General features: G+C 40.8%; 2 protein-coding genes across 15 annotated transcripts in view; one reads left to right on the top strand and one right to left on the bottom strand.

Moving 5' to 3' along the window:
• The window catches only part of FLT1 (fms related receptor tyrosine kinase 1), a 170,920-nt gene extending 41,291 nt beyond the window's left edge, over positions 1-129,629 (top strand). The window contains exons 4-30 of one of the 2 annotated variants that reach the window (XM_068526895.1): positions 9,108-9,232; positions 13,200-13,362; positions 13,468-13,604; positions 16,246-16,420; positions 17,411-17,528; positions 19,666-19,835; positions 20,298-20,457; positions 40,735-40,849; positions 48,773-48,881; positions 54,825-55,133; positions 59,815-59,961; positions 78,691-78,822; positions 89,187-89,293; positions 94,812-94,944; positions 99,619-99,723; positions 103,175-103,288; positions 104,739-104,827; positions 108,708-108,864; positions 109,295-109,392; positions 110,126-110,248; positions 112,269-112,380; positions 113,910-114,009; positions 119,515-119,620; positions 119,895-120,037; positions 121,907-121,991; positions 123,579-123,673; positions 126,535-129,629. In XM_068526895.1, the coding sequence (XP_068382996.1) occupies positions 9,108-9,232; positions 13,200-13,362; positions 13,468-13,604; positions 16,246-16,420; positions 17,411-17,528; positions 19,666-19,835; positions 20,298-20,457; positions 40,735-40,849; positions 48,773-48,881; positions 54,825-55,133; positions 59,815-59,961; positions 78,691-78,822; positions 89,187-89,293; positions 94,812-94,944; positions 99,619-99,723; positions 103,175-103,288; positions 104,739-104,827; positions 108,708-108,864; positions 109,295-109,392; positions 110,126-110,248; positions 112,269-112,380; positions 113,910-114,009; positions 119,515-119,620; positions 119,895-120,037; positions 121,907-121,991; positions 123,579-123,673; positions 126,535-126,736 (3,629 nt within the window). In that variant the 3' untranslated portion in view covers positions 126,737-129,629. Of the gene's footprint in view, positions 1-9,107; positions 9,233-13,199; positions 13,363-13,467; positions 13,605-16,245; positions 16,421-17,410; positions 17,529-19,665; positions 19,836-20,297; positions 20,458-40,734; positions 40,850-48,772; positions 48,882-54,824; positions 55,134-59,814; positions 59,962-78,690; positions 78,823-78,967; positions 79,999-89,186; positions 89,294-94,811; positions 94,945-99,618; positions 99,724-103,174; positions 103,289-104,738; positions 104,828-108,707; positions 108,865-109,294; positions 109,393-110,125; positions 110,249-112,268; positions 112,381-113,909; positions 114,010-119,514; positions 119,621-119,894; positions 120,038-121,906; positions 121,992-123,578; positions 123,674-126,534 lie in introns of those variants that run through there. The other variant, XM_068526896.1, reaches the window with a different exon arrangement.
• A 4,886-nt stretch (positions 129,630-134,515) lies between these two features.
• On the bottom strand, positions 134,516-253,175 carry PAN3 (poly(A) specific ribonuclease subunit PAN3). Of its 13 annotated transcripts, none has more exons than XM_068526307.1 (20): positions 252,283-253,175; positions 240,760-240,881; positions 239,901-239,967; positions 237,952-238,022; positions 223,331-223,492; positions 201,113-201,263; positions 169,531-169,778; positions 168,347-168,403; positions 167,033-167,137; positions 166,155-166,212; positions 159,175-159,336; positions 158,825-158,941; positions 158,636-158,737; positions 155,545-155,710; positions 154,366-154,456; positions 149,687-149,826; positions 147,029-147,158; positions 146,212-146,276; positions 140,571-140,709; positions 134,516-137,468 (listed from the first exon to the last, which is right to left on the bottom strand). In XM_068526307.1, exons 1-20 carry the CDS (start codon positions 252,710-252,712, stop codon positions 137,328-137,330), a joined length of 2,724 nt encoding a protein of 907 aa, XP_068382408.1. In that variant the 5' UTR covers positions 252,713-253,175; the 3' UTR covers positions 134,516-137,327. The 13 variants fall into 13 exon arrangements, 12 of the variants coding, with proteins under 12 accessions (XP_068382408.1, XP_068382409.1, XP_068382415.1 ...); XM_068526308.1 differs by having other exon boundaries at positions 159,175-159,333; XM_068526314.1 differs by having other exon boundaries at positions 252,932-253,175.
• Positions 253,176-288,358: the final 35,183 nt, after the last annotated feature.

Genomic DNA, 288,358 nt, shown 5'->3' with positions numbered 1-288,358 from the left:
CGGCTTTTTAAATTGTACAGTTTAATTTTCTTTAGCACACGGACAGACATATGTAGCCATTACCACATCACCAATGTTCACATATATGTGCTGGCTTCTTTCACTCAGCATAATGGTTTGAGGTTCATTTGTGCTGTACCATGTATCAGCACTTCATTTATTTTTTTAAGTGGGGTATAATTGTTTTACAATGTTGTTAGTTTCTACTGTACAGCGAAGTGAAGTGGAGTTCCCTGTGCTATACAGCAGGTTCTCATTAGCACTTCATTTTTTAAAATTGCCAAATAATATTCCACTGTATTGTATGAGTCTCCCACGTTTTAGCTATCCATTTATCAGTAGATGGACATTTGAATTGTTTCCATCTTTTGGCTATTATGAATAATGTTGCGATAAACATTCGTTATACAAGTTTCTGTGTGTATATAAGTTTTTATTCTCTAGGGTAGATACCTAGGGGAGGAAATGCCAGGTCATATGGTAACTGTATGCTTAACCATTTGAAGAACTGCCAGACTGTTTTCCAAAGTGGCTGCACTATTTTACGTTCCCACCAGCAGCTTATGAGGGTTCCAGTTTCTCTAAATTCTCACCAATAATTGTCATCATTTCTTTCTGTTGTAGCCATCCCAGTGCATATGAGGCAGTGCAGTATCTCACTGTGGATTCGATGTGCATTTCCCTGATGGCTTGGGATGCTGAGCATCTTTTCATGTGCTCATTGATTATTTGTACATCTTCTCTGAAGAAATGTCTATTCAGATCCCTTTTCCATTTTTTTAATTGGGTTATTTTTCTTTGTTACTGAGTTGTAAGAGTTCTTCAACTTTTTGTTGTTAATATATATTAATATATTTTATATAGTTATATATTCTAAATATATTTTATACTCTAGACATACAATTTAGAGATATGTATTAAGATACATATATCTATGTCTAGATGTTAATATATTCTAGATATATAAGTATATATTCTAGATACAAATCTCTTATCAGATATATACTTTTCAAATATTTTCTCGCATTCTGGGCATTCTCTTTTCACTTTCTTGATAGTATTCTCTGAAGCACAAAAGTTTTAAATTTTGATGAAGTCCAATTGATCTATTTTTTTCTTTTGTTGCTTGTATCATATATAAGAATCCAGTGCCAAATCTGAGATCATGAAGATTTACCTCTGTGCTTTCTTTTTAAGAGTTTTACAGTTTTACCTCTTAAACTTAATCCTTTGATACATTTTGAGTTCATATTTATATATGGTGTGATGTAAAAATCCGGTTCTATTTTTTTGCACGTGGAGTTGCCTCAGCGCCATTTGTTGAAAAGACAGATCTTTCCCCATTGAATGGTCTTGGCAGCCTTGTCGAAAACCAACTGACCATGGACTCGTGGGCTTATTTCTGGACTCTTAGTCTACCCCGTTGATCTGTATGTCTGTCCTTATGCCAGTACCATCCTGTCTTAATCATTGTTGTTTATAGTTTTAGTAGTAACTCTTGAAATTGAGAAGAGCAAGTCCTCCGACTTTGTTCTTTTTCCAGATTGTTTTGGCACTTTGTTCTTTTTCCAGATTGTTTTGGCACTTCTGGATCCCTTTCAATTCTGAATTTTAGAATCAGCTTGTCAATTTCTACAAAGAAGTCAGCTGGTATTCTGATAGTGATTGTGTGGAATCTACAGATAATTTGAGGAGCACTGCCATCTTAACAATATTTAAGTCTTCCAATTCATGAACATTGGAGATTTTTCCAATTTTTTAGATCCTTAATTTCTTCCCACAACATTTTGAAGTTTTCAAAGTATAAGTTTCACACTTCTTTTGTTAAGTATATTCCTAAGTGTTTTATTCTTTTTGACGCTATTTTAAATGAATTTTTTAAATTTTATTTTCAGATTGTTCATTGCAAGTACATAGAGGTACATAATTCTTTTTTGTATATTGATCTTGAATCCTGAAATCATGCTGAACTCATTTACTAGTTCCAATTGATAGTTTTTTAGTAGATTCCTTTGGATTTTCTATATACAAGATCATGTCATTTGAAAATAGAGAAAATTTATTCCTTTCAAATCTGGGTGCCCTTTATTTCTTTTTCTTGCCTAATTGCACTGGCTGGAATGTTTATTGCAGCATTTTTCATAATAACCATTATAGCCATGGAACCCCTAGCACAATGTTGAATAGAAGTGGTGAGAGTGGACAACCTTGTCTTGTACCTAATCCTAGGGGGAAAGCATCCAGTATTTAACCATTAAGTATGATGTTAGCTGTTAGGTTTTTTTGGTGTATGCCCTTTATCAGATTGAGGAAGCTCCCTTCTATTCCTAGTTTGTTGACTGTGTTTATCATGAAAGGGGTTTGGATTTTGTCAAATGCTTTTTCTGCACCTTGTGAAATGATCATGTGGGTTTTGTTTTATATTGTATTGATATGGTATATTAATGACACTGACTGATTTTTGGAGGTTAAACCAACGTTGCATTCCTGGAACAAATCCCACTTGGTCATGGTACATAATTCTTTTATATATAATGAGTTTGTTAGGAATTTGTTGAGTTTTTTGCATCCACATTCATAAAAGATACTGACCTGTAGTTTCCTTGTGATGTCTTTGGTTTTGGTATCAGGATAATACCGGCCTCATAAAATGAATTGGGAAGTTTTCCCTTCTGTTCTGTTTTTTAAGAAAAGTTTGTGAAGAATTGGTATTAGTTCTTTAAATGTCTGATAGAATTCACTTGCCATCTGAGCCTGGGTTTTTCTTTGTAGACAGTGTTTTGATTACTAATTTAATCTTTTTATTTATAGGTATATTCAGGTTGTTTCTTGCTGAGCTAGTTTCAGTAGTTTTTGTCTTTTAGGAACTTGTCCATTTCATCTGGTATCTAATTTATTGGCATACAATTATACTATTCCTTTATAATGCTTTTTTTATTTTAGTAATGTTGGTAGTAATATCTACAGTTTCTTTTCTGATTTTATTAGTTTGTCTTTTCTCCTTTTCTCTTGGCTTGTCTGGCAAAAGGTTTGTCAATTGTGTTCATCTTTTCAAAAAACTAGCTTTTAGTTTCATGGAATTTTTTCTATTGTTTTTCTGTTCTCTGGTTTGCTAATTTCCACTCTAATCTTTATTATTATTTCCTCCCTTCTCTTTTCTTTAGATTTAGGTTGCTGTTCCTTACCTAGAGTTCTAACGTAGAAGATAGGTTATTGACTTGAAATCTCTCTCCTTTTTCAACATAGGCATACCACTGTAAATTTCCCTGTAAACATTGTTTTAGCTCCATCCCATAAGTTTTGGTATGTTGTGTCTTTATTTTCATTCTCAAAGTATTTTCTAATTTTCCTTTTGATTTCTTTTTTGATTCATTAGATACTTAGGAGTGTGTTATGTAATTTCCAAATATTTGTGAATTTCTCAAGTTTCTTTCACTTATTGGTTTCTAATTTCATTCCACTGTAGTTAGAGAACATACTTTGTGTTATTTATATCCTTTTAAATTTATTGAAGTTTGTTTTATGACCTAGTATGTAGTTTATCCTGGGGAATGTTCCGTGTGCACTTGAGAAGAATGTATATCCTGCTGTGATGGGTGGAGTGTTCTGTTTATATCTGTTAGGTCTAGTTGGTTATGTGTTGTTCAAGTCCTCTATTTCCTTTTCAATCATCTGTCTAGTTGTTCTGTCCATTATTGAAAGTAAGATATTGAAATCTTCATCTGTTATTGTTGAATTTTCTATTTTTCTTCAATTCTGTCAGTTTTTCCTTCATGTATTTTGGTGCTCTGTTGTTAGTTGCATATATATTTATGATTATTATATCTTCCTGCTGGATTGACCCTATCATTATTACAAAATGCCCTCTTTATCTCTACTAACATATTTTGTTTTAAAGTTTATTTTATCTAATATTAGTATAGCTATTTCAGCTTTCTTGTGGTTGCTCCAAAGCTCTTTTTTGAATTCTCAAAAGCTTTGATGGGCAATGAAAGTCAAGAAGAAATTGCCTCCTTTCTTTCTTTTTTTTTTTTGCTCATATTTCAAATGAACTATTTCACCAATCAACAAACTCTCCTTGAGCACTATGGTCCACAACACAAAGACTTGCGCGATGTGAAAACTCTCATGTCTAGGTAGAATCCTTTTCATGGGATTGGTTAATTAGTTTCTTATCTTCTTCACTTCGTCCTCAATAAATTAAAATCACATCCTCCTTGAAAATAACTAGGAGTCCTCCTGACCAGGACTTATAGGTAAGGAAAATGAAATTAAAGGGAAAGGAAATCAAGAAAAAGTTTATGAAAATCATGGGAATGAACAAGTGCTAGGAAACAAGATGTTTACTCTCGAACTCCTCTTCAAGTCTGAAAAGCTCCCTAACATCCTTGGGTCATTCACTTGCTCCAAACCCAGTAGAAGAACTCCCAGGCGATGCCATTGGGAAATGGAGTGGCATGAGGATTGCCATGCTGGGGCCTCTATGTCTGCGTGCCCTGATGTGCCAGATTGATTACGGATTTTAAAAGGAAAAAACACGTAATACCATTCTGAACAACGATCCCTGTTTAATCTTTCCCTGTGTCCTAGCCCGCTTGTTGTCCTGAAGGATGACAGCCCAGCTACTCCCACTGGATGAGAAAACCTCATATTCTGTGCCAGTTTCCTGTCACTGCTTTGAGTTCTAAGAGTTCAGGGAGGGGAGGGTGGCATGACCTCCCCCGTCGCTGGTGTTGGCATGAGTCCCTGGTGACAGTGTGTCTGCACCGCGGGTACACCGGCAATCTCTGGAGCAGCTCTTCCTCGCTCTTTCAACAGCCAGCCAATTTGGTCTCAGGAAACCACTCTGCAGCGCTGGCTGGGTTTGGAAGTCATTTTTAATTTTGTGACAAAGACAAATGCGTCCTTTGGGAGTAGTAAGTGGTTTTACTGGTGATATTAATGGAACCTTGACCTCTTCTGTATCTGTGGTCCTACAAAACAAAAAATGTTTGTATTATTATATGTCAGGCAAGTTCATTCTTAGCCCTTCCTTGAAACAAATTGCAGAGGAAATATACTATTAATAAGCCTGGAGAATATTCTGTGTGTGGGTGTGTGGGTGTGTATCTACAGGCATAAGCTCATTTGCAAACATAGCGGATTTAAAATGCCACGATTAACTGTGCTACAAATGATGTGTTTTGAATTGTGCTGGGATGGACACAAATCATTGAAGTTCTGATATTTCTGAACAGTGGGCCCAGTGCTAAAATTGGCATTGGCTTTTAAAGGCCAATAGCTATCATAAAATTCAAGTGTTTGAGGGATCCAGAGTGAGCAAGGGAAAGACAGAATTCAAAGGCACGTTGCATTAGCCGCTTCTATTTTCATTTGGGATTGGCATTCATAGGCCTAAAAATGATTGCACTGAGGTCTACTGTTTCCTGCAGGAACTTTTTATGCCAGTGTCCTTTGTTGAAAATGGTTGCTTAAGGAGACAGTAAATTAAATGTGAAGGATTTACCGTTTGGTTACGTGAATTAAACCATTTCCTGGTGTTTGTGTTTACCTTGGGACTCACAAAGGAGACAAAAATATAGACTCACAAGAGGAAGGAAAGGAATGATCAAATCCCAATAGTCCCTGCCTGGATGTCTAGCTCAGCAAGTTTATTCAGGGGAGGAATTTCGTGCTGATAAGTGAATCTTTGTCTCTGTATAATTAACTTTTCCTCTCTCCAGATACTACACCCACTGAGCCTTCCTAATAGACATGTAACTGCAAATGTGGTAGTTAATGTCTCCGTCTAGTATACCGGACAAAACCGAAGTAAATCGAATACAAAATGTATAGTTTTCCTCAAGTAAAACTGGATGGTGCTTTAGAATTTGAGACTTAAATGCAATAATTTAAAATCTTATTATAAAATAATACATGATCATTCTAGAAAATCTGACAAATACAGAAGGTAAATAAGAAAATAATAACGACCCATAACACTCAAAGATAATCATCGCTAACGTTTTAGTGTATTCATTTTGCCTTGTTTCTATGCCATTATATGAATATAGATTTGTACTTTTTATAGTTTAGATCATGAGTATGATTTAGGATTTTCATATATCCTAACCGCCCTCTCTCCTTAAGTTCAAATCTCTCATAAGAAGAAGACAATTAACGGCTAACACATACATAGTATTGTACTATCTGCCAGGTACCATTCTAAGCACTTTACACGTATGAATTCATGTCACCCTCATAGTAACCCTTTGAGGCAGATGTTACAAATGGGGCACAGAGGGTAAAACGGTTTGCCCACAGTCTCACAGCTAGGAAGGGACAGAGCCAGGATTTGAACCCTGGCTATAAAGTGTGTGCTTTTTTTTTTTTTTTTTTTTTTTTTTTTGGCCACACCTTGCGGCTTTCCCGGACCAGGGATTGAACCCGCGCCCTCAGCGGCAGTGAAAGCGCAGAGTCCTAACCACTGGACCGCCAGGAAATTCTCCTAAAGTGTGTGCTCTTAACCAAGATCCGTTGCCTCCCCGCCACCCATCCACCCCGACTCTGCGACCTCTCAGAATTCCTCCAACACTGGGTAGTGTGACATAGCACATGGGAACTGAGACAATCATCCTATCTCTGAAAAACAATTGCCACGAAGGCCCTTCCTATGATGGGGGGAGGCGGGCCCAGTGATGAGGGGATGGGGGCAGGGAAGGAGCCCTGGGCTGGAGCTCAGGAGAAACTGGCCTCTGGGCCTGGCTCTGTTCACAGCGAGACAAGGCACTATACCTGTTTATGTCTCTGTTTTCTCATCTGTAAAATGACAGGGTTGGAGAGCAATTCATTCATGTGTTCGTTCATTCACTTAATACACACGAGGCAGAGAAGAATACGGTCTGTTTCCTCTCCTAGGAATTCATCACCCCATGTGTAGCCAGAGAAGAAGTGTTATAAGTGCTGTAACAGGAGAGTCCTGGGGATGTTGGCAAAGCCGCTGAGATGGGCTGGGGCAGAGAGGGTAGAAGCAGGAAGGGCTGGCCCAGCGAGGCTTCCCAGAGGACCAGTAGGGATCTGTGTCTCAGGGCATCCAAGATAGGCTGTGGCAATCCGTCTCTCTAGGGCCCCCTCTAGTGTATGTCACGCTCTCTCACCTTCAGCAGGCTACAGCGTTGTCACTTTTTTGGGGGAGTGGAGGGGGGTTTAAAACTACAGATCTTTATTGTCTCACATTCTAGAAACTCAACATGGCAGCAGGGCCATGCTCCCTCTGAAGCCTGTAGGGGATCCTTCTTTGGCTCTCCTTACCTTCTGGGGGTGGCGATCCTTGGCAGCCGGCGATCCTTGACCTGCAGCTGCATCGCTCCACTTCTGCTTTGTCCCCACGTGGCGTTCTCCCCGTGTGTCTGTCCTCACGTGGCCATCTTCTTATATGGACACCAGGCCTATTGGATTAGGGGCCCACCCTACTTAACTGAAGTTAATTCTATTGGCAGTGACCCTGTTTGACCCAAATGAGGTCACATTCTGAAGTACTGGGGGGGGGGGTAGAACATATCATTTTGGGGGCGGGGACAAAGTTCAATCCGTAACAATGTCTGCAGCCCCCATTTAGTCCAGGCAGCCATGGCCTCCTTCGTGCTCTTGTTTTTCTCCACTTCGTTCTCCATTCAGCATCCAGAATGAGCTTCTTAAACCATAGCAAGCAGGTGAGGGTCCAGACAGAGAGTCCTCACAGGACTTCTTTCCATCTGGGCATAGAAGGCTGGAGCCAAGGGGAGAAGCTGAGAGCACAGTATCTCCTGAAGAGATGGTTGTCAGTGGCGTCCCCAGGGCAAGGGCACAGTGGACTTCGAGAATGTTTCTAAAAGGATGCTCATTCCGGTCCCTAGAGGTATTGCAGGGAAGCCGCTCGGGTGGTCTCAGTCCTTCTGACCCCTGAGACTGGCAAAATTCTGTCGACTGAAAAAAAAATGCACAACGTGAGAGCTGTGAATTAAGTTTCATCTGGGGCAAAAATGAGGACTATAGCCCGGAGTCAGCATTTCAGATAGCTCTGAGAAGCAGCTCCAAAGAGATAGGGGGGAAGGTCAGTATATGTGTGATTTTGGTGTGAAGAGGGAGTGCATGCAATCAAGCACGTATTTTTTGCAGAAGGCTGCCTCTAGTCACGAGGAGCAGACGTCACCATGAAGAATTTTAGTGCTCCTCTAGATACAAGGAGATGCAAAAATTGGGCTCATAAAATATCTATCTGAAGACCTGTTCTGCCAGTTTTTCCCAGAGCACAGAGCGCCTCATTCCTGATCTCCACCCTGAACTCCTTTCAGGTGGTGTTGAAGTTCAGCAGCTGCAGCGGCTCATGATTTAATCCTTGTAAAGTTAGATGGCAAGTGCCAATTTGTAGTTGGCAATGCCATACTTTTAAGGGTGGTCTCTCGGTGATTAGGTAAAGCCCTTTCCAGACCTCTTTGTGTCGCTTCTGCATGCTTTGCTGTTAGTAGATGTGCAGTGCAGGCTAAACAAACGGATGTCACATGCACGTGAAATAAATGCAGTATTCACACTGCTTCTCCTGCCTTTAGCCCGCCCCCTCCCCCGAAGTAGGTCGGCCCTTCTCATCTTATTAGTCTGCCATTAAGCTCTAGAAAACGGTGAAGGCATGCTTCTGTCATTCAAATGCTAATCCTCTCTCCAACTTGACACCTCAGCTTGCTGCTATCCGCTGTCATCTGTGCTCCAAAGACAGTGGACCCTTGTACCCACACCCTCTGACTTCTTACAAAGGCTCTGGAGGGCGCTTCCTGAGGCACTTAGCATAGCTGTGGAAAGAAGTTTATGCAGAATATTCACCTTTACTGTTCTCCCCACGCCCCAGGTCACAATTGCAAAGTAGGGCATCAGGGCTCTCTGATGGAAGGCTAAGACCTGAATAAGGAATTCGGTTTTCTTAGAGAAACAGAAACACAGAGTGCCAGATTCCGAGAGAAGAATGTGGATTTATGGGTTACATGAAAGGAGAATGATGTAACTGGTGGTGCCCATGTTGCCTTGCCAGCTGCAGTGTCTGCATGTTCATAATACAATCATTTATGTTTATGTGTTTTCATTTTCTTCTTGTTCAGATACAGGTAGACCTTTCTTAGAGATGCACAGTGAAATCCCGGAAATTGTAAATATGACCGAAGGAAAGGAGGTCGTTATCCCCTGCCGGGTTACATCACCCAACATCAATGTTACTTTAAAAAAGGTAAAACTGAGCAGTGCTACTCTCACAAGATTTTTACTGCAAGTGAGCATACTGAATTTTGAGTTGTTTTCTCTCTCTGGAATAGTTTTCTTAGAGACATTTGGGCTTTCTTGGCTGACTTTTCTGTAACAGCTTTTTACTATGTAAGTGTTAGACATTACACCCCTGCGTGTACTTAAATGGACTAAAAGGATAATGTCTTGAGCATAAATCTATGTGAATAATGAAAGAACTGCAATCATGAAAATTTTATGTATTGCCACAAATTCGAATGTCTGTAAATGTCAGAAAAACCAATTCTATTGTGTATACTAATTAATAATGCAGATTTTTTTTTTAAATGGGATTGACTTAGGGCTACCAAGTTTTTATTTTGCCAAGGAAGGATTTTTTGTTTGTTTGTTTGTTTTGTTTTTATTTATTTATTTATTTATGGCTGTGTTGGGTCTTCGTTTCTGTGTGCGGGCTTTCTCCAGTTGCGGCGAGTGGAGGCCACTCTTCATCACGGTGCGCAGGCCTGTCACTGTCGCGGCCTCTCTTGTTGCGGAGCACAGGCTCCAGACGCGCAGGCTCAGTAGTTGTGGCTCATGGGCTCAGCCGCTCCGCGGCCTGTGGGATCTTCCCGGACCAGGGCTCGAACCTGCATTGGCAGGCAGACTCTCAACCACTGCGCCACCACGGAAGCCCCAATAATGCAGAGTTTTGCAGAAGGAAGAACTGTCAGGCAGGGTACCTGACTCGCCAGGCATTTAAGAGCTCTTGCTTTGGTTTGAGTTGGGATGTTCCTTGTAACAAAAGGCTTATCTTCCGATGGGCATCCAAATTTAACCTCTTAGGGGAAAAAAAAGCTATAAATGAGATTTTTCTTCATGTTATGTTGTAAATTGTGCATGTAGAGAAGGAAAAAGATTCAGAGTAAAATCTAATGAAGACAAAACCCCTAAAATGTGACATGCCAGCTGCAGTAACTTTAGGCCTGTGCTGAGTCTGAGAGTTGGATAAAAACTACCCACGTGGAAAACTATAGTGGCTCCTGAGAGCTTAGAGCTTTCAGAGGAAAAGTGCAGGCTGTCCCAAGGCAGCACCGAGCACTGCCCATCACGTAGGGATGGTAGGTAGGGATGCAGGATGCAGGTAGGGACTCGGCAAGTGTTTGGTGGTGATGGTCATCAAGTTGAATGAGTTCAGAGTGATTTTCAGTATCACCTGTTGACCCTGAATCCTGAAATGTGATGAGGTATCTCCCTGTCTTCTTCCCTTGCATTCACTCCCCCCAGTTGTTGATTTAAATCTTCAATATAGTCCATCACTGACAGGTCTCGGCTTCCATTACAGCTGGGTATCATCGCCAGGAAATACACAATTGTAGTATGTTGGAGCTGGAAACGCCAGCGGAGTCAAACTCACTTGGTGGAAGAAAAAACTGAGGTTCCCAGGGAGTTAGGGACGTCCAGGCCACAGGCCACACTGGGCATTGGAGCCCGTGTCCTGTCTTCTTCCTCCGTGTTCCTGCCATCCTTTGCTAATGGTTTAGTTTGCATAGGAGGAGGGCAGAGTGGTTCAGAGCAGAGGCTGGGGCCACACCACCTGGATTCTTCCCCGCCGCTACTACCACTTAACCCGCTGGAAAATGGGCAAGTTATCAGACCTCCCTCCACATCAGTGTCGTCACTGGAGAGATGGGAGAGGTTACAGGACCACCCACCTCACCTGACTGTTAGGAAGGCTACATGAGGTGCTTGGAAGGCCCTTAGGATCATGCCTGGCCCAGGCAAGGCCTGTTCAAGGATTAGCTATTCACGTTACGTATCCAACAGTTTAATGCCCAATAATCAATTTATTATCGTGATGCCTTCCATAGCCTGGCATTACTCCTCTGAGTCCGAGATGATAATTGGTCAGTGACTAATATGGAACAAACCATGAGGATATGAAACTTCTCTTTTCATGCACTCCCCTTGCCTTTTCGCCCTAATGCAGATCGCTTGTCTGTTTGAGGAACTTTCCCGAATTCCCACCTGCAAACATTTTGGGAGGGAAAGCTTATTTTCTGTGTTTTCCCACCCAGATCTATAATACAAAAAAAAAAAAAAAAAGAGAGAGAGAGGGAGAGAAGCATAACATTCTACCCAGGATTTTGGTTTATCACATATATTTTGAAAATATTCTAACCTATGACATATATATGCTGACATGAAATTAACAGAAGATCGTTCCCTTCCTTTTCTCTTACTGTCCTTTCTCTTCTAACTTGCTGCTCCCGCCTCTTCCCATGCCTGCTTCAGCAGAGCCCCGGTCAGCTGGAGACAGGCCTCCCTGTTCAGCAGTGTCTCCAGACCGCGCATCTGCCTGCCCCTTTATGACACACACACTGCCACAGCTGATGAGCTTTGCGGTCTTTTGCTATTTCAGCTCTTGTCAGCTAGAAATAAAGTGACTTTGTCAACGAACTACAATTAGTGGCAGTAACGGATAGAGTAAGAGAAACACTGCAGAGGAAAATTTAATGTATTTTTAAGTTGTGCAGACCAAGCCCATCAGCCACCCTTTCTTGTAGGTTCAGCACGTGCTTGTTTTCAAAGCATCACAGATTTCAATCCCTGACTTATATTTTTCTGAGTTTTTCCTTTAATAGTTTGCACCAAGTTAGAAGGTTCTTCCCCGCCCCGCCCCCCCATGGAATGCAGGGCATTCCTAAGTTCACAGGTAGCATTCTAATTTACTAAAACATGAAATGCATCCTTTAATTGCTTTCAGTTCTTCATAACCAGGACGCAGTTCACGTCAAGCCCACATAGCGCTCTGGTTAACATACACCAATGCAGACATATTCACTGGGAGAGGCAACTAGTGCTTTTGGAATAGAAATCTCTGCCATCAGATCACAAATCCCAGTCAGATTTGCTCCTTCCACAAGCAATATATATAAAGGATATTGTGGATAGAGTGATGTAAGGTGTGTGCTTTTTTAAAGAAGATAGAAAAGATCTGAAACTTCTTTATGGCAGTTAATGCTATGGATCTTTATAATCTGTTGTGAGAAGGTGATCTGATTTTTTTCCCCCCTTTTCCAACTGGGGATAAAAGCAGTTGTCAGACCACTGCCTCTGGAGTTGGCTGCCAATCTGGCATCAGGGGAATTTGGCTGGGCTGCTCTATGAGACAGTAGCCCTTTACAAAGTCTAATCCCAAGGTAGAAGGTGTAAATTAAGTCCTTGATATATAGGAGAGGGCATAAGCAGAGAATCAAATCGTGGGCTCTTTACTTCTGTTCGGCCTCACTGTGTTTGGGAACACTTCTAGGAATTTGCGAGCACTTCATTCATAACTGTCTCTGGCCTCACATCCGTTTTCAGCTCTCTTCACCGTCAGGAGCCTGTGCTTCTGGGAGCTTCCCTTCCAGGTGCAGAGTCAGTACCCTCAGTCTTCCCCAGAGGGATAACCCCAGTGAGTGCCAAGTTAATGCTATGAATCTTGGGGGACCAGGAATTATGTACAGTCCTTTTAAGACAGCCACCTCTAACAAATCATGCGAAATGAGAGGACAAGGTATGGCTTGTTAAAAGCTCCCGATGATGAGACCAAGAGGACAACCTAGCAGCCCTAATGGAAAAAAATCCTAATTAATTTTTCTATTGAGTATCAGGCCAGTTTATTACAGAGATTCCCAGAGGCCAAAGAGATACGGGCTCCCGCTAGAATTCTGACATGACCACTAGGTCTACCCTAGGTGGGTGCAGCTCGTTGCTAAGACTAATAACAAATTACTCTGCTTACTATAATTTGTCATAGTTCATGTATCGTTTGCTACATGCAAAGAAAACTAAAGAACCAATTATGACAACCTGGAGTTTTTGCCTGCGCTGTTCTCATTTGCGGTAAAAATTACATTTTCACAAGCTATGAGGGAAACTCTTAACCACAGCGCTAATACGATTTTGTGAAAGCATGTTTCTTCTTTTTCCAGTTTCCATTTGATACCCTGATCCCTGATGGAAAAAGAATAACGTGGGACAGTAGGAAGGGCTTTATAATATCAAATGCAACATACAGAGAAATAGGGCTTCTGACCTGTGAAACAACAGTCAACGGACACGAGTACAAGACAAACTATCTCACACTTCGACAAAGTAAGTGATGTTCCGAAAGCATGAGCATAAGCCAGAATGCTCAAGGGTTTATCTGCTTAATGAAACGTTGATTTTTTTTAAAAATGTGACTTCTTATGCTTGCAGCCAACACAATCACAGACGTCCTAATAAGCACGCCAAGTCCAGTCAGGTTACTTAGAGGTCATGCTCTCACCCTCAACTGCACGGCCACCACTCCCTTGAACACAAGAGTTCAGATGACCTGGAGTTACCCTGGGGAAGTGAGTGACCTACTTTTCTATTTCTTCTATAGGACAGTATTTAGTTTTAGCAAGTGAAATGCTAAACTGAGTTTTTGAAGTGGGAAAAAGCAGAACATTCTGACTCCTCTGGCAGTTCAAGTCAATAAAGAAGCTTTGGGTTTGGTTTGGGTGCTTCCCTTGCCTGACATTTCATGAGTGTGATATGCAGAGATACGGTCTTTTGATGTCTGGAGGTTTTGTTTTGAAGTGTACAGGCTGGTATTTCTATTGCATGATTCTGGGTGGAAAAGGGGATTGTTTCATCCTTGGAAATGATTCTCTAGGATTTAGAGATGAGAGAGAAATTTATCACTACATGCCAGGCAGGGACTATCTTTTGTAAAAACAACAACAAAAAGTTGTCGTCAGCGCATTAATTTAAGAGACTGGCAGACAGGCAGGCACCTGATTGGAGCATGTTTGGAAAAGATAATACAACCCAGCCATCCAATATTCCACTTGTTAAGTGACAAAGGAGCAATTCTGTCCTTGAGAAAAATGAGAAGAATGAAGGCTGAGTTGGGTTCCCATTCAAATTAAACATCCTTGCAAATAGTCATTGTTTTAAAAACGTATAGGCAGGGAATCTCTGATAAACTGTTAAGAAACATCTGACAGTGGTTCCAGCCCCATTTCTTGTATGTCTGTATGATTCATGTGGCATATCCCAGGTAAATAACTTGTTACGTCATTCAGATGGCCCAATCACGAAGTTAGCTTATGATTAAATTATGTATGTATAATTAAGATTAATGCATCAGTCCTGAGCTTTTTTTTTTTTTTTTTTAATTGAGGTATAGTTGATTTACAATGTTATCCTAGTTTCAGGTGTACAACATAGTGATTCAAAATTTTTCTAGATTATACTCTATTTACAGGTATTAGAAAATATTGGGCTATATTCCCTGTACTGTACACTATATACATTTCTTGCTATGAAAACAGAATAACTTAGCAACAAAACGGTACCACAAGTGCCCTGTAGGGACACATTGACTCATCAGTCATAAGGTATTTTCTAGAAAATGGTATTGTTTCATTGAAATTACAATGCTGCGACTTGTAGTAATATATTCTGGGTTTTGATGGAAATCATCTACTCTTAATACATGGCAAGAGGGAAGAAACGTGTACCCTGTCACTGTTGCTGCTCTAAGTGAGAATATGGTAATACATCTGCGGAATGCCCGTAACCTTCGAAAGTGGTGCTGTCCAGTGGAACTTGCTGGGATGGAAGTGGTCGGAAGCGCTAACCACTAGCCACCTATGCCTAATAGCACGTGGAACGTGGCTTGCGGGACTAAGGAGCCGAATTTTAAATTTTGTTTCAGTTAATTTAAGTAGCCGCCTGTGGCTGCTGGACCGTGCTGTGATGACTTTGCTCTGAAACCCAGGGGCAGTCTTAGGGTACCAAGGCAGAAACCATACCAATGTTACTCGAACTCGAGAAAGGAAAGCCTTCTCAAAGGGAGAAGGGAGAAGTAATACCGACATGAACAGAGCTGCCGAAGGTCCCTCAGTCTTTCGTGTAGGGCACAGAGTCTCTGATTTTTGATTGCAACGATCGACGTCTGCTCTGTGGTCACTGCCGAGAATGGAGAAAATGGCGTAACATGTGTTTGTTCCAACAGGGCAGTAAAAGGACAGGTGGGTAGAATTTATCCAGCATGGCACACAGGAGAGCTAAGTTCAAGACCCAGAGATTAGTTTGGCCCGCTTCCAAAGTCTTTTTCCATGCCTCCTCAAAGGGACGGACTGAGAGGAGGAAATAACATATTATGTGTTATAAAATGCAATGCTTAAAAAAAAAAAAAAAAAAGAAAAGAAAGGAAGGAACAATGAAAGGAAAAGGCACTGTGACCTCATCTTCGCAAAGCCAGGAGTGGGTCATTGTGGCCAGTTTATACCGCTGAGCCTGAGGCCTGCAAACATGGGACAGCACCCCACCCCACCCCCTAGATTGCTGGCTAAACTTGTTGATGGCTTTGCAGGCCCCCAGACCCATTTAGTGGTATTTAGCAGATATTGGCAAGCCTTGCTCAAATAGGGAAATAATGAAACTAGGATCATTACGCCTTAATAGGTGTAGCCAGGATTCGTAATCTTTCCCTTCATTTCTAAAAGGAAGCAAAAGAAAACTCACGTGGTGATTTATTAAGAGAAAGCCTGTGATTAGTCCAGATACTAATCATGGCCCGAGTCTGTGTGTGATACCACTGCCTAGAGAACAGGTTACTGGTTAGAGACGTAGGTGCTAGAGGGAAGCATTAGACTTGTACTCAGAAGACCCAAGTTCCCAGGCTACACTGGCCAGTGTTTCTGATGCTTCAATTTCTTCATCTACAATAAGGGCAGTAACCCTGCCAGTCTCCCTGGCTTGTGAGCAACTGTTGAGATATTGTGTGTGAAAGTCCATTTGAGGAAAATGAAGTGCTAAGTCAGTGCTGCCACGGCACGTGTTGGAAACACATCGAGACAGAGATGTCGGTTCTGAGCATCTCGCTCTGGATGGGTTTGCCTCTTAGTGTAAAATATTAATCTTAGGAATCATCTGAGAAATGCTGTAACTCTAAGCGCAGTCAATGACTCCTTCTACATTTGTTACACGTTTTCTTTCTAGATAAATAAGAGAGCCTCTATAAGGCAACGAATTGACCGTCGCAATTCCCGTAACAATGTATTCTACAGCATTCTTTTTATTGACAAAGTGCAGAACAAAGACAAAGGACTTTACATTTGTCATGTGAAAAGCGGCCCGTCATTGAAATCTGTTAACACCTCAGTGCATATATATGGTAAGCAACCCATGCTCTGCTTTCTAATCATTGCAGAATTGGAGGGTTCTATAAAAATAAAAAAAAAAGTAAATTTTCTTTTGGCCAAGAGGTACACTGTCATGAACAAATGCAACTTTGTCCCGCTCTGCCCCCTGCCAAAGAGCAAATCACATTAAGTGTCCTTTAAATGTAATACTTTTGCACTGGCTAGAGAATCTTTTCCTTACAAACGTATTGTGGCTAATAAGTCAGATATTAGAATCTATATGAAATTCTTTAGTGTTGCGTATAAACAAAACAGAAAACTACAGTCCGTTTTACCTTCATTTTCTGGGAGAAATTTCTCGGGCACTACTGATTTAGAGAAAAATATGCTGTGATAAATTATTTAGAATTGATGCTCTTTTATCTCTGGTTTTCTGCTCATGAAATCCTAAGAGTTTTGCTTAGTTCCAGTAGGCAAATTCTGTAAAGAAAATACTTCAACCTCTTTAGAATCTTTAATAAACCTTATTTATTTCTACCACTGAAAAGAAAAACTTGTAAGGAGCAGAAACTAGGGGACCGTTCTATCAACGGCCTTTGATATTCTTTTGACTTTCTCCAGTTGATGTCTTATATCAAATTGGTTATTTTAGAAGGGCGTGGAACAGCCTTCTCCCATGGTATTCACATTGGCCGGGTAGATTTTTAGAAGTATCTTTATACTTTTTTTTGTTTGTTTCAATATAGGTGTTTAAGGTGTTTTACTTCTGTTGCCCTGCCACTGGGTTTTTATATCCCTGGGACCATTTGATTTCGCAAGTATTAAACCAGTTAGAGTACTTTTAAGTGACTTTATTCACTGATCAGTATTTGGGCTCACCGATGGCCTTGATCATAATGCAGCTCTACTTATTCACTGGTTGCACCCTCCTCGAATAAGGCAGCGAGTTGGCAATTTTTGGTTTTCTTTCGTTTACATAAGTGTAGTCTTTTCTAATGGATTTATCACTTCTCCTTTCGAAGATAAAGCGTTCATCACAGTGAAACCTCGACAGCAGCAGGTGTTTGAGACTGTAGCTGGCACGCGGTCTTATCGGCTCTCTGTGAAAGTGAAGGCGTTTCCCTCGCCAGAAGTTGTATGGTAGGATCACAGTTATGTTCTTAGCAGCTTAAGATATGCTTTGTCAGTAGGAAGATGCAGGAGCCCAGTGACTTGAATTCCTGAAAAGAAAAAAAAAATCAAGATAAGCTTCCCAGACAGCAGTGAAGAACTAAGAATTGGGCTGATTTCTGGGCTGGGAGGGGAGTAGGTGGGAAGGGCTGGAGGGGAAGGAAAATAATGTAAATAACAGCATGGAGCAAGGGATTCGTTTTCTGAGTGCTCATTTCAGTTTAGTCGTTCACTCCCTGCGACTAAATTTGTGCCTCTCTAAACCTTCCTATGATGTCAACGTCCTCTGAATGGAATAATGTTGAGCAACGATTAGGAAGCATCTCTAGTGTGTAACATGCTCTATTAACCCTGAAGAAGGGGGCCCTTGTGATGAGGATAATAATTCGCTTCTTATCGGAAAATAATTCTTTGAGATACGGCTGGGCTGAAAGTTCCAGTCTTGTTTTAAAATTAAACAAACATTAATAGAGACAAGACTTGTTCAGTGGCAGGGATGCACTCATGGCCCTACTTGAACTAATTAAGGGTTTTTTGGCTCGAAGTCTGCAAATTCAGAAACTCTTTAAGCGGTCTTTTTTAATGCGAGCCCAGTACCTGCTGTAAAACAATGTAATCTGTTGATAATCTGCAATCATTTTGTTAAATCATTTTGAAACGCCAGGATCTTTGGCTCAAGCCACCACATTCTAAACAAAGAGTATAGTACAAAACTGATTAGGAAAACAAGCCATACGATACAGAATCTCAGCCGTAGCTTGTTTTGCTTGCAGTATCATATGGCTGTAGCATTTGTTTTCAGTTTCCTCAAATCGTTAATAGGGAATTAAAGAGAAAATGAGACTTTGTGCTATGCCCCTTCATGCTGTCGCAGTAGAAAGGAGATTTTTTTGTTTGTTTCATAGGAAGTTCACTATTAAACTTTTTAGATATTATGAATGTACATTATTCCTGAATAGGAATTGAATCGCTCTGGGAAGTACATTCTCTCTTTCAGTATCTGAGAGTATCCCCAGCTGTTCAACACTGCTAATTTCTTCAGTAGCTAAGTAGCAAGGACCTAAAACAAACCAAAAATATCAACCCATTTTTGAAAATACTGACTTGTTTAGAGGAAATAATTTCAAGGATACTAAAATCGGATTTGTAATCACAAAATAGAGCATAGGCATTTTAGCTGCTTTGGAACTGAGACCCACTAGTAATGGGAATTTGTTTGCATGACTATGTAATACGTGCATGACTATGAACCAATGCTGTTCCTAATATTCCAGCTTTACGCAGAACACAGTAAATTCCTACTAACAAACAGATGAAAAATGCCCGTTGAAAGAACTGTCATTTAATGAAATCATAGAATTTTACAGTAAAAGAGATCTTTGAGAAACTCGGAGAAACTGAGGCTCAAACGGATAAGTTCAAGGCACACAGTGGCAGAGCCAGGGCAAGGCTTCCAGCCTGACTCTCGGTTCTGTATGCAACTGCGTGGTATCTAGGCATTAAGTCTGTCTCTGCAGTTTAAAAAAATTCTTTTTAAGTTTATACCTTTTGTTTGTGAGTTCTTTGCCTTCACTTTTCTTCCCCAGGGGAAAGAACCTTGATAATCTTGGTTTCACTCTAGCTTACGAAAAGGGCAACTGGTGTGACCATTTATATAACTAATAAGAACTCCACATGAGGCCACAATAGGAAAATCTATTTTTATTTTTATCTGGAGAAGTGATCTAGTGGATCTGACTCACAATGACCCTTGTATTGCTGATGGAGCCTCATGGAGAGCTCTGAAACACATGTCAGATGGAATCAGCCTGTGCTTCTGGGTTATACTTAAGTCACAGTGGTGACCAGCGTCCGTGTGGGTACATTAAACCGTCCCTTGTCTTTCTTTCAGCTCACTTCTTTCCTCTTTGCCAATCAACATGAAGTGTTTCCCAGTCTAAAAATCCCACTGGGCTTTACTAAAATGTGTGTCTTAATGTTTTAAATGAATATTGAGGATCCAAGGCTCAAGATGTCTAAACGGGATCTCACATCCTTAAATGGCAACGTTAAGGTGATATTGGAGAGGCAATGTGAAATGACTTACTGATTGTGCCCTTAACCACAGGTTAAAAGATGGGTTACCAGCCACCGAGAAATCTGCCCGCTATTTGGTTCGTGGCTATTCGTTAATCATCAAAGATGTTACTGCCGAAGATGCAGGGGATTACACAATCTTGCTGGGCCTAAAGCAGTCAAATGTGTTCAGAAACCTCACTGCCACTCTAATTGTCAATGGTAAGTTCACTGTTCAGACTTTGTTTGGGTTCTGGTGGGGGTGAAATTCGTGAAAGTGTGTGTCAAAAGTCAGTATAACAAAGAAAGCAAAATTTTTTAAAAATTGTTTTAAAAACCACTTATTCCCCATCCCAACTATTTCATGGTTGCTTGTTTTCTTCCATAAGCAATATGATTTTTTTTTTTTTTTTGGAGCAAAGAAAGGTTTATTGCAGTGCCAAGCAAGGAGAACAAGTGGTCCGTGCTCAAAACCCCTGAACTCCCCAACGGTTGATTTTTTTTTTAATCATTGTGGTCGGAATATACATACTCTTTTCAGTTGGCATTATAATGACAAATCCGAGGGTTCTGTCCATGTGTGCTTCCCTGACAGCAAAACCAGCGAGAATGTGGTCCTTCGCTGTGGTCCAGGAGGGAGTCATGAGAACAGCTCTTGACCTCTGTCCTGTTTTCTCCTTTCAGTGAAACCCCAGATTTATGAAAAGGCTGTATCATCGTTTCCAGACCCAACTCTCTACCCACTGGGCAGCAGACAAATCCTGACTTGCACCATTTACGGTATCCCTCAACCTACCATCACGTGGTTCTGGCATCCCTGTAACCATAATCATTCCAAAGCAAGGTAGGGACAGTTCGTTTCTTGAGTAACTTTCGAATACTTTTTGACACCTGGACTCAAGGGTCTTATGGGAGCTGGCAGATGGCACGTGCGGTCCACTGGGGGCAAAGGCTTTCCCTGCCTCGGGAAAAGGTAGGCAATATATCTACTGTTCTTCCTTACCCATGTCTAACCGTTTCATAATTTTTCTCTCTAGCTTACAGTTTAAGGCTAGGAGCACAGGGACAGAATGAAGGTCACCCTGTGAGCCATTCTTTGGAACTCAGGTTGGAACTCGCATCACTTGCTTTCCAACCGAGAGCACCCAGACTTCGGCTCCAGCACTGCATCAGTTACACTGGTCTCCCCATTTCCCACTCTGTAAGCACCGAGTATGACATCAGATCTTCCCACCGCTGAAGATCATTACCTTTCCTAGGCCCTGAGCATGCTCCTTCATCTGTCGGAAATGTGCTTCCATGCGTTTTCTGCTTCCTAAGAGGTCCTCCTGTATCTTTCCAGGCTCAACGATGCTGTCACCTTCCCCACCCTCCAGACTTTCTCATTCAGACCCCCTTCTCCCTCCTCAGCATGAACAGCACTTTGCTGACACCACTGTCACATCACAAGGTGTGCACACACTTGTCTTTTCTCTAAGCTATGAGCTGATTCAGCACCTCTCTGTCTTTAGGGGCTGGCACCGTGTCTGGCACACACAGATGCTCAGGGTGTATCTGCTGAATGAATTCAGCCCTGCCCTTGGTTAACTGTGCAGTGTTTCCTTGCTTCCTGTTGATGACTGAGCCCTGTTTGTTGTTTTCCATTACTGTTTAGTCTAGAGGATTGATACTGATGATAGTTCACGGGAGCAAATTTGAAGGACAGGAATAGAATTGATAGTAAGATAGATTGATAGTTGCACCTATCAAGTAAGATAGTATTGAGACTGCTCAAGAATTATCATTAGGCCAAATATTTTCTTTATTGCTTTTAATTCCACTAGCAGAGTGGTTTGGAGAATTGCAGTTTTTTTAAAAAAAATTAGCTTGATAAAAAAGAAATACGACGTAATTCTGGCATAAACGGAAGAGGCTGTTTGGTTTTCTAGATTCTTCCTGCAATTTCAACTTGTCTTCATCTTGTGTTTTAGTATTTTAAGGCATATCATTCTGATCGTGAAAGTTACTGGTAAGTTATGGAATTCCTGAGAAGTAGCTGTTTCCACACATCTGATTTCTCATCTGAGTGAATCATTTGCTAAGAACATGCATATGTTCTCTTTACCATTGTGATCATTCAACCCCAAAGAAAGTGAGATCTACTGAGATTTTATATTATCTACTTTGCTGATTTGGAGATGGACATCCATATTTATGGACTTGTCCCTTTAAGTATTTGTGCTAACCTAACTTGCAAATAAATTTAAAATAACTAACTTAAGCTGTTAGGTTTGGATAAAGGTATAGAGTTGAATTTTTATGGAATAACAGCCTTTTTAAGATATTCTTAATTTTTGTTTTGACAATAGCAAATCTAAAATTTCAGTTCTGTTTAGGATTAGAGCTAGTAACTATGAGAAAATAACAATTATGAGTGATAGAACATAATATTATAAAGTTAGATTTGAATAATGCTAATAAAATATGGTTTGGGGAATGAGGTCAGCTGGAGCGAAACTTTGTGAACGTTACCTCTCTCCTTCTGATTTCTTTGTGGTGTATGGGATCGTTCTCCCATGTTACAGAGTAAGCTTGCCGAGGCGTGGAAAGATATCGTATTCCTCTTGGAATTCTCTCAAAATTCAGAGCAGTACTGCATCATTGTCAAAAGAGATTAGGTGATTAATATATACACATTACTCTTGAATAGGTAGAATAATTCTTGGTATTTAAATTTGAGGCTCTAGTTAAGGGATATATCTATATAAGGACCACAACCAAAGCATCAGTTTTGAGGTTAGAAGGTATATGTTTTCAGTAGCTCAAAATTATTAATTGGTTTAATACGGCCCACTGGTTAATGGGTCTAAAGTAAAGAAGTTCGGACTTAAATTGTATAGTTCCCCAGAGTCCAATAAATACATTTCTTTAAAACGATCAGAACAACCGCTCAACTAGTTCATCTTTGTGGGTATTAAGAGCCATAAATAAATTTAACAGAAATTTCCTCCTGTTTTAAAAAGAATTCAGCAGCTTACCACATTTTCAAACATTGTGGTTTCTGATTCACCTAGAATTTGTTCTCATAAAACATTAAGACTAAGGGTGGGGGAGGGGTGGTTACTTTTAAACTCATGTACGTAATGAGCTGAGGGGAAATAGAGCAGAATCTTTCCCCCCTTTTACTTTTCTGCAGATATGGGTGGTAAAGTAGTAGAAGTAGACTATTTCTTTTGAATTTTTAAAAACACTAAAATAAGTTATTAACACCGAATGAGGGAATTTTCTCATGCTTAGCAGCTGGCAGGGACTCCTTAAATAGATTGTCCTAAACTTGCCCCATGTCAGCCTGAACATAAACCCAGGGAGCACACAGAAGGGTGGTGAACTTACAGTACCTTTCACATGTGTGTAGCTTACAGCTTCTGTTCATATGAAATAGAGGTAATTCCATATACTTCATAGAGAGAATCTGAGGATCCAGTGAGGCAATGTATTTGGGAAAGGTACAGAGTGCCATGGACCTAATGCAAGGTTGTAATTATTACTAGCATTAGGGTAAATGTCTCTCAATAAGGCTCTGAAACTTTTAAGGAACTTGAAAAGAATTTTGTGCCTACTGTAGACCTAGTTTCACAACAGTGAGAATGTTTACCTAATATTTCTGAGAAGTGAACACAAACTGCGGAAAGTAAAATGTAATTTTGCCGTGCTTTAGAAATAGAAATCTCTAGTAGGTCTGGGTTATAGAATTGAGGAAAATAGAATTTATGATTTTTCAGAAGAAGAAAAAAGAAAACGGCCATGTAGATGAGCTAGGCAAAAGTGAGAATAAGCTCAAGTGTATAAAGGGGGAATAAAGTGACTCCCCAGTTGGGTGGCCAGCCCCATTCATTTGTTTCCTGTCATAGGAGGAAGTGGTTCTGACCTGTGGGTTGGCCGAGGCTGGGATGGGGCAGAGCAGGACGTGAGAGAGCTGACCCCTGCTCGGAGAGCCCACGCTAGACTTCTAGAACTTCACCTCCCCCCGCTGGATTTTGAAGAACTAAGTAGGACTACTAACCGCCCACGCAGTGAGCTGGTCTTGATCTCATGGTCCTTGTTAAGCTTTGCCACAGTGCTGGTCCAGTCTCACAGGAAATATTATTCGGATAAGGTTGCCCACTCAACGGAGGATGGTCTGTAAAGGAACAAGGAACAATATTAGACTCTTTGGAAGGGGCCCCTCTTTAGGGAACGGAAGGGATGGATTTGCGGAGCCCAGGAGGAATGGGGAAAGAGCAGTCTGGTTCTTTTCTATAAGGAGGTTTAAGGCCGGCAGCCTTTAATGATGGCAGTTTGGGTTTTAGAACAGACATTCTTGAGATCACAGGCTATTTTATTTCCCTCTCCCCATCTAACCATCACAAATTATCATTTCCAGGTCATAAATAACACTGATAGGGTTGCATATATCATCGTTCTTTTTTTTTTTTAATATAAATTTATTTATTTATTTATTTTTGGCTGTGTTGGGTCTTCGTTGCTGCGTGCGGGCTTTTCTCTAGTTGCGGCGAGCGGGGGCTACTCTTCGTTGCGGTGTGCGGGCCTCTCATTGCGGTGGCTTCTCTTGTTGCGGAGCACGGGCTCTAGGGACGTGGGCTTCAGTAGTTGTGGCTCGCGGGCTCTAGAGCGCAGGCTCAGTAGTTGTGGTGCACGGGCTTAGCTGCTCCACAGCATGTGGGATCTTCCTGGACCAGGGCTCGAACCCGTGTCCCCTGCATTGGCAGGCAGATTCTCAACCACTGCGCCACCAGGGAAGTCCCTATATCATCGTTCTTTAATGGAAAAAATGTTAGGTATATTAGATTCTTTGTGAAAGTCTCATTTCCTTCATCCACTATCTGTGATGACCAATAAAAATATGTAGAGAGAAATCTCTGCTACTTCTCCCGTGTTGACATTGCCCACATCTTACAATGCATTTCGCACATGGTCAGTATTCAGTCTAAATATACTGTCAACCATCTATTATCACACAGATACTGACTGGGCACCAACCATGTGCAAAACAAAGATACATAGCATTTGTGTTTAGAATTTATGTTTAATTATGTAAAGTCAGATCTATTTGGTGATTACTTGTCCTCTCTATATACAGACCTGCAGGATCTCTCTTCCACAGTCTCGGGGATAGAGACCTGGGAATCAAGGAAATGGGTTCTATTCTTGGCCCAGTCCCTGACTTCTGTGTGACCTTGGCCAGTTATTTAATCTGGGCTTCAATTTCCCCTCCTGTGAATGGTAACTGCCGTGCTTCCCCTTTCCTATAATACCCACCGAGTAACGAGTAAAGTGAGAAATTCACTTAAAATTACGTCTTCTTTCAAAAAAGCTTGAAATAATTTCCTAGTTGTTGCACACTATTTTCCTTCTGCTTCTTACAAATTATAAAGCCATTGGACCTGAGGATTAACTCTGAAGATCAGGGCCAGATTAACAGAAAAAAAAACCAACTTATGAAAATAGAATGGTCATAAGAAAAGTCTTACTTGTAATTATGTATTCCGTGGTCCAGAATTGACTCAGTAATGTCAATGATCACCCAGTAAGAAAAAAAATGCAGCAGCTCCTCCACCACTGGTGTCAACCCCTATTTTCCTCAGTGTCAACCTGATGACCTCTGTCAGTTTTGGTCCAGCCCATACAGACCAAGGCATTATCATTCTTTGCCCAGTTAGCCCTAAAACCTTGCTTGTTTCACTTGGTGTTTTGCCAGTGAACCCCTTCAGAATGCAAAAAACTGTAGGTGGATTCTCAACTCATGGAAGGTGGAGGGGCTAGCATATTCTTTCTTAGCTACTTTCTTAGCTAGAATTGTGGGTTTGCTAAGAAAAGCCTAATAGACATCCATGGAATCTCAAGGACCTGCTTCCAAAACTCTATAAAGTAAATCAGATTTTGGAGTCTCAAATAATTATGTGTTTAGACGTTTGATAGAAAATAATATTCCCTGTAACAACACTGTAAATCAACTATACTTCAGTCAAAAAAGAAAAAGAAAGGAAAGAGAGAAAATAACATTCCCTGCCTCACAATTTGATTCCCCATTTCTGGAACACTCTTCGTTTGCTCAGCATGAGTGTTCCGTGAGGAGTCTAGAAAAAGCAGACCACTCCAGGACTAAGTGTGCTTAGGGGTTTTTGTGGGGGAGGGGTGGCAGGGGGTGGCCTACAAAATAAGGGAGGACAGAGGCATCTAGGAACTCTCAGAAGTTGCCTAATTGCATTTCTCTATTGTTTACGTCACCAAATTGGCAAAGAAAGGAAGGCCTGAATCATTAGGGATGTGTTAGGTCTAGATCATTTGGGGGAAACACAGTTTTGTGCATCAGTGGGGTATGTAAAATTAACAGGGCAAAAACAAAACAATTGCTAACGGTAGTTAATGAGAAATGTATTCAAGGACCCAAATTTAATTGACTACCAGCGTGAATGTCTATTCTTTCTATGCTGAAACAGTTTTGTATTGGATTTTCTGTCTACAAAATGAAAGTCTTACCAATTTAAGCATTGAAAAAGTCAACATCTCCTGGGGGCTAGATGTAGGCCAATGTCTGAGGGAAGCTGTAATTTAAGCAGACCTCTTCTTTTGGAAATATGACCACAGTCTGCACGTTTTAATATTTAGCTCGCCCCTCTTAAGTATACATACAATTTGTACCCACGTCTCGTGTGTGTGTGGGTATGCAGAATCAAAGCAGGCAGGCTCCAGAGAATTTTAACTTGCCACACGCAAAACCCTGAATCAAAACGGGGACTTTGGAGACGACCACTTCCCCCCAAGCCCACTTGAGCAGGACTTTTGAGCTTAAACAAACAACGGAGTAACTCTGGCCATCTCCGGGAAGCTTTCATCACAAGCCAAAAGTGACCGCTCACTTGCTAATGGGAAACGTCTTGCGTTCTGTTATATAATTACGAGATGAGGAAGTGCTTGCCACCCCATGTGAGTGCTCTGACAACAGCCCTTATTAAGAGTTCATGCAAAGACCTGAGAACAGAGAGCGAGCTCGTTTGCCAGATGCCTCTTTGCCACTTTTCTACACTTTGCGAGATTTTTTCCTCTTTTCCCACTCTTCATAGGAATACAGGGAGTCCGATGAATAATTGTTTCTAATTAACTGTCTCCTGTAATTCCTATCAAACGTTTCATTATGTGCTTAAATTAAACCAAAAGGCTGAATCATAGGAAGTCCATGCTGGGTGGTTTTTAGAGGGATCTTTTGAGCAAAGTTCAGTGTAGTTTCCCAGGATTAGGAGGACCAGAAGGTAGTGACACACAATTTGGGAAGATTGGCAGAACCTCTCCTACTGTCTTGGGCCCATATTCACAGATTTTAAAAATTGAAGGGGCATTTTCATGACTGAATCTAGAAACTCCTGTCCTGACATAAGATCCTTAGTCATACATAAATAGGAGAAATCACTTGTAAAACATGCACCTATCCTTGGAAAGCTGCATTTTAGTTATATCTCTATTGTCTTGGGAGACTGTTTCTTGAAATATGGACCTTAGTCTGTGGTTTATCATGTAACTTCACTGCCCTTTTAGGGGAAAAAGCAGAACCTGGTGGATTTGAGTAGAAGGAAGGGTGTGATGGATTTAGACTCTGGCCCAGGTAGTGCTTTATAATGAGCTTCAATACTTGCTTCTTCATACCTTCTCTAGAAGCCTCATGGGATGTTTTGTCACCTTGAGTGCAGTTGACTACTTCATGATAATAGCTGTAAGAGACTTCATCAACCAGCCCTTTCTAGTGCCAAAGTTGCGCCCATCCCTTTCCACGTTATCCCTAATCTGGGCAGCAATTCTACATCATGGCCATAATTTCCCCATAAGGAAACTGAAGCTCAGAAAGTTATTTCTCAGGTGTTTTCAGATCGTGGAGTAAAAGAGGCTAAGTAGGTTGGCATTTCAGAAGGTTACTATTCATTGGTGACCCATGGGACTCCTCAAGTGGATCGCCGTGGGCTCCCAGAGAAAGGAACCGAAATCCCCGAGGGGACAGGGTTAGGAGATTACTGGCCTCACTTCTTGGGTTTACTCTTGTCCCCAGTGATCACAGAGTCCACCGGTTGAGTTAGAGTTGAACTGGGGCTGGAGAAGCAGGTTAGCGGCAGTTGGGGGAATTTGACCCCCATAGTACAGTCTCTTCGGGAACCAGGGAGGATAAGCTGGTTCAGGCCCCAAACCTGCAGGGGGGAGTAGACCCTCTGAGGGGGTAGAAACCCCAAGGGGAGGAGCGAGCCTAAATAGGACCATCCTGAGGAGGACAGCAAGTCAAACCGTTAATTTGGCGCTTTGCCTGTGGCCACTTTCCTCTCTGTGACTTTCCCACCACGCAGGCGTTTTTGATCTCTTGCAGGGAAGTCCCATTGCCTCTCATTCATCGTTCAGGATTAATTTTCTGGGTCAGGATGCAGCAAGCACTCAGCCCTCCGGGGGCCTCACAGAGCTCATGGAAGACTGATGAAAGGAGATGAAGGAGAAAGAGGGAGAGCTTACAGCTGATGAGCACGTGAAACGGGCACACGGAGGCTGCAAACGTCAGCCTCAGCGTGGCTGGATCTAGTCACTCTGAACGATTCATTCGCTTAGAATTTAAGACATTTTAAATATCGTATGATATCGTGGAATCTAAAAAATATCATACAAATGAACTTGTTTGCAAAACAGAAGTAGAGTCACAGATGTAGAAAACAAACTTATGGCTACCAGGGGGGAAAGGGGGAGGAAGGATAAATTGGGAGATTAGGATTGACATGTACACACTACTATATATAAAATAGATAACTAATAAGGACCTACTGTATAGCACAGGGAACTCTTCTCAATACTCTGTATTGACCTATATAGGAAAAGAATCCAGAAAAGAATGGATATATGTATATGTATAACTGATTCACTTTGCTGTACAGCAGAAACTAACACAACACTGTAAATCAACTATACTCCAATAAACATTTTTAAAAATTAAGAAAAAAGAGTTTAAGACATTTTAGAGGTTAAAAAAAAGCTTGTTTTAGAGATAAGAAACTGAGGCTCAAAAGATAATTATCCCTCACCTCACAGCTAGATAATGGCAAGCCCAGGACTAGACCCAAGTCTTGGAGCTCTGTCTGTTTATTATTCCTGTTTATTCTTATTTCCACCATGACATTGTATAGAGTCCCCATGGGAAATGCTTATAATCTGGTTGAATAAGCAAACCAACATGGTTTCAGTGGATGGCAGATGGTGAGCATTGCAGTAAAGAGGGAGCACCGTGGGGAGGGAAGATCTGGGTCCTAAAGGTGATGGGAAGGTACTGGGAGGTCAGATGAAAAGGGGGAGGGGCAGATGTGATGGAGGGACACGGGGATAGGATAGTTGAGGAGTGGAAGAGGAGATGCTTGGAGAGTCATTGGCTGGCTCACTGGGATGAGGGAAAATCAAAACCAAATCTGGAAAGGGCAGTTCGGACCTGATGTGGACTTTCTTGAATGGGGGCTAAATAATTTGCCAGCCAGCCCTTCTGCTTGAGCTCGCCTTCCCTGGCCAGTGCCCTGGTACCCTGCTCTCTGGTTACCAGGGCGCCCCACCCCCCCCCCCCACATTGCGCTTACAGCGTGATGGACTTGTACAGACTCGGGGGTGGGGCTCCTCCTCCTGTCCTCGGCCCGTGTCATGTGCACGGTAGCTCTGAAGCTCACCTTCCAGGTCTGAAGGTCAAAGGCTCAGGTTTTCACTCAGGCCTTTTAAAAAGTCGTACAGCCGCTTATTATCCCATTTTTCTTAGGCCTTTCATGTTCCATATGCCTTGTCCTCATCACTGAAAACCATGTGAGATGATCACGGATTGCTACCTCATTGAGAAATCCTCTTTTGTGAGTGTGAAAAAGTCTTCGGATAAGTAAGGTGAGGAAAATGAAAATGGGTGTTTAGAAGCTACTTAGCACCAAACAGAAGGTTATGGCCAATTTAGAAGACTGCAGGGCCTGGGGTTTCTGTTTTTATTTTCCTTAGAGCTGAAACTTATTAAGCACCTGTCTATAGGATAAGTGCTTAATCTGTGCTTTAGATGTATCATTCTCATTTAATTCTTACAGAACTTCTACGACGCGGGGGACTATGGTTACTACCATTTCCTAGATGAGGCACAGAGAGTTCCAAAGACCTTGTTAGGAACAAGTCCGTCACACTGTAAGCGCAGTGTTGGGGAGGGGGGGTGCCCTGGTAACCAGAGAGCAGGGTACCGGGGCACTGGCCAGGGAAGGCGAGCTCAAGCAGGACTGACTGGCAAATTATTTAGCCCCCATTTGAGAAATTCCACGTCAGGTCTGAACCGCCCTTTCCAGATTTGGTTTTGATTTTCCCTCATCCCAGTGAGCCAGCCAATGACTCTCCAAGCATGTCACCACCCAGCACTTCATCTGTCACTATGAGGCTTGGCGTTGTAACAACTACGTAGACATTAAGTTGAATAATTTTTGGTCAAAAGCGCATGATCCAGAAAGCAAATATGCTTTGAGAAGCCTGTGTGATGACATCAAGAGCCGCTTTTAAAAGGCATGAGGATGCAGAAAGGCCGTATAGTCTAGAGTTTAAGGACATGGGCTCTGGAGCCTGAATCCCGGCTGTGCCACCTACTACCACCTACCAGCTGGGTGATTCTGGGCAAAGTAAACCACCTCTCTGGGTCTGAGTTTCCTGATCGGTACAATCAAGGTAACAGCACTGACATCCTAAGGTTGTTTAGGGGAGTTAAATGAGATGATATATATGAAGTACTTCGCCCAGTGGTACTTAGCCCAAGTCTGTTTGCTTAAAGTTTTCCAGTATTTTTGGTTGCTCTGGGGCCGCCCACTGCAAAGCTACTTCCCTCTGAAGTAGCATCAGATACACACAAGTATCCTGTGAATGCTGACAATCTGACAAAACGATCCATGCTGTCGGGTTCATGTTCTCCCAGGAAGCATGCTTGCATCTTTGGACAGGTCTTCTGACTATGGTGATTTACTGCAAAGAAATTAAGATGGGACCAGAAATGATAGAATCTTCAGATTATGTAGGAAGTTAGAGGAGCTGTAATATCCTGGACCTACTTGCGTTTGTGCATTCTGCCTCAGCTATTCAAACCCTCATTGACCCACGTACCGCCCAGCCTACAGTAGCACATGGGCTCTGGACATTTTACTTGCTTGTGCTCAATTGTCTTCGGATATTTTTTCCATGCATTTGACTTATCTCTTCAATAACCATATCCTTAGTAACGGAAGGAAATAAATCTTGTACTTCTTTCAGAGGACATGATTCTACTTCTTAAATGGAATGTGTGTGAACAAATTAATTTTTATTTGAATCAAACAGTGCTAGTAATTGCCTAGCAAATGGTGCCTAGTAATTGAAGACAGGAGAAGACCACTGCTGGTTAGTTATTTTTCTATTAGCCCAGAAGGTGCTTCTCCACATGTCAGCATCATTGCTTGAGTTGAAACTGTCCACCACTATCAACTCGTCAGATGCTGTGATGGGTTCATCCCAGGTCATTAATACTCCTCCTTGGGAGTGGACAGCCCTGATGATGGTGACACAGCGCCTGGTTGAGGGGGGATGTGTGAGGTCACCGGAGGGTCAGCAGTGTCCCTTTTTCAGCACGTTTGAGGTGAGTGATGGATGGCAGGGTTGACACCCACATGAGGCTGAGTCCACATCTAATGCGTCATCGGGATTCGCTCTTCTCGTCAGGCCATAGCTGAGCGAGGACACGTGTGCTCTTCTGCTTCCCCGGGTAGCTGGACTAAGCCCTGAGGTTATGATGATGAATAAGACCTAGTCCCCACTCTTAAGTAGCTCTCAATCTGGTCAGATAATCACGGCTAACGTGAGTGACCTGTCTGCCGTGGACCAGGCACCGTGCCGGGCATGTTACACCAATTAACTCACTTAGCATCACCCGCATGTTTGATGATGCAAAAGGATCTTCTCTGAATTATTTCCCTTCTATTTTTTTAATCCCTATAAGAAAACCGGTAAGACGTGGTAACGTGGGTTTGCTTCCTTTGAGTTGGCAATATTAAAAACACATCCGCGCCCAAAGAATTCGAGGTGGTTCATAGAAAAGTACAATTAATAATTTAACACATCTGGATGAACATGGGGTAAGACAGAGATATGGCCCACATGCTTTACTTGCTAGTTGTCAAGAGAGAGAAAGAGACACGTAATAGACATTTGCGAGAAGAAGGGGCCCATAAGATAAAAGCATAGCAGGAGAAGTACAACTTTTCAGGGAACTAAGATCCAAGAAGAATGATTTCTCCTCTCAGCCTCTGTGTGCTGTAGTCTTAGCAGACGAACCCTTCAACCACGTTTCTAGTACAGAGAGTGTCACAGGACTGGTAATCACCACCTCCCTCCCTGGTGACCGGTGGCATGACACCAGTGTAGAATTTATTAGAAGTGATTCTGTGGGCTGACATGACCCAGTGATTTCAGAACTATTCAAGGGACTAAAAAGACTGTAAGTCCTCTGATCAATTCCCTACGACGGTCCTCCCAACCTCGCCATCCAGCGTTCCATAACCAGAAGGTTGCAAAGCCATGATCTGAGCTCGGGTCTGACTAGCTCTAGAATTTCTGCTAAACGTGATTCCCTACCCCCACCCCGAAGGCCTTCTGGACGTTTCCGTACTGACCACCGTGTAATAAGTAATATGCTCTCTTTATGCAAACAAGACGTAACCATAGCTTGAAATATGCTTCACTGAGCGGCTGGAGTTAATACCTTAAGACTCCTTGCGTGTGTTAAAGGATGTTATTTGTAGCCACTCCTAACATTTCCCTGAAGGTTTTTTTATTTATCGAATCACCCTTCCTCTGCTGACCAGCCTTTCACTAGGGCAGAAAAATGAATGAAGAAAATGGATGGCCTCTCCGAGGCTCCTATCTGGGTGTAACCGAGTAGGTACCCACCCTTTGGCCTCCTGGTCACCCGGTGTGGGGTTGTCGGGATGCCTTGGCCCAGATTCCCTAAAAGAGAGCGAGTCAGGGGCGGGGGAGTCTCTGGGGCTCTTGGGGGAGGCGAGCGGGAGAGAGAGGAGGAAGGAAAGCAGAGGCTGGGAAGACAGGCCTTGTTCTGAGTGTGAATGGACCGCGGGGCCCTCGAGAGCAGGAAGCGGCGCAGGCCAAGACGCTCACGGAAAAGCTCTTATCTAAACAGAGGTGGCCAGGACGCTGGATCACCTCTACCATTGTCCCAGGAGCTGACCCCAGCCTTCAGTCCCCGAAAAGCCTTCTCCACTCTCCCCCGTCGCCATTCAGACAAGAAGTAGTTTTCAGTATGGGCTCCAAGGCGTCACGAGGTCTCTCCCTGGGCAAGAAGTCACCGCCCCTACCAACAAAATTCCCCCAGCCTGACCCTGTGACCAGCCTGGAGGCCCAGGCCCTTTTCCTGGAGCAAAAGGAGCAGGAACCATTCTGTCTAAACACGCCTTTTTCTGCCAGCATTCTCTCCTCTATATTGTTTTATTTGTTTTAAGAGAATGCGAGAGAAGGGGAAAAGATAGTGTGGCAGATTCTATTAATCTGATGGCTCAGACACACGATCACTAATGTTTTGACACGACACACGCAGGAGCGCAGGAAAGTTTACACGAGGCCCTCCTGCAGGATGGCGCGCAGTGATGGGGAGCTGCCCAGCCGTGCCCTCTGGCACAGTTCCAGGTGGTCTTTTTTTTTTTTTTTCCACTTTTTTTTAAAGATGTTTTACAGCCTCGATTTGCTCTTTATTACTGCTCTCCCCCTTTGTTTCCTCCCTTGAAATGATTCAATATTCTTTACAAACAGATTCTGATCACAGCGAGCACGTGCAGTCAGATCCCATCACGTGGAGAAGCAGAGTCCACACGAGTCCTCAGCTTTCATCATCCAAAAGAGGAGAGAGAGAGAGAGAGGGAGATTATTCTGTGTCTTGGGACTTTGTAGAACTTTCTAGAGCCTCTTTTTCTCCTCCAGACTAAATGTGCTTTAACTATACTTTAACGTATGTACACCTTCCTTCCCAGGCGATGGCGCGGGCTCAGGTAGGCAACCGTTGGGTGTAGGGCCCGGCTCACTACTGTGTGCCCCCCGCAGAGGCCCCTCAAAACCAGCTGCTGCTATAAATGCATCGGCGTTCCTAACAAAGTAGGCCTGCTTCATCCCAGAACGTGCTTAGGAATCATGCAGACAACAGTGTTAAGTTACGAGGGGGGAAAAGAGATTGTAGTAAGAGTTGGATCTATTATTTTCTTGCGAGATGTTTTCTAGTGCTGAAATTCATCAGCCAGCAGAAGGCCAAGATTCCATATAATTTTAGCATTAAAACTCTGTAATGATGAGAACTAACCAGAATTTATGTAAAAAATGTAATTATAAAATATTCCTCTGCCCCCTCCCCCCTCCCCCAAAGGACCAGGGGCTACTTCTACTTCCTGAAAGCCAGTATTTTGCTTCTCTGGGTGTCTGTACCAGTTGGCTTCAGAGGAACCCCAGAGTTTCCTAACACGTGACTCTGAAGCATGGTGGTAAAGGTTTGGGCGGGGTGGTGTTCTTTGGGAGCAGAATTCATGCCGTGTGATGGACGAGTTCTGGTGTGGCAGGAAGAGTTAGGAATATCTGGGTTCTAATCCCCGATCTGTCTGCTACTTTCTCTATGAATATGAGCAAGACATTTGATTTTCATGAATCTCAGTTTCCTTATTGGTAAAGGGATTTCTGAAATGGGGATCATAATACCTGCTTCACTGGGTGACCGTGAGAATTAGTTGAGCTTTCATGTGTGTAGCTGCTACCCCAAGTCTGGTACATTAAAAGCAGCCCAGTAACAACTAGTTTTCCTTCAGCCAACCAAGAGCCCAATTTAGCAGAACAGAGATTTTGAAAGAAAGGTCAGCCTAACGTCATTTATCATAGGGTGAAAGGGGATCCTTCACCTCTTTATCTTAAGAAAGATCCAGGTGGTAGAGTAGACCTTCTGGTATTGGGGTGGTTATTAAACTTGCTAGAAATCATTTATGAAATGAGAATCTTACACTGGATAACTACAGGAGTCTTAGGTACCATAACAGGTACATCATAGTACTAAAATGGGCAATTTCTAGAAAGGCTGAGTGAAGGGTTGAACCATCTCAACCTGGTTCTTCAGAGAGTCTGTTGTTTTTCTCCCACGAGGGCCACTCCAGAGAAAACACAGACACTAGCCATCCGTGGCTAAAGTTCACCTCTCCCCTCTGATTCCACCACATGCAACAATCCATCCTTTAAAGAAAGTGCCAGCTCTGCTTTTTGGGTTGGGGGAGGGGAAAGAAAGGCAGGAGGACTGCAGAAAGTGTGAAGATCAGAACTGTTCAAATCCAGCACCTAAGGAAAAGCATAGGTGAACACAAGAGGGTACCTATGGGTGCACGCTCTGCACTGTATTCCCTGTGATGGATTTGTAAAGGTGAATGGGACCTGAGGTCAGAAATCATGGGATGACAAATGTAATGTAAACGGTCGTTGCAGACCATGCACACAGTGGGCACTCAGTACACTTGGGTTGGGTATCGTGAGAGCTGTTTGCCAAATCTTGGGAGGAGGTTGACCAGGTTATGCAAAAAGGGCTAAAAAAAGACATTCAATCCCCAATGCAGTAATGGTATCTGTGTAGTGAATATTTGAGAAGCCTTTCCTCCCTATATACAAAGAAGCACTGAAGTATAACAATTCCTTTTTATATGATGATGATAGAACATGGATATTATGTTACATACAGCATACAGGTTAAGTGCACAGACTCTGGAATAAGCCAGGACTGATTACAAATTCCGCCTCTGCCACCTACTAGCACTTTAGCCTTGGGTAATTTACTTAACCTCCTTAATCTTCAATTTCCTTGTTCATTAGATGGGGGATGATAGTACCTACTTTTTAGGATGTTGTAGAGATCAATGTGATAGTGTACATGAATCACCTAACACAGTACCTAGCGCATAGAAAGTATAATCCTTATTATAGTAGAATGTAATATTGCATAGTGTCTATCGTAATTATTACAGCCTATGGCTTGCCTGTTGGGACCGGCAGTCAAAATTGCCAAGATTGTAGGTTGGATCCCAGTGTTGGCTTTGCCTTTCTCTGTGGCTCTGAACTGTGTTTGGTCACAAAGGAGCCAAATACTTATGAGTGTGCAGGGAACAGGGCAAATCCATCAGCACTACAGGGAAAAACCCAGAGCATGTAGGTCAGTAACGTCACCTGCATCTATGGAGGGTGGTGTTTCCCCACTATGTGTCGAGCAAAGCAGCCTGGTAACTTGGACCAGAGGGGAGAGCCCCACAGATGTCTCCTACTTGGGAGTCAAACAGACAGACATGTCACATGGAGGGTCCCGGCTCCATGTGTTGGATCCATAATTGCCCGCTTTCTTTTATTTTATTTATATCAATCTCTAGTCCAAAACTAATTTGTTTCAGCTCCAGGGCAATCGACAATGGAGTACACTCTTACCCCGGAAATTTTTTTTTCCTCTCGATGGTTATAAATACCTCCACGCTATTGTACTTGGCATGCTGTATGCAAATAGAGGTCAGAGTCCTAAAGCTCATTAGGAAAGGGATGGGGGGCTTGGAGCACGGAGAGGACAGCATGGAGCTGAAGCTGATAACAGTGGCCTTGTCCAGAATAGTGCCTGGGAGCTTTCTTATCTCCCTTTGGCAGGAGGTGCTGAGGACTTCCTGTGCGAAATCAGGAGCGAACGCTGCTTTCCTCTTGTTGTTCGGCTTCCTCCCCCCTCAAGACGGTTCCCAGCACAGCGATTATCTTTGCATCTTCAAACATGGCACAATCTACTTCCTGAAGAGCTTGATGTATTCTTAAGGGCTCAGGCAAATTCCCCTCCCCCTACCTCTCGTTTCAAGTGCTGTTATAGAGTCAGCCCCCTAAATGACATTCTATTTTTAAGGTTCCAGTGACAAAGAGGGAAAAATCACAGTCTCCAATATGGAAAATAGCCACAGAACCTGTCCTTTTCCATTGGGAGGACCTTGCAGCAACTCTAGTTTCCAGGCCAGGGCTTGTGCCGACAGTAGCTGCCCTTAGAGGGACGGGCGGGGGGTCGGGGGTGTATGTTGGCAGCCCGAGTGAACTCAGGCAGCCGACTGCGTTTCCCTCGGGAAATGCCTCAACTTGCTTCACTCTAACATATTTCTTTGCATTTCCTGACAACCAGGAGTTTGAAATTAAGACCTTTGCCTAAGGCCTCCCTTATCTTTTTCACTTCTTTGGGGAAAAAGGAATGAAATTACAGGATTCTCTTTCAGATACAAGAGAACTTCAGCTCTTGGATGTCACAATACCAAGTACCTATGTAATGTGTGTACATGTCACGTAGGTGTACACATATGTAACAACCCCCATATACATGTTTTATATATATATATATATATTCACAGACACACACACACACACGTTATAATAAACCTATATATGTACCCCATGTGTGTGAAAGATCTGAGATTAGACAGTAGTTCAAGGTATAGAGAAAAGTAGGACAAAATAACTTATTTTAATGATAAAGTTTTAAGGCCATGATATATTTCAAGTAAAGGAGAAAGTGTATAATTTCTCTTGGGTTCAGTTCCTTCTACTAATCGATAAGTTAAAACGTTCACTTTTTTTAACCTGATGATTATAAGGAATAGCTAGTCAAAAATCGCAGAAATTCCTTAAGGAATGGTTTGTCCTTATGAATTCTTTTTTATTTTAAATCTTATAATCTCACTGTAAAAACAGACATCTTAAAAACATTTGGAGAAATCTGATATATGGGCCAGGTACAAACAACACCGTGGAATTATTGCTAATTCTATCAGGTGTGATCATGGCGTTGCTGTTATTAGAAAACGTGCATAATTTTTAGACGTGCACTAAATATGTGAGGCTAAAATGACATGCTGTCTGCGATTTACTTTACAATATTTCTCAAAAGAAAAAATAAAAAGAAATAAGGGATAGATGAAACAAATGTGGCAAACTCTTGGTAATAAGTCTGGGTGATGGGTATATGGGGGTTTATTATACTATGACTCTACTCATCAATATGCTTGAAAATAATAAACAGTTAAAATCAATGAAAACTTACTAGAAACCACACATCAGTGCCTCACGCCTGTATGTTTACAAATGTTTGTGGGGTGCCAGTTACATGCTTGGCCCTGGCGTAACTATGAAGACAGAGTGATCCCGTAGAGGTGGCCCACGTTCCTTGTAGCTGCTGGCCCAGTGGGGCTTCAGAAGCACTGAATGCAAACTTAGAAACTGGTGAATGCTCTGGGGGAGAGGACATTATATGGCAGTATGCCGCTCCCCCCCCGGAGGGGAGACCACCCCCGAAGACTCCCTGGTTTCACGTGCTGGAGTCCTTTCTCAGCTTGAGGACCAGACAGGAATAATTACCGAACTTTTTTTTTTTCCTGATCATCACAATCCCTTCTCCCTTACCTTTTCTCTCACTTATTTCATCCTCTCACTTTCTTCTCACATAAGCAGCCAAGGGCAACAATGACTTAAGAGCAACCACGCCTTCTTTCTGGCTTGAAAATCTCCAGAATCTGCCCAAGACATGTACAGATTAGAGCCCAGCCAGCTGTCTGCTCACCACAAATTCTAAGCCAGAAGGAAGGAATATGAAGTGATACCATGAAAAGTTCACAGTGCAAGTAATCAAACAAATAACCACTTCCCTGCCTTACAAGGTCCTCACTCTTTAGGCTGGGAGGTAGGAGGGAGACTGCATCCAGAAGAGAGATACAGAAATGAACAGCATCAATCCATAAGGTGATCGGAAAGCAGTAAAGGCGGTGAGGTGCCTGCAGGCACTCACGCCAGTTCCTACGCGCACTTATCTCTTAAGCTACCCAGTCTGGCAGAGAAACACCTTGGAAACCCACAGATGGTTTTTTTTTGAGGCACATAAAATAGCTCTTTGTATATTTGCATCGTGTCCCCCCCCCAAAATCCATATTTAAATCTCAAAAGGCTGCTTTAAAGGAATCAGCGTTCGGGACTTCCCTGGAGGTCCAGTGGTTAAGACTCTGCACTCCCAATGCAGGGCGCCTGGGTTCCATCCCTGGTCAGGGAACTAGATCCCACATGCCACAACTAAAGATCCCGCCTGCCACAACGAAGACCTGGCACAGCCAAATAAATAATTTTTTTTTAAAAAAGGAATCAGTGTTCATAAGTGGTAGAAAGCAAATCACCTGCAGTGTCCACTTACTGAGCACCTGCGTTTGTCATACGTGATGGTACAGAGCTAGGCTCTGGGCAGTTCACTACCTGTTGGGGCAGGACATGCAAACAGAAATCACAGCACAAGTTAAGGTGGTCTAGCTACAGGCTCATCAAGTGGTCCTGATCCTGTGCACCGTAAGGGTTCACAGCGATCAGAAATAAGCTGCTTGGAGGAGATCGGGCCGGTGGTGAGGGGCATGGAGGCAGCAGTAACTGGTGCGTGAAGATGAAGGAATCAGGTGTGTACACCCCGAGCCACAGGGTGTCTTTAATTTACAAAACCTCCGCAATTAAATTAGGTCATTTAACACACGTATAATCCCATGAGATTAACAGGGCAGGTATAATTTTATTTGTATGTTTCAGAGGAGAAAACTGTCATACAGCTAGAAGTCAGGGCAGCTCTAGGACTCAAGTCTTCTTTGAAGTAGCTGAACCAAACTGTGGTTTGCCTGTGAGGAAACGTGTCTGTAGCGGTAAGGTTGAAAAGGCAGGTAGGGAATGGACTCTGGATGGCCTTGACTCCAGTCACGGAAGCCTGGGCTTTCTTCAATACAGTTGTTGAAGCTTTTGGAGCAAAGAGGATTCCACTAAAACCCCAAATGCTCAGGGGGTTGGTCTGGCAGCAGTTTTGTGGGTGTTGGCTTGGGAAAAGGCATGTTGAAATACTACTGCACTGCCCGGGTCAGAGTGGATGTAAGTGTTCTTTTTGTTGTTTGGATTTTTTATTCATGTAGAACCTAGGATACACGAAACATAATAAATGATCCAAATGACAACAAAAACACGACGGTCCAAAACCTATGGGGCGTGGCAAAAGCAGTTCTAAGAGGGAAGTTTATTGCGATTACAGTCTTACCTCAGGAAACAAGAAAAATCTCAAATAAACAACCTAACCTTACACCTAAAGCAACTAGAGAAAGAGGAACAAACAAAACCCAAAGTTAGTATAAGGAAAGAAATCATAGAGATCACAGCAGAAGTAAATGAAACAGAGATGAAGAAACATAATAAATGATCAGTAGATATTTACACCAATGATTTAGGTAGTAAACTGACAGGCACCTACTGATAATCAGCTGTTCGAAAGAACATACTTTCAGATATAGGTTGGAATCTCTCTTTAAAATGGTACTCCTCCAGCTAGTTTAAACAGTGAGAGAGTGAGATTTCGTGGACTTCGAGAAGCAAAAAAGATCTTAAACAACTTCAACACACCTATTCTATAATTAAACACTTGAGGCCTGAGATGTAAAGGAGCTTGCCATGATACTCCAAAACTTGAAAAGAAATAGACTGAATTTAATAGCTGTTCCATGATGTGTGTTTCCATATACACTTAATTAGCCCTGGAAAAAATGAGCTGTATAATGGAATATTCTCATTAAATGCCAGCCTTTTATAGCTGTGAAATGCTGTTATCTCCTTGAGGTTTACATTCATTAACATAACTTCCGTTTTTTCCGTGTTTGCATGTTTCTTCCACTAGGAACTAATTAAAATCTAGATACTAGATTTTTTAATTTATGCATTTTTGTTTAGTATTTAACATTTAGAACAGGAAGGATATATGGAGAAACACTGGTGTGGGGGGTTTTTTTTGTTTGTTTTTTTTGCAGATCAGGCAAAATCTGTCTGCTGTTTTTTTTAAGTTTTGAGGATGGATATTGGGGAGGAAAAATCTAAGGAGAAGAAGAAAATTGTGACTTTGTTATCTGAGGACTTAATGGTTTTCATTTCACCGGTCACCGTGGGCTAGACCATGCTGCAAAGCAACATAGTGATGGCTTACTTTTTTTAAAAATAGGTATGACTTTTGCTCCAATAACGAAGAGTCCTTTATCCTGGATCCTGACAGCGCCGTAGGAAACAGAATTGAGAGCATCACTCAGCGCACGGCAGTCTTAGAAGGAAAGAATAAGGTACTGTTTGTCAAAATAAGCATGGGGATATTTATTCTAAAAGCACACACTCAGCTCCCAGTTCTGGGTTTATTAGAGCCAGAAGGAATTCAAATGCTCAAGCAAAAAATTCAGAGAGAAGAAAAGCAGTAGTGTGTCTTTACGGAGCAATGCACTGAGGCTACTCAAAATGCTGTATACACCCAACTGAGCACCAGTCCCAAAGGAGTGAGTCCTTGGTCCTAATGGAAGAGGTAGAAATGCCTCTTGAACATCAAACTGGTCCACCTCAGTGGTTCTCAACTTTGGCTGCGCAGTAGTATACTTTACCAATTATTATTACGTGTGAATCTTTAGCGTGGAGCCCAGGGTTCACAAAAGCTCCCTGGGAGATTCTAGCATAACCAGAACTGAGAACCTCTGACGTAAATAAAGTGGGAGGTCAGTAAGCAAAAGCTAGTACAAAACTCTAGGCTAAAATGGAGTGTTTCCATTTCACAAAATATCTTGTTTTCCCCTCTGTTTTTGCATGGGCGCGAAGCCTAAGTTGGGGTATACAAACACACACAGTGTATCAGATTCCCTGACTGAAGAAAGGCAAAGCAAAACCACCATGAGATACCACCTCACACCTGTCAGAATGGCTATTGTCAGAAAGACAAGAAATAACAAATGTTGGCGAGGATGTGCAGAACCCCTTGTGCACCATTGGTGGGAATATAATTGGCGCAGCCACTATGGAAAGCAGTATGGGGGTTCCTTTAAAAATTAAAAATGTAACTACCGTATGATTCAGCCATTCCACTTCTGGGTATTTGTCTGAAGAAGACAAAAACACTAACTCAAAAGATATAGGTACCCACGTGTTCACTGCAGCATTATTCACAACAGCCAAGATATGGAAACAATCTAAGTGTCCATCGACAGATGAATGGATGCAGAAAATGTGGTCTATATACACAGTGGAGTATTATTCAGCCATAAAAAAGAATGAAAGCTTGCCATTTGTGACAACATGGACAGACCTTAAGGGCATTATGCTAAATGAAATAAGTCTGACAGAGAAAGACAGATACTGTATGATTTAACTTATATGTGGATGAAAACAAATAAACAAGAAAACAAGCTCATAGATTGGTGGTTGCCAGAGTCAGGAGGTAGGCAAGATGGATGAAGGGGGTTAAGGGGTACAAACTTCCAATTCGTATAATATATAAATAAGCCATTGGGATGCCATGTACAGCATTACGACAATAGTTAATACTGCTGAATTGCACACTTAAAAGTTGCTAAGAGACTAGATCTTAAAAATTCCCATCACAAGAAAGAAAAACCTTTGTACTACGTGTGGTGATGTATGTTAACTAGACTTATTGTAGTGATCATTTTGCAATATATACAAATGTTGAAACTAATATAATGTTATTTGTGAGTTATGCCTCCGTTTAAAAGAAAAAAGGTTCCCTGACCTCGTCAGGGTCTAGGAGCATCTTTTCTGCTCTTGCACATATTTTCTCCACTCCCTTAACCTCAACACTAGCTGATACCTTGTGAACCAGGCAAATCTCCGCAGATCTCAGACCTGGTGGTTTTCTTCTCTGTCGAATTAGTGAAAAATGCAACTCCAAAATCTGCTATTATCAGGCACAGGGGTAGTGATGCTTTAAGAAGGAAAATAAAAACCATATCAAATCACCCCTTGCTAGAATATCTACTTTTACATGCATATCTTGATTTGGAGTAGTCTGTTAATATGGGTATTATCTGCTTAAGTGTGATCATGCTTATTTATCTGTTCAGCTATATTTGCATTTGAAGGCAACAAAATAGATGGCATCGTTCTCCGTGTAGGACTTCATAATAACAAATAACATCTGAATTCTTCCTGATGGAAAACTTTTGGACATACGCTTATGTCAACATCATTCTTTGGTGGGCCAGAGTGGCTATCTCCATTTTGAAGATAAGAAAAACTGAGGTGATAAGATGATTAACTCCAAGTCACACAGCTTAAAAGTGGCACATGAGAAGCTCAAACCAAAGTCTTCATTGCCAAAACCCAGGGCTCTGCCAACTAAGCCAATACAGAAATTAGTTAAGATGGTGATGGCTTGCATGATAATATCAGCAATCACTTGTCAAGGATTCAGGAAAAGTTTTTCTAACCACTGCAGTAAGCTGTAGGTGGCTTACAATTCTTTTCTTTTTCTCAAATGCAAACAAACTGTAGTTTAAAACATTCCATGATGTGTAGCTATTGATGAGACAGCAGTTTAATGAAATACCTAGGAAAGAGGAAATTCTGTAAACTCGAAAGTTTGAGTGACACCACATTTTTGAAAAGAAAGGAAATTGCCTCAGAGTAGAAAGCAAGTTAGTTGTCACAAAGTACTAGAAAATTTCAAGATGCCCTTGACTGTGTCGATTCATTTTGCCTTTCCCTGACCCTATCAGGTGCTTGTACTGTTAACTGCTGGATATTAAAACACGAATTTATGAGGTTAATTCCAAAGAACTTCTAGTCCGGTTTGTGGTATTCTAGCCGCAAAAACACATACGATAGAAAATAGAAAATGAAAAAGCTAAGTGATGTTTCTGATTAGCCTGAACCATAAAGTAGCCACCTGCCTCCATGACAAAACCCGGGTGAGATAAAGAATCTTCCCTGATTTTTTCCATGTGTGCTTGAAACAAATTTATTGTCTTGTAATTCTGTAGTTACACCAAGTTTTTAAACAGAGACCTCCAGACCCAGTTGGCCCTTGGGCCATCCAACCTGCGGGGAGCATGGGTTAAGGTCTGCCCTTTCTATTGTGTGTAACCACGTGCAAATCAGTTCACCTCTCTGAACCTGACTTCTCTCCTCCAAAAAATGGAGCTCCTAACATATGACCTATCTCGTTTGCCTGTTATCAAGATGATTGTCTTATATTCCCTAATGCAATCCCCCAATTGATTGTTAACATATGCAATGAAGACTACTTATTAAACAATTGTGTTGAAAAAACTTCTAATACTCCTTCTAAACGAAGTGTGTATATATATATATATATATATATATATACACACACATACACACACACACATACATATTCTAGTAGTGACTGTAACAAATTAGACTTTGAGTTATTAATTTCATGTCCTAAATTTAGAAGACTTTACTAATTTTGCTTTTAGCATCTATTAATATATCTTTGTGTGTGTGTGAAAAACGTCTTTCACGTGACAGATGGAAGTTTTGCTATCTCAGAATTCTTTGCATTGTTATTTCCTTTACAATTAAAAACTGCTTTTCTTTTCTGTTCATGTTAAGAAAGCAAGTGAAAGTCCCAGCTTAGAGCACACAGATGCTTTTCCCTACAGTCATCAGTGGAGCGAGGTGCTGCTCGAGCACCTGCTGGCTTTCAGGGACTTGCTTCCCCCCCACCGCGCCCGACCCCCCATTGTGTTTTGTTTTGTTTAACCCAAGGAAGGCTGCACGAGACAATAAAATTCAGTCTCCTTATGGCCAGGTTTTGGCCCAGATCTGTGAGAAGTGAAGTCATCTATTGGAGTTGCTAATGGCAAACATGGAGCTTTGGTATGGTTTCAGTGGGTTTGCCAGACTTTGTAGACTTGGGGCAGGAAGTAGAAGGAGCCCTGTGTTAGGAAAAAATACACCGGAAATGCATTTTACAGCATTAATTCTGCGAGGCTGGAGAATCATGACAATTTAACATCTTAGCAACATTTGCATTGAAATCGTTTTGAGGTTTCATTGAGAAATGTGTGTACCGTAAAAGACACGTCCACGACCGAAGCATGAATGCCTCATCCTGGATTACAGCCTGGGTTCCGCTCTCCCACACACTCCCCGACCTTGTCTAACTTCTCACATTCTATTTCCCATCAGTTGGCTCAAATGCACCACCCTAGGATCATTTTAGATTCTTCCCTGACCTTTACATATCTGCTTTTATTTCTCCCTGAAACACTTCAAAGGAAACTGTAATAGAAACATCCGAGAATAAAATCACTGTTCCGTATATAGATTTTTTTAAAGGCGGGTGCTGGAAATTAGGCTGAATTACACATCATCGCATCCATTCTGTTCCATGAGGTTCAAACCACATTGCAGTAGTGAATCACTAATGCTTAGCGAAAGGGAAGGAAGGAAGGAGTATGAATAACTTCCAAATTTACAGTACCTGACGACAAGTGTTCACCAGCGTTCCTGGGTTAAGGAACATACAGAAGAACCCAGAGAATGGATTTTAAGGGTCTGTTTCTAATATCTTAATCCTTGGGGTACTCGCAGGGAAAACAGAGGCACCCAAAGTGTGGGTTCAGAACTAAAAAAACTGTGGCAAATGGAAACTAATTCTAGAATGGATACAAGCAGACAGGCTTGGGAACTTCTTTTGGTGTACCTTATAAAATATATGATGATAATTGCAAACATGTGCTACAACTCAAATTCTTGAGTTTGAAATACTTTCTCTTTTCAAGTATTAAGTTGGTATTCGCTGTTCCATCTGTTATGTTATTTCCATTTTTTCCTTCTTGAAACAATAGTATTTGGTCATGACCGCCGGGGATCAGATTTGCCCCCTTAACCCAAGAGACTCCTGTCCTGTGAGAAGTTCTCTTGTGTCCAAATTACACCCACCTCCAACTCACACTTGACCTCCCTTTTCTGACTCTATAGAGTTTACACTTCAAGTGTCATAGTTCTTTCATGAAAATGTTCTAGTTTGTAGCTTAAAAATATACTCTAGAGAAATAAAAGTCCTCTAGAAATCAGATCATTTTGAATAACGTTGCTCACAGGATGTAAGTTCCATCTTATTTTAAAATGTTCTTCTCTAATTATAACTTGTCCATTATCAATCATATTTTCAAACCATATAACACTGTATCAGCTTGCAACGTGTATAAAATACTAAAAGAAACTAGTATTTCTGTACACAGTAGCATTGAGCTTGTTGTAGTGACCATGTCTGCTCATTAAAGGAGGTATTCTCGAGAGAAAAGCCAACTCAAAGCGGAGACAGAACTCTACCAATAGATCTGTACTATTAGATTTAAAGGGTTTGAAGGCAAGCAGCAGTTTCGTGTAGATTAATAGCACAGGCACTGGCGTCAGACAAACCTGGGCATAACCGCTGCTCAGGGCCGTCTGTGGTACTACGGATCTTTGAGTGAATCACTTAACCTCTATAACCTCAGTTGCCTCTTCTGTAGAACAAGTAATACACCCATGTCACTGGGCTCCAGGGAGGATTAGTTAAATGAGGTAATGCCTCACACACTGTCTGGCACACAGCAAGGGTAACATAAGGGTACTCAGAAACAGAGAAATAATGTAAGCTCCCATCAATGTCATTTTCTAGTTCAATTTTAATAGAAACTTTGGAGAGGTGAGTCCTGGGGCAGGCTCTACTGGGGGTAAGGTGTCAGTCTTGGAAGAGGTCATTCAGGCAAAATAAGAGACTCAGATGCATCTGTTATCTCCATGGTTCATCGTGTGGCCTGGATTCACTTCACTTCTGTGGACCTCACTTTTATTCTCCGATTATACAGAAATCCTGAGCCATCTGTTTTCGGAGTGTTGTAGAATGGCTACAGCCCTCCCCCGGTTGCCTGCACAGGCCTTAAATATGGCCAATGTGCACATCTGAATTGACTTGCCCTTGCCACGAAACCCAGTTCTGGTTCTCGGTTGCCCTGCTCTCAGTGAAATCAAGATAATTTTAATAGAAATCCAAATGCAACTTTCAGATTCAGGTAATCGTTGTTCATAATTTCAAATGTTCAAGCCAAACAGAAATGAGTTGTTCGCTTATTTATTGAGCAGCAATACATCTGAGAATCTAAATAAGGCTCTGCCGAGGCCCTTTAGGATAAACATTGAGCGCTGACTTCGTAAGGAAAGCTGTGCTTGAGCTGAGAGGCAAACAGCAGAGGGGCTGTGAGGTCTCCATGACTGTCCCTCTCCTGACCCTGTTCATGCTGCTTTCAAGCGTCTGAGCTCGTCTCCTGAGAAAATTACAGGAGTCAGAGTCTCACTTGGTGATCTCTCTTGTCCTCCCACCTCTCACCTACAAGCTTCTCTTCTAGCTACTTTTTCCTCCACAACTCTGAAGTGGTGGGTGCAATAATTAAACAGAAACAGCCATCCAGAATTGTTTTATTCCCTGCCTCTTATAATGATTAGTAATCAAAATAGAGAAAGAGACACCTGAGCTCTCTCTCTTACTCTCTCCACTGGTTATTTGCCTTTGTGAGAGTGTTTCTTTGTAAAAGAGAGAATAATATATACTTGGGCTTCAAGTCGGGAAATTCTTCCCTGTGACCTAGAAGTAGTCCTTCAAGTTAAGAATAAGGGTTGTGTCATACTCCCCTCCGTCTCCTTTACAACGTCTGGGCGATGCCTTAACGAATAATCAGTATCTGCTACACTGAATGAAAATGCCACAAATTGCAGACACTCTCATTTCCCAGAATTTCAGTAATACACAGAGGATATGTGGGTAGATGTAATTAAACAGACCTAACAAACAGAAAAGGAATCATCATGAAATACCAACTGTACCGTAGTGGAGATTACAGAGAATTTGGAGCAATGAGGTTGCTGGCTAAAAAAACTAGGAGTATATTTTTTAGTCTTCCTGATCCGTAAAGACAGACATACTTTAATTTCTTGTAAGGGATATGAGAATACGAGTCAAGTGCCTACCGCACAACTTAGCAACTTAGAAAAATGTTAGGACCCTTTGTAGAATTTGTGTTACTATCTTAGAAACCCCGCTGTCACAGTTCAGCCTCTCTGTATGTATCACATTAACCTGTAAGTGACCGGACCGTTCTCTTCCAGCCAGGACACCCCATTAGTCTGGAAGCATCAGCACAACCTCTCCAATTTCAGAGCTTATGACCAGTTTTTTTGTGTCCTAGGAGGTAGGCTGCAACGATTTATAAGTAACTGGATCAACCTTTTTTTGTAATTTTAAATATGAAAAACTTACTAGCTGTTTCATTCTTTTTTTTCACGTATAGTATGCATTACTTTTTTGAAAGGTTGGGTTAAATTTTAAAATTCTCAACAATTCATTTCATGCTACTAATTTTTATCTTTAAAAGAAGACAGCCATGCAAATCTTTAAGCTGTATAAATCTGTGGTTCTTTTTTTTTTTTTTTTTGAGACATTACTTCTTGCAACATCACAGTTTGGAAAGTGCTTCCAAGTTCACATAGTTTTGACTCCTCCTGCCTCTTTGGGGGCTCATCTGCCAAAGAGCAGCGCTAAAACCTAGTGAAACGACGTTGCTGTGTGAATCCATCATTTATATCTTCATTTTCTAGAGCAGGGATTGACAGACTGAGAAATTAAGTAATTTACAAACACCCACGAGAGTCGTAGGGAGTTTCCGCCCCTCCTTCTGCATTATTAGGGCTGCAGTGCCATGTCCCAGAAAAGAAATGGTTCAGCCAGCCTTTCTCCTCTGCCCTTGCTCACTTAACACACCGGTTACAGAACCAGACGGCAAAGAAGGCTCCTGCTACCCAGTGGTGTTCGTGATCGCAGGTCATCCAGACAAAAGGGAAGGCCTGGACCTCCCCCTCTCGTTGGCGTGGCCCTGACCACCTCATAGGGTAGGACGTGCTGTCCCGCATCTGGGCTTCAGGTCTGTAATTGTTACGCCAGCAGCACGAGATAAATAAGCCTGAAGCCCTCATACGAGTCGGATGTCATAGCCCCCGGTCTCCTGAGGACCTGCTTTCCTGTTGTTTTTCCATTCTTGCTGAGGCTCGGCAAGGGGAGAGTTTCTGGTAACCACCACGTGTGCAGTTCTACCTCTGTTGAGGCAATGGAACAGCCCCATCATGTCCCCCTCAGAAATATCTCAGGGGGTGTCCAATGGTTCTTCATCCTGTCGCTAAAGTTGCCTTTTCTTTTGCAGACGGCTAGCACCTTGGCTGTGGCTGACTCTAGAATTTCTGGAATCTACAGTTGCATGGCTGCCAATAAAGTAGGGACTGTGGAAAGAAACATAAACTTTTACATCACAGGTAAGCCACATGTCCTGTATTCACGAAGACAGCCCAGTGACCTCAAGTCTCTCTTCCAATCTTGTTTGCTTTTAGTGCACTGGAGTGACTTTTATTTTAAAAAAAAAAAACATTCCATAGACGTGTCCAACTTTGAGTACCTTCATCCTTGCTCTCAGGAATAGTTTTCTACAGCATCATTGGGTCATTGGGTCTCCTAAAGAGTTATTTCCCTGAATTCCCTTTTAGAGCTATTTGTGTACGTCTCTTTCCTAGGCTTGATTGTGAATCTGGGATCTTGTCATGTTCGTTTTTGAACACCCTACGGTCCCCAGCACAGGGCCTGGCACACAGTGGTTGTTCAATAATAGTCAAGGAAACCAATCATAATACATGGGATGACATCTTTGTAACCCAAGAGGCGAATTGTTTCACAACTTTTTTTTTTTTTAATGGATGTTATCGTTGATTTACAGTGTTGTGTTAATTTCTGCTGTACAGCAAATGTTTCACAACTGAATTTCAGCTTTTTGGCACATGAGGCTCTCCTAAAGAAATCTGAACCTGAGCTTGGTTGAGCATTTTTAGTGTGCTATTTTTTGGTAGCATTTCAGAATTTTTAACCTTAAATATGATGGTGTCTGCAAATCTTATAACTTCCAAGGTACACAAATGGCACTCCCTATGTCCCTCCGTGGGTACAGGAAGGAAATAAGTAGCTCAAAGTATAAAAACAATTGCCTGGCTCCACACTCCCCCAATTTTCTGAGGAAACCTGGGCAGTTGGCCAACTCTCTGGAAACTTCACACTGCCTGGGGCAGGCTGTAGCAGTTGCCTTGAGCTCTCCAGAAAGAAATAGGTATGTCCAATTTCATGAGAAGTATGGGTTGCCAGATCACAGAGAGCCTCTGGCAAGTTGGCTGACCCTCAGAGAAGCTGTGCCAGGGGAGAGATCCTTGCGTAGGTTCTCACAGAATGTCAGAGCCAGAAGAGACTTTTAGGGGCTATTTGACATTATAGCCCTGCATTTTCCAGATGAGGAAATGGGGTTTAGAGAGGTGGAGAGCCTCTGAAAACCAAGTCAGTCCCTATACCCTCAATATTCGAGAAGCGGAGATAAAATCATCTTTGCATTCATTCCAAATAGGAAAAGGCCTTTATTTAGAGAAGGATTCAGAGGGCAGTTTCACACATACCGATTCTTTAATCAACTTCAGATGATTTAGACTAATTAAGTCCAAAGGTTTGTGCTGTCCTTTAATATTTGGGGGGAAACAAGCTAACCCTAACCATCCAAGTCCACAGCCACTGTCTCTGTGATTTAGAGTACAAAAGATCGAGCCATTCCTGTCCTATTCTTAACATTCAATATGTTTGTACAAGTTTAATGAGCACGAACTATTAAACAGGACAGTTCAACTCTGTGTTGAGCGTTCAGAGAGATAGCAAGGAGGCCCTGTCCTTCTAGGAAGACAGTTTGAACACTGACAGTTTGAACACAAAGAAGAAATGTTACCTGTATCCTAGCATCAAAAGGAATGAGCAGAAGTAATGTGACAGATGAATTTACCAATGCTAAGCCAATGCCACCAATAAAAATGTCAGCCACATACAGAATTTAACATTTTCTGGTGACCATTTTTTTTAAAAGTAAAAAGAAAAAAGTGAAATTCATTTTATTTCACCCAACAGATCCCATGTTATCATTTTAACATGTCATCAGTATTTTTTTAAATGTTACATCGCTTCGGTTTTTAAAATCGGGATTGAAATAAGATAAAACTAATTGAATGAAATTCAGTTCAGTCACACTGACCATACTTGCAAGGCTCAGTAGCCGCAGGTAGCCCTGTATTGTACAGTGTGGCTCTAAGCCTCTGAGAAGGAAGCAGGACTTGAGGTGGTCCTGTGGGTAGAAAGAATCGGTAGAAAGAAGAGGACAGGCAAGAAGGCCAACAGAGGCCCACAGACTATACGTCTAACCACTTACAAGCTCTAAATCACATGAACAAGCTGTGAAATATGTTTTCGCCTCTGGTGGACAAAGATACTTTCATGATGGCCTGGAAAGTCAGGCACAGATCTAGAGTTGTGGGACTACACAGAGTGTGACAGTGCCTGGCGGTGCAGGAGAAGCCCACCCCTGGCTCACCGGGCTTCTCCTTCCACTCCTGGCTCGGCCCTCATGGTAAGGGGCCGTATACTCCTGGGGATGGTCTCCCCAGGCCACACCTCCAAACTCTGCCCACCCCTCCCCCAGACAGTCTCCCTGGGCCCTATAAGTGTGCAGACTGACCAGCAGTCTGACCTCAGGAGGACAGACCGAGCGAAGGGGGAGGAGGTCTGAGACAGTCTGGAAGCAGACTTGGGATCATCTTTACAGGGAATTCTGGGGCCCCACGAAAGATAAAGAGCGGGGGTCGCACAGGCTCTGGGTGGGCAGCACCCCCCCCCCCCCACCGCTAGACTCTCCCCACTGTGGGGAGGGGTACAGCCTGAACAGAGAGCCCTCCTGCCTGGGTCTGAAGGCAGTACTGGGAGAGGATGTCCTGACTGAGGGCACGTCCTGCTCGTTTCCCTAATGATGTGAGTCCCGGGAAGGTTCACTGACACCCGTTATTCACTGCAGCACCAACATCCAGCCCACCCGTCCCCCGAGCGCTTCACGGCTCCGGCCTGTATCTGCCCAGCATTGCTGCTGCAAGGGCCCCAGCTGATACAGCTGACCACCTGCGGACCTCAGGCAGAAATCCCCCTTCACCTCCCACCACATCATCCAGTTTATAACCACGGAGTGCTTGGACCCTTTCCTCATCCATTGAAAGGAGCGATGGGAATTCTATTTCCAACATACCTAACTCGAAGCTCACGACATTTTTCCTCCAGAAATTTAAGAGCTTTAATCATAGAACTGAGCACAAATTCATCCAATCAAGTCCCCATTGCCCGGAATATAATTCTCCTAAATTCTTTGCTCCCTGTTTTGAAAAGTTCTAGTCTTGATGGGTAATCATAGATTACTTACATTCATTGTTTCTAAAACTCTTCTCTTTTTCTTACTCAAATCTCTGTCACGAGATTTAGCCTCACTAGAGGTGAGACTAAATATTCTTTAGGAATGTTGCACCTTACATGACGATTTTCTGAAAAATGAATGTATATTTGTTCCGTGCTTATACTCGACCTAGTGCAGGTCATGCTTTAAAAGAGCTGTCTAAAATTTAACTGCTTAAAATCAAAAGATCTAGATTTGGGTCTGTACTGATCCTCATTTCAATCATGCTGCCCCTTCTTTAAAATACAATAACAGCAGAGCTGCCTTCTGAACTGATGTGAACCAGTTTGCTATGGCCACTGGCATCCTCCATGGCTTCTACTCCAACTCTGCCATTCACTTGTCCACAGTATCTATTTAAAACGAGCAAAACTTTCTAGTCACCACTCACTTTCTTTTTAGAGAATGCTATTTCTGTTCCCTAGGTGAAGTAAAGCCTTTATTTCCACCTGACAAAGGAGATACCTTTCATCCTTTTAACTTCTATGCTTGTCTCTTTCACGAACTTAATTCACACGTTTGATCCAATCAAGTCAAGATGCCCACCCCCAGATGTGCACCTCTGTAAATACATTACCCTTTCACCTAACCCTGGGTGGGATGTCTCCTGAGCAAGGGTGGCGTCTTCTCCACAACATCTCCTAAGACGCTGTGGATGTGATCATGTGTTAGATGGATGAGTGTTAGTTGGTGCTACTGATGAATGGGCTGAATCTGCAACAGATCCTTAAGTGTGGGAAGATTTCTTGTTTTCATTTTGAGAGTTAGAAGGCAATGCTTTCTTTGGTCTGTTTTTGTACTCAGGCTAAAAAAAAAAAAAAAAATCGACATGAATTAAGGGAAAAATCCCTCTGGATTCATTACCTAGTTTAGGACATCTTATCACCTTCCATGGATCAGAAAAGAATAGCGGAGGGGCTATACTGAGAAATAGATCATTTCTAAGTGCCGTCTGACAACACAAACCAAATTAGCCTCCTAACCGTGTCCCCCTATGAGAAACGGACCTGAAAACGGATTCGATTCTTCTCTTTTCCTCTGTGTGTGTTTTTGCTGTTTTGTTGGCACTCAGCGTGACTATGGGTGTGTTAGCAATTACTGAGGATCTAACAGGAACAGCACTGCCTTATCTCCCTGGTTTCCCAATGTCACTAAATGCATTTTATTTTGAGATTCCTGGTGGTGCTTGGCAAAGATAAACAAAATCTTCCACCAGGAAACCTGTGAGCTATTTCCACAGGAAGTTTCAAATCACTAAAGTAAATAGAAACTCTCTACATGATCTCAGTGGTGTTACTTGGGACCCACTTGGGTTCTAACTACCAGTATGGGACTTCGTAAATGGAAGCCTACACAGTCTTTTAAGAAATAATTTGATTGCAACCAGTGCACAAGACTTCTGCCCTCGTATCTGGGTAAAAGTTGATGGCTGATGTTTTACTCCTCATGCTCGGAAAGTGTCCCAAATATAAAAAGATGCTGAATTAGAGGGGCTATTTCTGACACCTTATTGTTATGTTAAAAAAAAAAAACTATGGTCAGCTGCTTCTGCCTCTTCTGGCACATTCTTAGGTTTTCATTTTAAAAGCAGGAAAACTTCCACAGGCCTCCTCTTTCTCCAGTCATTGACAGCTTCATAAACCACTGCTACCGCCCGCTCCCAGGTTTCAGATGAATACTTTGGCATTTCTTCAGACGTGACACTTTATAATAAAGCCAAAGCCCAGAAAAATCAGAAAAACAAGCAAAGTGAGATTTAGGAAAAGAGTTGATATGATATCTAATTTTGGACTATTGTCCCCTTAAGGTTTAAAGGTTTCTTTATAGCTTTGTGTGCAAAGGATAATAATAATAATAGCATAACATAGCGCTTTTCATCTTCAAAGTTCTTTGTGAAATGTTGGCCCCAGTTCTTTGCTCAAGTACAGATACGCCGCGCCGTAACAAGCGATGGGAGGGTTTTGAGAGCAGGCCAGTTCAGGGCCAGTAACAACCAATGGTATTCTAAAATCGTCTGGTGAGATGGTCCAAAAGGAGACTAAGGAACTCTCAGTGCAGAAGCTAAATGATGGTCCGGGTTAAGAAAGCTGAGGAGGAGAGTTCGTGAGGTGTGGCTAGAGGCACCAAGAAGATGGAGAAGAAGGTTACCTGGGAATGACATTGGAGAAAATGACTTTCAATGATGCAGTCCTTTTAGGAAAATGTTTAATATGTTTTTTAAGAGCAGATTTGATTTAGAAACCTTCTGCCCCCACTTTGGAATCCAGCAACTCTTCGAGATGAGTTGTCCGCATTTTCAGAAGGAACCTTGCTCTTTTATGTCTGAGTAGAGCAATCACCATAAAAGGGGACCTGAGCCAAGGACCCCTTGGTGCCAGCAAAGAGCAAGGGGAAGTGATGGGCCAGCAGCAGGAGGATGCCATCAGTCCAAAGTTCAGGATTAAAGTGTTAACTGGAGTCTCCTAGCGCAGACCTGGGACTTCTGTTCTCACTCGTTCACCACTTAGTTAAATAAGTTTGGCTATCAAAGCACCTGTGCTTTCTAGGACAAACTCCTCTTAGAGTCCTTCACTATTTTGCCCACTTACCAGGAGGAGTTCTGCACATGAGAAAGCAATGGGTTATCATGCCAAGTTGTAAAAAAAAAAAAAAAACCATTCCACTTTGAAGAGCAATTTTGAGCAAATAAGCGTACCCTCCTAATAACGTCCTATTTTGCATTTCCTGCCTCGCTTCTGATGGAACGAACTGAGCTGGTTCCTACCTGCCGTGTCTGATCCGTTCCCCACAATGCTGAATTTGTGTAGGAACAATCCTTAAGATCCTCGACTATCTTAGGATGAGATATGTCCTCAGGATGAGACACTGATTTTCCTGTGCACTCAAGTCCTTCGTTCTTATTTTCCAGATGTGCCCAATGGATTTCATGTTAACTTGGAAAAAATGCCTACGGAAGGAGAGGACCTGAAACTGTCTTGCACGGTGAACAAGTTCTTATACAGAGACATTACCTGGCTTTTGCTGCGGGCAGTGAACAACCGGACCATGCAGCACAGCATCAGGAAGCAAAAAATGGCCATCACGAAAGAGCACTCCGTGACGCTTAACCTCGTCATCAAGAATGTTTCCCTGGAAGATTCGGGCACCTATGCCTGCCGAGCCAGGAACATGTACACAGGGGAAGAAACCCTCCAGAAGAAAGAAGTGACCATTAGAGGTGAGCACTGCAACAAAAAGGCTGTTTTCTCTCGGATCTCCAAATTTAAAAGCACAAGGAATGATTGTACCTCACAAAGTAATGTAAAACATTAAAGGACTCATTACAAAGTAACAGTTGTGTCATATCATCTTGATTTATTGTCACTGTTGCTCATTTTCCGGCTCAGAGGAGAAGCTCCTCCCAAAATGAGTTTGGCCATGATAGGAGTAACAATGAGCCCCCCGGGACCCCCAGCTCTGGGCGCCCCGTTCAGGCCGAGGGGGTCCGCTCTCTGGGGCCGACCTGGTGCACGTTTGGATTTGGAGGATCCCTGCAGCGCATTCTCTGTGTGTTTTCCTCTTTGCTGTCTTCTCCTGCCTGATAGACAACAACTCGGGACTGATCCTTTCCTTCCACTTTAATGCCCACCTCTTTTTATGTTTATGTTTCCAAGCTGCCAAACCTGAATAATTTAAACAGATGCTGGTGTCTGCCAAAGATGGACATGAATCGGTTCATTGGCCAGCTCAGAATGAGGACAGTTGAATTGGAGACTCTGTCGGACCTCTGCCGGGTTTTATTTCGTACTGTTTCATCTGCTCTTGATTTGTAAATAGCACCTGGATGATAGCAAGTTATGATGCTTATTTATTTGAAGATGCTTTTTGTTTTTTATATATTAAGCACATTAATTTTAAACTGGAGCGTCTAAGATGGGCCCCAGAGGTGCAAGGTGTTGGTGTCATTCGGAGGTATTAAAGCTTTATCACAGTATGAATTAAGAAAGTCCACCCAGATCAAGCCCAGTTCTCTCCTGCAATCCCAGTAGCTAGTCATCAAATCCAGTGGGTTTTCTCCTCACTGCCTGAGTGGACTACACAGCCATTGACAGCACCTGAACAAAAGTGGATCATGCCTTTATTTTTAATATTTTTGTCCCTGGTTAAAGAACTTTATCCTGTCCAATGGATGGCATTCAACTGTGTACCGTGATCATTTTATCAAGGAAATAAAGGCTCTTGTGACCAGAGGTTTAATGCATTCTTCTAAATGTCAATCTCAAATTTGTCCATTAAAAAAAAAGTCCACTTTCCCCATAAGCAAATTTAATAGGATTTTTTTTCCTGGGGATTAATGGCAAAACTACAGAAGTAGAATTCAGAGTCATTTTAAAATGCACCCCATTTTTCAATCCGGAGAGATTTGTCATCTCTTGTTTTCAGCTTGCATTTGAGGGGAAAGTGACTTTTCCACCAATTTCGTATGCATTGTTCTGTTGTTTTCATTTATGATTGATCATTATATGTGACTTGCCTGAACTATTGGAAAACAAACTATAATGACCAAAATAGCCATGGCTGAGAACACAGTGGCCGGGCTGTTCAGTAGGAGGTGACAATATGACAGCTTTTCAGGCTTGGGAACTCACCAGACTGTTTCCTCCTTTAGGTAACAGACTCTGTCCCACGGCTAAACTTGTCTTTCACGTGGGAATTGCTTTTGTCAAATGTGAAGGAGTAAACAATAGCATTTCCCCAGAATGCCACTTTTATGGAGCCCCAAATGCTCTGAAAACAATTAGTAACCTGGAAGTTGTCAGCCCAAAGGAAAGAATAATCAATTGTATCTGGAAATTTTACCTATGGCTCTTTTGCCTGGCGTCTTTGTTCGTTATAAGTCAGTGTGTTCCTTCAGGAAACTGCCTTAGTACCAGAGGACTTGGGGGGTTGGGGTGGGCGGGAGGCTCAATTTTTACTAAAGCTGAAAAAGCAAATGAAATGGTTTAGGGAGTACTTTTGAAAAACATGGTGAAATGGACATGCAAAACCTATCATTTCCTAGGGAGGGGAAGGGTTTAGTAGTTACAGAAGATGATTTTAAGTACTTCCGGGAGATAATTTGAAGAATTCCATAGAGTAATGAATCCTTCCAGAGAGTTTCAAAAAGGAAAAAAAAGGACTGGGGGGGGGGGGTTTGATTTTTGTTAGTTAGTCTTCTGGGTGTGGTGTTAAGGGGAGGATAATGGGAAAAAGAGAAAGAACCAAGAGCCTGCTATGGAGAATGACAGATGGGGTAGAGGGTGTGAGGCTGGTTCCTCGGTCCCCTTTCCAAATGGAGAATCGGAACTACGTATTTGTGGGACCTGGCAGATCTCTTGGGCTCGAAGGCCGAGAAGTAAAAGGACCTGGTGGGGAGCAATCCTTGGCTGTTGATAACGAGCAGAAATATTCTGTTCATTCTGATTTTCTCAGTTTGAAAGGATCAGCTCCACTTTGTTAAACTTTGGAAAGCAGCTATTTCCATCAAATAACTTAGGTTTAAAAATATGGGTTCAACGTACCTTTCCTATTGAAAATGCCAAAATAGATTACTATAAAGTGGGAATTGATTAAAAAACAATTCCTTGGTTGATTGGTCATTTTGAAACTTGCCAAAAATGAGAACTATTTTTTTTTTTCCAGAAATGGGTACAAAGAAAAAATCATCATACTGTATGTTTCAGACACGTTTATATGAACTTTGTATTTCATTGAGAATCCTCTGTTCATTCTGCAGCCTTCTGGCTGCTTCTCTCGTCTGGAGTTTGTGTAGTACAGATAGGGCCTTTGGGAGTTCTGCGTGACGTTTATGTTAAAATAAGATGCTCTCTTTTATATAAGCATTGTTTTCAAATACAACACCTGTCAGGGAAGCCAAATCCTGTCTGTGTTTTTGATGTTACAGTTTGTAGCTATGAAAATAATTCGGGTGTGGTAGGCCATGTATTCAGACTTCCTTCTTCTAATAAGACCTATGGACAATGATAGATTATTTTATCATATTTAATGCCTGGGAAACAGTAAATGTGCTAGAGGAAGCTATTACAAGTGTATCTCAGTGAACTGGGTCTGTTCTGAGTTCTAAATGAGGTGTGTCAAAGTTGGCTGTAAAAGATACTAAATAGTAACATGATACTGTTCTTTATTCTCTTGTCATGTTTCACTGATATGTCTGGGGTCTTGACTGTGTAAAAATGTCAAAATTGTAATGATCAAGCATGTAAGAATTACCAAAATGGAAGATTTTGATACATGGCTGCGTTTTCAATTAGGAAAAACTATTTGACAGACTGGACAGAATGTAAACCCAGAACTATTAAAATGGGTCTGCCGGGGGGCGCGAGATAGACTAGGAAAGCTACACTGAAACAGGCCAAAGGGTTGTTGCTATCATGCATGTCACACTATATTTGACGAGTTTATAAATTAGCACTCCTTCAAGTCTGTTTTGCCTTCAGATTGCATTTTGTATAAAATGTGAAAAGACTAATGATAAGCTATGGAAATCAAAATTGAATGAGAAATCTGTTTCTCCTAACAGATAGTCACCCTGCCATGTCATGATACGTCAACATGTTCTCAAAGTCATATGGTAATATACTTCTTAACCTGAGATTTCTCAATTGCTTTAATGAATGCTAATCCTGAGAGTTTCCCTGCAGGAATAAAAACAGAAAGGTTTGGGGCCTCGGCAGAATCCTGCAGGGACATGGAATCAAAGCCATTGCAAGGTGTCATCTCTTAGAGCGTTGTAATCACTCCTAAGCTGCTTTCACAGTGTTAGTACAATAAGATGAGGAATGGTCAGAGAAAGCTCAGACTGTGTAATTGAAACCAGTGACGCAGAATGTGTAAGTGATGCCAAAACTATTTTGATTTCTCTTCCAGGATTTGCAACAAGTGGGGGGGAAGGATGACTTGAGAGGGGGGGAAAGATTTCAGGAGTTGTCTTTACTCTTTGACCGTGGAAGCTTGAGTTACCAATCCAGCACCTGCCCAACTAGAATGTATACGCATCAGCAGGACTGATTCCATAAAAATAGAGACACGTACTCATGGGGGCCTTGGGGTACTGCTGTCCCTCTGTGAGATTTTAATGTTGTAATGTATTGCATCCTGATGTATTAAATCCATTTTGTTGTACTATATTGGTTGGCATTTTATTAAAATAAATTGTATCATATTTGTATGTTTTAAGAGAAAGTAATATAAAATACAATATTTGTACTATTATATAGTGCAAAAACTACAAATCTGTGCCTCTGCCTCTTGAATTAATCCTTTGTTCGTTTGCATTTGGGAAGGGATTGGAGGAAGGAGATAATCAATAAAGCTTTCAAAGTTCAAGAAATTCTCCCACTTGGTCTGCTGCCTTACAGTTTAGGTTATGACAGCTGAGTGACACAAACATGCCCTCACATGTTAATAAAACACAAAAATACAAAATGCGATTTAGCTCATTACTGTAACTCTCTGTATTTATGTAAAAACTCACTACAAGCCTATATCCAAAATCATGTCTGTTTCCTTTTTAGTTCCTAAAATATCATGCAAAATCCTTAGGTTTTAGAAAAAGCTTCTCTCAAAGAAAGGAAGGAAACTAGTTGGCCAGGCAAAAACCTTGATATTGAAATCTAAAAATACAGAGTTGAGTTCTTGATTTTCCTCTGTGTTCTAACAGATTTCAATTTATTGTAGTAACTCAATAAAGAGGAAGCAGTAGGCTTAACCACAGAGGAGAAATTGAGGGAACAAAATATGAATGAAAACTTATAGTTGAGTTTTGCTGTTTTCCTCTCTATTTTTAAAATGTTGATATGCATATATAATAAAAGAATAAAATTGACGAGTAATAACAATTCCCTTTCTTTATTCACTAGATCAGGAAGCACCCTACCTCCTACGAAACCTCAGTGATCACACAGTGGCCATCAGCAGTTCTACGACTTTAGATTGTCGTGCTAACGGTGTCCCAGAGCCTCAGATAACCTGGTTTAAAAACAACCACAAAATACAACAAGAACCTGGTAAGAGATTTTTTCTCCTTGTGTTTACTCTCTCTCCTCACCCTATTCTTCCCTTAACATTCCTATCACCTCCTTCCAGGATGTCTACAACTACTTGCTGATAGACCTGCAAAAATGAATTGGGCTCTGGTTCATGCTTATATCACTTCCAGTGAGGGATACTGGAGTCAGTTCTTATACAGACCATATTCCTACCCCTATAGAAAGATCCTTCCAGAGTCTGCTTTAAATCATGCGTTCAGGGAATTCCCTGGCGGTCCAGTGGTTAGGACTGCCAGGGCCTGGGTTCGATCCCTCATTGGGGAACTAAGATCCCGCAAGTCACATGGCAAAAAAAAAAAAAAAAAATCGTGCATTCAGAAAGAAATGGTAAGAGCCCCTCAGAAAATGTTTCAGTTCATCTTGACAGCAGTGAAGAGTGAGGCATTAGTTCCTTGATTTGAGGTATAGCAGAGCTTTGAGCGCCTGGCATACAAGAAGTTCAGAGTAGATTTATAGTCTCCTTAGTTCACTTTGTAACAATTTCAATGATTTGGTAAAAAAGAATATTTTAAATTACATTTTATAATACTGGTTAAAAAAAAATCTAAATTAATGGTCGTGTTGATTGTCTTTCAACAAAAAAATATATTTTATACCAACTACACTTAAATCCGCAAGTATAAACACTATCTATTGTGTGCCTCATGATTCCATGGTTAAATAAGAGTAAAATGAACTTATTTATAATTTTGATTAGTAATTACATTTATATTAGAGATAAACTTGCCATTTATTTGCAACATCCCGACAACCTAAATCAAATAACCAGCAATATGGAGTCATCCTTCAATGCGAATCCTCAAAATGAAATCTCCATTTGAGTTTGATGCACAGAAAAAGGTTGTGGTAGAACATCTCCAATTTTAACATATCTACAAATATCTTAGAAAGGCCTTACACTAAGCAGGTCCAAAACTGATCACATCACACGATTTTCCTCCTCTTGTACAGACATCATGTATCCATCATCCACAGTAGAGGTGGTTCCTCTCCTTCCCCCCTCCCCTTCCTCTAATCCATCAGGCTGAGCAGGTTGTACCTACGAAATGTGAACTGTTGCTCAAATCCATCCTTTCCTCTGCTTTCTTCTTGTCAGTCTCCTAGTTCAGGTGCCACTACCTATGTCCTGGACATCTGCAGGAGTCTCCTCGCTGGTCTCCCTACCTCTCTTCTCTCTCTTTGCATCTGTTTTCCACACAACTAAAATGTCCCATCCCCGTCCCAAGTCTTCCACTGGCTCTCCATCACAGGACCCAGTTCAAGCATCTGACAAAGAAGGCCTTCAACAACGGGCCCTGCCTACTCCTTACAGCTGAATGCTCTCCCGCCTTGAACTTTATTTACGTTCTAACAATTGCCAAACTCTCGTAGATCGCGGCACATGTTATGCTGCTTCAGCCCCTATGCTTTTTTTGTTCCTGTGTCCCCTCTGCCTGGAGTATCTTCCCTTCATGGAATGCCGACCCATCCCTTAAGACACGGGGTGTTTCCCCCCCTGAAAGCCTTACTCAACCCCTGCAAAGAGGAGGCAGGTCCTCCGTGAGTCTTTATTATCTAGGCGTATTTCTCTTCTCTCTTACTGAGTTGTTTTATAGTCACCGGTTCATGCGAGTCTGTATTATCTATGCATATTGCTATTGCCCTCTTCCTGTACTGTATCATGAGTTCATGTGTGTGCTCTCTTCCTCTGTGTTTATCATCATATCGTGGCCTCATCCTGAGTACAGTGTATCTTCATGTTATTTGTATCTTGTCTTTTTGTCCTCAAAACCTGGCATAGTGCTTGGCAATCAATAAATGTTTCATGAATGAATGAATGAATGACTGGTTTTCAGAAAATCTTATTCTATCCTTAGCAAGTTCACTTGGTAGCACAAATGCCTAGACTTTGGGGGAGGAGAGAGGCTGTATCATAGAATTTTTAAAGCTAAAGGGACCTTTGGAATATCTTTAGTTCCATTTGAAGAATAGAAAAATGGAGGTGCAAAGAGGTAAAGTGATTTGCCCAAGATGACACACTATTAAGAAAGGTAGTTTCATAGAAAATTCATCCCTTGAAGTATTCTAGCAAAATAAAAGGATGAATGAATATGTGAATAAATAATAGCTTGTGAAACAATGTCTGTAATATGCTCCCCTTAGAGATTCAGAGTTCACATTAGTATATTAAAGACCCAAAGAAGTCCTGTACTGAAAAAATCAGGTAAACTGTGCTTTTAAGTTCTGTATTCCCCAAACTGACTTGATCACAAAATATATTTTGTGAAATGTCGTAAGATGTTGGATGGTTCTTTGAGAGTAGTAAATTTGACTTAAATTCAGTTTTTGTGCTTTGGATATGGATTCAAGAATTAAGAGTTGAACCAATCTGAAAGCTCATGACTGTTCTGGGATTAGAGGGAGAGACCAGGGAGTTACTATAAATGGAAAAGTATTACGAGGTGTTGGGCGGGTTTGCATCCTAGCATTGTCCTCATGGGTCAGAGAATTTGGGCGACTCACTTATCCTTACCCTCTGAGCCTGTATTTCCTTATTTATAAAACTGAGATAATACTGACCACAGAGGATTGTGGTATGGTTGAAATGAGTTAATATAACTAAGCTGACCCATAGACATGGTTTAGTAAATACTACCTTCCGACCTACCTCATTTGTATAGAAATTGGCCCATGAATTGTCAGAATCTGTTGGAAGGTATCAGAGGGTTAATTAATAAGTCAGCTCAAATGTCAAACGACTCTAAATCTAACAAAGATATCCTCCTCACAGCTTTCTTTGATCTTCTGAGGGCCAAAAGAAGAACATCTAAAAAGAGTTTTATATAAATTCTTATATAAAACCTTTCCTAAATATCATTCTAATATGCTATTATTAGCATTTATTGAGTTCTGCTATACTAAATTGTCCATTTTCTCTCTCTCTCTGTTCCCTTTATTCACTCTTTAAAACTACTATAGTTTTTTTTGGAGAGGAATTTCTTAATTTTCTGGAGATAATCTCTTTCTTACATGTATTTATGTGGTATTTGTAAAGTTTCATATGTAAGACTCCCATTTGAGGCAGCAAATTCAGCAGCCAAGGCAACACGCTGTATGACTGTCACCCTTTTGTCCATGTGTGTAGATATCTTCAAAAATACTACTTCTTTTATGGTTGTTTCTTTTTACAAATCTATGAGTGAAGATTACAGATAACCAAAGTGATCATCCTTAATTAACTCACTGGTTGTTCCAAAGCTGATATGGAAAAACATCAAGATCACAGGCTGAAAAAGACTGGAAACTAGTTCATTGTATCCTAAGCCTTTGGAAAGCTCAACTGAGTTTTTAAAACCTGAGAATAAACTGTACATCCTTTGGAGACTTGAGATGCATCTTTTTATATGAAACCTGGCAACTCAAAAAGAACTTATATACTGAGAGTATTTTGGTGACCTTGGATCATTGATAGGATCTGGCCCATTATCACTGTTTTTGGTAAATGACAACTTACTTGATTCCAAAGAAAACAGAGAAGAGAGTTAATGCTCTGGACAAGTGGCAATCAAACACCTGCTGAGAGAATTTAGGGGAGGCGAACTTCTTCTCTCCCTTCTCATTCCCTTTCAGGAAGACCTTTCCGTGGGGGCAGAGCCATTCTAGAGAAGAAATGCAATTTCTAGAAAGTTCTATGAAAGCCAAGTAGTAAGTTCTTGGGACAAGGGACATCAAGCAGGGACAGAAGAGGTCCTAAGCATGCAGCCCAGGGAAGCATGTGCTCAGGGGGGGCAGGAAGCCCCCTCCCCAGGGCACCCATGGGCGGACTCCCTACTGCCAGCCGCACAACCCAGCACACCTGCAGGCTTCCCAGGGCCTCGACTGCATGGCCCAACCCTGCTAACTCCCATCTACCCCCCTGACTCCCGCCACAGCCTGCACTGGCTCGTTTTCTCCCCCAGCCTCTGGCCAAAGGAGCCTCCTTTCACATCCCAGAGCACATAATCCTTCCTTCTCTCTGATGTCCGCATTTTTTTTTTTCTTTACAATCTGTGTCACGTCGTAGAGCACATCACTTAGCTGTTTTCTGGTTTGACGTGTGCCCGTTAAAACCTCTGAAGATAGATATACTATCTTCATAGGTTTTCTTTATCGAAAATAATAATAAAAATGTACTGAGCACTCACCAGGTACCCAGGAACTGTCAGGAGTTTTACAAATGTCTCGTTTATTGATACTTTCCACGACTGTCATCTGAGGTAGGTACTGTTATCAGCTGCATCTCCGGGTCTGTTTTGACTTCGCACACTCTTGTTAGGTGCCCGGTACTATTCTAAGCTCTTTACTAATATTAATTTGTTTACGCCTCCTAACAATTCTATGAGGTTTGCTAAATTATCGTGCCTGTTTGACAGGCTATGGGATGAGGAAGCAGAAACATAAGGGAAATAAGTGGCTCCAGGTCATAGGGTTAGTGGGTAGCAGACCAAGGTTTAAACCAGAAGAGCAGCTCTGAAGCCTGGGCTCTGAACGCACAGCACGTGGAGCTAAACGCTAGCTCCCATCACTCAGACGAGAACAGACACTAGTTTTAAATGACCTCATGGGCATTAACAAGCATTTAAAGCAATGAATATTTTCTCACTTCCAACCCTTAAAGATTAAGCTTCCTAAAAACTATAGTTTATTTTTTAAATTTTATTTTTTAAAATGTAAAGGATGTTAAAATATTCAAAGCATTTTAAAGAAGTGGCCATGCCATATATAAAATTAAAAATTATTTTGAACCAAAATCCAGTTAGTTTTAAAAGGTCCAGAATTCATTCCATATCAGCCCCACAGTCTTTTATTCATTCAGGAGACATCATTAAGGCACTATTTTGTGTCTGGTGCTGTGCAAGGCTCTGCAAATACAGCAGTACACAAGAAAATGAAAATCTGAATAAGCAAATATCTAAGGTAATCAGTTAGTGTACGTCTTTACGTGAACACACTTCTTCAGGCAGCAGCCATGTGTGTCCTAACTTACTATCATCAGGCCAATGGGCACCAGAGTTAATGAGCCTAAAAATGGAATCAGGTGAATTAATAAATGGGACAGGTAGAAAATGTGGCTCCATCACAGGATTAAAAGATCTTTAATACATTAGATAATTGAAAAAATACATCCTTTGTACTTTAGTTTTCCTGCTTCAACACTGAGCATACAGTAGGTTCTCAATCATTCATTTTTAGTGGAATACATAGAATGGAAGACAGAGAAAGAGGAAATAAGAGAAAATACGCAAAGAGTGATAAAAGGTAGGAGAACCTCCAGATTAGACCCAAGTAAAGAAGAACTGGGAACAATTAGGAGGGACTAATAGGGTGCAGAGTGTTGAAAGAGGGAGGTGATTTGAGACATATTTACTTTGAAGAGACAGGTTAAAAGAGAACGGAGCCACTAAAGTGAGTATAATATAAAGGACCAGACATGAAAGGACCAGTACCAGAAAAGCACCACGAGAGCTCTAAGTTGCAGACAAATTCCATGACAGTGGCTGCTTTGAGTATGGTTTGATTCTTAGGGGTAGACAGACAGGAAAGCTCCTTTAAGAAACATTCTTTCTGTTAGGCTAACCATTTTAAGGATTTGCACCCAGACTTGGAACAATGGAATAAAGTCACCCCGGAGAACCTCTGACTCCCCGGAGTGTCTTCATAACTCCTCCAGCCAGCCACCTGCCCAAGCAACTGGCAGGGCCCCCAAAATGATCAAAAAAGTCACCTTTCTAGCTCACACTCTTCCCAGATTCTCCAATGAGGTCCTAAAATGTTGAAAGCTGTGACAGAGCTGAGTAAGCACAGCAAGTGGGGCTGTTGGCCACTGCGTTCGTAGTGACACCGTAAGGAATCAAGATCAGTTTGCAAAGCAGAGGTGGCAGGAGGCGGGTCCAGCTTAGGTCTACACTGACGCATGCACAAACTATCTCCCAGATGGGGGTGCAGAGAAAACGGGGTTCCTGACAAAAGCCATTAAACTGCTGAAAAAAGTAAACCCTTCTTCTCTGGAAATATTTCAGAGAACAGAAGGCGATACTGACCTGAGATGTTTTTAGTAAAGCCCAAGAAACCATCATCGAAATTTCTAGAAGAGCAAGACATTTTCAGAATATTTTAAGATTAAAGCAGTAGGGTTGGAACCACAAAGAATTGAGGAAGAATTAATTCCGTCTCGAATGGACTGAGGCTGGAAGAGGAGAGAATCACTCTCAATATTCCTTCCTAAGTGAGATCTTGGTCACTAGGACTGTTTATCTAAGAATCTGAAAGGGGCATCTTTCCTGTCGTCACTGTGTCACGGACACCAAATATCTGTACCTGTAAGCGCATATTCAGATCAAGGTGACCTACTGTCCTAGTACCTGGGGGACAGAATTACACCGGAAGTGTAAAGTGGTTTTCATAGATCTGAGAATAATAAAATTCAGAAATGTCAATTAACCCTTTGCAAAACTTGAATAGTAATTGCCTTTTCTTTCTCGTGATATGTACCCTTATGGTGCAAAATGGATTAAGAGACGTTGCAGGAAAGAAATGAGTATAAGCATCCCAGGTACACACAGGGCAGCACAGGGGGAGCTCAGTGGGCTGCTCTGTTTATCACTCCCACTGAGGCAATGTGCTCATGTGATCGGCTCATCAGCCAATCATGTCATCCCTTCCTCTTCCATCTGTGTCTTTAAGGTAAGGGGTTCTAGGTACCCAGACCAAGAAGGGCCAAGCTTCACTAGTAGATACCCCAGTAGCTTTTCATCCAGAAGAACTCTTCCGCCAGAATCTCTCAAGGTTTAGTTGTATCTCCGAGAACAACATAAGCATGAAGGACACCCTGAACGTAGCATAGAACCGAGGCTCAGCTCTTTTCTCAGGATAAACTTCCATTTAGAAGGTGAGGGGAAAAGGAGTGGAATTAAGGGGGTGATTGGAGTTGGGGTAATAGCAGGGAAAACAGTTCATTGGTTGGCACTGCCAGAGTTCAGAGCTACTAGCCCAACCCAGACAAGAGGACCCCCCCACCCTAACCACAGCTCTAACCTGCTGAAAAACTGGAGAATTACTTCCTGCAATTACTTGCTAATGTTTGGCTGGTTTGGTGGGACTGACGCATGTAGGGCAGTGGAGCTATAGGGTTTACATCCAGAGAAGTAACCCATGAGTAGAGGCCCGTTTTGTACTGGAAATCAATAGAAGTTATTTATGGAGACTCAATCCTGACACCCCCAAATCTCTCTCTTTATCGTCAAGTTCCACCGTATTTAGGTCTTACATGTACATACATAGCATCGTATCATATCCTAATGCTTTGCCCAAAGAAAACTACTTGGATGCCTTTTCCAGCCTAATATCCTCATCCCCATTCAGCCCAGAAAAGCCTCCCGAAAGCTGTCAGCCACAGCAAGACCCAGCTGAGGGATCACACACAAACCGGCACAGACTCCTTCATATAAACAACAAGGTCCCCTGCCAGTTGTTTACGTTTGGCTGGGTGCCTTTTTAGAAGCCCTCTTGAATGTTCAAATGAAAAATTTAGAACGTAAGAAATGGGAGAGAACTTGTAAATGTGAGCATCGCTTTAGAAAGAGCCTCTCCCTTTTTAAAAGAAATTGTGGCAAAATACACATAAATTTTACCATTTTACCCATTAAAAGTGCACAATTCAGTGACAGTAAGTATTTTCACCATGTTCTGCAACCATCACCACTATCTAGTTTCAGAACTTTTGCGTCACCTCAAACGGAAACCTCCTACCCCTTAAGGCTCTTCCCTTCTGACTGTGAATTAACCTCTTTTGACCTTTCCTGTGACCTCTTGTGACACATGGAACTGTACTTGGAGCATGGCCATGATCAGCAGCTTGTTCTGTCTGAAGAGCAGTCGATATTTGAGAGACCCGTAGCAGAGAAAAAGGAAGGGAGAGCAAGAAAAACAAAGAAGAGAGAAATAAAGATGGATGGGGATGGGGGAGGGGGAGGGCAGACTCTCCCGGGAGTCTTCCCAGAGACCGGCAGGGGCTGTGCCCTGTGCAAAGTCACTAACTCCAAAACCAAGAGCCATGGTCTGGGCTCTTGGAGTGGAAGGGGGTCTCCATCCCCAATCCACAATTTCCTGCTTACACTGAAGCCTGGGTGACCAAAGAAAGAAAACTCAGACACGACCTGGATAAGTGTTCTCCTCCATCTCTTGGCAAAATAATCAGATGAGGTTTTTCTATCTCACAAGTTCAGCATTTGCATGGACACCCCTCCTCCCCCCAAGGACAGACTTGAAACAGCTTAACCAGGATCTAAAGTGACACATAGCAGTGCAGCTGGGGTCACCACTCTGCCCAGTTCAATTAAGGAAAACATGCCAACAAATACATTCTCAGATAAGCTAATCTGTGAACTCAGCCCATCATTTGCATGACTAAATCGATGCTGAAAAAGTTAAATCAAGTAAGTTCATTCCTCCTCCACCCACATTCAATCAAAACTTGATTTTTGCATAATCTGCTACTAAGATGTCTTAAACAATAAGATTGTATATTAGCTTAAGTAGCCATCTCATTCAACTCAGTCATAATTAAACTATCATCGAAAAATCAAACATAGAAAACATACTGTAAATCATGCCCCACCAACAAGTGTGCGCGCGCGCGCACACACACATGTACACACACACACACACACACACACACACACACTCTCTCTCTCTCTCTCTCTCTCTCTCTCCCCATAGGGGGCCAGTCTCCTGAAGGAATAGGTTTTGGTTCGTCCTTTTATTGCTTTAACCCACAACTGTAAATTGTTGTGAAGCATAGATCTGCTTTTCTTCAAAAATATTTTATCATTCTATACATAGTCAATATTATAAAGTTTTGCAAATATATAAGTATTTGGATCCACATAGCTTTTAAACTTTCATTCAGTGGCTCTTTGTTGATGGTAAAGAGGCCTACGATTTCATTATTAAAACTACTGTTATTTATTTTAATTAAATAAGTAATACATGAGTACATTTTAAAAGCTCACATAGTACCAAAATAGAATAAGCTATAAAAATTTCCCTTATGGGGAATTAACACATAACTGTTTCATGTGTATTTCATCAAAGATTTTTCCATTTTGTACCTACATATGTGTATATATGCAAATGTGGGGCACAGATATATGTGAGGCAGATGATAGATGGGGTTCATTCATTCATTCAACAGCTGTTCACTGAGAGCCAGCTCTGTGCCAGGAATATACTAGGTGCGGGAAACAAAACAGGGACCTTGAATTTCCATTCTAATGGAAAAGTACAGGTAATAAATTTAACAAACAAAACTATAAGCCTATATAGCATACAATCAGATAGTAATAACTACTGTGATGAACAAAATAAGATAATGGATTACAGTAGGGCTATATGGGAAAGCCAGCATCTCTAAGATAAGTTTGAGTTGAGCTCATACTCCGTGTTTTGTTTTATGACTTGCTTTAATCACAATATATCCCAGAGATCTTTCTATGTCTGTACATACTGTCTGCCTCATTTTTTTAAGCAGCCATACACTATAACATAGTATGTGTTCCCATAATGTATTTAGCTATTCTCCTAACGATGGAAAAATACCTTCTTGACTCTAACCTCTTGTGCATTGCCGTATTATTTCCTGCCTTAAAATGGTCATAGAAACGCTACTTTACTATCCACAGAAAGGCCACTTTAGGTGAATGGCTGTATCCTGCAGTACAAATTCATCCAACCTCATGGAAGGCGCTATGGCCAATCTGAACATACCACAAGAATTTATTGGGGCGGGGATGAGTGCATGTGTGTATATTACGTGTGTGCAGACACGCACGTGTGTGTTTATAATTTATAGACATAAATAGTGAATAGCTAAGGTTTTATAGCTAATAACCGTAGAGCTAGCACCACTTGACATGTTTTTTAAGTGCCCAAATCATCTTGAACTACTTCATTGGAACAATAGTAAAGTTCACAGTAAAAGGGCAAAAAAATGCTTTTCACTTTTAAGTGTTTAGAAATACATGTGTTTTTGGCATAGTTTCAAGGTGCTCACTTCAACCACAACCCCTTCAATTCACCTGGTTTACAATTTCTTAAGAGCTTTTAAAAACTATTCTGTTATCATAACCCACTTTTGGAAGTTAAACTAGTGAAGCAATAGACATTATCTCAAATGAAAGAACCTTTGTTTATGGCTTTTCCCTTATTCAGTGGTTGCATGGAGAGGAATATTTTACAGCTTTTTTCATCACTGTCCTTAATCTCATTCTTTTCTAAGAGCTTCTCTTCTTTCTCTATCTTTTCAAGGCTGTAGAGCAAACAGTGTCACCACAGATCACGTCGCCCATCAGATCCCCTTTAGACCATATGTTTTAAACATCTCACAACTCTCTTCCAACTTAGCACATTATTATAAGGCTGCTTTTCACTATGTCTCAGATTATTCCATACTTTACCAACTTTTCTTTTCTTACATCTGTAAAGGCTTTGCCACAAGGCTTGATCTTAGAGTGAAATTCTCAATAAAGAAGGAAGAAGCTGCATGGTGACCATTTGAAAACATAGGACTCATTCATCTTTTTGGTGCTATTTGATGAGCCCATCATTCTTCATTTCTGAATTTTGTCAGCCTTTTAAATTTACTAAGCTTGGATTTCTCTTTCCCAGACATTGTTTTCCAACCTCCAAAGTTTGACTGGATATATATTATCTCCTTTGTGTTGTTTGCGGGAAATCAATCAGACATCCTATCGCTAGTTTTCTTGGGTCACCTTTAACCATCCTGAATCTATATTTTCGCTCTTCTGATCCTCAATTCAGATACAGCTCTCAGCTAATGAATTCCTTTAAGAACTGCCAATCTAAAGGTATGATTATTTACTGTGTACCTAGAACTGTCTACATCATCATCATAGCTACCATTTATTGAAAACTTATCATACGCCAACTTCAAAGCATTTATCATTTAGTTGGTGAGCCAAGACTATCATAACAAAAATTACTGTTTTTTTTTTTTTTTTTTATAAGCGTAACACTCATTCCCTACCATGGGCCAGACATTTTGTTATAGTCTAAAGAAAAGGGAAATGAGTAAAATTTAGTCCTTACCTTTGAAAAACTTACACATAATAGGTACAAAGTCAATTCAAAAATATGCAACATGAATGGCATAAAATTCCATCAGGTACGAATTAGCACCTCTGACTGAGGTGATCAAGGGAGGCTTCAGGGAGGAAATGTCATTTGAATTGGACTTTGATGGGTGAAGAAGAGTTTTTATCAATGATAAATTGTAAGTTTCCATGGGAATTGTCATGATTTTTGTGGTTGGAAATTACTTAGGTGATCCTTCTGGAAGGAAGCAGGCCTACAATTAAATTACCTCAGCAACGCAAAGCAGAGCATCACGTTTATGAGTTCTACTTGTTAGTTCTAATAACTAACACCCAAAGGGGAAAGAAAGACAAAATTCAGATAAAGTGACTCTTCAAAGAACCCAATGCGATATGGGGATATATGTATATGTATAGCTGATTCACTTTGTTATACAGCAGAAACTAACACACCATTGTAAAGCAATTATACTCCAATAAAGATGTTTAAAAAAAAAAAAAAGAACCCAATGCCATTTTGCATAATAACAAAAATTACAACGTTATCAAGGAACAAGTATAACTGAAGAACAATATATTTAAAGAGAAAACCCTAAAGCTATCAAATGACATAAAAGATGACCTAAGTAACGCAAAGATATTTGGCATTCTTAGATGGGAATATTTATTATCAAGTTGAACCATTTTTGAGCCATTTTATAGGTCAAAATATTGACAATTTCATGTTTCGACCTAAAAATAAATATGACAATTTCCCCCAAATTATTACATAAATTCAGTGGAATTCCCATCAACATTCCAACAGTGCTTTTTACAGAATTGGACAAGCTAAACCTGAAATCCATATTGAAGTGTAAAGGTCCAAGACAATTTTGAAAAAGGAATCATCTCATACCAAATATCAAGATGTGTTATCAAGCAATCATAACTTAAGTTAATCATGGATTAACTCATGTGGGACAGATGAATAGGTCATTGTGAACAAATAGAGAGCCTAAAAACAGAACCACAAATATATGGAAACTTAGTATCTGACAGAGCTGGCACCACAACTCAGTGGGAAAAGAACAGATTATTCTGTAAGTGAAGCTGGCATAATTGGCTATTTATACAATAAAAGTTAAGATTCTTACCTCACTCAATAAACATACCCTTCTCCAAAAGAAAATCTAGATGTATTAAACACCTAAGTGAGAAAAGGCAAAATTCTTTAATCAGATTTTTGGGGGAAGAAAGTATATAAGGGGAATGAATGGTTTATGATATCAGAATAGGAAATATTTCTTTAACAAGTAACAAAAAGCACAAAGGATAATAGAAAGATTGATAAATTTGACTGCATTAAGATTCTAAAAGCTTTTGTATTAAAAATTCACCATAAACAAAGTTTCAAAGACGGTTCATAGAATGGGGAAGACTTGTAACATATTTAACCAACAAGGGCTCAGGATCCAAAACATATAAAGAACCCTAAAATCATTGAGAACAAGACAAATAGGCTAATAGGAAAACGTGCAAAGGACACGAACAGGCAATTCACAGGAAAAGAAGCCTGAATGGCCAACCAAAATGGAAAAAGATGTTCCACCTAGCTAGTAATCAGGGATGTCATTTCACACGCAAAATTTTGCCATCATTTAAAACACCTGATAACACCAACTATTGGTGAGTAATGGGAAAGGGGGGCGCTTACTCATTGCTGGTTAAAGTGTAAATTGGTATATTTTGGAAGACAATTTTGTAATACTTGGTAGAGTTGAAAATGGGTATATCCTATAATCCAGTACAAGGAGATATTGTATAACAAGGTACACATAGCTGTGTCAGATGTGCATTGTGGCCTTCTTTGTAACATCAAAAAAAAGTGGAAACTACCTAACTACCCTATAGGAGAGAAGTGGATTTAAAAAAAAAAAAAATCTGTGGCTTTTTAATACAGTGGAATATTATATATCAGTGAAGTGAACTCCATTTACATGTATCAACAAGGATAAATATTAACACACTGTTGAATAGAAAAAAATCCAAGTTAAAAAAGGATATGTACCATATGACACAATTTATTTGGAATTTTTAAACCCACAAAACAATATTATATATTCTATAGAGATACACATCTATCAATATGTAGGCAAAGTACAAAAACATGAGAATGAGGTGCACCAACTTTAGGATAGTGGCAGCTTTGGAGAGAGGGAGGAGGAGGGGGAAAGTATCTATAAATTTTTGCAGCAACGTGGATGGACCTAGAGATTGTCATACTGAGTGAAGTAAGTCAGACAAAGACAAACATCATATGATATCGCTTATGAGGACTCTAAAAAAAATGGTACAAATGAACTTATTTACAAAACAAAAATAGAGTCACAGATGTAGAAAACAAACTTATGGTTACCAACGGGGAAAGTGGGGAGGGACAAACTGGGAGATTGGGATTGACATATACACACTAGTATGTGTAAAATAGATAACTAATAAGAACCTACCGTGTAGCACAGGGAACTCTACGCAATACTCTGTAATGACCTATATGGGACAAGAATCTTAAAAAGAGTGGATATATGTATAACTGAATCATTTTGCTGTACAGCAGAAACTAACACAACACTGTAAATCAACTATACTCCAATAAAAATTTAAAAATTAAATTAACACTTCAAAAAAAGAGAGAGAGGGGTCTAAAGCAAATATGGCAAAACGCTGACATCTGGCTATCTTAATGGTGAGCCACATGGGCTATATTTTTTCTGCACTTCTAAAATCTTTGAAATTACAATGAAAAAGTTCAAAACTAAAAAGAGAGCCCTCCTTAAAAGGTGAGCTCCACGGTAGACCAGAGCCTGTATCATAGTGAACAGGCTGTATCAAGGTAGCAACAGGTTAAGGCATTAAAGAAACTTAGGGGATGGACTTCCCTGATGGTCCAGTAGTTAAGACTTCACCTTCCAATGCAGGGGATGTGGGTTCGATCTCTGGTCGGGGAGTTAAGATCCCACGTGCCTCCCGGCCAAAAAACCAAAACATAAAACAGAAGCAATGTTGTAACAAATTCAATAAAGACTTAAAAAAAAAAAGAACTATAGTTGTCTCCCCTAGTTTAAGTATGGGCAGAAGGTTTGATGAATGGGGAAAAATAATAAGGGGAGTAACTGGCCTATTTTTGTGAGAAGGGAAATAAGTAGCGAGAGTAGAGAATGAGAGAAGTGTGAGGAGGTTTCTCAGGGGCCTGATGATGACGTATCCAGCTCTGTGCCTTTGTTGTTGTGCAGAGTGAGGCCAAGTCAGAAGGAAGAGTTGTGCTTGTTGATTTTGGACACTCTCTCCCCCCCCTCTCCTCCACGTGATGGGAACTGAGCCAGATGATGTCAGGTCATCAGCGTCCCTGGCACCATCCTCTCACCTCTACAATTACACATCTGTCTCCTTGGGTGAAATCCAAGTCCTTGGGCTTTATTTGGTCATGCCGTTAGCCTTAATTTGGGATCTGAGTGATAGAAACTTGGTTGAGGCTCAGGTCAGCTGCAGTGGAGACCACTGTGGGTAGCCAGATCGCTGCTCTTCTAAACGTTCATTGCCCCGATCACCCACTCTCCAGCCACACTTTCGCTTTCTGGGATCGCCACTTACGCCATATCTTGTACTTTTCAAAGCTTCAAAGCTTTCACTGAAATTATTTCTGTTGATCCTCATAGCAATACCATGAAATAGATAAAGCAGGGTTTTTTGGTTTGTTTGTTTGACAGATGGGGAAACCGCCCCAAAGGGATTAAATGATCTAGCCAAGGTTACAGGGCAGAGCTCTCATGTTTCTTCCAGAACCATCCTGGACTCATCTCTGTCTATTCCTGGATCCAGTAAAGCACCAATTTCTGTGGCTTGTTTCTACAAAGCGTCTGTTTCCATCTCTCCCCCCTCCACTTCCTTTCCCACCATCCACACTTGGAGCCTCTCATCAACTCCTTGCCTGAATTACCACTGCTGAGCTGGACTTCCAGATACCACTTTTTCCTCAGTCCAGTCCATCCTGCATTCTCCTTCTAGACTAAACTTCCTTAAACATTGCTCTCATTAGGTCATTTCCCTCAAAAATCTTTGTGACCCTCTCTTTCCTTCTCCATTGAATGGAAACTCCTCAGCCAGGATTTCAAAGCTCTCCTTAATCTGAACTCACCTTTTCCAGTCAACTGCTCAAAACAGGTGCTTTGAAAATAAAAATGGCTAAGAAACACATGAAAGAGTGTTCCAAAAAGATACAAATTAAGACAACCATCATTTTACTCTATCAAATCAACAAAGTTTTGTGTTTTCTATTCTGTAGTTGCTACTGTTCAGTCCTGGCAGGAAAGTGATAAAACAGTCTCTTATCCTCTGCTGGTAGAAGCTTTAACTGGTATTATCTTTTCGGAGGGCAGTTTGATTATACGAATCAAGAGCTTTTGACCTCATAGATCTGTTTCTGGAAATCTCTCCTAAGGAAATAATCTGAAATTCAGAAAAATCTTTATGCTTAAAGATGTCATTGCACTATTATTTATAGTTATGAGCAATTAGATATAACCTAATACCAATCATTAGGGTACATGCATATGATGAATGATTCTATTCAAAGCATGTAAGAACATGGGAATAACTTATGCTATGATATTGGGGGGGGGGTGTCAGCGTTTAAGTTTGTATAAGCATTAGGAGAAATCTTACCAACATTTTACTACTGGACTTGTTTCCTCCCTCCCAGCACACTATTTCACACCTTCTTCTCTCGCTTCAGACCTCCAAAATTACTTCCTCCTCAATTTCAACAGCTGAGTAGCTCTTGTTTATTGAGAAAATGTATCACCAAATTGTCCAATCTATGTCCCTTTACGCTCTGCCATTCTTCCTGTTAAAATGAATGAACTATCCCGACCCCTATCCGAGGCCAGTTCAGCCACTGAGTTCCATCCCCTCTCACTTCTTTAGGAATCCACTCCTGGTACTGTTCCCTCTGTTCGTTCTCTCTCTCTCTCTCTCTCTCTCTCTCTCTCTGTCTCTCCCCCTCCCTCTCAGATTATTCCTATCAGCACATAAACATGCTGTAAAGTTTCACATTTCAAAAACGAATTCATTCCTTGACCTCGTGCTGGTCTCCAGCTACCCTCCTGAAAGTAACCTCCTAACCGTCTCTCCTCCATCACCTCCTGTCTCTAAGTGACAGTCATCATGCTTCTGTTCCCAGATGTCACTGAAACGGCTCATTGCCAAACCCAGTGGTTTGTGATCTCCCTTCTTCGTAGTCTCTCAGCTGCACCGAACGTAGCTCATCACTCTTCTCCATCGTGAGCTCTTTCCTTGGTTCTAGGAATCACGCTCTCCTGGTTTTCTTGCAACTTCCCAGGCTATTCCTTCTCAATCCCTGTTGCTTCCTCTTTCTCTGATTTCCCGGGGCTCAGCCTTCAGGCCAGCTGTCGTCTCTCTCTGGACTCACTTCCCATGAGCTTTGTTTCCATTCCCCTGGCTTTCCATGCCTCCCGAATGCTGAGTCCGTGCAGCTGGCTCTAACCCCGACCTCCTCCCTGAGCCCCCAATGAAACCTCACGAAACAGAGCAGAACTCTTGATTTTTCTCCCTCAAACCTGCTCCCCCCACCCAGGAAAGGTACCACTACCCTCCCAGCTGTTCAAACTATCAACCCTGAAGTCAGACTTTTATTACTCTTTTTCATGTACCACATGCTAACCCATAAGCAAGCCTTCAGAAGATCCCCAGCGCCACCAATCCCTACCACTTCCAACACACACAGTCACCCCAGGACAAAGCCACCGTATCTTTCCCTAAACAAGCTCCTTCCGGCCCCACGGGCTTTATATTTGTTACTCCCTGTGCCTAGAATGCCCTTTTCCAGGTCTTCACCTGCTCACCCCTGCTTCCGGGTCCCTGCTCAAAACATCACCTGCCCAGAGTCTTCTCAAAACACCCCATCTAGTAGCTTCTTCACCCTCCTTAACTCGTGACCTCCTTCACCTGGTCTGTTTCCTTCACAAACGTTATGGCTATTGAAATGACATTCTTTATTGGTACTTCTCCCAAACTATAATTTAAGCCCTTTGCAGGCAAGGACTCCTTTGCCGGCAAGGACTCCTTTGCCTTGCTTATTACTGTATCACCAGCATCTAGACTAGTGTCTAGTACACAGTGGACCTCAAAAATAGTCATTATGTCAATGAACAAACTGTGTAAAAAAGGCCACTTTAAAAAGACTAAAGGAAAACTGACCAGGGGTGAGAGTGTAGGTTTGTTTGTATTTTCACATTTTCTTTATGCTTTCCAGTATTTCTCAAGTTTTCTATATCAGATATAGTTTTTATAATCAGGAGAATACAAACTATTTCAACTAACAAAATACAGCCTCTGGTCTGGTCGGGTTCAATTTATTCCGGAACAAGCACTTGGTGCGTGTTCATTTCAGGGTCATGCCTTTTCTCAATGGCCCCCCTTCTCCCATCACCTCTGATAATCTGACCTCAACTCAAGGCCCATATACTCCATGACGCCTTCCCTGAGTCTCCTATTCTTATTGAGCTCCTCCCTATCCACACTTTACATTTGATTGGGTCCGCTGTGCTACGTGTATTTATTCTCACTCATCAAACATTTTCTGTTTGCTGGGGGGGTGGGGTGTGTGTGTGTGTGTGTGTGTGTGTGTGTGTGTGTGTGTCGGGGGGGGGGGGAGAGAGAGAGAGAGAATGTATGCATGTTGTGTTTGGTATGAGTTGATTTTCCCTCCTCGACAGACACGGTGTCTTAGCCTGCCCCTCCCTACCCTGCCAAGCCTCTGCCACAGACTAAAGCAGAGTCAGTACTCAAATACATGGGGACAGTACTTGCTATTGAAGCGTCTGGGTCTGGAAGCTGGGTGCTCCTTCCCTCATACCGGCTCCACAGTAATACTTAAACCTGCATTTACTGAGCACCTACTATGTGCTGGGCACTTGCTATTCATTTTCCCGTTGATTGAGTAGGAACTGCTTTCACTGTCATCTTAAGACTGAGGAAACTGGAACAGAAAGGTGAAGTAACTGGCCTAAAGTGACACAGCTGTGCCGGTGAGGCCTCGATTAAAGCCCAGCCCAAGCTCTTTACCACTGTGACCAATGAAATGGCTTTGACCCCTGAGCCACGAATGTGCTTTCCATCAAACTGCACGCTCTCGGTTGAGTCCCTTAACCTCCCCAAACCTCAGTGTCCGCGTTTGAAAGATGGAGACGATAACCCCTTACAGGGTGGTTGTCGAGATAGGAATGGGGTGTCGGTCGTGCCTGGCACACGGCGGGCGTTGAGGAAATGGTAGTTATTATTATTATTATTATTATTATTAGATACGCTACCTCCTTGATATGTGCTCTTTCAAGTTGGGGGCGGTAGCCCCATCTCATTTCTTTCTGGCCTGGGTGGCCCAGGCGAACCAGAGCTTGGATTTCCTCGTCTGAGGGCATAATGATAGGAAGAGGGTTGTGTTACAGAAGTGGCTGTTTTGGTTTGTCATCCAGGCTCACTAATCTAAACATCTCTCACTCCCCAGGAATTATTTTAGGACCAGGAAGCAGCACGCTGTTTATTGAAAGAGTCACGGAAGAGGATGAAGGTGTCTATCACTGCAAAGCCACCAACCAGAAGGGGTCCGTGGAGAGTTCGGCATACCTCACCGTGCAAGGTAAACAACTGCTCCAGAAAGCACGAGAAGCTGCTCAGACACCTATTTCCCTGTTTGTTGAACTTTCCACCTCCCAGTGTCCCGCTGCCCCTCCAGTCTGTTCCTTTCCCTGACCTCCTTTTCCCCTCCCCATCCCGCTGGGAAGGCCTGGCTGGTCCCCCTCCTGGCGAGGCTGAAGGTGAGGACCCAGGCCACCGTCGGAACACAGTCTCCGTGGGGGACAGTAGTTCTCGGAAGACAGGAGAGCCAGCTGCTGCCAGAGCCATGACACTGACCCACAGAGAATGACCAGAGTGGCCACACCTGTGAGAAAGAAATCCAAGAAGGCAGAAGACGGGTGTAGAGAGAAAAAAACCCACACACTGGAAACTATCCATTCTTTTTCCAATTCCCACCAGTTACACATATGCTGGCTCTTCCCACCGTTTTCGTAAACTGGTTTTTAACACGAAGTAGGCTGCAAAATACTATCAGAGAGAAGCAACACATAATAAACAGACCACATGGAAGAAAAATATTCCAAGGGCTTCCTCAGACAGTTTTGTTGAGCAGCAAAACCTAAAGAGGCCTAATCTGACCGTGGACTCTGGCCATGTGGCTTCCATTTAGAACAGAGATTAGACCTCAATTTCAATTCTCCAAAGCCAAAAATCACCCCAGAAAACATAACATTTATAGCACCATAAAGTCTTCCAATTGGCGCCTCTTAGACGTATACACATCTATGGCTTGCTGAGGTTTTACATGAAGAGATGGAATTTCTTCAGTAGCCTATTTGTAAATGCTCCCCAGTAGACTTCAGAATATGTAAGAATTTCTGAAGGAAATCTCGCAGCGGTTCCTGGTTACCATTACCCTCACCCCAGCGCACTGGGTCCCCCACCTGCTCCGCCTCCAGCCTCAGCCCTCATCCCCCATCCCCCTCACACGCCCCAGGCCCCCCACCTGGACTAAATCGGAGCACACCGCACTCCCCCTGGTCCTCTGCCCTTTACACGTCATTTTCCTTTTGTCTGAACAGCCTTCCTTCCCAACTTGTTCTCCCCCAGACAATCCTACTCCCACCTTTTATTTTTTTATCTTTTTTTTTTTTTTTTTTTTTTACTGAAGTACAGTTAATTTACATTGTGTTAGTTTTAAGTGTACAGCAAAGTGATTCAGTTATACATTATACATATTCTTTTCCATTATAGGTTATTACAAGATATTGAGTATAGTTCCCTGTACTATACAGTGGGTCCTTGTTGTTTACCTGTTTTATATATCGTAATCCTACTCATCTTTTAAAATTCACTTTCGCTCTTGGGTCACTTTCTCTACACCTCATCCCTCGTGTCTCACCACCATCCCCCCTGAACCCCGCGCTCCCACAGCACTTGGCATGGACCTTTAATACAATGCTCATCATTGCGCATTGTTCACTTTTCTGGTCCAGAGCACTCGAGAAATGTTCGTTGGATTAATCTCTTTAGAAAACCACCAGTGAATGTCTGAAAAAAAGAAACACATCACTATACTGTTGAAGGCATTAGAGAGAAGCCCAATTAAATTAGGTCGACCACTTATATATTTGCCCAGGACTATGCAGGACGTGGACGTGCAAGTCACGACCCCTAACCTCTCTGTGCTTTGAAAACCTAGTTGGAAGGCGATTAAGGGGAGCATGAAACCGTTAGAACCAGACCAATAAACATTTTGAGCTCCTCCTGTGGGTAACATAGAAACCCTAGTTTGTATAAAACAGACTACACAGTGCTGCTGATAAGGGCTAAAGGACTTCCTAGAGGCCAAAAATGATATGGCGAGTGACTTGACCTCTGAAGGAGGCCTTGCAGGATGTCGGATTGGCCAAGTGGATGGGGCAGGAAAGAAGACAGCGAGTTACGTGGCAGCTCTGGACCTCCCACACTGATATCTCCCTTGGCAATGACAGAGGCTAAACAATTCTAACCATTTCCTACTGGCTAGTCCATTGAATTTTCTGAGGAATTGGTACTTTTGTTTTTAAATTTATCTTACTGAAGTATAGTTGATTTACGATGTTGTGTTGATCCTACCGTATAGCAAAGTGATTCAGTTATACATATACATTCTTTTTCATATTCTTGTCCATTTTGCTTTATCACAGGCTACTGAATATAGTTCCCTGTGCTAAACAGTAGGACCTTGTTGATTATCCATTCTCTACATAATAGTTTGCATCTGCTAATCCCAAACGCCCAATCCATCCCTCCCCGTCCCCGAGGAACTGGTACTTTTGATTCATGACCTCTTTTTCCTCACGGGGCATTAATCTTCAATATCACGTAGAGAAATGGTCTAATCTGCAAGGTAGCTGCAGACACTATATATATGACTCCTTCTTTTCACCCATTATTGCCCCCAACAGCCCTGTTTTGAGTTCTTGTGTCTGCTTTTTATAGTTTTTCTGCCTTCTCCTTTGCTCTCTTTTGTAACTTTTTCTCTGCTCTCACAGTGATGGCTGTATCCAGCCTCTCTGCTGAAAAACTGTGGTTAGCTGAGAAATTACCTGATCAGCCATCATCAAACCACACATGAAATATCTGTACCTATTTCTAAGAGAAGCATAAACAAACGAAGCCATATCCTAATACGGTAATGATAAAACAGTGCAAGGAAATGAGGATGTTTAGTCTAAAAATGAGTCCACTTGGGGAGGACAGGATTGTTTTCTTCAAATATTTAAAGGGCTTTCAGACAGAGGAGATGTTGGCCTCATTCTCTGACTCACCAGAAAAGATAACCAGAACCAAGGAAGGGAGATGGTGGTAAAGTTTCAAAGAGGCAGGTTTCAGCTCCACATAAAGATATAATTTTGAATAGGAAGAATTTCTGAAAGTTGATAGTATGTGCATCTTGTGAATGAGACGCAGTATCTTGAACAGAAGTACTCTGGGCTCACTGAATAAAAATTTCATCCTTGGATGCTGTTGAGAATGGTTAAAGGCAGTACCTGCCTAGTGATCTCATCACTGAAATTAGATTCTTGCTTCTGGAGTCTAAATCATTTATTCTTCTCACTCTGGCAGCTGTGAATTAGGTGAATCAAACTTTAGACTTGGGCTTCCCTGGTGGTGCAGTGGTTAAGGATCCGCCTGCCAATGCAGGGGACACGGGTTCGAGCCCTGGTCCGGGAAGATCCCACATGCCGCGGAGCAACTAAGCCCGTGCGCCACAAATACTGAGCCTGCGCTCTAGAGCCCGCAAGCCACAACTACTGAGCCTACGCTCTAGAGCCCGTGCTCCACAACTACTGAAGCCTGCGCGCCTAGAGCCCGTGCTCCACAATGAAGAGTAGCCCCCTCTCACCACACCTAGAGGGAGCCCGCGCGCACCAACGAAGACCCTTCACAGCCAAAAATAAATAAATAACTTTATAGAAAAAAATTAAAAAGCCTTAGACTTGATTTCCTAATATATGCAGTACAGACCCTTCACACTGACCTATCTTGTCAGGTTGAGTTTAGGAAGTGAAACCAGGGAAATAAGTTGTGTCTGTGGCTATGTTTAACATATTTAAAGAGGTTCACAAATTAGCCAGGAAGGAAACTGTCTGCTCTTTTTATTTCCTTTGAAAAAGGATTCTTATACTCATAGATAAAACAATGTGTTATTTTTGTATCTGAAAAGGATGAGCGGACTGCGGAATCAAAGTGGCTTCTTTAAATAATCACAGGTCTTGTTTGGTTTGGACTGCTCAGGAGCACACGTGGAGTGCTCAGAGGGGAAGTTCTAATATTAAAAACAACAGCAACAAAACTGTAACTAACCAAAATAATTTCTGAAATTAACATAGCACACCATAGCCCGTGGAACTCAACGGGACTGTTACAGTGCAACAGTGGCACATTTTCATCCAAGGATTTAAAATAAACTACACTTTATCATTATCAGTAATAATCACTGTGTGTGTGTGTGTGTATATATATATATATTCTTCTAACAGATTTAGGCTTTGCTGTTGAAATAATAGCAAAGCATTTATAATCACACAGGAGAAAACAACTTGAAGAATAGTTACCATTTTTAACATTTTTTTGAGGAAGACTGATGGATGCAAAGATCATGGAAAGCACAGGACTGCCTCAGGGCAGTCTGAATACTTCAAATGGCACCACAGGTGTGATTTGTAAATTTTGTGCCACAATAATCGCACATTAACACGTTTCAGGAAAGGACTCACATGGCAGGAAGGATACACTATGTTCTTTAACATCTTTAACGAAGTCCCAAGAGTAAAGAGTAAGAAGAGCTCAAAAGGGACTTGTCTTGGGTATCCAGCCTTTTTTCATCACCCTTGGCCAGCGCTGAGTTTGCATCTCTCCTTTCTGAGCCTCCTCTGATCTCTGACTGCCCCTACCTTAGCTCCTCTCTTCCTAAAGCCTGCCTGCCCCCAGTTCTCTCCCCCTGGCTCTCCTGGCACTAGGGAGGATGTGATAAACTAATTGACACGAAGATGTTGGTGACTGATGTCACTCCTCTCATGGGTGTTGGCAGTTCAGAAGGGTTTCCCCAGGAGAGACCAGAGAGAGACCGACAGCTGAGCAGGCAGCTCACTAATTTCACATGGGAGGGCTGGGGGCGGGATGTGCGTGCCTTTGTAATTAAACCCAAACAATGACATAAAGTTGGCCTTGATCAAGAATGCAAAAAATGGTGATGGAATTCGATTACAACATCTTATGCCTGTTGACCGTGTGGTCCACCGTTTTAAGCACATAACATGCATTAGCCTCCTTCAGTCCAATGAGGGGTTTTTTTCCTGCTTACAAGTGAGAATCCGAGGCCCCGAGAGGGTTAGGACCCTGTCCAGGGTTACAAAGCTCAGGAGAGGCAGTGCTGAGAGAACTGGATCCCTGTTTAACCACTCTGCTCTCCTGCCTCTCAGCCTGGTGGGGAAGAGGCCCCACTCTGAAGCCAGGTGCGTCCCTGCTCGTGAGCCGTGCAACCTTGGACAAATGACTTCCCTCCTGGAGCCTCAGTTTGCTCATCTGCAAAATGGGTGCGAATAATGGCCTACCAACCTTATAGGGTTGTTGCAAGGATTAACACATTTAACACCATATCTGGCATATGATAAAAACTTCTTCAATATTAGCTAACACTATTGTTTGTTAATATGATAAACCAAATTCCATTTCAACAAAACTTCCTGTATTATAGTTTTTCTAGATTTAGCCAGTAAGTCACACAAATGGTGTTCCGGATCACAAAATTCCTATTTGACCTCAGGATTTAACTTCCTGTGATAAAAATGTATTACAGAACTGATAGGATAGCAATTTGAAGTATCTTTACTTAAAATTACTCTTGAAATGTACTTCAGTTTTTTTTTTTTAATTAATTAATTTATTTATGGCTGTGTTGGGTCTTCGCCTCTGCGCGAGGGCTTTCTCTAGTGGCGGCAAATGGGGGCCACTCTTCATCGCCGTGCACGGGCCTCTCATTATCGCGGCCTCTCTTGTTGCGGAGCACAGGCTCCAGACGCGCAGGCTCAGTAATTGTGGCTCACGGGCCTAGCCGCTCCGCAGCATGTGGGATCCCCCCAGACCAGGGCTTGAACCCGTGTCCCCTGCTTTGGCAGGCAGACTCTCAACCACTGCGCCACCAGGGAAGCCCTGTACTTCAGATTTAATTCGAATAGAGTATGCCTACAATCACTGTCCTTGAGAAGGATTCCAAGTTGATGGCTGTACACAAATCTATGTAGATTCCTATAAAGCTTCATAAATAGTATGAAGGCCAATTTTAATGTCCAATAAACCTTAGAGACTTACATAATAAGGTTAACTGGATTACCGGTTACTGGATTTTAAATCAAAGGAGGTAGCATTGCGTGACTGGCTCACATGGGAGGCCAGGTCTAGGTGTACTGATTAGTTTTCTTTTCATCCGTCTATATTTATTGAGACTTTCACTAGGCCAGTGCTCAAGACGCAAAGTGAACAAGAAACACACCCTCCTCTCTGTGTCCTAATAGCTTCATGGGTAGTAAACCCACATAAACAGTTACCTCAAATTAAAACAATGCCAGAACCAGAGAATAACTCCTAAGCCAGGCTGCAGCGTCAGGCCAATTTCTCAGGGAAAGTAACGCAGCTGTTTGTAGAAAATGATCAGTCCTTGGGTCAAAGTCTGATTCGTTGTAGAAGGAAAAGACAAATTGTGTTATATGAAATATGTTTGGATGAAGAAAATGATCTTGCACTTGAAGTCCAGAAAGTAATAAGAAGGGAAAAAAAGGAAAAGGCGGGCGTTGGGGGGGGGAGGCCTTCAAAGTAACAGCTCAGTAACAGCTGGCTTTATCCATCTCCCCTGTAAGGTGCGGTGCTCTTGTCACTTCCGCATTTTAGGGATGAGGAAGGTGGGGCACAGAGTCCCTGGCCTCAGACATAGCTGCTTGTAGGGTCACATAAAGACTTCCTTTTCTGCAGTTAAGGAAGGCCCTGGGGCCAGGGACCCTGGTCTTCTGCTTGGGGAGTTTCCCCAACTTCTTGGGAGGCACCACCCAGTTAAACTGCACGAGCTGAGCTGCCTGATTCTGCTGCCTGTTGACTCAAGTAGTCGGTACCACTCAGAGCCACATGTCAGGGCTGGTGTGATGCTGCCATATCCCACAGCCCGGGCCCCGTGCAGACAGAGCTGCCATCACTAGCAGAAAGGCCCAGGGCAGGACGGCAAGACACCGCCCAGCTGTCCAGACTGTAGACAAGGCGTACCATCTTCAGAAACCAGCCCTTCCTCTGTCTGGCACCTGCCCTTCCTATCTCAGCAGGGATGGGAGGAAGCCTGGGAGGGTAACTGACATGGAATGTTCTGGACAGCCAGGTCAGCAACCTGAAATAAGAGGTACAAATACCTGACCTTTTCGAAACAGCCACTTCTTGCCATTACCCCGTATAAAGATACCCTTGGACCATGTCCTGGTGCTGGTCTCTCACACACATCAGACGGGAGGGACGTCCCTGAGATCCAGTGCTAACTCCTGTTATTGTCCAATCCCACCCACGTTCCACTGGCCTCCTTCGCCTGCCGTCTGCAGCCGGGCTCTTTCATGCACCGAGTTCATCAGCTGACACCAGCGAGGTGAAGCTGGGTGCAGTCCAGCCAGCGTGTGGATGTCTGACCTCTGAAAACACGTCCAAGAGCTGGATAGGAAGAATTGCTGCTGCCTTAAATCAATCTATAGCAGACTATCCTAATAGTTACTTTCCAAATAAAGATGGAGATCAAGTTATCAGACAAGATAGAGGTAGAGCCTAGATACTGCATCTTACAAAATGAGTTTAGTTCTCAGTCAACGGTAATAGAACACGAAATAGACCTTTCCCTTCTAATTAACGTTCATCTTGAAGATGTTTTTGATGAGATGATTCCTTAAATGCCTAAGTGCACACAAACACATTTGCTCCCACTGCAAGGAATTCTGCCTGAGTAAGGACCGTGGAATTACTTCGGGGGGTCAACTTCCTGCCCCGGGGAATGCAGTGGGAAAGTTCCCACAACGAGAGGGGGCCTCTCCCAGGGCATTCCGTGCAGGAGGCCTCTGCAGAGGCTTTATGCAGACAGGGCCGTGTCTTAAGATGCTCTCAGCATCTCCAGGAGCCAAAGGCCCCTGTGCCCTGAGCAGGTCCCAATCAGTTTCTCGGTTCCACAAAACGTATTTGCAGCATAAGCAAAGAAGTGTGTGTATGTGTGAATACAGCAAGGCAACATTAAACCTCTTACTGCAGGGGAGGAAATCCAAACTCACAAACTTTGCGTTTACAGTTTTCCCATCAAGACGACACACTGAAAGAAAAGGTGGTCATACTTTGAAACTTCTCGGTCTCAGGAGATTCAGGCGAAAAGTGACCACAAGATGCCAAAGCAGCAAATGAATCCAAATTCATTCACTCACTCAGCCAACACTTTCAGGATGCCTTCCTGCTACATGCCAGGCACTCTTCTCCACACCAGAGATGCAGCAGTGAACGAGAGGACCTACGTTCTACTACTGCTTCACGCAGCGCTTTGAATACACCCGTCAGTTCATACCTGAACACCAGACTGTGAGCTCCATTCCATGCCCTTTCACTTACCACCGTACACCAGCACCCAGAACAGAGCCTGGGACACGGGTGATGTTCCGTATGTTTATCAGATGAATATACGTGAAAGGGAATTTGGCCCAGAACCCTTTGAACGCTTCGTGAAACTCTCTGGAGACAAAGCAAAGTATGACTTATCCACTTATTCACCCAGTTCGGTGAGTGGGGATAGAAAGATGAGTAAGGTGTGACCTCAGCCCTGGGAAGCCTACATCCCAGTAGAGAAATGGCGAAGGCCAAAGCACAGAGGTGCAGAAGGGCTGGTCTATTTACGAAACTACAAGTATTTTGATGTAGAGCACGTGGGAGGGCAGCAGGAGACGAGGCTGAAGAAACAGGCAAGGTTGGGCAGAAAGGACCTAAGGGCTTGGGCTTCTATCCTGACGGGGCTGAGGGTGGGCAGCAGTGATGGAATTTAAGGAGTCCCAGGATGGAATCCATGATTTGGCAAGATCACACGGGCTGGAGCGGAGGAGAGACTGGGGACTCAAGGCTGGTTAGCAAGCTGATGCGGTCACTCAGGGGGACTTAGGGGGCCTTGACTTAGGTGGTGATCCCGCGGTAGGACAGGGGGTGACAATTTCATGGGCCGTGGAAGCAGAATAAGCAGGACTTGGGGATGGGCTGAAAAGAGAGAAAAAGCCAGATTCCCCTCTAGCCGTGGTGAGGACAATGGCCTCAGGAAGTGTAGGTACGCGGAGAAGAGAGAAGAGGGAAGTGGCTCGGGTTTTAGCTTGTGTATTTGCTACTGTTGAGGGCAGAGAACCTTCACTGGCTCCAGCTGCCCGCAGCACTGAGTTGAAACCACAGGGATACGCACAATTCTCTGTGGTCTGGTCCCGTCCCGCGTCTCGCATTATACTCCGCCAGTGCCCTACTGTTGCCCAATTCTGGGCCTTCACACATACCCTTCCCTCTGCCTGTAATGCCCTCCCCTGCCTTCATCCCTGTAGGTCAAAATCCATTTCAAATGTCACCTCTCCCAAAAGGCGTTAGTGTCCCTCATCTGCAAACTCTTTGTGCCTAGTTTCCTTGTATTTGCCTTAAGCGTCCTGGTTAGGTTGTGAGTGAGCTCCTGGAGGGTGACAGCAGCTTTCCCTCATTCACCTTCCCATCTCCTTGCCTGGGGCAGGACTCAACACGTCTTCCGTTGAGTTAAAACAAAGAGCCCACCAGATGAAACTGTCATCCATGAAATGGGGATATTCTTGCCCCTGCCTCATCGGGTGCGTGTGAGGACTTCGCACGTAAGAAGTGCTCAATAAAAAGTATCATCACCCATGTCACCATTCTTCTTTTTTTCTTTTCTTTTGGCCGGGCGGCGCGGCACGCAGGATCTTAGTTCCCCGACCAGGGATCGAATCCCCGCCCCGTGCAGTGGAAGCATGGAGTCCTAACCACTGGACTGCCAGGGAAGTCCCTCACCGTTTCTAAAAGGAAGACGTTTCACTTGATCTTGGCCTAACTTAATACTAAGAACTCTGTCTCCTTTTAATGAAGTTCAAGGAAAGAAGCATCACTTTAGAGTTCCTGGGAAAGTGTCCACTGGAATCAAGAAGCAGGGAACCACTGTTCTGGCCCACTGGAGCATTCCTTTACAAAGCCCAAAGACTGTCCTCTCTGGAAGCTTCTCTTGGATACTTTGGGTCTTTTCTTCTTGGTCATGGAAAAACAGTGCTCGGCTTTTGATCTGTGTGATTCTGGGAAATAAGGTGATTGGGAAGAACTGGCTCTAGCTGGTACCTCTGCTCAGCTCGGCGCTGCAGGCTGCCTGGAGAACTGTGACAGTCCTGGGGTTTTAGTTTTATTTTTAAAACCCACTTTGAAGAATTTTGTGAGTCCCCAGGGAGACTTCTTATGTCTTTTTTTTTCTTTTTCTTTAGAATTTCCTCTAAAACCCATTAGGGAGCTCTCACATAGTCCAGATTTAGCGCTGTAATGAGGTTTTGTTCCTGCCTTAATTTTTTTTCCCCATTGTTAATTTCTCCTCTATTTCTGGGATGCTTTGCAAACTCAACAGCAAAATTTCTGGAAAGTCTTTTCATTTCCATGTAAGTTTATGATGATAATAGCATGGACCCTGCCTGATCGAGAAGGTAAGAGGCTCTGTCCTGGAAGCCAGATTCCTGCTCCAGTCAGCCAACTGCATTCTGTGATGCAGCATTCCAGGTCACCGACCTTCTTCTGTCAAATCACAGACCCGGAGTTTGCGAGTTGCTGTTTAGCGCCCTCTTGGTGTTTTTATCTCCCCAGGAACCTCAGACAAGTCTAATCTGGAGCTGATCACTCTGACGTGTACCTGTGTGGCTGCAACCCTCTTCTGGCTCCTGTTAACTCTCTTTATCCGAAAACTGAAAAGGGTAAGAACATTTCAGACGAACTTCTATGCTCCCTTTTGCATAATCTTCGCAAATGCCTAGCAGCGCCGCTGGTGTAGTGACATCATGCAAGGTTCCCCTCAAAATGCCTGCCTGATGTCCAGAGCAGGCACTGAACAGATGGCAGACCCTCTTCCTCCCCTCCTGTTCCTCCCTCTGACCTGGTGAACATGGCAAATGAATCATTAAAACGTCCCGTGGGACTTCCCTGTGGTCCAGCGGTTAAGACTCTGCACTTCCACTGTAGGGGGCGCGGGTTCGATCCCTGGTCGGGGAACTAAGATCCTGCATGCCGTACGGCCAAAAAAAAAAAGTATCTCAACCCTAACGTGGGGTGTTCAGAACAAAAGCTAGAGCAATGAACAGATGACTATTTCCCAGACACAGAAGGGACATTTTTGATATAAAATAAAGTCTTTCAATTAAATTCAACATGAGACCTGGGAAGCGTTCATGTTCTTAACCTCACTCTCTGCTAAGAACCAAAAGGGAAAAAGCAAAATAAAGGCCCACCTCTGTCTTATCTCTGCTGTTCCATACTCTTTGAGCCCCACGATAAAATTAAGTTCTTTAGAGTGTGAGGCTTAGGTAGGAATTCAGGACATCAGATTCCTATCATTAGGCCTGTAGCACAGTTTGCGTCTCTGAAGTTTAGTGGGGGAAAGAGCCAACCCTTACTCACTCATTCATTCATGGCGCAAATATTTCCCGTGTGCCTGCTTGGGGCAGACTGCCAGACCCTGTGTAGGGACCTCTGATAACAGTTCAGAGCAAATGCTACAAAGCCGACTAAACAACACATAAGGGAGCGGAAGTCTGCAGTCAGAGAGACAGCACACGTCTGGGGCTGGAGCAGGCAGAGGGGACCCAATGAAGAGGAGAGACTGACCCGGGGAAGAGGTGGGGATGAGAGACAAGGGGGCGCAGGAAGGGAGAGGAGAGGCTGCAGTGGCTGCCCAGGCAGGGCCCTGTAAGCTGCGGGAAGGAACTCCGTCTGTGTTTTAGAAGTGAGAGGAAGCCTTGAAGGGGTGAGGTTAAGCAAAGGTGGGTGATTGTAAGGGTGAGAGATCTGTGTCTGGAAAGATGATTTCAGCTGTATGAGGAGAAAGGACCAGAGTGGGCAAGAGTGAATAGAGAAGAACCTAGCAGAAGACCTTGGTAGTCCAAGTCAGAAATGATGGTCACGGGACTTCCCTGGTGGTGCAGTGGTTAAGACTTCCACACTCCTGATGCAGGGGGCCCAGGTTCGAAACCTGGTCAGGGAACTAGATCCCACGTGCCGCAACTAAGTAGCCCGCGAGCTGCAACTAAGGACTCAGTGCAACCAAATAAATAAATATTAAAAAAAAAAAAAAGAGAGAGGGACTTCCCTGGTGGTGCAGTGGTTAAGAATCCACCTGCCAAGACAGGGGACATGGGTTCTAGCCCTGGTCCGGGAAGATCCCACGTGCCACGGAGCAACTAAGCCCATGCGCCACAACTACTGAGCTTGCACTCTAGAGCCCATGAGCCACAACTACTGAAGCCCACATGCCACAACTACTGAGCCCACGTGCCACAACTATGGAAGCCCATGTGCCTAGAGCCCGTGCTCCACAACAAGAGGAGCCACCACGATGAGAAGCACGCGCACCTCAACGAAGAGTAGCCCCCGCTCGCCACAACTAGAGAAAGCCCGCGCGCAGCAACGAAGGCCCAACGCAGCCAAAAATAAATTAATAATTTAACTTAAAAAAAAAAAGAAAGAAATGATGGTCACTTAGTCTAAATGATTAGAGTCAAGAGATATTTGGGAGATAAAATCAACAGGACTTGGAAGGTATCAAGGAGGCCTCCTCAATTTCTAGAGATGTATTAGCCCTTATTAGAAAGCTTTTTTTTTTTTTTTTTTTTTTTTTTGGGTGCACCACAGGGCATGTGGGATCCTAGTTCCCCGACCAGCGATTGAACCCGCGCCCCCCACAGTGGAAGGGTGGAGTCCCAACCACTGGACCACCAGGGAAGTCCCTACTAGCCCTTATTAATGTGCCAGGTCTTTGTGGCACCTTGTGGGACGTTCGTTATATTGTATCTCAGTTAATCCTTTAAAAAACACAAAGATGTAAATATATTATTATTCCCATTTTATAGAGAGGGAAATTGAGGCTTAGAAAGGTTAAGTAACTTGCCCAAAGTCACTAAGCTAGTTAGAGTCAGAGCTGAGTTTTGACCCAGGTTGCTTGACCTTAGACTTGCTATTCAGAACCAGGAAGGTGTACTTTACAGTGTTGGTATGTGGGATGGCAGCCCTCCTCCACGGTGAGTAACATCAGGCTTTTGTTGTATGGAGTGATTGGCTTTGAGACGTGACAATGAAGGCCACTGCTTTCGAAGGAAAGGAAAGTTAAACAATGGGGTTTTGAAAGGGGAGATACATCATATAGGGAAACAGAGCTAACAAAAGCAAAACTTGCCAAATCTGTAAGGGAGGTACAAAGACTACAGAGTTCAAAGGAGGAGAGGGGGAGAAAAACTTCTGAGAAAGCCCAGCTTAGAGGCAGACTTTGAAGGCTGTGGCTGGAAGAAAAGCAGCAGAAAGACACAGCCCACCTGAACTCCTGCCCACTCCCCAGGTTAGGGAAGGAGTCTGGTTACCTTGCATAGAGGAGCCTAATGGAAATAAAACTGGAAAGGCAAACTGGGACTAAATTGAAGAGGTCCTTTGTATTTCTAAAAATTTAGGAAATTTTAATGTCAATAAAAGGATGAGAGCAAGAAAGTATCATATCAGTAACTGGATGCCTATAGAATTTGAGAAGTAATTGGTTGTAGGAGGTGAGGAGGAGCAAGGTGTCAGGAATTATTTCCAGATGATTTCTCCAACCTCAGAGTAAATCCTCGCTGATAAGGGCTGGATTTTCTCTTTTTTTTTTTATAAATTTATTTTTTTTGGCTGCGTTGGGTCTTTGTTGCGATGTGCGTGCTTCTCATTGCAGTGGCTTCTCTTGCTGCGGAGCACAGGCTCTAGGCATGCGGGCTTCAGTAGTTGTGGTGCGCGGGCGTAGTTGCTCCGCAGCATGTGGGATCCTCCCGGACCAGGGCTCGAACCCGTGTCCCCTGCCTTGACAGGCGGATTCTTAACCACTGCGCCACCAGGGAAGCCCTGTATTTTCTCTTTTTATCCTCACCCTGCATAGGCCAGTGTTACAACTAAAGCTAACATTTATTCATACTTCCCATACTCCAGGCCGTACTTGCTTTACGTGGACTATTTCATTTGATATTCACAGCAACCCTATGAGATAAGTACCATTATCATCACTATTTTACAGACAAGGAAACTAGCCTTAAAAAGGTTAAGCACCTTCCCCAAGGTTATATGCTGGTCCGATTCCAATCCAGGCTGTCAAATTCAGAACCTGGGCTCTGAAGCGCCTGGCAGTGCAATTTCCACGCCAAGCACCTAGTGGCTGCTCGGTGTTAATGTCAATTGAAGGAATAAATATTTGTCAACCAAGATTCTACTTTCATATTCGTCTCAAAGCCCTTCCTGAAGGCCTGTTGGGTGTTTCCTCTCATCCGCCTTATTGAGATAAAGCACAGATTCCACAGGTGCCCTGTGGGAAGACCGCCTTCACAGGCAGCTCCCTCGCCTCCGTCACCCCTGCCCACCTTCCCTCACTGCCTGCAGGACCCAGGCTGTCCCTGGCTGGACTCCAGCTCTTCCCGTGCTCTTGGAAGACTGGAGACCGTTTCTCATGGCCGTGGCTACAGCAGACACTGAAAGCTCGAGTCATAAAACCTCTTCCAGCAGTGAGCACTAATGAACACCCAGCACTCTAGCGTAGGAACTGATATTCCTCTCTGGCCGCACAGCCTCGCACGAGCGTCTGACAGGCTGGGGCCCTCCAGTCTAACACCACTGGCAATCGCAGTTCGTGACAAACGTGCTCCCTATCTTTCTCCATTTTCCACTCTTCGTGGAGGCCAGGCAAATCTTCCTGCCTTGAGCTATCTGTCACACATTTTAGTGATAATTTTTGTGAGAAAGAGACAGATTGCAAGTGATGGATGAGGTGAGCTGTGACAGCCCAGAACGGGGTGAGTCAGGGCCAAAGAATGTGGGCGGGTGTGAAATCGGGTGGATGGAGAGGTTCATCTTCTCTACTGAACTCTGATCCTGCTTAGGGAAGTGCTCTGAAAGGAAGGGCCTGAAACCCATTTAAGTGAAGTGTACATAACTTCTAGGCAAGAGTTATCAAAACCTAGCACATATAGGCAAACATACCTCCCGTCTGTCCTGCCCACAGAAATGCAGTCAATTCTACAATTAATTAATATTAACAGGGCATCACCCCTTAATGTGAACCTAAGACACTAAATGTAAAACCAGTTACGTATGATCTGAAATACAGGGTGTTTTCTGGGCTTAACTTGCATTACCAAGATAAAACAAGCACTAGAAGGTAGATGCCACCTTATTTATTTGACCAGTGGCCAAAAGAACTTGGGATGTGACTGTGTGTAAGTCTTACCCCTTGGCCTTTGAAGTAATCAACTTCTATTTCTTACTGAAGATAAATCTTTTTTTTTTTCCTTTTTGTACATTTTTCCTTTTTTAAATTTTTATCTTTTTCCTGCTTCTGAGTCACAGTAATGTATGGTAAACATGAACTTGCAATATATTGAATAAGTCTGCATTTTGCATGAATTTTAATATAAATACTCAAATTCAAACTGAACAGTTTGGATGAATCCAATGCATCTGAACAGGGACTCACAAAATTTTGGTCACCAGGAAACTTGTGTTGCCTACTTGTCGGTGGATTCCTTGATTTTATTCTTTCAGAAGTGCTGACTTTTCAGTGTTTGTTAAGTGCTGAGCTCAGAACCCTTTTTCTTAAACTCCGCCAGGAAAATCTTATACTAATCTCACTATAGTCTTTTCAGGTTGCTGCAGCAACTAAGGGGACAGGCCTTCTGAGTATATTTAAAACACTTCACGTGAAATGTGCCTCTCAACCATCCCAGGGATCCTGGGTTTACTTTGCCACCTCTGGCCTTTCTTGCAAATGTAGAAAAGCCACAGTCATGGACCCCGCCGTTGACTCATCTGTCATGTGTATTCCTGCACGTGGAGAATGGTCATGGAAAGTTATTTTTAGTCACAGTTTGGAATGATTTTATTAAAATGCCTTGCATTTTTTCAGAGGACTATTGCTTGTTTAAGAACAAGCAATAAGATCACAGCAGAATCTGAGTGCATTTGGTCTGAGACAGGACAGTGGAGCGGGTGCTGCAGAAATGCATTGTGGGAATAGTAAGGGGTTGCTTGATGAAAATTGCACGCTCACGTGTGATGTGTCTATGTGTATGCAGAGGGTCCTTCCTGTTCCCCACCACGTGGTTTCAACCCAACGAACCAAAATAGCAGCCGATGTTGCCAAGTGTTGTTTCTTGGATATCTGGGTTTTTAAAGTTGTTTCCTTCTTGGTGACGTTGAGATCTCTTTATTTCTCAGTCTTCTTCCGAGATTAAAACTGACTACCTATCGATTATCGTGGACCCAGATGAAGTTCCCCTGGATGAGCAGTGCGAACGGCTCCCTTACGATGCCAGCAAGTGGGAGTTTGCCCGGGAGAGACTTAAACTGGGTAAAGTATTTGTTCCGCAGATTCCTAAACCCATAACCGAGCACCTACTACTTGCAAAGCACTGCGCTTTGAGGGACGCAGAAGTCAACTGGACTCGGGATTCTACCCTCCAGCTGCTCACAAACCAGCAAGGGAGATGGACACAGAGGTAAAGAATTCTCTAGAATCCTAGGACAGAAGGTCAAGGGGACAAGGCAGCACCTGTTAATTCTTTCAACAATTATTAAGCACCTTCGCCGAGCAGCAGATGCTCGTCTAGGTGCTGGGGATGCAAAGGTGCATTGAGTCTGTCCCCTCGAAGGGAGAAGGACACAGCTGTAAAAGCCGATAAGTGGAGGAGAAGGGGAGAGCGTAGTTCCAGCAGAGTCTTACAAGTACAGACACTCTTAAATAACGAAATTTTTGTGGATGAGAAATCGGTGACGTAGCACACAATTCAGGATGAGGAGGTGCAGTAAAACCAAATAGGTGGTGAGAGAGTTTGTGCTCTGCAAGCCTGAGGACCAAAACCCCCTCTGCACGAATCTATAAATTACAGGCTTTGAATTTCCCTGGGTGTTTGAAATGTCCACACAGAGAAAAAAGCCCCTGGGGGTCATTTACGTGTCATTTATGAAGAGGGAGGATTGCTGTTTTCTAGGTAACAGGGACGCTGTAAACACCGGGCCAACGTGCTTTCTCTCCAGCTTACCCCCAAGCTCCTCCAGCTCAGACAGCACGACGCAAATTAGCCTCCAGCCCACGGTGCTACAAAACAACAGGAGCCTCGGACACTCTTGCCCAGATATTTGGACGGTGGCTTCTGAAGGTTTTCCACTCTCTCCTGTGTGCGCCAGAATCATTAATATTTGGAACGAAGAAAAGAGATCACGGAGCCAGCGGAGCTTGTTGCCCGAAGAACCTGTTGTTCCAATTCACTCGCATGGCCCCCCTCCTCCACATGCAGACCATATTGGGGTAGGGGTGTGAGGGGACAGAGAGGGAGAAATGGCTTTTCTTGTTGTTCTCCTGGGCCTTGAAATGATTCCACTTGCATTTCTCCCTCCATGAGAAAGAAGACTTGGCCCCAAGAGTGCCTGCTGTTTGGCTTGGGGAAGAAAATCAGAAATCAGTAAAAGGCTGGAGAGACAGGCGAAAGCCAGCAATGGCTGCCGACGGGGGGGGGGGGGGGGGGGCGGGGGGTGTGTGTGTGTGGAAATCAACTAAATTTAGAGTAGTTCAGGGCAGGTGGCACACAAGATGAGTTCCTTCTGCAAGTCTAAATTATAATGGCAGCTGGCCCAGCCCACCCCGCCAGTGACCTTGGCAGGGAACATGGGATAGTTTTCCCACAACCGTAAGCCATTCTCGGGCCACACTGCTTTCCAGAGTTATTAGTCACAAGCAGACATGCGTCTTTCCGTATAGGAAACGCGAGCTTTCTGTCCCATTTCTTCATTCCTTGGCCTAGTACCACTGTGATCCTTGATGGCACATCAAGGGAGAATGCAAACCCTTCTACCAGAATTCCCCTGGGGCTCTGTGAGTTTAGAGAATCCCATTTCAGAAGAGCCTCCTTGCTGAAGATCTTTTGGTTCTTTTCCTTGCCGGAGCTGCCAGATGCTATGATTCGGCTAATGTACATGTGAGTGTCTTTGACGGATGAGGGTAAGTGGGTCAAATCATCTAACTCTGCCCTTCAATGCAGTGTGGCTGCAAGGGCCAGAGGCGTCCTTGTCCTACTCTATGGCCCAAGATTTATTTGGCTTAAAAAACAAATACATGACAGAAAGTAATCTGAAGTAACGTCTGGCAACTGAAAGTAATCAAAATTATGTCTGGATGGATGAAGAGGAAAAGCTGGTTTGATGGGCAGAGTTACAGTGAGTTACAAACGTAGAGAAATACACAGACTGAACGGCTTCTGATGTCAGCTGAGTGTACTCCGGGTTACGACTCGCAGCCCTGGTGACAGAAGTCAGAATTGATAGCACCTGATAGACAGAGTGAGCGTTTGGGTCAAAGGAGTTGCTACCATTGAAATTCCTGAAATCCAGAACGAAAAAAAAACCTGTTTTGTTAGAGACGCCTCACTCCACCTGGGCAAGAATTCCGCTTCTATGCATTTATCACAGAAGTTGGGATAATGCCTGACAATGCATCTTCCCATTGGAAAATAAAGTCAGGATTACCTAACATGGGAAACCACACATGGAGTGTGGAATATGGCAAGTGGATGGTGCTGCCTAGTGTCAGATGAGCCCTGGATGCCCAAGAGGGACTCAGCCCCGGGCTGCCCTGCACTCTCCCCACCATGTCCCAGGGACCCTGGCCAGTCACTCTCGGAGGAGATTCCAATATCCTCTCATGGTATGACAATGACCTAGCACTTTTCCAAGCTAGTGGCATTTAGGTGACACCAAGGAGGATTTTAAGGGAAAAGAAGGATCAGGCAAGATCGAGTCCGGTGTGACGGGGCTCCCCTGACCCTGGAACTGCAGATCTGCCAAGGGATCGCAACTGCGCCAGGTGATTAAAGAGCCCGTAACAGCTTCTGGCCGTGCTCGAGGCGGCAGTCAGCTTCCAAGAGAATGAATGAAAAGACAGGGAAGTCTAGTGAGTACGAGCGCCTTCTCACTGGTCAAAGCAAAGTCCCCAAACACTTGTCAAAATGAAGTGTTTTGTGTGATGGCTAAGAAGGGAATGCACGGGGGCTGAAGCTGTGGAAAGGAAAAGGACGTCGCCTGCCCCAAGCGAGGAGTCTGCAGACTCTGTGGACAGCTGTCCCAAGACAGAGATGCCCTTCATCTGTCTCAGACTCAGGACACTTTTCACATTAGAGGGTAGAAGGCAACGCAGAAGAAAAGGTGTTCTTTTACCCTACAAAAGCAAGGGATAAGCCTCTAACCAAAGTGCACCTATTTTTACAATCTGGAGAAGGTATCTGCCAGTGTTCTTTCCATACGTGATTTCAGGGTCCACCGGAGGCTCTTTCATTTAAACGAGAACTCCTGACTTTGCTGTTTCTTGGATGCTTTTATCTGAAGAAGGGAGCAGGGACTCTCCCCCTGTCCATGGAGCATGCCCTGGGAGGATGACCTGATCAGCCACGACAGGTGCACATCTGACCTGGGGAAGCGTGTCGTTTCACTAGTGTCTCCTCCTAACGCAGAGCGCGTCCCCGTGAGACCCAGGCGGGGAGACGCCGCTGATTCCACCTCCTCACTGGACGTGACCTCGGGTGGGTGGTGGGTGGGAGTTGCGCATAGAAGTATAAAGCTTCTAGTAGGATGAGGAGGCAGGAAAGCTTCATTACCAATTTTCTAGGAATCTTAAAACACAAACAACAAACTGTGTCCTTTGGGGGAAGGGATTGGCGTATGAGGAAGATAGGAAAGACGGAAGGAAGGAAAGTTGGCTCACTGAAGGCGCATTATCAGAACAGTCTGAGGAAGAGGACTTGGCTGGAACTGGAGGCTCTGTGTGGAAGTCGCCCTCTCCCTACCAGGACTGACTTTTGACCAGACGCATCTTGTTGGCTTTCCAACACCCCCCCCCCGCCACCTGCCGCCAGAAGAACCAAAAAAAGGCGACTTCTTAGGCTCACTCTTTCTTCTGCCGTATCATGCTTGAGTGCACAGTTTCTCTAGGTTGTGCTCAGCAACCTGTTTCCTGGCGGAGGAGAGGGAAGCCCTGATGGAAAAGGCGGCTGAGGCATTCTGGGGGCGGGGGCGGTCCCTCCTCATCTCTGTGCGCCGTTCAGGTGCGCATCTCACGGGCCCCTCTGCTTACCCAGGACTGTATGAGACTTGCTGCTGGCATCTCACCAATTCCCAAATGAGACTCTTCGTTCTGCACTAACACACAGGGGACCCAGATGCACCAGGCACCAGGCCAAGTTCTGGGAAGACTCAGACATGGTCATTGCCCCTTTGAGTGAAGTTGTCTCATTCAAGGGTGAAGGAAAAAAAAAAAAAAGTGTTTAACAGTCATTACGACATAACATACAGGGTACCGTGAGTGAAACCTCACTCTGTTATTGCATTTGGCAACCATCCCTCTGTGGTTGAAACAAATTACTACCAGTGGTTGATAGGCCCATGTTTTGAACCATGAAGATTTATAATCATCATGTAAAGACACGTTGGAAATACTGGGAATATCTTGCCTGGCAAGGAAGTCTGAGAAACGACTTAATTATTTTTTTGGTAGCTCTGAAGCATCATTGTAACCAACAGCAGTAACCCCCCTTCTTCTCAGTTTCCTCCCTTTGCTGAAAACAGATCAGAAGAAATAAGCTCAAGTGGCAAGAAAAGGGGCTTAGGTTAAACATAGGGAAATTTTTGTGGTAATAATGTTATTAAACAATGGAAAACACCACTCAGGATGTCGTAGCCTCTCCCCACAAGAAGGACTTTGTAAAAGAGGAAACTGGCCATCCACCTGCACCAAATGCCTTCTAGGGGCCTAGCCTAGCTGTGAAGGATGAGGGCAACGCAGAAGCACAATAAAGAGTTGAAAGGAAGATACCCCAGAAATGTGTCCTGACCCTTTTGGGGTCAGTTCATTGGAGATTCCATTCAGAGCTACATGCCACACATACACACACAGGGAAAAGGCCCTTTCTTCCTGAAAAAAGACTTAAACTCACCCTGCTGGCTTGGCAAACAAACCAACGTCTTCTTTTCATTGTAGGCAAATCACTTGGAAGAGGGGCTTTTGGAAAAGTGGTCCAAGCATCTGCATTTGGCATTAAGAAATCACCTACATGCCGGACGGTGGCTGTAAAAATGCTGAAAGGTATGGATGGTGTAAGTTTGGCTTTCAGCTCACCCATTACGTTCCCTAAATGCTGGCACAAGTTGGGTGTGGCCTAGGAACAGACAGAAGCCATTTCTGCTGTGGCCACAAAACTTGCTTCTGCTGGAAGCCCCTTGACCTCCGGAGCTTTAGATGAGACCAGCAAGAGCTCAGAATAAACCTTGTAAGGGAAACAGTCCAGCATTATCCACGGGAAAGTGATTTCCGTCTCCTCAGAGATCTTTCTCCTACCACATCTCAGATTCTTCTAGACTACCAGGGACTTAAGCCCACAGGAAGCACAGGTACGAAGTTTTGGAATGATCCACTATGGCGTTATGATGGCAACTTAGCTGTACGTCATAAATCTCAAAGGCTTAGCTGGGGCTGGACCTCACTGTAAAGTAAGAATATGAAGCTAGTACAGTTCAGTTGGTCAGAACTTCAGGCTATTTTGTAGTGTCAAGTCCCACCCATTAAACATTTCCTCTCTAGAAATCAAAACAAAACAAAACCGAAAACAACAAACTATCTTCCTATGTTGAAGATACTATCACCCTGTGAAGCACACGGTGATTTATGACCAGCACCCTAAGACAGAGTGAAAACGAAAAATCACTGAAAGTCACGTCAACCAAACATCTCCAAGACTCATAGGTCCTTTAAAGCGTAGGAAATACCTCACTGTGATGAAATTGTCATGTTACTTCAATGCATTTTAAGCTTCCCAAACCAAAAAGAAACAGGACTGAAAACCCAATGGGCAATTTTCAGCTTTCCAAAGTCTCTAAGATATTGCCAGGGGATTTGGAGGCATAGAAAGCTATGCGCCCAACCAAGCAGGTAGCTGGCAAAGGCTCCAGCAGAAAGGCCCATGTGCTGAGGGAGACTTCAAAGCCTTCATTTTCATCCAGCAGCGACACCGTCATTGAAAAAGTCCCATGTAATAATATTTTTCCACTTCAAAAGGCTGTTGAGCGAAGGCTCTGATAAAACTCTGCAACGAACCTCACAGTTCCACTCTGAAAGTAGCCAGGAAAAGAGCTTTGCATCCACAAAGCAGGCCTTGTTCAAGGTGAGCTACCCAGATGATGGCGGGCATCTCTGTGAGAATACCTGTAGTCCAGCACCCCCCATACCCCACTCCCACCCAGATTCTAAAGAGAAGAGGCATCAACGTGTCTTCTATGTGAGAAAGCACCAGACTAGGTACTTTACTTTAGTAGCTTGAACCGCATGAAGTTGCCACTTTTCTTATTTTTCTCTCTACAGCCTTTGTGGGGTAGATATTATTATCCCAACTTGCAGATGAAGAAACATGGCCCAGAAAGGTTAAACAGCCTCTGCAAGGCCACAGAGCTCAGCAGTGCAAAAGTAAGGGTTTAGGTGCAAGGCTCTTCCCCCCCGCCCCCCCCCCCCACACACACCTCAGTGCTACAGAAGGGCTGCAGAGGCCCAGCCTCCTAGAAATGATCCATTGCTCCAAAATCCTGAAAATGATCCTGGCCTGTGTTCTGGAGGCAAGCTAATATATCCAGCCTTGAGATAAGTTGAAACTAAATCTGGAAGCATCTGTTTCCTCAGCTAGTTTTGTCTCCCTGCTTACTACCACACACCATCTCTAGGAGAGGCAAGTCGGCTGCCCATGCTTGTCTACTGTGGGTCCAAGATAACCCAATGCCCCTGCCTATAAATGGAACAATCTGAGCAAAAGAACCTGGTTTTCCCTCTGTGCTAAAGGGGCATCAGTGCGTGGAGGGATGAATTTGAGGGGGAAATTCTGACTGGCAATTTTTTTTTTTAAAGGGCCAGAGAATGTGTTCTATGCAATACAGAAAAAGGGTGTGTAGTATCTGTATAAATGCTTATCTTTTTTTTTTTTTTTTTTAAGCCATCAGCCTTGATTGAAAAAGACTGCCAAATCACCCACTATATAACATTCCTAAAAAACTATTTTCATTCAAGCTTTCTTGTTTAAACTGGTTGGCCATCTGTTTCTAGGAGAAACTGGAAAGGCAGAATGTCAAACAAAGGCCATGAGTTAGAAGCTCTTTCAAAGTGCCCTTGAGCAAAACCTTTAACCTTTTTGGGCCTTAAGCCCATGTCTGAAATGAGAAGAATAATCATGCTGTTTATTTGTCTAACAAATATTTGTTGAGCATCTACTGTGAGCCAATCCGAATCCCACTGGGAGGCTTCTAGAGTTTATCTGGTTATTATTAAAAAATGACTTGTGCTTATGAAATACCATGTTGGTATCTACCACAATGTGAAATGCACATCCTTCGCATGCACAAATGCAACGTGAGATGCACGACCCACTTTCAGGACTGTCCTGCAGAAATACTTGCACATGGGTACAAAGATCACAGGCTGTTTATTCCAGCATATGTGTAATGGCAAAAACAAAAACAAAAACAAAACAAAACTGTAGACAGTCTAAATGTCAGGAATGCCATTAATCAATTTAAAAGAATGGGGAAAGTCTATGACATTTAAAAGGGGGGAAAAGCAAATTATATATATCAAATTTGCTTTTATCTTTTTATACATGATCCCATTTATGGAAACAAAAAAGACCTTTGATTGGGTACATATATTTCTAAATGCACAGAAAAAGCTCTGAAACTCCAAATGATTAACAATGGTTACTGCTAAAAAGGTGAGTGAGTTGGGGTGGCTTTCACTTTTCACTCTATAAACATCATATTGTTGAAATAGTTTACAGCAAGCTCATATGACTTTTTTTTTTTTTTTTTTACTTGTAAACATAATTAAAAAATTGTAAATGCCTTAGAAGTTAACCAATAAGAACAAACAGACAAGACAAACTTAATTTAGGCTTTAGACTCTGCTAATTCTTAGATTGACATTGTTTATCTCTGAGAATGAAGTTGAAGTCAGATGCTTATAGATCCTCATGACTTGAGATAACCCTGCAGACTCTGGAGAGGAAAAGGTTATAGAGAGAAACTAACACATGGCAAAGATGTTTACAGAAGTGGCCATTCTGCCCTTGCAGGCCCCTTTGTGCTCCTCCTTTGTAACTTCTCAAAGCGGGGCAAGTGAGAAAAAGAGGTGAGGTGTGGGATCATCCCCCGCCTGGAAAGTTCTTGCTGGGCCTGGTTCTGACGCAAGGAAGCCTTTGGAAGGCGCTCTCCCCGGGTGCCCAGCTCCGAGTCAGCATGTTACTGAACAGGACGAGGTCCACCAAGAGGAAACGTCCAGTGACTAACCCCACCACCACTCTGCACCTCGCTGTAACCAAGAGCATGTTGGCTCAAGAGGGTGGGAGGACTGAATCCAGGCTGGAGGCTGGCCCTTCCGCAGACTGTGGGGAAGCCAATGCAGTAAGGGCTGAGCGCTGCCAAACACAGGGGGCAGGAGGGCCGCCCCAGAGGAAAGAGCCCCATTGTCCTGTCGCCTTGACTCTCCCTTGCTGCTCACACAGAGGGGGCCACAGCCAGTGAGTACAAGGCTCTGATGACCGAGCTCAAGATCTTGACCCACATCGGCCACCACCTGAATGTCGTCAACCTGCTGGGAGCCTGCACCAAGCAAGGAGGTAAAGGGGAAGGGAGGGCCTGCCCCTCTCCCCGTTCACACGCCCTGGGCGAGTTCTCTGTCCCACGGCCCTTCTTCCCATACTGCGCCTCCCCGCCTCCTGGCACATGGCCTGGCAACGGTCCAGAGGAAGCAGCCTGTCTGTGGATGGAAGGTGCTCCCATCCTGGAAGTGGCTTGCCTGCACACTTAGCTTAAAGGTTCTGAACAGAAGGACTCCCTTAGAGACCTCCTTCCGCAGGCTCGAGGTCAAGGGCAGGGCGTTTTTCTCAGGATGACTTGGGAGGAGTGCGACCAGAGCCAAGGTAAATGCACAGAAGGTTAGCATTCCCTTGAAGCTTCATCCAGAGGAAGGAATCACTCCTGGCAGGATCTCAGGAGGAGGTGGGGTGCGGACGCGGCCTTCGGACAGGCCGTACCGAGAGGGCCAAGTGCAGGGACAGGGTGTGTTATGACTGAGGAGTCGCAGACCTTTCCATCCTCCCCTAGGGCACCTTTAGTGCTCCCAGCATGCCCCAGGACAGGGCCCACGTGCAGAAGCCTCTCTGGGGCCACTTCTGCTCTGACCCAGAACCGGAAGTTATTCTTCCCCCTGTGGGCCTAGAGCCCAGTGGGTGAGCGGTGGGGATGGCGCCTTCGGGGAGCCCAGGGGACCCGCAGTGCAGCTCGGGGGTTTCCTTTCCAACCCTCTTGCCTCTTTTGACTAGGGGTCGGCAAACGATGGCCAGTCAGCCTGGGAGCTTACTTTGACCGTTTTTACTAGTTGGCGGCGGGGGGGGGGGGGGGGGGAAAGAGGAATATTTTGTGACATGGGAAAACGATAGGCAACTCAAATTTGTGCGTTCCTAAAGTTGGATTGGAGCGCGGTCACTCATTTGGTTGTACTGTCGTCTACAGGTGCTTTCCGGTCACAAAGGCAGAGCTGAGTAGTTGTGTGGCCTACAAGCCTAAAATAGTTACCGCCTCTTCCCTTTATGAGTTTGCCGATCCCTGCTTTAGACCTTACAAGCCCTGGGGCAACCTCCGTGCAGATACCCCCAGGTGGCCATGCAGCTGGGGGGTCAGGTCAGACAGGACCTGGGAGGGAGGGGCTGGTGTGACAGTGTCCTGAGGCCAAGGGGCCAAGAGGGTGGCCGGCAGTTACAGGCAGAGCCCTGACCTTGGCCCTTCCCCTCCCCTCCCCCCAGTTCTTTCTCTCCTACTCTTTTTTTTCTGCTTCTTCTCCAGTCCGACCCCCGACCAATTGTCTCCTTTTCCTTTTGTATTTTTTTGTAAACCCCTTCTCAGGTCCAGTTGAAAAAAAAAAAAAACAAAACTCTCTCACCCCCAAGTTGCATCCCCCAGACCCCGCTCATATAAAAACAAGTTGGTTTGCGGTTTCTCAGGCCCGCTGATGGCTGGCAGATGGCTGGCTGGCTTGGTGTGGTTGAGCATGTGTTGTTTTGGCTGCAGGGCCTCTGATGGTGATCGTTGAATATTGCAAACACGGAAATCTATCCAACTATCTCAAGAGCAAACGGGCCTTATTCTTTCTCAACAAGGTAAGGAACTTAGGGGTTGGAGGTTTTTCAAGACAGCAATGAGGTTCCATTTAGGCTGTAGCAGCATAAAGCAAGAGAATATATTTTTCCATTGCCAACTAAAGAACGTCACTAGCCGTCCGTCCAGCTCTGCAAGGATTGAGTCATGAGCCACTGCAGTCGCTGACCTTTAACACACCCTGAAAGGAGTTCAGGGCGGAGATCAGGAATGAGGCGCTCTGTGCTCTGGGAAAAACTAGCAGAACAGGCCTTCAGATAGTTACATATTTTCAGGAGAAAAAAAAATTTTTTTTTCTTTCTTTTGGAACCTGGATTCTTGCATCTTCTCATACTTAGAAAAGCCCCGAAACCATTAACTAAGATGTCTGTTCTGCATAATTAGCAGCAACCTCCTGCCAAGATGTGTGCTTGGATGCACGTCCCCTCTTCACCAAAATCACGTATATGCTGACCTCCCCCCTACCTCTTCAGAGCAATTTCTCAGAGCTCTCTGAGAGGCTGCTCCCGGGCTACAGTCCTCAGAAAGACACTGAATAAACCCAACTCACAGCTTTTACGTTGTGCAGTTTTTTCAGTCGATACCATTAATGACTGAGCTTAAAACACAATCTCTGCTTTTTTCCTTTAAGAAAATTTTTTTTCTTTCCACGCTAATATATCACACTCTTTTTGGGGTGAGCACAGAGAATCTTCGAGCCCACTGTAGGCAGTGATAATTAGAGATTAAAATTTACCAGCCATCTACCTAAATATCAAATCATCTTGATAAATTTCTGTCTCTTTCTCTCTCCATAGATACTCAGACATGCACGAATCACTTAGTCACTCATTTCTTAAAAGATGATGGCAAGTATAATTGTTTCCATTTATTAGATTAGAGAAAATAAGGACTCAGTCAACTGAGAGACTTTATAGTCAACAACAGTGATGGGGCCAGAGAAATCGTCTTCTTCCCTCCCTACTGCCTTTTCTCCCACTTCCCCACACCTTCACCACCCATGTCACCCCTATACACATACTGAACCAGCCTTACCCACTAAAATAAAGCTATATAATAAAAGGAACACAAGGGTCCAAGTCCTGAAGGCAAACAAAGTTCAAAAGGGATTACTGAGTGAAGGAGAGTTTAATAAACCTTTGCCAATGTGACCTATTTCACCAGTGCTGTGTCCTTCTCTGGACTAGAGAAGCCCACGAGACAATGATTTGACATTATTAACCTGTAATCAGCAGTGTAGGTGATGAATCCATGTAGCATGGTGGTTTAAGCACTCAGACTCCAGGATCAGACTTCCTGGGTTTAAATCCTGTCTCTACCACTCAAGAAATCTGGGACCTTGGGCAAGTTACTCAGTCTCTCTAAGTTTCAGTTTCCTCATTTATTAAATGGAGATAATAATAGAACCCAACTGACAGAATTGTTGAATCAAATTCCGTTCATCACTCCATAAATGTTAATTATCATCATCATCATTGATCCACTGAGATAGAAAGACTGGGTGAGTCTAACTTAATGCCACTGATCTATATGATCTGTATGACGGATAAGGTATGCGACCCCCAAGAATGATGCCTATCTCTGTCAAGCGAGTGAGATTCTCATGTGGCACACAGAGAAGACCCACCGGACAGCTGGCCCATTCTCTCAGCCTCTGATCCAACCAGAGACACAGGTTTTCTACCAGACTGGCAACGTGTACGCAAGAACATACTTTCCCAATTTTAAACCATGCCCTCTAATAATGAGAATCTTGAAGCTGAAAGGGATCTTTGTGATCAGCTAGCCTACACGCTCACATTACAGATGTGCCCAGAAAAGTCAAGTGACTGGCCTTAAGGACACACAAGGCAAGAGGTGAAGTCGAGGAGAAAACCCAGCTCTCCTAACTCCCCTTCAATGCTTTTTCTATGCACTGCACTGGGTAAAGAGGGGGGAAAACATAAGAAAAAGTGGAGAGTGGTGCCCTGGGCGGAGAGCAGGACAAATTCTCCTCAGTCCTGAAATCCTGGGCTGGCTTCAGGAAGAACTAATCCAGCAAGAATACCCCAGGGACCCGGGCAGGATGGAACGTTTGGGTTCGTGCGTCCTTTGTTTGAAGAGCTTGCTTCCTTCTCTGGCTATATTTAATGATTCACCTCCCTGTTGGTGGAGCTTAGTGTTTTCGTGGAAAACACATGGCTGTATTTCATATTTGGAACCTAAAGGAAAAACCAAATGGCTAAACAGAAATGGGATATTTCATTTTCCAAGTAAATTCACTAGGATCTTTAAATATTATTTGTAATAAATTCACTGTATTCTGTCAGAGTCCCAAAAAGTTCAGTAAATCAACATTTACCAGAAATGGTTACCAATAAGCAAAACTAAATATACCGTTGATTGGGAGTCAGGAAGGGGGTGAAGGAGTCTGAGTTACGGTCCTTGGAGTCACGCCAAGGACTCGAGCCCTTTTCACCCCAGCATCTTTGCCAGCCCCCTTCCGCTGCCGCCTTCTGTCCTGGGAAGGGTCTTGTGGAAAATAAAATTTCTGTCCCCCACCGAGCAGAGTCGAGTCTAACTGCCTCGGAGACACGTAATAAGCAAGAGTTACGATCTCCATCTCCACTCAGGTAGGTCACCTGGACGGCAGTCGGGGTTCACTCTGAGGCCTAACTCCCCTTCTGCGGCACAGGAGGGTCTCTTTTCGGGGCCGGGGGGGCAGGAGCCGGGGACCCTCCACGCTTCCAGGGATTGTCAGGCTGAAGCAGCCGCCTCTGTCCTCTGCTTGCTCCCATGGCGCCCTCTAGTGGAGGGACCATTCCCACTTTGTGACACTTCCAGGAAAAGCCAAGGAAGGATGGGGAGCCTGGTGAATCTCAGCCCTGCCCCAGCGGGCAGGTGGATCGGGGGACACCACTGAACCCCAGTCCCTCTCCGACCCTGTCTGGCATTGCCATCTAGCCAGGACTGAGCTAGGTACACGGTCGAGTCATGAAGCCACTGGGAGTGCTGTTTCTAGTGTCACAGTGATTAGGTGAATTACGAAAAGGTGATAAAAATCTCTTCTGGTTCCACCCAGAATCAACAACTCCTTTCCCGTGAGTCAAAATGTAATAAGATGATAGAGCTTTTCCGATGACAAAAAGGAAACCCAGAAAAGCAAGGTGGTTTGTTCAAGGTCACATGGTCGATGAAAGAGCCAGATACACACCAGGGCTTAGAGGCCCAGTCCGGGGTGAAAGGCCTTTTCTACCTCTGTTAGCATCAAACTATATCTTTGTTCTGAATGGAGGAGAGAAAAGGAAATGTTCATGCTCCCTCCTTCTCCAAGGAAACCAGAGAAATTGGTAACTGCAGCCTTCTCTCATTACTCCTCCCAGGGATTACAAAGGCCCCGAGTTGACTGGGGATCCTTTTCTGTCATTCCATATCATCTTTCACAAGATGGCGTACGGTATGGAAAAGCGCTCAAGGGCATAGATCGGAGTTGGCCGAACCTGGGTTCAAGCTTTGCCATTTACTAGCTGCATGTGACTTTGATTACCTGACTTCTCTGAACCTATTCCTTCGTGTATTACAAGCAAGAACTACCTTCATAAAATTGTTGGAAAGATTAAAAGAGAAAATGTACCAAAGATTCTTAGTGTCCTGGCTCACACCGAGTAAGCTCTCAGTAAATAGCAGCTGCTGCGGGTGTTCCTTTATCCTACCCAAGATGCTGTCAAGGAGCCCAGTCAAGAGAAGAATTGACTCCACAACCCCAGGGAAAGCCAGGCTACTAATTTACTATCCATTTTGTCGGATGACATTCTCCTAATGCAGGCGAGCGCCAGCTTGAGGGACTGGTCTCCCCGTTACTGTTCTGTCCCTTTCATCTGTGTCTTTCTTGGTCTGTTAAAGGATGCAGCCTTACACGTGGAGCCTAAGAAAGAGAAAATGGAGCCAGACCTGGAGCAGGGCGAGAAACAAAGACTAGATAGTGTCACCAGCAGCGAGAGCTTCGCAAGCTCCGGGTTTCAGGAAGATAAAAGTCTGAGTGATGCTGAGGAAGAGGAGGGTAGGTATTAATTCCTTCCTGTCCTACAGTCTGAGATATTTTTACAGCATACTGTGCATCTCTGAAATTTTTTTCTTATTTATCACCCTAATAAACATCCGTGGGAGACTCGAAGCGTAATGTCCTGGGGAGATAAGATTTGAATTTAGATTATTTACAGAGTTACTAATTTCGACAGGGAACTGTACAATTGTCTCCCCTCCGGCCTTTCTGTCTTACTGGATCATCCCCTGCCCCCCATGCTTGGGCAAAATGGGCGAGAGGCCTGGAAAAATCTCGGATATTCATGTTGAAACCCAAAGGCTCTCGAAAATGAACTCTGATCTACTTGTTGGTTTGTTTCATGTTTTGCTAACATTGTTCCAATAAACTGGGATTTGGTGGCATAACAAGAGCCATTACAAACAGTCACGGTTTTAATGCTTTCCAGATTCTGACGATTTCTACAAGCAGCCCATCACTATGGAAGATCTGATTTCTTACAGTTTTCAAGTGGCCAGAGGCATGGAGTTTCTGTCTTCCAGAAAGGTCAGCCTCACTCTTTACTGTTTTGCTTCTTCACCAGGCCTGGTCGTGTGGATGTTCACATGGGCAAACACACACCTTTGCTATAAAATCCACTTTTCCTCGTATTTGCTTGTGTGTGTGTCCTTAAATGTAGCGTGAACTTCACAACACACGACTTAATTTGTCCTGATATGAGTGAGGAGGCTTGAGAACAGTGACTCCTGGGTACCAGCAGGTAGAACTTAATTCCAGGGGAAAAGCTCGCTGGGTTTCAGACTAGATGAACCTGGCACCCGTGCTCCACAACGTCCTCTGGCATGTCTTCAGAGCTGGCCAGAATCTCAGAGTACACGACCCCATGGGAGAGCATCTGTTAATACGTCCCAGCGGGGTCCTCCCAGGAAACTCCAGCTAGATCGTGATCTGATCTCAGCAGCTCAGGATAAAAGGCTTTGGGGACGTTGTGCTCCCCGGGAGAACCCGATGGCCAGCTCTGTTTCTCCGATGCTGTCCTGCAACACAGTAGCAAAGGGGATTCGGGGCCTCTCTCGACTTGGGGGCCTCCAGGGGTCTGTATCGGTAGAGAAGCGCTTCACGTTTGGGGCGACGCCACCTGCATCAGGAGCCGCTCCCTTCATGTAAAGGAACCATGCGAAATGGATCCCCGAGTTCAGAAGGAGAACGCCGAGAAGGGGCAGGAAATCAGCCGATGAGATCAAGGACACGCACTGATCATGCCACTGCTTTATTCTAGTGCATTCATCGGGACCTGGCAGCACGAAATATACTGCTATCTGAGAACAACGTGGTGAAGATTTGCGATTTTGGCCTTGCCCGGGATATTTATAAGAACCCCGATTACGTGAGAAAAGGAGATGTAAGTCAGTTGGATGTTTCTTGGGCTCATTTAGGCCCTATCATTTCCAAACCACAGACCAAAGCCCTCGGCAGAGGTTGCTGAAAACCAGCACGCGCTTTCTGTGGAGACGAACGGTCCGCGTGGACCGTGGACCCGAGAGCCCTCGCACGGGGCTCCGGGAGGCCACGGTCCCCTCCTCCTGTCCTTCCCCTGTTCCTGCTCGGCTCCTGTCCTTTGGGGCCCGGAGCGCTGTTCAGTGGGCCCTGCGGAGACCACAGCGTCCCCTCCCCTCTGACCCCCGGGGGAGTTCCCTGGGCCGCTGGGAAGAACAGCCTGGACTCTTCCCCTCAAATAAACCCGGGTGATGGATTCAGCAGGTGTACACATCTCAGGAAGGGCGGGGGCAGGCGTCAGGATGACCTTGCCGGGGAGGAAATCGCGTCCCTCCCGGGTTTGCCTTCAGACCCAGCATCGCTGCCAGCTCACACGGGCCTCTCCTCCCCGCCTGTCTCTGAGCATAGTGTTATTTTTGCTGTTGCGGGTGACCTCCTGTGCCCCCTCTTCTCTGGCCTTTACCCTGAAGGCTTAATTAAAGCCTGTGTCCGGGCCCTGACGACTACTCCGCAGTCGTGGTTCTCAAACTTGAGCGAGCACGCACATCAGCTGGAGAGCCTGTTCAACTGAGAGCCTTGGGTGGAGCCTGAGAATGTGCCTCAGCTGGTCCCAGGACTATACTTTGAGAACCACTTCTCCACAGTTTTTTCTTTTCTTTTTTTTTTCTTTTTCTGGCCGCACTGCGAGGCATATGCGATCTTAGTTCCCTGGCCAGGGATCAAACCTTCACCCCCTGCAGTGGAAGCACGGTGTGTTAACCGCTGGACCACCAGGGAAGTCCCCCACTGTTTCTTTTATTTATTTATTTATTTATTTATTTATTTATTTATTTATTTATCTATCTATCTATTAATTTTTTGGCTACGTTGGGTCTTTATTGCTGCGCCCGGGCTTCCTCTAGCGGCGGAGTGCAGGGGCTACTCTTCGTTGTGGTATGTGGGCTCCTCCTCATTGCAGTGGCTTCTCTTGTTGCAGAGCATGGGCTCTAGGTGAGCGGGCTTCAGTAGTTGTGGCACACGGGGTCAGCAGTTGTGGCTCGCGGGCTCTAGAGCGCAGGCTCAGTAGTTGTGGCTCACGGGCCCAGTTGCTTCGCGGCATGTGGGATCTTCCCAGATCAGGGCTCGAACACACGTCCCCTGCATTGGCAGGCGGATTCTTAACCACTGCGCCACCACGGAAGCCCAGCCCCACTGTTTCTTTTTATAAAAGGAAAACAACAAGCTTTCCTTGAGAGCCCCGATTTGCAAAGATGGCATCTACCCCTGTGTCTGTCTGTGCTTCTTTTCTGTCCATCGTGTCTCTTTCAGCCTCTCCCTGGCCCTCCCCCCTCTTTTTCTCTTTGTCTCTCCATTATCCCAGGCTCCCTGTCAATCCCCATCCCTCTGAGGTGGCAGGGCCTAACTCACTGGAGTTCCTGCTTGAAAACCAGCCACATGGTGTCCTGAATACCTCCCTTCTTTCTGGTGCCTTTGCCGACTCCCCCCATTCAATGACTTTTTAAATCCCGTCTTTTTTTTTTTTTTAAATAGGAATGCCTTTCAAAATCCTTTTTAAGAAAAATTCCAGGAAATTATCGATTTTCAGGATGCCTCCTACTTCAGATCACTCTTTCCTAGGTCCCTGCAGAGTGTGAGCTGCTGTGGGGAGAAGGATTTCTTACAGAGTCAGAGTTCGGACACGCTGGGCTCGTAGGAAGGGCTTACTGAGCAACTATTGCCATCATAGGAATTGGTATAGCACACAACTCTCCCTCTTTCAGTGTAACACTGCTTGTTATGAGTTTCCTCCAAGCTGGGAAGCCATAGCTGCTCTAGGAAATGACTTATAGGCCAAATGTTATCTGGGAGGTGACCCCATGGGCACATGGGTTGAATGTGCTTTGTTGTCACGTCCTCCTGGTCACGGCCCCCTTGCCCTTTTCTAGACTCGACTTCCTCTGAAATGGATGGCTCCCGAATCCATCTTTGACAAAATCTACAGCACCAAGAGCGACGTGTGGTCTTACGGAGTACTGCTGTGGGAAATCTTCTCCTTAGGTAAATCTGGGGGCAGGACGAGAGCAGACAGGCCAGACCCGAACGTCCGTCCCCTCTGCTGAGTGTCCACGGGCAGATCAGCATCTAAAACCCACGTAGGCTCAGGCGAGTGGCGTGCGCACGCGCGCCTGGACCGCAGAGATGTCCGTAGGGCCGTGCACGAGGTCTGACCAGAGTAAGATCTGCAGTCAGGCTGATCTTCAGCCAACCTGGCTACTCCTTCCCTGTCCTTGGCCCCCTTCTTCTAATTCCTCAAACACCCAGATTCCTAACGCCCATTCCTCTTCCCTCCCCGCGTCCCCCCTCCCCGCAGAATTTCCCAGGAAAGACCTAACACACACAGCTCAACCCGCGCCTCTGAGGTCGGCACAGCCAGCCCCGGACACTGGTTTATGCAGAATGAGCAGCCGGAACGCTGGTTGTATTCACCCTGCTTCCACCAACACCCACCGCGGTGGCTGGAAGCCCTGTCCGAGGCGCCCAAGCACACAGATGCGCCCGGAGCCCCCATCGGCTTGCAGACACGCACCGATGCTCCGAGGCCTCCCAAACGCTGGGTCTAGCCAAGAGTCTTTCGGACTTTGCCAGAAACTTGCCTTGCAGAGCAAATAAAAAGTCACCCAGTAACATCCCTGGTTTCCTGTAATGTGTGAAAACCATTCCCCTGCTTTCGATGACAGGCACCTGTTGCTTCCAGTCTTTGAAAGCAGCTTGGCGGCCACAGTGGCCCCGCGGTGACACACGGCCAGCACTGCACGCCGCCCAGCTGCTTCCTCCTGCCAGCAATCACTCGAAAGTGCAGACAAACAAATGCTGAGACAGACTAGGTTCGAGGTCTGGAACGGGGCAGAGCGGGAGGGCCTGCTGCCCCCGAGCCCTACCTCAGCCAGCAATCCCCCTAAGAGGGCCGGTTACGTGCGACCCTGCCCAGGAAAACTGGCAAAAGGCAAAGTCCCGGCTCCTCTGGGCCCCGTGCGGGCCCCGCCCCACAGCAGCCAGCCCACTCCCGGAGCTCCTGGCCCCCTCGCCTCGGGCCCGTCGCGGCACCGGACCCCCAGTGCCGTGCGAACCTTACACGAAAGTAGTGGGTTCAAGTCATTCTCAGGGAGGTATGAGTGAGCCAGCAGTGGCCGCCGCCGAGTCCACTGGCTTTTTAAACAGCAGCTCATTAACTCAAGGAATGAGTCTCTAAAGGATGCGCTTTCTCCAGAGTTCCTTGTAGGGAGAGGGGAGGGACCCCTCAGGTGCCACCCTTTCTCCTGACCAAACAGACCAGAGCAGCCACGGGAGCGGCCTGCGGGCATCTGACACCCGGCACCAGGGCGCCGACCGGCCAAGCGGGTCGCCAGCAAGGATCCGCTGGGCTGCCCTGGGGCTTGCGCTGTACGCTGAGGTCCCTTCGCATCACCGGGAGTTCACTACCCAGCCCTCCCCTCGCAGGGAGGAAACAGACACGGAATTGCCCCCCGGGGCGTTTCACGCCCTGAGGCCCTAACGTGCCCTGTGTTCTCTCCCGTCGTCTGGTACAGGCGGGTCCCCGTACCCGGGCGTGCAGATGGACGAGGACTTCTGCAGCCGCCTGAAGGACGGCATGAGGATGCGGGCCCCGGAGTACGCCACGGCCGAAATGTGAGCCCCCGTCACCCCCAGCCCGTGGCTCCCCCCGCCAGGCCGCCTCAGGAGGGGGACCTGACGTTCAGAGCCCCCGTCCCGGGAGATGCAGAGGGCTCTCCTTACTCCAGGTCGCCCCTGCCTGGCCCCCTGGGGCCCAGCCGTGCCGGGAGCACGCTCCAGAAGCGAGGCGTCACGTCCTGGACCCGCCCCTGCCTAGGACCTCTCTCCACCCCCGACGTAGCTGGGAGCCGAGGTTAGGAACGCAGCAGCGTCTAGCTAGGAGCCCGGCCACAACTGAGCAGCCCGCCCGGGAAGTGGAGGCCGGTCCCCGTGCCTGCTCACGAAGTGGGCCCGCGGGCTCCGCAGCTGAGCGGCCCTCCAGCCACAGCCGGGACCGTGCGGGGCTGGCCGGAGTGTAGGGGGAGACGTGGAGGAGAGGAAGGGGGGTCCGGACTGGGCAGGAACCCTGCTCCCCAGAGGCCTGCGTGGGCAACAAGGCACCTTCAGCCTGTGCGGAGCGGGGGGCTGGGGCCGCTGCTGGCGGTGGCCCCTCCACTCGGACCCGTGGCTCTAGGAGGACGGGAGGCCCGGGGTGAGGGCTGTCCGCCTTGGACAAGGGCTTGCTCGCCTCTCTCGGACTCTTGTCTTCCTGACGCTCTGTGGGCGTTTTGCCCTGAGGCCTGGGCAGGAAGGTGATGACCCCAGCGGTTCTGTCGGGCTGCTAGACAAGGACTCGCCCCCCGTCCACGCTCGCGGTGGTACCACCTTTCCCGAACCGACAGGCGGCCCTCCCCGTCCCACCCCCACAACTTGGGGCCGTCAGGAGCCCCTCGACGGCCTTTGGGAGGAGTCGGAGGGAACGAAGGAAGTGTGTGGGCTTGGCCAAAGTGCCCTCTCTTTCCTCCATGGCCCAGAGACAAGCTAGGTCAGACCCGGGACCAGGAGGTCGGGGGACTCGGGCCACGGAGGCAGGGCTGGGGAGCGGCCTGAGTGCAGAGGGGAGAAGGGACCCGGCCTTCTCAGTCGTACGTGGTGTCCTTGCCAGGAAAGCACGAGGCCCTTCTGAGAGCTGGGGACACGGCTAGATTAGCCCCAGGCCTGCGCTGGACTGCAGAGAGATTTTAAAAGGCAGGCGAGTTCTTAATTGCTCACTTCTTTTACGTGGTGGAGAGGGGCAAACACCAGGAGGTCTGGTTTAAAATGAGATGACTTTGCCCTTTACAGTTTTCGAAGTGTTTTCCCCCTGCCACGGTCTCGTATGAAGACCCCAGCCCGCTTGAGGGGCAGGCAGACGGGAATTTTCACCTGAATTGGATGAGTGATGAAACTAAGCCTCTGAGAAGTCTCGTGATTTGTCAGCTAAGTAGAGAGGAGACAGATTTAAAGGCGGTCCTCTGGACTGAGCTCCCTAGATCACAGAACTGTTAAATTAGGAATATACCCCATGTTCCTTAGAAGAAATGTCTAATATGTCCACTCATGCTTTGAATTAAATATTTCCTTTGACTTTTCATATAATCTGAAAATCACAAGAGCAAGTTCCCCGGGACTAACAGTAACAATGATTGCAGTCATTAACAGCAGCATTTAATATTTATTAGTTATTTAGTGCTTATTAAGCATCAGGTACTGCCTTAGGCACTTTAACATATTAATTTACCTCATTCTCATAACAACCCTATAAAGTGGGTGCTGTTATTATCTCCATCTTACAGATGAGAAAACCAAGGCACAGAACACCTAAGTGATTCGCCGCTTTGCCAATTAGTCAAGCAAACCGAGTCTGAGTCCAGAGCCCCCAACACCACGCTACACACCTGCAGGGTGTGTCTCCAATTCTTATCCAGGTTCTGGTCTAAAACAACTCACATCAACTTTGGGCCCAAAACTCACTTGGACTTTATCAAACCTTCAAATCTTTATAGAAGGTAGCACTTGTACCCCAGTCCATGGAAAGACAGATGGTTCCTCAATTCTAGGGAGTTTATTTTAGAAACTATAAGAAGAAAGCAGCAGCTTTGTGAATTATTTCTTGAGAAGTCCAGAATTCAAACCTTCAGCGTCTGAAAGCTGATGGGTCATTTCATTCTTGTTTGTTCCAACAGCGGGAAGGCCCTGGTGAGGATGAAGGGCAGCTCTCAGAACTAGGGTTCTGTGACCTGAACTTGGTCTAAATTGGCGTGCCCTTGGGAGCTTGGGTGATAGCTTGGAAAGGAAGCTTTTCTCGCAAGTCCCCTCGCCCCTGGCTTGTTTTCTAGAAGGGCTGTGGGGTTGGGTGTAACTGGTGTCTCTTTTATTAAACCTGTTTACTTAGTGATGTAAAACATTTTAACGTGAGTCACTAATTCCTCACCCAGAGCCTGTTTAATTAGATGTCTTTCAATAAGGGAAGAAATAATGAATGTTTTGATTTTTTTTTTTTTTTCTTTTCCTTTGGTGTTTGAGATGATTTGCACTGAATTTTAGGCAAGAGGAGTGGAAACTAGAAGTCAGAAACCAAGAATCAAAATAGAAAACAGCAATAGTCGCAGGTGGTCCCTTCGGCTGGTTTCAGCAGAGAGGAGGCTGGGAGAATCCTGCTTCCCGTCCTTGCATGTCCCCCCCCAGCTGCCTCTCAGCGGTGAAGTCATGCTGGTTGGGATAAGCCTGGGGCCTCTGCTTGACCAATGCTCCCTACTCTCAGGGGCCCCCCGCCCCACCTTTTTTTTTTTTTTTTGCCTGGTTCAAGCCTTTCTCGCTTTGGCTGCCTTGTATAGAATATCTGTGTATATATTTACTGTTCTTCCAATGGCCTCTGAGAATCTGATTCTTGCTAGAGACAAGGGAGCCTTAGACAAGGTAAGGCAGACACAGGCCAGCCTCTGCCACAGCCCACGCCCCTGGGGTGAGGATCCCAGACTCGAGTCTCGTGACCATCTGCCTCTGTAGTGTGCATTTTTGTATCTATTTCAATAAATTAGTAAGATGTGTAAACGGACCTCAATATGAGATCCACATGGGACTGTCTTATGCTACTCTAGCCCTTTGGTCGCTAGCAGGCTGGCCCGGGTTGCCTGGCTGGAGCACGTGCCTTGAGCCCTCACTCTAAGGCACTGCTCATCAGGGAGTTAAGGGGCCTGTCCTGTGTCCCCCAGAGAGCAGCGACAACAGCCCAGAGTCCCAGCCTCCCTGGTGTCTATAAGTTGAGCCCCATTGCAGTGGTACCCGACACCGGCCCACATAGCACACTCACCCAAGGACCCTCACCGCTCTTAGAACAAGTCAACCCACAGCCCGCCCCTAGGATTTAGGTCAGACAGGTCCAGTAGATGAGACACATCTGGGAGGGAACCAGAATCATCTTCTGAAAAGAGTCTTGAGCCAGAAGTTTGGACAAATGGAGGAAAATTAGCGATTCAGACATGTGATCTTTATGAACTCCTGTCCCTAAACAAAGACTTAAGTACCCAGCAAGCAGGTATCCTATCAGAAAGTAGGACCTCAGCTCCACCAGCCAACTATCAGGAGAGTTTGCTTGTGAAGACCAGTGCCCGCGGAAAGTTCTGAAGACCACGTGGTGCTCCCACCCCCTTGGGTACCTAGAATTTTATCCCGGGGTTAAATCAGAGCCTTTGGACACGCACACCTGGACCACACTGTTCTGCCTCTTAGAATTGTTTTTACCGAATGGTATTTTTTGCCATTGAGACTTTGGCCAGTATTGAAAGACAATGTATAAGACCGTCCCACGAAGTCATTATTACCCGGATGATAATGATGCGGCTGAGAGGTGTCTACAAGACCCTCCTTTCAGATTTCAGTTCTGGGAACAGCCATACTTCTTCCCAGTAGCTGGTTTATTTTTAGCTTCCGGCTCATGTGCATCATATAACTGGTTATTCCTTCCTTTCACCAGCTGCCTGGAAGCTTAGAGCATTGCCTCTGTCAAACTACTCAGAATCATGATATAAATTGTGCATGTTAACTCTGCCTGTAGTTTCACCTTTTTTCACTGTTATTTTTACATCCCTCCTGATACTCTGCTTTTCTTTTCTTTTTTTTTTTTTTTTTTTTAACCTTCCTATATTCTTCCTGTCTGTCAGCCACCTCATAGACTTTGACACAAAACAGGGATAGCCTTAAGAGACGCTTGGAGCTGTGGGTGCCGCCTGCAGGCTCACATCTGAGAGGTGGCAGCAGGGACACGCCACCTCAGGCGCATCCTGGCAGCGCCCAGGTCCCAGCAATGTCTGCCGTCTGCCTTAGGAGTCAGGGGTTCATGGAAGGAACAGCACGTTCTCTTCTAGGAGATCAGTCTGACTTCCTTCAGCAGACATTTGTTGGGTGTGCACAGGCAGGCCCTGGGTTAGGTGAGGGGTCTGGAGAGGACGTCCCTGCCCGCGCAGGGCTCCCAGCCGGGTTCTGACCCAGAGCCAGAGTCCAGGTCCATTCAGATTCTGATCCGACCTGCTCAGAGTCCTCTCTAGTCTAGGGGGTCTTCCGAGAGAAGAGATGACTTACAATCAACATCTCGAGGAGAACGAAGAGCCCAAAGAGAACAGATCCTTAGGCCAGTGTGTGTACAGACGCCTGGCAGGTGGTTTGCCCAGGAGGGGCAGGTAGAGACCTCTACTCCCTGCAGACGCGACTGAGAGAGAAGCCCGATACCCTTCGGTCTAAAATGTCAGGAGCATCACAGAGGAACCCTGTTGACATTTAAATCCCGGGACGAGAGTCGGCTTCTGGGACTCTTTGTCCCAGAAGAGGGACAAAGGATTCGTCTAAGACAAATGGTTTCATATCCAGAAGCCAGCCTGTACTTTTGCCTTGTGTGGGGAGAGGCCAGTTTGTAACGGCGGCTTTGAAATGCTGTGGGCGGGGCAATCAGCCACATGGAAGGAACTAGCACACGGCCCGAGGAGCTACCCACACTCTGTGTGGACGTCCACCTTTTGGAAGTGATGTGGGTCATGTACACAGTGCCGCCCCCTGCCCACCTCCACTGCTGAGCTCGACAAGGCAGCTGTGAGGGGTCAGACATCCCATGTGCTCATGCAGGAGCCCAAGGCAGCCTTCATTCCAGCCTGAGAAGGTCCTAAGACTGCAGACTATTCACCCGTGGATATTTGTGTCTATATCCACTTTTCACCTTTAAGGACACTGTCCTGCTTTGGACAGTGAAGGGAGGACATGACGCTTCATGGCCGAGTGACCACTGGCGTTTCCCCCCAGACAGCTCGGCTTCACTCAGAGCTCAGCCCCCCCTCCCCGCAACAGCCTGGGTCGTCAATGGGCTCCGGGGGGTTGGTTTGTGAGTCTGCCTGTGTAGACGTGTTTTCCACCACCAGCAGGACCCGGCCCAAGCAGCCTTTTTATGTGTCGCGGCTGCGTACCCACATCTAAACGTGGAGCAAATACTACCTACTACGAGAAGCATCATCTTGACACCCATGACAACACCCATCCCTTGGCCAGTGTGTAGGGCTATCTATGTACCCCCCACTGCTCTCCAGCAATCTCTGCTGTGCTCTCACCCAACAGCTACCAGATCATGTTGGACTGTTGGCACAAAGACCCAAAAGAAAGGCCAAGATTTGCAGAACTTGTGGAAAAACTAGGCGACTTGCTTCAAGCCAACGTACAACAGGTAAATTTATCTAGACTATCAGAAGGCCAAATGCCTTCAATGTAAGTCAAGGGAGTGTCTTATTTGTCTGTTATTTTAAAGGCTATTAATAGCTGAGCTCACCAGTAAAAGAAAACACGTGTGGGGGTGTGTGGGCGTGTGGGGGTGTGTGCAGACTTATCTTCCCAAGACACAATCAAGATTGTGGAAATGACATAGTTGAACTGAAACAGTGTTCCACAGAAACAGGCTGAAGTAGAAATGCACGCGACTAGAGCTGTCTTTGGTGTTTTAGGATGGCAAAGACTATATCCCGCTCAATGCCATACTGACAGGAAATAGTGGGTTTACGTACTCAACTCCTGCCTTCTCAGAGGACTTCTTCAAGGAAGATATTCCTGCTCCAAAGTTTAATTCAGGAAGTTCTGATAATGTCAGGTAAGATCTTTCTTTCCCCAACTTCATTTTATAAAATTTTCAAACATAAAAAAAAAGCCCACCTCCTAAACCCAACCATACATTTTACCTTATTTTGTCTATGTACTCTATACGTGTGTCTGTGTGTATTTTTCTTTTTTGCTGAACCTTCTGAAAAAGGGCATAAGGCGCTGTAACACCTTCCCTCTAAATACTTTGGTATACACCTTGTACAGGATATTTTTCTGTGCCACCACACCAAAAATTATCACACCAAAGAAAACTGATAATCCCTTCATACTATTAAATTTTCAAATTTCCATTATTTTCCCCAAATGTCTTATGTACCTTTTTTAAAAGCATCATCCAATCAAGAACACTTTGCATTTCCTTTCATTTCTTTAGTCTGTTTTATTCTGGAAGAACTCCTCTTTTGTTCCCCCCAATGACCTTGACTTTTTTCATGATACCTTCGATAAAATGCAACAAACCGGATTTGTTTTCTTACCTGACAAACTAAGGTACCTCTCGTTAGCCTGGAGGAAATTGGAGAAGGCGTAAGGGAAGAAAGATGTACTGAGTAGCCATGCTGGGCGGGGTCGGCACCTCAGTCCTAGCAGTGACACGTGTGTCACACACATTCAGTGCTAATGGTTAGACACGTGCTGTGTGGTCTGGCACCATGCTGGGCTCTTTGCATACCTCACCTCCTTTAATGCTCAAACCAGTCCTATGAAGTATTCCTGTTATACAAGTGGGGACATTAGAGCTCCACAGAGGACAGCTCGCCAAAACTGTGCGGCTCAAAAGCCGCAGGACAGAACTTCTAACCCAGGTGTTCTGGCACTCCCTCCCTGTCCCCGCGTAGTCAGGACTCGTTTCAGGACTTTTAGACTATCCTGTGGGCCTTCTAGCATTTTTGTCTGCAGTCGGTACACTCCTAGGGCTCCAACCTCAGTTCAGCCAAGCTTGGCAGGTGACTAGGGAAGAGCTGGAAAGACTGATGGTCTGGGACAGGCCTGGAAGAAGTCCAGTGGCCGGCCCAGATTTGCGGTGCTGGGTCACAGGTCAGCGGCACGATTCATACTTCACAACCAGCCCAGATGAGTCATCCATTGTTTTAAAGATGAGAAAAGAAGCGTGGATTAAATAAATTAGCAGGGGCGGATTGGGTCAAAGGAAGGTGTCAAAGTTACACGGGCCTTTCCAGTCTGTTGCTTAGCCTTGGGCCCAATAGGGAGCATGCCTAAGAGATGGGGCCCTGTCGGTGGTGACAGGGCCTCAGGTGAGGGGGCGTACAGTGGGTCCCTCTACCGGCCCCTCCTAACAGATCAACCAAAGCTCAGCAGGCAGTCACAGGGAGCTCATCCAAATACTACCCCTTTCTCCCGATCTGTGATCGCAAAACTGGATACACAAGACTAGCCCTGGTGCTTGATTATGCCATTGAATCAGCTGTGTGACCCTGACGGGTCATGTCCTTTCGGAAGTAGCAGCTGTACATGATGAAGCCACAGCCCCTCTCTGGGCATCATTTCCCATTTCTTTGTAACATGGGTGTTTAGACCAGATGACGACTCGGGTCTCTTCTCAGCCCGACACCATCTGGTTCCACGGGGGACCAGAGGCCTGACCACTACCGCGTCTCTCAAGGGTCCCTCTGGGGTTTTGCTCAAAACTATGCAACGTGGATTAGCAACCACGGGAGGAAGTAGCACCCCTGTCGGGATTCCCAGGGAAACAGAGCCAGAGAATTGCAGCCTCAAGAGGGGTGAGGTGACTCCTAGTATTTGGGTTCACCTTAGCTGGGATGTGGTGCCCATGGTCTCCTGACTAATCAAAACTGGATGCATTTTCCTGTCTTGATTATTCTTTCTGCTTCTTCTTTAGATATGTAAATGCTTTCAATTTCATCAACCTGGAAAAAATCAAAACCTTTGAAGAACTTTCACCAAATGCCACCTCCACGCTTGATGTAAGTAACGGAAGTAACCTACTCAGTGCACCCCATCCAAACACAAACTCCAGTCGCCCGGTGGCTCTAGGTCAACGGGGGCCAGTCATCAGTGGTGGCTGAAATGACCATTTCAGGGGGGCTGACAACAAGACACAGGATACACAGAGCTAATTTGAAAGTAATTGTGTAGTTTGAAGCTGACCCAGGATTCACTCCAGGGCCCGTGTCCTTGCCTGGGCGTAACTCAGTCCCCTAGGAAACCTCACTGTGTGTTTCTAAGCTTCTTGGCCATCAGTGATGGAACCTCGCTTTCAGAGCATTAGAGGAACTCAAAGCTGTGGGAGTGGCCGCACCCTCGTGGTACGACAGAGAGCCCTCTCTCACGAGCGGCTCTGAGATCCTGGAAGAATCTCCTAGGCCTCTGCCCCCTCCCGCGAAGGTTCCAGAGCTGAACAGCCCTGTTCCCACCCAACCACACAGGGCAAAGCGATCCGGACAGCCCAGCAAACAAGAGGCCTCAACCAGTTTGTCCCTTTAAAAGATCTGGGATGTGGGGCTGAGAGAATAAGGGGAGGAGAGGGAGGGCTGGACAAGAGACACGGCCGCTGCAGCTCAGGGCCGCTCACGGAGTCGTGACCCAAAAAAAAGGCCTGTAAAACCTCCTGTGGTGTGAAGGTGATGACCACAAACAGCGTGGCCTTGAGACATAGCACAGTCACCGCTGAAAAACACCAAACCCTTCCAAACACACCAGACAAACAGGAAAAGATTATTTAAACACTAAAAAAAAAAAAAAAAAAAAAAAAAAAAATTACAAATAAGCTGGTGAACACAAAGGCAAAGTGGCTGGAAATTTTGGTTTGCTGCTTAGAAACACTGGTTTTAAGTCCAAGGAAACGATACGAAACAAAACATGGAAGGCTTCTTTGACCCTCAGCCCTGCCCACCTGAGTCCCTCGGGAACTGGGGCAGGCCCCTTGCTGAGGCTCCTTTACTGGCAGATAGTTAAGGACACAGACAGAGCCACGGGGGGACTCAGGGTGGCAGGAACCACGTGTGGGGTCCACTCACTGGAAACGCCGTGTTAACAGAGTCAGGAGGACCCTGCATAAAACTCAGTGCTAAATACGAACCAACGAGGAAACAGAATGGCTGGAAACCGTCACACAGGAGGGCCTAAAAATTCCGTAGAATCTTCAAGAAAAATTAAACCGTGTCTTTATAATTTCTCAGAGTCTTTGCATATCATTGCCAAGTCATCCGCCCAACTATCTTTAATATATTTAAGCAATAATTTGCATAAAAGTTGACTAGGAAAAACGCTCACCTGGTACCCGCAGTTTTCCCTTTCGTTTACATTTGCTTGCTTCACCGTCAGGAGGAAGGGCCTCAGCCACTGGGCACAGGGATTTCCTGTGACTGACAAAGTTTAGACTTGCCAATATGGAGGCAACGCTGTGTCTTCACAGGCAGGGAGCGTGGAAGGTGAGGCCAGAGCCTGGAGTGACCTTAGATGCGCATCCCAACGTCACACCCCGATTGGCATGGGCCCCTCTGGGTCAAGCAAGAGGTGTAACCTTTTCCTTCTTCCCTCCTTCCCTTCAGGACTACCAGGTGGACAGTGGCACCCTGCTGGCCTCTCCCTTGCTGAAGCGCTTCACCTGGGCCGAGAGTAAACCCAAGGCCTCACTGAAGATTGAGTAAGGACGCTGGGGGGCTTTGACCCGTTCCCGGAGGGGCGAGAAGGAAGATGCCGGGTGGGAGGGTTTCATGGCGATACCTGAGGGCTACCTGCCCTCCTAGACCATAGTGTCCAGGCCGTGCAGAAAGCACTTTTTTCTCCCCAGAAGGACAGGAAAGAGGGCATAAAATCAGACATCTGCGCGCCATGTTCTGGGAAGGAAGACTGGGATTTAAGAGAAAACAGAACTTGCTTCATGGGCAAGGACAGGCAGTCCAAGCCCATGAAGCACAGCCCCTCGCTGGAAAGGAGCCCGATGTCTCCAACTGTCAACGGTGCACAGTTCAGATGGAGACCTGCTCACAGGGCGGGGAGGGGACGGGCACCCATCACCATCCCGGGCCGGCAGCAGCGGCACAAGAAGGGCCCCACTACTGCCATCCAGCCCTAAGACTCGCCCTCCTGACACCCCAACCCTTCCAAGTGAGGGCTCATGTCCTGTGGACCCTGGCTCTCCTTCCTCCACACAGCGGCCAGTGGCAACGCTGTCGGAAAACGTGGGCTCTCGCTGGACCCTCCAGGGCCCTGCTTCTCTCGGTGCTCGTCTCTGCCCAGGGACAGTGCTGGACAGGGCAAGGCCGGGCCTACCAGGCTTGCCTTCCCTTCCCGGTTCAAACGCCTGCCCCTGACTCACCCACAGGCAGAACCGTTCTGCTCCTCTTTTACCTAAATCAGGGGTCTGCTGACTTAAAGAGCCAGAGGGTAAACAAGGGCTCACCTCTGCCACTTACAGAAGCAGCCGTCAACAGTACATGAGCAAGGAGCTGCAGCTGTGTCCGGTCACCTCTCCCTGCAGAAGCAGGCAACCGCAGCCAGGGAGCACGGGAAAATGTGCTTAACCTCATTAGTCATCAGGGAGATGCAAGTCACATGAGACACCCCTTCACACCCGCTGGCATGGCTGGAATCAGAGTCAGTGTCGGCGAGGAGGTGGAGAAATTAGAACCCTGTATGCTCGCTGGTAGGAACGTAAAATAGTGCAGCCACTTTGGAAAACAATCTAGCAGTTTCTCAGAAGGCTAAATAGAGTTAGTCTAGGAGCCAGCAATTCGACTCCGCAGGTATATACCCCACGGAAATGAAAACTTACGTCCGCGCAGAAACTTGCACACAAACGTTCATAGCAGCATTATTCATAACAACCAAAAGTAGAAACAACTCGAACGTCTATCAATTGGCGAATGGATAAATAAAATGCATATATCTGTACAATAGAAGATTTGTCAATAGAAAGTATGAGGTACTGATACACGCTACAACATGGATGAACCTTGAATTAAGTGAAAAGAGCCGGTCATGAAACACCATGCATCGTATGATTCCATGTATATGAAATGCCCAGAATAGCCATCTGTGAGTATACTAACAACCATTGGCCTGTACGCTTTAAATAGGTGAATCGCATAGTATGTAAGTTATATGTCAATAAATCTGTTGCTTAAAAAAACAACAACACACAAACAGGTGGCCCGCGCACGGCTAGTTTGCTGGCCCTGATCCAAGTCAAAGGGCGGCCACAGACGCCTCTGAGCGATGGGGCCCACAGCGCATCAACCCCAGGGAGCTGGAGGGCCTGGAACGTTCGGGGGCGAACACCTGCGCACGCGTGTCCTCTGCGGGCGCACCCCCGGGGGCCCAGAGCCGCGCGCCGGGCAGGTCAGGGGACACCGCGGGGAGTGAGGGGAGAAGCGGGGCCCACGCGCTTTTGTTTCCTGCTTTAAAACACTTCCAGAAACACTCTCCTGTGTGAAAAAAGGAAAACCACCCATTGCATCCTCTGCTCGGAGACTAAAATATAGAACATGGATCAAAGGCTGGGCGCGCGAATGCAGAGCCAGTCAAACAACGTCGTGGCGCCCGGGGTCCTCATTCTCATCCCAGCTGTTAAGCCCACCAAACACGGGAGGACAAGGGACGCGCCTCTCCCCGGCGCGGCGTCCTGGGCTCCACGCGACGCCCGGAACCCGGCAGCCAGTGCCCTCCCGCTTCACCCTTGCGGCGCTCCACCGCCCTAACTGGACGCGCCTCTCCTCCGGGCGCACAAGCGTGAGAGCGAGGCGGACGGCTGTGCTCACCTTTCCGTAGGACGTTCTAGTAGTTTCTCCAGGCGGCTGTAACAAACTTCCACAAACTCGGTGGCTCGACACAGGAGAAAAGTATTCCCTCGCGGTTCCGGAGGCCGGACGTCCAAGATCAAGGTGTCGCAGGGCTGCACTCCCTCGGGAGGCCCCGGGGAGGACCGTCCCCCGCCTCCTCCGGCGCTGCCGCCCCCGGCGTCTCCTCGGCCGTGACCGTGCTCCCCGGCCCCACCTTCCCGCCCCTCCTGCGTGCGCCGTGACGCCCGCTCCGCCTCTCTTATAAGGACGCGTGTGATTGTGCTTGAGGCCCACCTGGGGGACGCAGGCCAGGCGGCCGCCTCCGGAGAGCCTTTAGCTCCATCGCAGCTCTTGCCGTATCAAATGCCATTCACAGGTTCCAGCGATTCGACTTCAGTATTTGCGGGGTTGGGGAGCGTCTTTGAGCCAATCACAGGAGTAGGGGAGGGCTGGACCCAAGCCTGGGGGCTATTTTCCACCAGCAGTTCTGGGTTTGCCTTAACTAATGCCACCCTCGGCCCCGGCCGGCCGGCGGAATGACCCCCAGCTGGTGGCAGAGAGGCCGTGCGCAGCTCCAGAGACCCGGGCAGAGGGCGAGGTGGGACTCCCCAGCCATGAACCCCAGGACGGCTATGAGCAAACGACCCACTAAGGGGTGGACTTGAGTGTGTGCAAGAAATCAACTTTGTACGGTTGATTTTTTTCTTTTCTTTTCTTTCTTTAGCTTGAGAGTAACCAGTACAAGTAAGGAGTCGGGCCTTTCTGACCTCAGCAGACCCGCGTTCTGCCATGCCAGCTGTGGGCACCTCAGCAGAGGCCGGCGCAGATTCACCTGTGACCACTCGGAGCTGGAGAGGAAGATTTCGTGCTGCTCTCCCCCGCCCGACTACAACTCCGTGGTCCCGTACTCCACCCCACCCGTCTAGAGCCCGACCCAGCACAGCCTTCCTTCTAGAACCACGTGTGTATTTATACCCCCAGAAAAGTAGCTTTTGCCAGTATTATGCATATATAAATCGACACCTTTTACTTTCCACAGAAGCCAGCTGCTTTTGTGTGACTGTTAATAGTGCTTCTGTCTCTTTTGACTAACAAGAATGTAACCCCAGATAGAGGAATAGTGACAAGCCAAGAGCACCACCGCCAACCCTCGCGGGACTCAGAGGGCAGGAGAAATCCTTCCTCAGCCCCAGGACTTGCCTCTCCTCCCCGGGACCCCAGGGCCGCCGGGCTCCGGGTGGTTCAGGACACGCACTGTCACCTGTCACCGCAGCTCAGACTCGGCGGCGGGCCAGCAAGGCCTGTGCTGCGCAGGCGTGGCTCTGGGGCCCTGCAGCAGCTGACACGCATGTGAGGAGGAGGAGGGGAGAGAGGAAGAGGACAGGACAGGGGGCGGGCGGTGAGCGGAGGCCAAAAAAGGCCAAACGTAATTTTTGCAACGACCCAGCACATGGCACCACCTCAGCTATGGGATGGGTTCTGTGCCTCTTCCCAGACGGGGCACGGCTTTTGTGTCCAGCGCTGAGTGGAGCTCGAAGCCAAGCCCGTCCCCCAGCAGGACACGGTGACCCCGCCCCCTGAGCTGGGCGGGGCGGGGGGTGCCGGGGGTGGGGGTGTGGGGGGTCGCCTCTCCCCATGCGCCGCTCCCAGGAAGCTCACCCCAGTGAGTCTGGTCGGCTAGGTCACCGGTTCGGCTTAAAGCCACGTTTTCAAAGATACTGTCAGATTCCATCTGGAGTGTTAACATCTAGTCAAGACACTTAACTCAGTTTTTGGAATTAACCTGTTTCGTACAGTTAGTTATAAAAGGAAGCTGAGGAGAAGGAAAACAGTCTTGCGGAGGTTTACTCTAGACCCAGACTAGGATAGATTGAGAAAAAAAGAGAAGGCGGAGTGAAAACTCCATCTCCACGCCAACCAGACCAACTCCTGAAAACCGTGGCGACCCGAGGACAGAAGTCAACCAGGTGTCCTTCTTATTCGGTGGAGACCCTACCCACGCTCGCCCCTTAGACAGAAGAGCATTGACCAATGTCTACTAAGCACTTTACACTCCTTGAGGAAAAAGGTGGTATGTAATTTATGCAAGATACTTCTAGAATTGGGACTCAGGATATTAGTTAATGAGCTGACAACAGGAGAAAAGCCTCTTTTCATCTACTTTGGGCCTTGCCTCGGGTCTGAGGATGATGGAAATAGGGAGACAGGGTACAAAAGGGTGCCTACTTCTCAGGGTCCAGAGGCCCTGGACCCCTCACTGGCTCTGCGTGATGCTGCGTATTTAGGATGTGCACACCTTCTGGGGCCAGCTGGAGCCAGACGGGCCACAAGGAATCGCTGCTCCCGGTAGAGAAGAGGATGCTTCCCTTCTTAACTCTAGAACCTGAGACGGAAGTGATAGACGGGCCTGTGCTTCCCGCCCCGTGTGCCACAGTCTTGCTTCAAGGCTTTTCGTATGAAGAGATGGGAGAGCTGGAAGGTCCCCAGCAAGACGTCGGCTGCTTCCGGGGGCGGGGACTCTGCTGGAGGAGCCTCTGGCCAGTCTCCAGCAAGAGCCAAGTGCAGAGAGAATCGGGCCAGGGCCAGGAGAGGGGGGCCTTCTTCTTCCTCTTCTTCACAAGCCCAGGAGCACCTGTGACCCCCGGCAACAGTAGAAATCAGGTAACCGGGAGGAGGTCAAACGGGGAAATTACAAGAAGACCACAATCGATTCTCCTGTTTTCTCAAATCAGTTAAGGATCCAGCAGTTAGTGGAAACAAAGAAAAACCTTAGCTATACGTATAATGTCTTGATTTCAATAATCTAACTCTTAATCATTAAGAGGCCTTAGTAATACCATCTATCCAAAAGACAAAGAACACGTTAGACTATGTTAATCCGGCTTCCTCAGAGACTCGGGTCTGTCCGTCAGTCCGGTTTTCTCTGGAGTCTTAACATAGAACGAAAACTGGAAGCTGGGAGGAATGAGTGTATCCAGTGGCGAAGGGCTTGTCCCAGACGGGTTCGTTGAAACAGCACTGAAAATTCAATCACTAGTGGACTGATGGTATTATTAGACCCATTTGTCATTTCCGACAGAAATGGTTGGCATGAACAATGAGGGGACAAGCACTCCCTTTCAGGACTTGTGAGATCACGGACACGGAGCAGCGTGGGTAGGAGGGGACGGGAACCACGCGCGAGCCTGTATCTAGTTGGTCTAAGAATGACGCTCAGGCCCGTGGAGCAAGTGGGTCCAAACCCTGAGAAGGTGACCTCGGCCTTCTGGCTGTGCCTCGCTTCCCAGCCCCTAAGAATGCCACACAGGAAACAACCACATGTCGGCCCCCTTTTAACTGATCAAAGAAGGAGCGCGTCTTTGACCGACAGTGGTAGTAACTATATGTATATTTGTGTGTGTGTGTGTGTGTTTTGTGCAGAACTATTTAAGGAAACTGGAATTTTAAAGTTACTTTTATACAAACCAAGAATATATGCTGCAGATATAAGTAAGACAGAATCTCGTCCTACATCTCTAGTCACTATGAATGTACTTTGTATGCTATCTTCATATAATAAAATTAACTTACAAAAACATCCATATATTTTCTATTTTTCGTATAAATGAAAAAAGGGGTCTTGGTTTCCCTGGGCGGGGGAGTGGACAGGTGTTCTGGGAGAGCTCATGAAATGCCAATTACTAATCCAGCACAAGAAACAGAAAGCAAGCGCCACTAAAGATGGGGCACAGAGTGTCTACCAGCCCACAGACTGGCTGCTCTAAACAATCGAGACACTGCGAACAGTAAATCAACATCAAAATCTAAAATGAATACGACCACAAGTAAAATGTACAGACTGAGTGCGAGTGCTGGCTGCAGACCAAAGTCCCCTCAATTAAAAAAAGAGGCAGGGGCTTCCCTGGTGGCGCAGTGGTTGAGAGTCTGCCTGCCAACGCAGGGGACATGGGTTCGAGCCCTGGTCTGGGAAGATCCCACATGCCGCGGAGCAAGTGGGCCCATGAGCCACAATTACTGAGCCTGCGTGTCTGAAGCCTGTGCTCCGCAACAAGAGAGGCCGCGACAGCGAGAGGCCCGTGCACTGCGATGAAGAGTGGCCCCTGCTTGCTGCAACTAGAGAAAGCCCTCGCACAGAAACGAAGACCCAACACAGCCAAAAATAAATTAATTTTTTAAAAAAATAGCAAAAAAAAAAAAAAAAATACCATCCTCCTCCCCCAGCCATATCCCTTTAAAAAAAAAAAAAAAAAAAGAGGCAGGCTTTCCCAAACACTAATATTACCATAATCACAGAATGTGTGTGTGTGCGCGCACACGTGCGTGGGTGTATATTTGTGTATTAGAGGTTGTGTGCTGGGAACCATACAAAATAACTAGGCAAAGACACAAGAGCTTCCCTAAGAAAAGGACACTAAGTATTCTTCAATTTTGTTTTGTGGATTACATCCTAGAAAGAGGAACCATTTAGGTAATCGCTAATAGACATAGAATAAGTGACCAACACTTTGTCTTAGAAAGCGGTCGTACCATCACCTTCCTAATACTGTCATGAGCAAACCAGATTGGAGAAACATTTCCAGGGAAAACAGGCCTACTTTCTTTGGGACAAGGCGAGACAAAGGGATAAATGACTAATCTCAATAAATTTGTGGTTATTAGCTGAAGAGGGCAAAAAGCATTTTATCTTCGAGAATCTGAAATCCTTTAAAAATATTACTGGTTTTCTTAACACAAAAGTCACTAATTTAGGCAAAGGATTTGAAGAATGCTCAAGGAATTGGTGTCACGTCATCGTTTAGAAGTTTCCTCATGACTCTAGAAACTTACTGTACATTTGGGAATTGATTTTTTTCTTTTGTCCTGCAGAAGAATAGCCCAGTAAGGTATACTGGACTCCTCAGTGTTAAACGTATTACCAGACTTTTGGATTTCACAGGCCAGGAAATATTTCAGAAATATCCTGGGTCCCAACACAGGAATGACGAGCCTTCTGTTTTTTGAACTAAAGACATTTAAGAGAAAAAACAAAACAAAGTAACCCCCCAAACCCACTAGATGCCACTAATGTTCTATTTCTTGATCTGGGTGTGGTAAATAGGTACGTTCACTTCATGATCATTCAACTGAGCTGTACCCTTACATGCAAACGCGTGCGTGTATGCTCTTCTTCAATAAAGGATTATTAAAATGAAAAAAACCTGATTGATTGCCACAACTTTTCACAGAGGAAAAACCCATTTTAAAAAGAGTAAGGACTTAGACTCAAACATAGCAACTGAATTTTTATGTGCCAGGAACTATTCCAAGTGGTTTAGAGAAATAAACTCATTTAAATTTCAAAGCAACCCAATGTGATAGGCACTATTAGTATACCCATCACATCGATGGGACAACTGAAGGAGTCAAGAGAACTTCAAAACCCCACCATCACATCTGCCCACCTACCAGCATCTGCACCCAGACACTCTGCCCTCCCGACTCAGCATACCGGGGGTACACTCAGCCCCTCCCTCTCCTCGACTCAAGGCCAGTGCGCCAGCAACTCACCACCCCTCACCCCTGCCCATCTTCCCTTTTCCGCTGGATCATACGAACAAGCTATTACCTCTCCCACCTGGCAAAACCAAAAACCCTCCATCCCTGCCTTCCCCTCCAGCTACCGCCCCATTTCTCTTTTCCTCTTCACGGCAAACTTCCTTGAAAGAGCTGGTTATACTACCCTTCGTTTCTGGTTCCTCTCCTCCCACTCAAGCCGAGCTTTCTCTCCCACTCACTGAAAAGGAGCTGATGCCATGTCGCTAAACTCAGTGGCCGTTTTCAGTCTCAGTCTTAACACCTTGACCCTTATTCCTGGAAACACCTTGATTCTAGGACATCACAGATTTTTCTTCCCACCTCACTGGTCATTTCTGCCTCATACTGGTCTTCTTTTCTCCGATCCTTGAACAGTGTTCCAGGAACCCCAGGGCTCTGCCCCTGGACCTTTCCACTTCTCAGTCTATACTAACTCTCTTGATGATCTCAACCAACCTCAAGCCTTGAAATGACACCTATATGATCATGACTTGCAGATTACACGTATAGGCCAGGTCTCTCCTCCTAACCTCCGAACTCTTATGCGAGTGCTAAACCAACATCTCTTGATGCTGGAACAGACTGTATTTTCCAAAAAATAGCTGCGCCAGTATCTCCCATCCCACATGAGCTTTGGCAGTGTCCTTGTCACTTCCCCATCCAATTCCTCTCCCCTGGGATCAGAGCAGGCTTTGTGACTCGTCAGCAACAGAATGTGCCATAAGTGACCCTGCACGATTCCGAGGCCAGATCAGAAAAGATCATGCAGCCTCCACCCGAGGTCACTCATTCTCCAACCGGTCCCACCAGAGACCCAGTCGCCAGAGCTGGAGAAGCCTAAGCCTCACGGAGAGGCCACGAGTTGCTGCCTCCATTGACCGGCCCCAGCTGAGCCCCGTTCATGACCTTCAGTTCAGGTGCCAGGTCGGATGATTTCAGCCCCCATCCCCACGGCACTGGAGTTTTCCCTGCTGAGGTCCAACATAATGGGTAGAGCTAAGCCATCCCTGCTGTGCCCTGTCCTAATTCCTGACCCACAGAATCCATGAGAGTAAAACGGGGGTTGTTTTATGCCACTGAAGTTTACAGTCCGCCGTCACAAAACACTAAAAAACCAGAACAAATGTGCACTAAACATCTCAAACTTCACAGGCCCCAGACCAAATTCCCAACTGTCTTTCCTCACTTCCCCGTCTTCCCCGTGCCAACCCCCTCCCTTCCTCCCTCCCTCCAAAAACCCCTTTGTTCCTACAACCACCTCTTTCAATTCAGTAGAATCCTCCATCCTGTCAGTAGTGGGCCAAAATCTTCACAGTCATTTTGATTCCTCGCTTCTTTCTTAATCCACGTCCTATAAATCACAAATCAGGACATGCTCTTGGCTCTACCTTTAAGATGTATTCAGAATCCAGTTGCTTCCCACTGCCTCTACGGCTATCGCCCCATCACCCCGCCCCAAATCCCCTCACTAGCAGCCCGAGTGACCCTTTTAAAGGCTGTGCCCGGTTATTCCTGCTCACAATCCTCCTGGAAGCTTCCCCTACAGGAGTAAAAGCCAAACAATGCAATGGCTTTCAATTGGAATGGTCTACAAGACACTCCACCTCCCTTCCCCATCACCCTTTCTGACCTCACTTCCTGCCGATTCTACTCTGGCCACGGTAGCCTGCTTGCCATGCCTCCAACACTCCCGGCACATTCCCCGGCCTGGAATTCTTTTCCCTCAGACATCTGCATGCCTGGCTCCTTCACTTCAAGTCTTTGTTCAGATACAACCTTCTCAGGGAGACCTACCACCCAGATCATCCCATCTGAAATTCTGCCATCACCACCAAACTCCCCACACCTAGAGTTGCAAGATGAAACACAGGATGGCTAATTAAATCTGAATTTCAGATAAACAAATGATCCTATGTCCCATGCAATACTCGAGACACACTCATGCTAAAAAAAAAATTATCCACTGTTTATCTGAAATTCAAATTCAGTTTTGTGTTGTCTATTTTAATTTGCTAAATCTGGCAACCCTATCCACGTCCTTTACCCTACTTTATTTTCTTTCCATAACCATTATTACCTCTTAACTACTATATACTCCTTTTTCCTGCTAGGACGAAAGCTCTCTAAGAGCAGAAATATTTGTCTGTTGTGGTCAGAGTTCTGTTGGTTCCTAGAACAATGCCTGACATATAACAGGCATTCAATAAATACAGGCAGACCTCACAGATGCCGCTTTTTCTACAGACTGAAGGTCTGCGGCATCCCTGCATCAAGGAAGGTCTAAAGGCACCGTTTTTCCAACAGCAACTGCTCACTCACTTCAGGGCTCTGTGTCACGTTTCGGTAATTCTCTTAGTATTTCAAACTTTTTCATTATTACTATATTTGTTACAGTGATCAGGAACCTCTGACGTTACTATTGCAAGAAGATTACAACTTGCTGAAGGCTCAGATGATGGCAATATTTTAAAATTAAGGTATATACCTTTTTTTTAGACATAATGCTATTGCACACCTAACAGACTGCAGTATAGTGTAAACATAACTTTCGTATGCACCGGGAAACCAAAAACTTCACGTGACTCACTTTATTGCAGTGGTCTGGAACGGAACCTACAATATCTGAGGTATGCCTATATTTAATGAATGAGTACCTAGTTTCAACAAATATTACCATTTTGCCATATTTTCCTTCTCTACCCTTCTATTCGGAATGATGTTTCTGGGGAGGTGGGGGGAGAGGAACCTTCACCTATATAGTAAATTAACCGAGTCTGAATCAAAGACTAGGTAGATGTCATTCCTTTCACATAAGTAGGTCCTCTCTCCTCAACTACACTGTATACCATGTACTATTTAGAAACGTTTGGGTGTAACTACACATTTTGTAAAGAACAAGTACTTAAAATACTTATCTGCATTTTTAGTGCCTAGAACAGATCCAAGTTAGGCATTTAACAGATATTTGGTAAGTTAACAAATAAATCTGCCACCATTTTATCCAAAGACCAAAAATTCCTCCAAAACACATATGAAACGTTTGGCCTTTTAAGTCCCAATCATAAAACAAACATCATCTTGTTAAATGAACTGGTAGCAAAAAAAAAGAAAAAAAAAAAAAAAGGACCATCTTCTCTCTGTAATTCTTTATTAAAAATACTGCTGTACACATAGAGACTGAAAACAGGATTAAAGATGAATAACCCATATTGGGATCATGACATTAGAACTTAACATACTGGTGCTTTTCAGGGAAGTTGTTGACATCCAAATCACAGAACCAAGGTCAAAAGCAAAATACAAAGGTACCCTCAAAATTATTTACAATGAAGTAAATACATTAACAGATTTTAAAATAGGTAACAAAAAATTGAAATGACCAACGTTACATGATTTCAAGGGTTGTCCTTTCTGTGCTTGTATCTGTCATGTAACAGGAAGGTGTGGAAGTTTATATCCTTAATTTGAGTACTTTCAGATATTAAAATCTTCCTATGAATTAAAAAGACTAACTTTTAGACAACCTGTTAAATGGAATTACACTATGGAAAAGAGGGCTCCCCCAAAAAACACCTAAGCAGAACTAAGAGTTCTATTGAAAACCATTCCCAATAAAAACTAAATGAAAAATAAATATAAAACAAAGCTTAAAAAAAAATACGTATTACCTGACACCAACTGTTTTCTGGCTGACAATATTTACTCATGAAAACATTATCAGCTGTCTACCTTTTTATTCAAACCAAGTCCTGAGGTTACTAGGGGCTGAAGCAAGCTAGCATTTATGATGCAAACACTCTTGGGTTTGTGATTTGAACCGGCCTCGCAGAGGGAAGTTTGCTGGTCTACACAGAATGAGAAAATCAAGCCCTATTTTTACCCCTGCCCTTCCTTAGCTTTTGCAAAACATTGGTCCACAAATTAAATTTTCAAAAAGTTCCCAGACCCCGAAACTAAAATAGATGATCCCCTTTCATTTTCAAAGAAAACAATATTGGAAAAAATCTCCAGCCCGCTTATAAATTAAGCATTTCATATTTCTTCTAGAATACAAGTAGTTCTTTTTTGTACAAAAGAATTACAATATGATTTGTCAAAAAACATATAAAAAGACAGCTGCTCTTTGTCAAATACATGAGCTAATAATGATAAAAGACTTTTGCATGTTAATGTCTCCAAGTTCCTGTTCCTTTTACATAAAAAAAGAACATTATGGTGGCAAATGTTAATTATCCTTTGAATATTGAGCACTATGTTCTTTTAAAATCCATCCTGATCAAATGCAATAACTGATTTTCTTTTTAACTCAACAACTGATGCTACCAAACGTGGCCTCAAACACACTTGTTAAAACATGTAAAAGCGCGTCTCTAGTCTTCAAAGATTTTGGGTGAAGAGGTGCTTTTTCTTGATGTAAATCTCAAGGCAGAGAAAATCATTTTAAAGCTTATAAAAAGTGGACAGAGAAATATTAAAAACTTCTCTGAAAACTACAAATATGTATAGTTATTAAAATTGAAGACTGTAACATCAGTTGCAAGTGCTTGGAAGTCTTTCCTGACCTTTTGAGTTTCCACATTTTCTTCATAGTTGCATGATGAGCACCCAGTGCTAGTAAAACATTCAGTGCTGGGAAAGGAGATAGAGTCTTCATTACGGTTTTTTATGAAAGAAAATTCCTATGTATTTGGCAGTCTTCAGTATCAAAGTATAGGTATTTCATTAACTAGAAATTCCATGAATACCCAAGTTTGGCGACAACTGCACGTCCAAATGTTAAGAAAGTTAAGAGGAGGAAAATTCCAGACTTTTGAGACTGACTTATTCAGGAATATCCCACATAGTTATTATCAAAAGCACTATTACTTTGGGCTAAGCAGTGACTGCAAAGGCACAGCAGATTGTTTTCCCTCCAGATTCAGGCTGTAAAACTTCAGAAAGCTCTTGATGCCAGACCACCGCTGTGTTTAGTTCGTCTTCTGAACAGTGTCTCTGTATCTGTATCCAGTGTAAAGTACCATAATAAAGCTGTGGTTCAAAGAACAGAACTTTATACAAAAAAGCAAACTGGAAAAAACCTAAAGCAATATACTCCTGAACTTCAGGCCTTTAACACAATTTCTTAATTTTTTTCTATTAAAAAAATGGCATAAATGTAAATGTATCTGATTAGCAGGGAAACGCCTTTTTAAAAAAAAGGCTCTGGTTGAATTTGGAGCAAAGAGCTCTGTGTGCTCCTTCAGTTACTGTTTATCTAACTCTCATTCAGAAAGGATTTAAATCAACTAAAAGGGGAATTCATACCCAACAAGTCACTGAAATTTTTGTGTGTTCTTAGAAACAAAACAAAACAAAAAACACACCAAAAAAATCTCAATCTGAACTAACAGTGGGTGGCATACAGAGCTTGCATACCATACTCTTACAAGAATTATGCACTACACTGTACTTCCATGAAGTCATTTACCTGGTCCCTTATGTTATTCAGGGCAACCCATCCCCAAAAGAGCAAATTCTGCACCCCTCAGTGACAAAAATGCTGCCCAGCATTGTTTCCCAAAAACCTCCTTGCAAATAGTTTCCCTTAGTAAGTGTACAATGTGGCAAAAGTTCAAAGATCAGAAAAAAAGTCTTTAAAAAATTAAAATTAGTGCATATACAAGTGGAGAAAACAAAAGCTGGAACATCATTCCCCCAACGGTGCTCCTTAATCTAAAATAAACTCTTCACAGGTGTGGCCCACCGGCAGCCACAGCTCAAGGGTAAGTGAAACATTCTTCCTTTCAAGTAACAGCGCACCTGACCCAAGTGCAAGCAGCTCTGCTCATCTTCTGCTTGTTTCCCAAACGTGAAATGAGATGATGAGAACAGTTCAGCTGTAGTGCAATTTGCTATTGGTTAAGCTCCTCGGCCATATCCCGCCTGTTTTTTCTTAAGCAAATACTACAACTGACCATTTGCAGCTGCAATCAGTTCTTGAAAAGTATTTTCAAAGCATCGCTTTAAGTCACTGTAAGTTACCACAAGTACACTCTTCTCATCTCTGGAAATGAGGCTTATTTTTTCTGGCACACCAGCATCTAACTGAAACAGACAGAAACACAACATATGAAGTTCAAGCCTATTTTAGGACAACATTTGCAACAGTGATATACGAAATATTTTTTTAAATGTTGTCACATTCCCCTCTAGATATTCATAAATATTTTACAACACTAATCACTATGCACACACTTTTCAACTCACATGCGTTTTTTTAAAAACATTGTCCTAGGGACTTCCCTGGTGGCACAGTGGATGAGAATCCGCCTGCCAGTGCAGGGGACACGGGTTCGAGCCCTGGTCCGGGAAGATCCCACGTGCCGCGGAGCAACTAAGCCCATGCACCACAACTACTGAGCCTGCAAGCCTAGAGCCCATGAGCCACAACTACTGAAGCCCGCGCGCCTAGAGCCCGTGCTCCGCAACAAGAGAAGCCACCGCAGTGAGAAGCCCCAGCTCGACACAGAACATTGCCCTAGGGACTTCCCTGGTGGTCCAGTGGTTAAGACTCTGCACTCCCACTGCAGGGGGCGTGGGTTCGACCCCTGGGTGGGGTACTAAGATCCCACATGCAGCACGGCGTGGCCAAAAAATAAATAAAAAACATGCGAAAGTCATTTAAAAAAAATTAAAGAAACATTGCCCTATGTTGCTGCCTATCTTATTTTAAAACTTTATTATTATTATTATTTTTATTGGAGTATAGTTGCTTTACAATGTTGTGTTAGTTTCTGCTGTACAACGAAATGAATCAGCTTTATGTATACATATATCCCCATATCCCCTCCCTCTTGGACCTCCCTCCCAACCTCCCACCCTCCCACCCCCAATCCCACCCCTCTAGGTCGTCTCTGAGCGCCGAGCTGAGCTCCCTGTGCTATACAGCAGGCTCTCATTCGCTATCTGTTTTATGCCTGGTACTGTGTATATGTCAATCCTAATCTCCCAATTCATCTATCTGTCATGTTTAACATTTGTGTATATTATATTCCATCCAGTTGATACTCCATAATTCAATTATTCCCCCAATATCTTCCAATTCCTTGGTATCGTGAACTACAGTGCAATGAACATATTTGGCTACTTAATTTTTTTCTTCTATAGAATTACTTCCCTAGGAGAAACACTTAGAAGTATAAATACTGAATCAACAAGTATGGGTAATTTTATAGCTTAATACATACAGCCAAATTGCTTCCCAAAGGACATCGAACACCACGGATTTATGAGTTGTACCAATTTACCAGTAACTCCATATCAAATGAGTGTCTTGCTATTTTAATTTACATTTTTTATTAATGTTACCAAATGTTTTCATACATTTACTTTTGTTATTTCCACCTGTGTGAATGCCGGTATATAATCTTTATCAAATCCTTATCTATCAGGATTTGGCAATAATATTTTAATGAGGTCTTTATAAAACATAAGTATGAATCCTAAGTCCATCTAATAACTTCTCGTTAGGATTTTCACTTTACTTTTGTTAGTTTTCAGTGTACATATTTCCTTCTTTTTTCAATAACTCATTAAAATACGTTTAAAACTAATTCTGAAGGCACAACCTTTCAAATCATTTTACCATCTAATTTTTGTCATCATTGCCACCAAAATAATCTACGTAAAAATTTAATTTTTATATCATCAACGTGGCCATCCATCCCTTTTAATTTATTACACGCTTTCCAAACTTAAAAAATTGTCATATATTCAGATTTGGGATAAATTCTATTTACTCCTATTTTATGAAATGAAACAGAATTTTCTTAAAATTTTCAGTTATCCTAATATTCATTAAATAATCTTCATTTAAGATGTCTGTCCATGGCTTATTTCCACAGGATCCACCTGTCAGTGTTTATTCTAGTTCTACATATTTTTAATTACCGGTGCTTTGCTACTATGGATACTGTTTTCTAAAATCTGGTAGAATTATTCTCCACTCGTTGCTCTTATGAAAAATGTTTTCCCCTTAAGGGGAAAAGGGCAAATGAATATACAAATTGTACCAGGTTAGCTCAATGATAACATACAGTCTTGTTCTGTCTTAATGTAGGTTACTGACAATACTCTCTAAAGAGTTTTAAGGAAATTCAAACACGGCAAAGTAGTGCTTAAAAATAAAACACCGCCGTGTTTTACCTGAAGGGTTAGCACACTGTACGCCAACAGCTCTAAATCATGTGCCACCGTAGGTATTTTCTCCTCTAGTCCTTGTAATTTAGGGACAGTTTAGACCAGGGGTCTGCAAATGTTTTCTATAAAGGGCCGGATAGTAAGTGTTTTAAATTTCAGGGCCATATATCAACACAAGCCTCTGTCTCATATTCTTCTTAGTTGTTTTTGTTTTTACAGTCCTTTAAAAATGTAAAAACTATTCTCAGCTTGTAGGCTGTACAAAAACAGGCAAAAGGATTTGGCCCATAGGCCAGTTTGCCAACCCCTGATTTAGAGATAAACCTATACACAAAGGCTAGGATATACTTCTGGAGACCCATTCTCTCTGTAATTCCAAGTAATTCATAAGGAAAATGCACTCCTCCCTTCCTCCATAAATCACATGTCTCCTGGCCCTTTCAAAAACACAAAGCTCACCTCTCAAAATTATGATACATCTCTACCTACTTACTTCTAATCACTTCTAATTCCCCATTTATCACAGCTGGGTCTAGTGATATATGCCCAGTACTGCGTTTTCACTATTATTAACACTTGATTAACACCCACAGCTAAGAGCACATGAACTAAGGACGTGCAGGACTCACAATGACTGAGAAGAAAGGAATTCAACTTTTAAAAAATATTTAAACACAAAATACTGCTTTGTTTGTTATAACAAACTACACTTGGTAAATAAAAGAGAGTGGGGCGGGGGTGTGGGAGGCAGTCCTTTTGTGACATTTTATCACAACAGAAAGATCCACAATGAAGAATTCTGGAATTATTCATGTAGGCGTTAAAAAAAATCCTCCAATTCTATAGATTGTTATTAAGTAGGTACACCTAATAATTATTAATAAAATGTCTTGTATACTATAGCAGACTACATCTTAATTTCTTAAGTCTCTTAGCATTTGTAGAGGATGCAGCTCTATAAATTGTACATAACAGCACTGTGATCTTAAAAGTCCAGATACAAATTACCTTGTTAAGACAAGAAATGATATGACTGAGGTCAATCCAAGGAGCGCCCGCTTCTGTCACCTGATGAAAAAGATGATCCCTAAAGAGTTTCAACAAATAACGGTCTCCAGTCTCCGACCAGGTAGGATCCTTCTGAAACCTGGGGGAAGGTAATATTTTACCTCAATAACTCATGCTGTATACCACAGGGCTATATGTTTATACTTCAGACTCAAAACTAGTTTAATTTTATTGTTTTCTACAATAAATCAGAAAGTAGGGTTTGTGTGTAGATTTTTTTTTTTTAATCAACTTTTATGTCCAGATTGCCCATAGATTTTTTAAAACTAATCTCACTGAACATGAAAGTATATGAATAACACTTCCCACTTCTCAAGGCAATCACCCCCCTTACACACTCCTATTTTATAATCACTTCCTTGTTTAGGTCCCTACCATTAGATAAAATGGGGAAGAAAGCAAATGTCTTCAGACATCTTTAGAAACAGGTTGAAAGAGACTATCCTTTTCCTCCTCCACCCTTAGGTCATAGGGTAGAGACAGATGGTCAGATAGGTGTTCCGCTTTACTGGGAGCATAAAACAGGGAAATGTTTACGAAGCAAAAAGGGGGTAGATTCTGGTTTCCTACCATCATGTGATGATGTGAAAGTGAGCTGCTAAGAACTGGAAAACTGACCAGATGATCACTGTTAAGTTTTCAGTGACCCGTGGAACTTACAGGCTAGTGGGGAAAACAGACATTCAAATAGTAATTGCTTATTTAGAGAATGCTATTAAGAAGAAGGGATATGGTACAGAACAGAAACATGAATTCACCAGGGAAAGCAAGGAAGGCTTTCTAGGGAAGGAAGAGTGCCCCTTAGTCAGAGGTATCGGGATTTGCAAAGGACAGAGCAAGGAGCACTTACACTTAAGAAAGGTCAGTGTAGCTGGATGGGGTTGGGGGAGAAAAGAGAAGAGAAGAGAGAGAGCAGAACTGGAGGGGTGCAGAGTAAGGACAAGGAGGGGTAAGAGAAAAGACAGGCAAGGACAGCACTAGAGGCGAGGAGGACACTGAAAGGAAAAAAAGCACATCTGAAGCAAGGGAGAGGTCAGACCATGCAGCCTTAGATCACATTTAAAAATTAGAGCTGCATTCTGAGAACAAGGAGGGGGAAGCCCACCACAGTCACGTATCTGGGTTCATACTACAAACGGAAGGTGGAAGATTCTTTTCTGGAGAAGCTGACCTACCCAAGGGAAATACTGACATTTGGAAGTCTACCAACAACAAACAAAAACCATACGTAACAACATCACGCTGCTTTATCACACATTCTATTATATAATCTCTGCCTCCACAAGGAGCTTCCCACTAGCTTTTAAGGACGTCATTTTTAATATGAATGAACAGCCAATGATCAGAAATCCTTTGCAGAATGAAACAAAACAAAGCAAACTGTTGCTTCCTATGAGATATTGCAGGGAACAGAATAAAAGTTAAATAAATTAAAAAAAAAAAAAACCCCACTCACGAAAAATCTATAATTGACAGTCTCAGAGAAAAGGAATTAAATGCTATAAGACAGAAACATTTAGAAAGCAGAAAGTTGTTGAAAATTTAAAATATGATAGCAGAAATTCAAGAATTCAAAGGATTAGGAAAAAACCCTTTAATTTTAGACAAAATTAAGTTGAGATTATTGCCTAGAAAGTAAAACAAAAAGATACAATATAGAAAATAGAAGAGAATATTAGAAAATCAACTGCAAAGGCCTAACAGCTAAGCAATGGGAGTTCCAGAAAGAGAGAAGAAAAGTTTTCAAAGAAACAATAAGATAACTTCCGAGAACTAAAAGACATAAATTCCCAAGATTAAAATGCCCACCTGTTGATTCACCAGAATGAATCAAAAACCCACACACACCCCAGCACATCGTTGTGAATTTCTGCACATCAGTGATTTAAAAAAAATTCCTAAAAGCATGGGGAGTGGAGAAGGATTTGGAAAGAAAATGGCTTTGAGTCTGTCTGGGAGTTAAAAGACAATGGAGCGACGCTTCAAATTCTGAAAGAAAACTATCATTACTATTACTTAACTATGTACTAGAGGTACTAGCTAACACAATCACTCAAGAGAAATCAGAAGTATAGAAATTAGAAAGGAGGAAAGATACTATCATTATGTGAAGACACAACTATATGCCTGGGAAACCCAGAAGAATTTACTGAAAAACTATCCAAACACTAATGTACCAAGGTTCAAAATTTATAGAAATCAATCATTTTCACATACAATGATAACAAGGAGTCTAAGAAGAGAGAATGGGGGGAAATTCCCATTTATAATAGCAACAAGAAAAAATACCTAAGAACAAACTTAGTGTGCTATAACTGTATGAAGAACAATGTAAACACTGAAGAACACTAAAGCAGACATCAGCAATACAACGACATGTCATTATCTTGGTTAAGATAACTCCACATCTAAAAACACAAATGCTCCTTAAGTTTACTAATAAACTTAACAAAAATACCATCAGGTTTTTAAATTTTTTTTTTTTAACTAAACAAGCTGATTCTAGAATTTATACAGAAAATTTAAGTTTTAGGAAAACAACAAAAAACAATAAAATGGAGATAAGAAAGAGCTAACACTACTAGATTTTAAAATGTCAATCATCATGATAGTGTGAAAGAGGTGCTGCCTTAATAAACCGGTGGAAAAAGCTAGACTAGTCCGTAAACAGCTTCTGGACCACTGGGTAGTTGTCTGGGGGTGGGGAGGTGGGGTGGGGGGAGTTGGATTTGTACCTTACATCCTATAGAAATTCCGAATACATAAAAAACTTGAACAGGAAAAAATTGAAACCTTAAGTATTCAAGAAGGAACTACAAGATTATCCCTTCACAATCTTAGAGCAGAAATGCCTTCTAACTTTCTTACTATGACTCAAAATCCAAAAGTACAAAAGAAGTTTGATCAATTAGACTACCATAAAAATGTCTACATGTGAAAAAATTAAGCAGAGTCAAAAGAAAAATGACAAACTTCAAAGAAAATGATCACAAAGGGTAAATCTCTCTGGCTCCTGTGCATCAAGAAGACAGATAGACAATCCAACTGAAAATAAAAATGGGCAAAGGATCTGGAGAGACAGAAAAGGAAATATAAATGAATCAAAAAGATAGGCAACATGCTCATTATGAGTAAATACCAAAAACACCTGCCCTGAGATTCAATTTCTCATCTATCAGGTTGTCAAAAATCGAAATTTTGAAAGAAGTGTTGCTGGTGAAAGACTCTCATGCACTGTGCCTGGTAAACCCGTCTAAGAGCCATCATTACAGTCACAAATTACAACGGGTGCTGACCTAACGATCACAGTCGAACCCGTATTCGTGCACACGCTAAATTAAGTATGCGTAAGTCAGTCCCTGCAGAATTGCTTATACTAGCAAAAGGCTGAAAACAACTCAAATGCCCATCAATAAGGAACTGGAGAAATAAATTACAGTGTATCTACAGGACGGACTATTACATGGCCATAAATTATGAGGAAGCATAGCACAGTGGTTAAGAGCATGGACTCTGGAACCACCATTCTGTCTGCATTCGAATCCCGACTCATATGTGACCTTAAACAAGGTTTTTAACCTCTCTATGCCTCAACTTCTCTGTTAAAAGGGAATACTAACAGTACCCAGCACCACAGACAGGGCTGTTATGAGGATTCAGTTAGGTCTTATTTGTTAACTATTGAGAATAGTGTTGAGCATACACTAAACACATCTAAAGAGAAAGATTTCCAAAATATATTGTTATGAGAAAAAAGCAACAAACAGAACACTGAACATGGTTTACAATTTGTAGATAGTTAGAAGTGGGGGGAGAGGGGTGATAAGAATATACAGTTGTAACTCGCGAAATATGTGCAGGAGACTAATAAAAGACTGGTGGGAGGAACTGGGGAGACTGGGGGTGTCAGGTATGAAAGAGATTTTTTATTTTTCACTGCAAACCCTTTTCTACTTTTTAAGAAATTGGTTCATATAAAATCTATTCAAAAGATTTAATTAATAAAAAGAATTTTCTGAGGACAATCTGGAATTATATGCCCAATCATACTATCAATAAAGTATGAAAGTAGAATAAAGATATTTTCAGACTTTCAAAGACTCAAAAAACTCACCTTTCTCAGGAAGCTACTGAAGGCTGTGCTTCATTAAATCAAAAGAATAAACCAAGGAAAAAAGCAAGAAACAGGGCAAGCAACACAAAGGGAGAGACAATGAGAACAGTGCAGGGAAGCTCAGGTTCTAAGGTGAGAGTGTGAGCGGGCTTAAAGCGCAAGGAGCCCAGAGAGGAACAAAGGGCAGAGGCCCCAGGTGCAATTTCTCTAAGGGGGGAGGAAAAAAAGGGAACTGATAGGTTACCTATTTTTGACCATATGGAAAGGTATTTTAGAACTCTGGCAGAGAGTCTGGAATGAACTGGTGGTAAATATTTTTTCACTTGTTTAGTTTTCTATATAAGACAATAATTAACATCAGGAAAACAAAAATCTAAAAACAAAATACAAAAGAAAGGAAATACAGTCATGATTTACTATGCGAGGCAGCTATGAACGATATTTATTTTACCTTGTTTTAACAATGCCAACACTGAATAAAGATTTATCTCAAAATTCATGGGTTAAGCGGTACAATGTGTGTGTACTTAGTTAAGGGAAGGGGGTATGAGAGCGAGGGCCTCATCTTCCACAGAACAAAGTCATTAGCTGAGTTACAAACTGAAGAAAAATTTAAACACTGAAGGAAAAATCAAGGAACAGCACTCTAAGCATATACTTTTTTAAATAAAAGAGATAAATGCCAGAAGGAAGCAGCTGAAAGTCTTCTCTAAACGGTTCAACATATAGTCATGTTCTCTTCATTTAGAAAAATCATCAGGGAAAATGCTAATTGAATCTTTTAACTTTGAAGAAAGCTAAGTGAACTTAAATTTTGTGGTCAAAACATTCTCCCAAGCAATGATATTTATCTGTCACCTATCTCTATTAACAGAGGTAACAATCCTGAAATGCAACTTATACTACAGTCACAACAGCTGCACTACTGTTCTACCTGTCTTTGACAGGTATAATGCACAAACATCAAACTGGCTTCTTTCTTGAACATACGGTTAACTTACAAACAAGGCAGAACTAAACAACAAATAATGTTAAGATGGTGATGCCTTTCCAATGTCACTGATACGACAGCTATAAATAATGCACTTTAGCAGAAGAACAGCTAGAAACATCTGAAGTATCTAATCTGACCAAGGTAACCTGAACTGAACAGGCTTCAGAAAGGAGACAGGGAAGAGGCAGTACTGACAGGCAGAAAATGCACCCTCGTACGCAAACCACAACAGAGATTTCTAACACAGTGTATTTTCTGTTCGCATGTGTGTGTGTGAAATCCCTAAGGACAACCACAACGTATGCTGTGGTTAAAAAACCACACCCTAATGGCTAACAATAGGCTTAAGGTCACTTTACATGAGAATTTTTCTTTTTCCAAACAAAACCAGTAAGAATAAGGTATACTCATTCTTGTTACGCAAAATAGTGCCCTTGATGGAAAACACATTGTAAAATACTGTAAATCCTTACTCCGGCCTCTCATTGATTGTTCCCAATTTTGCTAGAAGCCTAAACAGTCTTCCATTTTGAACCTCCTATAAGACATTTTAAAAAGAGAGAGAATATTAATGTTCCAGCTAACTGAATATAAAAGCAAAAGTTTACAAAACTGGTATCCTGTACCAATATTACCTTTAAACAATAAATCTTAATATCCCCACCTTCTGGTTATACTTTTGAATACAACATGTCCATTTCACTCAATAGTAATACTCAAGAAGATTATGCAGCTGTCCATTTTTTTCTTTCTTTTTTAAAAATTTTATTGGATTATAATTGATTTACAATGTTGTGATAGTTTCAGGTGCACAGCAAAGTGATTCAGTTATACATACACATATATTCATTCTTTTTCAGATTCTTTTCTCATATAGGTTATCACAGAATATGGAATAGAGTTCCCTGTGCTCTACAGTAGGTCCCTGTTGCTTATCTATCTTATATATATATATAGTAGTGTGTGTATGGTAATCACAAGCTTGTGATTTATTCCTTGCCCCCTACAGCCGTCCATTTTTAAGAATTATTAAAGTAATTCACATTAAAAAAAAAAAAAAAATCAAGATTGTGTCTCATGACTGTAGCAAAGCCACAAACAAAAAAGAACAAAACAAATGCCCAGAGGACCCAAGAAATCAAAATACGGAACACTAAGTTTGGACAAAAATATCTGCAAACAATCTTAGCCAGCTGTGTACTATATTCAGCACAGTAATTACTCTGTTTTACATCTATTGATACACACAGATGCAGGTTGTGTACACACTCCTTTAACTACACACTTTACCTTTGCAAGGTCTTCCTCTATGACATCATTTCTCATTTGAGCAGCATCCAATTGAGTATAAAATCGAGCACCAATCATGGGCATGATGTCATTTACACTTCGCATCCTGTTTTGGTCAGTCAACAAATATCTAACCAAAATAGAGAAGGATCACTTGAATGCCCACCACGCAATTCACAAAACAACACAACCCCCAAGCACACGGGCACTGCTGCCGCCAGCATGTTAGTGTGCGCAACTTCGGAAAAAATTTTTTCATGCAAGTCGAGTTCATTTTTAAAGCTTAGTAATTATATTTCTTTTCTCTGGAAAACTTTAAGAGCCAATGGAAAAAACTGTAAAAATGTCTCTTTCTCTAAATGTTTTACTATTACGAAAATGAGAAAGGAAAGCTGGGTAGAGTTAGACTTACCATATTTCCATTCTCAAACCCTTCTTTACAACAGTGGGAGATGAAAAGATTGTTACAAACTTTTTTGGAGGGGTGAAATGGGGGTGATTGTAGGTGGGGAAATTTTTCCATTGCTCTTCAAAAATAGTTTTTGAAACTAAAACTAGGTCTTCCATTTTGATAAGTCAAACAAGCCTCAGCTTTTTAGGAAGCTGTCTCCTGCTCTGTGACCTCATTTACCACCTGTCATGGTATATTTATTTCTGAGAAATCTTCATGCACTAACACACATCAGAAAAGACCAAATCAATTTCTTCTATCATTATAACTAAGGCAGAAAAAGATGACACGTTTCAAAAGGCCACCTGTCAGAATACAATGATTATCAATCATCTATTATTATTTATTCTGATAGGTAAGCCATGTCCTAACCACTCTCATCAAAGCAGCCTCCTCATCTTTCACTCTCTGCTTATAATTCGACCTTATTTTCTCCATAGGACTTATCACTATCTGCAAACCTCTTACTTGTTTATATGTTTATTAAGTTTTCCCCGTTATAATGGGTGGAAGCTCCAGAAGACGGCGAATTTTGTTCATCTTATTCAGAAGTGTCTTCAGCATCTGACATATAGTAGGCATTCTTTTGTTGAATAAAGGAACAGTTATAAACTCATGTGGATAATCTATGCCTTAGCTATTCATCTGTAATTACTGACATATTTGTATCTAACTACTCACACTTAAAGTTACTTATAAGCTATGTGACTTTTGGCAAGTTACTTTACATCTTCAAGCCTCAGTTTTGACATCTCTAAAATGGAGCTAATAATGGTACCTAATTTATAGGGTTATTGGGAGAATTAGGTGAATTAATTCATATCAATCAGTTCAAAAGCGCATGATACATAGTTCACTACTCTGTATATTTTAGTTATTGGTTAGTATGAAAGTATGACCTTTTTGTTTATTCATTTTTTATTAAGGAACATTTCATAACATTTGTAGAAGGAAAGAGAATTATATGATGAATCCTCATGTACCCATTACCCAGTTTCAATAATTATTAACTTACGGCCAATTTATTGTATTTATATCCTTCGCGCTCACTTTTTTAAAAAAGGAAAATTATAACTTGAGATTATTTAAGACATCCTAGGTGTTGTAAGCTACAGCTAGAAATCACTGCTGTGCTAATATATGAAACAAATATTTTTATTTAAAAGAGAAATCAACTTATTTGATTATTAAAAGGAACCAGGTAACCACTGGCTTCCAGTGCTCTGTCACCAGCAGGACACTTATGCCAGTGTAACACAGCACAGGCGGGCAGCCCCATCCTCCATCCCTCAATTCCATACCACAGGGCTAGTCCAGAAAGAAACTGGATCGTCCAGGGTTTACACAGAAAGATGAGAAGGAACAGCTGGAAGCTAAAAGAGACTGAAAAGGATCAATAAGCTCGAATTGCTTCTAGAACATCATAGAAAAAAATTTCAAAAGAGACTTCCTAGCATCTGTTCTCTTGAATAACTTATAACAAGGGTTATGGTTGTCCATCCCCTGGAACCCCCAATCTTAGACACATCTTAGACTGTTGTGACTGCAGTCCACAGTGGGCTTCTCTTAAGCCAAAATCATTTCGGACCTATGCTCAAGGATTCCCTGAGCATATGAAGTACGAAGACACAGGAGGAGAAAGAAGCACAGGGACCCTTACACATGTGCTTTCTGGAACAGGTGTTTGGGCCACACAGCACATGACCGGGCTGCAGGTGAGGTTATTTATGACAGCTTTTACAAAGATACTGATCTCTCTGGAGAGCAGCACTGTCTAACAGGACTTTCTGAGATGATGCAAATGTTCTACGTCCACGCTGTCCAGTATATTAGCCAGAAGCTACACGCGGCTTCTGAGCTCTTGAAATGTGGCTGGTGCAACTGAGGAACTGAATTTTAAATTTCATTTAATTTTAATTCATTTAAACTTAAAAGGTCGTATGTAGCTCACAGATACCAATGCAGCTTTAGAGGGTCTAGCCTTTCGCCAAATGTTTAAAACATCAATAACTAATTTAAACACACTGGTTTATGAATTTACTCCAAGAAATACATACTTATTAGCAATAAAAACAAAGAAATTAAAAGTTGTTTAATTATGTTTTGCCTGGTTTTAAATAGTGGAAACTAAAATAAACAGAATCACTGTTAAAAGGCCCTCATGAAAAATCTGTCTTATCTCATACGATCATTATATTAAAACTTACAAAATCAGATTCTTCAGGTCAGAGGAGTAGTTGATTGTCACCAGTTCCATGGCTTTCTGTAAATTCTCTCGCTGAATTCCTGCCAAAGAGTTGCAAGCCAAAGCCAACACAACTTTTCCTAATGATATCAGATCTGCTTGCTGACATGAAAGAATAAATATAACTTTTAATTTTTCTTTTATAGGTACAAACTTAATATACTGACACTACTGCCTGCATGGAAAAAGCATCTTTACAAAGAAGCTGAAGAACTCAGCACAAGGTTCCCAGGTATTGGTGCTTATCAGTCACCTGGGAGCTTATTAACAAGACCATTTCTGAGCCGCTCCACCCCAGATTCTCATTCAGGAGGTATGGGAACAGGCCCAACATTTTTAAAGCACCCAGGTAATTCTAATGAAGGTAGTTCTAGGGGGATACTTTAAGAAACATTACCTGAAGCAATTCACATGCCAACTACAGAACTGCTGCTTTAAATTTTTTTTCTAAATTTTTATATTTAAATAGAGCGGATATTCTTACTATTACAAGAAATCTGAGGTTGGTTACCATATAGTTAGTTGCTTTACAGTGATCATTACAATTCACAATAGGCACTTTTCTCATTTTCCATGATGCACAAGATATAGTGAGAGTTCATTTGAAGAAAAGTAATTCCCTTATTCCAAACACAGCAGCAGCATTACCTGATTTCAGAGTACGTTCCCTAGACACTGACAATGTTGCAAACCCCCGTGACATTCCATCTGCCATTGTTAATAGACCGTTTTTATACTATAAAAGATCTTTGAGCTCCGTAACCACCTGATTTCCTACCCTTTTTTTGTTTGTTTTTTTAAAGATTTCCCACTCTGAGGCTTTCCTTCAAAAAGAATTTTTAAAAGACAGCTGGCTGAATTGAGGTAAGCTCTCTACCACCTATTAAAACGCCGGGAAACAGAACGGTCACCCCAGGTGGCCCTGCTTGGCAGGTGAACTATTAATGATCACATGCCTAGGAGACAATGGAGTAGTTCAGAGTTCAATGCAATCATCTGAAGTCATTTTTACAGAAAACTTACATAAATCTTCACAATCTGAGATCTCATCTTAATTATTGGATACATGTTTATTTATGGAATATTGGTTTAGCATAGGAGTTTTCAAACCTAGTTTTACATTAAAATTCACCTGAGAAGCTCAAAAAACAAACAAAAAATCACCCAGTGGCTATCCATTCATCCTCTTCTGGTGTTATTAGTCTGGGGCAAGATCTACGTATTGGTATTTTTCAAACCTTCATAAGAGATTCAGATATGCAGCCAGGGTTGAGAACCACTTGTTTCGTGGAAGTTTATAAACGGTGTATTTGCAAAATCAGGTGAGTATTTCAAGGCAATCACTAATGAAACTTTAGGACTATATAGCTATCCTTAACAACATTCTACCCAAATAGTAAAGAATAAAAGGAAAACAAACTCCATTATTAAGATAACATTAAAAAGTTCAAATTTAAAAATTTATCCAAATCTAGCACGTATGAATCTGACACTCTGAGCCTAAGATCCTATAATCAGCGGAAAAACTGATTAGAGAAACAACTTTGAATCTATCAGGAAAAGAGATGCCAAGGATTCATGCCAGAGAAACTTTGAAACTTCATTAGTGGCAGAGTTAGGGGCCCAGGCTGGTGGGGGGCGGGGCGGGGGGAAGGTGACAAGGGGAGGGGCGCGAATACTGTGGCGTCGTTTCTGTTCTCCGGATGGCTCTGCCATGACTGAATTCAGGAAGGGTTCCTCACAGTCATTTTCAAGATCAAGGAAAACATTCACAGTTATATTAATGAAATCCTAAAAATGCTGATTGAGAGAAATCAGTACTCGTAAAAGCTAACTGTAAATTTCTACAAGTGTTTCAATCCAATGTCATCAGCAAAGTTAAGCTTGTTACTGTTTATGAAGTATTTCAGCAGCATGTAGCAACACACAGCTTCCCAACCCTTAAACAGTAAAATCTTCAGTTTAGCTCCACCCTGAATTGATGCTGTAACTAAACCTCCCACCTAGAACATTCCGTTATTCCCTATTACGAGATAGGAAAACCAAAGTGCAAGACAGCTGAAGGACTGTTATGGGTTTAAAAAATAAGGCCATCTGATTCTGAGTGTAAACGCCACCTTTCTGAAGCTGACTCAAGGTGGGAATACCCACTTTTAGAAATAGAGTATACATGTCACATAATCCAGACTAAATTAGAACTGATCTTTTTAAATAAAAGAGGTTAACGAAGTCCTGCTTAATTAAGAGAGTTTAACATCGTAAAAACTCAGTAACTCTCCTTTCCTTATTTCCCAGCTAAGTAATTTTCCATTGGTTATTTTGCTTCTTACCTCCATCTGGCTTTGCCCCCCATTTGTTGAATTCTGGAGGTTTTCCCCCCAACTCATTTTCAGTTTCTTCCTGATTCTTGACTTCTTGATTTTTCTCTGATTCTATCTATGGCTCTATTTATGTCCATTTTACTGAAAGTCAGTCTCTATTCACGTGTCTGAAACAGACTATGAAAAATAGACTACAAGAAACAATGCACTCCTTTCTCATGTAACCTCTTCTCTGTAAAATCACAATCCCCCGTTTGGGATACCTTTAATTCTCTCCTTTACCTTACTATAAGCTATATGGAAAATCTAGACATATATACCCACTCCAAAAAAAAAAAAAAAAAGGAAAGAAAAGAAAACCTGATACAACTTTTACCACTGAAAAATAAAGGGAGGGTGACAACTGGTTGAAAGTAGCCTAAGTTTATGAATGAAGGCAGTTCCTAACTTACCAATCAGTTGCCCCAAATCCTTACTCTAAAGTTATTTGTTTTGAAACTCTGGGATTATTTTTTCTTATGAAGAGTTGTTTTTCAAGGTAACTAACTACACAACCCATAATATAACTCCAATAACGGACATTTGCAAATAAAAAATGGAAAACAACACTGATGTGATGCTCACAGAAAAACAAAATCAAACTAGTCTTATCTTATACGAGTAATTAAAAAGAAAAAGGAACTATTCAGAATAGAAAAGAATGAAGAGATACCGTGAGACTGCACGTAAAAAACAAAACTGGAAACACGGGGTCTCCAAATACCTGCAATAGAGGTTGATGGCACTGGTTCTAAATAATGTCTGATTTCTCTTTAAAAGTTTAATATTATTTTCCTGGATATATAAAGATCACTAGTATTTTAACAGTCAATAACCAGTCACTTTCAGGAGCACAAAGATTATGAAGAAAAATTTTCAGAGCCAATTAGTTAGGCACTAAGTATAAGACAGAAGATAAGCAGGAAAACAGCTAAGAAACAACCAACCTAGATAAGAAAGAGGGAGCAAATTCCCTTCTGCAGAAGAAAGCTGCTAGGGCTGGGGGCTGGGGGCTGGGGTTGGGGGGTAGCCAGGTTCTTCCATGGAGAGCCCACTAGATGGCGCTACCAACCAGAACAGCTTGGCTGCTGCTGGGGGTAGGTGGGCACCAGCAGAGGGGAAGAAGCTGTGAAAAGGCTGCATACAATTGAATGTGATGAGTGGCTCTAAGTCTGGGGACTGCACTGTCCACGGTCCAGTAGCAAAGGAAGAGGTTTATGCAAGAATCAACTGTAATACTAAAAACTACCTGGACTCTACTTCTCCTTCTGGCCTTTCCTTTTGTTCTGAAATTTTGTCTCATAAAGTGAACTAAAATCTTTCAAAGATTTAAAGAAAAGAGAATGAAATGAGAAGGACAGTGGGAAGGTAAGGTATTCTCCTCCTTGTTTCTCCATGTAAACAAGAGATTCTGCCTTACATCAAACCTCTGTAAGTTAATAAATGTTCAGAAACAACAAAGATCTCTTACATGAAAGAAACTAACATTGTCTTAAAATGACAACAACTGCATACCCTCCAAAAAACATGAATACAAACTGAATGATACGAAATATTTACTTTAAATAGCTACACTACTTGCACAGGGTAATCAAAGCAAAAGCAACTACACTTAACGCTCCTTGCAGAGGTAGGTTCTTACTCTCCTACACATTGTGTAAATCAAGAAATAAAAACTAAATAGCTAAGAACAAAATGGGACCTAAGTCCACAATATTATGATGAAGTCAGACTATAACCAAATTCTAATAATGTACAAGAAGCGTACAAGAATGTACAAGAAGCGTACAAGGCTTTGGTTAAGCAAAAGAAAAAAATCATTTAGAAAACAGCAATACAAAAATTTTCCTTTGAAAATAAAAATTTTGGATTGATAGTGGGACAATTATTCTAAAAGTAAAAATAATAGGTGTGATTTTAACACACTAAAAAGTGAAAAAAAAGTAAAACGTCATTTAATATATTTCACTCAGCTGACTAATTAATGTTTTAATCTATGCTGAGGACAAATTTCCTTGTCAAATAAATGCATTTTCATTCAAACAGCTGGAGTCTCTGACACTGTCATTAATTCTGTATATTCCAACGTATAAGGGCTCTACACTAAACACAGCACAGTGATTAAGAAAATACACGTTCAAAGTTTGCATGGAGACCACCCCCAGCATAAACTGAAATCTAGACTTAAAACCCTGAAAAACTTTAAAATAAACAAAATTTATCTTAAAAAAAAAAAAATCAAGCCTTAAGTTATTAAGTATCCATGTTAATTCTTACTCACCTGGTATTGAGCCATTAATGCCAATGGATTATTATTCTGACTGTTATCAAATGTTAAAACATCAAAAACTCCAACACAATTTACTCGCAACCTTTAAAGACCAGAAAATTTAAAGAAAATAATTAAAATGAGATTTAAAAAAAACTACATACTACTGGAAATTGAACATTTCTTATGATATTAGGAGGGATCTCAGAATCCTATCCAGTCTTACCTCCTGGCCTACTCCCCTATAACCTCTATCAATCACCATTTTAGAGATGACATCACAGACATCAAGTGATAGGCCTATGGTTATAAAAGTCAGGAATGGATAAAGCCAGGACTATAACACATCTTTTGACTACCAGGCCAGTGGTCTTTTCACCAAACCGAGTTGGTTCTTTATTAGTTATTCATGAAAAGAGAACTAGTTAGCTTCTTAACATGTACTAGGCACATTCAAAGCATTTTATAGGTAGTAATTCATTTGATCCTCTCAATTATCTTATGAGGCAGGTACCTTACAAATATGGAAAATGGAGATACTACCTGTCTCACAGACTGTTGAACACATATATGTTAATTAAGTAACTAACAGAGCCAGGATATGAACCCAGGTAACCTGGTACTAGACCTTGAGCTCTTTATGCTATGCTACCCAAGACAACTCTCAAAATTTCAGCAACTCAAATAAAACTCGAGTGACGTCAAGGTCTGTGTTACTTAACCCTTTATCACTGGTTCTCAAAGCATGAAACCCAATCAGCAGCAACAGCATCCGTCACCCAGGAACTCGGTTAGAAATGCAAATTCTAAAGGCCCCGCCCCAGACTTCCTGAATGAGAACACTGGGGGTGGAGCCCAACAGCCTGTGCTAAGCCCTCCAGGATATTGGGACTCATGACAAAATTTGAGAACCACAGTTGTACACAGAAAAGTTGTACTGATATTGTTTGATATCCCCCCAACCTTAACCATACATACCTCCCAAACCCTCACAGGATCTTGGTTAATAACCAGGCATCTTATTAAGAATTCAACATTTTAAAAAAACTTACAAATGAACTCAAAGTCATGGCAGTTCTTCTGGATGGAATATATGAAAAGGTAGAATTAAAACAAATCATCATGCTATGTTTACTAAGCTGTCATAGGTTAGATGCTCAATAAAGAAGCCAAAACTCAAAATGCTAGTACCTTGTTTTGCCAGTTATCAGAATCTTTGTTGGGTCCATAACTCGACATGCCAAACCTGCTGTATGAATGGTACGCAATGCAGAACTCAGTTGGACAATATACGCCCAAATAAGAGATTCTGGCAATAATCCAGCATGCTGTCTGGGCAATGGTCCATCGTGTTGACCTATAAAAGCAAATAAAAAAATGGCATCTTCATTTAAATAATTAACTAAAAGACTAAAACATGCAAACTGAGAAGAATTTAAGAAACAAACCCAAATTTTCTTATTTATGATATTATACCTTTATACTGTTAGCAGCAGCAGAGCTCTCACTGAGCTTCTCTTTTCTGTAACCATTATAATTATTGCACAAAGATTATTTAATGTAAGAATTTATATACTTAATTGTGAGCCAAATAAATGAGTTCAGATTAAAAACAGGAACTGCAGAGATTGTTTTTCTTAAAGTGTGGCTAGCCCTTGCCTACATCACCGTTCAGGTGTGCGGGAGCTGCACCGTTCTGGTGTGTGTGGCCTGAGGGGAACAAGTCTCCGCCATCATTTACGTTGAGTGTTTTCTTACTCTCCTTGTACTGCTCAGCCTCCCCTGTTACCGCCAAGTCAGTCAGACGAAATGACACCCAATTCACAAAAAACATAACCGGAAAACACTGAATGTCACTTATGTGTAATGAAGAAACACAAAAATAACCTGGTCTACCATGAAAAGTAATCCTTTTGCTTCTATCAACTCTTGTGAAGTGCTTCTTGATACTACTTTCTGGGTCACTGTTAAGCAGCAGAAAAGAAGCCGTATAAATTTAATCTAGATTTTGTAATTATTTCAGGGAATATGACTTTATAAATCCAAGTGTTCACATGGTTGTAAACAAACCTTTTCTGAATCAGTTATAAAAGCAACACACTTAAATGGTTGACTGTGGAGATAATAAATAGCAGATAAGGAAGAGCAAATACAAAATTCAAAAACTGCTATGCCTCAATTTAGACAGAACTAAAGATAATACCATCTGGAAAACAGTGATAGATGACTCAAAAAGTAGCTCTAGTGATAAACGTCAAGAAAACATCAAAGACAACCACGAAGAGTTTAAATAAAACTATTTAATACGTGTGGTAATAAGGAAAAGAAATATTTATAGCAAATACTTATAGCTACATATTTATAGCAAATATTTGGTGCATACTGTGTGCCAGATTCTGTCTAGTTACTTTACCCACGTTATGTCATTTTAAACCTCTTATCACAATCCCTATATGGTATGCTATTATTATTGCCACTTTCTTACTAGTACATTTATTACAATATGCGATTTTTTAGTTTGTTTTAAATTAACAAATTAAATAGTATAAGAAAGCATTATACTTCCATTTATGTCTCTATAAGTTTATACAAACACTGGCTCTTTATTCCTTCTTTTTTCAATATTCATATTGGGAAAACAGAGGATTGCCTTGTATTATATAAATTGCTGTAAATTAAAGTATATATGGTACATTTAGGGAAGTTACTACCATTCAAACAATACTTTTAAATACTAGAAAAAGAACTGATTCCTAGCAAAATGTAAACATAATATATCAAATAGTCAGACAACACCAAAAACAGAATTAAGATTAAAAAAAAAAAAAACTGGAAAGGAGTGCTATAAATCAGTGGTTCTCAACATGGGTCCGTGTTGCCCCCTCAGGGACATTTGGAGGTACCTAGAGATATTTTTGGTGTCACAACTGGAGGAGGGGCTGCTCCTGGCATCTAGTGGGTAGATGGCGGGGATGCAGCTGAACACCCAGCGATGCCCAGAACGGCCCTGCACAAATAATTATCCAGCCCCAAATGTCAGCCGTGCTGAGGCTGAGAAACCCAGCTGTAAATTAAAGCCAACAGTCACTTCACAGGTGTTATTACTAAAATAAACTTGAACAACTACAGCTATATTCATCTGTAGGAAAAGTTACACCACATCCCCTTCAACAAAATTATGTATGTGCTACAGATGACATGGCAAAAGGAAACAAATGACCACACTATGTGGCCAGATTTTTAATGTGAAACAGCCATGTAACCACAGCTTTCTTCTTTCAACTGTCAGAAAGCACAGTTACAAGTAAACAGAATACATTTTTTATCCATAATGCCAGTTCTTAAAGGAGTCATGATCCAAAAGATACTGGAATGTGGACTCAAGTCTTCTCCCTCCTTACTTCCTCTCAGGATATATTCAGGAAAATCTTTAACAAATTAAAAACCACTGCAAAGAATGGAATGTTTCTTTCCTGCCCCCATACAAGAAAATGATACATACATTTTCCTTCCCCCAAAACAGAAACTAATTAATAGACATCGCAAAATGGATTTATTTTTACTCTGAAACAACTTACCCTTTAATAATCATTTGTTAGGATGTAATTAAAATATTTTGGTTCTTTGCAACATTTGAACTAAAAAACAATTCTTTAAGTAAATATTAGAAAGGGGCAAAAAAAGAAAATATTCCCCATTTAAGTAAAAGTTACCTGAAAATTTATTTTGAAGACTAGTTCCTTAAGGAACACGGAATCCCACCTTCAAGCAAAAGCATTTGTTTAGGGAAATAATTACATATTGACAAATGACACACAGTCACACTGGAGTATGCAAAACAAAACAAAACACAACAAAAAACCAAGACTGGAACGAAATATACCAAGAGACGTGCTTTGGGTGGTGAAGTTACAGGGATTACTTTTCAATTTACTGAATTTTCCAAACCATCTTTATTCAGAAAGCATTATATTTTTTAAAGAAACAAAATTTTAAGAGGAAAAAAACCTTTTATCGTAGTCTCAGCTACTTAAATTTCAGGTATTTACATGAGTCTTTCATCACCCACCTTCATCTCAGTCTATACATGTACATAACATGTTATTTCCTAACTTGTTACCTAGTGACTCCATTTCTTTAAGGTACTTCTTTTTTAAATGCAATAGGGTCTTTACGCTGAATGATTACAGGGCTAAATTTACATGTATTTTAAACTACAGAACTACTCTTCCACAGAGCAAAGGCATTTGTCAGACACAGCTTGCTTGCATCCTTTTCTTACCCCACTTTCTCTTCGTGAAATAGGCGTCCGCGTTAGGGTCATTGAAGTGTCTGCTCATCATGGTCTCTCCTCCAGCGTGGAAATCATATGCAAACACAAGAGCTTAAAATAAAACACAAACGCTCATTACTGCAATCTGGCTTCAAATAATGAAGCCCACTGGCAGAAAGACCATTACAAGTCACTCACAAGGCTCTGCAAAAGCTTTAGTGGTAAACACTTCACGCAAGGTCACGATATTTGAGTGCTGGATTTTCTTCCACATGTCCACCAATACCATGCACTTTGTGTTAACAAGACGAAAACCTGAAGAAGAAAAAATTTTCTGCTAACCTGTAAATGACATCTCCCCCTTATTTCATCAGAAATGTGCAGAAAAGGCCATGTTATACATCACTTATGAAATACTAATTTCCAAATGAAATAATATATGTATTATCCTTTAAATTCATGTTAAATAAATAAACTCATTTAGGAATGTTTGAATAATCTTAGCCTCACTAATATGCTCCTCAAAGAGGATAATTTATCTTCCTTACCATGTATCCTCCGAAGGCAATAAGGCAGATCATCTTTGCTATTTACAGCTTTGTAGCAGGACGTAATGTATCCAAAATTACTTGATTTCTGTATCCGGTTGGGTGGTGGCAGTGGTTCTAGAGGGAACAGGCTATGGTAGCTGTCAACTTCTGTAGGGACTGCTAGAGTAATTTGTAAGAAGATGACTTTAACTTGCAGACATTCACAAATCTCTCAGATCTCAAAGTAATGAAGAAGAAACCAACTCTATAAACCAGATATCAAACACACTCTGTATTCTAGAACAGTGTCAACATTTGTAACAATTCTATAGGAGACACTCGTCTCACTATCAATAAAAACAGGCGCTATAAAACAACAAAAGAACAACTAGATTTCATGCACTCAAAAATATTTGTCTTTTATAACAGCACACCACTCTTGTTTCTCAGCTGTTAGAAACAATTTGCATTATTACTTACGAGATATTAACCATTTCTGATTCTGATGTAAAATAAAAATCAAGATAGTTTTTTTCTTTAAACATCTTATTTTGTACAAAACATATTTAGACAATGGTGTTAAGTATATGAAATTCTTCCTTTTTTAAAGAAATTGAAAACAAATAACAATAAACTGGAGTGTATATGTAATATGTCTGTGTATGTATATCGATTTATATGTACAAATATAGCAATCTGTATCAAACTCTCAAACCATTCAGTGGAATAGCACAGTTTGAATACCTAGCAAAACACAAAAGAAAAAAACTAAAACAGCTTTACCACTATGCCTGCCACGTTCCCCTGTATTTCCTATTAAGAAATACAAGTGAAACGTCATTAAGAAATTCCAGAAGACAGGTTCAAAATGACCCCTCTGCCTTTACCAAATATTTACACTCATTATCTCTTAGTTCTTGGAACAATTCTATGAGATAGGATTCCCTATTTCATAAACAAGGAAAGTGAAAATCACACATCTAGAGAGGTAGTTGAGACGCAAACCCAGGATTCTGATTCTGTAGTCTTGTGCTCTTAACCCCTAGATCGAATTTTGGCCATAGTGAAAAACAAACATCACTTCATTGTTAACTTGCAAACCAAGGTCAAGGCACATTCTGCTGAAAAAAGGCGGTATAAGGGAAGTATGCACACAAGTGGATATAGCTGTAACTTTTGCCCATTTACTATTTTTTATTTGAACCATCAGTTCAATTTCCACAAAGAAACAAATGATGAATAAATGTTGTTTCCTAGTTTTTTGATAAGGGAAGTAATTAATTTCAAATTAGTAAAAATATATTGAGTATCCACTATGTATTAGTGAACACACATTAATGAAATACGGGTTCTTATCAAGAGGCTTAGAGAAAAAGGATTGAGATTTACATAAAACAATACAGTACCAAGCAAAACAGCTTTTAAAAAAGTACAATTCACCATGGCACTGGTTCTTAAACTCTAGCACCCTTCAGAATTACCTAGAGGCTTGTTAAAATACAGTTTGCTGGGTCCCATGTCCAGAGTTTTGAGTCAGTAAGTAGGTCTAAACCAGGGCCCAAGGATTTGCAATTCTAACAAGTTCCCAGGTGATAATGAAAAGTTGCTGTTGGGTCAAGTGCTTTGAGAACCACTACACATGGAAATACAGAGCCATGGAAAGGAAAGCCAGTTCCAAGGATATTAGGAAAGATCTTACAGAAGATTTGGCATGTTTACTACAAAATGATGGATAACACTGCTTCCAGTGAGCTAAAACAAATGGAAAGAGTGGTCAGACAGCTAACAGACCAACAACAAGGACTCGAAATTTACTACAGCAAACACCGGTACTCAGAGCATCAGTGTGACAAACAGACTGATCAGTGAGGGACACAATAAGCTAAAAATCTTACGCTCTGAACTCCCGTCTCCCTCTGTCTACTTTTAGGCAAGTCATGAATTCTACACACTGAAGGAAAAAAAATTGTGCTCCAGTGGAAAACAGTGCACCGTCTAAAGGATAACCCTCTGGCGTCTGATTCTGATTCTGTGGAAGATATTTTACACCCCTGTAAGCTGTAAATAACTGATAAATACTGCACTGCAAAATAATTCTCGTCTATAGGCAATTCTGTCTGGTGAAGGCTCGACGGACTTCCCTCCTCCCCTGTGGAAAAGACAGTTTGCACATTTGTTTCAATATTCCTGATCTATGATGTGTCTTGTAATATAGGATTGGCTCCCTCACAACTTAAATAAAATCTTTAGTACTTTCTCCTTTTTATATCTGTACATCCTGATTTTAACCTTTTTTTGGAAAATCATCTTTTAACCCTACATTTCCCAGTCTACTCTGAAATAATCATATGTGGCCTAATATTAACCTTGAAAACCAAATGTTTCCCTTAATAGACAGGAATATTCACTTGTTGTTCTGCTGTTCTTTGTTTCTAGTTCAGTTTAACAAATGCACAAAATTAAGTACCAATAAAGGGAACAGGGGTGCCTCAATCACTGTTTGGCATCAAAAATCAAAGTAAAGGGCTTCCCTGGTGGTGCAGTGGTTGAGAGTCCGTCTGCCAATGCAGGGGACACGGGTTCGAGCCCTGGTCTGGGAAGATCCCACATGCCGCGGAGCGGCTGGGCCCGTGAGCCGCAACTGCTGAGCCTGCGCATCTGGAGCTTGTGCTCCGCAACAAGAGAGGCCGCGATAGTGAGAGGCCCGCGCACCGCGATGAAGAGTGGCCCCCACTTGCCACAACTAGAGAAAGCCCTCACACAGAAACGAAGACCCAGCACAGCCATAAATAAATTTTTAAAAAAAATTAAAAAAAAAAAAAAATCAAAGTAAAGAAAACCAACTTGGAAGATCCCAGACAAATGCACTCCTTAGTTTAGCCCAATTTTTAGTCTGGGGCTCAGTTCAACCAAATAATATTAAAAATAATGATAAAGAAAATTTTAGTTTCTTTCCTCTATTCAACCCAACGTCCCCTCAAAGAACATAGAGAATGGTAGACTGGATCTAAGATACTGAATGTTTGAGGTTCACCATGGTGAACCTATGGCAGAGTTTCTCAAGCTCAGCACTAGTGACATATTGGACCAGACGATCCTTTGTCGTCGGGGACTGTCCTGTGCCCTGCAGGGTGTTTAGCGGCATCCGTGGCCTCAACCCACTCGCAGCCAGGAGCACCCCGCTGCCAACTGTGACGATCAAAAATGCTCCAGACGTTGCCAAATGACCCATGAGGGGTAAAATCATTCCTGGCTGAGAACCACTGACCTACAGGAAATAAATTATGATTTGAGTTGAGAAGTACTAATTTGATGGAAGTATGAAGAATGGAAAGGAAAAGGGAAAGGAAAAAGTCAGTAAGACCAAGATTAATAAATGAGTCAAAATGAGTCAAAGGTTAATAGTAAACATGAGACATGAAAAAGATCAGAGAGAGAGCAGCGACAGAAAAAAACCACTTATTAAACCTTGTTTGAACACGGGCGCACAGAATTGGATTAACCACAATCTTTAGTTTGTGACACTCAAATCACTAGTTCATGTCTATGCATGGCCTGCTTTTATTCAGTTAATTATTCTTAATAATATGGTAAGCATCTGCAAACTTGGCACACAAAACGAAGGCTCAGACCTTGACTTGAATGGTCATCTAAATACATGGTTCTCTACCAACCTCTGCCTTCCTTCTCTCTCTTCCTTCCCTTTTTATATAGTTTCATTATACCTATATGTATTCCTCAAAAGTTTATTATGTATGTGTATGTATATATGCATATACACATGCATTTATTGATAATGTAAATACATATATAAATTTCAACTTTATAAAAAGGTATCATGCTCTATGTGGTCTCTCGCAGCTCACTTTTTAACTTAATATTACATTACTGAGATTCTTCCATATTACTGCTTTCTTTATGAAGTGTACTTTCTTCATTTAAACAGCTGGATAATATTCCATTGTCTGACAGTATCAGTTAATTCACCCACTGTCCTTCAAGATGAGCATGTGGACTGATCAAAGTTTCTGCTATTGTAAGCAGTGATGTTATGGATACTTTATACATTTTCTAGTTAAAAATATATAGTTTACCTATATCTGGGAGCAGAACTGCTAGATCACAGGGTACACAGATATTCAACTTCGGGAATTTTCCAAAGTGATAACACATTCACCAATTTATACGACCAACAGCAATGTACTGGAGAACCTGTGGATCCATAGCCTAATACTGCACATGGTCAGACTTTCCAATGATATCTTATTTGTCCTTCCCTAATCATCAGTGATGTTCAACATTTCTTCATAGATTTTTCGTTGTATGAATGTCCACTTTCTTGAAATGCCTATTCCTACCTTTTGGCCATTTTTCTGTTTTGTTGTTTTTTTTTTTTTCAGGCTCTTACTAATTTGTGGTTTTTATTTTCTTTGTCAATTGTGTAAATATCTTCTTCAAGTTTTTTCTTTACTATAGAAATCTTTGGAGTGTTTTTAATTTTTTTTAAATTAATTAATTAATTAATTTTTGGCTGCCTTGGAACTTTGTTGCTGCGTGCGGGCTTTCTCTAGTTGCGGCGAGCGGGGGCTACTCTTTGTTGCGGTGCGTGGGCTTCTCATTGCAGTGGCTTCTCTTGTTGTGGAGCACCAGCTCTAGGTGTGCGGGCTCAGTAGTTGTGGCACTCAGGCTCAGTAGTTGTGGTGCACAGGCTCAGTTGCACCATGGCATGTGGGATCTTCCCGGACCAGGGCTCGAACCCGTGTCCCCTGCATTGGCAGGCAGATTCTTAACCACTGCACCACCAGGGAAGTCCCTTTAATCGTAATTCAGTAAAATTTATCAGTACTTTCTTTAAGAGTCAAGAATCTTTGCCTCCAGTATAGGAAATCTTTCTCTACTGAAAGATTAAATTTACTCATTTGTATTTCATAGTACGAATTTTAAAGTTTTGCTTTTGACATTTAAATTCTTAATCTATTTGGAACTGGTTTTTGCATGTGGTTTGAGATCATGATACAATTGTAACAATACAATCTTTTACCATAAAGAAAACCATTTTTTCCAATGCCTTCCTTTCCCCACTGATTAGCCACCTCTATCACAGAATGTGTCTAGGTTCTCCCTAGTCTGTTCCAGTAATCAATTTGTCCAACCCAGTGCCATTACGACACTGTTTCAGTTACTACAGACTCAAACCAAGCCTCCCTTCCCCAATACACCCAGAATCCTAATCATAATCTTCCAAGTGCTTCAGGTAGTCTTGGACCTTTACTCTTTGATATATTTATCATATACTATGAAAAGCTCTGCTATGCTGTAATATAGCAAAAAAAATAAAACCAAATCTTGATTAGAAGTGTGGAACTTTCAGCCAACCCCCCAACCTTCTTCCACTGAGGCGAGAGAGGCTGGAGACTGAGTCAGTCACCAAGAGCCAGAGATTTAATCAACCACGCCAAGACAATGAAACATTCATAAGAACTCCTAAACAGAGGGCTTCAGAGGGCTTCCAGGTTGGTGAGCATGAGGAGGTGCTGGGAGGGTGGCATACCTGGAGAGGGCCGGAAGTTCCCCACACCCCACCCTATCCCCACACTTTGCCCCATGTATCTCTTCCATTTGGCTGTTCCTTGAGTTGTACTCTTTATAATAAGCCAGTAATAGTTTACAAAGTGCTTTGCCGAGTTCTGTGAGTCATTCCAGCTAATCGCCAAACCTGAGGGCATGTTGTGGAAACCCCCAAATTTGTAGTTGGCCAGACAGAAGTTTGAGTAGCCTGGGTACCCCATTTCAGCTGGCATCTGAAGAAGGAGTGGTCTTATGGGACTGAGCCCTTAACAATTAAATGGTTAGGACACGAATTAGGTGTCAGAAGTATTATGAGTAAGAATGGCTCATGTGCTTTGACTGAAATTATACTGAATCTATAGATTAGTTTACAAAAATTGACAATCATGTCCTCCTATTCATGAATATCGTATTTCACTCTCTATATTTATCTTATTTAACACCTCTTAGTAAATCTCTGCCACTGATATCTTAAACATCTTTTGTTGTATTTATTCCTAGGTACTGATATTCTGAAGCCATTGTAAATAGCATCTTCTCTTTTAATTTTTTTTTTTTTTTTTTTACCCTAGCTAGGGCCTCAAAGACAACGCTTAGTAATAAGGAAAATTCCAACGTGAACATTTCCAAGGCTATGACAGATACGTGTCCTGCCCAGTCTTAAGACATAACAGCCAGACAGACATATCCCTTTGAATTCTTTAGCGATCAAGAAGATACACAGTGGACTATGCTGAATCCGTGATTACAGCCAGGTGTTTTGAGATTATCGCTACAGCAAATGTATTCCTACTGTATTATTTATAAAGTTTTCCTAAATTACACATTTCATTGTGCCTATACCGAATAAGCTAGGGAAAGAGATTTTAATGCTCTCTGAGAAACATCATGGTACAGTCAGAAAAAACCGAGGTTTAAATCCTGACTTGGTCAGATAATTACTAGCCACTTGTTCTTAGAGGCAAGTTACTTAACCTGCCTGTTAACTTCAGTTTCCTCATATGTAAAACAGAGGTGATAATATTAGTATCTATACCACAGGAGTTCCTGTGAGGAAAAAACTTACACACAGAAAGCCTTAGTACCCTGTCTGGCATGCCGCAGCCTCAATAATAATAACACTCACCTCCCCACCCCTACTTAAGTACCTATACTTCATCGTTTCAAAAGATAATAATATTCTAGTGCATGATGAGGTAAATCACCATGAATTCTAAAACTACCTATTTTTTGGATGAACTAGAACCTTGTCACATGTAGAATTCTTTGAAAAAAACTAGATGATCAGTGGCATCTTGGAATTCTTCTTAAGTAGGTTTCAAATAAATATAGTCATAAAATAGTAATTAGCTAGCTTAAGGCATAAAAACATGTAGGACTACATAAGGATTATACTCTCCTTTAAAAGGATCAGTCAACTTGCATTTTACCTGGCATATCTGCTTGATCAATCTGAGCCATTGTTATTAAATGTCTGTTAATCAGCTCCTAAGAAAAGAAAATACGTATATTTACATCTAAACACAGCTTCTGAAATCTGGACTTCCTATTGCAACTGAATAGCCTGAGTACTAATATTTTTGGCATGTGTACTTTTTAATGTTGATATCAGGAAATAACATTTCCAATAATGTGAAATGTCTCAATTCCCGTCCTAGATAGAGCTGCCCATAGCTACGGTGGGTTTCAAGCAGCAGTGCTATAAACCCAGAGCATACGGCTAGCTCTGTGGCCAAGCTCGTCGATCATTCACTCTACAAACATTACACTGGTGCAACTTACTTCTGTGAAATAAAAACATTTCTGAGAAACTAAGAGTAAAATAAAATTCTACATATCAAATAATACCTGTTTAACACTGACAAAAAAACTAAATAATTTCATAAAACCTACTTTACAGAAAATATTGAGCTGCCTTAAAATGAAGTTCATTTCTAGGCCAAACTACTTATTAGGCAACTACTACAGATATTGGCAAAAAGTGGTCTAGTGGTTAGAAACCATTTAAGTTATTTATTTATATACTTCAGAGACCTTCCAGTGCACGGGATGTGCGGTGCAGAGAGGTGGCCCATCTAAATAGCTACTCCATGTTCTACATCCAAACACAGTTACTTGCAACTTTCTTTAAAAATGGGTTTCCTTAAATAAATGTATCGATTAGTCTCATAAACTCTAAATTCTATCTTCTTTAGTACAGCATATTTGATTAAATAATACAATTTGAAAGGAGCTCTGTTCTTTCTCCAGTTCTTTGCTAAAGCACGACAGACATTAAGTATTTCCACTCCGAACTCTGAAAGCATACCTGTCGGAGTTCATCAGCCATGAAGAAGGAAGGTGCATTCGCTTTTGGTTGCATATAAGCAACATGAGGTGCAGTTGGAGGATAAATATGGTAGTTTGGAAAAACCTGAAAGATAGGAAGGGGGAAAATATAACGATCAATTTTTCTCAATTTATAAGCTTTATCATTATTTCGATACAGTTTGAATCTTTAAATGACAGTGATAAATTGATACTTTTAATCTTTAAATAATACTGAATTAAACACCTGAGAATAGCTGTTATTAGTACACGTTCTGAATGAATTCATTTTTAAAATAATCTTTATTGGAATAACCAATTTTTAAAAATCTAGTGAGAAAGGAAACATTTCTTCAGATACAGTAAAATTTTAGCTCCAATGAGGGGCAAAAGGAGCTCTTTGTAAGTATTTTTTTAAAGCAGCTGGAAGAGAGGAACAAAGTAGATATTAAAGGTGCTTGGGCACAGTCAGATCATGTAGTAACTCTGCCGTGGACGCCCAAAGAACTGTCCTCTTTAAGGGTTTCTAGCGACCAAACTAAACAAAGTGTTATCTAGATACTTGTTAACACTTCAAACTAGAACAGCAAAGAGGACCAACATACTCTGGGTCAGCAGTGGAGGTGAACAGAAGGGTAGGACAATATACCTTCCAATCAAACTGCAACAAAGTTACTAAATTCTGCTTCCAGCTTCTTGTCTTTGCCTCTTCCAATTGGAATCTTCTCACCACCCTGCTTTTTTCCCTTCTTCCTCTGCCTCTCCTTCCCTTCAACTGGTCCACGATACAAAATCAAGTACGTCCTAAAATATCTTTTGTTTTATTCTTTCATTTTTAAAGCCAAAACAAACATTTTTTTTTTTTTTTCTCTTTTAAAAATGAATTCAGTTGATTTCTGTTGCCCTCATATGACTATCCTGCTCTGGACCTCAACCAGAGTGATTTTGCAATACTTGTAAGGTTTCCTTTAACCTATACCTGAAGGGAGAATACTGCCTCCTTTTTCTTGCCTTGGTTTCCTTACATCAGGTAGTACAGTTGGGCTTGACTACCTCAGGTTTACCAGGAGCATATTTTTAAGAGTGGTTTGAAGGGTAAAAACATTACAAAAATGTGCCACATATAATCTCCACAAAAACAACTGAGACAGTTTTGTGACAAAAGAACCTCTTCATAGATTAAACTAACTTTTTTCTACAAATATGATAAAATAAAAAAACGTAAGTAATTATAAAATATAATAACCCCTCCCCCCAAAAGTAAAACATTGATGGAATTCTTACTTGAAAGAACCAAGGAAAGTCTCTACTCTACCTCAATTATTTGACCTTCAGTTCGGCAAGCTGTTCTGTGATAACTTTTGAAAGATCTCTGACCAAAAACAAAACAAAACAAAAAACTATTAGCTATTTTATTATTTTTTAGAAAGCATTTTACATGATTTACAAGTACTTCTATAAATGTTTTCACATTTATTTCTCATACGATGGTCGTGTGCTTAACCCCATTTACAATTGGGAGACCAGTCTCAGAGGTACTAAGATTCAAGAGTCACAAAACAATGGCAGAACTGGGACTCTTAAAAAGGAAAAATAAAAATCTGTTGTCTTCCCACTCAAACTGCCTTTTAGTAAAATATTAAATGTAATCAAAATAAATCATTAATTCAACTTATGGGGTCAAAATCTGCTTACCAAAATCCAAACATACTTTTCATCTAAGCCTGTCAGTTATGATTTTGTCAAATATCTACAGTTTAGACCAGCATTCATATTTTAATGGAATTTGGCTTTCTTACTCATGAGATATTCATCTACTACTTATTTTTTCTATAGTTAAATAATTTTTGAACATGGACAAAATTATGAAACTAAAAATGTACAATTTACGGAACCTGACGCTTCCCTCTCGGCCCCCTCCCCCTCTCCTCTCCTCATAGTCCTTTGGGAGCTCTTTCCTTACCCATAATCAGGGCTCCCTAAACCTCCTCCCTCCTTACCAGTGACCCATACTGGAGGCCTCCTATCACTGTGTCCTCCACTATCCAGAGTTCTGACTATTAAGTCAGTGCCTCGCCTAAGCAAGCATTTATCATCGGTTTGCTTTCAGCAACTACTGATAAGAATCCATCTACTTCCCTAACTTCAGAGGTGAAACTACCTCTATCTATAAACAAAAGTCAGCAAACATCAACTCCAGCTAGCACAAGTACTAGGTAACCCCATAAGCAAAACATGCCATAAAGTACTAAACTAGAGCTTAAATATAACTTCTGATTATAAGCAGATTTGTCCAAAACTAGAGTTATTATTAATGCAGAAACAGATTACTCTGAAGAGGTCAGAAGAGATTAGAATTATCATCTAAGTCAGAAATTAATTACTTTTTCACATCACAGTAAAAAGATACAGGACTGGGTAAACCTCCTCAATAATCTCTTTAATAAGAAGGAGCTGTTATTAAGAGCCCTCTCTTTTCTCCTTTAAATGCAGACATACCATTCCAGTCAAAGGTGCTGGAGTTGTGTCTGTATAGAAGTAAGTCGTCCCACCGACGGTTTCCTTTTGGATCACCTGACCAGAAGATGGAGTCTGAGAAACAGGATTATTAACCGGTGTAGAGGCACTAGAAGGCACCATGTAAGTTGCTGGATTTGGAGTGTGACTTCTTCTTCTGGGCGCAGGAGAAGTATGCGGAGTGATCTTGGGGGAGTGAAGAGGGGAAGATCCAGCAGACAACGACATTCCTGAAGAAGATGTAAGAATGTTTCTTAGAAAGCAAAAACTGGTTTCAGAGAAAAAAATCTGGAAAATAAAATGCAAACGTTCATTTGGAAGAAACATCTTTAGCAAAATTCTTTAAGTTCGAAAATAAAAGACAATTTTATCTTGTTTTAGAGAAAGCTCTGATTAAAAGCAAATGTAAAGAATTTCTTTTTTTCAAATATAGTCATTCCCAAATAAATTAGGATATTTACTGTAAGAATACGTTTCCTCCACATCAAGGTTTACATGAGAATCTTCAATAATAAGAATTACTGATAACTTAATAAATTAATTTAATCAAAAAGTGAGAAATAACTGGGACTCTATAAAACTATGCCTTTTATAAAAGCCTTTCTTTAATAAAAGGCATAATTCCTTTTTTGTAAAGAATCATTTAAAATTATGGCTATTAACAATACAAATATCACATATCCCTAAAATATTTTAGTATCAAAAAATCAAATTATGTAATGAGATTTATTAGATTTCTTTTGGCCAAATACTACTAAACAGAATGGTTTGAAAAAACAAAAAAAAACTAAGTCTAGTCTTAGTTGAAATACATGGCAGCTTAAATACCATATTTTGTTTTAAATCAAGAAGTATACTGTTTTGATGCCTTTTGTCTTTAAATAGGCATAGGCTATACAGTAGACAACTGAGAATTTCTGCAGATGCATACTCCGCTCTAGTGCGAGTTTTACCCAAACACAACTAGCAAGAAACCACTGTACGCAGAGCATCCTCTATCGTGAATCTACGGTGAAGAAAGGGAAAGGACAATTGTCTTCACCCTTCAGGAGATTCCAAGCTATCTGAGAAAACAAGACCAGGTCACATGTAAAAGACATAAAATGGCTTACAAAAACACTCAAATATGAACTAATATACTGTAAACTACATGCCTAAATACAGATGGAATGCAAATTAGGTAAAACTGGGTACAGTTAATCAAAGGCTTAATGGAGGTGATCAGTTCTGAGCAGAGACTGAAAATGGTTTCTCGAGCTAGAGTTAGTTATACTTCCTGAAAGAATTAGCTTATCCAGGAACTATTTTCTGGCTATTTGGGGAACAACTAAAAAACTTCACCTGAAGTAATATGCCATCTCACAATTCAAGAAAGAAGTTACCAAAATGCTCTGGTCACAGAAATATGATTAACAGGGGTATGAATTTCAATTGCTAAGAATTCATAAAACACACTTTTTTGAAAAGATGTATGTAGGTGAATAAAAATAAGGTTGAGAACTGAGATAATACTTATTTTTACTCTGGATAGCCCTCTGTATTTTCTAAAGAGCCCTGACATAATTATTTTGTCTGATTTTCTGAGCAACTGAGGTAGGCCAGGTAACAAGCACCGCAGTACAGATCAGAAATTTACACATCGGGGGTCTGTTATCTGACCAAGGACATATGTGCACAGCCAACAGCAAAGCCAGGCTTCAAACCGAATTCTCCAAACTTCCAGTTTAATACTCTTCCTGCTATAACACAATGTCTACTGCACTGACATTAAAATAGGCCAGGAATTTCGCAAGTATGTCTTAAATACATCTAAGAGAAACTTTAAAAGTCTAAAACCCTTTAGAAAAATACTTATAAGGAAGCCAAGCTATTATATTAACATATGAGCCTGATTTTTAAAAAACTTTTCCAGAGTTCTGTGTTTTTTCTAACTCTGTATATTATACATTTAATTGTACGTCAATCCATACTGCAAAAATTTGGAGGATTATTCAACTATTTTCAAAAGATACATACTCCCCACTCATCTAATATGAAATGCATGTACACAGTTTTCCTAAAGCTAGTCTCTAAGATCTTCCAATATAAAACTGGCCAAGTCACCAAAAATGAGTAAATTTGTTTACTACCTTTAAATTAAATAACAGCAGCAAATACAGCTACCAATTCTTAAGCACTTTCCATATGTCAGGCAGTAATAAAAGTGCTTCACGTACACCAGACTATTTAATCCTCACAACAACCCTGTGAGGTAGGTATATCAACAGTCACCTCACAGAGGAAGAAACTAACTTAAAAATAATTTTTAAAAATTTATTGTAAGGGCAAATACAGGTTACTGAACAAAAGAATCAAGATTGAAGCTCAGGTCTATTTGATTCCAAAGCCTGTGCTCTTAGCCAATATTCAATACAGCTGCCCAACCCCTAAGCCATACACTAGAGAACAGAAAGGGGGTCCATTACACTTAGGAGCGTTAGTGTGACAACTTAAACGATGTGTGGGAGCGGGATGGGGGAAGTGGGGTGCAGCAGGAGAGGAGGGGAAGAGTCTGACACCAGAGCAGGCGTACAAGTGAAACAAAAGGTAGAATCTCTCCTTAAGGCTAAATACGTGGAAAAAGACTACCAAAAACAATCCAGTAGAATTTACAGGTTGTAAGTTACAAGCGTTCTCTTCAGAATTTTAAATTTTGTGGCTATTCTAGTACAAAGTTTCAGCACTGACAATTTGAGTTAGTATATCTGAGCTGAGGCTGGCTGGAATGATCTAAACACATACAAAATAAAACATGTAAAACAGTAATAAGGATCACCACCCATAAGGGTAACAGAATATTTAAATTGTATGGGAAGCTAGAAAGGAAACTGACCTCTAAATTATTGAAACATCCAGCCACAAAAGGCACAGCTTTGTGCCACCAAAATATTTTGCAAACATGTATACAGAATTGAGTAAAATACACACATATCTGCTTGGAGAGAGTTATTCTGTACTTGGTATTGTGAAGACGATAACCACAACACACTTAATATTAACTGCCTGCATATAACACTAAATTATAGACAGCACAAAGGAGCAGAACCTTACTACAGCAATCAGTAACTAAAAATAAAGGTGAAGTAAAATGAACAGATTCAATTTCATCTCTCTCACATGTAAATATTCCTTTGTAAGTTCCATCTTCCCTTATATGGGGGGTGGTGGAGGCAGAGGTGCTACTTGTGGTTATTACAACAGTTTGCTATCAACTAGTACTCGATCACCGGAACACTTAAGCAAACATAGCAACACACTGAGGATACCATGAGAGACAAAACGAGAAGAATGAAAATCTGTATTTAAAAAAAATCTGAATTAAAAATATTTCATTTGTGTATTTATTTTTTGTATTACTTTTGTAAGTAACTCTTAAAATGACATTTTGGTGAGATCATATACAATAATTACACTATAATTTCTTATTAAGTGAACATGCAAACTGAGATATTTAAGTCATGTATAAGTTAATTGCTTTAGAACATTTGAAAAAATCCTTCTTATAAGTACCCAATTCAAAGAAAAGTGAGGAACAATACAGAAATGCCCACTGGACGAATTAACCAGAGCAATGAACAAAATAAAGAAATGAAATTTTTAAAATTTAAGGTTAACTTATGAAGGTAAAAGTATCAGTGTTTCTGGATGACATAATTCTATACCTGAAAAACCCAAGGAAACAAACAAAAAAGACTCTTGTAAATAATGACAGAATGCATAAAATAAATGGCTCCAATATTACGATATACCAAATGAACATCATTCCTAAATACAAACATCCACTTAAGATAATCGTATTTCTGGGAAATCAGAGACTGAGCTAAAACAAATACTCTCCCTCAACCCCAACCAAAATTATGAACACATAGAACTGTGAGATAAAATACAATACTCACATTTTAAAACATAGCTGAAATCAAAAGAATAGCAACAAAAGCAAAAACTCCAAGAGCAAGAAATTAAGGCAAAATTTTGAACTTGAGATTGTACTGTGGGAACTTTGGAAAACCACATCCCAGGCCAGATATAGTATCTACAAGTTGAGGCTTTCTTGTTCACATAGGCATATGAAACATGGCCTTCAGCACGTAAAATGTGGAGAATGAAATTCAAATCCCAGTGTAAAGCCAGGAGTCTGGAAAAGCTGTACCATCAGGCAATGGTGGAGGAGAAAACTTCTACCTGTCAGCCCACAGGCAATAGGTAGGCTTGTTTGTGGAACAGAGATGGAGGAAAGGAAGAGGGCTGGGGCGGGGTTGGGGGGGGGGGGCGGGTGTCAGGAGAAATGGAAAGCTAATGCCTGCACCATGCACAGATACAGGAGAGAAAAATCCCCAGGAGATTCTGTGTGATAGGGATCCTAGTGGGTAATTATAAAACTTAAACTGCACTGGCAATGGACACGTGGGTAAAGCAAACACCAGCTATTTCGACAAACAAAAATGATCTACAACCCATAGCACACATGATCTCTCCCCAGAAAATAATCCCATGTGAAAAGAACTCCCAAAATGAGAATCAAATATGCACAATACATTGAGAATTAGCACCCTGAAAACAATGAATCCCAGATAACAGAACCCTATAAAGGAGATTTAAAAAAAACCTACAACTAAAATGATTAAGGACATGAAAGAAGTGACAAACATTTGTCCTTCTTAAACAGAACTATATTCTATAAGAGTAAAAATTATAACCATTAAAATTAAAGGGGAAAAAACTTAACAGGTGAGTTAAATAGCAAGGTAGACACAAAGATAAGAAAAGTAGGGCTTCCCTGGTGGCGCAGTGGTTGAGAATCTGCCTGCCGATGCAGGAGACACGGGTTCGAGCCCTGGTCTGGGAGGATCCCGCATGCTGCGGAGCGACTGGGCCCGTGGGCCACGGTTGCTGAGCCTGCGCGACTGGAGCCTGGGCTCCGCAGCAGGAGAGGCCGCGATAGTGGGAGGCCCCCGCACCGCGATGAAGAGTGGCCCCAACTTGCCGCGACTGGAGAGGGCCCTCGCACAGAGGCGAAGACCCAACACAGCCATAAATAAATAAATAAATAGATAAATAAATAAATTAAAAAAAAAAAAAAAAGATAAGAAAAGTAAACCAGAGAAGAGTCTAGAAACAAAGCTTGGAAAATATAAAAGACTGGTTAAGATACACAAAAGGTAGAATGAGAAGGCAAATTTCCAGGATAAAGAAAATACTGGAGAAGCAATATTCGAAGAAAAGCTTTGGGATATTCAAGAACTAGGAAATCCTCATTCAAGAAATCCTAAACAAGAGTTCTGAACAGAATAAGTAAAAACAAATCCCTTTCAATCAATCAGGTGAAACTGCTGCATGCCAAAGATAAAGAGAAAAACCTAAAAAGCTACAAAAGCAAAAAAAGATAAATTATCTTTAAAAAAAAAAGGACAATTACATTAACAGGAGACTGTATCAGCAACGCTAGACAATGAAAAAATATGCTCAAAGTAAGGAAAATAAAGGTCATCTTAAAGTTTACACACAATTTGCAAATGAGGGGAAAAATAAAGACATTTTTAAGGTGATTCACATCTCCTTGGTGAAAGAACAATTAAATGATCAACTTCAATACAGAAGAAAACTCCTTCCCCAAAAAGCACAGAATAAAAGAATGTATGGGTAAATCTGAATAAGCACTGACAGTGAAACAATTAGGCTGAGACAGGTTCAAGTCAAAGTGTAATTAAAATTCTAGGTTAGGGCTTCCCTGGTGGCGCAGTGGTTGAGAATCTGCCTGCCAATGCACGGGACACGGGTTCGAGCCCTGGTCTGGGAAGATCCCACATGCCGCAGAGCAACTAGGCCCGTGAGCCACAACTACTGAGCCTGCGCGTCTGGAGCATGTGCTCTGCAACAAGAGAGGCCGCGACCGACAGTGAGAGGCCCGCGCACTACGATGAAGAGTGGTCCCCGCTTGCCGCAACTAGAGAAAGCCCTTGCACAGAAACGAAGCCCCAACCACAGCCATAAATAAATAAATAAATAAATAAATAAATAAATAAATAAATAAATAAATAAATAAATAAAATTTACTTAAAAAAAAAATTCTAGGTTACTGTAACACTGAAAGAGGGCAGGAAGGACTTCAACAAGTTCATACTGAGTAAAGCATGCATGGTAAAATTCTAGGGGTGACCATACATAAAACCAAAACATAGTACGTAACATCCAACCTCTACCCTACACCGTATACAAAAATCACCTCAAAAATCTAAATGCAGGAACTAACCTATAAAACTCTAAGAAAACCAGCATATACTTCATGATCTTCAGCTAAACAAGTGTTTCTTAAGTTGACACCTAAAGCACACATAACCAAAGGAAAAAGAAAAATAAATTAGACTTCACTAAAATTTTAAACTTTTTGCACTTCAGAGGAAACCATCAAGAAAGTGAAAAGCCAACCCACAGAATGGGAGAAAATATTTACAAATCATATATTCAATAAAGGTCTAGTATATAGAATATATAAAGAACTCTTATAACTCAACAACAAAAATAACCAAATTTTAAAATTGGCAAAGGATTTGCATGGACATTTTTCCAAAGAAGATAAACAAATGGACAATAAGCATGTAAAAAGAAGCTCAACATCATTAGTCATTAGGAACATGCAAATCAAAACCACAGTGATACCACATTATACCTACTATGAAGGCTATAATCAAAAATAAGAACAGTAACAAGTGTTAGTGAGGAAGTGGAGAAAACGAAATCCTTACACATTGCTGGTGGGAGTGTAAAATAATGCAATCACTTTGAAAACAGTTTGGCAGTTCCTCAAATTGTTAAACACCAGCAATTCTACTCCTAAGTATGTTACCCAAGATAACTGAAAACATTATCTTCACACAAAAACCAGTACATGAATGTTCAAAGCAGCATTATGCATAACAGTCAGAAAGTGGAAACAACTCAAATGTCTATCAACTGATAAACAGGTGAACAAAATGTGATCTCGCCCATACAATGGAATACTATTCATCCGTATAAAGGAAAAAAATACTGATTCATGCTACAACATGGATGAAGCTTGAAAACACTGTTAAGTGAAAGAAGCCAGAGACAAAAAGGCCACACGTTGTATGATTCTATTCACACATAATGGCCAGAAGAGGCAAATCCATAAAGATATAAAGTAAATTAGTGGTTTCCAAGGACGGAGGAGAGGGGGAAATGGGGAGTGACTACTAATAGGTAGGTATGAAGTTTCTTTTTAGGGTTATGAAAATGTTGTGGCATTAAGACCATGATGATGGATGCCTTGAGAGTATACTAAACACCACTGAATTGTACACTTTAGAAGAGTGAATTTTATGATATGTGAATTACATCTCAACAAAAATAGTTAATACCTAAATTATTGCTGCAGGTGAGGGGAGAAGGATCAAGAAAACTCCATTAATCCAATGGGCATATGGGGGTGTGTGGGGGGAGGAGAGAGAGAGAGGAAGTGTGAGTTTGTGTGTGTGTGTGTGTGTGTGTTGGAGAGGGGAGAGAGACAAACAGATTGCAAAACACGAAATTCCACTTACATTAACTAGCAATAAAAACCTAAAATATCTAGGCACAAACTTACCTAGAATGTGCAGGACTTACATGAAGAAAAAGGTAAAACTCTACTGTCAGAAACAAAAGATAACTTGAACAAAAGAAAATAAATACCTGTACCTATTTGTTGTAAAAATGTCAATTCTACGTAGCCCTAACTAATCTAAAAGCATAATGCTAGCTCAATAAGAAAACCAACAGAATTTTTAATTAGCCAAACCAATTATATTCATTGGAAAAATAAGCAGTAAGATAGCCAGGAAAATTACTAAAGTAAAGCAAGTACAGAGGAAGAACAGAAAAAAGAAAGAAAGAAGACTGAAAAAGTAAAAGGAAGAAAAAAGTACTGTATAAGGTCACTGGATACTAAAAAAGTGATGAAAGCTATAGTAACAAAAATGTTGGATAAAGGCTCCTATGAACAGTGGGTCAACACAACAGAATCAGCATGAAACTTGACCCCAAATATATACGAAAAAATAAGCATAAGATAAAACTTCAGGGGAGGAGATGGACAGTAGTCAGATATGCCAACTTACTAGCCATCCCTAAATGACAGATTGAGTAAAGATAAAAGCAAACAGATGGTTATTTAGATAAAATAAATAAAAGTGACTCACCCTTCCATTCATTACACCCATAAAAAAGACAAATAAATATTCAGATTTAATATTTAAGAGTTTAAAACGAAAAGTATCTCAAAGAACATTTTTTTAAATATAATGTTATGAAGACATACAAAACACAAAGGTCAAAATAGAAAATGATGATCAATTTAACTTCTTCAAAAAATAAATATTTCTACACAGCAAAAAAAGATATTTGTAACACTTAGTAAAAGGCTAATCATCTTATTATATAGTTCTTAAAATCATTAAGAAAACAGAAAGCAACCAATAGAAAATGGACAAATTATACAAGTAGTCAGTTTGCAGAAAAGAAAATTAAATGCCTCAAACATATAAAAAGATGCTAATATTCACTGATAATTAAAAGAGATACAAAGTAAAGCCAGCGTATCATTGGCTCAGATTGGCATAGATTAAAAAGTTTATTTAGACAATTACTAAAAGGGTGGATGGCTGAAGAGTGGCCCCCGCTCACCGCAACTAGAGAAAGCCCTCGCACAGAAACGAAGACCCAACACAGCCAAAAATAAATAAATAAATAAATAAATAAATAAATTTATTAAAAAAAAAAAAAAAAAAGGTGGATGGCATATAAATACTGTCATACATTTTTAGGGTCGACTGTTACAATCTCTTTTGGAAGAAAATTTGGCAATACCTATCAACTAAAACCTTTTAATTGGCATGATAATGATAAACAATTCAAACCAAAAATGTCATAAAATGAAAAATAAAAGCTATAAACTCCATTAAAGTGTATATTTTTGTCTTGCTCATCTTTGTGGCCCTCAGAAGTCACTGAATAAATGCCTCAGGAACAAATGCTAAGGTGGCTTTTAAATCCCTTCTAGGAAAAACAAATGTAATATTTTCTGCTCTCAAAGAATTTTTAAAAAGGTGTCCTCTCAGATACAAATGTATCTAAGATGCCAGAGCAAAGATCCTCCTAAATATGAAAACATGAGAAGCATCCCTTTTAAAATCAGGTACAAGACAAAAATGTCAACTACGACTTCTGCTGTACAATCCCATACTAAAGGCCCTGGCCAATGCAAGAAAACAATAGAAAAAAGATTACAAAGGAAGAGATTATCATCATTATTTGCAGGTAAGTGTTCAAATTTTATATACACACACACACACACACACACACACACACATACATATGTATATATACATATAAAAGAATCTACAAATTATTAGAAACAGAATGTCTCAAAGTTACAACACACAAATGTCAATCACATATTTTCACACTAAGAATAATGAACTAGAAAATTTTTATTTTTGAAATGCTGAATTATAATACCAACAATTACCACAAATGTGTCTCAGAATATCTTACAAAATATATGTAATACTTGAACACAGAAAATTATAAAACTCTGTGGAAAGGCATGAAAGAGGACCTGGAAAAAAGAACTGGAGAGAGAGCCCACGTTCATGGACAGAAAGACAATACTGAAATCGTGACGATCCTCTTGGATTCATCTAAAGATTCGATACAACTTCCCTCCAGGCTGCACCAGGCTGCTTCAGCGATCCACAAGGCTTCAAGACCATCCCCTCCTCTGGTACACTCATCAACAACCCTCCTTGTCAACACCGAGCTCTCTAAACCCCACCCTCACAGTAAATTCCAATTCAACTTTCTGAAAAATCTTCTTACTCTATAAAAATTCTCCTGATACTCATGTTTAAAAATTATTCCCATCATTTTGTACTTTATCTTTTGCTGCAAGTAGCACACAATGCAAACTGTCTCTTTGCAGGGAAGAACTGTGCCTTAATCCTCTCTGTATTCCCAACTACACACGTAATGGCACGGTGTCAGCACACAATACATTTATCGAAAAGAAAAAAGGAAGAGGTGAAAGTTTCCTGTTCTTGGTACAGCAATAGCTACAATCAGGAAATGAAGAGTGCCAACACCAGAATTAACTGAGTATAACAAGTTGGGAGGAGAAAAGCAAGTGTTCATGCTATCAAGTGGCATAGATGCCAGCTGTCACTATTTAAAAGCAAATGTGAAACAAGCAAATGTGAGAGAAAGAGAAGAATTTGAAGAATTTGAGGTGAAGGACATTCTTGTAGCACAGCAGTCTGATTATTCTAGTACTACTCTTTCCAGATCTATGTAGCCTGGGTAAACCTAGATTACACTCATGTTGTTAACTAAAATTGTTAATGCTGTTGTAACTAAAGTTGTTAACTTTAACAAAGTTCCAATAACCACATTAAATCCTCAGTAATAAACTGTCATGTGTGGCTACACTGAAGAGAATGGTTTAGATTAGAAATCACCAAAATATATCTCATACTGAACAGATGAATGAATTAAAGACAAACAGAGGAAGCGTTATCTTCTTAACAATAGGACCAATATTTGGGGCCTCATCCAAGAGAAAATCATAGTAAGGAATTTAAATGATCATATCCAGGAATACAAAAAAAGAAGTTACTACTAAAGATATATTTCTTACTTTACTGATTTTTTTTTAAACCAAATTCCCTAATCACACCCCCTCCCAAATAAAACAATGCACAGTTTATAGCCCCAAAAACAGACACTAAGTTTATACTCCTAAATTCTAACAGGATCTTAAACATATAATGAATTAATAAATCTTTTTCCTTGATATTGCTTATGACAACTTAAAGGGTGGGTATAAAAGGTCAACTCCAAAATTGAGATCAGAGTGCTCTTCTCCCCCCTCCCTCCGCCACTTGCTCTTTCAGTGAGTCAGAGACAAGCTTTATTTCTTAATCCATTTCTATCCACTAGCTGTTCTTAGCAGAAGGAGAAAGTGAGTTTAAAGAAAGTGTTTAATTGTAGTCATTGACAATTAAGTCTGTATGTCATGGAGTTATCTGCAATTTGATGCCACCTGCCAGACAAATCCCCAGGATACTCCAGACAGCTATCCTATATGCAGGACAGACTTCTACTGCGTAGAACTTTCTGAAATAAAATGTTAAAAATTACAGAACAACATCAGAAATGCATTAAATTCTCCGTATGATGGTGATGACTACTGCATAAATAAAACTGCTTTAAAATATAATCCCTACAGTTTCTCAGTAAATTTAGTAACAAAGATCCTTGACTGGCATCCCTGACTGGTGGGGGGCGGGGGGGTCCCCCAAGACCACGTCCATGTTCAGAAAGTCACTGGAAGTCAGCACGGAGTTGCACTCGGGACTAAGATCCACCACAGCAATGTAGTGAAGGTACACATCCAGATCGCAAGGGGCAAGGACACAGGTGGAGACCACAGGGATTCATGTGTGGGCTTCCTTATGCGCCCTTCCTCACGAGCGGTCACACGGCCCACTCTTCGCCCAGGAGCACAAAGGCTCAGAGAAGCACCCAGGGTTTTTACAGGTGACTGGTCACTGCCCAGCACACACCAGAATCCCACACGCCCGGATGGAAAGCATGTGAGCAGCACAAACCACACTGTTTGCACAAAGAGTCTAGGAATAGTAAACCGCCCTAATCAGTCAGGGAAAGACCGCAACACTCCCCAACTCCGAGGTCCCAGACATCAGCCAGGGCCAACCCTGCAAGCAGGCTCTGTTAAGGACACTGTGGTAACTCACTTCCGCACACACACCTGGAGTTGTCTACTACAGTACAGCCACTACTCTTTCATAATTCGGCTCTATAGTGTAGTGAATACTGCTACAGACAAATATACGGGCAAACGTTTTGTTTCTCACATCTAAACATACCTCAGGGAAGAGGGAGGAGGGGAGAAAGTAAGCTGTAAGTCAGGGCAATGGATTTACGTTGATTCCACTACGTTTTGTCCATACACATTGAGAAAAATTATATAATTAGAGATGTACACTCCGTGGCTAGGAAATATAGCAAAGAAAAATTAAATATAGCTCATGTAAAAAGGAGCTGAACCTATGTGTTTCATCAGCTCCTTTCGTTAGTATCTAAACTATCTAAACACACACCGTAAAAGTGAATATGTATGTTATAGCTTAACTAGGATTTCAACTACTAATGTTAATAGAAAAGATTTTATAATATCATTAGTTGGCATATTTTAGTTTCTAGTATACTAAAATTATAGAAGCCATTCAAAATGTTTACTTATGTAAAAATTAGAGGGGAATTCCCCGGTGGTCCAGTGGTTAGGACTCTGCGCTTTCACTGCCGAGGGCCCCGGTTCGATCTCTGGTTGGGGAACTAAGATCCCACAACATGGCCAAAAAAAAAAAAAAAAAAAAAATACATGTGTTGGGACTTCCCTAGTGGCTCAGTGGATAAGACTCCGTGCTCCCAATGCAGGGGACCTTAGGTTCAAACCCTGTTCAGGGAACCAGATCCCACATGCATGCCACAACTAAGAGTTCACATGCCACAGCTAAGGAGCCTGCGTGCTGCAACTAAGGAGCTGGCAAGCCACAACTAAAGGAGCCCTGGAGCCACAACTAAGACCTGCTGCAACTAAATAAATAAATAAATAAAATAAAAATTGGAAGTATATGAAACAAACTTTATTCTTCATAAATAACTGTTGGACTTCTAGAGTAATCCCAAAGAGGATCATCTGGCTATGGCTTGGTGTATACATCACAAAAACAGCTGCTTTCAATTTCAATAGCTTAAAAACTATGCACAGCCTTTGTCCCAGAAATTCTAGCTCTGGAAAGTACCCTAAAGAAATAGTCCTAAATCCTGAAAGACACTTATAGTTAAAATAAATGTATATAGGGACTGCCCTGGTGGCACAGTGGTTACGAATCTGCCTGCCAATGCAGGGGACACAGTTCGAGCCCTGGTCCGGGAAGATCCCACATGCCGCAGAGCAACTAAGCCCGTGCGCCACGACTACTGAAGCCCGTGTGCCTAGAGCCCATGTTCCCGAACAAGAGAAGCCACCGCAGTGAGAAGCCCGTGAACTGCAACAAAGAGGAGCCCCTGCTCGCCGCAACTGGAGAAAGCCCGCGCGCAGCAATGAAGACCCAACGCAGCCTAAATAAATAAATAAATAAATGTATAAAATAAAATAAATGTATATATACACAGAGCATATACATATGTGCTGCTTTTTAAATGCTAACACTATAACTCAACATTTTAATAGATAAGTTTTTAAAAACTGAATGCAATTTGAAGGATAGAGAAAACACTATCAATCTGAAGTCTATTAAGGTGGTAAGAATGGTTTTAGGAGAAAATACCTCATTATAAGTGATGTTCTATGATGTACACTAAATTTTTCCCATGACACAATTATTTAATTCGGTTAAGAAATAAAGAAAAGCTGTTTGAATACTTAATAACTTTACCTTTAAAAAATGTCTTTTAAGTTTACGTTCTGAATAACCTTGAGCATATGTTTGTTTGCACAAATAACATCTTCACTGCCTTGAATAAAATACATCAAGTTAAAAAGCCTAAATTTAGAAATCCTTAGTCAATATTTTTGCTTAATGAAAATCACCCCATTGAGTCACACAAATTCATATAATTACCTACTTCAATTTAAAGATAAATAAGAATCTACTTCATAAACTGCCAATAGTTTGAAGAGAATGTTTTACAATTTCCAATTTTTAAGCCAGAAGTAGACTAAGCTTCTCCCCTTTCTACAAATTAGACAACTGGGGCCCGACACAGCTCAGGCACATAAACTCAGTGAAGGTAGAAATGAAGCTAGAATCTAGGTCCCTGGAGTGCTATTACAACCCAGTGGAGCACTCCATGCTGTTGAATTTAACCCAAATTTAAAACCCTGAAGGCCACATAAAAATAATGCACCTAGAAGAAAAAGTTATAGGGAGAAAATGTGATTAAAGGCATAAGAATTGTCAAATTTCAGAACATATAAAATATTAAAGGAGGGGAGGATGGTACAACCAGTTCACAACATTTCTCTGTTCAAGTTTCTGGATTTCTACAATAAGCCTCAAAACTATACTGTCAATCCTAAAAGTTTAGGTACTGTGAAAAGAAACAAGTCATAGGAAGCTATGTATAACCTCTACAGACAAGGGTGATTCAGAAAATCCTTGAATTTAAAGACAATTAGAATTAGAATTTAAAGACTTGAATTAGTGTTTCTGAGGATTCCTAGCAACATGAAAGTCTGGGCTATTTTCTTTATTAAAGATTTTTTTTTTTAAGTTTATATGTCTAATGATATTAATTCCGCACCCCCCCCACCCCCGCCAAAGGCTATTATTACACTAATGGGATGCATTTTATAATAGATGGCATCTAAGAATCCAGGGACTAAATGGCAATAATCCGTCAAGATGTTGCCATTAAGTAAAAAAAAAGTAAATATTTTACTAAATTTTATTTTGGGGACATTTTACCAGCACTTTTAAGTCACAAACACAGGTCAGAAAACTTTAAAAAGTGGACATAAATAAAGATTTAACTGAGACAACCATCATATAGCCATGCTCATATTTTAAATGTGGATCTAATCCTCAAATAGACTGTACAAAATAAAACAAACCACTATCCAAAAAGCAACAGGATTAGGAAGTAAAAGCTAAGATAATATTAGTCTTTACAGTCTTTACTTCTTTCCCCATAATAATTCCATCATTCAATCAAATTCAGCTTTGTAGATAATTATCAAAACTGGCTAAAACTGTTATTAATCAAAAGTACCAGGCTTAAGGTAATAATAATCATGCAACTAATGAACCTAAAGCTGAAATGTATAAAATCTCATTTGTCTAAGCCCAATTTTCCAAATTCTGACATGATGAATGATCACTTCCACTTCTAGCCTAAACAATAATCAACTCAAATACTGACTAGGTAAAATTCCCATTATTCCTATATATTTTAAACCATACTAACTTTCAAATGATTAAAATAAAATTAATATATTTATAACCCTTTAACTCTTAAACCACAAAATTATTTGTTACCACACAGATGTATATACCTTTGGCCAAAGAATTTTCCTGTATCATGCCACACCCTGTTTTTAAAAGCCTCCAAAAAGACAATCCACAGTATTCCTGCATAATTTATAATGGCCTAGAATATTAGGATAAGAAAAGTTTCCTTTCTATAGCTTAAATCTCTCATGTTTCATATAAAAAAATCCATTTAATTAAACATTAAAATTATCCTCATTTCCTTGAAAACTGAAACTAAAAAAATAATGTAACCTTTTAAGGTAAAAATTGTTAATTATCAAAATCACAGTATTAGCCATAAGCCACGATAAAAATTATTCACTAATCTAGTAAAATATACACTAATCAAGTTAAGTTCAATTTAATCCTAAAAGTTGCAAGCCACAAATGCAAACTACCTTTGCAAAGATGAAACAACCCAAATGCCAAAAGGTTTACTGGAGAGAAATGTTTATAACCCCATGTGGAAAAAGGGTAACTCGGATTCATAAGTAGACTGCTAAAATCCCATGCTGACCTCTCAGGAGCATACTAATTCTTGCTGGCAAGAAATAGCAGTAAAATTTCTACACTTTAAAGAATTGTTTCATTAAGTATGGTGATAAAATGAAAACAAAGTCAGTAAGAATACTGATGTCAATTGCCAGAACTGATTCCTTCACAAACCCTGTTTTCACAACAGCAACCCCTTATGATTAGGGGAATTAAAAGTTGCTGAACTCAACAATCCCTTCAGTTAAACAAACAGACCCCTCAGAGCTGTCCAACGCTGCCCAAACTATCCATCCTTTAGTCGAATCAGTCAGTTTCATGAATTGTAGGATTTATCTTCAAGTCCAGGGCTGACTCAGAGGGTAGCTTGTTCCCTAGAGAAAACAACCAACAAAAATCAGAACAGCTACTGCTCATAAGCTCTTTCAACACCCAAGTGGAAAGGACAACTTAATGGGTCCAAAAAAATAGTTCAACTTCCTTTCAGCTACAGGAGTAGCCAATAAACTGAAAGCATCTATATGCCATAGGCAGTTCTTGGTTAAAGCTTTCACTCAGTTACAGTAAGAAATGTTAAAACTAAAAAGCTTACAAGAGAAGCTATCGCACACACCATAGGGTTTCTCATCCAAGAAGAAATCTGCAAGGACTATAAACGGAAAGTATTTCAAGGGCCAAAGCTGTTATTTTGTTTTGTTTAATCTTTGAAAAGCTGCCTTTCGTGTGCGTGCGTGCGTGCATGCGTGTGTGTGTGTGTGTGTGGAGTGGGGGGAATTAAATATTTCCACCCGGAAGCAGTCTACATGTCTAGGGCACTAGCTTTGCTTATGGCCATACATAAAAAACTAGTGAAATGTTACTTAATTCCCTAAACGCAAGGTCCTCATATTCACTAGTCAGAGAGAATATTCCGAATTAAAGGATAAAAAGAGTAACATGTTCTGTTTCAAGACATGCAAGAGTGAACTGCCCTCCCTATTATTTCTAAAAACCAAAATATCAACATGCACAGCCTTAGAGCCTCAAAATATACCACAACAAAACGGGGAGGGGGGGGCTTTGCATTTCATGAGTTAGGGGTTCTGTCTACAAAAATATGTTGTTATGAAACAAAGAGGGAAAAAACCTCCATGAGAAAGGTAACCAAAGAACTCAAGCTACTTTCAGAAACATTATTTTGTCCTTTCCGGCGCATGAGGCTAACAGCTTTTCACAGAACAAACACTCCTCAAGACCACCTCCAGAGGGAGGCGTGAGGGTGGCCAGCACAACTTTCCTTTCTAAAACATGTATTCCTTATTTATTCGTGTGGGGGAAATTCTCATCAAAACTTTTCCCTTGTCACTTCCAAGCCGTAATATGGAAAATTCTTGACTCTCCACCAAGAACCTCAGTGCCTCAGAGCTCAGATTTACGGAGGACAAAACTAGTAGTGACTACACACTGTCTTGAAAACTACTCTTTTGAATATAAGCATCTGACAGGTTGTGGGGTTTTTTGGTTTGGTTTTAAAGCCTTACTCATTCCTCATTTTCCCAGCCTCTCTCAGAGAAAGGAGAGTTAAGTCCCACTGTATGTAATGAATGGTACCTGTCATAAACCATCCGGGGAGAAGTCACCGAATGGCCACTCAAATCATTCCCTGTAGTCTGTGGTTCAGGTGAGAAAACCAGCGACCCTCCCAGCTTCCTTAACCTGAGTACCAGTGGATCGCTTCCCATCAAGAAACAGGGCTCTGTGCCGGTGGTTTTCAATCTGCATTAAGCAGAACCCTAAGCTTCCAGAAATGCTTCAGGGCTCTGTAAATTCTTGATTTGAATTTCATCTGTTTTTTTCACTTTTAGTAAATCAACAATAAAATCACAAATGCAGGTCCAAATGAGCATGCATTCTTTTTTTAACATACTAGAGATCATCACCAACATACTTAGCTTGTGTTGGGTTAGGGTATTCTCATGGAGGCTCAGAATAAAGCCTCTCTCCCGTCACCCCTCTGTATATACATGGATCTTTTATTAGGAAGGCAGTGACTGCAATAATCTTTATTTAAATGCACATGCACTCAGAGAAAATTGAACAAATGGGTGCACAACTTATTCATGTGAATCATGATTTTTATGTTACTATGTGACAGAAAATACAGAAAAGGAGACAGGAATATAAGACTAATTACTGTCCTTCAGCCACCGATTTCAAATTACTGGGTTTGACATAATACCACATAGACTTGCTATACTCACTGAATAACTTCATGAGTAAGTTTAATAAACCTGACCCTGTAGATGCCAGTTTTATCTGCTTTATATAATTTTAGCTTTGGGGACTGCATACAGGCTTCACAAGAGTTCTGCTGCTTTAAAAAAAAAAGGTTTGAAAACCACTGTTCTCTAAACTCTAATTAAGCTTTGGTATTCCTGGCTCACAGGTCCTCTAGGGGCAGAAATGGTAATTAAGTCTTAAGTTTCTGATGCTTGCTGAGCTGCAGGTGCCTGATATCGACGTGCTCCCGGCCAGCTGTCCAGTCCTGTCTCCTCTCCCCCCCCCCCGTCCTGACAACCCTCAAGAAACAATGTGCCATGGACTTCTATACACTACTAAATGTAAAATAGCTAGCTAGTGGGAAGCAGCCGCATAGCACAGGGAGATCAGCTCGGTGCTATGTGGCCACCTAGAGGGGTGGGATAGGGAGGGTGGGAGGGAGATGCAAGAGGGAGGAGATACGGGGACGTATGTACATGTATAGCTGATTCACTTTGTTATAAAGCAGAAGCTAGCACACCATTGTGAAGCAATTATACTCCAATAAAGATGTTAAAATAAAAAAAAAGAAACTGTGCCAAACTCAGGGGTGCTAATGGCAAAGAAAATTGGTAACATTTTAAGAAAGAGATACCAGGTACTTCAAATACATGGCATTTTATCTCAGTGCCATTTTTCATTCAGTTTTCCAAGTTCCTGCCCAATCTAACCTTTTTCACTTGCCTAGCAATTTTAATTTGAAAAGGAAATGCCACTCTTCTGATATTTCAGAATGGTGGCTTCTCCACATCACACAAATGGCAAACTTCAAAAATATTTCTTTGAAACTATAAATGAAAAAGAAACTCCACATAACAAGAGCAGTGACCAACAGCCTAAGGTAGGGAAACAGAACCATCTATGTGAGCTAATTAATGATGATAGTTTACACTGTCATGTGGAATCACTGCACGCTGGTACCAATGCATAGTCTGTCTAAAAAAAACAAAGTGCCAGTTGGCAAAACGCCTCGCCTTATCCTATTCCCTCCAGGCGAACTCTGTGGGCTCCCCTACAACCAGCATTTAAGGGTAATGCCTGTTCCAGCAGGACCCTGCTTCAAGCCTATGGCTCGGTACTGCGCCGGACGTTCTCTTCACACCTGTTCAGTCTTTACCTAACTCAGACTGAATTACTTTATGAAAGTCCACTGACTGAGCGAAAACAATTCTCTATCATGGTAATAAACTGGCTAAAACAAACAGAAAAAAAAAACATAAACGTCACGGATTCTCAACTGTCTGTGTTAAAAATGTTTAAAGAAATCCTATCTATCCTTGAAAACCCATCTTACGGGTTTTTCCATGAAACTTCATCCTGGATAACCTCATTCGAATCAGATAAAATCTCACCTTCCTGCAAACTTTCTGGAATTCTGAACTTTTTTTTTTCTCTCAAAAGGTAGATGTCAGAATCTCCTGTGAAATCTTCAAACGTACAGACAATGGCAGTGCTCCAAATGTGGGGTTTCTGACTTCGTAAGTCTTACGTGGGGACGGGGAAGGCGTATATGCAAAGCACCACAGGCTGATCTGCAACTACATACGAAAGCTTACTGGAACCACTGCAGGAGATCAGGCACTGAGCAAGGTTCCAGGAATTCAAGAAATACGATCTAGTTCTGATCTCATGAAGTTCATACTTTACTCATAAAGCCCACGACAGTGCTTAAAATTTTTCAATTTTAGTGTTTACTCTAGGTCTCCATGTGTGATCACAGTAGTGGATAGAATGATAAAAATGCTTCCAGAAGCATTTAACTTTAAGTGAAGGAAATAAATAAAACATACAGACAAAAATTTAAAAACATTAAGAGATACTGAAAACATTATAGAAGCATAGATATGGAAGACAGTAATAATGACTTCAGAAGTAGAAATGGCTTTGAAAGGGGGAGAAGAAAAAACAAACAAAAAAAAAGAGGCATTTGACCTAATCAATGAAAAACAGGCAAGATCTCAAGAAACTGAAGAGCCTTCCAAGTAGAGGAAGGCACAGAGATGGGAAAATTGCTGGCCATTTTCAAATACATATTCTCAAATAGGATACGTATTTTATATCAGAGGAGGTCTTCCATGAAGAAAAGAAAGCCGGTAGTCATTTAATAGTCATTTTCAATTATTTTAATTCTAAAAATATTTAATAAGCATGTAGACATAGTTCCTTCCACAAGGGAGCTTATATTCCAGTAGGCATGAAGAGGACCACTCATTCTAATACAAAGAAAAATACAAGTTCAAATTGTAGTAAACTCTAAATAGGAAGTAAACAGGAGAATACCATGAAAAATAATGATGGGGGGGCTTCCCTGGTGGCACAGTGGTTAGGAATCCACCTGCCAATGCAGGGGACACGGGTTCGGGCCCTGGTCTGGGAGGATCCCACATGCCGTGGAGCAACTGGGCCCGTGCGCCACAGCTGCTGAGCCTGTGCTCTGGAGCCCACAAACCACAACTACTGAGCCCGTGCAGCAAAGAAGACCCAATGCAGCCAAAAATAAATAAATTAAAAAAAAAAAATGATGGGAAATCTCCTTTACATTAGTCAAAGGCCCTTCTCTGTAAGTGAGATTTTAAGTCACTTTGTAAGTGACACCCAAGAGAACGGAAGGAACCATCCATGGAAAGAACAGGTGAAACAGTACATGCAAAGAACATGAGCCAGAAAGGAGCTTGACATATTTGAGGAAGACCAGTATGGTTGGAACTGAACACACAATGGAAAGAGTGAAAAGGTGAGATTAGAGAGGTATGTAAGACACAGATTATATACCATAGTAAGGGACTTGGAGTTTATTCTAATGACAACTAGAAAGCCATAATGTGATTACTTTTACTTTTACGAAAATATAAAGAAAAAGTAAAATATGTTTACCGATTTATGGTAACATTTCAATTATTAAAAATTGTATTTGATTAGAAGTACAAATATTCTCTCTTCATTACATTACACAATAAAAATAAGTTTCAAACACACTCCAAAATGCTTTCTTTACTTATTTTTTTAAATATAAATAACCTTTAATAAAAGCCATGTGTTAATATAAATGTTTCAGACATTACATGAAATTTCTAAAAATCTTATATTTGTATTTGTATGGAAATATGTTAATATAAATGTTTCAGACATAAAAATAAAAACAAAAATAAAAGCCATGTGGACCTAACCAATATAAATGCAACTCAGATTCCACCTCTGATTTCCCCCTCAATATCTAGAGAATTTCAGCAACTGACTTCTATAAGCATACTTCATTTTAGTTGAATATCTACCTGTGATAAAAGGTATTTGGACTACCTGGATATCAGAAACACTGTAAGCATTAATAAAACTATTAAGTGTCCTAACAAAAGTGTCCTATTAAGCTTCCTCACGAAATTTAATCTCATTGACCAAATTTAGGAAAATACTGTCAGTTCATACTATGAGTTTAACCCAAGTTGTATCAGCCACATACTCGTACACAATATTTGATGGAGACCACAGCCTGCACAACTGTTTCGCTTTCCATGTCTACACACAGTAATCCTCCATTGGGCCTAACTTCAGCCTTACCTCTATCAAGAGCCTCATTTCCATATGAGTTTTCATTAATTAATTCAACAAATATTAGAATATTATGTGTAAACTATAGTACCTAAACCTCTAAAAATGTGAATAACTTGTCCAGATTTTTAACTGTCTTAAAAACAACTGAATTACAACTTTAAGAACTATCCCCTCTGGCCTGTATGTTAGGTCACTTACTTGGATCACTATAATATTTGAAGAAATAGAACAGTGACCTGCTTGCCCCCAAACCTGACAAAATCATCTGAATTAATAGGATCTTCTCTAGCCTCTGCAATGGTGTCAATCTCTTAAATCATAACACGTACATTATTTAAACAAAGAGTCAAAACAAAATGGGAGGAGGACAGGTGTTAGCTACCAAACAAACTCTTCTGGATCAAAAGAACCATTTTTCTTCTCAAGTGACAGTGAACGTTTATGACTAAATGGTATGCTTCATGCATCGATAAATTATGTTGTATTGTTTATGAACAATAAACATACTCCAAGACAACCATGTCTGATTATAAAAAGTTATAGATAGTCACAAAAAATAAGATTAATATTAGTTAACAATGTAATTTTAACTTTAAATTTCTTTCCAACAAATAAAAGCTAGTAACAAATTAAGAAGAAAAATTAGTCTGGCTTCAAAAAATGTTGTTATTGAATCAATAAACACTTCTTACTTCTTTAACATTAATAACAATTTAGTTGACCTTTACATAAAAATCTTAAAACATACATATTAAAACGTAACATGCAAATAAAAGATATCTGACTACTAGTTCTAGATCCATGAGGTTTAAAATTTTAAACAGCCACGGTACGTATGCTATGCATTTTTCAGACATTCTGAAAAATTTATGAGATGTATCAATAATTGATTTACATTATGTGTGTCCCATGAGCATTACTAAGGTAAAAGAAATCCCTGTGGCCTGGTTTCACTTAAACGGTATTTGTGACCTTGGCTGAGCTTCAGGAACCCCTGTAACAATTAATTCAATGGTTACTTATCTGATAACTTCAGTTACTCAGAACACAGACTGGAACCAGAAAAGCGAAACCAGCCTCAGCCAGAGAATAATTTAAAGCCCCATGCACCTTATTCACAGGCAACAATTCAAGTCCTTGCCTCAGTCTTTTTCTTATTTAAAGAAAGCAGCAGATTAGGAGAAGAAAAGGGTTGTAAGAAGAAAGAGGAGAGAAGGCAGCACAGAGCACTAAGTAGAGCAGTAGTTCTCAAAATGGAGTCCCTGGAAAAGTCAGCAGCATCCCCTGGAAACCATTAGAAAAGGAAATTCCCTGGCTCACCCGGACAGACCTACAAAACCAGCAGCTCTGGGGATGGGACCCAGGGAGTGCTGGGTTGTAACAGGTACTCCAGGTGATTCTGACACAGACTCGAGAACCACTGTCCTAGAGACAGGAATACTAACAGCACGACAGAGTCACCAATAAAAAGCCAGTAAGAACTCACTAACATGGTTCAAATAAACTTGTCTGGGTATGTCCATTCAAGGTACTACATTCAGGCACTTTAATAGACTCAGAGAGCAAGAGAAATTACCTCCAAGGAGTTATAATCTAATTGAGGTAGGAGGACAATGGAAAGGGTGAAGAATCCAAGTAATTATGTAACACTGAAGCAAACTGCTCTTCAAACTCCTGTTACCTAAAAAGTAGCAACTGTATTCTGGTTCACTATAATCACTTGAAGCACATCAAACTGAGCATGAGTCATAAAAGAAAAGTTAATTCTGTGTGAAGCAACAGAAACTACAAATTTTGGAAATCTTTCTTTGAAAAATTGCTGAGAATATAAAGTTTTGACAATGAAAGCCATAAAGCTTCTTATATCCAAAAATTCAAGTATGATGGAAAGCTTCATTTTCCATGATGCTAGATGAATCAGTTACTGTAGCTGTTTTGGTGATTTCTTTAAAGTAGATACAAAAGATGCAAATAAGATAATGCCCCAAAATGTATTTATAGGAGATAACCAGGGTCAACTTAAAATTCTGCATCCAAAGAAGACTGGAGCATGTAGGCCAGCTGCTTAAAAAGATGAAAGTCTGGATTTTGGAGGACAGTCATGGTTGGAGAAACTTTGCAGACAATTTCCAGGTTTGTCCATAACAACTTCCCACTCAGGCTCCTCCATGCTTTACCCCTTCCAGCTGACTGGAGAGATGCCTAGAAGCCCGTTGACCTGGGTCCTTAACTACATGGAGAACAGGATCCCAGACAACATGAAAAATCTGTCCTGGACTGTTAAAAAAGCAAGAAATAAATTTTTGTCATGTGAAGCCACTACATTTTGGATCTCCATGTTTCAGGAGTTTAGCCTACCACATCACAACAGTGGGCAATAAGATTATGGTCCAAAGTAACTATGGCTTAGGGAGCATTTTGGTGACAACAATTATATTAATATCCTATTGATCTGTACTGTTTTCTAAAAGGTACACCCCCCCCCCCCGCCAAAGGGACTATTAGTCACTAGTTATTATTTATAGGAATACCATTCTAAAATCTGGATAACCACACCTCAAATATGGGAAGATGTTCATGAAATCATAAGAAAATATCTCATTTCCGATCAATGTGTAAGAGATTCATGACTAAAAAATCAAAAACTAAATATTATCACCATCAACATGTAGTCCACATCTGAGTTTCTGCTAGTATACATGGCTGGATTTTACATGCCTGTGTGCACTGGGGGTTTTAAAGGGATACGTCTCTCTGATTCCTCCTCCTTTTACTAAGACCCTGCCCCATGCCCTACTGTAGAGTAAATGCACATCCAAAAGGCAAAAAGAGTAAGAAAAAAAGATGACTTTCACATATGAATATGACTAGTCAAGCTGAGAAGAATCAGGGAAAAGTCAATAAAAGAGGCTGCCACCATTCAATTCATTCCTACAGAATTAGAGGACCATTCCTGTCTAGACATGTTACACACAGCATGGTAATTTTGTCCACACAAACATTCTCTCTCTACTAAGTACCTACAATGCACCACTGAGCCAAAAGGTGAAAGAAAAAATGATCCCTGGAGGTTTCAACCTATCTGACTCAAAGGAAATAAAAAGACTGACTTCTAACTCTCCACATCCAGCTGAGAACCAAGAATGTTCTTGGGCATTCGTTAATACATGCTGTCTCTCCCTGCCTCTCAGTTCATTCAGGACCTCTACAACACTCTGATTCACCCCAGACCCTAACCTTACACTGCTGAAACAAGACCCCCCTCATCTGTACCTGCGATACAAAGGATTTTCTATTTACACATACTACGTCAAGGAAGTCCATACACCTTTTAAAGTCCTTTTTAAGTCTAGTATCAATACAAAAATCAAACTCTTCTCTCCTTTTTGCTACTTCTCATCACTGTTTTCCTCTCTGTCTCCTTTCAGTGTGCCTATCTATCTCCTATTGATCAACATGTCACAAAACAATACAATTTTAGATTAGAAAGACTTCTAAAATTATCTAATATTATCTTCTTATAGAAATGAAGACGCTAAAACACAGGGATCAAACAGCACGCTGAAAGCTACATAGCTACTTTAGTAGAAGAACTGGTACCACGTTCCAAAGGCAATCAAGTCACGAGCCAATGAAAGCAGCCCCTAAACAGCAGGAGACGCTGCTACAGTTGTAGATCACTGAACCTATAGTTGAAGGGAACCCCTACCCACTCCCATCCAGCCCTTACCTCTCAGTTAAGGAACAAGTTAGCCAATACATGAGATGGAGACAGGAAGTCCACGATAGACACGCTCAAACCTAACAGGACACATTCACCAGGGATTCCCCAGCCAGCAGAACAATATCCACTGGCAGCTACTTGAAGCCTTACCTGGCAGGTCTCCAAGCCAGCTGCGGCAGCCACATGCCCCTCGCGCCATTAACGTCTCGCCTCAGTGTCCTGAAATTCCCAGCCAGGAAGGAAATACAGCCAGCAGGCACTCCCAACCCAGTTACGGCTCTACAGTTCTACTGTTAGCAACCTTCCCTGGGACGTCACCATCTGTACCCATAAACATGCATACACCGAGCAGCCCCCATCTAGGATGAGCTCAACATTACAGGGCAAGGTAAAGGCCTTCTTCACAAAAACCTCAGGGACCCCTGACCTTAACTATAAAGTTTTCTTTTATTTTTTAATGTAGAAAGCAAGCCCCAATTAGAAAACCTGGACATGTCTGAGTGATTCTGCTGAATATACCTGAAAAACAAAGTAGTTACAAAAAATGGAAACATGCAATTTAAAGATAATACAAATGTTTTGACTGGTTTTAAAAATGTTTTAGCATCTCAAAACACACAGCAACTCTAGTTCTGATAAAGTTAAACTTTCAACAGGCATATTTCTGTTCCTCGTGTGACAATACACCTACACCCTCTTGAACACTTGCATTATTTAGGAGTTCTTCAAAGATGTTTACAGGATCATTAAAATTCACTGTAATTAAGAGATACCCACCAATTAAAAATTTTTCTGAGATAAAAATGAAGCTTAGTTAAATGAGCATTTATTAGGCACCCTCTTTATGCCTGAATTTGTGCTAGATAAGAAATGACTCCGTCCCTTCTTAAGGAATTTGCAATGTGCTTAGGAAATGTAGACTGACATTTACAACAGTTAGAAGAATACTTTAATGGTAAACTACCTCTGTTGCTATTAAGGGTAAAAATAATTCAGAGAAACCAGTTCAGATGGAAATATCAAAATAAACTCATGGTAGGATTACTTGACGGTCCCACAAAATTCATTTAATGAAAAATAATTACAAGGAAAATCTGTTTAGAGTTACATCACATAAAACAAGGAGATGTTTTAGAATTACCTAAGTATTTTGTATAATTTTTATTTTCAATAATTATACTACTTAGTAAAACATAAAATAATCTAAAATGATAGCTTATAGTTTTTATGCCTTGAGTGATTTTAATGTAGGGCCTAAAATACAGAGAGAAATTTGAAATATGAACTTAGATATTTACCATCTGCAAAACCATAGCTTCAATCCATTAGCAACCTATTTTCCCAATGGTACATACACTCCTTAGCTGGATATCAGAGTAGTAATACAAGTAGGTAGACATATCTCAGGATTTAATTTTACCCACACTAGTGTTACAGCATTATGACCTACAAGAGGTTCCTGATTTTTGACTTACACAATTTATTAATTTTAACAGTATTTTCCCAGTTTGCCCTCTCTCTTGTTTGCGTCAAAAACAGATCAGTTATATGGACACACACATACATACAACTAGTCTAAAAAAACAACTGAAAGGGCTATCATGTAGAAAAGATTTTAATTTATTCTATTCAAGGAAAAGACCTAGGACTAATGGATAAAAGATAGACAAGACAGAGTTTAGTTCAACAAAAGATCTAATTTTCTTTTTTATTCAAACTATTAAAATGTACACTGGGCTGCCTTGGTTAGCTACTTAATTCTTTATTACTATAAGTGAAAAAGCAGAAGCTAGATGATAATCTCTCAGGAATGCCACCTCTAAACTGGCACAAGGCTGAACCATGGAAACCCCAAAGGTTCCACCTAGACCAATGACCAGTGTCAGATTACCGCATCGGCCAACTACTATGCAACTGAAATGAATGAAGCCTCCATTTCTTCATTATGATATAAAACATCATAGAATCAGAGAACTTTATTCTGTAGCACAGAACTTTAAAAAAAAGATCACCTTTCAACATTAGAAGTATAAGAATATTTTTAAATAGTACATTATATATATTAAAAGTTAAATATTTTTCAACAAGAATGATGGATAAATGTTAATTTTCCCTTTTCTTTTCCCTTCCTCTTTTTCCCCATACCTTGCCCAAGCCAAAAAATAAAGAATATAAGCCAATTTTACCTATCAATTTGGCACTCTCAGGAATATATAAGAAACGATTAAGTGTTTCAAAAAACTGGATCTAAAAATATACTTCAAAATTTTTCTAAAATATTATGATTAAATTTTAATGAAGGAATACAATTACTTAATAATGATAGGTTTAGTATAATAATTAGATGCTTCTCATCAAATCAATCATCTGAGATTACCATAATAATTTACAATAAAATATACTAATGGTCCAAAAATCTGCACCATTCTCATCTTGAAGGAATGAATATTTGAAAGTACTAAAGAGTCACTTATGGCTCTCTTTCTCATTTATAAATCAATGACGGCATCTCCAAATTCAAGAACTCCCCTCTACCTCTCCCAAGCGTACACACACAATCAAGCAGAACGAGAGATGCTCAATTCCTGAGTCACAACTGTGCGTTAAACCACCAGGTGACATATTAGAACACTACCCAGAAACGTACGCTACCTCTCTTAGAATCACCTTCAAACAGACTGTGGCCAAGACTGAGGTAATCAAACTCAAAGTACACCAAGACTTAGCTTACCAAGTCTACTACCACATCAAAATACTCTCAGGAAAAATTCTGATAGAAAACCATTCAGCAATTAGTTCTTGTGATAAAATTATTTTTCATGGCACAAAAAATTAAAGTATAAGCTGTCTTTTCACATACTTAGTATAGTCATATTTTCATTTCTAAAGGCTATTCCAGAAATGTTTGCCTAAAGCTAGATCTATTAGAAAAATATATCTTTATACATTACTTTAAAGGTATTGTTACTATATCACACTCAGGAAATAAAATTTTGCTAAGGGTGTGTTAAACCAGTGATTCTTAACTTTTGGAAGGCTGTGGCCCTCCAAGAGGATAATAAAAGCTGTGACCAGAGAAAAATGCGTATTCACAAATTAAAAATATGCATATGATTGTAGGGGTTCTCAAAGACAATTAAGCCCAAGTTAAGTGCCATACCCCAAATACTCACTCTTATAACTACCTTCGTAGAAGACACTTAGAAATACAGCTATCGTTCTCCAGTTAAATGTACGGAAAACAACTAAACCTATAGCTCCTTCACTTCTTAAAATAAAATAAAATGTATATACAAGTCAATGGAAACTTAACATGTGCTGCATATATTTAACACTTTCAAATACCTTTTAAACCCAATTAGCTATTTAAATTCAAATAATTTTTGTATAAAGTTTTACTTCTTGCATTACAACTTTTTAAAAATACAAATCATGTTTTTAAAGTGATCAAGTTTTAGAGGAACCTGATTCACTCAAGATCCACTTTGTTCCATGCATTACGTTTTTCTTCCTTACGATCTGAGGAAATACAAAATCTTAACATCTACTCAACTTTGCTCAAACATTTTTACTTTTTTGGTCGAAGGATATATTTAAATATGTATTTTTTCACATATAATGAAAATGACATTACTCTAGTTTACATCTGAGTGCCAAAATATTTAAGGTTTCATATATTTTAGGAAAACAGTAATTTGACATATTTTCAAGGGTAATAATTTCTGGAATAGAAGTTGAAAAAAAGAGAAAATGAAACTTTATAACTGAAAATTATCACTAGGTTACACCTACAGTAGACAAGGAGGATTAAAAAGATCAGTTAAATCACCACTAAGGCAGGTAAATAAACTTCTACGACCTTTCTTATTCTACAGTCTTAAAGCGAAAATACCAAGAACCTCTCCTAGGCCTTGAAAAAAATATTTATGGGTAAGAAGTAATGGAAGACACTGAAGGGATAAAATGTTTTTCTGAAAGTACAGACTTAATTTTGTTTTCCTTTGCTCATCTCCACAGAGTGTTAAGCCATTAACTAAAAGGAGAAAATATGGAGAAATAATAAATGCAAAACCATTAATCACTCCAGTATTTTTGGAAAATATTTTAGCCTCGTTGATTGCCATTTGAATAAAGAACAATTTTTAAGTAGTTGGTATAAAGAATTCAGGAATACATTTAATATAATATACTGACCTATTTCCAATGGTTCCAGACAGTAATTACTTTCATTAATAGGAAGCAGAATGACCATTTTAATGTTAGAGCTATGTAGAAGAAGAGTAAATAGTTTTAAATTAATTCATTTCATCCTAAATTTAGGTTGTGAAATCCAATTGGGACCAATGAAACACCTACCTACACACAAGTTAATAACAACTGGAAACCTTAAACAAATACCACAGCATTAACAGATTTTGTAATTAAATGTTTTCAATATCTAAAATTCCCTTTGACATTTTTAACTCCTCCAGTATTTAAAAAGCCCATCTTTTAGCCTGAACTAGTCTGATCAAAGATGTGAACAAAATATTTACTTATGAGACAAGGGAAAATGTGCTGTTAGGCCAAAATCAATTGGTGCTTAATTAAGAAGGCCAAAGGGTTCTGACTGGCGCATGGGTTTCGTTACTGTGGGTGCTTTATAAACACTGCTCTGCAGTCTGGACAATCCCTAAGGAAGTTCAGATGTACAGCTGACATGTAGATTATGCTCTTGTAAACAATGTGAACACACCTCAATGGGAGAAAATCATAGCAGCGTATTACTTACATATTACAAGTAAAACTTTAAGGCTACCAGGGATATTCAATTCTGACACTGCTCTCTAGGGAAGAATGGAAAATGTTTACAAATTTAACTGAACCTGAAAAGAGCCAAAGTAGAAAAAAAGGTAAAGGGACAAGTAAGGGGGAAGGAGTTGCAAGGTATATCTCAAGGCCCTCCACACAAAATTATCTTAAAAGTTTCACCAGAAAGGTATGTAATTCTTGCTTATGTTTAGTTAATAAAATGATCAACTGCTCATTGGGGTGGGGGAGGATGAGTGGGAGATGAGTGGGAAGGGAGGGAGGGAGAATGAGATGGAGAGAGGGAAAGAGGGAGGGAGAGAAGGGGAGGAGGGAGAGGTGAGGGGAAGTAGGCATTGATAAAATCCTTGGCAACACAAGGTTATTAAGCCTCTGAATACACTTGATACTTTATACACTAAACCGGATGCTCTGTTCCATAAAGTTATCATTATCTTCTCTCATTCTTCTTCCCAAAAAGGTCCTTGATTTCAATATCAATATCAAAACCAATGATTTATCACCATTACTGATTAGATTAAGCCCTGGAAGCAGTATTAGCTCCAGGCTGATCTAGATAGATCTTTTGGCTTCATTTAATGTATATAAATTTCCTTTTGTTTCTGTTTTTTTAAACATTCAGGACCAAGTGATGATTTTCCAGTACAGGTTCTAGAAACATAATCTGGGTGGGTAGCTCAACCATTTCACAGACACAAGACAATCTGCTCAGCACTTACTATGAATTCTATATAATTCTGCATACATTACTTGTCTAATTAAGGTACACAGCAGTAGGAATGGGTGATGTTAATTATCTAAGAAAACTTTCATACTTTGATATGTGTTTATGTTAGAAAGCAGAATACAAAATCTGCATGAATTTTTAGATAAAAGAGGGGAACTGCTAAGAAGATAGGGTTCTCAAAGGGTTACTCTGAACTATGCCTCAGGATCCCTGAGGTATAAGTGCATTTCTTCAAATTCTTCTTCTGCCATTTTAGGTAAACTTGGAAGAAAGTGTTGAGATGTACTGTCTTCCCTATCTCAAAGACCCCTAATATTTCACATTTCTTTCCTACCATTGTTTATAATACCTTACCCAATTTGAATTACTGCTACAGATTTATAATCAAACACCTGAAAGGCAATACATCTAAACTTTTATTTAAAATGATATAAATTATTTTTTAGAAATTTATTTCAAAAGGAGGACCCTGACGCTCTTACAGAAGTTTCTGAGTGAAAGAGCATTACCATGAACTTTAAAAAATAGAGACATACTATGGCCCAGATAGACTTTTTTTCCCAATAACCATTTTCTCCTTTAAATTTATTTTTGTGCTTTTTTAAACACCCTTATATTTAATTTTTGTTCATATTTAAATTCTGCTTTAAAATTTTCAACTACACATTTGGTCTATGGTACCAAAACCTAGAACATAAAACTCATAATGTGTTCAAATATGACTCACTGAAGAATACAATTTCAGGTCTGGTAAACTACCAGCAAATGTGCTTAGAGACTTGCTATCTGGAACTCACTGGAAACAGTTACTCAACTTACCTGGGGCTAATCCAGCAGCAGCAGCAGGAGTCCCCAAGGATGGGTGAGAGAACATTTGAGAGAAGGCAGACGCATGTGCCTGGGACGCGTTACTGAGCCTGGAGGTTGATCCTCCTTTGGGAATAAACTCGCTTGCAGTAGGATTTGGTGTCTATTTAAAAATCAAATATAGTAAGTTAACACATTTTAAGCCCAAAAAGACACTGAATCTACTAGGCATTATTCCACAGCGCTCTATTTACTGAGTAAAATATTTTATTGAAAGGATTTACAGTGTTTTTTAGTTTTCATATTTTGAGGTGGGATAATTAAATTTCTTGAAGAAAAATTTTCATCAAATTTGAGGGTTTTAATCATTTCATTTGCAGAATTTAACTTCAGAACATGAAAATTTGCCTTTATTGTCAAATATACATCATTACCAAACTATCCTAACACATTTTAGAGAACTGGGAGGTTGAAACTGCCTCAAAACTGAGTCAACAAGTTTCAAATTTAATGTCTTTAAACCACTTCTACCAGGATAAAGGTCAAAACTGCCTTTATTCCAAAATTAATCACTTCCTTCTTTATAAGCACTTAAGACATTTCCCCAATAATATGGTACCATGTATTTAAGTAACAGTGAAGACGAGAAAAGCACTTAAACACAAGGCAAACACACGAGAGGACTCAAGATATAAGAAAAACATAATAGAGGCTCCAATGTCTGCTAAGTATTCATGTAACTTGTTATATTAAAAAACATTTTACTACGAGATTACACGAAAAAAATTTCCTCCCAGTTGTACAATGCCACCTTTTATCTAGTCAAGTGGCACGGTACCTTTGCCTGTAAGAATGGCTAGCACGTTATAAGACTGCAATTCAATTTCACAAATGGTCTATATTTTGTCCATGTGGAAAAAATGAACATCCTAAATACTTTTCTGAAATTGTGACCTACATGCTTAATTAAGTATAATGAAGATTCAACATATTGATATTTGAATTCAACTTCCAAAAGGGTCGACCAAAGAGATAATTTAGTATGTTCATACTTCAGCCCACATTTTCTGTATACATATAAGCTAAGTTTAAAATACACTAAATCATGATGCAAAAATTTAATCACCTGAAGTATTTTAGAACTGATCATTAAAATGGAAAAATATTTCCATAGAAGGCATAAAATAAAAAGATGGACTAATTACTGTACAATCCAAAAACAACTTCCCTATTTGATATGAATGACATTTTAAACTGCTAGGTTAGAGTTCAAAATATTAGATTTGGAAAATAGCAAGTCAAGAGGCTAACCTAATTTTAAACTCTAAAACAAATGATATTTTACTAGTTACGTTCCAGCTAAAATTAAATGCAAAGTAATAAAATATAGAAAAAATGTTAACCTGCGCTTAACTACAATATACTAGAGGTACAGAGAACCTCTTTTACTGCCGTATCTAAGACATAAAATTCTGAAGAAAAAAAAGAGAAAAAAAAAGTCCTCTTCTGTCACTTATGTGTCTATTTTAAAACCTTCCAAATTTAAAACACTGGCATCTTCTTTAAAAGTACGGCCAATTCCTTAATTTCTGGAGTAGAAAATAAGCCAACGCATTTTATTGACGTAGTAATCCCTAGTTATAAAAGAACAAATGGTTACCAAGAGGATCACTTCAGAGCTAAATCAGTGTGTACTAGTTAATGCTGAATCTGTTTTAGAAGATGAAAGTCAAGATAAAATCAATCAGATAACTTGGTAAAAGAGTTCAAAACGCCTAGGAGAGGGCTTCCCTGGTGGCGCAGTGGTTGAGAATCTGCCTGCCAATGCAGGGGACACGGGTTCGAGCCCTGGTCTGGGAAGATCCCACATGCCGCAGAGCAACTGGGCCCGTGAGCCACAATTACTGAGCCTGCGCTTCTGGAGCCTGTGCTCCGCAACAAGGGAGGCCGCGATAGTGAGAGGCCCGCGCACCGCGATGAAGAGTGGCCCCCACTCGCCGCAACTAGAGAAAGCCCTCGCACAGAAATGAAGACCCAACACAGCAATAAATAAATTTAAAAAAAAAAAAAAAAAAAAAAAAAAAACGCCTAGGAGAGATGGAGACTTCAGGATTACAAGATTACTAAGAGACAGCAAATTTAGACAAAGAAATTAATCTAATCTAATCCCGAGAAACAACTATCACCCCGTTTCCATTTCATTTATACCTTACATTTACCATGAATAAGAGACTTTTGATTTCAAAGCTGAGTTTCTCTAAATCAAATCTATTTTAAATTAGTCTGAAAGACTATTTTTAAGGGATCCTATAAAGGAGAAAAAGGAGGAGAAAACCTATTCTACCTCCCCCAAATAAATTATATATAAAATGCCATTATAACAAATTATAAAGGTCCTTCAAATTTATTATGATAGAAGTTATTAAAATTAACTATGAAAATGTATACACTAAACTGCAACTTTTAGGGATTCAACAACCACAGATGCAAAAAACCTACCAGCAATGAATTTTAATTAAGAAGTGAAAAGAAGGGCCTAAACTCCTTCCTCCGTTTTTTTTCCTGATTTAAGATGGCAAGGCATTTCCCTTGACTGGGTGGTTAGAGAGTCTGTTTTATTTCAGATGAGTTTATTTGAGATGAGAGAAAAGGTTAAAGGATTTAAATGGCAGAAAAAAGAATTACATAGTAGGTATAACACAAAAACCAAAATCTAGGAATAAGAGAGTAGAGCTACTATTATTAACAGTTAATATAAATTCCTCTAACCAGATTAGAGAACTATCAAAAATACTTAAATAGTGAGAAATTATAATAATGAGAATACTTTCTCATGATAAAATTAGTTAAAATAAGAACTATAATACAAAGATGCATTCTTAAAACCACTTTAATACAACTGGTTTGTAACATATATAAGGGTTTTATAAAGCAACAAAATAGCAATAGGCACACACCTTTAACATGTTAAAAAGAATACTTTTTTAGAGATAGATAAGGCAAAACTGGTAACTAAAACCAGTATCACATTAAAATGAAATCTCTGTTCATCAGAAAATAAACGATTGGGACTTCCCTGCTGTCACAGTGGTTAAGAATCTGCCTGCCAATGCAGGGGACACAGGTTCGAGCCCTGGTCCGGGAAGATCCCACATGCCACAGTGCAACTAAGCCCGTGCGCCACAACTACTGAGTCTGCGCTCTAGAGCCCGCGAGTCACAACTACTGAGCCTGTGCTCTAGAGTCCACGAGCCACAACTACTTAAGCCTGCACGCCTAGAGCCCGTGCTCCACTGCGAGAAGCCACCGCAACGAGAAGCCCGCGCACCGCAAGAGTAGCCCCTGCTCACCGCAACTAGAGAAAGCCCGCGCGCAGCAAAGAAGACCCAACACAGCCAAAAATAAATTAATTAAGTTTTTAAAAAAAGAAAAAGAAAATAAACAATTTATTTTAGCTTTAGGAGGTGAAGGTTATATCTAGAAAGAAGAGTCAAGGACTTAGGTTATATAAATTTGTCTAACTTCAACAACACTAAAGAGAATGCAATAAATGAGAAAAGGAATAGTGAAAAAGAACATCAAAGTTTTATTACTCCAACCTTATGAATTAGATAATCCCCATCATAACTCTCTAAATATGTTCCTATAATATTAAATTTGTGGGTTTTCTAACATACATATAATTATATTTCTATTCATAATTTCTAATTTCTATTCATACTTTATTTATTTAATTTATTTTTATTTGTTTATTTTTGGCTGCGTTGGGTCTTTGTTGCTGTGTGCAGGCTTTCTCTAGTTGCGGCGAGCGGGGGCTACTCTTCGTTGCAGTGTGCGGGCTTCTCATTGTGGTGGCTTCTCTTGTTGCAGAGCACGGTCTCTAGGCGTGCAGGCTTCAGTACTTGTGGCTCGCAAGCTCTAAAGCGCAGGCTCAGTAGTTGTGGCGCACGGGCTTAGCTGCTCCGCAGCAATGTGGGATCTTCCCGGACCAGGGCTCGAACCCGTGTCCCCTGCATTGGCAGGCAGATTCTTAACCACTGTGCCACCAGGGAAGCCCTCTATTCATACTTTAAGTCCTAATTTTCATTCATATCTTAAACAGCTCTAAATGTACATTTGGGAAAAAAATCAATGTTTATGTCAAATAGCAGACATTCACTCTGTGAGAAGTTATCAATAAAAATAGAGTTTCAGGTTCTCACACACTTAAATTTACACCGCAGCTTTCACAACCAAAAGAACCAAGTGCATTTTATTTAGTGAGTTCTTCAAACCGACATCATCTCCCAACATTTGGATATGATTCCTATCTGTACCCTCCAGACAGAAACATACTAAGTCAAGAGTCCTGGACTTTAGCTTAAAAAGCACTGTTGTAATATCATTATATTTTAAATGAAATAATAAATTAATGTTTCAATTCAGACATCCCAACCAACCAAAATGATAGAGTGTTTCCTATTTTACCAATGACTGATAAAGGTTTTTTTTTTTTTTTTTACAAATGAAGTAATTTTCTGATGAGGTTTCTAGCTCAAGATTAATACAACTTTATGCTTTTCTACTATCACATTATTTCATGGAAACTGTTACTTTTAAAGTCTAATTCAGAATTTAACACTCTGCTGGACTCCACTACAATCAAGAGTACTTATTAAGAACACAATAAATTAGTCCCATAAATTAAGGGACTAATTTAATAAACAGTGAAACAAAATTAAAAGTTCAGCCATTAATTTTTAATTAGGTAGAATGACAGGAAGAGGTTTATACTGAATAAAAACACAAAACATTATGTAATATTTCATTGCAAATATGCCAAAAGGTCTGTAAGAAAAAGAAAGTTGTCTTAAGGTGATGTGATGAATGACTGAGGAATCACTGCTATTCCTGAATATTGGTCAGGCTTTTTAAAATCACACAGTAACCTCATAAAACCATAAAATACCCTCCTTAGTAAAGCTCCTTGTAATGAGCTCAACTTGCTTTACCTCTTAATAGCTTCGTAAGCTGCTATCAGTAATCTTTCTACTCTCTGAATGAAACATGAATGACCTGGTAAATTTTTCTGAACAGCTTTATCTAGATATAATTGACATATAATAAATTGTACACATTTAAATGTAAGCTTTGATAACTCTTGACATAGGTAGGCCACCATGAAACCACTACCCATATCAAGAAAATGACTACCTTCATCATGCCCAAAAGTTTCCACAAGCCTGAATGAAATCCCTCCCTCCTGTTCCTCTCTGCTCCACTGCTTGGGACTCCAGGCAACAACCGATAAGCTTTTTGTCACTATAGGCTAGTCTGTATTTTCTAGAATTTAATATAAATGAATCTTACATACATATGTAGGTGCTGAGTTTTTTACTAGCTTCTTTCACTTTGCATCATTAAGATTCATCCTTCTTATGCTTTCTTTGGGTTTAATTTGTTCTTCTTTTTCTAGTTTCTTAAGATAGAAGCTGAGATCACTGATTTGGGAACTTTTCTCCTTTTCTAATACAGGCATTTAGTGCTACAGATTTCCATCTGATTACTGATTTAGCGGCATCCCACAACTGTTGGCATGTTTCATTTTCATTCAGTTCAAAATACTTTCAAGTCTCCCTTTCTAATCCCTCTTTGACACATGAGTAAGTCAGAAGTGTGTTATTCAGTCTCTGAAGACTTGAGGATTCTCCGAAGATCTGTTACCGGTTTCTAATTTAATTCTCTTGTGGTCGGAGAACACATTTGTATGACTTGTACCCTTTTAAATTTATTGAGACTTCTTTCAAGACCCGGAATTGGTCTGTCTTGGTGACCAATTTCTATGTGAACTTGAAAAGAGTATTCATGTGGTTGCTGTGGGGCACAGGGCTCTACGAGTAAACTACCAGAGCTGCTCAGGCCTCCCATCTCCTTACTGATTTTCTTCCTCTTCTATTATTGAGAGAGGAGTACTGAAATCCGTATCACCGTCTATTTCTCCTTGCAATTCTACTAGCTTTTGTCTCATATATTTTAACTCTGTTTTTAGGTGCATAAACATTTAAAAATGGCGTATCTATGCTCCTAACGAACTGTTCCCTTTACCTTTATCAAATGACCTTCTGTATTCCTGGTAGTATTCTCTGCTCTGAAATCTACTTTTTCTGACATGAATATAGCTATGCCAGCTTTCTTTTGACTGGTGCATGGTATAACTTTTAATCTATTTTCGTGTTTATGTTTAAAGCAGGTTTCTCATCAGCTTCATATAGTTAGAGTTTGCTCTTTTTCTTTAATCCAATTTGAAAATCTCTGCCTTTTTATTAGGATGGCCAGAGGACTTATATTTAATGTGATTACTGATAAGTTCAGGTTTAAATCTATCTACCATGTTGTTACTTGTTTTCCATTTCTTCCACCTGTTCTTTGGTCTCCTTTTCTGTTTTCTGCCTTCTCTAGGATTAAATGATTTTTAAAATTTTCATTTTACCTCCTCTCTTGGCTTGTTAGCTATAACTCTCTCTGTTCTGTTACTGTAGTGATTATCTTAGGTTTTACAGTACATATATTTAACTTATCACTGACTATCTTAGTCTGCTAGAGCCATAATAAAATACCACACACTGAGTGGCTTAAACCAGCAGTCCCCAACCTTTTTGGCACCAGGGACCGGTAACGTGGAAAACAATTTTTCCAGACGGGGGGAGGCAGGGGGATGATTCAGGCGGTAATGTGACCAATGGGTAGCGGCAGATGAAGCTTCGCTCACTTGCCCGCCGCTCACCTCCTGCTGTGAGGCCCAGTACCTAACAGGCCGCAGACCAATACCATCCCGCAGCCCAGGGGTTGGGGACCCCTGGCTTAAACAATGGAAACATATTTTCTCACAGTTCTAGAAGGTGAGAGCCCAAGATCAAGGAGCCAAGAGGGTTGGTTTCTCCTGAGGCCTCTCTCCTTGGCTTGCAGAAAGCCATCCTCTCACTGTGTCCTCACAGCAACAGGCCTTTTCTCTGTGTTTGTGTGCAACCCTGGTATTTCTTCATCTTCTTCTAAGGACACCAATCATATTGGATTAGGGTCCATCCTTACAACCACATTTAGCCTTAATTAAATCTTTAAAAGCTCACTTCCATATACAGTCATATATATATTTTTTTAAATGAATTTGGGGAAGACACAATTCAGTCCATAACACCAACTACCACTGAATTTTAAACTACTTCAGATATAGTGTAACAAGCTCACAATATTATACTTCCATTTCTCCCCTCCCAGACTTAGTGCTATTATCATCATATATTTTATTTCTACATATGCTATAAACCCAACAACACACTATTACCGTTTTTGCTTTCAACCGTCAATTATCTTTCAAAGAGACTTACAGAATAAGGGGGAAAGTTTCTTATATTTACTCATGTAGTTACTGTTTCCAGTGTTCTTCATTTCTTTGTATAGATCCATAAGTTATTTTCTTCCTTCTGCCTGAAGTACTTTCTTTAATATCTATTAAGTACACATATACTGCACATGAATCCTTTCAACTCTTGTATGTTTAAAAAGGTGTTTATTTTGCTTTTTTAAAAAAATATAATTTTGAAGTAATTTAAAATTCACAAGTAGTAGTATCCTTCACCATCTTTCCCCAAAGATATCATCTTACATAACTAGAGTATATTTTCAAAACCATAAAATTAACATTGGTGCAATAGGTTTAACTAAACTGCACATTTTATTCAAAATTTCACAAGTCTTTAAATGCACTCAATGGATTACAGTCTTGCATTTTTCCCAAGAACGGAATTCTAAGTTGACATTTTTTTCCTCTTCCTATATTTTAAAGTTATTGTTACACTGTCTTCTGGCTTGTACTGTTTCCAACAAGAAATATGCTATCACTTACATCTTCGTTCCTCAAAAATGAATATTTTTCCCTCTGGCTGTTTATCTGGTGTGCCTTGGTGCAGTATTTTCCCCCCCATGTTTCTTTTGTGCTTGTGTTCATTGAGCTCCTGGATCTGTGGGCTTACAGTTTTCATCCAATTTGGAAAATATTTGCCCACTGTTTCTTAAAATATTTTTTCTGTGTGCCCTTCCCCCACCCTGCTTCAGCGACTAAAAATACGAGTGTGTTAGGCTGCTTCAAGTTATCCCATTTTTCTCTTTCCACCATCAATTTTCAACCGGCTCACTTTTTCTCTATTTTTTGGATAGTTTCTATAACTATGTCTTCAAGTTCACTAATCTTTTCTGATGCAATGTCTAATCTGTCATTAATCCCATCCAATACTTTTCATTTCAGACAAAGTCGTTTTAAATTTTAGAAGTCTGATCTGGATTTTTTAATAGGTCTTCCTTGTCTGTACTAACATGTTTAATCTTTCCCCTAGTTTCCTGAACACATGGAATATTGTTATAATAACTCTTTTGATGTTCTTATATACTATTTATATATTATAATTGATTACATTTTCTTCTCCTTATGGGTCATATTTTCCTACTTCTTTGCATGGCTGGTAATTTTTGATCAAATGCCAAATATTGCCACTTTTATCTTTTTGGGTGCTAGATATACATATATATATGGATGCCTTGTGTTTTCTTTATTTTTAATAAATTTATTTACTTTTTATTTATTTATTCTTGGCTGCGTTGGGTCTTCACTGCTGCACGCAGGCTTTCTCTAGTTGTGGTGAGCGGGGGCTATTCTTTGTTGCAGTGCTCAGGCTTCTCATTGCGGTGGCTTCTCTTGTGGAGCTCGGGCTCTAGGTGTGCAGGCTTCAGTAGTTGTGGCGCACAGGCTTCGTTGCTCCGCAGCATGTGGGATCTTCCTGGACCAGGGCTTGAACCCGTATCCCCTGCCTTGGTAGGCAGATTGTTAACCACTGTGCCACCAGGGAAGTCCTAGATATATTTTTATTGCTATAAATATTCTTGAGCTTTGTTCTCCATTGTCATTAAACTGATTAAAAATTAGTCTGATTCTTTCAGGTCTTGCTTTTAAGCTTTATTAGTTAAGACTAGGGCAGCATTTATTCTAAGGCTAATTTGGTCCCACTACTGAGGCAAAAGACTTCCCATTACCCTACTTAATGCTTCATGAATTATGATGCTTTCCATGTTGGCTTGTGGGCATAGGAACTATTCTTGGCCTTGTGTGAGCTCTGAGAATTATTTCCTGTAATGTTTTCAGGAATCTCTTTTTCCAGTTCAAGTAACATCCTCACTCATAGCCTCTAATCAGTACTCAGCTGAAGATGCAAGGAGAACCTCTGTAAGTGTCCAAAGTTCTATGTATGAGCTCTCTCCTCTCCAGTACTTTTTTTGTGAACTATATCCGGCTTGGCCTCTGTAAACTTCCAGTTTGGTCTCCCTAATTAGATAGATCACTAGGCTCCACCCTAGTTCCCGCTCCAGGCACCAGGCTCAGAAACTACCCCCCGACAGTGAGCTAAGGTAATCATGGGGAGCTCACCTCATTTGTTTCCCATCTATCAGGGATCACTGTCCTTCACTGCCTGATATCTAATGTCTTGAAAACTTGTTTCATATATTTTGGTCAGTTTTTTAGCTGTTTCTGGAGGGAGGGTAAGTCTAATCCCTGTTCTTCCATCTTGGCCAGAAGACAAATTTTGTGGTGATGTTTTCCAAACATAATAAGGTATTCCTAATTTGAGCTTAAGTTATAAACATATAAAATTTAGCCAACTCCTTGTTTTGGCTAGATCAGACACCCACTAGTAAAGAGGTGTTTTGCAACTATTAATTCAAACTATTTATGAGCAAATCAATTACTTCCCTATAAAGCTGGTTTTTCAAGTTTTGTTGTGCTTTCTATACAATCTCTTTCCTAAACAGATAAATTATGTCACAACTATCTTTCTGATAATGCAGTTATCTTTGAAGCATCAAGTCAGCATCAAGTCATGGAGTCTATTCTACATCCTAAATATTTCTCAAATTCAACTACTTCTACTCATGTCATTGTCAGTGCCCTAGTCTAGGCTACCATCATCCCAATGGACCAACTTGACTCCAGTCTTGCACAACTCAAATCCATCTTCTACTTTCAGCCAGGATAAAAGAAAGAGAGAGAAGCAGAAAAAGAAAAGGAGGAGAAAAAGGAGGGGAAAATGGGAAGAAAGAAAGAGAAGGAAAGTTTTATTTAATGACTTAATTGCTGAAATCCAAAGACTGATCAGGTCAAGTCTCCACTGTCCTTGACTGAATTAAATCATTAAAAAAGAGAGAGAGATAAAATGTTGATACTAATCTTAGCCATATCTACTCTTTTCCAGAACGTATGGCTCCAATCGCCCATCCTCACTACTATTCTTCTCTCTTTAGAGTGACAAAGTGGCCTAGTTTTGGACTAATTCAAAAGATCCATGCTCAAGGTAGAGGGATGTATGTATGTCTGTGTGTGTCTGTGTCTTGGCAAGGGCAGAGAGCAGTGAATTATTTGGAAAGGTAGAAGAGAGGATACTGATAATGAAGGAGAAAGGCAGGAATAGGCAAGAATTTTGCCTTGATAAAATTATCTAAAAAGGCATAAAAAGATGAAATGTACAGACATACAGAGCAGCACTATTCAGAGCGATTTTTACTAGTCTTCAGTGTTCATAAACAACACAGAATAAAGAGGAACAGGGTGAGACAGAAAGGAGAAGTCAAAGGGCTAACCAGAACCTCCAAGTTCATATTTCTACATGTTTGTTTTTTTTTTCTTTTGCCTTAATGGGTTGTTATTTCTCCAGATTTCAAGCATATCCAAATACGGTCAATTCAAAATTTATCACAATATACTCAACTTCTGGGCTATTCAGAAACTTAATATTTTAAGACCAGTCAAGTTTCATCTTATAAAAGTTAACATATAACACTACTAAAAAAAAAAACCAAAACAACAACAACAAACAACACTACTACTATTGTGAAATTAGTCTAATATCATAATTTACAAATTTTCTGAAGTGAACTGGCCTTCTGATAAAACAACCCAATAGAGGAAATATGGTTCTCTAAATAAATCAGATTCAAATTGGTGGGGACAGTGAAGGAAAGTTGACTACTACTGCTTACAAGAGATTCACACCATTGTTCTTTTACATATAAGTTCTCCTACTAATAATCTGACTACCTTAAGAGCAAAGTAGCATGTGTATGTCAGAACCTGCCAGATGAAAATCAATTAGTAATAAGCTTTATGTTATGGTAGAGTTAAACAAAAAAATTTCTATGAACTCAGCTTAAAGTCATTCTCTCTATATCAGAGTGTGAAACTGTAGGCACATTAATTTCCAAAGATGCTCATTAGTTCATCTTTCATAAAGTTTGTCAGAAATGAGTAACACTATTCTTGAGAATAGTTTGATACTATGTATCAAAATGAAAAACAAGCATATCCTTTGACCTAGTATTCCTACATCTAGGAATTCAGGCTAAGAAGAAAATCACACAAGTAGAAAAGATCCCATTTAGCACTGTTTTTTAAAATGATTTTTGAAAGTGGTGGGGGGAGGGATAACTAAAATATCTATCAACAGGGATCCGGTTATGTGGATTATGGTATATACAATAGTGTGTAGCTATTAAAAAATCATGTGAATTGATATATTTACCATGAAAAGAGGCCAATACCACTATTGAGAAAAAATAAAGTAAAATTAGGCTACAATACAGCAATTATACTAAATTGCTTTTTGTAAAATGGTGTGCATATGCCTAAGAGAACAGGTTGGGCAGGGAGGGAGGGAGAGGGAGAATGTGTGTACGTGCATGTGCACAGGTGTATAAAAGGATTCTAACTAAAGATGCTCACTGAAGTGCTAAAAGAGATTTTATCTCTAGGTGGTGAGGAAATGGGACATTTTTGCTTCCTCCTTTGTACTTCTCTGTAGTATGTGAATTTTTTTCAATAAGCATATATAACTTTTACAAAAAAGTTTTAAGAAAGTTTGTTAAGATTTGTAAATTATGAAGCCACTTACACTACTCCCTTTTCTTTGCATATCATCATCACTGAATGGAGTGGTATTAAGAATTCACAGAGAATATGCAATATTCAAATTGAGACGAGTAGGACCAATGTATATAAAAAAGCAAAATCTGTATCTGGAGGATAGAAGGCATTTAAAAACAAAAACAGAGGGGCTTCCCTGGTGGCACAGTGGTTAAGAATCCACCTGCCAATGCAGGGGACACGGGTTCAAGCCCTGGTCCAGGAAGATCCCACATGGCACAGAGCAACTAAGCCCATGCGCCACAACTACTGAGCCTGCGCTCTAGAGCCCACGAGCCACAGCTACTGAAGCCCGTGCACCTAGAGCCCGTGCTCATCAACAAGAGAAGCCACGGCAAGGAGAAGCCCGCACACCGCAACGAAGAGTAGCCCCCGCTCGCCGCAACCAGAGAAAGCCCGTGCACAGCAACGAAGACCCAACGCAGCCAAAAATAAAATAAATAAAATAAATAAATTTAAAAAAAAAACAGATGAAATGCCTTGCTCTTCCATTAAAAGTTACTTACATGTCAAAGTTCTCCAATAACAGTAATCATTAACCATCACAGAGGTATTCTCAATAGTCTACCTAGTTAATTCTTAATATTACTCTTCCTATTTATGTGTCAATTATTGGGTTGGCCAAAAAATTCGTTCGGGTTTTTCCATAAGATGTTAAGGAAAAACCCAAAACGAATTTTTTGGCCAACCCAGTATCTCAGTAAAGTTGGGAAAAATATTACTCTCCCTAAAAGAAGCAAAAATATCCATTTAGGTCAGTTAATGAGTAGTCCAGGAGACAGCAAGACCATCACCACATGCCAGAGAGACAATAGTTACTTTACACAGCTATAACTATCTTGTATACCTATGTATATCTTCTATCCATAACTATATATCAGTAAAATCTATTTGTCACATTGCATAGTAATAGAGATTTACTTGGAGGCATTCTCTCTAACCAAGAATCCTGCCACATTTAATCACAAAATTTAACATATATTAAGATTTTTCAAACATTTTTCCATAATGATATTTATGTCATGAAACTATACCAAAGGAAAACTTAAGAAAATGTACAAAACTTAAATTCAGGACTAAATTTGGCCAAATACTCATCTCACCAGATAATCGTTAATCCAGGTTAATTCATTCAACTAGCTGAATAGCTAATAATAAAAGGCAATGTGCTGGGCGCTGTGTTAGGCATTGTGGAGAACAAAATATTTGAAACATAGGCACTACATTCTAGAAGTTCACAGGCTGACATTTCACAGGTACAGAATGTACCCTGAACCCAATTCCCCACTCCCAAGAGCTCAGAACATCCATGTATCAAAAAAAAATATTAACTACCTATAGTGTGCCATTCACTGCTAGCCTGTAAGTTATACACACATTAATTACAGCAATGTGAAGTGCTACGGAAAAGTGAACAAATGCTTAAAGCTGTCTAATTAGGTCATAAAAGACCATATGCTTGAATCGAATCCTAAAAGACAAGTTTGCTGAGTCAAGGCAGAGAGAAGGGCACCGCAAGCAGAGAGGATGTTCAAAGGCAGAGGCAGCAAGAGTTTGCTGCTCTTCACGGTGCTGCAAATCGTTCAGCAGGTCTGCAGCAGTAACCTGAGAGATCAAGAGGCACCTGGGATGCCTTTCTAAGAGACCTGGGTTGTATTCTAATGACAAAGAACAGATGACGAAGGTGAGAAATCAACCAAGCAGTGGTTTGAATGAAAAGCCCAGAAGCAGGAAACCAGGTAAGAGACGACAATAGTAACAGTCCAGGTAAGAAGTGGAGGTGAGCCTCAACTGTACTCTGGTAACATTAAAAGTGAAGAGAATTTCAAAGTAGTACAATCAACAGATCTTAGTGGCCAAAGAATGTGGCAGATATGGAAGATGGAAGAATGAAGAAGAACTCACAACTGGGTGATATCAATAACCAAGACAGAGAGTGGGCACATAGCTGTGAATAAGTGTGTACAGATGTGTGTGAGTTAAAGAACAGGTTTGAAGGAAAAGATATAGTATTCATTTTATAAATTTATTTTATTTTATTTTTGGCTGCGTTGGTTCTTCGTTGCTGCACGCGGGCTTTTTCTAGTTGCGGCGACAGGGGCTACTCTTTGTTGTGGTGCGTGAGCTTCTCACTGCGGTGGCTTCTCTTGTCGCGGAGCATGGGCTCCGGGCGCACGGGCTCAGTAGTTGTGGCACATGGGCTTAGTTGCTCCGCAGCATGTGGGATCTTCCTGGACCAGGGCTCGAACCCTTGTCCCCTGCATTGGCAGGCGGACTCTCAACCACTGCGCCACCAGGGAAGCCCTAGTATTCATTTTAGATACACTGAGTTTTTAAAGTCTTACGCCATATAGATGAAGATGTTCAGAAGCAGGTGGTGTGTGTATATATATATATATATATCTGGGAGTCAAATATGACTCGGGAGTAGCTGAAGTAATGAAGATAAGTGAGATCACCCAGGGGCACTGGGTGCAGAGAGAGAAGAGTCAAGGACAGAGCCTGGGAGAGTTCCTGAGGGCACGGCAAGGGACACGAGGTCCCTGAAAGAGACTAATAAAGAACAGTCTCGGAGCTAGGAGAACAATAGTTTCAAGGAAAGAGGAATGGACGACAATGTCAAACGCAGTAGAGGTCAAGTAAGAACTGTGACTTTTGGTAGTTAGGTAAGCTTACCAAAAAGAGTCTCAATAGAGTGGTGAAAGCAAAAGGTAAAACGCTGGGAATTAAGGGATGAATGAAAGGTGAAAAAGTAGCAACAAGTAGGAAGCAGTTCTCAAATTGTATCACACAGTTTCCCAAATGTACTGACCACAGAATATTTCCTCATGTAGCACTCCTTGGTACTGGAAGACCAAGCTAGGAAGAAGACATCAATGTCAAGGGAGAGACTGTCTAAAACTGAAAAGGGATAAATAATGAAATAAATTGCTAGAGGGACTAAAGACAGGTTCTGAAGGATATAGTAAAGGAACACCTGTTTGTCTGCAACCAAAGGAAAAATAGTGAGAAAGGGTATAAGTGAAAACGTTGTACATAGTTAGAAAGCCAACATATGAAGCAATTCATTCTCAATGACCTCTTTTTTCCCTCCTCTGAAGAACACAAGTCACTTACTCAAAAGTGACAGAGGGGATGAACAGGTCTGAGGTGAATGGTAAAGGTTTAGAATAGCAGCTGCAGAGAAGAGGAGAAAAGAAGAGGGTCTGGGATGGGCTGTGGGTGAGAATCAGAACTTATACAGTAATACCATTTTAGCTGCCCCACAGTTCTATAACTTTTCAAAGTCCTGAGGAACCCTGAGTAGATGGGACTGAAGTGTCACTCTTATAAATTCCAATCCACTCCATCTAAAGCCCAAAGGATCTCATTTCCTGGGGCATAGAGACTAGAAATCTCCTGAAATAACACCAAAATCCAGTAAGTAACTAAAGACTGAAGCATATCCAGTGAGTTTCCAAAACCTCCCTGGGATCTTAAAAGCATCAGTCACAAGCAACTAGAATTCACAGCAGAACTTGTGGGCCAAGAGATTTTAATGTGAGCATTCTTACAAATTAAATACTTATAAGAAATGCCATTTAATCAGACCACAAGGGGAAAAACACCATCAAAAGAGATGTTAACAAAGTATGAATCTCCTACTACACCCAACAGTCCAACAGTTCTCATTCATTTACATCACTCTGGGGGTAAACTAAAACAACACTAATACTAATAATTTATGAGTCATAACTCCACTATTTCCAAAGGTCTAAGACAAAGTGAGACTTACATGTTACATAAAGTCTTTTATGTATATATATATATATATATATTTATATATTTATATATTTATATATAAATAAGACGTTATGTGACATGTCATTACTTTTAGGTACATCTTAACCTGCAATACTCTGAGAAGTTTATAAAACCATGCATTTCTCATCCTTTCATTCAAGTTGACATCTGATTGTTACATGAAGGATGGGAACACATTGTTATCCCTTCAAAAAAAGCCTTTTTAAAGTAATTTTTTAAACTATTCAAATGAGTCAGCATTAAAATGAGAGCCCCTAAGAGACACTTAATGTCACTGCCTCCTTCCATATATACCACAATGCCATGCACATCTGAATATAAATAACTGACAGCACCCTAAATAAACAGAAACAAAAACCAAGTTTAGGAGGGATAAGGTCAAATTGGAGGAATGGACATTTATTTAATATCTACTATACAAATAATAGATTCAAACAGAAATTTGAATCCTCACAATAATTCTATAAGGTAGGTGATAAAATAGTTCAATCCTGAATGGCATTTGAACCGTAATCATAGAACAAATGTAAAATCTCGAATTCACATGCAGATTGGTCAGGCAGAGGAATGGGCAATCATCTGGGCAGAGACTAAGGAAAGATGAAAGTGAACTTGCACTTCAGTGAAATAAAGAACTGCTGATGCAGAGTTTCAGGTGACCTTCCATCTACCACCTGTTCGGTGTTTAGACTGAGACCATGAGAAAAATACAAAACAGAGGAGCTTTGTCACATAATAACACTGTCAAGAAGTAAGACTAGTACCAGGCTCAGGAGACTGAAAACTATCAAGAATATTTCTACAATGTTAAATTTTGAATTAAAAAAGAAAAAGAGAAGATCCTCTAACATTTCAAAAGAAATCACCACCCTATGTTCTAAATCAATTGTGATAATTAAACTAAACAATAGTAATATATGATGGCTATAAATCCCAGACAACCTATGATCACTTTTTCAAAATACATAAAATTCTTAAAATAAACTACCACAAATTTCACATATTGCCTAAGAAAAGCAAATTAAACAATGACATTTAGAGACAAGCAAAATACCTTAAGAGTACAAAAATAAACAACACATGCCTAGTCACACATATTTACAATTCAGCTGGAAAAGACAAACAGGTAAACAACCAATATAAGACAGAATGAAATAACATTAAGTATTGTGAAAAGAGTAAAAAAAAAAAAAACAACAACTTTTTTTTCTCTGAGGTGTTTGAGCAGGTATTTACAGAAAAGGTAGCATTTGAGCTACTCTCAAAGGAAAAGGGGGACTTCCCTGGTGGCGCAGTGGTTAAGAATCCACCTGCCAATGCAGGCGACACGGGTTCGAGCCCTGGTCCAGGAAGATCCCACATGCCGCAGAGCAACTAAGCCCGTGCGCCTGAGCCTGCTGCGCTCTAGAGCTTGCGAGCCACAACTACTGAGCCCGTGCACCGCAACTACTGAGCTTGCGTTCTAGAGCCTGCAAGCCACAACTACTGAAGCCCACGTGCTTAGAGGCTGTGCTCCACAACGAGAAGCCACAGCAATGAGAAGCCCGTGCACCGCAGAGAACAGTAGCCCCCGCTCGCCACAACTAGAGAAACCCCACATGCTGCAACGAAGACCCAACGCAGCCAAAAAAAATAAATTAAATAAAAATAAATTTAAAAAAAAAAAAGGAAAAGGGAAGAAAGTTTTTTTAGGCTCAATTAACAATGGTACAGAGATAAAAAGGTACAGAGAACTGACAATGTATTTCATATTATATGAGGTATGAAAGATTCCATATGATTAGAATTTAGTACGTGTGCACAGTTAAAGAGAGATAGCCCTAGAAAGGCTGAACAGATCCTGAAGGGATTTGACAAAAATTATTCAGAAGATACACTGAGGGTATATATGTCAGTTATGTTTAAAAAAAAAAAGAAAGAAAAAGGAAAGGAAAGGAAAGGATAAAAAGATACCGTGGAATTTTAAAGAATGGGGATTAGAGGCAGACAATATAGCAGGAAAATCTCAGGATTTAAAATTTCATAGATCTGGGCTAGAATCCCAGCTCTATCACTTACAAACAATAAGCCTTGTCTAAATTGCAATTTCCATATTTTTCAAATGGGGATAATATGTCACTATTGTGGTAAAGCCTTATTATGACGGCAAATGTAAATTGTCCAATGTATCATCTTTCAATTAATGGGTAGTCAAACCTCAGTAGTCTCCTTTTCATAATAAATGGTAGAAGATGGGAGAAGACAGGGAAGAAATGAAGCTATGTACTCTCAGTGACTGGGAAGATGATAAAGCCATTAACTAAAGAAGGAATATAAAGAGAATATAAAAGAAGCAGTAGATTTGGAGAAGAGAAAAATACACTGAGTTCTAGACTTGCCAAATCTGTAGTGATAGAGGGATATACATCTACATGCAAAGATACCAGAAGGCATGAAAGATTTGGGTCTTGAACTGAGAAGACAGTTCTAAGAGAAATAAAAATTTAAGAATCTTAGGCATACACGGGAAAGCAGAGAACAAGTGAGCCAAGAACAGGAGCTCACAAAGAGCAGGGATGAAACAGAGTCAAGAATGCGTGGAGGGGACGTCCCTGGTGGCGCAGTGGTTAAGAATCCGCCTGCCAATGCAGGGGACACGGGTTTGAGCCCTGCTCCGGGAAGATCCCACATGCTGCGGAGCAACTAAGCCTGTGTGCCACAGCTACTGAGCCTGCTGCACTCTAGAGCTTGCGAGCCACAACTACTGAGCCCGTGTGCCACAACTACTGAAGCCCACGTTCCTAGAGCCCGTGCTCTGCAACAAGAGAAGCCACCGCAATGAGAAGCCCGCGCACCTCAACAAAGGGTAGCCCCCGCTCACCGCAACTAGAGAAAGCCCACGCACAGCAATGAAGACACAACACAGCCAATAATAAATAAATAAATAAGCAAGCAAACAAACAAACAAGAATGCATGAGGAAAGAGCTTCAAATAAAAAAGTGGCCAGCAGTATTAAGTACTGGATAAAACTGTTGGATTTGTTGATTCAGGAGACCTCTGACAAGCTTTGGGATTTGTTTCCAGCAAAATTTTTGATAACACCAAACTCCAAGCACTGAAGGAATAAATGGGTTGTAAAGAAATCAGAGAAAAGACTAGAATCTATTTCAAGGGTCCCCAAGTGGGAACTCCACAAAAGTAGTAATGGAGACCAGATGGGTATGATCAATATTTCAAACAGCCATATGAAAAATAAATTTAGCTACCTCCACAATATAAAAAAAATATTAAATTTCTTTGATTCTCTAATTAGCATATTATATATTTTAGAATGAAAGCATGAATCACCGTTTTACAAATGTCCTGTGTTTAGTAGACAGACTCTTTCATATCACGAGATTCTTGGTAGAAAATAAATAAAAAGATTATTAAGTACTAAAAGGTTGGGAATCATAGGGCTCTTGAAAGAAATCCAGGGCTTCCCTGGTGGCGCAGTGGTTGAGAGTCTGCCTGCCAATGCAGGGGACACGGGTTTGAGCCCTGGTCTGGGAAGATCCCACATGCCGCGGAGCAACTGGGCCCGTGAGCCACGATTACTGAGCCTGCGCGTCTGGAGCCTGTGCTCCGCAACAAGAGAGGCCGCGACAGTGAGAGGCCCGCGCACCGCGATGAAGAGTGGCCCCCGCTTGCCACAACTAGAGAAAGCCCTTGCACAGAAACAAAGACCCAACACAGCCATAAATAAATAAAATTAAAAAAAAAAAAATCACACACACACACACAAAAAAAAAGAAATCCAGCACTGAAGAGAATAAATGCAACTATGAATGATCCAGGTAGAAACTTTCAAAGAAAGTTTCTGTTGTTGTTTTAAGGTTTTTGTTAGTTAGTTGTTTGCTTGGGTTTTTTTGTTTTGTTTTCAGAAGTGGAAAAACCTGTTTTTCCAAAATTTGTTTTCCAAAAAGATGTTAGGTCAAGATTAAGAAATCAGTGTAAACAAATATTTAAAGTTCCAGAAAGAAAGGCAGTTAAATGTCACTGAGAAAAAAAAGATGAATCATGAGGAAAAAAGACTGACCTTACAAATACTGTGGAGTTATGCATAAGCTACAGTCCATGTCTGGAAAACGACGTACCCATTCTCATCCTCAAAAAAAGTTGTTCAGTTAACCATTTAGACAATTACATCAATCATAGCTCTAGTACAACTAGAGCTATGTTACACAGAAGTGAAGAGATTCTGAAGCCTGACAAACATGGGTTCAAATTTCTGCTCCTCCACCGACCACCGTTTAACCTTAAGGTTACTTAGCTTCTCTGAAGATGTTTCATTTAACAATAACAACTGTCCCATAAGAGACCAAAAGAGACAATACATGTAAAGAGCTTAGCACAGTGCGTGGCACAAGGTAACCATTTAAGAAACATAGTTATAATCACTAAAATAAAATGTAGATAAATATTTTTCTAACCTTAGGATTGAGAAGACCTAAGCTTTAAAGGAAAGGAAACAAATGAAACAGGAAAGATTAATATATCTGGCTACACAATCCTTTAAAATTTTTATGTGTGAAAAATCTTTAAAATATTTGAAGGTAAACATAATACAAAATTAAAAAGCATAGGTACAGAATTGACTTATATAAGTTACTTTTCTCATACAACAAAAAGATAAAAACCCCAACAGAAAAGAAAACTGCACTGACATACTCTTCGCTCTAAATAAACAATACCAGGTACCCAACTCAGGAATCCACAAAGACAGTAATGGACACCGGGTGGGTATTTTTCAATGCTTCAACACGTGACTGATAGTGTAAGGCATTCTTGCCCCTCCAACATCACATCAAGCTAATAAGGCATTCCTTACATCCTTAAAAAAGAACTATTTGAACTACTTGAAACACAAAATAATATTAGTATTTGAAATATTAGATTCAGATAGCATCAATTCAATCGTTAGCACACCGAATGCAAATCTATTACTAGTTTTTGAATTAAAAATAAAGCATAATCCTAGCATATATTCTTTAAACGAACCTAATGATTTTTCAAGCTATGCTAAAAAGAGGTACCTTGAAACTGCCCCTGAGATACGGGGGACAGCGGGGGGCGGTCAAGTGGCCGTACCTCTGCATCATCCGTGTTTCCCCTGCAACCTACATGCACTTCCACTTCCACCTGTATCTGTCCTTACGTAACTGGAGCCCAATTTATTTTCAGACTTTCTTTTTAAAACTGAAAAATAATTCTAACAATCCACATCAAACCTCTCTCCTGATCTCAAAAAGAAAAATTCAGTAAACATCCTTCATAAAGGATATGTCCATTATGAATTCTTATTCATAATGGACATAGCCCAAACTTTCCATGGAAATTTTAAGTATATGATTATGTGGACCGCCCCCCTCCATTTCCCTATTTTTCCTTATATTTAGAAAAATACTATGAAAATTTCAGTTGAGACAAATAACATGTTTTGCAGTATTTTTGGAATAACTTCTTTATTTCTGTGCCCAAGGTAACACAGATACTGCTATGGCATTAACACTAAACAGACCAAAATACTGTGGAACCCCTTCATGATACAAAGTTGGTGACAGAAATACAACCAAGTTGTTGACTCTGTTATATCTTTTCTGTGTGGGATATGTGTATGTGGGGTTATAGGCTTTTGGCTAGCAATATATTAAAAAAATACCAATGTACTCAGAAAGTTTGGGATGAAAGATATTCATTCTACTTTCAGCTAAACTGAAATTGTGGTCAACAGAGCTATTTTATACAATTACCAATTTCTTTAAATGAGACTATAATAATTATAATCCAAATGAAAATGGAATATAATTCAAATTATTTTGTAAGTACTTCAGATTCAGAGTCATACAAAAGCTAGCCTTTGAGTTATAAAAATTCATTTTCATTAGCACAGATAATGCAAAGACTGAAATGTATAATAACTCTAAGACAACATACTATTGAAGTTGGTTTTACAGCCAACACTTGACAAGTTTACATACAATTTTTATCTCCTAGTAAAAATGTACAAAAAGACAACATGTGGAGCTTTCTGTTGTTCAGACTTCAAATAAATGAGATTTTCTGTAATAAATTTTATATGACTTTTTAATGTAGTACAACTTTGTGTATTAAAAATAATTAAACTTAACTATAAACAAAATCCAAAAGGGAAAAACTAAATTTAACGGAAGAATAGGAAAATATACTACAAGCAGAGAAAGTTCAAAAAAAGCCACAAAACAAAATCATTTAGTTAGTGAATGGGCCACTAACCTTACTTTGATTTAAAAAAAAAAACAACAAGAAAACAAAAAACCTAAGTGTATCAGCTAAGTCATCCAATCTCATACACACCACCCCACACAGACACAGAAAGCAGCCAAAATATTCACTTTTCAAAAATGTCTAATAAAATTATTTTTACCTGTAAATTGTTTTCTGTGATTCTGTTCCACCAAACCATATTGATGGGTACTCCTGATTTACACCTGTCAGCAAGGCAGCCAATAGGGTTCTTTGCTTTTCGTGCCTTTGATCCCATCGGAACTAGCCTCTCCTCCAGCATCCCCAGGCGATACTTCCTTGGCTAGGAAAAAGAAGGAAAGAAACCAGGCCACTCCTAACATCCCCCATACTAGTCTAAGCTAACATAACTCACATACAGAAGATATCAAGAATGGTGGAATAGGAAACAAGTAAAATTTCTAAGACACTCCCTCTAATGTCCTTAGCACCACCCCCCATTCCCCATCCCCACCCCCAGTACGCACACACCTCCAAAATAACCCATAGTCCTAACAACAGTATTACATAAAACAACAACTGTTTTAGTGAAATACATTATAATCTGAGTTTAGTGAACAGAAATTAACTTATCAGCAAAGTAAATGCTTTGCAAATTTTTTTCCACTGGCACTTACCTATTCTCACTGCAATATGAAGAAATGGCTTCAAGGGCACAAAATACAGGTAAAAAAATTTCTTCACACTATATCTTTTTCTGCTCCCCATCTCACTACCTTATTTCCTACTGAGAACCACCCCACTTAGAAGAAGCAGCTAATTTCAAGGAATGGATTTTTTTTAATTTTTAGAATTCTATGCCCATTAGGGCAGAGTACAAATTGATCTATCTTAAGCAGGCACTGTACTCAGTGAAACTTGTACTCAATGAAAAACAACAATCTCAGACAAAAAATATACACAAATTTCATTGGTCTTATAAATCTCAGTAATTTGAACAGATTGATACTAAGTAGCCTAGTAAAAGCACAGATTCATTGGCTAATATTATAATAAAGTTAGTAAACAATCTTAAAAGTGGTTGGCAGGGATTTTTTATACATGAAGGTTAATGAACAGTTTCCACCATTTTACTTCTCTTAATTATAGCAAATTTGTACTAAATTGCATCTTACAGGGAATTTGTATATTTTTTTTTCCCTTTAAGGAATACTGATACATTCTTGGGAAGGTATCTAATTTAAGATCTAAAATAAGAAAATCTATGTTTACTCTTTGTTCTGTCTTAAGACTGCTGAAGCAAATAGTTGAAATTAACATTCTTCAAAAATTAAACTTGCATAAGAAGGGAAGCTGGACTACCCATCTATCCAATAATTATAGCAGTGGGTAAAGTTTCATGAAGCTAAAATACTTCCACCTCTATGCAATCTTGAACCAATTCAATTACTCTCTGTGTCTACATCACAAGCAACTTTTGTGAATGAGAACAGAAATATACTCTTTAGAACCAAATTATAGATGAAAGAATTTTAAAGCAAGTTATTTTTAATAACATAGCTCACAACTATAAGGCTTTGACATACAGCAAAAATAATATAGCCTTAATTAAGCCTTCACTAATTTAAAATTTATATTTTAGAAAACGTCTGGGCTAAAGATGATCCTATCAAAAAAGTTCAACACATCAAAGAATATTTATTTAAACAAAATCACAACATTTCAAATAGGTTCTATATAAGGACACCTAAATTCTAGTCATACATTTGAAAGCAAGAAAATTATTGCTTTAAATGTTCTTCTGTTATTTAGAGCCTTCACAAATCCAGACTTGTTTTTGAGCCAGTTATTACCTAAGTGAAATTTATTCTCATAGTAGTACATTAACCAACATAGAAAAAAAGGTTTTAAATAAATCCAATGTATAATTCTCCCTCCCCAGCAGCTCTCATTATATGTTTCTTGTTTTTCCAAAAAGGAATTCATTATTCCTCTCCCTCCTCCCCATCACCCCCAAAACCTATCATCAGCCCAAGACCTTTCCTCTAAGGTAGAAGAGACCCCCAAACTTGTGCCGCTACAGATTTAAGTTTCTTCAATAAATAGCCAGAGAGTAAAGTCCAATCCAAAAGTAAAACTTTCTATGTGATACTGAATGAAAAGACCTAAGGTATCAATACCATTTAAATACCATTATAAGCAAGAGAAGACAAATGACATCTGAAAAGAGATGGCAGCAATACAGAGCATGATGGTGAGCCAAAAAGATTACAGACAGAAGTCTCACTGCACAGAACGTAAATTATGGTAAAATCTCATCTAAAAGCTAATTTCCAAATTATTTGAACTATTATTTATTCCTTGAAGGAAAAATGTATTTTCAACTAAACACGAGAGCCTACTTTGTATCAAGAACTGTTCTAAATACTTGCAATGCAATGATGAATAAAACACACACCTTTCCCTCCGAAAGAGGACATAACCTAGTAGTTAACAAAGTCACGCGAACAGAACACACTCATGGTGATATGAAAAATGCACATATAATCAAGGTACCAATTGAACAGAGGCAAACAAGCCTTCACAGAGAGGATGAATGCCTGAGCAGTGTTAAAGGAGGAGTGTCTCTAGATAGGAAACAAAACAAAACCAGAGTGAGCGAGAGAGAAAGATGTATTTGTAGGTTAGGAAAAATGCACATATAGAGGCATACAGGCACTCTGTTGTCAATTAAGGGAAAACTACAAGTTTTCAGTCTATCATTAGTAGACGGCCAACCTTGAGAGCAAAAGATGAGGCTTGAAAGCAATAAAAAACCATGAATTGTTTTGTATCCTATGCCAAGGAGTTTGGACTTCACTCCATGGGCAATGGGGAACTCTTGAAAGGTTGTGAATGAGAATTAAACTGGAAATAGGCAGATAAATCAATGGTCTCTGACGATAATCCAGGTTGGGGTTTCCCAAACGCAGCACTACAGACTTTGGCTAATTCTTTGCTGTGGAGGGCTGTCCTGGGCCCCTGCAGGACGATTAGCAGCATCTGCCCTGGTCGTGACACCAAAAATATCTTTGATGTTCTGCAGGAGTAGGGGGACAAAACTGTCCCCATCTGAGAATCACAGGCGTAGGTGAAGGATGGGAACTCAAGGAAATTGCAATGGAAATAGAAGGCGAAGGCGTGGCTGGGGAAAGAGCTGCTAGCTTAAAAACAACTATTGGTGATTAAATGACAGTAGGGGCTACGGGAAATAGAGACGTCAAATGGAAGGTGAGGAAATAAAGGGCAAACAAAATTTTATGGGAAATGTTTATTTTCCCCAAAGCCTTCTGAGTCCTACAAGATCCAAACCCCTCCTCCAGAGCAAACAAAAGCACAAGCCCTCTTCCCTTCCCCTTAGCTTCCAGCAATCCCTTCCTAAACCAATCTTGAGAATGTGCTGGTCAAGAAAAAGGTATGTTTCCTGGTTGATCCTCCACTCTTGACAGCCTCCTTGCCAGTCCAGCCTGCTGGTTATTATGAAACGGAAGCATTTTGAAAAGTCACGTCCTGTTGGTAAGTAACCAGCTTGTCTGCTCCACCTCCTAGTAAGTCAACACTGCACATCAAAATTCCCATTCTCTTTTTGTTCCTGTGGTAACATATCCAGCATAACATGTAACTATTTTCTCTCTCTCTCTCTAATATATACAATTTTTACTTTAAGTCTCAAGATTCACTACAAAACTGATTTTTATCGTTCTTCACAAAATCTAAATAAACAGCACAATAAGACAGTAGTTGAAAATAGTTTTACCCTTTTTATTGGGCATTTAAAAAATAACAACTTAGGGCTTGAAAAAGTTGGAGAATGTATTCTAGACTAGCACATCTCAACTGTCATGAACATATACTCTTCCAGGGATCTTGTTAAAATAAAGACGCTAATTCAGCAGGCCTAGAGTGAAGCATGAGATTCAGCATTTCTAAAAAGCTCCCAAGACTACTAGTGTGCTGCTGGTCTGGTGATCACCCTTCCAGTAACAAAGTTCTAGAGAATGTCAGGGAAGAGACCTGGATAAGAAACAACTAGTGGTAAAACAGAAATTGGGGCCACCCCCCAAAATAAAAAAAGGACAGGCATTCAAATAGTTAACATCCCCCTCCTTTAGCTTGCCCTAAATCCTCAGAGCCTTCAAGACCATTACTCATAGCCCCCAAAGCCTTGGCTCTTCAAAAATCCTTGCCCTAGTCCAGAGAAGACCAATCCAATGGTTTAGGACTAAGGGAAATCCACTCTCATTCCTAACAAATAAGATAAGTCTCCAGACTGTGTCAAAAGAAAGAACAATAAAAGCTAACTTTTAGGCCTGTTTTATTTCAAAACCTTAAATGCAAACACATTTTTTTTCATTCATTCATTCACTTAACATTTCAGCATAAGGCTTTTTGCCCTCCCTAGATGACCTAGAGGGGTGGGATAGGGAGGACGGGAGGGAGGCTCAAGAGGGAGGGGATATGGGGACATACGTCTGCACGTGGCTGATTCACTTTGGTGTACAACAGAAACTAACACAGTATTGTGAATCAATTACACTCCAATAAAGATTTTTTGAAAAGAGAGAGAAATACAGTGGTAAGATCTATTCTCCTCCCCTAAAAAGTTAAGTCTAGCAAAAGAAAAATATATAAATACCACTGCTCATATAGAAAATGTTGTTACAGACCAATGTTCAGAGCACAATTCTTTAGGTAAAATTGCAAAACAGCATCATCTCTACAATACTTCACACTACAGGCCTTGTTATTATGTATCATAACCTAATCATTAGTTATAAACTAGAGAAATCAATTGTTATCCTAGCACAAAAAGTTTCCAATGCCCTGAATTTTAAGAATGCCCTCTGAACATCAAAAACAGAGTAACTGTGTTTTCACTATTTATACTCTGAAACAATGAATGATGATTTAAAGCTACTATGAATGGCACTTTTAAACAATTTGTATTTTATTAATCGAACATCTTCACATACTTGGAAAATAGTTGTGCACATATATGAAATATTGATATTATCTCCCTTTAGACAATATTTAATGAAATGTATTAACTCATTGCCTTTTGCAGTTACAACTCAGCAACCTACCTACCTCTTGCCACTTCTAAGGGTCTGAGGTCCACTAACAGAAACCTCTGGCCTAGAATTTACTGTATATTTATTTGAAAATCAACTTTCATTTCTCTTTTATGACCTCTTCTGACGTACAACGGTCTTCCCTCAATTAATTAAACGCTCCTAACGGTTTAGCATATTTGTTATTATGAGAACTAAATACAAGATTGCATTTCCATTAACCATCAGTGGTTAATGTAAAATTCACTAAGAAAAAATAGACTCCAAACTGATTAAAACCATTTGAATATTTTAAATCAAATAAATTAGTTAATTTCCATATAGGCACAGGGAACTACCTCTACGTAATTTATTAGTTAATTAGGTGTGTTAATACACCTGGATTTTAAAGGCTCCCACACCTAATCAATGTAGAACAGTAAATCTAAACCTATAAGTGATTGTATAATGGGCTCCAATCAATTTTCTCGAGTAACAGATTTAAAAATCAAAAACAAAAACAAGCCAGCCTCAAAGATTATGTTGTATTTTGTCCTGCCATTCATTATCAGTAATTGTAGGTTTTCATGGAAATATATTAGGTCCCTTAGGTTTTCACTGTTTAAATAAAGTCAATTATAGGATGGGATGGTGAGCAGGTCTATAGAAAGTGGGTCTACAGAAAAACAGACTGTCATTGTTAAAGACTCATGGGCGGGTAAACATCTATAAATGAAAAAGATCTTTTAATCTGTGGAGTCAATACAGAAATCACATATAGGTTGAGAGGATGAAAACAGAGGATGCTGCTAGGTGAAAAGTAACCTAAATTATGTCAAATAGAGCAGAACAGGATTTACACACACGGAAATGTTTTTTAAGCTCTACTGAGTCCGATCCTGGGAGAAGGGGCCCACTATATTATCTACATACATTTAAGAAAGCCTACAAAGTAGTCATTACTTCTGTTCTCAAAACCTCAATGTTACAATTTTTATGCCACCAAAAATGAGATCAGTTGTTAAGCAAGGTCACATTCAATTTCTAAAGACTTGGAACACCAAACTACAACTTCTTCTATTCTTTTGCTTTAGAATAGAACCAGAATACAAGATGTAGAAAAACAAAATACCATGCCAAAGTTATTAAAATCTTTTAAGTGCAAGTGAGTAATGATGTTTTAAGTCATGAAAGTTATTTCTACAATAAACTATCACCTGTAATGACCATAAAAAATTTTATATGAATTTTAGTCCCTTATCAAAAGCAACCATCATGCTAAAACGCCTATTTGCTTATTAGCAAAAGGTTCCCTTTTGATTTATTTATATGTGTACCCTTGCTTAAACTGAATCTTGAAATGAAGCAGAGTATCTTCAGCAATGCTCTTTACTATGATTGAACTTAAAGTAGGTAGTGGTTAATCAAAGATAAATAATCTTACACACATTCAGAAACAGATAAACATACGTTTTTAAATTGCAGGATTGTAAGCAGCAGCAGACTGCAACAACAACTGCCATCTGACAAGCACAGTGCGCTACGCCAAGCACTGTATAGCCATTCATATACTTAATACGCAAAATTCTGTGAGATGGGCACCATCACAAACCAACTTGACAGATGAGAAGGGTGGGCTTAGATGAGGTTAAAATAACTTGCCTATAATCTCAAAACTAACATGAGGTCAGGCTCCAGAGCTTGTACTCTTCACTAAATTTATTCCACATTCTATAGTTTTCCTTAACGTGTTACCATCTTAACATTATTCTAGCTAATTCTAAAATGACCAAATACAAATTCCTAAATTAATCAATCTCTCTTTGACTCTAACTGGCATGGATGGGATCAATGAGAAACAGTAGCTACAGAGACTTCATTAAGCCACTCCCTCCTCCCCACTTTCAAAATGCAAGAACAAATCTTGGGAATTAAACAGAGTTAGGAAAAATTACGTAGTTTTGGTTAAATTTAGCTTAAAACTTAGGCTAGCATGTTTGTGGATGAGAATCCTAAATTGATCTTTACTAATTTATTCCTGACCCCTGCTTCCTAGGAAAACAGGGATGAACCACCAGTAATACCAAACTCTTAATATCAGCTACTACACTTCGTAAATACAGTGCCCAGAGTAGAGTGTAAAGAAGCCAACCAGAATATCTCAGAATGATCTACTAGTTCCCAGGTCCAAGTGGCAGATGCAGCAATGGTTTCACTAAACTACCATTATTAGGTAAGAACCGACTCAAAATCCCCAAAGCTAAAGCTAAATAATGACTACAGTCAACAGTATTACATACAGTATACAAAAGCCATGCTATTTCAGTTCATGTGTTTAAATACGGTAGCTTGTCAAACACCAAACAACCATACGCACCTAAAAAAAAGCCTCCAAAACAAAAAACTCTCGCGAGATCTTTTTAAATCAATCAACAGGACAAAATTCCCTTGTAATCATAAATTTTGAAGACTCTTGACTCAACAAGAGCAAGTTGTCACTGCACACAAAGTACGAATTAAAGTAGAGAAAATACGCGGCTGAACTCCTAATTTGTTACAACAAAATTTAATCTGTTCTTTCCAAAGCACACCTTTATCTCAACACAATTCTGGAAATTCACCCTGGAGGACTCTTCATTTAGGAGGAAAATAAAATTAACTTTTTCAAAGTTGAGCCCTTTTCTATAGGAGCTATCATATTGTTAAACAAGTTTCAATCTAATCTAATCCATCATTTTAAGAAAGGAATAGACTGACGGGTTAAACAGTAAGAAGAATGTCACATTTAATTCTGACAAAACAGAGAAGAGAGAGAATGTAACTGTTTGCTAAAGGGAAGTTGATTACTATAGATCATTAGCAATAAAAATGATAGTGGATTCAAATTACATAAAAATAATGACAGTCCTTTCAATATAAAATCACCAACTCATCAGACAGGGAATTACCATGTTATTTTAACAAAAATGAGCTTAATAGTCTATTCTTTTTTAATGTACTTAATAAAAGATAATCAGAGTAATAAGTATGACATTTCAAAATTGACAGCATAAATTACTTGTGAAATTCAAGACCAAAAACAAAGAAGAAGCTTAAATGTCTAATAAACAAACAGTTTACAACAAATTTAAAAAGGATATCCCAACAGTAAAATAAAAGCATAGGACACCAAAGAAACACCAAAGGTCAATAAACATAAAAGAGAAGCTCAATAGCAGCAGTAATCAAATTTTAACAATGAGGGGTTTTTGACTATAAAATGACAAAGATATGAAAGATTTTTACATCTCAGTGTTTTCAAGGCTGTAGAAAAACCAGCACCCATGAGTAGAAATATAAATTTGTGCAACATTTCTGAAAAGTTAGCTATCAATTATCAAAAGCTTAATTGTATATTCTTGCCCTAGAAATTTACACTGTTTACAAAAACTTACACTGAGATAATCACATAAATGGAAAAATAGGCAGGCATAAGGTCAATGTTTTCTCTCCTCCTCTGCATGTTACCAGTGGTCTCTCTCTCTCCGCTACCTCTTCATTTTTCACCTTATAGAAGATCTTACCCTTCTATACTTTCCTAGAAAATTTTTTTTCTTTGAAACATAACTAAATATTACCTATCTTATTCTAAGTAAATTACTTGATCTAACTTCCATTTCCCAATCTGTAAAATGGAAAAAAATAATATCTCTCAAAGAATTGCTGGGGTGACTAAATGATAAAATGAAATTATAAAACATTTAATTTTATAAAAGTATTACCATATTACCTGAAACGGATATAGAAGATCATTGTCAACATAAATAAAATCAAGGCTGCCACTGCATAGTGAGAAAATCCCAGATGTATTTTCACCAAATTTGAAGGATATGTTTGAGAAGCTAACAGCTATGTGGGGAGGAGGGGCCTGAACACCTCAAAGAAAAGAGGGACATTCTCAAAGCAACTATAGGAGAACGGCTTTTCCAATGGACAACTCTAATACAGCCTGATCCAGAGTAAGTAGCAACAGACATTTATTTATTTAATAATAGTTAACAATTCCCAAACAAGACTAGAAGGGTTTGGCTAGCACCATGTATTACCAATAATAGCTACCGTTTATTGGGCATTTCTCATTTAGTCCTCTTAACACCTCTACATGCCAGGTACTAAGGTATTATTATTCTCATTTTGCAAATGAAGAAACACAAAGGTTTAACTAAGCTTAAAGACACAAAGACAATCAGTGAAGAAACAGGGATTCAATTCAGACTGCCTGGCATCCAACTCCAAACCCTAAAACCTTGACCATTATTCAATGTTACTGGGTTATTACTATTCCCAACTCTTTGCTCTTGGAGAGAGATAAAAACTCACCATGAGCTCTAAGAAAGCTATAAACAGGAACCATGATGCTCCCCTGCCTACAGGAACTTGGACTCCAACAATTCTACCACACGTATCTCTAAATCTAAAGCCTGTGCCCGTTCCCACACCATGGCAAGCAGAGGTGAATGGAGGTTCAGTCAACTCTAGTAAAAGAAGAATAGCTCTGGGGCTTCCCTGGTGGCGCAGTGGTTGAGAATCTGCCTGCCAGTGCAGGGGACACGGGTTCGAGCCCTGGTCTGGGAAGATCCCACATGCCGCGGAGCAACTGGGCCCGTGAGCCACAACTGCTGAGCCTGCGCGTCTGGAGCCTGTGCTCCGCAACAAGAGAGGCCGCGACGGTGAGAGGCCCGCGCACCGCGATGAAGAGTGGCCCCCGCTTGCCACAACTAGAGAAAGCCCTCACACAGAAACGAAGACCCAACACAGCCAAAAATATAAATAAATAAATAAATAATATTTTATTTTTAAAAAAAAAGAATAGCTCTGAGTGTATTAATTTGGAATTCTAAATACAATTTTCCATAAAAATATTCTGCATAGTACTCATGGGTAAAAGATACGGATGTGGCTGACTTGGAAATCTAAATACTAAGTAAAACAGTATTTGAGAACATATATAAAATGTTTAAAAATGGTTTTATAGGTGAAGTTTTAGATTGTGATTCCCATTACGATTTATTTTTCAATATCTTCCCCATTTTCTCCTCACCTTTTATTTTTTCCCCGAGATCAATATTTGGTTCCATGTTCAATCAATATTTGGTTCCATGTTTTAAAATGAGCCTAGCCATCAGAAGGACTGCAGAAAGATTTACATCCCAGATTATCTATGCCATAATCCTATTAATTTCTCCAAGTTTACTTCAGCTTTCTCCACCAAAGAACTCTACCATAATACTCACCAGTGTGTTATTCCTATTTGGTTCCCTATGTAAAAGTAAATAATGTAGAAGTCATCTTTCGAAGACATTAGAACAGAAATGTACACAAAAATTTTTAAATGTCAAATTAATCAGAAATCATACTATATATATAGATCAGTAAGTTTTGTAACAGAGGTGATACAAAAAGGAAAGGATGCGCTTAAGATTTGAGAACAGTGGGGAGGAGGTTCCAAGCTGAGATCAAGCAGAATCATCCAAAGCGAGGCCTCCACCAGCTGCATTTCCCCACAAATAAGCCATCAGCAGATAAGCCAGCCTCTTTGGATCCCACTTCCCCCATCCTGACAAAGAGCTTTAAAATCAAGAACAGAAGAAATAAACGTGATACTTCACAAGTCTTTTGTCCTCTAAACCCAAAGAATTTAATGTGTTATTAAAACCTAAAAAATTTACAGAAGTGAAAATCTGTCATCCCATTGTCAGAAATAAAATGCAAATGCCCAGGTAAAGCTGCATATTGATTGAAACATCATACTAAAGTACAATTAAAACAAGAAATGTAAATGACGAGCACCAGAGGGTTTCTGCCTTAATGTGGGGAGGGGAGAAAGCTAAATAGGAAAATGACTGGACAACTAAAAAAGAGGGCGAAGAAGGACCAAGAAATATATAAAAGGGAAAGCCAAGATTGCCAGACACAAATTTTGAAGGAACATCTGTCTCAATCATCTGTGGTCACACAGCTTAGCAAGAATAGTTAGCAAGATGTCATCATGTTATTTATGAATATCTGTATCTCTACATCTAACTTTGTTATAAAGATACTTTGTCCCCAGAGGATTTCTGACCGAAAATTTTACTGCTGTCCAGACCACATTTGTGATTCACAGTGACTCTCAGGTCTTTTTCTGTCATACCAGTTCTCAGCTTTATCTACCTTGTTGTTAAGGTTTCCTTATGCATTAACGTCTAATATATTCACTCCCATTTTCAACAGAACTCCATCTCCAGTGTTTTGGGGGGCTCACCTCTCCCACTGACTATACAGCCATAATTCAATTTCTTCCACCACCACCCTTGGCCAACAATAATTGTACACATTTTCAAACAATGGTTACTTTTCCTATCTATATTTATATATTTCTAATGTAGAAAATTTTAAAAATAAGTGCTTCTCAAATATCAGCTGTGAAAGATCACATTTTTAAAAAATGTCCTATGCATCATAGTCCTATATGTCCATAAAACAAAAATGAATTACTAGAAAAATGATGCCACATTTGGATGTTGTGGTATTATCAGAGTGTTACAGAAGTTTCGAAACATTTACTTTTAACGTTTTAACTTATCTCCCTACAGACAGGAAACAACTCACCGTCTAGCTCCAGTCACTCGACACACCGTGAGCGTCAGCGCCCTAAGGCATATATATTCTCAGTATACAGCTCTTCAGGAAATTGTCCACATACTTAACAACAATAAACCAACCCAGACAAATGGCTACGAACCTTTTTCTATACTGTTTTTCACATCACACATTTTACTTCAACAAGTCCTTATAGATACAAGGCCCTCAGCCATAGTTTCTTAGCTTATCTATGATAGAAGAGAATTTTAAAATTTACTGAAGATCCTAACTCTCTACTTGTAATCAAACAATTCCTTCTGCTTAATATGTTTGCTTCCCCATATTCCTCACCTTCAAAAACCACAACTCAAAACTTCTCCATAAACTCTTCTGGATCTAGAGAATTCTCTGCTACTTAGCAATCATCACACATTTAAATTCACGCTGATTAATACACTGCTGTGTAAATGTTCTCTAGTAGATTCATGCATTGTCTCTTGAATTAGATTTGAGGAAAGCAAGAAAAACATCAGTCCATTCTTTTTAAATTTTTCACACAGCCCAGAGTAAGACTGCCCACAGTTAAAATATCTGACTGATCAGATCCAAATAATTCACATACCCCACAGGCAAAAAGCAGCATTTGCAGCTCAGGGGTTGGCCCAACTGAGATTTTCAGAAAATAATTTATCTAACTAGCTATGAAATAGTAGTAAGTATGGCCTAACTACCTGTTTTCCAATCTCATTCTGAAATAAAATGTCACTGAGTTATCATGATAGCCTGCTTAGATCACCTGGAATTATGATTGAATATTTACATAAATTTGAGGTACTTCCACTAAAATTACATCATTAAACAGACGTTATAAATTACTACAACAAAAGAATAATAGACGGGGGGTGGGGGGGATAAGCTGGGAGATTGGGATTGACATGTATACACTGATGTGTATAAAAATTGATGACTAATAAGGACCTGCTGTATAAAAAAATAAATAAAATTAAATTTTAAAAAAAAAGAATAGACAAAGTCCCCAAAGTCCCCATATGCCTTCAATTCACAGCATGCAATACTCTCATACTAAGAATATTTCTAATACAAAGGAATTTTAAACCTTCTCAACTCAACCATTAACAAACAATTTAAAAATATATGCAACCTGTACACACAAAGATTCCTAATTATGTAGCCCACTACTGGAAAAAAAATCTCTCTGTCCCTACATATTATTTTAAATATAAATGGCAAGAAAATATGGTCCTTCAAAGATATACTATATGAATCCTGAGTTTCTAAGTAGAAGCTGACACGTAAGGTCCTTTCAGTTTAGCCAAACATTGAGTTTTAGAGATGAAAGACACCACAGCAATTATCCAGGCCATGCTCATCATTTCACAGATGTGAAGATTACAGCCTAGAAGGTTGTCCCAAGGTCACAAAGCTAGAGATCCAGGACCTCAAAAACTGCAGCACAGTGCTCACTTCACTAATCTGCTTCCACTTGGATACATGCTAATCTCTCTCCAAATACAGATGTCACATCTGTAGTAATACTTCCTTCTATTATTTTCCTTTACTAAAATAAATTTTAGAAGAATGGGTATTATAATCTCCTTTTTCAAATCTCCAGGGCTCTTTACTATTTTGTCAAAAATTAATGTCAACAGCTCTAAATCACATATTTCAACTTTAAGATGCAATCCACCAAACCCTCATAAGTATTTATTTGCCATTCTAGTCTTACTTTCTACTCATACATCAGAAATGCTACTTATCACAGTTAACAGATTATTTTTAAAAATGTGAAAAAGCTACTGGGGGACCCTTAAGACTACTTAAGGGCTTTTTATCTTCCCCTACACTAAACAGCTCCAAATAACCTGACTTCTAGGTTGTACCTGCTTTCCAGCACTTCACTGCTTCCTTCCATATTGAAGGTTTTGCCTACTGTCACTTCTCACTCACTTCTCACTGCTTGTGTCCAACTCTATTCCACTTCTACCCTAGGGATTTAGAAAATACATATTCCCATTTCTGAGACTAGTATGTAAAGCAAAAGTAAATGTGTTCTTGGTGAGAGCCTGTAAGGAAGTCTATAAAACCAAACCCATACCTTTTAGTCTACCAATCTTAGTTGCTTAAAAGCATTTTGTAATTAATTACCTCCTTGTTCTCACCTATTTTCAAAAAGGAGATAATACTAGGTACATGAGGTATTGATATAATTCATACCTGACCCCACAGTTTTATTTTCTTGTCTAGGGAACATCTATCTAGTATTCTTGAAATTCATTTTATACTACCTTCTGATCAGAGACTTCCTTAAAGCACCTTAAGCTTACATCAGTTTTCTAAAATTAATATTTTCTTTTTGATCTTTCTCCTATTACTTAGGAAACTGAATTAGTTATAACTTTATAGTAATTTCCGCCAAGATTTACAACCTCCTGAACATCTTTAGCTGCTACTGATCCTCACCAAAATTAGCACCGTCTCTAGATTACTATCACTATTAACATAATGATTCTCATTAAGACTCAAAGGCATCAAACTATAATAAACTACTACAAGGTACTTCAAAATCGATTCATGGTCTATCGACCTCAATTCCAAATAAAACTAAATTAAATTTCTAATATAAAGAGATTTTAAACTGTTTTTAAACAGTTGGGCCAATTATGAAAAGCTGAAGATTTTAAGTTTGCCTTGTAATGAGGAGTTTAATTAAATTAGGGGAGAAATCTTTGGTATATAGACAAAGCAGTCAGAAAATAAAGTTAAAAGATGATTAATACACCTACAATGGGTCACATAACATCTAATTTAACGTTGTAGTTGCTGTTATCTTAAAAAGAATGCATTAAGATAAAGAAAATGAGCAAAAATAAGGATTTCATCCCTTCACATAAAATGTCTCTATTTCATGCAGAGAGATCAAATAAAATTCTGCATATAAGAGATATACACCAAGGAAAATGGTTAACAAAAAGCAAGAAAAACATTATAGTCCTCCCCCACTTAAGAGAACACTGACCATTATGTAGGTAACATCCCAGTATCACCCCTATGTTCCATTTAGTTTCACGTAAGTTTCCATCTCACCTACCTTTCTTCTCTGAGAGATGTTGAGGGCACCAAAGTCATTAAACAAGGATGAAGCAGGTGAAGTTAGAGGATCTGGAAGGTAAGTTATATAAGTTTCCACACAGACAACTCAGGAAACCTATAAATCTAATAAATGTTTAACTTCAATGCTTATAAAGTAGTAAAAAAAATCATATACCACAACAATAAACTCAATGCCTCACACAGTGGGTGTTCAAATATTTTGTAAGTGAATGAAACACAAACTGGAGACTACTTCATTCAGCCAATAGTCAGTACACATTTATTCAGAAGCTATACGAATTAGAATGCATCTATTTGCTGAGAACCAAAAGAGAAATAAAATAGGAAAAAAAAGGTGATCTTAACCATGTTATTAGGAATGTGTTTATGAAGGAAGTCTACCTGTAGTTTGTGTTCTTGAGACCAAACCATAAGAAAAATAAAAAAGGGGTAGGGGTGGCAAGTAGAGTAGTCAAACATACTCTGAGCAATAGGACTTGGATGTTAACACTTAGGCAAGACCTTAAAACCATCTACCCTACAGAATATTCCATATTTTTAAGTTTATCACCACATATTTGATATTCTTACTAAAAAGATAAGGTAAATTAAGTTTTTAAAGATGAAAATATTAAATGTTTCAAAACACAAACACGAAATCCAAAGATTTTATAGGTTCAAAGCTCTATTACTCTGTGGCCAGAAGTTACAAACAGAAGTACATCTCTAAATTGTTTCTCACTTAACAAATCACAAGAGTTTCTGAAAAGGAATGCATGGTATACATTGAAATATTTTTGTCTTCATTTCTGAGCTTTAGTTAGTCCTATGCTTCTCATTAAATTATCTGTAAAATCCTAAAGAAAATATAGTAAATGTTGTCATTTAAAGGAACCTTAAATCTCTTCATAATGCAGTACATATAAATTGCTGCTTAATTTCTCTGGTTTCTTCTGTCTGGATTTTCACAGTCTAGTCCTTCATTAGAATTAACATTAATTTAATATAACTAATAATGCAAAGAGAAAGAAGTTAATAAAATAGTAAGACACAAGATTTTTATGTAATTTATACATTCAAGACTATAAAAATAGGTATTATTCATCCTTTACGCTACCTTTGATAGCATTTAAAAGTCAGCATATAAACTCTATGGGAATGCCAAAAATATTATAATGCTACACATTAGTTTCTAATAATTTTATTCAATATTAAAATGTTGCTATTTTTTCCTACAGCAAAAGAAAGTTGAAATTTCTAAGTAATGAGAGATTTGATACACACACATAAAATGTCTATCTCAGAAATAATCAACATGCAAATTCTTATTCTCGTCGTTATAAATAACTGTTTACATTTTACCGACATAGAATATTAATAAATTGTTACATATTTTTAAAAAAACCATTCCTGAACATTTATTTTTAAAAATAGGATACAGAAAGATACAAAAGAAACATTTATTTTTAAATTAGGATATGAAAAGGAAATCCTGTATCAAAAGGCTTAAAAATGTCCATAATCTTTGAAACAGTAATTCCATGTCTAAGAATGTTTCCAAAAGAAATAACTCAAAATATGAACACAGATTCATACACTTAAGTCCAATACTGGACTTTAAAAAAACAAAAAAACAAAAGTAAGTAAATTATGAAAATAAACAACAGGATTCAATTTATAATGACCGAGAAACACTCATGTTATAATTTAAAAGTATATTTAATGCAATCTCAGGTATTATTATGTATATAAAGTATTATCTATTATGTGTATATGTATGTGTATACATATATCCAAATCTTAATACTAGTTATCTCTGAGTGTGAAGATAACAGATCATATTCTTCCTAACATCTATCTGTAATTTTCAAAATTTCTACAATGGACATATTGTTTTTAGAGTCAGAAATACATATATCTGTAAGAGAAAAAGGGACCAAGTCTTACCATGGCCTGCATATGGCTTGGCACTGTCATTTAGAAGGCTTGGGGAGCTGCTACTATTAGTCATTCTCTGAAACATAAAATATATATACATAATATCATTGAGGAATACAGAATTAAGAATATTCAACCGATTAAGTTAAGACTGACCCTCTTTGCGTCTTCCCCTCCAATCCATCGTTCACATCAGTGACACTCTAATCTTCCTATAAATGCTGCTGCTTGGATTACAATCATCTACGCAGAAACTTCGAAATACTGTCTATAACACATCAAATGAAAAGTTTACTCAATAGCCAGGTATTTAAAACCAAAGTCACAGAACTATTTTGAATTGCACTTCCATAACTTTTTAGCCTAAGCAAGACACATAACTACTAAGTTTCCTTGTCCATAAAATATAAACTCCAGTATCCATCCAAGAGGATGTGAATGACTGTAAGTCAATAAACACTCTCTACTATTCTCTCCCAACGCATATTATCCTTCATACACCTCACAGATTCTATAAAATGAGGCTCTTCTCTGTTCTCTAAATATGTCTCCACACTTTCTTAACACACTCCACAGCCTCTATGGTCTCACGATCCTGAAAGGCCCTCATTCCACACTCAACAAAACACACAGAGGAGTGAAACCAGTCTCTTTCTATCCATCCTCTACATTCTCCAACTCCACCCTTGAAAGCTCACCCTGACTCCAAACCTACAAGAGACGGCTCACCTATACCCCACCTACCTCATCACCTCCTAAAATCCCACGTCCCAGTCAACAAATGTGAAAACAAATGAAGACTCCAGATGTCTCCATCCCCGGAATAAACTTCAGTGTTTAGTGCCATATAAATTCATACCAACAATACCTGCATCAAGGGATACTTTGTTTCTACAGGGCTTCCAAATCCATTAACTCCAATAAAGCTGGTGCTGAAATATGAATCTGTGAGGCTGGTATCAGTTAAAGCACCTCCATCTATTCCAGGAACTGAAAGAGAAGGAAAATTCAAGTATTTAAATTATTTAAAAGCACAAAACATTGATGTAGTTTCTCTGTTCCCAAATAAGTTTTAAAGTCTCAAATCTCTGTCACACTTGTTTTTATTCACCTGTTCATAACAAAAGGCAGAACCAAATAAAACTGTGTCAACTCTAAAAATCTGTTAAACAATGCTCAAGTTGAAATTTTTTTTTCCACAGAGATAGCTATTTATTTTATATTAGTTACCTGAGAGCCACCAAGCACAACATGAAGAAACAAACCACACTTGCATTTCTACTTTTCTCATCAAGTTTTTTTCTTTAACTTTGCAAGAGGACAGGAGAATATAAACCACTGCAGTTTCTCCTGTGAATCTTCATATGCTAAACAGAGACAAGTTTCTCAGGACTGTTTCTCATAACACATCTTAAGAAACAGACCAGCAGTCTCATATTAACTCATAATTCAGTAAGCCAATTCTACGGTGGTAGCAATGGGATAGAGCCGAGGGGTTCAGACAAGCTTTCTGTCAATTTTATGGTAGAATAATACAGAATCATTGTAACTACTAAGACACCCATCATATACCAACAAAGCGATGGACAATGTTTTAGATGCTATTTCCTGGTAAGTACAGTTCATCCTTGAACAACACAGGTTTGAACTGCATGGGTCCAATTATACACAGACTTTTTCTCAATAAATATATTGGAAAAATTTTTGGAGATTTGTGACAATTTGAAAAACTCAAAGGTGAACCTCGTAGCCTATAAATATCAAAAAAAAAATGAAGAAATCATACGTCATGAATGCATAAAATATATGTAGATGTGGATACCACTCTATCCTTACATAGGCATAAGGTGAGTGACATTTAATATAAAATTAACGTGTTAGTTTTCTTACTGTTTTATAACTTTGCTTTCAAAGAATTACATTACTGTACAGTATGCCTCTCTCTCTCCGAATTGGAGAAACTATTACAGGTGACATAACCTATCATCACAGGTTAAGTGTTTTTCTTTAAATGTAACCTTTCCAATACTGTATAATGAATATGACTATAAAAATTTTATAATGATTCATTTATTAGGGTATAGGCTAGGCTACTGTGAAGCAACCGTATCACTTACACTAAACTACCATAAAGCAATCATACTGCTGCTTCTTCATTATCAGTGCAGGATACCTGTAAATATGTATGAATTTCTTTCTCACAGTATCTTTTCATTTTTGATGTCTAGTGTTAGTAAAACGTATGACACTTACTTTGTGTCGTATAAGGCAACAGTGGTGTAGGTACAGACAGAAAGTGGTTCACCTTGTAAGCACACAATGTAAACTTATATCGATAAATACAGTACAGAACTGAAAATGTATTTTCTCTTCCTTATGATTTTAATAGCCTTTTCTTTTCTCTAGCTTACTTTATTGTAAGACTACAGTATATAATATATATAACATAGAACATAGAAAATATGTTAATTGTGAGAGTGTTAATAAACACTCTAAACATAACACTGTTTATGTTATTGGTTAGGGCTTCCCAGTCAACAACAGGCTATCAGTAGTTAAGTTTGGGAGCAGCCTGAGGGACTGGAGTTCCATAGACCATGCTTTAAAAAAAAAAAGCCCAGCTGAAACTACTGAGTGGTTCTCCTCTGCCAACTAGGACATCACAGACAAGATGCTGGCAGTGCTCATCCCAAGGGATGAAATCCAAACTTCCTAGTCTGACATTAAAAAGCCCTCAACAATCTGTTCTCAACCTATCATGCTAGTATTTCCTGAAAGTGCTGGGTTTGAGACTCACTTCTGCCACTTACTAGCCACAACGTCTTAGGCAAAATGGTTATAAAGTAGAGATGATACCATGACTTGTAAAATGAGTCTCATACCATCTACCCTGCAAACTTCCACAAAAAGTTATGAAAAACAATGAAACAGTATCTTAAAAGTTCTTGTAAAAATCCTGATGGTTGCACAGCTCTATAAATTTACTAAAAGTAATTGAATTGTACATTTACAATGGGTAAATTTTATAGCATGTAAATTATATTTCGATAAAGTTCCTTTTTAAAATCGGAGAAAAATAGGATTACTCAATAAATGGACTTAAGACAACTGTGTATCCATCAGGCAGAAAACTGAGTACCTTACTCAGATATTTCCAAAAGATCAAAGATTATAATGTCAAAGTATACATCTACTATAAAAAGGTCTTACAATAATCCTAACATTGAATTCTCTCCTCCAGTCAAAATGATAAACTCACTGTATTTTGAAGGTCCACACTTCATCAATTCTAACACACACACACACCTCAACTCTATGTTCTTCAAGACCCAGGTATAATGGAAAAAAAAACAAAATACTTGAAGTTAGTCATTCAGTTCTAATCCAACTCTTGCCACTCACTAGCTGAATGACCTTGAGCAAAACCCTCTAAATTTCATTTCTTCATCTGAAAGAGAAGGCAATCCCATCTCACTCACAGGGTTGTGAAAGGGACTCAAGTGAAGTAACCTATGCGGAATGCCTAACACCCTGTCTCATAGGTAATCATAAATGTCATTTTCCTCTTCTCTTATCTCTAGAATGTATACCCCAATTATTCCAAGTTGTATTTAACACACAACTCTACCTCTTAAGATACTGTTTACATCATTCATGTGACAAAATTTTTTTCCTTTGATCTTTTATTGCTGTCTTCAACTACTTAAACATTTAAATTCTTACCTGTTTCTGAACTATCTACCCATCTAAATTATCTGTAAACTGAGATTTGGGACTACTCCTGATATTTTTCTGGTATTCCCTACTCTACTAGCACATTTACATAAAAACTTATTTTACAATTAAGCCCTTTTTTAAAGTAGGTATTTTTAAAAGTTGATAAAAGATACAATAGATTTTCACAACCAACTTCTATAAAACACCCCATGCAAATGATATTATTGCCTCCGTTTTTCTGATGAGGCAATGAGAGTCAAAGACACTAGATGACAGCACAGTGGATGCAGGCCCAAGAAACAGGGGCTCCTCGACCACTCAGCAGACACTCGCACCATCCTTTTCTGTACTGCAATGTGGAATGAGCACAAACTTTTAGCAAATACAACTGCCCATAAGGTCTGTTTCAGCCAGTTGCCAACTACTGATCTTTGACAGCATATTTAACCTAAGTCTTTTTTTTTCCTCCTCTGTAAAATAGAAATGACAACACCTACTCTCCAATGTTTTATGAGAATAAAAGGCCTGGAAGTTTGTACCTCTTGACTATCTTCACTTACCCCCCTGGACCCCTGCATCTGGCAACCACCAATCTGTTCTCCACTGTATCTATGAGTTTGGGGTTTTTGGTTCTGTTTTTGTTTTTATTTATTTATTATTTTTGGCTGCGTTGGGTCTTTGTTGCTGCACATGGGCTTTCTCTGGTTGCGGTGAGCGGGGGCTGCCCCTCGTTGTGGTGCGCGGGCTTCTCATTGCAGTGGCTTCTCTTGTTGCGGAGCACAGGCTCTAGGCGCGCGGGCTTCAGTAGTTGTGGCACGTGGGCTCAGTAGTTGTGGCTCGCAGGCTCTAGAGCACAGGCTCAGTAGTTGTGGCACACGGGCTTAGTTGCTCCGCGGCATGTGGGGTCTTCCTGGACCAGGGCTCGAACCCATGTCCCCTGCATTGGCAGGCGGATTCTTAACCACTGCACCACCAGGGAAGCCCCAAGTTCGGGGTTTTTTTAAGATTCCATATGTAAGTGAGATCATACTGTACTTGCCTACATAGTTTTTTTTTTAATGTAACAAGTTTAAACCAGATTACTGAAGACTCTGTATGCTCCTTAACATATGTGTACATTATATTTTGTGTTAATTTATGTATAAGTATACATAATACATTAAGATATAACAGCTTAGGGCCATCATTTGTAATAGTAAAAGACCGTAAACAATCTAAACAGCCACTAAAAACAGTAAGGTGTATTTTTATGTGTGGATGTGGAAGAAACTAGAAGATATGCAGTTTGCTGAAAAAATTCAAAGTGCATTAGGCTTCCATGTCTGCACACGTGTATATGTGTGTCGGTATGTGCTACAGATAGGGAAATATAAACATGAGTCATAGTACAGACAAAGAATATTTCTGAATAGATACATAATAAATTGGAAAGAGTGACTGTCTTTTGGAAAGGGATCAGGGAATTAAGGAAGAAGGGAGACTATTTTTCACTGTTTACCCTTTTGTGCTATTTAAATTTTTAACCTGTGCATGCAGTACGTTTTTAATTCCAAAAGCAAGATACTGTTCCTAGTTTTCTAAAGCTGGAACTTTTAAGAGTAAAAATATAGTTAAAAAAATAGGTACAACATCTTTCGTTTTTTAAAGAAAAAGCAAGATACCAAAAAAGACATCAAAAAAGGAAGAGGTTTTATCAGAAGAGGACTATTATCCACATGCCAATTAACTCAGCCAAGATAAATGAGCACGTCCTTCCCTAAACTGAAGTTAAGCTGCTGAGAGGTCAGTGATGTTTAAAAGTTGTTGGGAAGGGAAGAGGATGAATTCTAAAGATTGAACATAAAATAATTCATTTTCTAGAACATAAACATTTAGAAAAACACAGACACATTTTAGAGCTGAAGAAATATTAGACATCATGTACTCCATACCCCTTTCTCCTATTTACAGATAAGGAAATATATTTCCACATGGACTAAGCTGCTAGCCTAAGAGCAAAGTTACTTTGTAAGAGAGTATTAAAATCAAAATCTCAGGACCCAGGTCCAGAAATAATTCCTATATACTGAAAGGAGACACAAATACTTTACGTATTGATTTGTTAACAATTATATGATAATAGTACATAAAACAAATATTTTATCACATTCCTTTGTATAGTTTCAGCTCATAAACTACTTTATAAACAGAATATAAAGTTAATATGGAAAAAACAAATGTAAGAAATACTGCTCTAAAACTTGAGTGTGTGTATGCATGCCCATGCTACGGACCTGACCTGTCTCCCCCCCAAAATTCACATATTGAAACCCTAACCCCCAATGTGAGTGTACTTGGAGACAGACCCCTTAGCAGTAATCAAGGTCACATACACAAGACTATTCATGATGATTAACCCTGGGCAATAAGATGAGATTGGCTTACTTTGACTTTATACACTGCTGTTCCAGTGAAAATTTTTACAAAAAAGTTTATGGCTTCTATTAACTTAAAAACTAAATTAAATAAATTAAATTCAATCTTAAAATAGATTTTAAAAATATTTCTAGGTGCTGTAAATGTTCATACCTTTGTACACAAAAGCACATATGCCTATAGAAAAGCAAACAGACCAAAAAAAAAGCTGCTCCAGGGCTTCCCTGGTGGCGCAGTGGTTGAGAATCTGCCTGCCAATGCAGGGCACACGGGTTCGAGCCCTGGTCCGGGAAGATCCCACATGCCGCAGAGCAACTAAGCCTGTGTGCCACAACTACTGAGCCTGCGCTCTAGATCCCTCGAGCCACAACTACTGAGCCCGTGTGCCACAACTACTGAGCCTGTGTGCCACAACTACTGAGGCACGTGCACCTAGAGCCTGTGCTCTGCAACGAGAAGCCACGGTAGTGAGGAGACCGTGCACGGCAATGAAGAGTAGCCCCCGCTCACTGCAACTAGAGAAAGCCCGCGTGCAGCAACGAAGACCCAATGCAGCCAAAAATAAATAAATAAATAAATAAATAAATAAATAAATTTATTTATTTATTTATTTAAAAAAAAAAAAAAAAGCGCTCCAAAATAAAGATAGATATAAATTTTCCAAGTTAAAAAGAAAAAAGAAAAATTCAGCAAGAAAAACTCTTGATATACACAACTTGGCTGAATCTTGAGGGAATTATTCTGATTCAAAAAAAAAAAAAAAAAAAGCCTAATCCCAGAAGATCACATGCTATATAATTCCATTTATAGAACATTCTTTTCTTTTTTTTCGGCCATGCCACGGCTTGGCCTAAGAGGGATCTTAGTTCCGGGACCAGGGATTGAACCCAGGCCACGGCAGTGAAGCACGGAGTCCTAACCACCAGACCACCAGGGAATTCCCTATAGAGCATTCTTTTTTTTTTTTTTTTTTAATTTTATTTACTTTTTATACAGCACGTCCTTATTAGTCATCCATTTTATACACATCAGTGTATACATGTCAATCCCAATCTCCCAGTTCATCCCACCCCCACCCTGCCCTATAGAACATTCTTGAAATGACAAAATTACAGAAATGGAGAGCAAATTAGTGGTTGCCAGGAATTGGTAGGGAGAGTTACAAAAGGGCCACTTGAGGGTGACAGAGCTGTTCTATGTCTTGACTGTGTTGGCAGGCACAAAACATACACATGATAACACTCCACAGAACTAAATATACACACGTGTGCACACACAAGTACAAATAAGACTCAGAAAATCTAAATAAGGTAAGTGGATTGTATCAATCAATGTGGTTGTGACACTGTACTACAGCTATGAAAGGTATTACTACTGGGGGAAACATTGATGAGACAAAAAGCTCTTTCTGTATTATTTCTTACAACTGCATGTGACTCTACAATTATCTCAAAATAGAAGGTTAACTTAAAAACAGAAAAATCCTATAAAAGGGCAAAAATAGGAAGATATTGTTCTGTTTTGGCAATCATGTATCTTCTTTACAGAGTCATTTCAAATGCACTTCCATGCAAAGCAGTCTTTTACTTGTTAACTGACTCTTACCTAGACTTACTTTAGGACAACCCTCTTTTGAGTACTCCTCATAAAGCTCTATGACCTCCTCATAAAACTTCTCAAGATCTGACTTTATCTTATACACGTGTCTGTACTCCCCACTAGAATGTAGCCTCCGTTAGGGCAGACTTTTGTTTCATTCAATGTTGTATTCCTATCACCCAGATCAAAACTTGCCACTCTGCAAGCACAATATTAAAGGAGTGAACTGAATGGTAGTCTTTGTTGTCTACTTTGTGTATTGTCAAATAAAAATGTTTAAATCTATACCAGTTATCCTAATGGCAAATTCCCAGTACTCACTTTTCTGTTAGCTGATTCGGGTTTGTGGGATGAAAAGTATAATCCTGGCTTAAACAAAAACAGTTTTGCCATACACGTTATCATACATTCCAAAGTTTGTATATGAACTTCAAGTTATCCCCTACTTTCTTTCATTTGGACAGACAACCGCAGTTCAATAATCTGTAGCTATTTTACTGGTCTTGAAAATATACTCTCAAAAATTGGGAGGTAAGGAAATGTACAGGCTAACTGTAGACTTACTACTAGTAATATTCAATAACAGCAGCAACTAAGCCTGAAACCTCACTATGTGCCAAGCAATGCACTGACAGTGGCACGTGCGACCCTATCACAACTCTGAAGTAGGTATTATTATTACCTCCATTTTTTTAAATGAGAAAAACTGAGGCTTAAAAGTTAAAAATTTGCCCAAGATCACAATGCTAGTAGGTAAGAGAGCCAGGCCCATCTTAGATGCGCCTTATGCCAAAGCCTTCATTACTAACTAAATTAGTAGAACTGAAAATAAGTCTACTGTGGTAAAATAAACAAATCTATTGGGTTTCAAATTAAGTAATGTGCATGAAATACAAATATTGGTATTAACAGTTTAGCTGCTACAAACTGAGCACCTTGAAGATGAAAAGTCTAGCTGGTTGAAAATATTAGAATTACATCTTTAAAATGTCAAGAATCAATAATTCAGTTGAACCCAAATCAAACCACATTTAAGCCTTCAAAGATCCCAAGTCCAAAAGAAATAAGAAATGTCAAAAACTTAAAGTAAATGCTTTTTTAAAAAAATAAACTGTTATTTCCCAAACAATCCTGAATGCCAGAACATGTTTACTACCACACTGCCACATCAACAGAAGAGCTGGAAGTGAGAAAATGTACTACTCTGTACAGATAAAAAGTAAGCAAAAGAAAGTATACTTCCTTTACAAGATTGAAACACCACTGCAACTAAGTATACAGAGAAGAAAAAGCCTTTCTGCTTCAGTTTTCCAATGCTTGCAAAATAAGGATAAAATTTTCTTCTTGCATGTACCTCTAAAGTTTTAACAGAATGTGAAACACTAACAAAACAATTCTGCAAATGTGAAGTGCTAAAGCAAGGGTCAAAAACTCAAATGCCAAGAGGAGCCAGGCATAGAAAAGTCACCCAGTCAGTAATAAGGCAAAATGGAGAGTCTGGCCCCACCACAGACCTAACTCCAATATACAAAAGAGCCGCCCTTCAAAGGAAGCCAGAAATCTGTATTTCAATGTTAAACCTTCTGATTTTTTAAATGTTGTCAACTAATTCAATTACAATCCACACTCATGCAAATTAAAAGATTTGCCACCAAAATGCCTAAAATTATAAGATGGAACACCAAGTGTTGGGGAGAATGTGAAGCAACTGGAACTCTCCTACTCTTCTAAAGGGAATGTAAATGTGGTACAATCACTTCAGAAAACTGAAGTCATGTACTTAAAGCTGAACATCTGCATGCCCTATTACAAGCCTGCAATTCCACTCCCACGTAATTCAACATAAATTGGTAAACTTGAACCAAAAAACATGTTCAAGGGTGTTCAAAACAGTGCTCTTCTTAATAGACAAAAATTGGCAACATTCCATTGCCCACTAACAGTAAAATGAGAAAATAAAATGTGGTATATTCATACAATGTAACACTACACAAGAATGAGACTAAGAGGCTGTTCCTATATAACGAAAGGATCTTACAAATATGCTGAAAGAAAGAAGCCCACAAAAAGAGTACATACTACCTGATGCCATTCCTATAAAGCTCAAAAAAGCATGAAAAATGAATCTACAATGTTATAAGGTAGTGCCTGAAATCAGTAGTTACCTCTGGGAAAGGGTAGTGACTGGCAAAGGGCAAGAAGAGCAAAACTTCTGGAAGGTGCTGATTATGTTCTATTTCTTGATCTGAGTACTGTTATACGCTATGTGTTCATCTTGTGAAAATTCCAAAACTTATGATTTGTATACTCTTCCCTAGGTATGTATACTTCAATAAAAAAAAAAAACTTTTAAAACACACACACACACAGAAGATACCCAAGGAGCCCAAAGTATTTCTGCAGGCAGACCCAGCTTATCAGAGCAGATCTGTTTGACCTCTCAGCTAAAGAAATACTCTACATTCTTACATTTAAAGAACAGCAAAGAAAACAATAAAAGCAAAATAAAATTGTGTCAGTGACTCTACATGATCAGGTCAGCAACTAACAAAATTTAAATTTCTCCTTATAGCAACACCTCTTAGAGTGTGTTGTCTATTTTAACTGCCTCATACACTTAATTAACAAGTGTCTCAAAAGATACAGTATAAGAACACAGTAAAATGTAGAAAGTAGACTAAAAATTAAACAGTAAAGTGTAAAAATTCAAAGCAGCCATTAAATCACCGACACAATCCTCTTCCCTGATTCCTGAACAACTTGACTTGCCACTCATTGATAAGAGGCAATTTTATCTCATCCAAAAGGAGTCACAACCTGTACCACTGAGAGTTACCAAGAAGCCTACAGCAGAAAAGAGGAGCCTTAGGCTTCACCCAGTTAAGTTAAAGCAAGCCCTACAGAATCCAACTACATAATGCAGCTACTTAATCAAATAACTTAAATGACTAAACGTTAATTTTAAAATGCCTGCTTAGCACTGTCTGTCTTCTCAAGACCCTACATCCCAATTATTTTCTGTTCCTGAGATACGAAATGATCCCCACCTTTGAGTCACCGCTAGTGTTTCTCCTCCACCTTCCTGTTTCCACCTGTTTACAGCCTGTCCTAACTTTCCTGTCCCAAATCTACTACCTCTGTGTATCGGAAAATCCTAGAAATATCACATATTAAATCACATACCTGCATTTTTGAAAGTGTCTCTTCCTGTAGGTAACAAATACTGCTCAGTTTCATTGCTTACTAATCAAACATAACTCGAATTAATTTGAGCCGTAACTCAAGACATACAGCAAGTTTACCTTGAAAATGCAAAGCTGCCGCTCCAAAGTGATAAAATTCCACCAATCAAGTAACCATTTTGACAAGACATTTTAAGTTACAAATTAATCTTCTTAGCATATCACCCTAACCAAATATATCTGCACTAAAGCCTATCGCAGCAAAAGAAACAATCTTTAACACATACACACACACACACACACAATCTCTGGGAAGACACTTATAGTCCTCATAGAGCAAGTAAGTGCTAAAGCATCAAGCCAAGTACATAAGTCCGTTTACAGTTTAAAAAAAAAAAGACAACAACGTTCTGACATTCAAGTTAATTTGCCTATCAAATGATTTTCAGATCTAAAATCAGTTTAGAATTCCTAAGAAAGTAGGACTTTCCCATTTGGTTTAGAAATGCTCAACAAACTCAAAAACAAAAAAGGAAAATCTGACACCTCTACTTTTCCCTTAAGGGCAACATTCTGTAAAACAGATTACACTCACACTTACTAGAACTTCAAACTCCACTCACTAACCACTCAAAAGTTGCAAGGCAACACATAATGACAGAAAGTAAAAACAATGCAAACAGTCCTAAGATATCCGCATTCAAGTGCTCAGTCGCACACAAAAGTGCGCTGCACATGACACGCTTTGAAGGCTCCACGCTAAGGGTTCGCTTGGTACAAAGCAGTAGAAGACGAGATCCCTACTGACACCCTGCAAACTTCTGCCAGCTTTCAGGAAAACCATGCTGAAATGCAAGTCCTGTGAAATCCCTACTCGCAACTCCCGACTCAACCTCTGCACACGATAAACGCGGCTGTCCGTTCGCTCTTCATCCTTAGAAAGCATTTCCTGCCTGGAAGACCTTTCTCCCAGAAACCTTGCACAAACTTTTTCGGCTCGTTCAACCCACTGCACGAAGCCTCAGAGCCCGCCCTCCCCTCCCGCCCCGGACCCACACACACCCACCCGGCGACCTCAACCCTCGGCCGACTCCACTCCACACGGGCACGCAGAACACGTGTGCCTGCAAACCCAGCCCCTTTCCACACCTCCCGGAAACGACACCCCCTTTCCCGCACACCGCACGCCACAGCCCATCCCCCTTCCTCCCCGCCCCCACTCCACCACCCCAGTCCACCACCCACGTTCCCAGGAAGCCAGCCTCCCCTCGCTCCCGGGCTCGCCGAAGGCTGTGGGGAGGGGAAGCAGGAAGACGGAAGGAGGGCTCGGGCCTGGCCTAGGCCTCTCAGAGTGCCGAGGGAGGCGAAGGGGGGGTCCCGCGGGCCGGGCTCGGTCGCAGGGCCTCGTCCGGCCCCGGGCCTTCCCTCCGCCGCCGTCCCGAGGCCGAGGCCGCCCTCCTAGCCCGGACCACACTCACTTGCCAGCCGCGGTCCGTCGAGGACCCCGCTGCCGCCTCCTCCACCGGCCGCGGCTCCTGCCCCCGGGCCCCCAAGGTCCGGCTTTTTGGGCCCCGGGGGCGGCCCGGCTCCCCCGCCCGGGACCGCTCCGGGCGGAAAGCCGGCCACGGGCGCGCCCGCCAGAGCCAGGGGGACGCTGTTGCTATGGAGGCCGAGGCCCGGGGCAGCTCCGGCGGCCGGGTCCTCATGCAGGAACTGACACTCCTCCCCGTAGAAGCAAGTCTTATCCTTGGCGTAGTAGCGGCAGTACTTCAGCTTCACTCCCGCCGCCGCCCCGCCGGGGACACCCCCGACCCCAGGCGGGGCCACCACCGCCACTGCCGCCGCCAGCGAGGAGGAGGAAGAGGAGGCGGCGGCCGAGGGGGGCGGGAGGCCGCCGCCACTGTTCATGGCAACGCTGCAGCCTCGTCTTCCGCTGCCGCCCGAGGAGCCGCCGCCACCATAGACCGGGGAGGGAAAGAAGACGCTGCCGGTGCCGGAGAAAAGCCTGGGCGGGTGGGTCTGTCCCGCTGCGGGAGCCGGAGCCGCCCGGGGAGGGGGGGAGGGGAGGGAGGAGGGGGTAGGAAGGAGGAGAGGGGAGGGGGAGAGTTGGGATTCTCTCTCACTCACTCTCTCGTTCTCTTTTCTTAAAGGGGCCGCGCGGGACGACGGGGTGGGCGCGCGGGCCCGGACAGGGACTTCGAGGGCGCGGGCTCGGGGAGGGGGAGCGGCGGCGGCGAACGGGCGGGGAGGGCGGAGGGGCCGGTTTATTTTTAAATTCTGCCTCCACTGGCTCTCTCGCGCTCTGGTTCCTCCGAGTTGTTTATTCCATTTTCCTCTTCCTGAGACGGCCGTCGCCGGTGCGCCTGCGCGTCGAGGCGCAGGGGCTTGTGGGTAGCGGGAGCGCGAGGGCAAGGCTGGCCTGGCGTCGGGCCCCCTGGGCATCCGCGAGCCGGCGGCGGTTGGACGGGCGGACCGCGGCGGCGCTCCCCGACGCCGAGCCGGCTGGGGAAGTTCTCACGAGGCGAATGCCTTCCATTTTTCGTATATCCTCTTACTTATAAAACCAGGCGTCATTTTTTAATTGAAACGACGAAATTTACAGAATGTGATTGTCATTTTGAGGGGCCGCACCGGGGGCCGGAGCCCAAGCCCTTGCTCTGCTGGGAGAGTAGCTCCGTCTGTTCGCCACGCTTCCGCACCCTGGCTTTTTCCCCTCCCTCCTCTTTTTCCTTCCCGCTGAGGGTGATGAGAACTACAGGACTGATTGCCTAAAAACTCCTGGGCCTTTTATTCCAAAAATCGAACCTGAGGAGGTTGATTTAGGCAAACCCCCAGCTGAGTGCAGCACCTGTTTTCTCTATTTATATTACTGAAAGTCTCCAGTAAAATATTATGAACAATTAGATGCCACCTGGGGACACCGCTGCCTAGGCAGCACCAGAAGGTTTCCCTTAAAACCGCGCTGGGTTTCTTTTCTCCAATCGGCCTAGTCTTGACTCGAAATTCATTTTTAAAAGATAGTTTTTTTCCCTCACCGATCGCTGATGTTATGCTCCGCTGTGTTTATTTAAAAAAAAAAAAAAAAGCTTTCAGGAATTTTAAGGAGTTGCTATGAAGGGAAAATAACTTTAACGTTTTAGTTTTTCTCCTCTGCGAAAGGTTTTCTCAGAAGGCAGTTGGAAGGGGGGGGGGTGTTTGTTGGCAGAATTTGAGGAATTGTGGCAAACAGAAGAGGTCACAGAAGAACGGATAGAAGCAAGTGTACCACACTGCAGAAGTGGGGAAAGTGGATTCCATAGACCACAAACGGGTAAGCCTGGTGACGTTCCTTAGCTAAATTCGAAGTAGTAATAACATTGTATTGTGTCTTTCTGTTTAAAAATATTTTCACATGTATATTTATTCAACAGATGTTTATTAATGCCCATCACGTGTACCAGGAACTGAGCTCGGAGCTGGGGAAGCAAAAGTAAACAAAATGCAGTCTTGTCTGAGTTCAGGTGGCTTGTTTATTCTCTCCCTGGGGAGACACATGGTACACAGGCGATCACAAATGAGTGTCTTAGGTGTTAACCTTGTCACACTAGCTGTTAGAGGATATTAAAGATGTTGGCTTCCTGGAGGAAGCTGATAGCTTAATAGCAGGACTTGAGAACATCTGCTTTGAATTCAGACAGATCTGAGTTTGTAACCCAGTGGCGACACTTAAGAGCTGTGTTACTCTGGGTAAGTTGCTTCACTTCTCTGTGCCCTATCTGTAAGCCAGGTAAGAATACTACCTACTTGGTAGAGTAGAAACTAATAATGCATATAAAGTATCCCACGCTTAGCAAGGATTCAGTAGGTTGTAGCTATCACTATTAGTAGTATTGCTGCTACTAGTAGTCAGCGTGTAAGAGTGCAGGAAAGAGCCTTCCAGGCAAAGCACACAGCTTGTGCAAAAGGCCTTGAGGTGAAAAAGAGCTTACATTGTTAGAATGGTGACAGTGGAGGACCATATCACAAAATCCTTGACAGGCATGTTAAAGGATTAAACTTTTTCTTGAGGGCAATAGAAAGTTATCACAAGGTTTTCAAAAGTCAGCTAATAACATGATCAGATGTCCCTTTTGATTCTCATCAGAACCCTTTGAGGAAAGTAAAGAAGATGGGTTATCACCATTTTATAGACGAACAAACTTAAGGCCTAGAGTTACACAGAGTTACCAGCTTATCCTTGCAAAGCCAGGACTTGAACTCAGGCCTACTCATCACAAAACACGTGCTCTTTCCATTACGCATTTTACCATTTCTAAAATAAGCATATGTGTCTCTGGATGACTTGGAAAGGAAAGTAGTGTCTGTGGTGAGACAACAGATTCATTAAGTTCACGCCAAATTAAGCATGTCATTCCAGCAAACCGTTATTGAAGATCTACTGCGTATTATGTACCAAGCAAGTTCTGTGCTAGGCTCTGCTGTAAGAAATGTGTAAGATACAGCCTTCGTCCTCAAGAGTTACCAGAATCGTGAGAGAAATGCCAAAGATAAAGTAAATCATCCTTCAGTACCACATTTGACAGAGTTTCCTATTAAATCCCTGTGAACAAGATGGAGAAAAGTAGGCTAAGATCCTACTATAGTTAGGTGACTTTAGTGCTCTTTGATTAGTCAATCAAAATGTTGATAGAGCTGGCTCTGGAGCTCCTTGAACAATATCCAAAGAGTATTAATAAGTTGACGCATGTCGGCATGGTCTTTACTGTCCTGCTTTGAACTCTGTCCTTAACCTATTTTTAATGAAAAAAATGTTTTCTACTGCCTAGATGAAGAAATATATAGCATATGTAGCAGATCTGCAATGTGTTGTTGCAAAACCAGTGGAGATAGATAATGTGGTAAGGGACAGATTAGGATTTGTAAATCTCTATCAGCGGAAAAAAACGGAACAGTGCTGACAAAATGAAACCTAAAATAAATTGGGGAAAACAGAGCAAACAGGCTCTTTAATACAGCACTGATAATACCACCTCAGCCACCTCCCCCCACCCTGCATCCTCAAAGCAAGTTAGCAGTGTTTTTTCAGAAGCCTTTAGAATGTACATCACCTTTGAACTGTTCTTGTTCTACTTGGCAAATAAATCCTAGAAGGTAACTATAAATAACAAGTTTTATGCTACAATGTACTTGTTACAGTATGACTTATGAAAGCCAAAAAAGAAAAGTTGCAAACAACCTAAATTCTAAAACCAAAGGGAATGGTTAAACAGTGCACTATCCACAGAGAATATTATGCAGCCATTAAAAAGCCATGAACTGTGCAACAGTGCTTATGATGCAGTGTAAGTATTTAACATGATATAACATTGTATGTGCTGTTTTATTGTAATGATGTGAACAATAAAAAGCCTAATAGAAATAAAGATTAAAGTAACTGTCTCAAACATTAACAGTGGTTTTGCTAAGATGACAAGATGACAGAGTAGGTTCTTCCTATCTTTCCTCTACTTCCCAAATCTGTATCATGAACATATATTATTTCTATAATAGAAAAGCATTAAAACTTTATTGCAGGGGCTTCCCTGGTGGTGCAGTGGTTAAGAATCCGCCTGCCAATGCAGGGGACACGGTTTTGAGCCCTGGTCGGGGAAGATCCCACATGCTGCAGAGCAACTAAGCCCGTGCACCACAACTACTGAGCCTGCGCTCTAGAGCCTGCGAGCCACAACTACTGAGCTTGCGCTCTAGAGCCCGCGAGCCACAACTGCTGAGCCCACATGCCACAACTACTGAAGCCCACGCACCGAGAGCCCGTGCTCCGCAACAAGAGAAGCCACCACAATGAGAAGCCCACAAACCACAATGAAGAGTAGCGCCCGCTCGCCGCAACTAGAGAAAGCCTGCGCGCAGCAACAAAGACCCAACGCAGCCATAAATAAATAAGTAAATAAATAAACTTTATTGTAATTTAATTGTAACCTTTTACTTCTAAGGAGTGAGTACATGGTTGTTTGTTAAATTGTTCTCTGTATTTTTGGTTGCATTTTGTTTTCAATAAATTAATTTTGTGAAGACAAGCTGGACATTTGTTGTCGGCCGTTTCTTTAAATTTTCACTAGTCCGGTGTTTTTCAAAATGTATTTTATGGAAGACTGGTTTAACAGCATGTTAATTGATATTACACAAAGGAAAAAGTTCTGTTATTGAGAAAGTTTGGGAAACTCAAACAACTTGAAGTCTTTTTCAGAGCCTTTAATATGTTGATATGTTGTAATTATCGAAAAGCAGGATTTCTTTTTTTTTTTTGGACCGGCAACCTGCCGTTTTTAAAATAGAACATTTATTGCTTAGAAAACGAGCTTTTCTTCTCGTTTTGAATTTGGAACTACTATACAACTGAATACAAAGAGGAACAAAAAGTACCAAAACCGAACTTGTGATTCTCTGTTCATGTGGCAAAAATCAGTTTTGTACATAACATGTAGCAGCAGTTTCTAAGTTCCCTTTAGGAAAATATAAATTCTATACACTTTTTATTGTTTCCTGTTTAATGCGTGGGCTGAAATCACTAGGATCAGCTTCCTTCTGGAGGAAAGAGAGGAACAGAGGGTGGAAAGAATGGTGAAACTTTCTGAAACCGGCATCCGACTATCCCGTAGCTTCCCCAGGGCTGGTTGAAAAAACAGCCCTTTGGGTTTTTTTATTTTGTTTTCACAGCCGGGAATTTCATGTAGTGATTGAATCTCAGCATCGTGTCCATAAATCAAAGAAACTTGCACCTCAAAAAACTTTTCAGAAGATCCCTATAAAAGCAGGATTTAATACACAGAATTTACGAAAAATTTTTACCACTTTTTTCAGAACCATTTTTCTTTGAGAAACATTGTCCTAGTCACCTGCTTTCTCGTTTTCCCTATATTTTAAAATTCGTCCACCTTCTTCAGTCCCCCATCGCAACCCTTGTACCTTGCTTTCTGTTGCATACAGCCATAGAAAGGAGACGCCGGCAAAACTCATCAGAACAGGGGCCCTTCTTCCATCCAGGACTAACCCTTTCACGCATGCTCTGCTCCTGCCGTAGCACTTCCTCAGGGATCTAGTCGTTCTCCGTCCAGTGTCTTCTCTCTATTGACCCTCTTCTTAGGATGCGAATATGTACATTGAAATACTTTTTAAGGCATTTATTCTTTCATATTGTGAACCTCTTGTAATCAGAAACAGTAATGTTTTTGTCCTTGTTTTTAAAAGTCTCAGAAACAAACACTGCTGGTAAGAGGGCTAACCGACACAGCCACATTGGAGGGCAATTTGGCAATATCTATACAATTTTTGAATATCCATACCCTCTGGCCCAACAATGCCACTCTTGGTATCTCCCCTAGAGAAGCACTGGTGTGCCCAAGGAGGCATACATGCAATGCTCATTTGAGGCGTTGTTGATAGCAGTGAAATTGGAAATGACCTACATGTTCATAAATGGTTCTATATGCACCATTATTCCCCAAGACCTATTGTTGAATGAAAAAGGCATGATGCGGGTAAATATGTGGAATATAGCACCTTTTATGTAAAAATCATTATATCTTATAAGGATGTGTATAAACGTGTACAGAAAGAGCTGGAAAGATAAACATTAAATTGCTAACAGGATGGGGATTGGGAGTAGTGATCAAAGGGGACTAGCTTTATCTGTAATGTTCCAGATTTTACAAGAAGAACGTATGCCTGCTTATGTAATTAAAATTTTATTTTTTAAATTCCCATTGGGCTCCTTCTTTTGCTCTAACTTCTCTTCACAGGCAATTTAATGCTTGAATCATCCATTCATCTCTTAATCGAGATTAATCTGACATTTGCCCTTGCTATGTTAAAATATTTTTGTTTTTTACCAGAGCCACCGCTGGTATTAGCAGATTTATTATGTACTTTTCAGCTATTTTATATTTCCTCTGGAATATATAGCAGCGTTAACCCTTTTCGCAGCACTCCTCTCTCTATTGGCTTCCAGTCACCCCTTTCTCTTGTTTTGTCTCCTGCCTCTGCCATTCAATGCCGCCTGCATGGTAGGACTTGCAGAAATACTTGTGGAATACATTTCAAGTAATTCATTTATTATAATTCAAGACAATGCATGGAATATCCTCTGAGATTTTAGCTTGTGTTGCAAACACAAAATGTAATGTTAATGAGACAAAAAGGAACACTGGATTTGGAATTCAAATGACTGATTTGCAACCTGGTTCTTACTACCTTATACCCACGTGGCTTTTAGCAAATCTCTTAACCTCGCTTAGCTTCAGTTTCCTAATTTTTAAAATGGAAATAATCCCTACTTTATGGGGCTGTCCTGAGACTTGAATGATACAATGAGAACCTCATGGTGAAAATAATCTCTTTGCCACTGAGTAAACAAAATTTTTATTTGCAAAGTAATTTTAACCACCTTTCTGCATAGAAGGGATTCTACTTCTGACAACTTTTATTACCTTCAATATTACTTCTTTTAGCACTCTCTCATGCATCCCTTTACTTACATGATGATGATGTTGGCAAGTACTATAATGATGCCTCCAATTCCACAGTGTTTCACAGCCTACAAAAGCAACCAGGCATGTTTTTCACTTCTCCCAAAAATCCTGTGAAACAGTTAAAATGAGGATGTTATGTTAATACTGGGATTCTGAGAATTTGAAAAGATCTATAAAGTTCTATGACTTGCCTCAAAGTAAGTCAGCTTAGGTTCTTTGAACTCCTCTGTTCTGTGATCTTTCTCCTGAACTGCAAGCATCTCATTCGAGTTTGTATCCTCTCATTCTGGATGTTCTTACTGTTATCTTCATCCCACCTCAGGATTAAATATATTTCCTCCTCATCCTTCATTGAAATGCATCAAATCCATATTTCGTTTCCTTAGATTCTCTGTTCAAGTATCCCGCAAGCAAGTCCAGGATTTTGAAACCCATAATTGCATACTAATAGGGAGGGAGGGAGAGTAACTTCCAAGATTCTGTGTGCTCTAGCACTAATGTTCACAAATTCAGCAGTTTTCCTGGTTTTAGATGGAAGAAGTGGGAAGTATGATGAAACAATGAGATTTTTTTTCTCTCTTTCACCTGATAATCTAAATGAGTATTACTTTCCAGGTAGTCATCTTGGCAAAAACTAGGCTTACTCTACATTATAATGTGGTTTTGAGATTTACTTAAGCACTCTAATCAAATTTCTAAAAATATCCTCATAGTAGCAATTCTTCATTTTTAAGGGAAGATTTGATTTGTGGAAATGACCCAAAGTTATCAGAGCCAGTAATGGGAAATAATAAAAATTACTGAGCCAAGCCATATCATTTTTGATTAAAGATAATGATGTCAATATAAATAAAGCCAATGTTCTTGTGTGGTTCAAAAGCTGATGCTGAAAATAATTTCATAAAAACAATGGCAGCATTATTAGAATGTAAATGTGTAATCTTCCCACATAACTATAATAAATGTTCTAAAAGGAAAGTATTGATTTGGTTATATAGTCATCTTTGCTTTTTAAAAATTGTCTAAGAGTCTTATTTTTCACACATTTCATAACCCCTAAGAACACATTTTGTAGGCAACTGCCTACTCATATATTAAGGCTAAAGAACCCTTCATTCTTGAGCACCCTTTACTAATAGTAAATCTTCGGTCAATTCTAAGTCATTTTCATGCTAATAAAGATTACGTTCAACACTACAAATAATCCATCAATTATATTTGCTCTGGGATATACTGTGAGAATTATATTTCGTCTGGGTGACCTCCAGCGACACTCCCCCAGCAGCAGATTTGCTAGAAGCTAATTTTAATTTGTATTAAGTACCAATAATTGGGGGGGGGGGTAATGTCATATTTTGTGAGTAGTCAGTGATTGTATTAGTGATAGCAGCCCGAGTTTAAAAAATTCTCCCTCAAGACAATCTAGAGTGGGAACTACACATGGATAAGTTAGAACTATTTCTGAATCCCAGAAATGAAATTTACTGCCTTTATATATATCTGTAAAGTTGTATGTCATCTTATGCTCCAAGTTCTGCTCTATAATTCTATACAATGTTATTAGCAACTGCCTAGTGCTAATCTTGTTTTGACAAATTTTTGGTGCACTAAAAACAAAAGCCTTGGGGACTTCCCTGGTGGTCCAATGGTTAAGGCTTCGCCCTCCAATACTGGGGGTGCGGATTCAATCCCTGGTTGGGGAGCTAAGATCCCGCATGCCTCGCGGCCAAAAAACCAAAACATAAAGCAGAAGCAATATTGTAACAAATTCAGTAAAGGCTTTAAAAAAAAAAAAAGCCATAACTGGTACGTTGCAAGAATTTTTAGTGTATCCGTGACACTCTACTAGAAGAGATAGTCTTTCATCACTGTCATACATATATACTTGTATGCATCGTATAGATTTTTGGGTCTTTGTGGTAGTAAAAGCAATTTGTTACTTTTCTTTACAAGCTTTGAAGGGACTTAAAGACACACATTCTTATTGCACTCCTGTGCAATACATTAAAATCAAATACAATTTTAATATTAATTGTACCTTGGAAATAACCCCAATAATCAAGTATACCATTGTTATCATCCCATACAGCTACCACCAGCCTTACAGAAGTTCCTTCAACTTAGCTAAGCCCACTGCCACCATTTCTGTTGGTTAAGCAAGCACCCCTACTCTAGAAAACCACTTTAATATTTCTACGATGCATAATATGTCCATTATTATAATTTTAAAGCTGATAGTTCTATATTAATAATTGATTTTACTATATCAAAGATTAGATAGCTGTTTCAGTGCACCTTTTTAGTTTATACTCTTCGATGAAAAGCTTTAAATTAGGAGATGTGCTGAAAAATATATGTATTAAAGCAAGAATCTTAATGAGATATGCCATTAGTAAAATTAAAATGAAGCTCCTGGAAGCAAGAAACTTTGTCTTTGGCACAGACTGTTAACCCCCTCACATCACCTAGTACATAGCAAGGATCTGGGTACAACAGTTTATTTAGGATTTTTGATGTTTGCCTAAATGCAAGCAAAAAGAAAACAAGAATGAGACTATTAATATCAAGTATAGAAAAATTAAGGCCAAAGCATTAAGTGTGAAAAAGAGGAATATTATGTAAAGATAAAAGGAGGTAAACTCCACAAAATAATAATAATCTTAAACTTCTAGGCACCAAATAAGTATTGAATACAAAAATCCAAAAGCACCCAACAATACAAGAACTTGGTTAAAATCACATACACGCACACAGACAATTATAATGGTAAAGTTTAATAAACCTCTTTCAGAATTTAACAGATAGGGCCTCCCTGGTGGCGCGGTGGTTAAGAATCTGCCTCCCAATGCAGGGGACATGGGTTTGAGCCCTGGTCCTGGAAGATCCCATGTGCCGCAGAGCAAATAAGCCTGTGCGCCACGACTACTGAGCCTGTGCTCTAGAGCCCACGAGCCACAACTACTGAAGCCCGCGCGCCTAGAGCCTGTGCTCTGCAACAAGAGAAGCCACTGCGGTGAGAAGCCCGTGCACCACAACAAAGAGGAGCCCCCGCTCGCCACAACTAGAGAAAGCCCACGCGCAGCAACGAAGACCCAACGCAGCCAAAAAATAAATAAAAATAAATTAATTAATTTTAAAAAAAAAGAATTTAACAGATAAGTGGCCAAAAATCAAGGATATTAATATATTAATAATATAATCAACTGGCTTGGTTTTTAGCCAAATATAGAACTTTGTACCCTATTACCAAAGTATGTGTTCTTTCATGTTACTTTCATGTAACCATGGAAGATTTCAAAAATCAATCATATACTTGGCCATAATCAGGAATCAAAAAAATTGAAAGTAAAAGGATGGTAAAATGTATATAACACAAACACAGTCAAGAAAAACTTCTAGAGATAAAGAAGGACATTTCATATTGATAAGTTAAAGTCACCAATAAGATTTAACAACTCCAGGGAATTCCCTGGTGGTCAGTCCAGTGGTTAGGACTCTGCACTTTCACTGCCGAGGGGTGGGTTCAATCCCTGGTTGGGGAACTAAGATCCCGTAAGCCATGTGGCATGGCCAAAAACATAAATAAGATTTAACAATTCCAAATTTGTATGCATGTAACATATACTCAAAATGTGTAATGAAAATTGTCAGAACTAAAAGGAGAAAATAGACAAATCCACAATCAAAATGAGAAAATTTAAACATGTATGTCAATAACTGATAAACTAAGCAGACAAAATCGGTAAGAAAAATACAAATTTTGCGAACAAATTTGACCTGTTAGGCACTGTACTTCCAATGCAGAATATAAGTGCGTACAGAACATTTATAAAACTGACCATATGCTGAGCCATAAAGCAAGTCTCACTAAATTTCAAAGGACTGAAATCATATATAGACTCTAATCACAGTGGAATTAAACTAGAAATTAATGACAACATCAAAATACAGTTAAACACATAATTAAAGGGGGAAATATAGCCTTAAATGCATATATTAGAAAAGAGGCTGAAAACAATGATCTAAGCAACCATTTCAAAATTTAGAAAAAACTCTGTCAAATTAAGCCCAAAGAAAGTAGAAAACAAAAATAAATAGAAACATACATGTAATAGACTCAATTGTCAAGAATTGATCCTTTGAAAAGACTCATAAAATTAATAAACCCTTTGAATAGACTCATCAAGAAAAGACGAAGGCACAAATAACCAATATCAGGTATGAAAGAGAGGATCTTATTACAGACATAAACAGATAAAATATTGTAAAAAAATTAATAAACAGAAGCCTTAATTAAATAGAGTCAGGAGCCCAGAAGGGGGAGCTTTCATACGCTGCAACAATAGCAGAACACTACAGGAAGAAGAAAGACTCCTCTGCTTTCCTGGCAAGGACTCAGCCAACGAAAAGCCATGGACTGTTTTACGTTAGCCCCCCCAGCTTCCTTTCCCCTCTATAAAAGTCTTCCCTTGCCGTGTGGGGACTTGCACGTGACTTGCCATGATTGCAGACCCTGAACTGCAATTCTCTTCTGATCCTGAATAAACCCATCTTTGCTGGAGAAATATCTGGCAGTCTATTTATTTCAGGCCAACTGTACATAGAGACATAACTTTATGACAAAAATGTGAAATTCTTGATCAAATGGGAAAATTCCTTAAAAAATTATCAAAACTGACAAGAGAAAAAGAAAAGCTGAATAACCCTTTGTCTTCTAAAGAAATTTAATCTAAAATTTACCCCAATGAAAACTACAGGCCCAGATAACTTCACCAGAGAATCCTATCAAATATTTAAAGAATTAACACCAATATACACATTATTCCAAGGAACTGAAGAGTTCTTAAATCTTCTTAGGCCAGCAGTTTTGATACCATGCTAACAAAACCATTACAAAGAAGAGACATTAAAAGCCAATCTCACTCACTTACATAGATGCAAAAATCCCAAATGAATCTAACAATATAGAAAAGGGATAATAAAAGATGGGCATACTCAGGAATGAAAGGATGGTTTAATGTTGAAAAATCAATGTAATCTACCACATTAACAGAATAAAAGAGAAAAATCATCTTAATTGCAGAAAAAAAGTTGACAAAATGTTTTTTAATGCCCATGATATTAAAAAAAAAAAAATCCATAGCAAACTAGGAATGGCAAGTGGCATACTTAACCTAATAAATGGTATCTATAAAAAAAAAAAAAAAACCTATAGCAAACGGCATAGTTAATGGTGAAATATTGGAAGATTTCCCTCTGAAATCAGGACATGGGATGCCCATTATCACCATTTACACTAACATTGTACCAGAGGTTCTAACCAGTATGAAAAGGGAGAAAGAAAAATAAGGATTGGAAAGGAAGAAATAAAACTGAAGATCTGCAGAAATTATGATGGTGTATTTTTGCTGGATAAAAGGTCAACGTGCACAATTCAATTGCATTTCTATATACCAGCAAAAATTAGAAAACTGAAATTTTTAAAAATATCATTTATGCAATCATACCTAGAAATAACTCTAATGAAATGTGTGCAAGACTTCTACACATAGAACCATAAAACCAGTCAGAAAAATATAAATTATTATTAGGAATATCTAAATAAATAGACATAGCAATTTCACAGATTGGAAATATTATAAAGATATCAATTCTCCCCAAATTGATGTACAGATTTGGTGCAATCCTACTCAAACCCAAGTAGGATGTGTGTGTGTCTGTGTGTGTGTGTGTGTGTGCATGCACACGTGTACTACAGATCAGTGAAGAAAGTATTGTCTTTTCAAAAAGTGATGTTTGTTCAATTAAATATACATATGGGTGGAGACGAGGAAAAGAAATTTGAACCTACCTCACACCATTTACAAAAATCAACTGAAGGTAGATTATAGGTTTAAAATTAAAAGTAAAACAATAAGTCTTCTTAAAAATTATGTGGTAGAATATCTTCATTACCCTGAGGTAGCAAAGATTTCATGAACAGGACATAAGACATTAACAAAAGGGAAAAGCACAAAAAAAAATACATTAAAATTAACGACTTAGGGAATTCCCTGGCGGTCCAGTGGTTAGGACTCTGCGCTTTCACTGATGAGGGCCCAGGTTCAATCCCTGGTTGGAGAACTAAGATTCCCGCAAGCCATGTGGCGTGGAAAAAAAAAAAATTAACAACTTAATCTTTAAAGTGAAAAGGGTGGGATTTCCCTGGTGGCACAGTGGTTAAGGATCCGCCTGCCAATGCTGGGGACACAGGTTCGAACCCTGGTCTGGGAAGATCCCACATGCCGTGGAACAACTAAGCCCGTGCGCCACAACTACTGAGCCTGCGCTCTAGAGTCTGTGAGCCACAACTACTGAAGCCTGCGAGCCACAAGTACTGAAGCCCGTGCGCCTAAAGCCTGTGCTCTGCAACAAGAGAAGCCACTGCAATGAGTAGCCTCCACTCGCCACAACTAGAGAAAGCCCACGTGCAGCAATGAAGACCCAACACAGCCAAAAATAAATAAATAACTTTTTAAAATAAATAAATAAAGTAAGAAGTGGGAGTGGTATAAAATATTTACAACACATATGACCAATGAAGGGCTCATTAACCACGATATATAAAGAACTCCTTCAATCAGTAAGAAAATGATAAACAGCCCAACAGAAAATTTAGTAAGAGACTTGAAGTGCCTCTTTTGAGAGGCACTTCTCAAAAGATGATATACAAATGGCCAATAAGCCATTGAAAGGTTTTCAGTCTCTTTAGTAATCAGAATTAAATTAAAACAAAAATGCATAACACAACACAGTTGACAAAATGCTAAAATTTAAAAAGTGATCGTACCAAATGCTGATGAGAATGTGGAATAGCTGGAATCTTTATATACTGCCATTAGGAGTTGAAACTGGTACAAATACATTGGGAAACAGTTTGGCATTATCTATTAAAATTAAATACATGTAGACACAGCAATTTAACTCCTAGGTGAATTCTCAACAGAAATGCATACATTTCTTTGCACCAGATATTCACTAAAAAGTATGTACATTATTCCTAGAAACATTGTTTATTATAGGCCAATACTGGAAAAATACTAATGCCTTTAAACCATAAAATAAATAAACAATTATAGGAATATGTTAATCCAATAGAAAACTGTAGACAAAGAAAAATGAGCTAACTATTGCTACATGCAGTGACATGATGGATCTCATAAAATAATGTTGAGAGAAAGAAACCAGAGACAAAAGAGTATACTGGCAAGCAAAGTGATCTGAATAAAGAATTGATGAGGGACTTCGCTGGTCACACAGTGGTTAAGAATCTGCCTGCCAATGCAGGGGACACAGGTTCGATCCCTGGTCCAGGAAGGTCCCACATGCCGCGGAGCAACTAAGCCCGTGAGCCACAACTACTGAGCCTGTGCTCTAGAGCCCACGAGCCACAACTACTGAGCCCGCGAGCCACAACTACTGAAGCCGATGCACCTAGAGCCCATGCTCTGCAACAAGAGAAGCCACCACAATGAGAAGCCCACGCACCGCAACGAAGAGTAGCCCCCATTCGCCGCAACTAGAGAAAGCCCATGGGCAGCAATGAAGACCCAACGCAGCCAAAAATAAATAAATAAATAAATTTATTTATTTTTTAAAAAAAGAACAAAAATGTTTCTCAGTATGCATATGCTAGAAAGAGAAGAGAAGGGAAAAGAAAAGAGAAGAAAACTGGACACTGATGACTTCAGAGCAGCAACTCAAACCATCACCTTGAGATTTCCCGAAGACTAACTCACAGGAGGGACATAACTGTTCCACCCGCAAGGAGAGGATAAAGAGGTACCTACCTGTGAGCAGTTAATACCTCTGTAGTTGAAGATTTCAGGCTCTGACCAGAGGTAGTTTTACTATGAAACTAATGAAGGGGGCTTGCACAGGGCCCTGCTAAGGCCTTGGGAGGGACCCAGTCATGTGTTCTCATGGTCACAGGTATGTGTACAATTATATGTTTTAATCACAACTGGTTAGAACTATTGTCTCTTGCCACTCAGGCTTCCCCTTGTGTTGGGTCATGTTGGAGATGTTGATTTGGGGAGATATTTATGTGGTTTGGGTTTAGTGGAATATGCTTATGGGATTCACAGTCACTTCCATGTATAGTTAAGTTGTCCATAGTCATCCAGGTTATAGGAATGGCTTCTAAGAGGACTCCTACCTCCCCATGACAACTTACCATGAACCATGACACAAGGATGCAGGACCAGAGGTCGGACTGCAATACAAAGCATGCAGTATCTGGGGAGTGGAGGAGAAACAAGACTGAAAATGTGTAAAGCTACAGCCTAGTCTGTAGAAAATTCTTCCACCCATCAAACGTGTGAAATCGTAAGCTGGAGGCTTTGCTTCTCATCAACACCTAGTCGAAATGGAAGTCCTCTCCTGTCAGGAATGTGTTCAGTAATGCAACACGTACAAGCACAAGCAAACCATTTTTTTAAAAGTGGGAGTGGCACAAAATAGAATTTGTCAGAATTCCTGTGTTTGTGGGACAAAGCCTAGAGCAGTATTACAAACAGCAAGCATGTCTTGTGTGAAGTTATACGCTTTCTGCTTGTATATCTAACACGTCTTTTCCTGACAAAGTCTGAGGGTTCTAAACAAGATGGCATGCAACATTGGCGCCAAAGCAGTGAAATAGCGCTGAAATCTTACTGCTCGTATGTGAAAGAAATTTCATTGAGATTTTCCCAAATTTAACAACGGTTCTAAAAATTCATATGGCATAGTCAATCACGAGTTGTGATGCAGAAATTTTAAACTATTAATAATAAAAAAAACTTGATAGACCATGTTTTATAAGACTCAATTATCTTTCTCTTCTCTCTATAGAATATGATTTTCTAAAAGTAAAGAGGCAATCAAAAATTATGTAGCCAGAAAAGGTAAGAAGAAGTAATACATACATGTGTCAGGCAGTTAATTATTAATTAATTAAAATAATTTTAAAGTAGAAATAAGATTGTCGGGCTTCCCTGGTGGCGCAGTGGTTGAGAATCTGCCTGCCAATGCAGGGGACACGGGTTCGAGCCCTGGTCTGGGAGGATCCCACATGCCGCGGAGCGACTAAGCCCGTGAGCCACAACTACTGAGCCTGCGCGTCTGGAGCCTGTGCTCCGCAACAAGAGAGGCCACGATAGTGAGAGGCCCGCGCACCGCAGTGAAGAGTGGCCCCCGCTCGCCGCAACTGGAGAAAGTCCTCGCACGGAAACGAAGACCCAACACAGCCAAAAATAAATAAATAAATAAATAAATTTATTAAAAAAAAAAAAAAAAGAAATAAGATTGTCTTGATTTTGTGACATCTCTGGTATTTGTCAACTTTTTAAAATCTGCAATTTGTTGTGATATCTTTTCCAATTCTAAATAAATATTTACTTTTGTGCCTAATTCTATGTTTATAAACTTGTACTTTTTAAAAGAATGTTCCCCAAATTATATATGGGGAACAGATCCCCCCCTCAAACCTGGATCCTCCCTTTGGCTCTGACAGCAAGGGAAAAAAATACCCCAGGACCTTTAGTTTAGGATTCACTTAGAAAGTTCTTGATATACATACCAGAAAAAAACAAATGGATAAAATAATGAGCCAATGGAAAGGGAAATGGAAAGGGAAACATTCTCACTGCTGTACAGTTTCTTGCAGACTCATGAACACACTTGGACAGAATATGTTCTGGGCTCTCTTTGCTCCTCCCTCTGTACTGTCTTCCTAGGTGATCTCACCCAGCAGTCTCATGGCTTAAATACCATCCATAGACTAGTAACTCCCAAATTTCTCTCTCCCATCCAGACTTCTCTTCTGACCTCCAGACTTGTATGTCAAGATGCTTACCTGACATTATCACTTGAATTTTCATGAACCTTTCAACCATACGATGTCTAAAACTGCACTCTCACTATTTCCCCAAACTTCTTCCTCTGCCAGCTTTTCTCATCTTAGTAAAGCGCATCTCCAACACCAGTTTCTTAAGGCAGAAACCTGAGGGTGTCATCCTGAGCACCCTTTTCCCTAACTGCCTTCACCCTACCTTCAAAATACATCCCGTCTTTCCTCTTCCCCTTCCCTGCCACACTACTTGTTCATATCACCATCATATCTCTCCTAGAAGATTGTTAGCCTCCTACTTTATCTTGTGCAATCCATTCTTCAAAGAGCAGCCAGTCAACATTTAAAAAATATAAACTGTCAAAGGGTACAAACTTCTAGTTATAAGATTAGTATGTTCTGGGGATCCAAGAGTCAATGTGGTAACTATAGTTTACAATACTACATACTTGCAAATTGCTAAGGAAGTAGATCTCACATTTTCTCACTACACAAAGAAAAAAGTTGTAATTATATGTGAGGTGATGGATGTGTTAACTAACCTTATTGTGGTGATCATTTTGCAATATATGCATATATCAAATCATTGTGTTGGGTGCCTTAAACTACCTATAGAAATATACAACAACTTCATTCATATATTTTAGAACATCTCTATATTCTATATTCAAAAATTATTTTGTGGATTGGATTATTATATTCCATCAAATATACTGTAAGATACACTGTTATTTGACATAATACTAATGAAAACTGTCTTCTTATCAATTAGAATTTTTATTTTATATTCATAGAAAGAGCTCTTTTAGACTTATTTAGACCTAGGGGTTTATTATATGCACTCTTGGCATACATAAAAAGGAAAATATAAGCAAAACTATTTGGCTAATTTTTCCTAAAATTTCTTCACTTTCATAGCTCAGCTCTTCTGAACCACTTTCTGACTCAGAGCTGTCAATGTCTGTGGTTTTTCCACATACCACTTCTTTAAAAACAACAAAACAACAACAACAAAAAAAACCCCAAAAAACTCTGGGAATTTAGATTTAGATTTTTAAAAGAAAAATATTCTGTCTGCCTATTTAATTCAAACCCCTAACCCATAAATCAACAAACATTTTTCTCAGAAAATAAATTACCTGCTGAAAGCTGAGAAAATTTATCTGTCCGGCTAAACATAATTAAAATGTCAGAGATGAAAAATGCACAAGTATCAGGTAAGTAACTAGCGGAGTGGATGGGATTTTCTATCATTGAGGGGGAAAAAGTTTGGAGCTAGTAATGATACTATGACATATATATATGTCTGTCCTCAACTTTCATGGCCAGCTCAGCTCTAGATGGTTGGTTTTTAATTTCAGAAAGGAAAAAAAAAAAAGAAAGAAAGAAAAGAAAATAGAAGAAGAAGAAGAAAGAGGAGTGGAGAAAAGAAGAAAGAAAGAAGGAGGGGAAAAGCGGGGGGGGGGGGAGCGGAAAGAGTGAAGACCCACTACATTTTCTAAGCCTTAACCCTCTGCTTTTATTTGGAAACTCAGCCTAAGCTTGTTAAGGTTCTATTAATACTTGTGCAGACCCCTTCCCCTATTTACCAGAAGGACAGAAATAGCTTTAGCTTTAGGAAAGTAACTTAACTGATAAGATGACCATTCAGTACTTCCTTGCTGTTAAATACCCAGAAATAGCATATGTGTACTATCAGTCTTTTGCAGTCTATCAGGTGTACACTGCACCCTAATCTAAAATGTAAACTTCTGATTTATGTCACTGGAACCATGGAAAATGGAATGTATGGGGGAGGGGGCAGGGGGTGAGACCCGTGTGGTTTAGAAATATGCAAAATCAATGTAGTAATTTTTTGATAGGAAGGTAATATTCCTATCAAAGTGTTTTTAAAAGTTACTTTCCATTTTAACTCTTAAAATGACTTCATGATTCATTAGTCACTTTGATTTTCATCCCCGGTGGAGAATTTTAAATCCCCAAATTATCACATGAGTCAAAAATACAAATAAATGAGTGTCATCAAAGAATTTAAACATTTCAGAGGGACTCTCTGATGACTCAGAGTTCAAATTCCACTGTGCAGAGAATGCTATCAGTCTTCAGGTTATTAATATAAGTAAAACCACATGAAACTGAAAATACTCTGGTTGTTACAAATTGATAACTATTGCTAACAATTCTTTTTTCCTGGAAGAAATTTCAGGCAGTCTTTTGGTTTAACTCATGACTAATTTTTTTTTGGCCGCGCAGCATGTGGGATCTTAGTTCCCCGACCAGTGTTCAAACCCGCGCCCCCTGCATCGGAAGCCTGGAGTCTTAACCACTGGACCGCCAGGGAAATCCCCCTGCAACAATTTACTTAATGCCTACCCTGTACCACAGCTGTGCTGTGCCGTTCGGTGACCACCAGCCACTTGTGCCTACGGAGCCCTTGAAAGATGGCCAGTGCAATTGAGGAATTAAACTTTTAAATGTCTGTATTTAATTTTAATTAACTTATTTTTAAGAACTGATGATACTCAATTCAGTTATTAGAAAACTTTGAAGTATGTTTGGAACAATCTGGCTGTGTAAATATACTTTTTCAAGTCTACATTTTATGAAATGCAAATACAATTCAAGTATTTGTAAATAAAAATTTAGCATCCAAATTGAGATACATTGTAACTGTAAAATACACACTGGATTTTGAAAACTCAGTACAAAAAAAACTCACTAATCTATCAAGTTATTTTTATATCGATCACATACTGAAATGATAATATTTTTGATATTTGGGGTTAAATAAAAATTATTGAAATTAATTTCACCGGTTTCTTCTTCATTTAAAAATGTGGCTACTAGGGACTTCCCGGTGGTTCAGTGGTTAAGACTCCACACTCCCAGTGCAGGGGGCCTGGGTTCGATCCCTGGTCAGGGAACTAGATCCTGCACGAGGCAATGAGGATCACCTGTGCTGCAACTAAGACCCAGCGCAGCGAAATAAAGAAATATAAATAATATAATAGAAATATAAATAAATATATATTTTTTAAATGTGGCCACTAGAAAATTTCAAATTACATATGTGGGTTGCATTCTATCTCTATTGGACAGCTCTCTGCTGGAGACCTCTGAGGTAGAGTCAAAGATGATTGCCTCTATCCCTTGATCTCAAGAACGCCTACTTCAGGCTTCAATTTCAGTTAGCCTGAACCATTTGTTCTTCCCATCTTCTTTAGCCATCAGTTACATCACATCCCAGCCAGTACACAAATACGAGATACTGGGCCTAAAGATGGAAATGTGGATGAATCAACATGAATTCATTCATCCTACTAAAAAAGGTCAGCCCAGAGGAAATTTTATATTGATGCTAGAATAAAAATATAATTTTGATATACGATTACTAATAAATACTCACTGTTCTTTGTTTTCAACACACTCCAACTTTTTCTCCTTTCAAAGAATTTAATGACCTCCTGCTTGACCAAAGTCCCCTACATTTCTCAATTCACTTATTAAGGTTTCAATATAGACTAAGAAACGGCAGTGTATTCGTTCTCTATTGCTGCTTAACAGATTACCTCCCCCCGCCCAAATTTAGCAGCTTCAAACAAGGAGCAACTGTTAATCTCACAGCCTCAGGGTCAGGAATCTGGGCGTGGCTTAGGTGCGCGCCTCCGGCTCAGAGTCTCCCACGGATGTAGTCCTCCCAAGACCCACTGGGGGGGGCGGGGGGGGAGTGGCCCTCTGAACACACGTGTGAGGCTTCTGTCAGGCCTCCCTTAAGTCCTCACCGGCTCTTGGCCAGAGACACTGGTTCCTTGTGGATGGACCTCTCCGTGGAGAAGCTGAGTGGATTCCCTCAGAGCATGAATGAGACGGAGAGAGGGCAAGCAAGATGGAAGCCTCCATCATCTCCTAACCTAATCCCCGAACCGCATCCTGTCACTTGCCATCTTCCACGTGTTAGAAGTGAGTCATTTGGGCTTCCCTGGTGGCGCAGTGGTTGAGAGTCCGCCTGCCAATGCAGGGGACACGGGTTCGAGCCCTGGTCTGGGAAGATCCCACATGCCGCGGAGCAACTAGGCCCGTGAGCCACAATTACTGAGCCTGCGCGTCTGGAGCCTGTGCTCCGCAACAAGAGAGGCCGCGATGGTGAGAGGCCCGCGCACCGCGATGAAGAGTGGCCCCCACTTGCCGCAACTAGAGAAAGCCCTCGCACAGAAACGAAGACCCAACACAGCCATAAATAAATAAATAAATAAATAAATAAAAATTTAAAAAAAAAAAAAAAAAAAAGAAGTGAGTCATTAGGTCCAGCCTACACTCAGGGGAGGGCGGCGGTTATTACACAAGGGTTATTACACCAGGAGCTGGGGATGATCCTTGGGACCATCTTAAAGGCTGCCTACCACGGGGAATAAGCTAGTTGTGAGCCATTTGAACTTTAACCAAAATTGGTTAATGATCCCTTGAATAATTGAGACTGATTCGGAGCAAAGTCCTTAAAGTGACTCTTTTTCCATTGTTAACCATAAATCTGGAGGTGTAATCAAATGTTTTTGATACCTGTGTGTGTAGTATTGCAGTCATAACTGACTGAAGACATTTGGTTACTGTTTGCTGGAACACTGGGATTTTTTTAGGATTATGTTTATGATTATTGAAAAAAAAAAAAACCCTGAAGTATGTGAAATATGATCCATCCCCTAAAATTTTAATAGCATCATTAAAATTCTCCAAAACTTTATTTTAAAACTCCATAGACAAAAGTGCCCACGAAGGGTTTTGCCCATAGGGGAGTAATCATCAATCACCCTTTAGACTTTTCTATGTTACTGGCAAGGTTTCAGTATTTCTGCTGCTTTTCCATGGCACGAAAACTTGTGCTGCTCTGAGAATAACACCCAATTCCCATTTTAAATTAAAGGACTCATATAAAATTGTTCCCCCCCCCCTCCTTTCATTTAACTAACTCATCTCTCACTGCACCCTGACAGGAGTTTTCCATTGTGACCTGACTTATCTGGTGATCTTTCCCTGCAGGGCCATCACATAGCAATCATCCTGATTGATAATAGATCCTTTATACTGCTTTCTATCAAACCATATTCTTCCCTCTCCTTCCTTTAAAAGGCTGCTGAAGCTCACCTTCCAGACTAACCCCAGCAGAATTTTTTTTTTTTTTAAGTACAGCTTTCTGTCTTTGAGTTTTTTGGTTTGTTTGTTTTTTTTTTAATTAATTTTTATTGGGGTATATTTGCTTTACAATGTTGTGTTAGTTTCTGCTGTGCAGCAAAGTGAATCAGTTATACATTTACATATATCCACTCTTTTTTAGATTCTTTTCCCATATAAGTCATTACAGAGTATTGAGTAGAGTTCCCTGTGCTATACAGTAGGTTCTTATTAATCTGTTTTATATATAGTAGTGTGTATGTGTCAATCCTAATCTCCCCAGCAGATTTTTAATCACACAAATCTAATCAGACTTGAATTAAGGTGCAGACCAGGGAAGGATTGGGAGTTGCTATTAGCTTGGTGTTTTGAAATCTAAGATTTCAGAGGTAGAGGACCGTCAAGGTATAACCTTGAAAATGGACTGGTACATTTTAATGACAGTGGTTGGCAGCAATGGTGTCAATGTTCTTTGAGGGTAGATGGTTGGATGGGTGTACATCATCACGATCACAGTTGGATGGAGAGGTGCAAAGAAATGAAGACAGTCACTAGATGGGGGTGCAACTTGATTCAGGAAATGAAAGGTTATGTAAGAAGTTATAGTTAGAAAAGAGTGGCAGTGATCAAGAGGAATACATAATGTACTGGATTTTTCTTTTAAACCCCAAAACCAAAAACATGGTTTGAAGAAGTGATCAGCCAAACAAAGACTGGCCTGTGTGAATTATTCTGGAAGGTGCACCCAGGTTCTCATCACCTGACACCAAATCGATAACCTGTGATCCTAAGTTTACCTGTCACAGCCAGCCTGAGCTTCTCTTAGCCAGATAAGAAAACTTGCAACTCTGGGAAAGTATACAAATAAGCTTTTAGATGGTTTAAAAAAAAAAAAAAAAAAAAAGCCAAATTATAATGTTAGTATTTTTGAATAGGTGTTGTCATAAACTTTGTAATCATTGTTTGTTATAGTTTCTATGTTTGGTTCATGATTTGAGGTATTTGATACGTTTAAGAGAATCTGACAGACTTATGTTTTTAAGTGAAATACTTAGAAATATTTAACTAATTAAATTTATAATTAATGTTTAAGCATTTAAAGGAATCTGGGGTTTTTTTGTTTGTTCTTTTTTTTTTTTTGGGCCGTGCTGCACGGCTTGCAGGATCTTAATTCCCCGACCAGGGATCGAACCCAGGGCCCCTGCAGTGGAAGCACACGGTCCTAACCACAGGACCACCAGGGGATTCCCGGGAATCTGATTATTAAATCTACAAGTTTTGCCTTATTATGCATGTAAATACTCCTTAAATGCTGAGGAAGTTTGATTGATTGATTTATTAGGTATTTGAGGTGCTAAAGAGGAATAAATTTACTAAGTGTGTGACTTATGATTTGAAATGTCTAAGAGAATTTGACAAAACAAATATTTAGGGAGATTTAATAATAAATTATAATTAATAATTTAAATTTATAGATGATTATTAACCAAGAACAAGTAAAAATGAGTGTTTTAAATTTCAAGACAAACTATATTAGATTTATAAATAAAATAAGATTTGTAAGTTGAGCTCAAAAGCCTCAAAAGACTAAGTCCTAAAATTTGCAACCATAACTGAATAGTAATTAAAATTAAAATAGCTGTAAAATGCCCCAGAACATCGATTGGTTACGTAAATTATGATTCATCCATATGATAGAATTTCTAACTATTAAAAATAATTTTGTAGAAAAATCAACATGGACAGCATTTGATTTTTTTAAAAGCAAGCTATAAAAGAGTATTATAAGATGGTCCTATTTTCTAAAATATTAATTTTTTAAAAAGTCTCTGTATACATACATGCATAGAGAAAAATTTGGATGGACTAACATCAAATTGTTAGTAGTTACTAGTTGGTACTTATAGGTATTTGGGTATGGGTGTGTACTTCCTAATTTTTTTTGGTATTAAACATATATACTTCTGCTAGAAAAAGAATATTCTTTTTAAAAGAGGGAGGAAAAAAAAGGAGGTAATAGTGTGGAAGTAGCAACGAAGAACTAGGAGAATGTCCACAGTCCAGGCTCCACCATACTGGTATCCCTCCGTATCCACAGAGGATTGGTTTCAGGACCCGTATGGATATCAAATTCCGAGGATGTTCAAGTCCCTTATATAAAACGGCCTGGTATTTGCATATAACCTATGTGCAACGTCCTGTACGCTTTAAATCATCTCCAGATTACTTATAATACCTAATACTTGTAAATGGTATGTAAATAGTTGTAAATACAATGCAAATGCTATAGGCTATCCGTAACTCACAGCTGGGATGAGGTGGGACTGATAGAGTGGGTGACCCAGGGTAAATCTAGAAGGAGAATAAGAGTTCAACAGACTGGAAGTGGCAAGGGAAATGGTGAGAAAGGGAAATGGTTCATTCCGGACAGAAACAGCATCAAGTATCAGGACATGGAAACCAGGTAGAACATAATTATCTAGTTCACTATGACTCTAACTTTGGGTTTATACGGAAGAGTGGTGGAAATAAAAACAGGGTACAGGCAAGGCTGTTGTTACCCAGAGACTCCAAGATACAGTGGATTAAATAGGATCAAAGTTTATTTCTCTCCTGCAGCAGTCTAGAGGTACATAGGCAGTAGGTAGCCCAGGCTTTCAGGGTTCTCATTCGAATCCTAAATACCTTCCATGTGTGGCTCCACATCCCTAGGATGCTGCTTTTATCTGCATCATCAAAATGGGATTACTGTCATGTCCATGTTGCAGGTCAGAGGAAAGAAAAAGCACATATGGAAGGCAAGAAATTTCCTTTAAAAAATAATTTATTTTGGGCTTCCCTGGTGGCGCAGTGGTTGAGAGTCCGCCTGCCAGTGCAGGGGACGCGGGTTCGAGCCCTGGTCCAGGAGGATCCCACGTGCCGTGGAGCAACTAAGCCTGTGCACCACAACTACTGAGCCTGCGCTCTAGAGCCTGTGAGCCACAACTACTGAAGCCTGCGCACCTGGAGCCCATGCTCCGCAACAAGAGAAGCCACTGCAATGAGAAGCCCACACACCACAAATAAGAGTAGCCCCCACTCTCCACAACTAGAGAAAGCCCGTGTGCGGCAATGAAGACCCAACGCAGCCAAAAATAAATTTTAAAATTTTTTTAAAATTTATTTTGAAATGATTCCAAATTTACAGAAAATGTGTCTGAATAGTAAAAAAAATTCCCATATCTCCTTCACCTAGATTCTTCTGTTAACGTTTTATTGCATTTATTCTGTTGTGTTCATGCTCTCTTTACAGACACGTATAGAGGGAGACTAGTCCCTAAACCCTCTGGTTTGTATTTTCCCCAAGCAAAGACACCTTCTTACATAACTAGGATACGAACCCTTCACAGATATCCTTCAGATTTTGCCTTCAACAATGTCTCTTTCCCTTTCTGGTCCAGGATCCTACTCAGGAATATGTGTTACATTCCACTGTTATATTTCTTCAGGCTCTTTAGTTGTTTGAATGCCTCAGTCTTTTGCATCCCGGACAGTTAAGGGTACAGGTCTTACATTATGTGGAAGGGCCCTCAGCTTTAGGCTGGCTCCTGTTTCCTCATGACCAGACTCTGGTAATTCATTCTTGGAAAGAACACCACAGAAATGACACTGTGTTCTTCTCAGTACATCCCATCAAGAGACATGCCATGTTGACCTGTCCTTTAGGTGATGTTAACCTTGATCACCTTGTCAGGTTGGTGTCTGCTAGGTTTCTCCTCTATAGAGTCATCAATTTCATCACTTTGTAATTGATTCGTATTTTGTAGGGAGGTATTCTGAGATTGTACCACTATTCAATGCCTCATCAGACACCTACCACCTGCCTTAGCACCCACTGATGACTTATGTCCGAATCCACCAGCTCTATGAAGGCTGCCAAAAGTTAACGCTTCATAACATGAAATGTGACATCATCATAGGCTTTACTGAAGCAAAGTTTTAGAGAAGCCATTGTGATCCCAGTGGGAAGGGGACAGTGATGGTGGTAGTGGGGTGATGGTAATAATCTGGGCAAGACAGTTGTGAAAATGATTGGCAACTGAGGGTAGAAAGGAGGGAGGGAACATAGTAAAAAGATATTTAGGACACAGCTCCTGATCTAGATCTGATGACGAACTGGATGTGAAGATTTAAGAGACGTTACTACGAGGGTGACTGGTGACCAGGGCAGTGTGTCTCAGGAGGAGCACATTTTGGCTATTTCAAAAATGGGTGTGTAGTTGGTGAGGCAGGTATAAACTGCAGGTGGAGAACCTGGAATCTTTGGCATCGAGATGGTACTGGAAGTCGATGAGATCACCAGGAGGGCAGAGAGGAGAGAAAAAATTTTAACTCAATGGAACACCAGTGTTGCAGGAGAGGAAGAGAAGGTGGAGCCATTGAAGAAGGTTAAGAAGGTATTATCTGAGTGGTAAGACAACTGAGACAGTGGCTGTTGTTAAATAAGACATTAGCAGATTAGCTGGCTACCACCTAAGAGAAGTCTGACGGAATAGAAACTAAGACTAACAAGTTTTGCATGGGCGTGGAGGAGAGTGGAGAAAGATAAAAACCAAAGAGCCCTGGGTAGGCAGGGGGCAGCACAAAGACCCCAAGTGAACAGGTTTGTGTAGGAAGAGTGGGAAACTCACAACTAATTAGCATTCCCTTTTCCCCCATCAACTTCTTGGCGCTGAGCTGGGGCCACTCTTTTTATTCCTCCACAGCCCAAAAGAGGGTTTCCTTCCTTCCACCATCTGCTCTCTCCACTCACCACCTAGACCCACAGAGGAAAAGAAAACACCACGAGCTTTACTGTTACTATCTTGTTACCAAACACAAACACATGTTTATGTTTTAAATATTTTACTTCAAGAAACTACAAGAGAAATAAGAACAAAGCGAAAAGTGAGTGGAATAGAGGGACAGAACTCTGCAAAAATAGCAGTAGAGCAGTTTGTTAGTTACTGTCTTTCTTGAAATGTAAAGGGTCTAGGACAGCTCTCTCTCAGCCCCCTTCTCTGAGGACCTATGAGGTGCCTGGGGTAGTTTCCTTAGTTGGGTTGGGTCCTGAATCAAATGATTTCTTTTTTAAACCCAAGGTTACTTCTGCTGCTGACTCTTGCACGCATAGAATTCTCAGTTTCTTTCTTCCTTTTTTTTTTTGTTAAAAAAAATGTATTTACTGAGATTAAATTCCCATACCACCAGTCACTCACTTGAAACTTACAATTCAGTGGTTATAGTATATTCCCAGAGTTGTGCAATCATCACCACGACCTAAGTTAAGAAAATTTTATCACCACCAAGAAAGAAACCTCAGACCCCATTAGCAGTCACTCCTCATCTGCAATACACACCACCCCGCCCCCCCGCCCCCCGGCCCTAGGAAACCACTAATCTACTTTTGGTCTCTATTGATTTGCCTACTCTGGACATTTCATATTAATGGAATCATATCATATGTGGTTTTTTGTGACTGGTTTCTTTCACTTACCTTAATATTTTTAAGGTTCACCATGTTATAGCATCTATCTTTCATTTTTTTGGTCAAATAATATTCCATTGTATGGATACACCAAAATTTTGTTTTCCCATTCATCATTTGATGGGCATTTGGGCTGTTTCCACTTTTTGGCTATGATGAATAAAGTTGCTAAGAACATTCACGTACAAGTTTTTGTATGGACATACGTTTTCATCTCGCTTGGGTATGTACCTAGCAGTGGAACTGCCAAGTCATACAGTAACTCTATGTTTAATCTTGTGAGAAACTTCCAGACTGTTTCCCAAAGCAGTTGCAACATTTTCAATGTCCACCAGCAATGTATGAGGATTCTGATTTCTCTACATCCTCACCAACACTTGTTAACCGTCTTTTTGATTCTCAGTTTCTTCTGATCAGAACTTTCTGCTCTTCTCTCTGGATGGGATACAGGCCCCAGCTAAACTGCCCTTCTATGCTTTAGCAGCCTGTGGTACTCCTGAGCCCTGTGGACAAGAAAAGCAAGTCCTTTTTGGGAATTCCCTGGTGGTCCAGTGGTTAGGACTCAGCTCTTTCACTGCTGGGGCCAGGGTTCAATCCCCAGCCAGGGAACTAAGATCCCCACAAGCTGCACGGTGTGGCCAAAAAACCATAAAATTAAATTAATTAATTAATTTTAAAAAGAAAGAAAAGCAAGTCCTTTTTTAATCTCTAAAAATTCCACTGCTAGGCTTTGGGCCAACCTGCACTGACCTGGCCTCCCTGTCTTTGCCCTTCCTGAAGTCCTCATTCCCTGGTTCCTTAGGGGGCAGGGGGTTAGGATGCTATCCTGCCCTCCCCCACCAATTAGTCCCCTTATTCCCCCTGCCCCTTCAGTGTTGTGGCTCCTCCAAGTCCTTTCCTCTTTGCTGGATACTGGGATAGTAGAGTTGCTTTCGGTCTTCCTTGATATGTAAATGGCCTAAGTTTGCTCTCTCATAACCCCCTTCCCACAGGCTCACTCTTTTCTATTCCATTTTTCTGACGTATGTTAATTAGCTGGGTATTAAGACTTTCTTGGTTTGCTAAAACTCTACCTCTTTCCTTCGATTTTGTTTTTATTTTCATTACTTTATATGTTGTTGGTTACTGAATTCATGATTTCCTCCTTGAGCCCAATATCACTTAGCAGAGTGTTCACAAACTTCCCGGATTTGGGATTCAAATTTATATTATTAACTTTTTGGCTTTACTGTAGTGTGATGAGAGAGTATAATGTATGCTTTTGAGATGAATTTCTGTGACCTAGTATATGATCAATATTTTTAAAGTGCCTTAGAAGTTCAAAACGGAGATATTTTCTCTGCTTGTAAGATACCAATTCAAATAGGTATGTAAACTTCTTCCCTGTTGATTATGTTATCCAAATTTTCTATATCCTTAGTTACTTTTTTTTTTTTTTTTGGCTGCACAGCATGGCATGCGGGGATCTTAGTTCCCCAACCAGGGATCAAACCAGCATCCCCTGCAGTGGAAGCTCGGAGTCTTAACCACTGGACCGCCAGGGAAGTCCCCTTAGTTACTTTTGACAATTTAAGTTGGGCCAAGTCGTCATGACAACAGATGCCACCATCTTCATAATTTGTCTTCTTTCCATGAAATCCTTCCTTTGACCTCTTGAATCATCCATCTCTCCCTGCTTCAGGATTTATGTTCTTATTAGACTTCTTTGGAATGGGAATAATGGTACCTAACCTATGGGATTGTAATGAGAATTAAGTGAGATAATAGTTGTAAAGTGATTAGTACAATGTTTGGAACATTATAGGCACTCAAATGGTAGCAATTATTATACTGAGGCATAATGGTTTAAAGGAGAATGGATTCAAGCCAATCTGAATTCCATTAGCCTCTTACTAGCTGAAAGACCTTGGGTGTGTCACCCAACTTCTCTGAGCCTTAGATTTCTTTCTTTCTTTTTTTCTTTCAATTGGGGTATAGTTGTTTTACAATGTTGTGTTAGTTTCTACTGCACAGCAAAGTGAAGTAGCGTTCCCTGTGCTATACAGCAGGTACTGAGCCTTAGATTTCTAACTGGAGAAACCATTCCATCTCATTCCTAATGACAAGCCAGAGATAACCAGTTTGCATTTTGGTGTACTGCCTTCCAGTCATTTGGGGATATGTATATATGTATATATGTATATATTTGTTTATACTTTAACCTAACACAGGTCATACTATATAGTTTTGTATCCTTTTTACCCTAAACTCTTTGAAAGCATAATTTTAAAAAAATTGAAGCATAGTTGATTTACCACGTTGTATTAATTTCTGCTGTACAGCAAAGTGATTCAGTTATATATATATATATACACACATATACACATTCTTTTCTGTTATGGTTTATTATAGGATATTGAATACAGTTCCCTGTGCTATACACTAGGACCTTGTTGTTTATGAAAGCATAACTTTTTTTTTTTTAATTTATTTATTTATTTTTGACTGTGTTGGGTCTTCGTTTCTGTGCTAGGGCTTTCTCTAGTTGCGGCGAGCGGGGGCCACTCTTCATCGCGGTGCGCGGGCCTCTCACTATTGCGGCCTCTCTTGTTGCGGAGCACAGGCTCCAGACGCGCAGGCTCAGTAGTTGTGGCTCACGGGCCTAGTTGCTCCGCGGCATGTGGGATCTTCCCAGACCAGGGCTCGAACCCGTGTGCCCTGCATTGGCAGACATTTTCTCAACCACTGCGCCACCAGGGAAGCCCCATAATTTTTAATTGTTCCCATTTTTTGTGTTAACTTCTAAGTCACCCATGTTATATTTCTTTGTAAAACAAAATATACACTTGAAATCTATTCAATACAGCAGCTAACAACTAATCTGTAGAAGAATCATATGAATTAGTTTCTAGGCATTGATTTTGAAATCTATCTATTGTGTGTTAAATTGCATTCCCCCTCACCTATCCCCCAAATATTTTGGAGTCCTAACCCCCTGTACCTCAGAATGTGACCTTATATGGAAATAGGGTTTTTACAGAGGCAATCAAGTTACAGTGAGGTCATTAGGGTGGGTTCTAATCCAATATGACTGGTGTCGTCATAAAAAGAGGAAATTTGAACACAGAGACAGACACACACAGGGAGAACATCATGTGACGATGAAGGTAGAGATCAAGGTGATACAGGAGAAGCCAAAGAATGCCAGAGATTTTCAGTAAAGCCCCAGATGCTAGGAGCACCGAGGCATGGGACAGATTCTCCCACAAGGCTCTCGGAAGGAAACTTACTCAAATCTCTAGCCTCCAGAACCGTGAGACAATACATTTCCGTTGTTTAAGCCATTCAGTTTGTGGTACTTTGTTACAGCAGCCTTAACAAACTAATACATTTTCTGTTGCCAGGAATTGTAAGGAGATGATTATTTTAAAATCATCTTAGACATAAACAGTTATCACAAAATTCTGCCGTCAGAGGTTTGCAGTTCAGCTGTGTGCCACCAGGTTTGCACCTTGGAAACAGTTCCCAAGGTTATGCTATAGTTCATCTCATGTAGGTGGGTTAGTAAGCTGACAGTAAAGAGTAGCTGATGATATCTAAGGAAGGATAGTTATCTTCTGCACGTTCAGTTCAGGATGACTTCACTAATCCATCGTTTCAAAATCTTTTTCCCCCCAAATCTTTTTATTATAGAAAATTTCTAAGAGAAGTATAATGAGCTTATGTCACTGTCACTTAGGTTTGATATTACTCACACATGGTCAATTTTGATTCCTCCACTCAAATCCCCCACATCAAATAATTTTGAAGAAAATCTCAAATTTTCCATCATTTATAAACAGCTTTTTTGAGATCTAATTGACAAGCCATACAGTTCGCTTATTTGGTGTACAATTCAATGGTTTTTAGTATATTTACAGAATTGTGCAACCATCACCATAATCTAATTTTAGAACATTTTCATCATCCCAAAAGAAACCCTCTACTCATTAGCTGTCATTTTCTTTTCCTCCCTCAACCTCCCCATTTTATATCTTATCCGTAAATATTTCACAGGCACTTCTACAAAGATAGGAACTATTTTAAAAATACATAACAATATCATTAGTGCACATAGAAAATTTTGAATAATAATTATTTAACATCAAAGATAAAATCTGTGGTCACATTTTCTTGATTATTCTATACATGTTTTTCACTTTGCTTAAGTCAGAAGCCAAATAAAATCCTCACATTACACGCTGCAATTGCTTGATATATCTATTAGTTTTCTTTTAACCTAAAGGTCAACCGTCTAACTCTCTCCTTCTCTTTTTTCTTACAAATGTTTGTTGAAGAAACCAGGTTATTTGTTCTATAAAGTTTACTAGGGCCTGGAATTTTCTGACTGTATCCTTGTGTCATTGTTTACCATGTTCCACAGTCCCATGTGTTTCCTATAAATTGGTAGTTGAATTTTAATGGGGTTTTAATCAGATTCAAATGTTTCTTGTTTGGATAAGACTTCTTCACAGGTGGAAGTGTTGTGTCAAACTGCCTTTTAAATGTTCTTTTACTGTGAAATACATCATACTTACAGCAGTGTATAAAAATAATTATATATTTTAAAGAAGAATAATAAAATGAACAAGCACCCATCACAAAGGTTAAATAGCAATAGAGTACTGCCAGTACCTTCTCTAATGAAATCTTTCCTCACCCCATTCTAGGGGTAAGCACTATCCTGACTTGTGTGATAGTTATTCCTTCACTTTCTTTGTACCCCTTATGAATATATTCCTAAAGAGAGTATTGTCTGGTTTGCCTTTATGTCTGTTATTCTATGACCTGCTCTTTTTCCCCCTCAACATTATGTTTTTGACATTCATCCATATTGTTTATGGTAACTGTAGCTCATTCATTATCGCTGTTATATAATATTTCATTATATGAATAGACTCTAGTTTATCCTTTTGTTAGTGGACATTTAGATTGTCCCCAGTCTTTTGATATTACAGACGATAATTCTACGAACATTCTTGCTCATGGTTCCCGGTGCTTGTGTGCAGAGTTTCTCTAAGGTGTATGTGTGTCCAGGGGTGAAACTGCTGGTGTAAGGTGTGCAGATGTTCAACTCCAGTAAGTGATGGCAAATTATTGTCCAAAGTGTTTATACCAATTTAGACTCCCACTAGCAGTGGACGAGAGTTACCCATTGATTCGAAATCTTGCTAATGCTTGGTATTGTCAGATTTTGCCAATTGGTGGGTTCAAATTCTCTATTAATAAAAGATGTGTAAAATTGTACTATGTAGTTGATATTTCAACTGAATTCGCAGGAATCCTATTAAAATATTCCTTCTGCTTGTCCCTTATTTTCAGGAAAACAACGCTTTGTATTTTAAAAGTGACATGAAGGCATTTCACCTACAGATTGTCATTGAAAATAGGTAACAATTTTTGAAGGGGGAGAGAGAGATTTGTGTAATTTAAGGGCTGGAGAGATATTCATGAGATGAAGGACTGCTTACTCATAGCTATGCAGCAGCTAAGCATTATGGTGGTAAGAATCTATAGATAAAATAGATCCTTTGTAGGGCCAGTGCAAGACCCTCCATTCAACCCAGAAACAAACTTACTCTTCTCTCTTCCGTTTCTTCTTTCATCTCATTCCTCCTGATTGCTTCTTGCCACGAGCTCTGGAACCAAAATTTTACACGAGGGTGTGCATAACTAGATGAGCAATCTAGGGCTCCAGATAATGTAGGGCTACCTTCCTTAGAGTGTTGCTGTGACAGATAAATTAGGTATCATATTAGATATGGTTCTCGGCACATTTCCAGGAATGATGGGCATCACCTCACCTTCTAAATGTTAGCCTAGGGGGAGGAGGGGTGGGGGAGGGATGGGTTGGGAGTTTGGGATTAGTAGATGCAAACTACTACACATAGAATGGAAAAACAACAAGGTCCTACTGTATAGCACAGGGAACTATATTCACTATCCTGTGATAAGCCATAATGGAAAAGAATATGAAAAAAGAATGTATATATATGTATAACTGAGTCACTTTGCTGTACAGTAGAAATTAACACAACATTGTAAATCAACTATACTTCAATAAAATAAATTTTAAAAAAATAAAATAAATAAAATGTAAAACAATGTTAGCCTATACCTCATACTCCAAAATGTTTCAGTCCATAAAATTTGCTCTTTCTAGAATTATTTTTCTCCACCAATTTCCAGGGGGAATCAAGAATACATAGAAACCATTGTTATTTCTCCCCTTTTACTACCTCTCCTCACAGATTTCTGCCTTGTGTCTAAGATTCTTTGAAAAAGCAGCAATAAATTTTGAATTGATTTTGTGTCCTTGAACAGTGCTCCACCCAAGCTGATATGTTTCAAACTTGAAATCATTAGTTTCTTTGAAAGCAGTAATCAGGCTGTAAATAAAAGGTAATGCCTTAGATCTTGGCAATTGGAAGGCTTGCTAGCCCACTTTTCTTCCCATCACCAGCCTGCTTCACTGCTTTTATTTGTTCATGTCTCACTGAACTCAACGTTTCTTTCTCTAGCTCTGTCTAACCTAAGGTAGGTGCTTAAAAAAAACTTTTTTTTTTTTACTTTTCATTGTGGTAAAAATGCACGTAACATAAAATTTACCATCTTAACCATTTTTAAGTGTACAGTTGTGTTAAATACATGCACATTGTTGTGCAACTGATCTCCAGAACTCTCTTCATCTTGCAAAACTGAAACTCTGTCCCCACCAAACAACAACTCTCCATTCCCCCTCTCCCCAGCCCCCAGTCCCAACCACTCTTTCTGTCTCTATAAATTTGACTACTCTAGGTAACTTATATAGGTAGAATCACAGCGTTTGTGTTTTTGTGGCTGGTTTATTGCACTTAACATGTCCTCAAGGTTCATCCATGTTGTAGCATGTGCAGAATTTCCTTCCTTTTTAAGGCTGAATAACAGTCCAATTGTATGTATATACCATATTTGTTTATCTATTCACCTGATTTTGTTTATCCATTCATCTGTAGATGGACATCTGTGTTGCTTCCACCTTTTGGCTATTGTGAAAACTGTTGCTATGAATATGGGTGTACAGATATCGTTTCATTACCCTGCTTTCAATTCTTTTGGGTATATACCCAGAAGTGCAATTGCTGGATCATATGGTAATTCTATTTTTAATTTTTGGAGAAATTGTCACATTGTTTTCCATAGTGGCTGCACCACTTTTAAAGTTTCTGTTATGCTCTGGGGGAGAAAATTATCCTACTGTAGACTACAGCTGAGGAAAAGGATTGTATGGCCGAGAACGCCCACTGTCAATTATCACGCTTGACTAGAACATGATTAAAATAATTAAAAGCATGGAATTCCTAGAACCTGGAGACACATTATAAACCACGTGGTCCACTGCGCTCACTTACAGGTGAGTAAACTGGGACTCTGAGAGAACAAGTGTTTGGGAAGGTCAAGGGCTGGTTAAGGGAAGAATCAGAGCCGGCATCCAAGGCTTTCCAAATCTTCAAATTATTGCCATGAAAATAATTTCAACTTGAAATATTATGTGGTGAAGAACAAGAATTACGGAATGGTTAATTCAAAACATCCCCTGGGATGCACTGTGTGTTCTGCTTTTGTTTCTATGGCTGGTTTTCAGCCTCCCTGCTTGCCTTGGTTGACATTGAAACCGAGCCTGTTTTTCTCGCTGCCGCCGTGGACAGCGTCCTGGGCATCCTAGGAGATGGAGGGGGAGACAAAGAAAATCGGTCCGCAGTTAGGACCCACCGGGCGTGGACCCCGACCCTCTGCTCGCCTGCGCGCCAGCCAGAGGGGCCCGCGTGTGGCGCGGATGTAGCTCCCATCCTGCGGCCTCAGAGCCCCCCGCGCGCGAGGGGCTGGCTGCCTGCACTCCCCACGCTCCGGGATCCGAACCAGCGGGTTCCGGGACGCCCGGGGGCCAGGCGGCTCTGGCCGTGCCTCCTCCCCAGCCGGAGCCGCGGAGCCCCTGCGACTTCCCTGGCGGAACCGCGCCCAGTCTCCCCCGCCACAGTCGGGGGGCCCCGGGCGCCGCGGAGCTCGGGCTGCGGACCACGGTGGGCACGTGGGCTCGGCCGCAGCGCTGCGCCAGGCACCGGCGCCCCGGCACAGCCCCTGCCGGTGGGGAGAGGGATCCTCCCCCCCGTCTACTTTGCACCAGTCCGAGGGAATTTGCGGTCGGTGACGCGCATCCTTAAGCGAGCCACCTGCAGCGCGGGGCGCGCCGCTGAGGGCGGCATCGCAGGGCTGGGCCGGCGCGGCCTGGGGACCCCGGGCTCGGGAGGCCATGCCGGCGTTGGCGCGCCTCGGCGGCCGGCTGCCGCTGCTCGGTAAGGCCCCGCTCGCCCGCTCGAGCCCCCGCGGCCCCCGGCCCCCACCCCGCGCGGGGACCGGGCGCGCGCCTCCTCCGTCCCCGCCGCCGCCGCGCGCCTCCCCGCCCCGCTCCTTCCCTCGCTCCCGCGCCCCTCCCCTCCTTCGCGCCCTCC

This window comes from Eschrichtius robustus, chromosome 18 (assembly GCF_028021215.1).
Source record: "Eschrichtius robustus isolate mEscRob2 chromosome 18, mEscRob2.pri, whole genome shotgun sequence".
Lineage (NCBI taxonomy): Eukaryota > Metazoa > Chordata > Mammalia > Artiodactyla > Eschrichtiidae > Eschrichtius > Eschrichtius robustus.
This window is presented reverse-complemented; position numbering and strand designations above follow the sequence as displayed.

What these genes read in the sequence shown, in the direction of transcription:
- PAN3 (XM_068526307.1), bottom strand. Translation starts at nt 252,712, where the DNA reads ATGAACAGTGGCGGCGGCCTCCCGCCCCCCTCGGCCGCCGCCTCCTCT. An exon ending in TTGCCTTCGGAGGATACATG is followed by an intron (nt 158,942 to 159,174) that starts GTAAGGAAGATA and finishes TTTCTTCTTCAG; the next exon opens with GTTTTCGTCTTGTTAACACA. An exon ending in TTTCACGAAGAGAAAGTGGG is followed by an intron (nt 155,711 to 158,635) that starts GTAAGAAAAGGA and finishes TTGCTTTTATAG; the next exon opens with GTCAACACGATGGACCATTG.